General features: G+C 48.1%; 3 protein-coding genes across 9 annotated transcripts; 1 reads left to right on the plus strand and 2 right to left on the minus strand.

Moving 5' to 3' along the window:
* Positions 1 to 19,186: 19,186 nt before the first annotated feature.
* Positions 19,187 to 198,864, plus strand: ARHGAP44 (Rho GTPase activating protein 44). 5 transcript variants are annotated; one of them, XR_006297753.1, is made up of 23 exons: positions 19,202 to 19,448; positions 116,808 to 116,847; positions 117,506 to 117,610; positions 131,604 to 131,680; positions 139,041 to 139,152; positions 143,134 to 143,210; positions 151,323 to 151,440; positions 159,522 to 159,590; positions 162,191 to 162,272; positions 162,932 to 163,059; positions 166,871 to 166,982; positions 167,400 to 167,481; positions 170,169 to 170,249; positions 173,661 to 173,774; positions 174,359 to 174,450; positions 176,460 to 176,640; positions 186,311 to 186,328; positions 187,069 to 187,311; positions 190,836 to 190,993; positions 193,219 to 193,599; positions 195,465 to 195,515; positions 197,019 to 197,081; positions 197,420 to 197,574. XR_006297753.1 is itself a non-coding variant. In XM_043583159.1 (22 exons), the coding sequence occupies exons 1-21, from the start codon at positions 19,396 to 19,398 to the stop codon at positions 195,470 to 195,472; spliced, it is 2,331 nt and encodes a 776-aa protein (XP_043439094.1). In that variant the 5' UTR covers positions 19,202 to 19,395; the 3' UTR covers positions 195,473 to 195,515; positions 197,420 to 197,574. The 5 variants fall into 5 exon arrangements, 4 of the variants coding, with proteins under 4 accessions (XP_043439097.1, XP_043439094.1, XP_043439093.1 ...); XM_043583159.1 differs by lacking the exon at positions 197,019 to 197,081; XM_043583162.1 differs by lacking the exons at positions 195,465 to 195,515; positions 197,019 to 197,081 and having other exon boundaries at positions 19,187 to 19,448; positions 197,420 to 198,864.
* On the minus strand, positions 198,833 to 221,787 carry ELAC2 (elaC ribonuclease Z 2). Of its 3 annotated transcripts, XM_043583155.1 has the most exons (24): positions 221,486 to 221,787; positions 220,852 to 220,902; positions 220,655 to 220,725; positions 219,889 to 219,953; positions 218,750 to 218,807; positions 217,279 to 217,347; positions 215,766 to 215,873; positions 214,812 to 214,870; positions 211,765 to 211,823; positions 211,570 to 211,642; positions 210,904 to 211,016; positions 209,204 to 209,299; positions 208,281 to 208,419; positions 208,114 to 208,199; positions 206,353 to 206,471; positions 204,903 to 204,999; positions 203,189 to 203,327; positions 202,770 to 202,808; positions 202,539 to 202,648; positions 201,480 to 201,579; positions 201,291 to 201,411; positions 201,105 to 201,183; positions 200,420 to 200,564; positions 198,833 to 199,917 (listed from the first exon to the last, which is right to left on the minus strand). In XM_043583155.1, the coding sequence occupies exons 1-24, from the start codon at positions 221,716 to 221,718 to the stop codon at positions 199,684 to 199,686; spliced, it is 2,463 nt and encodes an 820-aa protein (XP_043439090.1). In that variant the 5' UTR covers positions 221,719 to 221,787; the 3' UTR covers positions 198,833 to 199,683. The 3 variants fall into 3 exon arrangements, with proteins under 3 accessions (XP_043439090.1, XP_043439089.1, XP_043439092.1); XM_043583154.1 differs by having other exon boundaries at positions 208,114 to 208,419; positions 221,486 to 221,773; XM_043583157.1 differs by lacking the exon at positions 215,766 to 215,873 and having other exon boundaries at positions 221,486 to 221,772.
* A 57,494-nt stretch (positions 221,788 to 279,281) lies between these two features.
* LOC122484976 (60S ribosomal protein L39) lies at positions 279,282 to 279,667 on the minus strand. The gene has a single exon (XM_043583163.1). It carries the CDS (start codon positions 279,621 to 279,623, stop codon positions 279,468 to 279,470), a length of 156 nt encoding a protein of 51 aa, XP_043439098.1. The 5' UTR covers positions 279,624 to 279,667; the 3' UTR covers positions 279,282 to 279,467.
* Between the last annotated feature and the right edge of the window lie 7,111 nt (positions 279,668 to 286,778).

Raw genomic sequence — 286,778 nt, forward strand, 5'->3', positions numbered from 1 at the left:
GATCGGATAAACCATGCTAATTCATCTGTCTCCTGTTGGGAGTGTTTAAGTTCTTTTAGACTCTAAGGGCGTCCTCTTTTCTGGGGACCAACCAACCGGGCATGACTGGGAGATGGACAGAAGAGACTTCTGAAGGTGGCCACCAAGTTTCTTAATGCTCTTAGAGCCTGAAAACAACCATGGGTCGTTTCCTTGAGACTCCTGGGACCCCCGTGGTGAAGCAGACCTGCAGACACAGACGTTTGCAGCCAACGCCAATGTTGCTGCAGCCACATGGGTTCTAATGGTAGTTACCAACAGACTCCGAAAATTCATCTGTGCAAATACTTTCGTTAAGCCAGTGCTTAGTAGTATTAGCCCTGCTACTAACAGTGTTATTGAGACAACATGCATTCTGTTATAAGGGGGAGAGAGAAGAAGGGAGGGAGGGAGGGAGGGAGGAAGGAAGGAAGGAAGGAAGGAAGGAAGGAAGGAAGGAAGGAAGGAAGGAAGAAAAGGGAGGGAAGAAGGAAGGAAGGGAAGAAGGAAGGATGGAAAGAGAAGGGAACAAGGAAGGAAGGAAAGAAAGAAGGGAAGAAGGAAGGAAGGGAAAAAGGAAGGAAAGAAGGAAGGAAGGAAGGACAGAAGGAGAGGAAAGGAGGAAGGGAGGAAAACCAAGAGTATCTCCACCTGAATAGTCAGGGGTCTGTGCACTGGTGGCCTTAGCCATTCAAAAACATTTATTTCCAATCTGGAGGAAAACAAAACAAAACAAAACACCCTACCCTAAGCATTCAAGACAGTCCTTCTCAAAATTTATTTAAGCTCCATCTGCTCTTCCAGAAGCAAATGCCGGTCTGGCTGAAAACGCCCGCATCAAGTTTACTCACCCAGTGGACAATTCCCTGACGTATGACCTACGCAAAAGCGCACGAATCCCCAGACATCCACTACTAAACTGATAAAGTACAGATAGTTCAGATTCCGGGATGGGGAGCTGCTGTTCGTGTAAGGAAGAACACTGGGAATGTCCTAGCCCCGAAACCAGAAACCCCTTAGCTCTGAATTTTTAAAAAGTGGGGGGAGGGGCTTCGTTTTTCCAGAAGGGAGAGTAGAGGGCCCCTTTTCTGCCAAAACCTATCACCTGCACAGACATTTTTTTTTTTCTTGTCTCAGATCCAACAGCCATAGCATAGCACTTGGCGATCTTTCTGTATCTCCCACCCCTGAGCGTTGGTTTTCATTGCTAGAGACAGAAGCCCCTTGAAAATCAGGAGAGGGTTAAGGAAACCTCTGTCTTTTTTTCCATTCACTGCCTTTGGCTTTCATAGCAAGGTCTGGATGCAAAAGGGACACTTCCGGGGGAGGGGTGTCCGTGGGGAGCCACCACCCCTCAGGAGGAAATCACTTGGCCGTCCTCTTCAGGGCTTCATTCCTCACCATGGGAAGCCCTCAAGGGCTGGCACGCAGTTTGCTTGCCATCCGGTGTGCGAGAACTCAAGAGGGAAGACGGTCTAGGGCTTTCCTTTCCCTGTAAATCCAGTATAAACCAGCAGGGGGGCTCAGATGATGAATTTGCTAGTTCTTTCTTAGATGGATGATATCACTAAACACGCAGAGTCCAGGTCCTGAAACAAGATGGCCCTATGGTTCCGGGGCTGCTCAGGGTTGTGTTCAGGAGCTGGGTTCGATTCTAGAATCCACATTTTCAGAGGACCCCTGGCTAGGTGGAGGCTACACCTGAGAAGATGATTTCAAGACATGGAAAGATCTGGGAAGAATTTCTCTATCATCTATCTGCCAGGGACCCACTGGGTTCAGTAACATATAAGTGAGCTCCCTTTTGATTCTAGGGTTTGGCGATTCCCCAATGGATCAGGACGAACCAAACTCCTGACCATCTCTTGTGCTTCGTATAACCACCTGCTCCCATCATGGATGCTGGTTAATGTGAGTTTCCTCTATAAATGGTTTCCCAGCTCCCAAGTGTTTATGGAAAGGCGGAGCATGATGGTGGGGATCCTGGATGCTATTCTAGTGTTTTCCAAAGAAAGAGAACCCACACTGCTCCCTGGAGCTCCCCTCCAGTCGGCCTGCAGTGAGGAAAGAGGGTGATGCATTGCTGGGTGCCTGAAGCCCTCCCTTGGTGAAACACAAAAGAAACGCTTTGCAAAGCAATCAGAAAAGCCAGCGTATGGTTCTCTGTGGGACCTGCATATTGTTTTCACTTTGGTCTCCTTTGCTCAAGTATCCATTACCAGAAAGAAACGTGTGTTACCAGGAAAAGAAGCAACAGCTAAAATACCAAAGTTGGCATGTATTCTTTTTAAAAAATATATAAATATATTTTTAAATAAAATGTTTTATTTTGAAAAAGACCTGTGAGCTGTTTTTTCCCTTCCCCGATTGTATGATATCCCAGGCACTGTACCAGGCCCTCTACAGGTGTTTTGTTTTTTTTTTTTCCATTGTGTTCTCACAATGGCACCTTGAAACTATGATTATTACACCCATTTTACATACGAAGAACTGGAGGTTCAGAGAGGCTAAGGAAATTGTTTAAGATTCTATACCAGGGAGGTGGGGGGGTGGGGCACCTGACTGGCTCAGTCAGTAAAGCATGTGACTCTTGATGTCAGGGTTGTGAGTTCAAGCCCCACATTGGGTGTGGAGCCTACTTAGTTTAAAAAAAAAAAAATCTATACCTGAAATATATTGAGCCAGCAGTCAAACTCTTTTTTTATTTCCAAAGTCCTTGATCTCAAACAGTGCACATCTCTGCATTTGTCACCGATGACACTATTAAAATGAAGACTTTTGTGGAAAGGAGCAGACTGTCCTGTCACATACAGTGCAGAGTCTGATGTGGGGCTTGAAACCACAAACCATGAGATCATGACCTGAGCTAAAATCAAAAGTCAGATGCTTAACCGACTGAGCCATCCAGGTGCCCCAAGAGACCTCATTTTTGACTTGATCACCTCTGCGAAGACCCTATCTCCAAATAAGGCCACATTCTGAGGTAACAGGGATTAAGACTTCAATATATGAATTTGGAGGGGAGGCACAATTCAACCCATAATGGGAAGCAAACAGGGGCCATGCCACGAGGAGCCTCCTAAGGCATACTGAGGAGTATGAACTTACAGGCTTTACCAGTATGAGCTTTGGGGTGCCTGGGTGGCTCAGTCAGTTAAGCATCTGACTTTGGCTCAGGTCATGATTTCATGGTTTGTGAGTCTGAGCCCCACATGGGGCTCTGTGCTGACAGCTCAGAGCCTAGAGCCTGCTTCTGATCTGTGTCTCCCTCTCTCTCTGCCCCTCCCCCACTCATGTGCATGCTCTCTCTCTCTCTCTCTCTCTCAAAAATAAATAAACATTAAAAATTTTTTTAAAAGTATGAGCTTATGAAGCATGATCTTTAAACCAGTAGGACATCAGTGAAGAGTTTTAAGAAAGAGCTATAATAATCTTTAAACACTTTAGAAAGATAACTCTACAGCATGGAAATGGATTAGAATGGCAGGATAAGGGAAGGCCAGCCCAGTCAATTTTTGTGAATGACTATGATAAATCATTGGTGCCCTACTTACTCTATAGACACGAGAGCTTAAAGGGAAATGAGTAACCAACAGACTGGATTTAGAATAATGCTGGGCTGGGAGTGGGGTCTGAGTGAAGGTAGTTAAGAACCCATTGCAGTAAACCAGCCAACCAGCAGGTAGTAACTCTCCTAAGAAAGTGGTAGTGGGAATAGAGAGATGAAGTTGATTTGAAACATGTTAATAGAATGGAAAGTATGAGATCGATCATCGGGTGTGGATAGTAAGGAGGATTCGGAGTGGGAGGGATAGCTGGATGTTGGATGTTGAGTGCATGTTAATTCAATTCAAAAGGCCAGAACGAGGAGTAGATACTTGATAGGAAAAATCGTGAATTTGATTTTTGAGGGTCTCGCGCCTGTGGGACACACACACATCAAAAGTCTTCACTAGAGGGGTGCCTGGGTGGCTCAGTCGGTTGAGCATCTGATTCTTGATTTTGGCTCAGGTGATGATCTCGAGGTTCGTGGGTTCGAGTCCCCTTTTGGGCTCCACACTGAGCATGGGAGCCTGCTTAAGATTCTCTCTCTCCCTCTCTGCTCCACTCATGTGCTCTCTTGCTCTGCTCACTCTCTTGCTCTGTCTCTAAACTTAAAAAAAAAAAAGTCTTCATTAGAGAGGTCTAGAACTCAGAATGCCTTTGCATGGACATTTAGACACAGGACTATCCCACACACAGAAGATAATGGACACCATGGTAATGGCTTTGATCTACACAATGTATGCAGTGAGAAAAAAAAGGGGGTGCCATGGAAACCCAGCAGGTAAGATATCGGCAAATGAGAAAGGGAAGGGAGTGGCTGAAAAATCAGGAGGAAAACCAGGAGCTGGCAGTCCCCTAGACACTGAGGTGGGAGAAAATTTCAAGAAAGAGGGAGTCTTTAATCATATCATATCTAATGCTGCCATGTTCCGTAGACAAGGGCTGAAGACTGTTGCTTGATTTCGTAATAAGGAGGCGGTTGTTAACCAAGGTGAGAGCATCGTGGGGGCAGGGGTGTAGACTGAGGAATGAAAGGAAGTGAGGAGGTGGAGACAAAGAATCCAGGCATGCATTTCAAGAAGTATGACAATGTGGGGAAGAAGACACACATGGCCATGGCAGACAGTCAAAAATTTGAAGGACTTATTTTCAAGAGGATAGATATTTGAGCTAATTTAAAAGCTAATGAGAAATAGGTAGTGTACCCAACAGAGAAGGTGGTGGATAATGGTATTGAGGTTGAATTGCCTTGGAGAAGAGGGGAGAAATGTCTTTTGGGACAGGGGAGAAAGAGGAGGGTGGGCGGAGATGGGGGTGTGTTGACAGGTGTGGTAGGACACCGAGGGAAGTTGTCAAATGGTGGCTTCCGTTTTATACTTTGAAATGAGATGAGACAATGTTCATGTGTTGGGGAGAAGAAGAATGGGGTAGAAGTTTTAGTAAAAATAGAGAAAGGTCAATTGAAGAGCAGTAGAAAATGGAAGAGAGAGCTGATCAGGACCCCTAGAAGGATGCCTAGGGCAGAGCTGGGAGACCTGGCTGGAGATCCTCCCCACTGCATGATGGGGGGGACTTTCCATTAACAACATCAGTAGCCCGGCAGTGGAAGTAGAGACAGCAGAGGGGTAGGTGCCTCCAGCCAAATAAGGATAATAAATTCAGATTGGAGACAGAAAGAGGTGAGGCTCAGAAACTAGACATGAGCTAATAAAATTCGGTATTGACTAACACAGTGTTGTTCCAATACTGTATTGGTCATGATTTTCCAGACAAAGAGAACCAGTAGGATTATAGGTAGGTAAGTAGATAGACAGACAGATAGATAGATAGAGAGAGAGAGAGATAGTGAACTAAAGATAGAGATCTATGTAGATATCTCTATAAAATATGGATGTATCTATAAAGACATATATTTATAGATCTATTGGGATATACAAATGTATGGCATCCATATAGATGATATATAGATACAGAGATTTATTTTGGGAATTGGCTCATGCAATTATGGAGGTTGAAATATACCATTATATGCTGCCTGCTAGCTGGGAAACCAGGAAACCCAGGAAATGTAATTCAGACTAAGTCTGAAAGCCTGACACCGGGGGAGCTGGTGATACAAACCCCAGAGTCCAAAGGCCTGAGATCCAGGAGTTCTGATGTACAAGAGCAGAGAAGAGGGATGTCCCAGCTCGAGAAGAGAGAGAGAATTCACCCTTCCTCTACTTTTTGTTCTGTTCCAGGCCTTCAACAAATTGGATAACACCCACCCACACTGGTGAGTATGGCTCCTCTACTCCGTCTACTGAATCAAAGGCAACCTTTTCCAGAAACACCCTCACAGACGTACCCAGAAATAATGTTTCACCAGCTACGTGGGTGTATCCCTTCATCCAGTCAAATTGACACAAAAAATTAGGGGCACCTGGCTTTCTTCAGTCAGTTAAGTGTCTGACTCTCGATCTCAGCTCAGGTCTTGATCTCAGGGTTGTGAGTTCAGGCCGTGCCTTGGGTTCTGTGCAGGGTGTGAAGCCAACCTAAAAAAGAAAAAAAATCGACACACAAAATTAATCATCACAAAAAGTGGAGACGGGTAACGGTCTCCCGTTCTGGCTCAAAGTGGAAACTTTGATTCCACACATGCCTAGATTATACGAAGTCCCCTGTATCATCCCAAAGCCCACATCACCTCCAAAAGTCAAGAAATGTCCTTGCATCCAGTAATGGAAAGAAGGACCCACTGTTCCTGGCTTTTGTTGTAAAAATGGAACACAAGTGCATATTCTTTGGGACTAGAGAATCCTATATCCACGAAGACGGGTTGTTTTGAGTTGCGTCTGTGCGCTTCCCACCCTCCAGGCCAGGGAGTTAGAGCCACAACTGCTGAGTGGGAAGTCCAGGAACTTTCCATTTATTACCGCTATCAGCCAGAGGGGCCCCTCGGGAAGTGTGGTCTTGCTTCCTTGGTCTCATGCTCAGGCAAGGGACCTCCAGGCCAAAGTGAGCTCAGACTTGTCCAGCGTGGAGAGCTGCTGTTCTGAGTAACGTGGCCCTCTAGATGGGCATGCTGGATCCTGCGTTCTTGTTCTCCTTCCAAGCCTCAAGCTGGACTCAAGCCCTCTGGGTTTCTGCTGCACAACAAACTGATAAGGGTCCACACTGACACTTCCCAAGGGAACAGGTCTGGCAAGGACAACGTCCAGTGGTGGTGACCACTAGGTGATATCATTTATCATCTAGATCAGAACACTTTTGCTCAGGACAAATGCTATAGTCAACGGAAGGCCAAGACAACCAGCATCTAAGACTGTCCCAGGCAAACCAGGACTATGGTCACCTTAACTATAAGCCACCTGAAGGACCTAGAACGTCCGTCCACTTTCATTTACTCCCAAATGTTCAGTTGACATGATGCAGGGGCCAGGTCAGCAGTCTTATCACTTTTTAGCATATCTTCCTGCCCTCCAACTTCTATTACCATGAGTTTGTGTTTGCCTGTTTCTAACTTTATGTAAATGGAATCAAATAGAATATACTCTTCATGGTGCCATGTTTTTCTGCTCAGGTTTTTTTGTGAGATTCATCCGTGTCTTCACCCACTATCAGGTGCAACAACAATGCACACATTTTCCTTGCAATATAGTATTCCACTGTATGAATTTATCAGCTTTTATTTATCTGCTCACAGAATCCGAAGCAGGCTCCAGGCTCCGAGCTGTCTGCACAGAGCCCGACGTGGGGCTCGAACTCAGGAACGGTGAGATCAGACCTGAGCTGAAGTCAGACGCTTAACTGACTGAGCCACCCAGGCACCCCTTTTTTTTTTCATTTTAGAGAAAGAGAAAGAATCTTAAGCAGTCTCCATGCTCAGCGTGGAGCCTGATGTGGGGCTCGATCCCACGACCACAGGATCATGACCTGAGCTGAAATCAAGAGTTGGACGCTCAACCGACTTAGCCAGCCAGGACCCCCTATCTGCTCTCCTGTTGATGGACATTTCGATAGTTTCCAATTGGGGCCATTAAAAAGGTTGCTCTCTGATATGGACATTCTGGCTCATGCCTTTTGTTGCAAACAGGTACGCATTTCTGTAGAACACGTGATACTGTCGACAGGTGATGGGGTGTGCATTCTGCTGAGGTTTACCCAGTAATGCGAAAACAGTTTCCGAAGCGCTCGTGCTGATCCCCCTCTGCCCGAAATACATGAGTTCCAGTTGTTCGCCATCTTGGTTCTACTAGTCTTTTTTGACTTTAGCCATTCTGGTCTGTCATCCATTTTTCTTTTGGGTTTTCTGCCTTTCCTCTGTTGGACTGTAGGATCCTTTATATGATCCAGAGTTGAGTCCTTTGACTGTTTTGTACATTGGAGATAACTTCTCGCACCCTGGGGATGGCTTTTTCTTTCTCTTCATGGTGTCTTCTGATAGACCAAAGTCCCTAATCGTGAGGTACCCCCATTCACCAGTATTGTCTTGAAGGTGAGAGCTTTTGGAGTCATGTTTAAGAAACCATTGTCGACGCCAAGGTCACATAGACGTTCCGTCTTGTTCTTTATTTCGATTTTTTTTTGTCTCTTTTGGAAAGAACGATTTTTTAGTAATAAAGTGTCTGATAAACCTTTTCCAGTCATGACATGTTTAGAAATAACTTTCTTTCGCCCTTGTTTGTGAATTTTGGGCCAGACGTAGACTTTTTGAGTTGCACCGGAGTCACAACCTATTTCCATCGGAGCTCTGGAAATGTGGCTGAAAATCTCATTAGCATTGAGTGTTGCATGTACCAAGAGAATCAGAATCATGAAGAGGGTTCTCTTTGGGGACAACCCTCTTTTCTCTCTGAAGAGTACTTATATACATTTGTATCTTTCTTTTGTTGCTGTTTTTGGTTTGGGTTTTTCGTTGTTGTTTTTTTTTAATTTTTTAATGTTTATTTATTTTTGAGAAAGAGTGAGCACAAGCAGGGAGGGGCAGAGAGAGAGGGAGACACAGAATCAGACGGAAGCAGGCTCCAGGCTCCAAGCCGTCAGCACAGAGCCCGACGCGGGGCTCGAACTCTCAAACCATGAGATTATGACCTGAGCTGAAGTCAGAGGCTTCACCGACCGAGCGACCCAGGCACCCCACTGTTTTGTTTTTTAATTGACATGTAATTGACATAAAACATGATACTGGTTTCAGACTTGCAACATAATGATTATGTATATATTGATATATGTATATATAATGATATACATAATGCTATATTTAAATATTGCAATATGGTCACCAAGAAAGTCTACACTCACTCCATACATAGTTATAATTTTTTTTTTCTTGTGATGCGAACTTTTAAGATTTATGTTAGCAACTTTCAAATATACAACACAGTACTTAATTTTGAAATTCAGAAGTTTTTACCAGGATATGTGTAGGGTCCCCCCCCCCACACACACCCACTGCCCAACAGTAATATTTTCTGGCACTTAGTGAATTATTTTAATTTTGACCAGAGCCTTCCTTCAGCCCTGCGAAATGTTTTTCTAGCATTTTTAAGGTTATTTCTTCATCATCTGCTGTGGAAATTCTATGACATAGTTTTTGAATGTCCTGAAAAACGATTCCATGTTTTTGTGGGTTTTTTTTTTTCCTTTTCCCCTTCATTTCATTGAGTTACCTACTTTTTCCTCGGAATTTTGAGAGCCTGCTTCTAGTCTGTCTTTTAATGCACCCATTCAATTGGGGGGCAGTATCCAGTCTGCTATTTCCTGCCTCTGTTGCCGTTAATTAACTTGAGAGTCATGGATTTCTTTATCCAAGAACTCTTTCTTGTTTAATGAGGCTCTTTTTCATGGCAACCCACTCCTGTCATATCAAAGCGATGTTCTCTCAGTTCTTACCAGGCATACAAATTGGACTTTAAAACTGTATTGCCCTTGGGGCGCCTGGGTGGCTCAGTCAGTTAAGTGTCCGACTCTTTTTTTTTTTAATTTTGTTTTTAACGTTTATTTATTTTTGAGACAGAGAGAGACAGAGCATGAACGGGGGAGGGTCAGAGAGAGGGAGACACAGAATCTGAAACAGGGTCCAGGCTCTGAACCGTCAGCGCAGAGCCCGACGCGGGGCTCAAACTCACGGACCGTGAGATCGTGACCTGAGCCGAAGTCGGCCGCTTAACCGACTGAGCCACCCAGGCGCCCCTGTGTCTGACTCTTGATATCGGCTTAGGTCATGATCTCACAGTTTGTGGGTTCGAGCCCTCCATTGGGCTCTGTGCTGACAGTGAGGACCATGCTTGAGATCCCGTCTCTCCCTCTCTCTACCCGTTCCTCGCTCACTCTCCAAAACAAAAACGAAAACAAAACCCCAACCCCCCCCCAAAAACCCCAGAAACAACAAACAAACAAAAACAACCCCCAAAATCCTATATTGCCTTACTTCCTACTTATTCAACGGGGGGCATTTCTCAGAATTCTCAGATTCGCTTCCCTGTTTCATAGAGGTTAAATAGCCTGCAATTAGAACACAGGTGTTTGAACTAGACAAACCTGGGTTTGAATCCGAATTTCGACACTTAAAAAACGGCTATTCGCCTAAACCCTCTGAGCTTGGACTTACTTGATGGACATCCTAAAACCCTCATCTCAGGGGTGGCTGGCTGGCAGGGTCTGCTACTCTTCATCTCAGGGTTGTGAGTTCGAGCTCCATATCGGTGGTAGAGCCTACTTGGGAAAACGAACAAATAAACCCTCATCCCAGAGTTCCTTTAAGGATTAAATAAAATAATATATGCTGAGTGACAGTTGACCCTTGAACACCGCGGGTTTGAACTGTGCAGATCCACTTATACGTGAATATTTTTCGGGAAATATATTGGAAATGTATTTTGGAGATTTACAACAGGCTGAAAAAAAAACCTCGCCAACAGTATAGCCTAGAAATACCAAGAGGAAAAGAAAAAGTTAGGTATTATGAGAATATGGTATATAATACATATCACATACAAAATGTCTGCTGATCCTGTTGGTGGGAATGCAAACTGGTGTGGCCGCTCTGGAAAACAGAGTGGAGGTCCCTCAAAAAGTTAAAAATAGATCTACCCTATGATCCAGCAATAGCACTGGTAGGAATTTACCCAAGGGATACAGGAGTGCTGATGCTTCGGGGCACTCGTACCCCAATGTTTATAGCAGCACTCTCAACAGTAGCCAAATTATGGAAAGAGCCTAAATGTCCATCAACTGATGAATGGATAAAGAAACTGTGGTTTATATACACAATGGAATACTACATGGCAATGAGAATGAATGAAATCGTGCCATTGGCAGCAACATGGATGGAACTGGAAGGTGTTATGCTGAGTGAAATCAGTCAGTCAGAGAAGGACAGATATTGTATGTTTTCACGCATATGTGGAACTTGAGAAACTTAACAGAAGACCATGGGGGAGAGGAAGGGGAAAAAATAGTTACAGAGAGGGAGGGAGGCAAACCATAAGAGACTCTTAGATACAGAGAACAAACTGAAGGTGGATGGGGGGTGGGGGAGAGAGAAAATGGGTGATGGGCATTGAGGAGGGCACTTGTTGGGATGAGCACTGGGTGTTTGACAATAAATTATCTTCATAAAAAACAAAAAAAGCAAAATATGTGCTGATTGACTATGTTACTGATAAGGTTTCTGATCAACAGTAGTAGGCTATTAGTAGTTACATTTGGGAAAGTCAGAAGTTACACCTGGATTTTTGACTGCATGGTGCCCTACGTTGCTCAAGGGTTAGTATACTTAGAGTAGTACTCAGGGGGTGTGGTTTATCAAGTCATTGTCATCGTCATTATCATCCTTACTATTATATTCAACTATTGAGTCTTTGTTCCGTTTGTTTCTTCTCATGTAGAGAGGTCTGGTTAGTCCAGATTTGGTGGCTGAGATGGTGGGGGAGGTGGTCCAGAAGAGATGGTGTGCATCTTCATTTATTTCCACCCCCGCCCCCAAAGAATAGTAAATTCTGCCTGGCCAGTGCTCCCCTCACTCAAAAATCACCCATGCTGTTCTCTGCCAAAACCGTCCGTGGAAACTTTCTCTATTTCCATGAGTAACGTAGAATTTCTCCATTACCTTTGATAAGTTATTTCAAAATGACACTGGACAAAGAAATCAGTCGAAATCTCCTGGCTTTAGGTAACATTGTGGTCCCGAATGTTGAATTCAAAATTTAGTATGAATAAAGGGAATTAACACATGAAAGTTTTTGGTGAAAATACAGTTGAGTATTTCTATTGTTTGGGGCTAGGGGAGATTTCCTAAGCATTAAATCAAAGGCATTAAAACATAAAGGAAGAGATTGATGGATTTGACCACATTAAAAATATAAAATTCCTGGAAGAGAAAAGTCAGCATTAGAGATCTTAGGAGGGAGAGGCCAAACTGGAGAAAACCTTTGCCATAGACACAGCAGTATTAATATAATTAACATAACTAACAAGCTTTTAAAAATCAGTAAGAAAATATGGAACCCCATTGCAGAAAAGTGGGCTGGGGACATGAAGAGGTCAGCAGTCAACTGAAGAAGAAAAACGAAACAGCCAAGAAACATGCGGGCAAACTGTTTCAATGTGATTTTTAAACATGCAAATCCAAACGGAACTAGAATGCTATTTCTCATCTACTCATCTGGCAAGATTATTAACAATGGTAATAGTGTAGGTCAGGGTGTGGGGAATATGGAAAATTTATGCACAAGAGGTGGGTCTGCAAAATGTTTTCATTTTTTTTTTTATCTAGAGGAATAATTTGGCAATACAATAAGAAGCTTAAAGATATAGTGCAGAAATTCTTTCATTTTGATCTTAAAGAAATAGGTATGTGTATAGTTTTAGGCACCCATGTGTTAATTGCAGAGCTATTTGGAATAACAGAAGAGAGGACAGGACATATGTCCTAACAAGCGTGATTCCATTTTTGAAATATATTTATAAATTTATAATGTTATCTTGGTTGGCAAGAATATGCATGGTGTTCACTTTTTAATTTATCTGAATTATTTATTCTTCAACAAATACCATTAAAATGTATGTGCCTTTATACATACACACATATACTATCAGATCTTGTTCATTAACATTTTATTAGTGAATTAATTTTATTCATAATTTTTATATCCATTTTCATAAGTGAAGTTGATGTGTTGTTTTTGTGTTTGTGCTATCTTCATCAGGTTTGGTAACAGGGTTAAGCCAATTTCATAAAATGAATTGGGTTGCCTTCATTCTATTTCTGTGTTCTGGAACACTTTAAATAGCAGAGGAATTAATCTGTTCCTCGAATCTTTTAAAGAGCTCCCCATAAAGCTATCTGGACCTGATTACTTTGGGGAGTGTTTCTCTGTGACAATGTTTCCAATTTTTTCAGGGTTCTTGGTCTACTCAATCTTGCCAACCCTCCCCCCCCCACACTTTTTAAGTTTATTTTTATTTATTTTGAAAGAGAGAGAGAGCAAGTGGGGGAGGGGACAGGAAGAGAGAGAGGGAGACAAAATCCCAAGTAGGTTCCACACTATCAGCTCAGAGTCTGACACTATGAATTTGAACTCACAAACCTTGAGATCATGACACGAGCTGAAATCAAGAGTTGGAGGCTTCACAGACTGAGCCACCCAGGCGACCTTCATTCTTGCCACCCACCTTTGAACCATCTCAAGCAAGTTATGTTTCCCTAGTGAAAACAGAGCGTATTTTAAAATAAGTAAACATAAAATGTCAGAGGTAGTCTCCCCTAATTTTTATGTATTTAGTTTTGCACGTGTGATTAAATCCTTCTTCTCACTCTCAAGGCCATCTGTTTTTCTTCTTTTCCCCTTTCTTTAGATCTATTCACTTCATCCATCTTTTAAAATAACCCGCCCTAAAGTGGATTTATCAATTACGTCTTTAATTTCAGCTGTGGTCTGCATCAAGCTTGCTCCACACCTGTTTGTCGTAGAGCCCAAGGTGAGAGGGACAATGGGCACCTGGGTGAAATTCTTCTTGGGCGGAAGAGGTGAAGAGGACGAGAGGGAAATGTATAAAGCTCCTCAATGCAAAGGCTGGCGGTATGGTGCATGTCCCTTTAACCCACATGCCATTGGCCAAAGCGGTCACACTGTCAAGTCCAAAGTTGCTAGGTAGAGACATACACCCCCGCCCGTCATTAGGCTTTGGCAAAGGTATAGATCCAAGGGAGCTGAAAAATTGGATGTGGTTCCCGCACAAAGACAGGAACATCTATCACCTTGTTTAAAAGAGTCCTTAGGTATGTTTCAGTGGTGTAAATTTTATAGCTGCAGAGAGAAAGGTGATGGGAATCTGAAAAGGATACACAGTATCTTTCATTTATAGTGTAGCACTGAATGTTATCTTGAATGTTAGGCACACCCAGGTCAAAAGCAATGCATTGGGCAAATAGTTCGGTCAGTTCACTGGCTCCCCAAATTTATGGCTCAGAGATTCTATTCTATAACACCCCCCCCCCCCCCCCCCCCATATAGTAGGTGATGAGAGTGGCTTGGAGAGACCAAGTAAAATGACTGGCCATACTTAACGCTGAGCATGTCACGTCTTGCTCGGTTTTCTCTGTTCTGCTGGATTCTGTATTTTGAATTCCATTCTACAGATTAGCGCTCTCCAAAAGATTTATTGTGGCAATGGAGATGTTCTACTTTACACGAATACTGTAGCCACAAGACGCTTGGGGTCTTTGGTTATTAGCAATATGGCCGGGGGCACCTGGGTGGTTCAGTCCATTGAGCATCAGACTTTGGCTCAGGTCATGCTCTCACAGTTTGTGAGTTCGAGCCCCGCATCGGGCTCTGTGCTGACAACGTGGAGCCTGCTTGGGATTCTCCCTCTCTCTCTCTCTCTCTGCCCCTCCCCAACTTGTGCTCTTTCTCTTTCTCTCTGTCTCTCTCAAAATAAATAAATAAACTTAAAACAAAATGTGGCTAGTGTAATTGAGGAACTGAATTTCTAATTTTATTTAACTTTATTTAAAATTATGTTTAGGGGCGCCTGGGTGGCTCAGTTGGTTAAGTGTCCGACTTCGGCTCAGGTCATGGTCTCACAGTTCGTGGGTTCAAGCCCCACGTCGGGCTCTGTACTGACAGCTCGGAGCCTGGAGTCTGCTTCAGATTCTGTGTCTCCCTCTCTCTCTGCCCCGCCCCCGCTCATGCTCTGTATCTCTCTCTCAAAAATAAATAAATGTTGAAAAAAATTAAATTATGTTTAAATAACCCTGTATCTCTGCTGATGCCCATGTTGGGCAGGGCAGACTCCAGCAAATGTTTGGATTCAGATTGTAGATGCTAAAACCCCTCTAATTCAGAGCCTCCTAAGTGGCATGCCAGATTTCAAAGAAAACATATCTCAGTTAAATAGTACTACAACATTGTTGAAGCAAGTGAGAAGCCCGTATGTGGTTGGGCAAAGCAAGTCATGTGACCGAACTTAAAGTCAATATGAAGCCGGAAGTGGAATCCTTCCATAGATCAAAGTTGAGCATATAAGTAACAGAATCTCATTTCTTCTTTCTCCTCCTCCTCCTCTACTTTTCTTCTTCCTCCCCCCCTCCCCCTTCCCCCCTCCTCCTGCAAATGAACTTAATTTTAAGTCTATTCTTAGTTTAGATTTTTTAGTCTATTTTTTGAATTTAACGTCAGATCATTCAGGGCTTCTGTCCTTCACATCTTGGCCATCGCAGCCTTCTTGTCATCTTCGATCCCAACGGCAGAAACACCCAGCACCTTCGGGTTCTTTTGTACACCCTTGCAGCACACATTCAACAAATCGTTGCACGTGGCTTGGTGCAGAGAACTCTGCTGCCACCACAGGACTGTGGTTTGGGTACCCAGGCACTCTATGTAGACATCTTTACTGCTAAAAGGCACAGGGTCTCCGTGGACTTAGCCACTGCTAGCCATCACCTAAGAAGTGGTGCATGGAAGGTGCACTCCCCCTCTGTGATATAGCTGCCTCCAACCTGCCAGCACCCCTCTGAAGTTTTTTGTGACCACAGGAAGGAGCCAGGAGCAAGTAATCTTCCTTAGAGATACCATCTGTAGCAGTCAGCTTAGGTTGGATTGTGCTGCAGTAACAAATGATCCCCAGACCCTGTAACTTACAAAACAGGTATTATTTTTCACTCCAGCCAGCTGGCTAGGACTCTGATCCACAGCAGCCCTTAACTGGGTCATAGCTGGTCTTCCAGCAGCGGGAAAAAAGGAGGAGGCGGGGATTACAAAACGACTCCTACAAATCTGCTCAGAAGTGGCGTAAATCACTCCATGCATATTTTATGTCCAAAGAGAATTTCATGATCGATATTTTTTAATGTTTATTTTTGAGAGAGGGAGAGAGAGAGAGTATGCAAGCGGGGGAGGGGCAGAGAGAGAGGGAGACACAGAATCCCAAGCAGACTCCAGGCTCCGAGCTGTCAGCACAGAGCCCGACACAGGGCTCGAACTCATGAACCGTGAGATCATGACCTGAGCTGAAGTCCGACACTTAACTGACTGAGCCACCCAGGTGCCCCCCGCCTTTAAAAAAATGTTTATTTACTTTCAATCTTGACCTCACTGGGAAGGTCAAATATAATCCCCCTTCAAAGGTACAGGCAATGAAAATTTGAACAACAATCAAATCTGTCCGAGCATCACCTACTTTTCCTCTCCCTCCGTCCCCTTCTACGGCCCTATCGTCATCTTCAACACCTCAGAGCCAGCACGTACTTTATCTAGAAGAAGCAGGATAGTGTGTTCTTCAAACTGTACCATATTTGGTACAGACCACTAAAGTTCCAACGCCTGTATTCTTCAAACTCAAAACGCTTTTCTTTAGAAAGTCTATTCTCACGTGTGTTTCTGAAGCGTGCTTTGAAAGATCAGATGAGGAGAGCTGATACCCCCCTTTCTCTTTTTTATTCCGCACTGCCGTCCCTTCCCTGGGTAGGAAGCAGAAAAACACGAGCTGCTTCCCAAATGGAGGAGAACCACATGGGAGAACAGGAAATATGTGAAGAAGCCATCAGTTAATAAAATGCACGCTAGCAGGGTAGGCTGTGTCTGTGGAGAAGTAGAAAGTTCCCTTTTTGAATGGAAGTATCTCCAGATTGAAGACCGAGACTGGCGTGATATTGGAATTGTCTACCGGAGTTCTCTGATACTAGGGATGTCCAATAGAACTTTCTGAGATGATAGGAATGTTCTATAGCTGCACTGTCCAGTATAGCCCATGTGGTTATTAGGCACTCACAATGTGGCTAGGAGGACTGAGGAGCTCAATTTTTTTGTTTTTAACGTTTATTTATTTTTGAGAGAGAGAGAGACAGAGCATGAACAGGGGAGGGTCAGAGAGAGAGGGAGACACAGAATCTGAAACAGGCTCCAGGCTCTGAGCCATCAGCACAGAGCCTGACGCGGGGCTCCGACCCACGGACCGCGAGATCATTACCTGAGCCGAAGTCGGACACTTAACCGACTGAGCCACCCAGGCGCCCCTGAGGAGCTCAATTTTTAATGTTTAGTTTTGAGAGAGAGACAGAGCAAATGGGGGAGGACCAGAGAGAGGGAGAGGACAGAGGATCCCAAGTAGGCTCCCTGCTGACAGCACAGAGCCCCACGCGGGGCTGGAACTCACGAACTGCGAGATCATGACCTGGGCCGAAGTCAGACGCTTAACCGACTGAGCCACCCAGGTGCCCCTGAGGAGCTAAATTTTTAATTTCATTTAATTTTAATTAACTTAAATTTCAATACCCAAATGCAGTTGATGGCGACTGCATTTATCGGACATTGCAGTTCTAGATGTTAGCAGAGATAGCGTGGCTAAAAGTCATACAGTGGGGGCACCTGGGTGGCTCAGTTGGCTAAACGCTGGACGCTTGGTTTTGGCTCAGGTCACGATCTCACGTCTTCATGGGTTCGAGCCCCGCATCGGGCTCTGGGATGGCAGTGTGGAGGCTGCTTGGGATTCTCTCTGCCCCTCCCCCACGTGCACTGTCTCTGTCTCTCTCAAAATAAATAAAACACTTTAAAAAAAAAAAAAGTCATACAGTGACCTTAATGCCTCTCTGTTATGTATACGTATAAAAACCAGGCTACCCCCTGGCTTTTAAAAATATCACAAAGTGGAAATAATTGCAGTTTCTATAAAAACTATATTGACTTTATAAGCAGAGCACAGTTGGTTAAGAGCAAATCATGCCTTCCCTTATTAATTGGCTGGAGTTGCCTGACCTAATAAGCGGAGGCTAAATTCACAATTAATTAAAGATTTCATGTTCATTCAGCCAAGACTTGCCTCAAACCATCTTTTGTTCAGCTGCCCAGCAAGACACTTAGAACCATATTTAGGCCATCTTGCATCTATAATCAACATATGCAAAATATACCATCTCAAAGAAGTTCTCTCATTGATGAGATTCGTCATTCTATTTCGGAAGAGCATTTTGCTCTATTGTGCAAAGTATAATCATAGTTGTAGGCAACGAATGTATGACATAGAAATTTATATGTTATTTAATTATTGGTAATTTAGCAGATAGTTATCTTTGCTTATCTGCTGGGCAATATTAAAGGTCTATTAGAGAGGAGAACACCGCGGCTTAGAGAGGTTATGTAATTTTTTCCAAAGGTTATATAATTGGGTTTTGGAATTCTAACATACGAACTCGTGTCTGATCCAAAGCCCCTACCAGCCAACAATACTATTCTTCCCTGACAGGTGATGAGAAAAACCTATTTGGAATCACCTATCTGTTCTGAAGCACGGGGCCTGCAGAAAGTCACAATCCCTTTTCAAAGAGTCAACTGATCCTAATGGAGAACTGTTGTGGAGCACCCTCCCGGCCTGCCACAGCTGTTGCCCCTTGGTCCCCTGGAGGTGGAAGGGAAATGGGAACAGCTACGAGACTGGGGTGTAAGCCACGCAAGGAAGTCGTCCCAGTCAAGTCGCTTGCGTAGACGCGATGCTCCTACCCTTCCTCTATCTGGGCTTCTGGTTACTTACTGGGTATGGTGAAAATCAAGGATGAACCTTCTGTGACGCCTGCCCTGCAGGGCCGAGCCCCGGGCCCCAAGCTTAATTGTGCACCTCAACAACTACCAGGTGGCCTGACGCAATATTATGAGCCACGTACCCGCCGGCCTAAATCTTCTTCCCGTGAATTCAAAACAGCAATGCCTCACATTCACTTAGAATACAATGAAAGGCAGATGCTCGCTTTCCTGATCTGCTGTTGGAGTCCTGGTTCCACTTTTGCTATTTTTAAAGCCGCGAAACCTTTCCCTTCCTGGAGTGCCACAGCGCAACCCCATCCCCCCTCCCTCCCGGACCCCGCCCGGCGACGTGACCGGCCTCCACCTCCGCGCGCCTCCGTCCTTGCAAAACTTTGCACGCGGCAAGGTGGGCAGCGGGGGCAGGACTACAAGTCCCAGAATGCACGGCGCCCGCCGCACAGGCGCAGCGGGGACCACCCGGCCAGCCGGCCAGGAGCCTGCGGAGCCTCCCGGGTCCCCGCGCCGGAGAGGGGCTGGGGGGCAGGCGGCCGGGCGGACCTGGCGGGCGCCGAGGGCGGCCGCGGGCGTCAGCATGCAGGCGCGGCGGCGCGCGTGAGGAGGATGCGGCAGCGGGCGCCGCGGCGGGCGGAGGAGTAGGCGGCGGTGCCCTGGGGAGGCAGCCGCGCGCGGGCCAGACGGCTCCCGGAGGCTCCGCAGTGCCGCCGCCGTCGCCCGGGAGGCTCCGCGCGGGAGCCATGTAACCTGCGGCGGGCTCCGGGCTGCTCCGTCCTCGCCCCAGCTCCCCGGCCGGCGCGGCAGCGGGGCCACGATGAAGAAGCAGTTCAATCGCATGCGCCAGCTGGCCAACCAGACGGTGGGCAGGTAGGTTCCCCCGGTGCGCGCCCGCGAGGCTGCAGCCGCCGGGGCGCGCAGGTGATGGAGCCCGCCCGGCCTCGCGACCTCGCTGCCTCCGCTCCCCGCCGCGCCTTCCCCCTGCTCCGGCCCCTGCGGGACCGCTCGCGGGCGCGACCCCTCCTCTCGGAACTTCCCCGCCCCCGGAGCCCTTCGGGGGCTCTGCCCGCTGCGCCCCGGCTCCGGTTGCCAAGCGCGAGGTGTGACGCATCCTTTACCTGCGTCCCCAGCTGCCCCTTCACCCCGTCCTCCCTGCCTTTCCCCGGGACTCCCTCCTTCGCCCCTGGCCGCCTGGCTTCCTGGAAACAGGTGTTTGCTCTGATCGTGCTGGAGGCAGCCGACCCGCAGTGGCTTCTCCGAAGATTCCCTCCCCTGCGCCGAGTTCAGGCTTCTCGGGGGGTCCAGGGCAAGTGTGGGGCCTGGTCTTCGGCTTGGCAGAGCTTGAGCCCGCCCCTCCTGCCGCGTTTGTTTTCTGGGACTATGACTGTACGAGATTCTGGATCTCTTTATCGGCCGGGTTTCTTAAGGCGATAGGTGTTGGAGGGGTGAGGGGAGAGGGGGGGCAGGGAAGGTGCTGCTGGAATGGCGCTGCTGTGGGCTGGGTCCTAAGACCGATTTCAGTGGAGGGAGGGAGGGAGGCTGCAGAAAGGGAGGTCCAACTCCTCTGGAAGATGAGATAAGCAGGGGATCGCGGCCAGGTAGGGGAGGGGAACCGAGAGGCCCTACAGTCGGGGAGAGCCAGGCCGGAGAAAGCTGCAGGACCCAGCCTGCTGTCATCGCGGTGAAATGGGCTACATCTGGGCTAGTGTCTCCAGGAGCCGCTCTGCGGGGTGCCAACATCTATTAACCGTTACATAAGGATTCTGGTGGGTCTCTTCCAAAGCTAAACGTGCTGTGAACACGGGGGTTGTGAGGCTGAGGGGGGTGTTCGTGGACCTCGTCCTGGCCGCCGTGGCACAGGAATTCAGGTGTGCCGCCGTAAAGCCAAGTGGAAAGCAGAGAACCCAGCCTTGGGTGCAGTTCAAGTGCAGACACATCGAGGGCTCTCCACTAGGTTTACCGGGAAACCAAATACCTTTCTTGGGTGGGAAGTGGAGCCTGAACTGGCATCTGGTAGGGTGGGGGTGGGGGTATCCCTGGGCAAGAGGGGACCCTAAACTCCCAGGTGAGCATACTGCCCCAATTACGGTGGGCATCTGAGGGCAGGGGATGCGGTGGCTTCTTACGCTCTGAGGGACTCCAGATGGTTTCCAAGTAACAATGTCTAAAATTGCCTTGGATTCATTTCCCTTTCCCAAACACATGTGCTTTAACATGAGGGGGAATTTATGAATAGCAGAGTCAGATTAGCCCAGATTTCTGGCATGGTATCGCCACAGATATAGCCTCACGTGGGCTGCCTTTTGATATGTTGGACACTGAGACCGTGTTTTCCCGTATAGGTCGTTGAGCAAATGATAGTCCAGCTGACCTGTCTTTGATATCTTGATTTCTGCCTCCCTCTGTGGGCTGGCATCAGGCATCCCGACAGACCACCTAAGCGATCAGGAGGCTCCTGGCCGTAGACTCGGATTGCTCGACTCGCGTGGTGTTGGGGTTTCAGCTCAGGGCTCGAATGGGAATGTAAGCAAGGTGTTTAGGCTTCCTCCCTGGCACCCTGGAAACCAATCATTCATCTCTTCTGCCTCTTTGCAGGACTTGTCTCAGAGTGGTGGTAAGATTTGTGAACCTTAGGCATAAAACCTTTTTTTTTTTTTTAACCCTCATCCACAGAGGGAATGACAAAGGAACACGGGGAGTTGGGTTTCAGAACCGGTGAGTGATCTTACTTATTTAAGAAAGCGCATTCTCGGAAGTCCAAGCAGCTGGTCACCAAGAGGTACTTTCCACCCGTCTGTTGGGACTTTGGTGGATCCCGGCGTGCGAATGAATGCTGGCTGTCTGTCAGATGGCACCCGCTATGTTACGCACCAGGGAAAGTGAAGGCCGGTCCACCACTGTGTCTCACTGATGGGTATCCCTTTTGGTGACATTCATTTTTATTTATTTTTAAGTTCATTTTGAGAGAGCGAGCAGAGTGAGGAAGGAGCAGTGGGAGAGGGGGAGAGAGAATACCAGGCGGGCTCCGCGCCGAAAGGCTCTCCCTCGGATGTTGAGATCATGACCTGAGCGGAGCTCAAGAGTGGGATGCTTAACCGACTGAGCCACCCAGGCGCCCCCCCTTTTGGTGACATTTCGAGCGAACTTTTTAAAGCCAAAGTCAGTTCGCGACGCTTGACTGTTTAAGAGTTTCCAGTGGCATCTCATTGCATTGGCATCGCAGATCTTTCCAGGGGCCTGTCGGCCCTTACCGACTTGATTCCTCTCTGTCTGCCTTCCCATGCTTGTTCTGTTGAACCCGATCCCCGTTCACTGTATTGACAAGATGAAAACCGTGTACCGTAGGGTCCACCCCGATGAATCAAAGAGGCAGCATTTACTTTGTCTTATTGCGAAAGCAGTGAGGTGCGGGATCCTAACACCGCTTCTTAATTTCTGGAGTCTGTCGAAGCCACAGGATTGAAGGTCTGGAATTGGTGGATCGATTTATGCAGTTGCTCTGGTGAGACGCTGGCTTCTCGTCCTTGCGTGTCCGGGAAGAGACGGCTTTCCTGTGTTTGAGGGAAGACCGGCAACAAGTTTCAGGGTTATTCCTCCGCGCAGCTCTTTACCCCCTCGCCTTCCGGAAAATTACGGGTTCTGGAGATCTTCTGAACACAGAAGAGTTAGGGACTGGATGAGTCTCCTTCGCGACTTAGGAGTTGCCATACTTAAATGTCCTCTGTGGAGTTGCTAGTATCTTCTCTCCAAGTGCTCGCGCCCGAGTGCAGAGGGCATCAGCAACGGTGAAGAATTTATAAAATCCACCGATCGCATTTAACCGGGAAGAGAGTCGTCTCTTCCCGCAGCTGCTTGTTTCGTTTCTGCATGGGTTCTTTCTGCTTTGAATTTTCTCCTTTCAGTGCCTTCCTTTCCCTCCTCCGTCCTTTGGGAAGCCTTCCCTGGCCCCGCAAGCCTGGACCCCCGTGTGCCTGACACTGCGCTCGGCACTAGGACATGCCAAGTGAAGTGTAGCTACAAGCATCTTTGGGCAAATGCTGCGGCCATTACTGGGTTACCTGCACTACGGCATGCGCTCATACATTCACTCATTTCTTTCTTCCCTCAGTAAATATGTATTGAGTGTCTGCTAAGTGCCGGGCCCTGCTGTGGTTCAGGAAACCTTAGCGTGTGGAGTAAACAAAATCTCTGTCCTCTTGGAATCCGTATTTTTTTTTTAATGTTTATTTTCGAGAGAGAGAGAGCACACAAGCAGGGAGGGGCAGAGAGAGAGAATCGGAAGCAGGCTCCAGGCTCCGAGCCGTCAGCACAGAGCCCCACACGGGGCTCAAACTCAAGAACTGTCAGATCACGACCTGAGCCCAAGTCGGTCGCTTAACCGACTGAGCCACCCAGGCGCCCCTTGGAATCTGTATTCTAAAGGCATGCTGCGGTGACATCGTATCGCAGTTTTTATCTTTGCTCGTTTATTTTTCCCTCTAGACTTCAAGTTCGTTGTGGGCAGGGACCCTAATGCCTAGCAGGTAGTAGGTTCTCCAACATTCTTTGAGAACCGGATCAATGAGCGAGCAAAAGGTCCAGGTGTCGTGGCCGGGGAAGTGTGATGGAGTGGGTGCCTTGAAGACTGGGTACAGCATCGCTGCTGGGCTTTGGAAAGACAGAACGAGGTTTATGGGGGGGAGTTCGTTCTTGCCTGATTTATACGCCAGTTTGTACCTTCGAGAGCATCTGTTGGCTGCCGGGGTGAGAGGCACCCTGAACGGCATCGAGCGTTTTTCTTGGAGGTGGTGCTGGTTTGTGTCAGGAGGAATAAAGCCGTGAGCGGGAATTTAGAGACGCACCCGCAGCGAGAGACGATGGGAGTAAAACCGGCACCTTGATCTGGGGAGGAGGAAATTTCCCCCCACCTCTTCCGCCTCCGGTCTGCACCGTGAGGGTCCCAGTGGCGCTCAGCTCAGAACTGTGAGAAGGGCGAAGGGAGGCTGGCTCACATCCAGCGCTGAGCAAATGGTTGATGAGGTTCATTGTCCTAAGAAGCATAAAGGGCTTCTTAGATTTTGGCAGCCATTGTCCAGTGGTGGCAACGAATGGGCGCTGTGCTCCTGTGCATGGTGCGTTGACGGGTGACGTTCACGGTGGCTGGGAGTAGGCGAGGGGCTAGGAAGTGTTGGGGGGGAGGCTTGGAAGTTCAGGGCTGTCGGGTTGGCTTATTCGGTTTGGGAGGCTATGAGCTGGGAGGGGAAGACAGAGCTTTGTCTACAGAGCCCCACTTTTCCGTTTCTAGACTGCTCGGCACGCAGCCCCGAGTGGACTTGGTTTCTGGTGCACGGCTTGGCTGAGTCCCTTTGCCGCTGTGCAGCTCTCAGAATATGACTGCAGCAGCCACTGGTACCCAGATAGATGCTGAGGATGCAGAGAGAGCCTCTAGGTCAAAAACAGCCAAGCCAGTGAGGATCTTTTCCTTGAAGGTTTCTCTTTGAGACACGGCCTTGCCCATCAGCAGGCCTCCTGAGAGCCGTGACCCGATCAATAGGACATCAGGGAGAAAGTCAGAAGCCATTCTAAATTAGTCATCAGACCACTCCGTTCCCCACCTATGATTTCCTGTGAGTTGGACCCGGTAGATTGACGCAGGCCCTGCCGCGTCTTCCTGCTAACCCAGCAGGGTCAGGCAGACCCAAACCTGTCCCCGCAAGGAGCACCGTGCGCATTGATTCGGTCTCAGAGCGAAGTTGTCCGTCGGAGTTCCGTGGAAGCCCATGCCTTGCCACCTGCTCTGGTGTGCATATGCGAGATAACAGAACGTACTCCCCACTTGCAGAGCACGCTAGCAAATCTGGAAGGAATATTCTCTGCCCGTGTCTTCTGAGTTCCTTACTGTGCAGATCTGCTGCCTCTCAGCCTTCTGCCGGGCTGTTCTCGGCAGTCTGTGTGAGGCTGCCTGGGTTTCCTGGAGGATGCTGTTACCCCAGACCTGCAAGTCATTGTGAGGGACTGTTCACCGGCAATTAATGACTTTCCTTCCCGCTTTACCTCCGCCGAAGAAATATATCAATATTCATTAGTGGTTTTCACGATGGGTGATAGGGACCACTTTTTTTTTTTTTCCCCTCTAGGAAAAGTGGGTCAGTAGCCCTGTGAATAAAGCAGTAATTTATGGTTGTTCTTTTTGGAGGGGATTAGTAGGCAGTCCCTCTCATTGATAACCCAGAACAGTTCATTTCAAAGGCTATATTGATAACGACAGCCAGTAATGAAATCATGCTTGCGCTCAGTGTCAGGTGTAGGCAGGAGAGAAAGGGGCTCTCCTGTGCGGCGCTGGGCATCGGAGTAAGCTGGTACCCGGAACCCCACTGGCTCTGGGAAGCATGTGGCCATCTAGCCATTTAAAACTATCCTTTCTGTCCGGGAAGCAGATGTTTTTGCTTTCGGTTTCCAACTTTAGAGTTTATTTTTAGAGTAAATGTTTATTTTCCCACAGAATTCAATTTACTTTTTTTAACTTTCTTTTTGGTTATATAAATGCTATTTGTTTATGGTAGGAAAGTTATAAACTTATAGATGGGCAAAACGTAAAACAAAACAGTGGTCAGTAATCTCACTACCTGGGGACTACATTTAATATTTTGGATATAATTTTCTAAGTTTTTAATAGGCAAATATATGTTCTTAAAAAAGAGATAGAGATCATATGGTGTATACACTGTTTTGCAACCTGCTTCTCCCCGCCCCCCGTGTATCACATCTTGAATATCATCTCGTGTCAACAAACTACAGTATAATTTTTCAAGGGTATGTAATATTCCATTATGGTCAACCAATTTGCTTTTGCTCATCACATAGCAAATACTTTTCACTGGCTCACTTTCCTAGGATGAAGTCTTAGAAGGGAAATTTCTGGGTGAAAGAGTATGTGAGTTTTTAAGACCACATGAGTATATATTTTATATATAAAAACACACGCATATTATATGTACATTCTCGGTAGAATTGCCAATTTCTTCTCCCTAGCCCTCTTTGCTTCTCTTTTAACTTCAGTGAGATAGAGCATTTGTTTAAGTTGACTCGATATTTCTCACCTTTTCTGAATTGCCTGCATAGGTCTTTGCCCCATTTTTCTTAAGTCACGTCATAACTGTTTTTTTTTTTATTTTTTAGGTAATTTTTAACATATTAAGCATGTATGTGCTTTGTCATATGCCACACGTATACCTCTATAGTTTTTTTGGCCTTTTGTATTTTGTTTGATGTCTTTTGTAGTATTTTGTCATCTTAAGTCTATCAATTTACGGTTTGTGCTTAAATATTATGCTGAGGGATGTTTTTCCCAGCCTGAGATGACAAATATTTCTACATTTTCATTGCCATTTACATAATTTAATTTTACCATCAGATTTTATTTTATTATTTAAAAAATTTTTTTCAATGTTTGTTTATTTTTGAGAGAGAGACAGAGTGCAAGCAGGGGAGGGGCAGAGAAAGAGGGAGACACCGAATCTGAAGCAGGCTCCGGGTTCTGAGCTGTCAGCACAGAGCCCGACGCAGGGCTGGAATTCACAGACCGCGAGATCATGACCCGAGCCGAAGTCGGACGCTTAACCTACTGAGTCACCCAGGGGCCCCTACCATCAGATTTTAAATTCATCAGTCATTAATTGTGGTGCATGACATGACTCAGGTGTCATATTTAGTTTTTTTTTTTTTTAAGTAAGTAGTTATCCTACTATCAAAATGAATAATGTGAATAATGTAATTCAATCCCACTGTATTGAAATGTCTTCATGTACTAAAAAATTTCATCTACTTGGATCTATTTCTAGGCTTTCTAATTCTCTTTACCTGTCAGTTGGCAGGAATGAAAGATAGCCTCACCTGCCCAGGGGAGCAGCTGTGGGTTGCTGTCCCATGCTGTGGGTGGGAGGAGCTATGGAGTTGGTCTGGTTCCCAAATCTCAGCTTCATCCAGGGCAACTCCTCGGCTTGGCATTTAGAAATCAACAGCTTTGGGGCACCTGGGTGGCTCAGTCGCTTAAGCATCCGACTTCGGCTCAGGTCACGATCCCATGGTTCCGTGAGTTCAAGCCCCGTGTCGGGTCTGTGCTGACAGCTCGGAGCCTGGAGCCTGCTTCAGATTCGGTGTCTCCCTCTCTCTCTGCCCCTCCCCCGCTATGCTCTGTCTCTGTCTCTCAAAAATATATAAACATTAAAAAAAAAAGAAAACCACCTCAACAGCTTTGCCTGTCTTGTGGTGCCTTCACCTCAGCTAATCTACCAATTACTCCCTTATAAAATAGAATTGCTTATATTTCCCTGACTTTGCTTGTCTGTTTATTTTTTTTTCTCAGCGTTTTTTATTAAGATGGGGGAGACTGACAGTTTTACACCAGTGAGTATGATGAGAATTCTTCCTATCTGGCAATAGGGTACGCCTGTTCAAGTCTCTTTATGATCCTATGAAATAGTTTTGTTCGTTTAAGCCCTGCAGAATTTTGCTTTTGTTTTTAGGTAATTTGTCATTGTCATTACTCTTGACTTAATGCTGGGAATCTTTTGTTAAGGTCTATTTTTTTCCTCTTTTTTGGTGGAGAGTAAAAAAGTTACTGTTTTTTTTTTTTTTTGTAATTAGCGTAACCACCACCGTCATAAACATATCTCATTATTTTTAAATACTTTTAAGTTTATGTATCTTGAGAGAAGGTGTGAGCAAGGGGGGGGGGAGGGAGAGAGAGAGAGAGAGAGCGCGCGCGAGCGAGGGAGCTGACAGCCTGATGTGGGGCTTGGTCTCACGAACCATGAGATCATGACATGAGCCCAAATCAAGAGTCAGATGCTTAACCAACTGAGCCACCTACGTGCCCCACTTTTTAAATTTTATTTATTTATTTAATGTTTATTTACTTTTAAGAGAGTGCGCGCGCGCGCGCACACACACACACACACACACACACACACACACGTGAGTGGGGGAGGGTCAGAGAGAGAGGGAGACACAGAATCCAAGCAGGCTCCAGCCTCCGATTTCTCAGCACAGAGCCTGACATGGGGCTCAAACCCACATGCCGTGCGTGAGATCATGACCTGAGCCCAAGTCAGACACTTAACCGACTGAGCCACCCAGGTGCCCCCAGGCACCCCGCTTTTAAACACTTTTTACAAAAATTGAGGCTATTGAACTTTCTAGGTAGACATGCATATTTTCTGCAAATAATAATTTTGCCTCTTCTTCTCCAGTATTCATATTTATTTTATTTTTTTGTGTAATTGCATTGTCTAGGACTTCTAGAACAGTGTTAAGATACTGGAGCAGTAAGTGGGCTTCCACATCTCCTTACGTCTTCCTTGGAAATGTGTGACAGCTGGTTCAAGAGATCTTGTTTTTCAATCACATTACCTATTACATGATTTTATGATGTTACTTTGGGTTTTTCTTTGGTGCCAAAGTTAAATTTGATTAACTATATTCTCAGGGTCTTTAAAGATCATCATATCTTTTCCCTTTTAACTAATGTATTCACTTGATAATTTATGCTGTAAATATTTATTGAGCACTTACTATGTCCCAGACATTGTTTTCATTCTTTTCACTGGGAATACACCAGTGACAGGGTACCTACCCATGAGGACCTTGTGTTTTATGAATTTGACCCCCTACTGTTTTCTAATATTGACCTTTCTGTGCCTTCCTGCAGTCACTCTTATTTGACTTTAATTTGTTTTTGTTTTGTTTTGTTTTTTTACAAATACTACATTTAATTTACTGGTAGATTTAATTTATTTAATTTGTTGTTTTAGGATTTTGGCATTCACTATTCATAAATGAGAGCATCGAGTTTTTTTTCTTTGGCTAACCCTGCCAAATTTTGATAACATTGTACAATGAATTGCCCACTGCATTCTTCTTCTGTGCAGTGGTGAGGTTAAGGAATTACATGTTCTTTGAAGGTTGGAAACAACTTTTCCAGGACATTTTTTGGAGATAGTTCTTTGACAGTTTTCCCAAATTCTTCGTTGGACTATTGATGTTTTCTGTCTTTTCCCGGGTCATTTTTAGTAACATAGTTTAGAGGAAGGCATTCATTTCACTGTGATTGTAAAATTTAATAGGATATTTTCTGAGTATAGAATTGTATCTCCTTTATCATCCTAATTTGCATTTCTTTCTCTTTTTTTCACCTAACTAGCTTTGCCAGAGGGTTTGCTTTCCTCCACATCCTGTAGAATCACCTCTTAGGTTTAATCTATTCTTTTCTTAAAAAAAATTTCTTTCTCGGGGTGCCTGGGTGGCTCAGTCGGTTAAGTGTCCAACCTAGGCTCATGTCCTGATCTCACGGTTTGTGAGTTCAAGCCCCGTGTCGGGCTCTGTGCTGACAGCTCAGAGCCTGGAGCCTGCTTTGGATTCTGTGTCTCCTCTCTCTCTCTGCCCCTGCCCCACTTGTGCTTTGTCTCTCTCTGTCTCTCAAAAATAAATAAATGTACACAAAAATGTTTTTGGGGGTGCCTGGGTGGCTCAGTCGCTTAAGCGTCCGACCTCGGCTCAGGTCACGATCTCACCATCCGTGAGTTCGAGCCCCACATCAGGCTCTTGCTGACAGCTCGGAGCTTGGAGCCTGCTTTGGATTCTGTGCCTCCCTCTCTCTCTGCCCCTCCCCTGCTCATGCTCTGTCTCTCTCTGTCTCAAAAATAAAAACATTAAAAAATTAAAAAAAAATTTTTTTTAATAAAAAAAATGTCTTTCTCTTTAGCTCTTGATTGGTGTTTTCTTTTTTCTGCTTGTAATAAATTTTGCTTTTTTAAGTATTTTTTTCCTTCTTGATTTCCTTGGGCTGATTGTGTTCTTTGACTAGTCTCTAGTCCTCCGTGTTGTATTCCAGTAGGTCAGGCTCTGCTATGGTCACGTGTGACTTCTGGCACCTCAGTGGCTAAATATAGCCAAAGGTTATTTTAAGCTCACGTGAAATGTGAAGGGGGTCTGGGGACTTCCAAGGACAGCTTTCCATCATGTGTGATTCAGGGATGCGGTCTGATTCCTTCCCCCTTCCCCCCACCCCCATCCCCCCTCCCCCGCTACCCCGCCTCCTTCATCTCAACATGTGGCTTTCAGTCACTGCTGAAGGTGAAGAGAGAGCGCAGAAATGCCATCCTTGCTCTTAAATGCCTGGGCCTGGCATTTACAAATGGCACCTATGCTCATATTTCATTGGGCAGAGCTTGTCACAAAGTCCCCCCAGGGGTATGACAGGAGATGGGACGTCTACCGCTGCCGCATAACCAGAAGTATAATCTCTCTTCTCTCCCACTGCCCATCTTTGAAGTCCTGCATGTTCCCCTGCTCCACACGGTCCCCTCTGCCTGCCCTGCCCCCCTCCACAATTGTGCCCCCATGAGAAGGTCATTCTTTCTCTCCACCATGAGGGGGTGGCTGTAGATTGTCAGAGTCCTTTATAGGAAACAGATCCATCAGAGGGGGGCATCTTTAGGGTAACAAAGTTTTCCCTTACCGATGCCCAGTAATGATGTTTCCCTTACAATTTCTCATGCCAAGATTTGGTGTGTGTGTGTGTGTGTGTGTGTGTGTGTATTTTTTAAGTCCTTCCTACAATGGGGAAAAGATTAATGAGGAGAACGGAAATTCCCTCTCATCTTGCCACACTGGAATGTCACCGACTTTATGGGATTGTTGCCAGGGTTAAATAAGATAACAAATATAATACCCTTAACATAACCCCTGAGGAGTAAAAAGCACTCAATAAATTGTGGGTATTACCACTAACCCTTGCTGTGCTGCAAAGTCTTTTGATGGGAGGCCCTTGTTTGGATCTTATTTATAGGCCTGAGTGCCTGAAAATTACAGCCTCAACTTCATAACCATTTGTCTTATGGTCCCAAATCAAACCCAGTTTTTCTGTGTAGTCACACAGGTGAAATGATCTTGAAACACCAGTAATACTCATGGCCTCATTCATGTAAAACCATCAGGACTTATAGTTACCATATGACTTAGAGTGTTCTAGGTTATGCTGCTGTGACAGAAGCCCTCCAAGTCTCGGTGGCTGGTAGGCACTGGGCATAGTCCTCCCAAGCACCCAGGCTGCCATAGCTCTGTTCCCCACCTGCCTGTCTGATGGCGGAGGCAGGAAATGACATGGCTCCTCGTGTTTTCTTCTAGAAGTGACATGCGTCACTTCTACTCACACTTCATTGGCTGAAGTAAATCACCTGGCCGCACCTCACTTGAAGTGGGGCAGGCAAAGGCTAATCCTTCATGGACCCAGAAAGGGCAGAACCACAAAAGCCACAGCTATGTCACCTGTAGCCAAGAGCCCGGCTATGTACTTCATAGGCATTATTTTTATGGACTCATTGCGACGTCTGTATGAAGAGGGTGTTCTTTGTAGCCCTGTTTTACAGGTGGGGAACGGAGGCTAGAAGTGGCCGACCAAACAAAGGGCAGAGCCAGACTGGAGCTGGGTTCCTAAGTAGGTCAAGCACAGGCAAATGCTTCCTCCGGTCGGCTCTCCCCATCGGTGGATACTTCAGATTAGGTGGGTTTGCAAGTGCTCATTAACTGCTCTTGAGTGGAATGAAACTAAAAGATGTCACATTCATTTAAGGTAATGGGTATCGTGCATGCAGCCGTAACCACAAAGAGCATACAGTGAAATGTCTGCCAATAGAAAATTCTTCTCTGTGCGTCCTCACTGCAGTTTCAGAGAAAGGGTAAGAGAGCGCCATTTGAGAGTGTTTTATTTTATTTATTTTTTTATTACATTTATTTTTATTTTATTTTATTTCATTTTATTTTATCTTGTTTTGTTTTATTTTATTTTTATTTTATTTTATTTATTTTTATTTTATTTATTTTATTTCATTTTTATTTTATTTTATTTTATTTTATCTTGTTTTGTTTTGTTTTGTTTTATTTTTTTAGCTCTGTGCACGATGTTGAAAGAAAGCATCTTGGATATCTGCAGAAGCCCTTACAGACTCCTGCATCACACATTAAGCAAAGAGAGCTTAAGAAACAGGAATATGAGAAGCAGACAGAACTTTCAGCTCCGACTCCTGGTGCATGTTGTTGTGATTGCAGGCCTAACGTGTATACTCACTCGTGAGTCACTGTCGTGACTGCTCTTTACCGAGCGTGTCCCGTGACACGCACTTGTAGGGTGCTTTGCAGACAGCCCGGCTGAATCCTCATGACCCCTGGTGTATGTTGTAGAGTTTCCTCATTTTCTACCCGAGCCTCAGAGCAGGTGCGCCGTTGCGAAGGGCGGCAGCCGAGATTTGCTCCCAGACCCGCTGGCTGGGACACGGATGTTCTTTACGACTGTACTTCAGTGACTCTGCAGTAGGGGAGAAGGTGGAAAACACATCTAATATTAGTGGAATGATTGATTCACTGTGGCATCTCTCTATGACTCTAAGAATCTGTTTTCATAACATTCAAAAGAATTGAAGGGCTCAAGAGAAATGTTTGAGAAAACAGGATACAGAAGTCCATACAGGGGAGATTGTACAGGGTTAGAAAAGAATTGCATAGAAAAGACTGGAAGCAAATCGGGAAAGACTGGAAGGTTTAGCGTGTGGTATTTATCTCTGGGCAGGATTATGAATGATTTGGATTCTTGCTGCTTGTACTGTTTAAGAGTTCCAAGTTCTTTAAACATGTGTTCTAATGTTTGTTTATTTTTTTCAGAGAGAGTGCAAGCATGGGAGGGGCAGAGAGAGAGGGGGTACAGAGGATCTGAAGCGGGCTCTGTGCTGATGGCAGAGAGCCCGATACGGGGCTTGAACTCACGAACTGTGAGATCATGACCTGAGCCAAAGTCGGATGCTCAACTGACTGAGCCACCCGGGGGCCCCTTTAAATATATTTAAATGTTACTGTTAAATAATAAATGTTAAATATTGTTCAATATTATCTTAATATACTCAATATATACTTATGTTTGTATTTATATAATAAAATAATATATTTAAAATAGATAGATGGATATAGATGTATATAGAGATGTATATGTATGTATATAAGACCCTCTCAGGACTCAAAAGGGAGCAAAGGTAAAATGTAGCTGGAGTTTCTCATAACGATGTTTTAAGTTCAGGGTCCTGGAAGGTCTAAATAAATATATTTGACATTCTCTCAAGCCTTGGTTTCAAACATGGGAAACTTCTTATCTTTATGCTCTGGAAAGGACATGACGTCAGATCTCATTTTATAGAATAAAATAGTCTGCCCTTAGGAGCGATATGCCGGTAGCCTTGCAGGGTTGCTCACTCTGAAGACACAGAACATTTTGATACTCGGTCTGCATGACCGGGGAGGCCGAGGAGCTGGTGGTTCCCCATGACAGCTTGGGGTTCTCTGGCTGCAGCCCCAGAAGTGGAGTCCGGCCAATCTAAGCAGAAGAGGAGATAGGGAAGGATGGGCGTGGTTCACAGAATCGGAGTGACCTGGTAGTGCCCCTGGAGCAGGACAACAGGACAGCCTCTTCAGAGGCCACCTCATTGAATCCCTCCAGTGATGCTATCACAGAACAGAGTTCACTTGGTTTGGTGTGCATCACGTGACCTGACCATCCCTTCCGGGCAGTGGGAGGGAGGGTAGGAAGCTGTCTGGAGTTCACGTCCAAAGACCGCAGTGTGGGCAGAGGCTGTTCCGCAAGGGAACATCAAAGGCTTGTTCTCAAAAGACCAGGAATGGGTGATGGCCGTTTAGCATGGCAAGATGGTGACCGTCCTGTAGTCTTCATGAGTGCCAGAGGTCTGCCAAGTTACCGTGATCTAGAGAACACGACCCCTGGTGTTCAGAGAAACCGTCTTCCGCCCCTGCGTCTCCAGTCAGTTACTCTGAATCTGTCACTGAATTAAATTTACCCATGTCTTCTTTTTCATTTCCGAGTCTTAATTATAGTCTGTGTCTCCGCCCTTGACTCTTGCGGTGGCCTCCTGTTTGTATTCTTGCCTTCGATCTCCTCTCTCCGACTTCCTGCAGCACTGGCCAGACTATATTTTTAAATTCATGGACAGAAGAATGTCCTTTTCCTTCTTTATCAGGTTTTGTTCTGGGGTTGGGGCGGGTGGGGGGGGGATGCTAGGACCGTAGGAAAAGTGACAGACCACTGCAGATTCATCTCACAAATGTACGGTCCACATTTGTACTTAAGGCTTGGAGAAGTCCTGCAGTAAGGACAACCATTGGCCATTTGTATCACTTAGAATGCTTTGAATTTTAACAGCAGATGTCCATTCAGCGTGGCTTAAACAATCAGGTAACTTTATTTCAAGTGACAGGGTGTCCAGAGGTCGGGAGAGTCCAGATGCCTTGTGATTAGGAGACCTGCTGCCTTACCTTCCATTTTCCTTTGCTGTGCCTTCAGCTTTGCATCGGCCTCTTCCTCAGATTGGCCTTTTTCCTGGTCAGAATACAACTGAAGGTCTTTGCTTCCTTGCTCAGAAACCAAACAGGAGGCAGCATAGGTGCTATGGTCTGAATGTCCGCGTCCGCCCCTCTCCCACAATCCCCACAGCTCCTGCCTTGAACTCCTGATCCCCGAGGTGATGGTATTGGGAGGTGGGGCCTTTGGGAAGTGATTAGGTCATGAGGGTGGAGCCTTATGAATGGGATTAGCGCCCCTATAAAAGGGGCCCCAGAAAGCTCCTTTGTCCCTTCCACCCTGAGTTAGAATACAAAGGCACCATGATGATCCAGAAAGTGGACCCTTATGGGATCAGCTGGCCCCTTGATCTTGGACTTCAGCCTCCAGAACCGAGAAATACATTCCTGGTGTTTATAAGCCACTCAGTCTATATGGTGTTCTGTTAGAGCAGCTCACATGGGCTAAGAAGAACAGCCCACATGGTTCCAGTGATGGAATCAGAGTCCTTTCCTCCAGTCTGAGCCCATTCATTCACATGTTTGCCATTGACCATTAAAACAACATGCTTTGTTGTTGACCGTTAACCCATGTCGGAGGGAAGGGATTCTGACTGGGCTCTAGCCCAAGTCTTTGTTTTGTCTTTTATTTTATTTTTTTAATATTTGTTTATTTTTGAGATAGAGCATGAGCCGGGGAGGGGGAGAGAGAGGGAGCCACAGTATCTAAGGCAGGCTCCAGGCTCTGAACTGTCAGCACAGAGCCTGATGCAGGACTCGAACCCACGAACTGTAAGATCATGACCTGAGCTGAGGTCTGACGCCCAACCAACCGAGCCACCCAGGCGCCTCTCCAGCCTGAGTCTTTGAACTAGTCACAGGCAGGGGAGGCAGGATTATGGTGACTGGCTTAGGGCCATTAAGAACCTTTCTGGAGTTGGGGTGGGGAAGCTTGTTCTAACTCTGGAGACCTTCACGGGGAGGGACTGATACCTGGACAGAATCAGACTTCTGTTCAGAAGGGAGAAGGAGCAAAGCATTCTGGGTGGACAGAAGTGCCCCCTGGCGCTCGCTCAACCCACCGTTTTGACTATGGAAACCATCTCCCGTGGAACGTCTGTGCCTTAAATTAGAGTCTGTCGAATGCTACCACGGGGAACGTTTGTCTGTAAAGTTCGAATCCTACTTTGGCCACATCTTCACCTTTGATCCAGCCTTTTCCTCCCCTTTCTGTTTATCAGAACTGTTTTTCTTGGATTCCAGAGCCCTGGTTCATATCAATGTAGAAAACGTGGTGTATTGTTTTACGTAGGTCTATTGTAATCTTTTAGTCTGGTGGCCTGGAGATGCCCCGGCACAGTATCTGGAATATGGAAGGGACTCTAGAACCGTTTGTCACTTTCACGCTCCTTCATTCATTTATTTAAAAATTTTTTTTTTTAGTGCTTTTATTTATTTTTGAAGGAGAGAGAGAGACAGAGCATGAGCAGGGGAGGAGCAGAGAGAGAGGGAGACACAGAATCCGAAGCAGGCTCCAGGCTCCGAGCTGTCAGCACAGAGCCCGACGCGGGGCTCGAACTCACAAACTGTGAGATCATGACCTGAGCCGAAGCCGGACGCTCAACCGACTGAGCCGCCCAGGCGCCCCTCATTCATTTATTTTAATGTCTATTTATTTTTGAGAGGGAGACAGCGCACAAGCAGGGGAGGGGCAGAGAGAGAAGGAGACACAAAATCCGAACAGGCTCCAGTCTCTAAGCTGTCAGCACAGAGCCCAATGCGGGGCTCGAACCCATGAGCCATGAGATCATGACCTGAGCCGAAGTCAGATGCTCAACCAACTGAACCACCCAGGCAACCCTGTCTCGTTCACGCTCTTGTAGCTCAGTTGAGATCCGCCTCTTGCCGGTGTTGACCTCCTTCCTTTGTGGGTCCACGGTGCCGTGCTTGTTCTCCTTTATCCCTCTTGTTACCCTGCTTTGATCTCTGGTTGCTTCTGCTGTTGGTTTTTTATCTACAGGGAGCGGGGCTGACTCCTCTGTGCCCTGTGTTGTTGTCCACGGTGCTTCACAAACAGCGGGGGCCAGTCCTCATCAAGGTGGTGGTAATGAGGCTGTAGGCATGGCTCAAACAGGAAGTCATGACGGATTTTTTGTTCTTTTAATTGCCACACAATCAAGGTTTCCCATGCTCAGTGGGTAGCTGTGGGCTTGTAATCTTGCCTTGACGATCTCCCAAGATTTTATTACACTGGCAAAAATATGACACGGCTTTAGGATTGGTTCCTAGCACATTGCCTTCAATCCGAAAGTATGATTCTCTAATTATGACTAGAGAGTAGATATGGGCTCAGACCTATGACCCGTAATGACCTGTGACCCCATACCTATGCCACTGCATAGTCATTCATGCCAGGAGGAAGGTGTAAGATGTGACAACTTAGTGAAGAAACCATTCATCCAACAGATGTCTATTGAGCACCTGTCACTGATTGGGTCCTTGGGAACCAGATCCCGAAAATAACATGCAGGATGTTTATTAGGAAGTGCTCTTAGCATCAGGACCTATGGAAAGGACTAAAAGGAAGTAGAACTATGGGGCTCCTGGGTGGCTCAGGTCATGATCTCGCGGTTTGTGGGTTCCAGCCCCATGTCGGGCTCTGAGTTGACAGCTCAGAGCCTGGAGCCTGCTTCGGGTTCTGTGCCTCCCTCTCTCTCTACTCCTCCCCCCTTGTGCTCTCTCTCAAAAATAAACATAAAGAAAATTTTAAAAAAGGAGGAGGACTAGGCAGAGAGAGAAGTTAAGCTGTGATGTCCCGGCAAAGGCCTCAGCTGGTTCCATGTTTCCTGCTGGAGCTTGGGTGTATCTTCAGAGTTGTCCTGAGTTGGGGAGAAGAAACTGAGCTCATCTCTGTGTTGATCAGACCTTGGAATTGGGCCTTCCCTGGAAGACAGACCTTTAACCAAAGCGATGCCAAGGGGTAGACAGCTGAGGGTAGTCATCTGGATGTGTTCTAGCAGCTAGGGAATAAGTTCTTCCTTCCTAAAGGGGAGTCTGGTGCCCACTGTACCTGACATGTGCCAGATCTTCTGCTAGAAGCGTGAGCGGGACTAGGAGAGCAAATCAACAAGCCATCACAATTCGCTTGGATGGTAAGTGAGTTGTTGATGGTAGCAATGAAAACATAGCTGGATTTGGCTGGAGTGGGGTTTGGGAGGAAGTCCCGCAAGCTGCCTCCTGAACGGAGAGACACTTTTAGGATAAGGCAAGTGGAAATGATGTGGCTCAACACCAAGGGATATAGAGTGCGGCTCCTTGAAGGAAGTAGAAGTAAGCTCTCTGTGTTAGGAATGTCCCTGGGAGTAGGGATGAGGCTTATAAATAGGATGACCGTCTTGCCCAAACAAGGACATCCTGAGAGTGATTACAGAATTCATAGGGCCAGAGCGGCAGGTATAAACCTGGGCAAACTTTCTAGTGACCCGACTTGTAAGACATGATTCAGTAGATTTGGATTATTTTTCTTTTTATTTTTTAATGTTCGTTTGGTTTTGAGAGAGAGAGAAAGTGTGTGAGCAGGGGAGGGACAGAGAAAGAGGGACACACAGAATCCAAAGCAGGCTCCAGGCTCTGAGCTGTCAGCACAGAGCCCCACGCAGGGCTTGAACCCACAAACTGCGAGATCATGACCTGAGCCAAAGTTGGATGCTTAACCGACTGAGCCACGCAGGCGCCCCTATGATATTGTTTTAAATGAGTTAATACAATCTAGTACTTAAAATCGTGTCTGGGACAGGGCGAACCCTCAGTAGGTGTAAGATACTGCTGTTACTCCTTTGACCAGAGGAGTCGCAAGGTCAGATTTGGGTTTTAGAATGACCGGTCTGGGTGCAGAGTGGAGAACTGAATGCAGAGGAGCAAGCCTGGTGCGGAGAGACCAGCTAGGAGATGATACTGCTGATTAGGAGACTAGCTGGCAATCCAGTTGAGACAATGAGGGTCTGGATCAGATCTGTGGGCGTGACAAGGCAAGAGCTGCAGAGCTTCCAGAGATATTTAAGACGTTGAGTCAGGGGACCTTGGTAGGACTTGGTGGGGCAGCAGGAGAGAAAGCTGCTGAGGTCTGGGTTTGGGCAAAGTGGATGTGGGTGCCAGTCACTGAGAAGGAGCCTGGGAGAAAGGTACGTGGGAGTCAGTAGGCAGCGGCGATGAGGGGCTGGAGCTTGGGAGAGAGGTCTGGGGGGTGATGGAGCTGGGGATCAGCAGCAGGCGGGTAGAACTGAAGCTTGGAAATGGGGTAAGAAGAGCCCGTTTTAAGGTGGAGTGTTACCCGAAGGGGAAAGCCTTTCTCCACCCACTGTGTTAGTTTCCTGCAGCTTCTGTAACACATTAGCACGAAGCGAGTGGCTTAAAACAACCCCACAGGATTCTCTCACTGTTCCAGAGGCCAGGAGGACAAAACCAAGGTGTGGGCAGGGCCACGCTCTCTCTGAAGGCTCTGTGGGAGAATCTGTTCCTTGCTGTGGTGTAATAAGAAGATCTCCTCTTGGTTCCTTAGTTCTTGGCACAAAGATCCAAAAATCCTTGGAATTTCTTGAGTGATAGTTATGCTTTCTTATTCTAATGAGGTGACTCCCTACACAGCTTTGGGATGGGAGCTAGTCACCAGAAAGACCAACCACATGATTAAAGGGTTGGCCCTTGAGGCCAGCCCAACCTCCAGGGAGGCGAGGGGAGCCAGGGTTCGGTGCTGCTGCCCATGGCTGACTGTGTCATGCCTACAGAATGAAATCCCATATAAAAACTCTGGGCGTTGAAACCCAGTAGAGCTTCCTAGTTAGGGAAAGGCAATCTATTGGAAGGGCATCCAGTGTGTTGGAAGGGCATCCGGATTCCATGAGGAGAGCTCGTGGAAGCTGGACGTTTCTCCCCAGCCCACCCCAGACCTTGCCCTGTGCATGTCTTTCGTTGGTTGTTCTGAGCTGAATCTTAATCCACACACATAAAGTTCTACTCCTAAGTATAGTGCTTTCTTGGGACCTGACAGGGTCATGGGAAGCCCTGAATTTGTAGACAGCTGGGCAGGATTATGGATGGTTTGGGGACACTCAAAACGTGTGGCTGGCATGTGAGGTAGGGGCTGTCTTGGGAAGTGCTGTGTCCTTAACTTGTGGGGTGTGTGCCAACCCTGGGTAGTTAGTATCAGAGTGGAATTGAATTGTAGGACATCTGGTTGGCATCAGAGAATGGTGTCAGGGCTTTCTTTTAGCTTCTGCTGGTACCAGTAGTCCTTGGTGATCCTTGGCTGGTAGACCCATCCCTCCATTCTCTGCCTCTGTAACCACATGTCCTTCTCCCTTTGTGTCTCTCCCTACTTATAAGGACACCAGTCATATTGCACTAAGGTCCACCTACTCCAGTACGACTTCATTGTAACTACACCCGCAACAACCTGATTTCTAGATGAGGGCACGTTCTGAGGTTCCTGTGGTTAAGACTTCATGAGGGGCGCCTGGGTGGCTCAGTCGATTAAGCGTCCGACTTCAGCTCAGGTCACGATCTCGCGGTCCGTGAGTTCGAGCCCCGCGTCGGGCTCTGGGCTGATGTCTCAGAGCCTGGAGCCTGCTTCCGATTCTGTGTCTCCCTCTGCCCCTCCCCCATTCATGCTCTGTCTCTCTCTCTGTCTCAAAAAAAAAATTTTTTTTAATTAAAAAAATTAAAAAAAAAAAAAGACTTCATCATATCTTCTGGACGGGGTGTGGGCAGTTCAACCCACACCACCTACAAGGCACACATTTCCCATCTCACAAACAGTATTTTTTTCTGTTCGCTTTGTGCCAAGTGCAGTGGTGTGGGGGTCATGAGGCAGACAGAGGTAAGTCCGTCCAATAACCTTGCCCTCAAGGGGCTTGTATTCCAGTAGGGAAAATTAAGACAGGAGCACACTGTAGATGTTGGAGGTTGTTTTTATATTTTTAATTTTTTTTGTATTTTTAAAAATGTTTATTTATTTTTGAGAGAGAGAGAGGGAGGGAGGGAGGGGCAGAGAGAGAAGGAGACACAGAATCCGAAGCAGTCTCCAGGCTCTGAGCTGTCAGCACAGAGCCTGATGCGGGGCTCAAACTCATGAACCACGAGATCATGACCTGAGCTGAAGCCGGACACTTAACTGACTGAGCCATCCAGGTGCCCCAGAGGCTGTTTTTTTTACTAATACCCTAAGATGGAATGAAATGTCAGAATGATAGGACAGTCACTTAGGGCTTTAGTTGCATATCAGGTGTCAAGGAGCAAAAGGTGATGTAAGTTGGACCCTGGAAGGAAGCATGGAATTCTGACGGATGGAAAGGAGGGAAAAATATAAACGAACATTTAAGATAGTGAAGTGCACTACAGCCAAGGGGATGTGCAAATCCAAGATATTAAATCTGGATGCATGTAGAATTTATTCTTCACATTAGAGTAAGAGACATGCACAGATGGAACAGTAGGTGAAGCGCATCGAAATGCCCTGGGGTGCCTGGGTGGCTCAGTTGTTAAGCATCCGACTCTTGACTTTGGTTGTGGTCATGATTTCATGGTTGTGGGATCAAGCCCCACATTAGGCGCCATGCTGAGTGTGGGGCCTGCTTGAGATTTGCTCTCTCTCATTCTCTCTCTCCTTCCCTTCCTGCCCCTCCTCTGCTCATGCTCACTCTCTCTCTCTCTCTCTCTCTCTCACTCACAAATAAATATTTAAAAAAAATCGAATTGCACCGATATGCAGCCATCTCTATGATACACTGACGAGGGCAAGGAACAGGATGCGGAAGGAACCCTGCGTGAGGTATTCGACGTCAGGTTTTAGTGTATGGTAAATGATAGGCTCCCAAACACTCGTAGTCACCGTGCTGGTAAATGCACACAGCATCTTGGGAGAATGTTAAAAACTTGCCGACAGTGCCCCTTGGTAACTTGGGAACAGGAGACCGTGGGAGATCGCATTTCTCCCAAGAACCATCAGTCACAGTTCAGGGGGCACAAAAGCATAGTCGCGGGAAGGTGGTTTCCCCTCCACCGAGACCCGCCCGGGGGCAAGTGTGCCCCAGAAAGCCGCAGAGAAGCTGCCATTTCTCCTGGCCCCGCTGAATGCGGGTGTCCTTGTGGAACGGGACTCGCTCATTCCCATCACTCCTGTCCGTGGCTCCCTAGCCCCAAGCCCTCAGCTCTTTGGGGTCAGGGTTTGGGAACTTCTTTGCAATATTCACAAGCACGGTTGCTGTTTTCCCTATCAGGGTTCCTGATTGCATTGGGTCTTTTTATTGCTGGCTGAAAGAGTAATTATCTAGGTAGTATTGGTCTGGCTTTTAATGCTCTTTTTCATAAGCCTAGTACTTGTACAGGACACAACCTCACTGGGGTCTTTCAGATTTCTGGTACAACCTCTCTTGGGTGGTGGGGGTCACGCCAAGCCACACAGCCAATCCCGTCATTGTACATAAACCCACCAAGATTGTTTTGGAATTTTTCTGTGCCTTGAGCAGATATAGAGGCTGGGCTGAAAGACAGAGGAGCTCAAAATATAAATACAAGTATGTATTGATTGGTTCTTCATTTCCGTCTGGTCCCCTCTTCCAGCCAGGTACCCTTCTTGTTTTCTCTGTTCCTTTATGTCCTGCTCTTTCCATATTTTCACTTCTGATTTCTTCTTTATCTTTTTTTTTTTTTTTTTTAAACCTCCTTTACTTTCTACAGATCTTAAAGCGGTAGATATTCTGAATCATGGGTAACTGTTTGTCAGGGTCAGATCATTGCGAGAAAGCCATTCAACTTCCTTGCCCACCCTACCCACCCCCACTGCCTTGGAAACCTGGTTGCATTTCTCACAAGACCCCCCCCCCCCCACCTGCCCTTACTGTGCATCTCCTGGTTTAATGGAAAATGAGGATAAAGGACTCTGCTGTGGTCTGTTCTTTGATGTTTTTAAAGAAGATTGTCGCCCTGCCTTTCTTGATTGTCCTCTGTCTCCTTGGATGCTGTGGAATATAATAGAAGAGAGAGAAACACTGCCCCCTTAGTGGTTATCCTTGAGGCATTTAGAATGTGCCTGTTGTATTTCCTTGCAAACAAACTCCCTTATACCTACCCTGTGAGAGAAATAAGCAGCTTCCTCTCATATTCAGTAAATGTTTATTGTGTTCAGTATTGAGAAAAATGCAGAAATAGTCCTGGTGGGGGTAGAAACAGCAAGAATAGTGAACAAGAGAATGTAGCGTGCAGCCAAGAGGTGCTGACTAAAAGGTCAGAAAGATTTTGGGTGGGAGGATAGAATGATCACGAAGACGATAATAAATGTGTAAACTCATGCAGTTAGAGCCCCTATGACTCCATTTTTTAAATCTTTTTTAATCTTTTAAAAATTTATTTTGAGAGAAAGAGACAGCACACAAACGGGGGGCGGGGCAGAGAGAGAGAGGGGGAGGGCAGAGAGAGAATCCCAAGCAGGCTCCACACTGTCAGTACAGAGCCCGATGTGGGGCTCGGTCCCACAATTGTGAAATCATGACCCCCATGACCTAGGGTCACACCCTGAGCCAAAATCAAGAGTCTGAAGCTAGGGGCGCCTGGGTGGCTCAGTCAGTTAAGCGTCGGACTTCAGCTCAGGTCATGATCTCACAGCTCAAGGGTTCGAGCCCCGCGTCGGGCTCTGTGCTGACAGCTCGGAGCCTGGAACCTGCTTCGGATTCTGTGTCTCCCTCTCTCTCTGCCGCCACCCCCTCAAAAAAATGAATAAACATTAAAAAATAAAGAACGGACGCTTAACTGAGCCACCCAGGCACCCCCACCCCCATGACTCCATTTTATAGGAGTGTGAACTAGTCAAGAGAAGGTAAGAGATTTGCCCGAGTTTGGCAACCAGAACCCAGTTGAATCCAGGCACTGCCAAGTCGCGAACTGGCCACAGGCCAGATACAAATAACACCACCAACGTTCTGAAATTCTCTTTCCTCTCCTCTTGTTGCTTGAGAAGCTTCGTGGAGGAGGTGGAACTTGAAAGGGAGACTTCGAGAGTAGTTCAGAGTTAAATAAAGAGAAGAGCAGACAGTCTGTAGGAAGGGGACCCAGCATACACACGTGGGAATAGATGTTGTATTTGCACAGCAAGTGGGAATGGAGGGCTTCTTAGAAGGGAGTGTGTGTCGTGAAGCTTGATGAAAGGTCAGGTGCTGGGGGAGACCCGTGTTGGGGAGCTGGGGAAGCAGAGTCCATTGGGTGAGAGGTGGTCTGTTAGACAAAGAGGAGCGATGGCAGGTGGTTGAAAAGGAGTGAGGTTAATAGTGTGGTGGTTTTGGAATAGCACTTTAGCTGCTGTGTATGGGTAGATTGAAAAGGGGCAGCCTAGAATGAAGGAGGCCAGCCAAGAGAATAGAAGCAAACCTGGTTGAGCCTCAGGATTTTTAGGCAGATTTGGTTGGCTAGGTTTTCTTTGTCACTGTTGCTATTTTATCCATCTTAAAGCTGTGCATTTGAGCAAGGAGCACAACCTTTTCCAATTGAAAAGGTATAAAAGTAACCCTACAGCCCTTTGCTGAAACTGCTGCATAAGCGTTTAGTCTAAAAGAGGAGGAAGTTTTAAGTTAATCTGAGTAGAATGTGATGAGAGATTATATTAGAGTAGCAATGACACATATCTGTCCCTGCCATTCTAAGAATAAAGTCATAACAAGTCTCTGAATATGATAATAAGCCAGGAAAATTGGAAAGAAGCTCTAAAGTATAATTATTTTCAGATATGATTGTCTATGTAGAAAACCCAAAACCCTGAAAATAATAATAAGAGTTTATCAAGGCCGTTCCATTCAAAAGCAAGAAGTGAATATATTAATATCAGGTGCAGTAGACTTCAGGGAAAATTACAGGAATACAGGAAGACTGTACCTAATGATAAAAGGTTCAGTTTCTCAAAGAAGACATAATAAACCTAAATGTGTATGCACCTGAGAATAGAGGTTCAAAATGTGCAGCAAAATGGGGCGCCTGGGTGGCTCAGTCGGTTAAGCATCTGATTTTGGCTCAGGTCATGATCTCACGGTCTGTGGGTTTGAGCCCCGCGTTGGGCTCTGTGCTGACAGCTCAGAGCCTGAAGCCTGCTTCATATTCTGTGTCTCCTTCTCTCTCTGCTTCTCTCTCTGCTCTCTCCCCCGCTTGTGCTCTGCCTCTCTCTCAAAAATAAGTAAACATTAAAAAAAATGTGCAGCAAGAAGTGATAGAGTTGAAAAGAGAGTTGAAAAGATAGAGTTGAAAAGAGACAAATTCGTAGTTCCATGGGAACTTCAACATTCCACTCTCAGCTGATAGAATTAGTAGATAGCAAATTAACAAGACTGTAGAAGAACCATGTAACACTATAAACTAACTGATAAATATTTGTTGCACTCCACCCATTAACGAGAGGATGCATATTCTTTTCAAGTATCCCTGAAACACCACGGTCAACCAAACCTGGGTCATAAAATAAATATTATATTAAAAAATTTGAAATCTTACAAAGTATGTTCTCTGATCATAATTGATTTCAACTAGAAACAGTAACAGAAAGGTAACTAGAAAGTTCCAATGTTAAACAATACCCTTAAAGACAATCCATAAGCTAAAGAGGAAACTTTGTGGGATATTTAAAAATATTTTGAATGAATATGAAAATACAACATAACAAAATCTGTGGGATGCAGCTAAAGCTTAGAGGGACATTAATAGCATTAAATGCTTACATTAGAAAAGAAGAGTCTCTAATCAGTCTCTAATCAGTAATCTAAGCTCTTACCTTAAGATAAAAAAAAGAAGTACAACATAAAAACCGAATCAAACAGAAAGAAGTAGTAAAGAGGTAAATGGTAATCAATGAGATACCAGCATATCAGTAGAGAGGATAACTGAAACCAAAAGCTGATGCTCAGAAAAGATCAATAAAGTTGATCTAACAAAACTAAGGAAAAAGAATAAGACACAGTTGACCACTATCAGGAATAAAAGAGAGGCTATAACTACAGACTTGACAAGTTATTAAAAGGATTAAAAACAACTCTGCACATACTTTGGACAACTTAAACTGTACTAGTTCTTTGAAAGCTACAAATTACCAAAATTCACCAAAGAGACACATAAACTGGAATAGTCTTACATCTATAAAGAAATTGAATTCTTTCCAAAAACAAAACTGCAGGTCCAGATGGTTTCACTGGTGAATTCTGCAAAACATTTAAAGAAATAACATCAGTTCTACACAATTTCTTTCAGAAAATAGAATGCTTCCCACCTAGCTAGTGAGAGATTCAGCATTGCACTAATAACCAAACCAGAGACATTACAAGAAAACTACACACCACAGCCCTCTTCAATGTAGATACAAAAATCCTCAAATCAATAAATGAAATACAGCAGTATATATCAAAAGAATAATACACTATGACCAAGTGGGCTTTATCTCAGGAATATATGATTGGTCCAACTTTCACAAATCAAGGTGATCTCCCCCATTAAATACAGAAGAAAAAAACAAATGCTCATATCAACTGGTACAGCAAAAGCATATGACAAAATTTAAAATCTATTCATGGTTAAGTGTATTCTCAAACTAGAAATATTAGGAACTTGAATCTGATAAATGGTATATAAGGAAAACCTACAGCTAATATCATATTAAATCACATGCTTTTCTTTTAAGATTGGAACTATTGCAGAGGTGTTCTCTTTCACTTCTATTCATTCTCATACTAGTGAGCCTAGTCAGTGCAATAAGGCAAGAAAAATAAATAAAGGATAAACAGATGGGAAAGGAATAAATAAAATTGCCCCATTTGTAGATGACATGATTACCTATGGGTAAAATACTGAGGAATCTATGAGGAGGCTCTTACAACTCATAAGTGCACTTATCAAAGTCTCAAGCTGCAAAATGAACATACAAAAGTCAGTTGTATTTTTATATACTTGCAGTGAATAATTGGAAATGAAATTTAGAAAACATACTTTAGATAAATCCCACAAAACATGCAGGCTCTATATGCTGAAAACTACAGAACAATGATTGTATTCCAGTTTGCAAGACTCAATCTAGTCGTGTCAGTTCTCCCTGTATTGACCTATAGGTTTAATGCAACTCCAATAAAAATTTCAGCAAGATATTTTTGTAGACAGAGACAGTCTAACTGTAAAATTTTAATGGAAAGGTAAATGAATAAGACTATTGAAAACAGTGTAGAAAAAGAAGAATATCATTGGAGGGATCACACTACCCAATTTTAATAATTACTGTAAAGCTACTGTAATCATCATCTGTGGTATTGATGAAGACATATACACTTAGATCAGTTGAACAGAATAAAAAATCCAGAAAAAGACTCACACACGTGGTCAATTGATTTTGGGCAAAGACACAGAGGCCATTTGATAGAGAAATAATTGTCTTTTCAACAGATGGTGTTGGAAAAATTGGACTTCACATAAATCTTGTAACAGGTCTTCTTTTGTGTCTGGCTTCTTTCAATATACTGTTTTTGAGATTCATCCATGTTGTATGTATCTTCCTTTTTAGTATTCCATTGCTCAAATATACCCATAATTTGTTTATTTATTCACCTACTGGTAGACATTTGGATTGTTTCCAGTTTTTGGCTTTTCTGAAAATATATGCCCTGAAAATTCTTAGAGAAGTCTTTTTGGGAACATATGCCTTTGTTTCTTGGGATACATACCCACAAGTATAATTGTTGGTCAATTGTATTTAAAAAAACTGTCAAACATTTTTCCAAAGTGTTTGTATCATTTTATACCCACCAGTTATATATGATTCCAGTTGCGCTGTTACCTACATCAACACTTGGTATTGCCACTCCTTTTGATTTTTGTCACTCAGTGGGTGTGTAGAGGAATTTCATTCTGGGTTTAATTTGCATTTTCCTACCAACAAAAGATGCCAAAACCTTTTCATGAGCTTATCGGAGCATTCACATATCTTCTTTTGTGAAATGCCAGCATAATCTTTTGCCCATACTTAAATTGAATTCTGTGTCTCTTCTTTATTGATTTGTGGGGTCTCTTTATATATTTTGGATAGAAATCTTTTGTTAATTGTATTATTAACATTCTGCCAGTTGCTGTTCTTTTTCTACGTTCTTGATGTCTTTTGATGAATAGAAGTTCTTAATTTTGGCAAAGTGCACATTATCATGTTTTCTTTTACAGTTAGTAGTTTTGTATCCTATTGAAGAAATCATTGACTATCCCAGAGATAAAATATTCTTCAGTATTTTCTTCTAGAGACTAATTATTTACCTTTCACGTTTAGGTCTGTAATCCACCTTAAATAAATATTTGAGTGTATTTTAACATAGGGATCAATTTTAGCTCCTTTTCCAAATGAGTACCCAGTTTCTCTAGCACCATTTTATTGAACAGCCCATCCTTCCCCCCACTGTATTACACTAATCTGTCTGTCACAGTCAGTTGACAGTAAATGTGGGTCTGTTTCTGGACTGTGATTCTGTTGCATTTTACCCATCTTTTACAGGTTTTAAATAATTCTTTTGTAACTACTCAAAATTTTGTAACACATTTTAAAAACGTCCACTAAAAATAAAAGAAAAAAGTTACTGATTATGGGAGGTGGAGACTATTTCATTAAGACTTACATTATGACCTGGGAAATGGATTATTAAACTATTGTGCCTGCCATTATCATGAGAACACAAGGATAAGGTGGTGAAGCTATAAAACTACTAGAAGATAACAGAGAAAACCTGGATGACCTTGAGTGTGGCAAGCCTAGATATAAAACTAAAGACATGATTCATGAAGGAAATAATTGATAAGCTGGGCTTCATGAAAAGTAAAATTTTCTGTGCTACAGAAGTTCTCCTGACAATGTGTAATGTCTATATAATCTTTTGCCCATACTTAGATTCTGTGTCTCTTCATTATTGGTTTGTAGGGGTCCTTTATATATCTTGGATAGAAGTCCTTTGTTTACATTATTAACAACGCATTCCACTAGTTGTTTGCTTTTTCCACCCTCTTAATGTCCTTCGATGAACAGAAGTTTTTAATTTTGACAAAATGCAAGTTCCCATTTTTATTGTCTTGATGATGTCAAGAGAAAGAGAAAACAAGCCATAGACTGGGAGAAAATATTTGCAAAAGACACACTTGATAAAGGACTGTTATCCAAAATATATAAAAAACTCTTAAAACTCAACAATAAGAAAACAACCCAGCTAAAGAATGGGACCAAAGATCGTACACCTCACCAAAGTAGATATATAGATGGCAAATGAGCATATGACAAGATGCTTCACTCCATAGGTCATTAGGGAAATGTAAATTAAAGAACAGTAAGATACCACTCCCCAACCATTAGAATAGCCAAAAAGTGAAAGAAGCCAATCTGAGAAGTCTGCATAGTGTACGATTCCAACTATAGGATGTTCTGGAAAAGGCAAAACTGTGGAGACAGTAAAAAGATCATTGGTTGGTAGGGATTTGGAGGAGGAGGAGGGATGAATAGGCAGGGCACAGAGGATTTTTAGGGCAGTGAAAGAATGCTGTATGTTACTATAATGATCGATATATGTCATCATTGAGTTGGACCCTTGTCCAAACTCATAGAATATACAGCACCAAGAATGAATCTTAATGTAAACTATGGACTTTGGATGCTAATGGTGTGTCAATATAGGTTCATCAGCTGCAACGAATGGACCACTGTTGATTCATAACAGTATCTGCTGCCCTGCACAGATAGATTTGGCTCTCTATCTCCTTTGATTCACACAGTCTTTTAAGTAGAAATCTGCCTTCCTAAAATCTATGAACTTACACTATAGAACTTAGTGTATAATCTATACACTATAATCTCTTCTATAATCTAGAGAACTGTTCTGTCTGGCAGTCTCTCTTGACAATGACCATCACCCACAGGTTGTTTCTTGGGAGGGCATCATAGTCTTTATGATAAAAGGAATCTTCAGAGTCCCACGTTCCCTTAGTACTTTTCATCAACTTGACCATCAAATCCTCTTGAAGTACTTCCTGTGATCTTTGTACCTGCACCTGAGGAGGTGAACCCTGTTGGAGGAAGTGACTCAACAAAGCAGGTTGGTACCACTGTAAGTTCTTTACCACCCAACTCAAATGGGCCCCCGTCACTGCTTTTGACTCCTTCCGTTTGTCAGATAATTTTGTGTTTTCATTTTACAAAACAGTAGTATTTTTCTACTGCCTTAAATGTCTGCCTCCTGGCACTTTCTCTCATGGCCACCCTCACCTACTTCCTAGAGAGAGTTGAAGCTCTGTTAAATGGATGGGAGAACCTTATTTTCCACTGTGAGGTCAAAGACCACCCACATCTGTAACCATTTCTCTCTTCCTCCCTGTTCTAATGGAGGAAGTATCCTTATTTCTCTTTTCTTCCTATGCTTCCATCTGTGCTCTGGGTCATATCTCCTCCTGAACGTTCTCATGCCAGCAGGGATCCCTTGTCTCTCCTGTATATTCAACCACTCTTTCACGTAATTGGTTCCATCAACAATTGAACATGTTTGGTTCCTTCCATCTCAACAACAAACCTCCCTTGACACTCCCCAACCCCCACTTCCCTCTCCTCTCCAAACTTTTTGGAAAGACTTATTTGTGTTCATTGCCTCCATTTCTTCACCTCACATGCATTCTATATGCCACCTTATCTGGCTTCTGTCCTTATTCCTTCCCCAAACCATTCTGCCTGAACTCTTTAAGGTACCAAAAGGACAGCAGGTTCCACATTGCTAAATTCATTGGGCATCTATGATTCTTTATTATTCATTTCTTTAGGAGCATTTGGTATTGTTGATCACTTTGTCTTGAAAGGCTGTTTTCTCCCCCTTGACTTCAATGATACCATATTCTGCTGGGGCTCTTCCTGTTTTTCTGGCCACTCCTTATCTGTCTCCATTGCAGGAAATAATGGATTTCCTCATAGATCGTTCTATAATCTCTCCCTATGCAATTTCCTTCATGCCCTTGGCTTCGGTGATCATTCTGTGCAGATGACTCACACTTCTCATAAGTCTTCTTCGAACTGCAAATAGTGGATCCACAAGACTTTCTAGGCCATGGAAAAGAATTTGAATTGTGAGCAAAGGAATAATAAGATTTTACTGACATTTTTCCAAGATGACTCTTCCTGCCATGCGCAGAATAAACAATAGAGAGAGGCAAGGGTGGAAACCTCTTACGAGGCTAATATCCAGAAAAGGAGTCCTGGGGTCTTGAAGTCTTCAGTGAAATATTCAAAGGTACCTCATAATCAATACTTCCAAGGCCTAATTCATGACCTTCTACACAAGCTTCCCTGTTGTACTGTCTTCCATCACCATCTGTCCAGTTGGACTGGTCAGATACCTTGACTCCACCTGTCTTAGTAGTTGGGGGTACTATAATAAAATGCCATAGTCTGGGTGGTTTATAAACAACAGAAATTTATTTCTTACAGTTCTGGAGGCTGGAAGCCCCAAGATGGAGGTACCAGTGTGGTCAGGTTCCCGCGAGAACCCTCTTCCTGGTTCATAGGTGGCACCATCTTGCTGGTCCACACATGGTAGAAGGGGCTGAGGACCTCTCTGAAGCCTCTCTTAGAAGAACATTAATCTCATTCATGAAGTCTCTGCCCTCAGGACGAGATCACTTCCCAGAGGCTCCACCTGCTAATACTACCATCTTTGAGAGTTAGGATTTCCACATAAGAATTTTGTGGGGACACAGACATTCATACGTTAAGCACGACATTTTCTTTCCAATTCACCATTATGCATTCTGGTCTCCTTCCACTGTTTCTTCTACAGTAGCTTTAGTAGTTTTCAAAATGCAGGCTAATTTTTTTTTTTAAGTGCTTTCACATCACTCTGAAGGTAATGACTAAAAATTTCAATATGTTTGGAACATATGGAACCTCCTATAAGGTCCATATAAGGTTCTCCACAGTCTGGACTTGATGTACCTCTGAAACCTCCTTTCCTACCTCCCTCCTTTTTTCTTTTTTTTAATTTTTTTTTTTATTTTAGACCAAGCAGGGGAGAGGGGCAGAGAGAGAGAGAGAGAGAGAGAGAGAGAGAGAGAGAGAGAGAGTTGTAAGTAGGCTCCACACAGGGCCTGACACAGGGCTTGATCCCATGACCCTGGGCTCATGATGATCTAAGTCAAAATTGAAATTTAGAGTTGGATGCTCAACTGACTGAGCCACCCAGGTGCCCCCTACCTCCCTCTTTTTGCTTCTGCACTGCTCTAACTCCTGCTTGCGCTGCTCTCTGCTACCCTGACTACTGTTGCCCACGCATCTCCTATTGTTCCAGAATCTTGGCTGAAGTGTCATTTTTGGTGAAGATTTCCCATAGCACTCAACTCCAGTTTAGGTCAAATTCTCTTATTATATGTTCTTGTAGAACCAGATTTCTTTTTTGTAGACTTACCCTAGTTTCCAAAGATATACTTATCTATAGAGTAATTGGATTAGTGTCTTTTTATGACACGAAGGATTGTTTCCATCAGAGCTCTGCAGAGAAACAGAATCAATGATATATATGTGTGTAGACAAGAGAGAGATTTATTTTAAGGAACTGGCTCACGTGGTTGTGGGATCTGACAAGTCCGAAATCTGTAGGGCAGGCCAGTAGGCTGGAGACCCAGGGGATAGTTGATGTTGCAGTCTCACGTCTGAAGGCAGTCTGGAGACAGAACATTTCATTCTTCCTCAGGGGACGTCAGTCTTTTCTCTAAAGACCTTTAACTGATTGGAAGAGGCCTACCCACATTATGGAGAGTGCTGTAAGGCTGAATGTTTGTGTTCTCCCAAGATTCATGTGTTGAAACCTATTCCCCGATGTGATGGCATTTGGAGGTGGAATCACTGGGAAGTGACTGGAGATGACGGTGGGGCCATCATGAACAGGATTATTGCTCTTATAAGAGAGACCCCAGAGAGATGCCTCTCCTCTCCTGGCACATGAGGACACAGCAAAAAGACAGCATCTGGGAACCAGGAAGTGGGCCCTCCCCAGACGTGGCATCTGCTGATACCTTGCTCTGGGACTTCTAGCCTCCAGAACTGTGAGAAATAAATTTATCTTGTTTATAGGCCACCCAGTCTATGGTATTTTGTTCCAGCAGCCCACGTGGACCAAGACAGAGGGTAGTTTGCTTTACTTAAAGTCTACTGATGCAGATTTTATTCACATCTAAAAAATAACCTTCCCAGCAGCATCTCAACTGATGTTTGACCCAAAACTGGGTACCATAGCCTAGCCAAGTTGACATAAAATTAGCCATCAAAGGGACCATGTCTGTCTTAGCCCAACATTGTATGATCTGTAGAAGGCTTTCAATAAATATTGATTGGATGGATTCGGGAGTGTTGGATTTCTAGATTTTCTGCCTGCAGCCAACACCAATGTGGGTAACGCAGTTCATGGCCACATGCACGCTATTCTTTGGAGTCATTCTCTGCGTTCATTCTAAAATATCGTGTTGCTAACTTTTGATACAAGAAATATCTGTAATTTTTGACAAATTTGCTTTATAATTCATTTAGTCCCTCTTAGCTTGTTTCTTTACGAGCTCTTAAGGAGTCTCATAAGGAAACCTTACCAGCCACTTGACTTAATTATCTGGTTTGCTCTTCTCCAGTCTTCCCCTTTGCATCTTTTCCCTGTTTTCTTGGGTATAGTAACCAGAGCCAACTTTGCCCCAGTGTAACTGGACCATGACTTTTATTTGAGGAGATAATTGCATTTTTTTTTTAATTTTTTTTTTCAACATTTATTTTTATTTTTGGGACAGAGAGAGACAGAGCATGAACAGGGGAGGGGCAGAGAAAGGGGGAGACACAGAATCGGAAACAGGCTCCAGGCTCTGAGCCATCAGCCCAGAGCCTGACGCGGGGCTCGAACTCACGGACCGCGAGATCGTGACCTGGCTGAAGTCGGACGCTTAACCGACTGCGCCACCCAGGCGCCCCGATAATTGCATTTTTATTTCCCAGTGCTCTTCAGTTTTATTGGCCATTTTGGCTACAGGAGCACATTGTGCTGAATTTTCTGTTTCTAAACCCAAAGTTATTCTGGCCCCATCTCCAGAGTTTTCTATTTCTGTCGTTGGTGCCAGACACCGAGACAAGCATGCTTGGAGTCATCCTTGACTTTTCCACCCCCAGTGTTCCCATTCAATTACAAGATTCTCTTGATTCTTTCTGGAAAATAGGATCCCTCAAAATGGATGCCTTTATTTTTCTGTTTCTTCCAGCAAGCCCTCATGGGCTCGTGCATAATAATAGATTTATTATTGGTTGTTTCTACCACGATACTCTTCCAACTTCACCTGCTGTCGCCATCAATGCTACACGAATCTTCCTAAGCATTAGCTTGAGTACACTTTCTTCTCCCCAACACCTGACACTCAGTCACTACTTTGGAACTCATTTGGTGGTCCTCCTTATATACCAGATAATCCAAACTATTTCCTGGCCTTATTGGACTTTCAATACAGAGGATTAAGTTACTCTAACCTTTCTGATCATGGCATATATCATCTTTGGTCTGCCGAAGCCTGTTTTCTATTATTTATTGAATCCCCCTCTGCTCTTTCTCTGTAGAAAGAGTTTGAATGTACTGTCTTTCGTCTCTATATGTTCTTATAAGCTGTGTGATGTCGTTTTTGGGTATTTTAATTTACGTGAATTGTACTCTAGGTCCTATTTGGTTTTATATACATCACCACTTTTCAGATATTGATTTGAATATATTTTTTTAAACGTTTACTTGTTTTTGAGAGAGAGGGAGGGAGGGAGCAGGGGAGGGGTGAAGAGAGAAAATTCCAAGCAGGCTTGGGATAAAAGGCCTTTGGAGGAGAGGGAGAATTGCTGGCAGGAGACTTATGACTGGCTGGGTCACAGTGGTTCTCATTGGCTGGGTCACGGTGGTTCTCATTGGCTGGGTGGCAATGGTTCTCATTGGCTGGGAGTTGCTGGGCAAGGAGGAACTCTTCCTTCTGCTTTCAGGGTCTTAAGCTTCCTCCTTTTTGGGAAAGGCTTCTTCCTGCTGGAGTCTGCAAACAGTAGCAGGTGGTGATGTAAGAGAGCTCCCAATTCAGGGCTTCCTGAGTCCCATTTTAAATGAGGTTTCCTTTACTCATTTTCACAGGTGCAAACTACCTGTCTAACCTAACCTTGACTGTTTTTCTATCTAATAAAGCTGGTGTGTTGTGCCTATTTCTCTGTATGTTTCCTGTTGCTGTCCTTTATCTAGTGACTTCCTTTTTCTCTTTTTATCTCCCCCTCATCCTCCAAGGACCAGAGTACTTCCATCACCCTTTCTGATGCTCCCAGCCTTTCAGCAGCCCTATTTTTGGCTTCCTGTAGCATTTATAGTCTGTTTCACTCTTTGACCCTTAGCCCTGGCTATGTTGTGTAATTATTTACCCCCATGTACATAAGTGTCTAAGGAGCCTTCCTTGGGCCTCTCCCCCAAACCTGCATTTTAAGCCTCAAGCATAGTGCTTTGAGTTTATTATAATAAATGTATTATAATAATAAATAATAAATAAATTTTATTATAATTGTTGATGGTGATCATTTGGTTATGTCATACTCACCTATGGTCAGAATAACCCTTTCCTTGTTATGATCACACCAAACATTCTCACCTTAGGCTTTTGCACTATGTGTTTTCTCTCCTCTGAATATTTTTCTGCATCATACCCACAAGCATTTTTGTTACCTATAGTAAATCTTTGTTCAAATGTTACTTTCCTGCCCTATTTAAAACTGCAGTCACAGGGCTTCAGCATTCACAGTCTTCCCTACGTATCCTGCTTTATTTTTTCCCCATGGCACCCATCACCTCTGTACTGTGCATACACATTAAGTTGAATTTTTTCTATCCTCCACTGTAATGTAAGGCCCTCCGAGGTAGAAATCTTGGTGTTTTGTTCACTGATGTATCATGGTGTCTAAAAGAGTAACATAGTTGTCACTCAGTAAATATTAGAATAAGTGAATAAAATCAAATACAACAGCTTTCAATTAAGAACTTGCCCTGCAATTTAGCATTTCTACCACTGTGTGGCAGCAAAGAAGTACTGCTTGTAGAAGCCCTGGGGCGTTTGGGTTGCCAGGAGAGTGAAATCTTTTCTCAAATATTTAATCAAATGCTTTCCTTCTTTGTCAAAAACGGCTAGGAGTCTTTTACATACATGTTTATTTTTTAAGAGAGACAGAACACGAGTGAGGGAGGGGCAGAAAGAGAGGGAGACACAGAATCCGAAGCAGGCTCCAGGCTCTGAGCTGTCAGCACAGAGCCCAACGCGGGGCTCAAACTCACAAACTGAGATCATGACCTGAACCGAAGTCGGACATGTAACCTCCTGAGGCACCCAGGCTCCCCGAGCTGAACTACGAGTCTTTTTGCTGATTGCTAAATTCTCTTAGGCCAAGGAACTTATTTCTTGTCTTTCGATGTTTTGCTGAGAAGATCATCCCATATGCTCTCCGGTGCTGGTGACAAGACGCCTGCTTCCTGTGTTCATCCCTGGTTCTCTGATAGTCTGGGCTCAGCCTCTCAGCTGTGCGTGTCCCTTTTAGATTCAGGGGAGAAGCAGGGGAAGACAGATTTCTCAGATTGTTAAATCTACACTTTCAGATTGTTCGAAATCTAATGCCTCATGCTTCTTGTCACCATCTGGGATTCCCCCCACCCCCCACCCCCAGTCTGTATTATCTTCCTTTTCTGCTGTGACCGTGAGGCATCAGGAAGGTGTGGTCAGATTGGCTTCTAGGTCCAGCTAGTCACTAATTGCCTTGGCACCTTGGGCAAGTCATTGTGCTGTTGGGGGTTCTAGACTTCCCTTCTGTAAAATGGAGTCAGGTTAGGTGCCCAGTAAGTTTTTTTCCTTCAACGGCTAAACAAACAAAAATCTGTGAGCTATGTTCATTTGGGGAGGGGGGGGTTGTGTTTTGTTTTGATAGGGAGCTATTCCAGACAGCTCTCATCTGGTGTTTTGCTTCATTTACACACAGTGATTAATTTCCGCACCAGCTTAGCCCGTATCCCTCGGCAACACTTAGCAACTGCCCGCTCTCAGAAAGGGGTTGGGTTAGGTGGTTTAAAGGGACATCATCCCATATATGAGAGCAGAGAGGTGAGGATAACCTGGATTTCGTCCGGGGACACATCTTCTAACTTTGCACTTAGTTTTCTTGAAACGTGTTGCATTGCCGTCTTTGGTTTTTCATTCACCTGCCAAATCTCATAGAGCCCTCTTGGAGGTTTATTCCTGTTGGCTGTCTTAGGAATTATTTATCGAGCGCTTACTGTATTCCAGACGTGATCCTGAATTCACGCCATCCCTTCCCTTCTTTCATTGCTCAGCACCTCTCGTGAGGTGGAGGGTGGCATCTTCTTCTACAGATTCGGGGTAACATCTCGAAGTCACCCAGTGACCCAGCTCAGCAGCCAGAGCCAGGCTGCCTGCTTGCCTCCTGCTATTATTCCTTCTTCCTTTATTTCCAAATTATGGTATACATTTATTTAAATTTCCACATTCTTTACTGTTACCCAAGGAAAGTGATATGGACAGATCTTAATCACTGGTTTCTTTTTTTGTTTGTTTGTTTACTTGTGTCCCTTTATGTATTTATTTTTAATATGAAATTTATTGGCAAATTGGTTTTCATACAACACCCCGTGCTCATCCCAATAGGTGCCCTGCTCAATACCCCTCACCCACCCTCCCCTCCCTCCCACCCCCCATCAACCCTCAGATTGTTCTCAGTTTTTAAGAGTCTCTTATGTGTTTTGGCTTCCTCCCTCTCTAACCTTTTTTTTTTTTTTTCCTTCCCCTCCCCCATGGTCTTCTGTTAAGTTTCTCAGGATCCACATAAGAGTGAAAACTTATGGTATCTGTCTTTCTCTGTATGACTTACTTCACTTAGCATAATACTCTCCAGTTCCATCCACGTTGCTACCAAAGGCCATATCTCATTCTTTCTCATTGCCATGTAGTATTCCATTGTGTATATAAACCACAATTTCTTTATCCATTCATCAGTTGATGGACATTTAGGCTATTTCCATAATTTGGCTATTGTTGAAAGTGCTGCTATAAACATTGGGGTACAAGTGCCCCTCCCTATGCATCAGCACTCCTGTATCCCTTGGGTAAGTTCCTAGCAGTGCTATTGCTGGATCATAGGGTAGATCTATTTTTAATTTTTTGAGGAACCTCCACTCTGTTTTCCAGAGCGGCTGCACCAGTTTGCATTCCCACCAATAGTGTAAGAGGGTTCCCGTTTCTCCACATCCTCGCCAGCATCTATAGTCTCCTGATTTGTTCATTTTAGCCACCCTGACTGGTTTCCAAAACCAAATGTATTTTTCCTCATCCCAGATAATCTTGTATAAGACAAGAGATTCAGTGTCACCCGGAGGAAAGAGAACATTCCGAACAAACCCTGGTGGCTTCAGGGTCCAGTCTTTTGTCGAGTCTAATTTAGAAAGGACATCTCAAGCCGGGGGGAAAACATTTTCAACTAGCGTGTAAATGGCCAAATGGTGTTAGTCAGTATGAATTTTAGTTGACAACCCAAAGCCCAGTCGAGTATAGGATTACTCAAGCCCTTAAGACCAAGAAAAAAATAAAAGGCACATGTGTATGTGTAGGATCCTTTTGGTCATGTTCAGACAGGATGAAAGATAGGAGGAAGTGTCAGTTTCTGAGTTTCATGAGGAAGAGGAGAAAGGATAAGCTGACTCCTTGGAATGGATGATATGTGTTGGTGAGTAAAAAAGGAGAAAACAAGACTTCTCTATTACTCTTTGCTCTGATCTCCTGAAAAAAGGATCTTCTGACTTAAAAGGGTCCAGTGACCTTTGGTGATTTGAAGGGAAAGCCTCAGATTTTGTAAGAGAAACTTACCTCATTTCGACCATTGTTACCTGGCCTGGTCAGGTTGCCAAACATGGGCTGGTAAGTTTTTCTTTACTTTTATTAAAAAAAAATTTTTTTAATGTTTACTTTTTTTTGAAAGAGAGAGAGAGAGAGAGAGAGAGCGATCGAGCATGAGCGGGGGAGGGGCAGAGAGAGAGGGAGACACAGAATTGGATGCAGGCTCCAGGATCCGAGCTGCCAGCACAGAGCCCGACCCAGGGCTCGAACCCACAAACCATGAGATCATGACTTGAGCCGAAATCGGATGCTTAACTGTCTGAGCCACCCAGACACCCTGGTAAATTTTCTTTAAATAATTAAGAAAAAAAAATTTTTTTAATTGTAAAACCTGTAATTCAACATCTTAGCCCTTTTTTAATTTTTATTTATTTATTTATTGTTACACGTAGGCTCCACACCCAACATGGGGCTTGAACTCACGACCCCAAGTCCTGTGCTCTCCCGACTGAGCCAGCCAGGCGCCGCCCCCCCCGCCATCTTAACCGTTGTTAAGCCTGTAGCTCAAGAGAATTAAGCATTCCAACGTTATTCTGCAAGAGATCTGCAGAATATTTTCATCCTGCAGAACTGGAACTCTTCCCATTAAACAGCTTTTCATTTCCCTCTCCCGCCCACTCTTGGTAACCGACGTTCTCCTCTCTGTCTGCATGGATCTAACTAGCAGCATTTGTCGCACTGTGTTGGGCCTACCGTCTCACTCCGCATGATGCCCTCAGAGCCCATCCATGTCGGAGCAGGTGACAGGAGTTTCTTTTTTTTCAAGGTTGAATAAAAATGCTGTTTCTGTAAACGCCATATTCTGTTGATCTGTTCATCCGTTGAGGGACACTTGGGCTGCTCCCACTTCTTGGCTGTCATGCACGGTGCTGCCATGAACTTGGGTGTGCAAAAGTCCCTTCAAGTTCCTTTTTTCAAATTCTTTCGGATAGATACCCAGACGTGGGAGTGACTGGTGACTTTTAAGAACTTGTTGATAAGGGCAGAAAATGCTTGAAGACACAGAGTTGGAACAAAGTCATGCTAGTTAGTCCTTTTTTTTCTTCTTCTTCTAGACATTTTAAAAAAAGTTTTATTTTGGGGGGAGAGGGGGACAGAGCATCCGAAGTAGGCTGTGTGCTGACAGGCTCACAGCAGTGAACCTGATGCAGGACTCAAACCCACTAACCCTAAGATCATGACCTGAGCCCAAGTCAGATGCTCAGCTGACTGAGTCACCCAGGCACCCCTTTGTTCCCTTCCAAAGAGAAGAGGGTAGTTCTTTAAAACATGTATAGTTGGGGGGGGGGGGGGCTTACTCTAATCCCAAGCAAGATGCTAGAACAAATAAATGAGTGGACTTGTAGGAATTTAGAAAAGGAAGCAATGGTCTTTAGGAGGGAGCCTGGGAAGAGGAAGCATGAGTTATGGGAGGCTAATTGCATTAAAAAAAAAAAAAAATCAGGTCACTAGGCCTATAGATGTGGGCAGATGGTAGAGGTGATGAATGTAGATGGTTTTGGCAAGAGCAGATGTTGAGTCTGTCGACAGTACGAGGAGGTGCATGGGATGATGGTCTCACTAGCAGGGGTGGTAACTGGAAAAAGACCTTATTTTATATAGAGGGCGTGTCTGGAAGGTAGGAGCGGGGGGGGAATGGTTTATGGTCCTGTGCTATGACAGCCATGCCCCTATTTGTGGATGGTTTGAGTAAATCCGGTTCACAATTGCATATTTGAAGATGATTAACATGCTCCATTCAGAACTCACCTTTTCACTTTTCCCGAATCTTCCTCTTGCTCCCAGACTTTCCCACTTGTCCATCACCTTATGGGTACCTTAAAAATAAGGTCCATACCTCATTTTTGAGAGAGAGAGACAGAGTCCAAGCTGAGGAGGGGCAGAGAGAGAGGGAGACACAGAATCCGAAGCAGGCTCCAGGCTCTGAGCCATCAGCACAGAGCCCGATGCAGGGCTCGAACCCATGAACTGCAAGATCGTGACCTGAGCTGAAGTCGGATGCTTAACCGACTGAGCCATCCGGGTGTCCCTGGATACCCACTTTTGACCCTTTTGAACAGGTTACTCTGTTCCTCCCCTTCTGTCTCGCTTTGATACATCAGTGAGGTGTTTTGTTGTTGTTCATTTGCTCATCATAGTAAACATTTGAGTAACATTTTATAAAAAATATAAACATTTTATTTGAAAAAAATTTATTAAAAAAACAATTCTTTTGCATGTTGTATTTAAGAATAATGCCTAGAATTACCTCAAGACCTGGTGAGATGTGTTTCCCCAGAAAATATTATTAAGTGAGGGAAGAAGTATGTTTGTGTCGGTATGTATGTTCACAGTCGTGTTGAAAATCCCTGTTAAGTATTGAAAGTCTGAAAGAACATACCTCCAAAAGTTAAGAAAAGGTGTGACTATTTCAGATGCTGCTTTTTTCTTTGTCAATTTCTTGTGTTTTCCAAGGGGTCCACTTGACTTTTGCATAGATTCATCTTTGGCTATTATGTCCTTCCTGCATCAGAAATCAGTGGCCTCTGCATTCAGAAAGTACCCTAGCGCTCTGTATGTTAAAGTGAATTAGGCCTATGTTTGTGGGGAGGGGTGGAGACATTGGAAGTGAGGTAGCCTCATTAGGAGAACTCCTCCCAAATCGGAGGTTTGGGTGCGGGGGTGGGGGGAGATTTGGGAAACCTTCCCCCCAAGCCCTCCCTTTCTGTTCCAGCTCCAAGTTTTTGGGTTTTTTTTTTTTTGGTATTAATTTTTACCTTATTATTTATTCATTTATTTTTATTTTTTTATTCTCAAGTTAGTTAACTTACGGTGTAGTCTTGGCTTCAGGAGTAGAACCCAGTGATTCATCTCGTACATATGACACCCAGTGCCTGTCCAGAAGAATGCCCTCCTTAGTGCCCGACTTTGTTGACTTTGAGTCTCTTATGGGTTGCCTCCCTCTCTGTTTTTATCTTATTTTTCCTTCCCTTCCCATCCCCTGTGTTCATCTGTTAAGTTTCTCAGATTCCACATATGAGTGAAATCATATGAGATCTTTCTCTGACTGACTCATTTCGCTTAGCATAATACCCTCTGGTTCCATCCACGTTGTTGCAAATGGCAAGATTTCATTCTTTTTCATCTCCCGGTAGTATTTCATGGTAGATATATACCACGTCTTCTTAATCCATTCATCAGTCAATGGACATTTGGGCTCTTTCCATACTTTGGCTGTTGTCGATAGTGCTGCTATAAACATTGGGGTGTGTGTGCCCCCTCAAATCAGCATTTTTGTATCCTTTGGATAAATACCTAGGGATGCGATTGCTGGGCCATAGGGTAGCTCTATTTTTCATTTTTTGAGGAACCTCCACACTGTTTTCCAGAGTGGCCGCACCAATTTTCGTTCCCACCAACAGCCAGTCCAGCCCCAACTTTTAAAACTGGTTTTACCCGTACCAGGTTCCTTACCTTACGCCCTCGACACCAAGCCTTCTTTGATTATATTCTATGAAAATTTTACTAGTGGGGTGACCACAGCAAAGAAGAGATCTGCAGCTAGGCTATTTATTTAGCAGTTGACAAGCTGACTCATCAGTTGAAGATTGGCCATTTGTCATGGTCTGGCCCAGAGCCTCTTCTTCCCAGGGGCTCACCTTTATGAAGGTGGTGATCTTCCTGTCTCAAAATTAAGGACTGCTGTCCTGCTTCTGTGTATCCTGTGCTCCTTGAGTGCCTCCTGGTCCTCAAAAGCGGGTGGGTTTTCTCCTCAGTCACCTTCTGGGTCCTTCTTGACCACATCCTCTGAGCTTTACTAGTAGCAGTGAAATCCAATTTGCTCAACAAAATTAAGTGCAGTGGTTTAATCCGCTGAGACTTGGTCCCACACACCTTTTATTTCTATGCTTGAACTTGCTGGGGATTATTTGTAGATTCTTGGCTGGACTACAGTCCACTTGTGAGTCTTTAAAACCAGATGAACAGAAGGCTATAAAGATTGACTAGAGGTATTTCACCAATCTCCCTGGGCTTAAAATGTTTTTTTGGTTGGGTTTTTTTTTGTTTTTTTTTTTTTTGGTGGTTGTTAAAGAATGGAGAATTCCATACTTCCCACTGGAAGGATATTACGTTTTGCTTTCTTCCCCACTCCTCTTCTGTTTCCAGATTAGACCTCATCTTCACACAGGTCATGTGTATTTCCAAATACGGTTAAGATGTTAACCCAGAAATAAAACCGGTGAAGCCCTCACTCGTAGGGGTAAATAACACGCTTATTTTTATTCGTCCCGTGGCCCGGATCAGAACTCACCTAAAAAGCACAAGACATAACCACCGTTCGCTCTCAAATATTTATTTCCTCAGTGGCCAAAAATTTATGTTTTTATTTTTTTTCTTCCTAAACAATTGCAGAAACTCAAGATACATCTCATTCCAGTTACTGGGTTTGCATTAGCAAAAACACACCTTCATTGTTCTTTATGGAAACGCAGCATAAATTTGGCCTTCTTGTCATTTGCTGTGGGGGCCGTCATTACACCGTGGTCTCTTAATCCCTTCCGTGATTTAGATTTTCAGTATCGTGATTTTTTTTTTTTTGTCATCACAAAGTTTAATCATAAACACATTTTATTCTGTATCCCAGTGTGATCCGATGTGTTTTAATAACCTCTTTGTGTAGCCTGATGCCAGTGCCCCTTACTTCTTCAGCCCGGAGGTGTGCACAGGGTGAGTCTTTTTACATCTTCAACGTAACAAGAACGGCAAATTCGTTGCACATCCAATGACCCACAGGCCCGTTGATGGGCCTCTGCTGATCTAGGGAACCAAGGTCAAGGAAGGGACTTAGGTTTGTCACCAGTTGGGGACTCATCCCAGCAGTTATTTAGTTGTTTCCTTTGACCCCCAGTTTCTTGGGGCACCACCTTGCAACCCACTGATGCCCGCAGTATACCCTGACCTGACTGGTCCCCTGGTCACTTGTCACTGTCACGGACTGTGACCTGGCATAGTCCCCTCAGCGTGCGTGTGCGTGCACGGTGGCTGGCGTGTGCTCCCTCCGGCAGCTGAGGGACCCGTGAGTGGGTGGAGCAGTGTGGGCACGTCTATGTGTTCGTCCGTGGCTGCTGCCCACCGGAGCTCCGGGAGCCCCCTCCAGGAGGAAGTCTTCAGACCGTGCAATACCCAGTAACCTTAAAATAGTGTACTTGAGGAAGGGGTGCCCTGTCCAGTCCGCACAGAGACGGGTTCTGGGCCCCTGCTGTCTGGCTTGTACGTAGGAAAGCAGAGCTCGGTGCCAGCACATGACAGAGGGAATTTACCTCGAGAGGGAGGGCACAGCACTAGGAAAGTGGGATCTCCAGTGACTTTTAGGCTCTTCTTCAAAATGGGGTCTTTGCAGGGACACCCTTTGAGCCCTTTTCATTTCTCTGTCTTAGCTCCCGGGATCCTGGGCATATGCCGCTTAACCTCTCTGAGCTGCATCTTTTTCATTTGTAACACGAAGCCCATTGAGGCACGTTCACTTTTTGTTTCAAAGGTGTGAAGTTTATGTGATTTTGGGGGGATGGGGGGGGGCTTCTTAAAAAATACAAGGTTCAAAAACTTGTTCTTTTGCAAAACTTCCAAACAGGTGCGATTATATGAACGTGTTGGAGAAAGAGCATCCAAGGTAAAGGGACTAGAGTGAACAACCCAAGGAAGTTTGAAACAGCATAACCACTCTGGGGAAATAGAATACTTCTGCATGGTCTCTGGGGTTAAGAGAATATAGATCGTGGTGCAGCCATGGTGTTCAGCGTTGGCTGAACGTGAGAAGCCTACGGGGAGCTGCTGCTACTGATGCCCAGATCTTATCCCCAAAGTTTCGATTCTTTTTTTTTTTTTGATATTTATTTATTTTGGGGAGAGCGCAAGCGGGGGAGGGACACAGAGAGGGGGACAGAGAATCGGAAGCGGGTTCTGCGCTGATAGGCTGACAGCAGCGAGCTCGATGCCAGGCTCGAACTCACGAACCTTGAGGTCATGACTTGAGCCCAAATCGGATGCTCAACCGACTGAGCCACCCAGGCGCCCCTTGACGTTCTTGATAGGAGCTGCAGCCTGCTTACTGGAATTTTTAAAAATTCCCCAGGTGATTCAAATATGCTGCCGGGGTTGAGAACACTGGTTCTGTGTTCATTCATTCTCCAGCTTCTATGTCCAGAGTTTGATTCAGTAGGTCTAAAGGCGGACCCCCAAAATTGTATTCGTAACGCGTTTCCAGGTGCTGCTCACGGACCACACATCGAGATCCACTGGCTTAGCCGATGTGGGTGTCGCGTGATGCTGACCAAACCCTGAATGTCCATCCCTGAGAACAGAAACACAGCAAGGCCTCAGAACACGTTTCGGAAAATAGGTGTCCCAAACGTAACAGCAGGTGGGAATTGACGTACAGCAAACCCTCGGAGTGTGACAGCGCAGGGTGATGTGCTGTGTAGATACAGCCCATTTAGCACTTCAGGGAGCACACACCGTCCCACGGGCCACCCAGGTATCTGATCACTGCATCACCCCTAGATGCAGAGGGACAGAGGGCACTCGCAACTCTGGGACTCTGCTGGAGCCGCAGTTCTGTGCGGGGGTCAGGAGGGGGGAATTTGCTGTTTATCCCATTCATCCAGCCCTTCCGTCTGATCTCAGCCCCGAGTTTTCAGCAACTACCCGCCGTGGAAGCCGTGTTTGAGTAACTGCTGTTGTGTGTGTCTTCTGCCCAAATGTCTCTTCTGCCCGGTGTGGCGGATGGGAGGTTCTGCTGGGACTTGGCTGGTCTTGAAGTCTTCTGACCTTTTCCTAACGCTGATGTCTCTTCCTGCCTTCCTGTGCCTTGCCACCTGCTCCTTGCTGCCTTTGTGGAGCTCCTCTGGTTTCTGCGGTGTGTTTCTCCATTCCTCCCACCCTGCTGTCACACACACAGCTTGCATGACACCAGCGGGGTGTCCTACAACTCAATTCTAATTGACTCCAGCTACCTAGAGATGGGGTCAGATCCCACAGGTGGAGGGCTCAGTCCCACAAGACTGCCTCCTGGCCCCATACTTAAGATGACAGCCACACATCCAGATGGTCTCCTGTACCTCCGACAGACCAGCTACAGAGTGGAGGTTCCCATGACCTCCCTCCTCAGGCTCCATTAATTTGCTAGAGCAGCCCACAGAACTCAGAGAAGCATTCTCCTTATTAGATTACTGGTTTATTCTAAAAGGAAATGACTCAGGAACAGCCAGGTGGGAGAGATGCACAAGATAGGGGATGTGGGAAAGGGCTCAGAGCTTCTGTGCTCTGAGTATCACACTTTGCTCAAATTTCCATGTGTTCGCCAATGAAGAAAACCCCATCCCTTTGGGTTTTTATGGAGGCTTTATTACATAGGCAAGGTTGATTAAATCATTGGCCATTGGCCCTCTCCGGACTTTGGGGCATAGGTCTGAAAGTTCCAATCCCCTAATCACGTGTTGGTTCCCATGACAACCAACCTCCTTTTGAGATGGGGTCCTGCAGTCACCCAATTAACATGACAAAAGACACCTTCTTTGCTCTCTTCCTTTAGGAGATTAGGATGGGTTTTAGGAGGAAGGCAAGATATGTATTTCTTATTATAAACCACAGTATCACAGTCTGCCAGCACTTTTCAGACTCATGGCCATCTGCCACAGCTCTTGTGTTCTGTTGATATTTGCTATCTGTTCATTCGTTTGAAGGACTTTTTCTTTTATGTCTTTGAACGTGGCTGTAATAGTTCCTTAAAATTCTTACCTGCTTATTCCAGCATCCAATTACCTTCTTGGTCAATCTCAATTGTTTAACGTTCCTCTGGAGCTGTGGTTTCCTGTTTCTTAGGTCCAGTAATTTTGATTATTATCCTGGATGTTGCGAACGACATAGTCTAGGAACTGTGGATGCTGTTACATTCTCCCATTGAGCGTCGGTTACTTTTTTGTAGGCATTCTTGACTGAATTCAAACTCAAAATTCTGTCTTCCCTCTGTGGGCAGTAGTTGAAATTTCTATTTAGTGTATTTAGTCGTAGCTGGGCCCTTTGGAGTCTGCTCTATGAATGCATAGTTCAGGAGTCAGCCAGAAATGTGGAAGGTTTGAATGCGGATTTGGGGATACCCCGCTGTGATTCTGTCATCCCCCCACCCCCACCCCCGCACCTTTCAGCTACTGGGGTGCCTTGAACTCTTCTGTGGTTCTTCAGGGCAATAGCACTGACAATTTCTGTCAAGTGTTAGCTGCCCCTTCGTGATGTAGGTTGTGGCCTGTCTTTAGGCAAAAACTATAAAATGAGAAACTTCCCTGGTTCCATTTCCTTCTTTCACGCGTTGAACTTTCGAATTTTGCTTGCCTGTGGGTCATCTTTCAAGGGACTGTTTTGCCAAGGGTTTACAGTTATCTGTAACTATAGATGGGAAGGTTGGTCTGATAGGAAATAACCACACCATTCCCAGAAGCAGAATTGATACATGCTTTTATAAGATTGGCCAAGAATCCAATAAAACTAAGGTGACGGCCACCTTTTCACAGAGCTGGGCTCAGATTTGCTTCTTCATTCTGAGTTCTCTCTGTCCTCAGAATTCGGAGCTTCTCTTTAATTCTGAATCCTGTAGTGTCTCCAGAAGATTGCCACCTAAAAAAATGTCCTCCCTGCCACCCCTTTTCCCTGAAGCTTATCCTATTAACCAGTATCGTGTTCTTTATGGCATTTGTCAGGTCATGACATTCTTGGGTATTTGTTTTGTTTTGTTTTTTAATCACCTGGGTCTTTGCTAGCATGTCAACCCCATAAGGACAAGGACATTGTCTTATTCTTCACTTTATGTTCCGTGCCTCTAAACCTTTGCACATAGTAAGCTCTCACTGAGTACTTTTTCCCCAGTCTATTGAGAAATAATTGACTCAAGTGTTTATTAGGTGGGTTAATGCTTCATGGAAATGTCCTGCTGAGTCACAGGATATTTATCCTTCTCTGGAGAGGCTGGAAGTGGTTAAGTATCCCCCCATTTGTGATTTTTTTATTCCTTTAGAAAAAAATTTTTTTAATCTTTATTTATTTTTGAAGGAGAGAGAGAGACAGAGTGTGAGTGGGGGAGGGGCAGAGAGAGAGAGACACAGAATCTGAAGCAGGCTCTAGGCTCTGAGGTGTCAGCACAGAGCCCAATGCGGGGCTCAAACTCACAGACTGTGAGATCATGACCTGAACTGAAGTCAGACGCTTAACTGACTGAGCCACTCAGGCGCCCCAATTTTTTTGTAATGTTTAGTTTTAAGTTGGGGGGAGGGGGGAAGGAGCAGAGAGAGAGGGAGACACAGAATCCGAAGCAGGCTCCAGGCTCTGAGCTGTCAGCACCGAGCCTGACCTGGGGCTCAAACTCACGACCCATGAGATCATGACCTGAGCCAAAGTTGGACACATAATGAACGGAGCCACCCAAGCGCCCTGTGACATTTTTATTCCTAATGTAACTGTAATAACAGCTGCCCTTACAGATATTTTGGCTCTCTGCTCCCACCAGCACACACATAACTTAACTCAGTAATTCATAGACGCTTTCCTTTCAATGCACCAAGTGTCAATGGAATGCTTACTCTGTAGAGTATTGAGCTAGTCCCTCTATGTTAGGGAAAATCTAAGTTTCAGAGGGTCATAAGAAACAAGTGGAAGACAGGGTTCCTGGATTTAAAAAAATCTATTTACAAAAACATATTTCAACATAGATTTAGTGGGGCACCTGGCAGGCTCAGTCAGTTGAGTGTCCAACTCTCAAATTCAGCTCAGGTCATGATCCTGGGGTCCTGGGGCCAAGCCCCATGTGGGGCTCCATACTGAACGTGGAACCTGCTTAAAATTCTCATTCTGTCTGTCTGTCTGTCTCTCTCTCTCTCCCTCTCTTCCTCTCTCCCCTCTCCCTCCCTCCTCCCCTCCCTTGCTTGTGCATACTCTCTCTCAAAAAATAAAAATACAAATAAATAATAAATAAAAATAGATTAGTGAAAACGTTTGCCCTTCTTTCCAGACTCATTTTTTTTTCCACCCTGTTTTTAGGGATATGATACAGGAAGAAGAGTGTTTTCTAGGGAACATATTTAGCTAGCAAATAGATCAATTTAAGGACACTGGAGGGGTGCCTGGGTGACTCAGTTAAGTGTCCAACTTCAGCTCAGGTCATGATCTCGAGGTTCGTGGGTTTAATCCCCACTTTGGGCTCCTGTGCTGACAGCTCAGAGCCTGGAGCCTGCTTCGGATTCTGTGTCTCAGTCTCTGCCCCTCCCTCTCTCATGCTCTCTCTCAAAAATAAACAAATTAAAAAAATTTTTTTTTAAAGAGGACACTGAAGAATGCAGACTTAGATCCACTTAGCTTGAAATTAAAATCTTTGCTTTTATCTTTAAATTGTGAAACAAATACGTGGTAACTTTTTTTTTAATAGTGCAAATTAAAAGTGTAACATTTCCCCAACTCTGTAACTCTCAGATCCCCCTTCCTGGAGGCAACAGTTAACTACTTTTAACTGTACTTAGGACACTGAGTTTGATACATCTGTGTGTGTGTGTGTGTGTGTGTGTGTGTGTGTGTGTGTACTCTCCCCCCTTTTGAAAAACATAGATACATGCTGTCTGCATTTGTGCGTATGTATTATGCATACTTACATATGCTAGCCCACGTGAATACGTTGAACTTCTTTATGACTATGTGGTATTTCCTCACACTTACATTCCTTACATTGCTATGTAACAATGCATCAATCTAGTCCCCTACAGAAGAACACTTTTGAAACAAAATTATCTGAGGCTGGACCAACAGCTCTCAAAGAGGAGTAATGAAGATTATTTTTGCAGTGGTTCTAGTTACCCTGACAACCTGAGACATCTTCAAATGCCAGAGCATCTCTCATAATGCCGTTCTTGGAGCTGAATATATGAGTAAAAGAGACAGAATTGGAATTAATGAAAAGACTAGATCACAGCGTACTTAAAGTGATTTCAACTGGGGAAGACTTTTATTACTTGTTTCCTTAGTTGCTTTCACAAGGCGGTTGAAATTCATTTTGACTGCCTGTCACTCACAATGTTGACTCCTGCTGCAAAGCAGTTTAAAATGATCCATCATTCAGGGGGAAACCTTGATGGTGCCACGGTGGAGCTGAGAAATCTTTCTTGTGGCAACTTTAGGTTGTTTCAGGTTAACCCACTAATCGACACGGTGCTGATGACAATCATTGAAGTGATACGCTGTTAACTGTACCTGAGCCCTTTCCGAACGACATCTTTTTTTTTTTTAATGTTTATTTATTTTTGAGATAGAGACAGAGTGTGAGCAGGGGAGGGGCAGAGAGAAAGGGAGACACAGAATCCGAAGCAGGTTCCAGGCTCCAAGCTGTCAGCACAGAGCCCGACACAGGGCTCAAACCCACGAACCGTGAGATCATGACCTGAGGTGAAGTCAGACACTCAACGGACTGAGCCACCCAGTTGCTCCAAACTACATCTTTTAAAATCTGTCTTTAGCTTGGTATAATGCACCCCAGTTTGATTGATCTAATTTGATACATAAAGTTCTTGATGTGCACATATCTCTATATCTTTATATGTGTGTATATGTATATATATATATATATGTGTGTGTGTGTGTATATCTTTATATATATGTATCTATATCTTTATGTATCTGCATCTCTATATGCAAAATAATTACGGATAATAGTACAAACTGATTTGCTACAAAGTATGTGTGGCCATAACTATAAAAATGCTAACAGATCACAAGTGGTAAAGGGAAGAAAGCTGTCTGTCCAAAGTGTTTCAAAAGACACTTTGTTTCAAAGACAGTTCCCCAGGATGTTAACATTATCTTATACCAAGTAATTGGAGCTGAACACAAGAGAAACTAACACGGCGGGACCATACATAGGCAAAGAGGAGTAAGCAGCCAGTCATGATACCCATTCTTTTTCCTTGGCTGGCCTGGGCCAAGTGATTTGTCTTGGAAGGGCTTGGGTGGGAGCACTGTGGGGCAGAGGGTGACCTCCTTGATCTTTGTGCATTTAGCTCTTTTCTCCATAACTTAGTGGGCTAAGTCCTCCCCTACACCTTCTTCAAGCTACGTCACTGTGTGTGTGTGTGTGTGTGTGTGTGTGTGTGTGTGTGTGTGTGTGTGTGTTTAAGGTAAAGACCTAATTGAGCTGCATTTTCTTTTAAATGATAATTTGGGGTTGGTAATGCTTTGCAACTCTAGTATCTTTTTTTTAATTTTTTTAATGAGTGTTTATTTTTGAGAGAGAGAGAGAAAGAGACCCCGCTTATGAGCAGGGGAGGGGCAGAGAGAGAGGGAGACAGAATCTAAAGCAGGGTCCAGGCTCTGAGCTGTCAGCATAGAGCCCGAGGTGGGACTCGAATTCACAAACCATGAGATCATGACCTGAGCCGAAGTCGGACGCTTAACTGAGCCACCCAGGCTCCCCTCTGCTAGTGTCTTTTTTAGGGTTGCTGCTGGTTATGCTAATGCTCTGGTGACAGCATAGACTAGGCTCCCCCCAACCCCATTTTTCCTAGAACTGTACTTTTACTGTGCTGTGTTTCATGCTGCCTGGTTTTTCAGAACACATGCTGCATTATAGCAGATGCGTGTGCATTATATAGCTATGAGTGACATTGAGGTGATCACACAAGCCGTATAGGGTATCACTTAGAATGTGATCTTGACTAAAGACAAGTAGCAGTCTGTTTCTTATTATCTGCTACTTACGAGACTGGGATGCCATGGAAGATACGAAGATACGGACTCTAAGAGTGGAAAATGTGATAACTGCTTTCATGCTTCTTGCGAAGGAGAGCCTAGATATCCTTCTGTCGAATAGGATATTAGTAATAACTTTGAATCAAGGGGCAGAAGAGCCACTTTTCAAGTTGCCGTCTCTCCAGGACTTCCTTTACTGCCATATGTGGTGTAGATTTCAAGCTTTGGAAAGGGTTTGTTACTCCTGCCTGGAAACACGGCGTGGTGCTTAGAGCACGTCAGCATCAACCTGGTCATTTTGCACTTTTTATTAAATTGGTTGATTGGGTAGGAAATAGGAGTATCCTTCAAGTATCCCTGCTAATACATTTTTCCTGTAATTGCTGCCAAAGCTAGAGGTTTCCCCCAACCCCCATCAGAAGATCCTTCTGGAAATTGGTTACCAAGCTCTCTGTAAATGTTCATGAAACCTATACTTAACATGCCTCTGCAGTTCCTGATTTGCTTCGTCATCTCTACCAGATGTTAAGGTCCTTGAGGGCAGAGACCATCTCTTTTGGACGGCGTTATATGTTCTTAGAACATACACGTGTATTTATCAGATTAAATGATGACTAGAGCTCAGCATGCAGATTCTAGCCCAGAAATGAGTATTCAGAATCTAGGTGCAGAGATCGTTAACAATGCATCTTTTGGGGCACCTGGGTGGCTCAGTCAGTTAAGCGTCTGAATCTTGGTTTGGGTTGAGGTCATGATCTCACGGTTCATGAGTTCGAGCCCTGTGTCGGGCTCTGTACTGACCTCACAGAGCCTGCTTGGGATTCTCTCTCTTTTTCTTTCTGCCCCTCCCCAACTCATGCTTTCTCTCTCTCTTGCCCCTCCCCAACTCATGCTTTCTCTCTCTCTTGCCCCTCCCCAACTCATGCTTTCTCTCTCTCTCTCTCTCTCTCTCTCTCAACCTAAATGAACAGACTTAAAGACTTTTTTAATGCATCTTTTTTTTTTAATTTTTTTTAATGTTTATTTATTTTTGAGACAGAGAGAGACAGAGCATGAATGGGGAGGGTGAGAGAGAGAGGGAGACACAGAATCTGAAACAGGCTCCAGGCTCTGAGCGGTCAGCACAGAGCCCAACGCGGGGCTCGAACTCACGGACCGTGAGATCATGACCTGAGCTGAAGTCGGACGCTTAACCGACTGAGCCACCCAGGCGCCCCTTAATGCATCTTTTATGTTAGAATGAATACTTTCAAGGGTCTTCATGTCTGAGATCTTTTCCTGAAGGGTGTGTGTGGGTATTTGTGGGTGTGGGCTTTTCATTTTCTGTGTAATGCACTTTTCAGAGTCTATTTGAAAGCATCGGGGTGAACCGGGCTGTATAACCCAGCATTGAATCTGCCTGTGTGCCCTTCCTCTCTGTTCTGTCCCCTGCCTTTCCAGCCTGACCCTGTACCTATCTGTGAGTCTGTCTGTGGGACAGTGCTTGATGCTTTCTGTGCTGTTTGTAACCTTGGCTTGTTAACCTCATTCTGACGGTCTGATGCTGGTTTGAGTCCTGGTTGCTACCTGGAACCTGATCTCTTCTGACGTAAGACACGTAACCCAGTCTTTCCCTCTGCTTTGTGTTCTTTTTTATCATTAGTCTCTAGTGTTTTCACCTTGGCTGTGTCTGACCCCACTTAGCCCTCCATGTGCTCAGTGAGATTGCCCAAACCCAGACTCCAAAAGGTTCTGACGATAAAGTCAAACAGTATTTGCTAATTGTTGGCTTTCTTGAATATTTATCCCCACCGGGGTCCAAAAGTAGGATGGTGTTTGTTACAAAAGAAATGCAACCTTTTTTCCATTTATAGCTTTGCTTGCCTTTTCTCAGGCAGTATTTGATGGTGCATGACAGAGTATGACACGGCTGTCCAGGAAGTGTTCGTTTGCGTGACTGATCTTGCGATGATTCAGTTTGTCTATCACTGAAATGTTCATTTTCTCCAAGACCGAAAAAGAATTGCCCGTAAAAGAGCATTCAGATTTTCCTTACGCTGCGGTTCAAGGCACCAGATGCCCTTTTCCTGCTAGGGTAGACATTGGGAAGCATTGCCAAAGTTGAATGTCACCGACATGTAATGCCTCGTCAAGGGATAAATCAAATATAAAAGGATCAAATTTTAGAGTCGAGAAAACTCAGAAGAACGTGTTCCAGCCAGCTCCATTTTACAGATGAGGACATAAAGCCCTAGGTGAATGGAGTAAATGGCCCAAGACCCAACCCAGAGCTGGCTGATAAGGAGCCTGGACGAAGTCAGGCTCTCACAGTGACAAAATTATGCGTAGCCAGTGGCTTTTCACTGCGTGTGTTACAGATGAAGGAGCTCTAACTTTGAAATAAGTAAGGGGCACAGAGCAGAGCAAAATGTTTTAGAAATTAGAATAGCCTTACTCCGTGTCATTGGCCCATAAGGGATCCTTTGCCCTGTTGTATGTAGTGGGTGAAACTGTCTTTCTCTGAGCCCCTGTGGCCATGGACAGAGGTCAGGAGAACATGAGGGGCTTTCTCGGGCTCTAAAGATCACCGTCTGCTGGTTTACACATCACCCTGGGGAGAAGGAGAGAGAGAGAGAGCCCATGGGCTCCATACTGTATCACCTTCCTTCACCTGCCCCGCCCCAGCATACCCAGCCTCACCACCACCTTGTTGTCTGGCTGGAGACATCAGCACTGATCCTCGTCTACCTGGGTCACCACAAAGTGCCAAGACTCCAAAGAGTTGGCTCTGCTGTGTCCCTAAGACCTGGGTCACTTCCTGATCCAGAGGAGGTGCTCCCTAGGTTTATAGTGAATGAATGACAGTTTGGCTAAATACAGAAGCATCTTGTAACCACTGAGAATCGTGCATGTAAATGATGGTTTGGAACCTAGATGAAAGTCAGAAGACCTAGATTTTGTTCCCCACCCTGTCCTTGAACAGTTGTGATATTTTGATTTGTGATGAGAAATCTGTATTTGGTTTTTGTCCCCATGTTTGGCATAGAACTCCTAAAACCCTTGGACTTTAGCAAGTGACAAGAGCAACAAAGGTTTTGGTATTCATCACAAACCCTTTTCCACCACATCTGACTTTATGTTGAGGAGATGACTTTTTTAATAAACACCTTATGATCATCTTTCTATTTTATTATTTGAAAACTTTTTTAAATGTTTACTTATTTCTGGGAGGCAGAGTGCAAGCAGGGGAGGGGCAGAGAGAGAGCGAGACACAGAATCTGAAGCAGGCTCCAGGCTCTGAGCTATTAGCACAGAGCCTGATGCTGGGGTCCAACCCACGAAGCACAGGATCATGACCTGGGCTGAAGTCGGACGCATAACCAACTAAGCCAGCCAAGCATCCCTTTTTATTTTATTTTAAATGTTTATTTATTGGGGGGGGGGGGCAGACAGAGAGGGAGAGAGAGAATCCCAAGTAGGCTCCGCACTGCCAGTGCAGAGCCTGATGCAGGGCTTGAACTCATGAACCTTGAGATCATGACCTGAGCCGAAATCAAGAGTCAGATGCTCAATTGACTGAACACCCAGGTGCCCCAATGAGGTGACTTTTTGAAAGCCCCAAAGGATGGGGGCTGGTTGCCAGGGCGACCAATCATGTGATTGGAGTGTCAGAACTTTCAGTCTCCCCCAACCCCCCTGACCGTGACCTCTGGGAAGAGGAGAGGGCTGGAGGTCGAGTCAGTTGCCCATGACCAGTGATTAATCAGCCATGCCTGTATAGTGAAGCCTCCTCAAAAACCCAAAATGATTGGGAGAGCTTCTGGAGGTACTGAGAAGGTGATACACTCAGACTATTCGAGCTCTGAGCTTTTTTTTCCCCTGACTTTGTCCTAGGAATCTCTTCTACCTCGTTGTTCCTGAGTTACAACCTTTAAACCAGTAATCCAGTAAGTAAAACGTCTCTAAGTTCCGTGAGTCCCTCTAGCAAATTAATGGAACCTGAGGAGAGGCTCATGGGAACCTTAGATAGGCGGCAGGTGGGTCAGAATCGCAAGTGACAGCTTGGACTTGAATTGGCCTCTGAAGTTGGGGGCGTGCCATCTTATGGGACTTAATCTGTGGGACCTGATGCTCTCTCCAGGTAGCATCAGAATTGAGTTGAAATGTAAGACCCCCAACTGGTGTTGGGGAGAATTGCTTGGTGGTGTCAGGAAAAACCAGACACACACGTGCATGCGCGCGCGCACACACACACACACACACACACTGGAATTGGAATCAGAATTGTATTGATGTATCAACTTGGGGGGTCATTTCCTGTCTGCTCCGGCAGTAACATGCGAGGGGTGGGTGAGATGACCCACGGGGTCCCTCTCAGCTGTCTTGTTTCTGTGCTCAAACATCCACATAATGTGACTCTGAACAGCTTTATCAGCACCGCGACCAGAAAGCCTGGATTCCTCAGGTCCTGCCTCTTCAGGGCTCTTCCTTGCTCATGATCAAGGCTGGTAGCTTCGCTGTTGCCTCTCTCTGGGTCTCTCCCGCTCACTTGGCCCAAGTTCCAGCCATTGGAATTAGCTTGGGTTGCTTATAACAGAAAAGTCCTTGATGGTACAACTGTGAACCGAATGGGAGCCTTGGGGCATCTGGGTGGCTCAGTTGGTTAAGCATCCAACTTCAGCTCAGGTCATGATCTCACAGTTTTGTGAGTTCGAGCCCCACGTCGGGCTCTGTGCTGACGGCTCAGAGCCTGGAGCCTGCTTCGGATTCTGTGTCTCCTTGTCTCTCTGCCCTTCCCCTGCTCTCTCTCAATCTCTCTCTAAAAAATAAATAAACATTAAAAAAATTTTTTTAAATGGAGCCTTGACAAAGGCAGAAGCTTGTTTTTCATGTACAGAGAAGTCTGGCAGGTAGGAAGACTACCCCTGGTCATGAGGGACCTACAAGTTTCATCACAGACCTCTCCTCCTCACTGTTCCCCCACCTAGGCTGTCATCGTTATGTTCGAAATAGAAGCAGGGAACGACTTTGTCAACAGATGCCCTCTATTGGAGAAAACTTCCCAGAAATCAAGTTGTGTGTGCATTTGACTACATCTTGTCCACCCAAAGTAGGGGCCATGGCCATCTAAGTCAGACGGAGGTTGGGGACTATAACTTTTTTATGTATTTATTTTTGAGAGAGAGAGAGACAGAGAAAACGGGGGAGGGGGGGAGAGAGAGAGAGGGAGGGAGGGAGGGAGAGAGAGAGAGAGAGAGAGAGAGAGAGAGAGAGAAAGAAAGAGAAAGAGAATCCTAAGCAGGCTCTGTGCCATCAGCACAAAGCCCGACACAGGACTCCAACCCAGGAACCGTGAGGTCTTCATGACCTGAGCTGAAATCGGATGCTCAACGCTCAACTGACTGAGTCACCCAGGTGCCCCAAGGGGACTAAAATCTTTTAGTGCAGTGGCAGCGTCTCTTGCTGGAAATCTGTGGTCCTCGCGGTGAGCTTCTCTCCATTTCCTGCGCTTTCTTTATGTGATTCTGGTTTCAAGGGCATAGAAATGAGTTGGGAGCCCCCCTGCCCCCCCACCCCCATCCCCGTTCTTGGGAGTAGTTGGAGTAGATAAGATTGCAATTACCTACGCCTTCACGCCTTCACTGGGTGTTCAGCTCGCCTGCAACACCATCTGAAGTGGGTGAATTGTGTCGCTTTGTTTTCGGGAGCAGTGATGATGCAGGGGGTAGTGATTAAATTTACCTCACCGCTAAGTCTTTGCTTTTGAAGATTTTCTTTTGGCAGGTTGAGTAATTTATGTGTTTCCAGAAATTTCTTTTTTTTTTAATTTCTTTTCTAATGTTTATTTTTGAGGGAGAGAGAGAGAGAGCATGAGCAGGGGAGGGGCAGAGAGAGAGGGAGACACAGAATCCAAAGCAGGCTCCAGGCTCTGAGCCATCAGCACAGAGCCTGATGCGGGGCTCGAACCCAGAACTATGAGATCATGACCTGAGCTGAAGTCAGACGCTTAACCCACTGAGCCACTCAGGCGCCCCCAGAAATTTCTTTTAAACGACTCTTTTTCTTTCATAATGTTGTTAGTTTCTGCCTTTACTCAGTTTTTCTTAGTTTTTCTGAGCGATTTGTCTGTTTTATGTTGTTTCAAAGAATCCGTATTAGCTTTGGTGGATTCTCTTATTGCCTATAGTCTCGTTTGCTTTTATATTTCTATAAATATAAATATGTATAAGTAATGCACTTATATGCACTTATATATACATTTATAAGTAATACATGTCTCTATTTTTTTAATTCTGTTTGATTTCCTTCTAATGTTTTTCATTTTTGAGAGAAATGGGCACTGATTCATGGGCAGGTAGATTAAAAAAATTTTTTTCATGTTTATTTATTTATTTTGAGGAAGAGAGAGAGTGTGAGCAGGGGAGGGGTAGAGAGAGGAAGAGAGAGAATCCCAAGCAGGCTCTGTGCTGTCAGCACGGAGCCCGATGTGGGGCTCCGCATCACGAACCATGAGATCATGACCTGAACCGAAATCAAGAGTTGGATGCTTAACCTACTGAGCCACCCAGACGCCCTGGTCAGGTAGGTTTTTGGGTTTGTTTTTGGTTTTTTTGTTGTTGTTGTTGTTTTTAAACAAAAAGAGTGTTGCAGTGTATTACGCACCAGAGAGTCTATCTAAAATGAGCCGTGGATTGATTGCCCAGGGCTGGGCTCCTGTCAGATCTACCAGGGGATGGGAGGGGACAAAACATAGACTGGAGGAAAGGGATCCGAATGAATGCCCAGGAAGTAGAGGTGAGCCATCCACGAGAAGAGCTTGGCCGAAGCAAGACAGAAATACACACGTGAGGAGGGCTGGGAGGAGCAGGGAAGACAGCAGGGCAAGAGAAGGATGTCATGTCAGGAATTGTTTTGTGTTTGACCTGCAACCCCTAGCGGCAGTCAGGTGTTAATTACCCGAATCCGCTGTCTGCAGAATCCTCCCCGTAGAGGTGGTGAGCCAAGCGTTTCCTCCGGGACCTCCGTCACCGAGGCCACTTTGTTGCAAACCTGTTCTCCTACGTAGCTGCAGATTTCCTGGTTCCTGACATCACCTGCCAGCACATGCTACCCTCTGCCTTCCTCCCTCCTCTCCCTGTGGGTTTGCCCGCTGTCTCTGCCTGGCTTCTCACCCACCTCTTACCCCAATTCCCTATGCGTTCCCACTCCCTCATGCCACCCCCCCCCCAACCCTGACTTCTCACTCCTTTTATCACTGATTGCCTCTGCTCTGTCCTAATCGTGTCTCAGTCTCCCCCAGGCCATGCTACCCTCTGCTGCTCCTTGGGCTGCCCATGGCCTGGCGTCAGTCAAGGGGCAGGGTGGGGAGGAGGCAAGGTCTCTTTTCCTCTGGGTGCAGCAAGGGCAAGAGGCTAGATTTAGAAGTAAATGCAGTGTACCCTGGTGCTCGTGGGCAGGCAGGCGGGAGCCTTTACCAGATGGCCCCTGTCCAGATGGAGAGTGGCAAGGGAGGACGGAGGCAGAGGTTTTAAACAGCTTTTGCAGCATCAGCAAGCAAGGAGACTGGGCCCTGCTGGCTCCTTGTGAGCCGGGAATCAGCGTGTGTCTGTAGCGGTCTGACCTGCAATGTTCTCTTTCCCCAAAGCGTGCGGCATCCCTGAATGGGATTTTAGGGAGCTAATGGCAGGGGGACTGGTAGGGGGAAGCTAACGAGCTGGAAGTTGGGGAGACAGGCATCGGTGGAGGGATTTGAAGGTAATGGGGCACCCCAGGACAGTGCACAGAGGGGTGTTCGGTAAGCCTGGAATCTCAGGACTCCTAGGTCCTCATTTCCTTGTCCAGATGAGGCCCTGCCTGCTTGGAGAAGCCCCAACTGGGCTTCCCTGCCTTTTGTTCTCTGGCCACATCACACTCCAGCAGGATGACCTTTGTAAAAACTGTCACCGACAGGCCACACCTCCTGAAGCTGTCATTCAGTTGCTAGGCTCAATGTTTTACATGCCTTGACCGCCATCTTGCTTCATTGACCAAGGATGCAAGGGCATCATCATTACCTGTTGTCATTGCTACTGTCCCAGGCTGTGGGCATGCTCTGTTATCTACAAAGCCTGGGATAGACCAAGGAGGCAAGCTACTAGATATTTCTAGAGGAGCGGGAGGGAGGGCAGGGAAGTTCCGAGGTTAGAGGCGGAGTGGTGTTGGAAGGCAGTCTGATGGAACAAGTGTACCAACCCCAAAAGCGAACAGTCTGTTGTCCATTTAGTTATGTCTGTATGATTGACGTAGTAGCTTTAAGGCCTCCACCAGCTTACCCAGTAGGACTACTTCCTGGTAAATCATTATCCTTTGGGGTGAGGGACAGTGGTTCCTAGGGGACCAATTTCGAGAATGCTTATAGAGCCTTTTTCAGGTACCAAAGCTAAACTCTTGGACCTCCCTTGTGGTCTTTCTGGAACCCCAGCTTTGATCACTGACTTTGCCCCAAGACCACAGCCTCCTCAATCCCCACTTGAGGGAGGAGCCTTGCTTCCTACGTTTGACTTCCTACGGTGACAGGTGCACCAAATACCAGACATTCCATGAGAGCTCTTCGGTTCTTGGTTCTTACAAGATGTGTAAGTGTGCACGCGAACCCAGAAGTTAAGTGGGAGAGGCATCTGAATGATTGAGATCATTGTTACAAACCGAGAGTGATGTCTTTATGTCACCATTCAGAATTTATTAACTCCTACCAAAACTTTTTTTTTTCCTGATGATTAAAGTATAGTGTTCATTGTACAAAAATTATAAGCCCCAAGTGGAACGCCTGGGTGGCTCGGTCAGTTAAGTGTCTGACTTCGGCTCAGGTCATGATCTCTCAGTTCACGGGTTCGAGCCCCGCGTTAGGCTCTGCGTTGACAGCTCAGAGCCTGGCTCCTGCTTCAGATTCTGTATCTCCCTCCCCCCTCTCTCTGCCCCTTCCCTGTGTGTGCTCTCTCTCTGTCTCTCAAAAATAATAAATAAACATTGAAAAAATTAAAAAAAAAATAAACCCAAGGGTATGAGGGAAACATGTCACTCTGTGCAATTACCAAGCTGTATCCGCTAACAATAGTTTTGGTGTGTTTATTCTCATTGGTTTTCTCCGTACGTATATGTGTAGTTGTCGTTAAAACTAAATCAGGGTAATGTCATATATAGATTTGTAACCTTTTCTCCATTTGACAGTATTATGAGACCTATGCACAGAGGTGAAGGGACAAGTGATGGTGAGTATCATTGATACTATGAAAACCCGGAAGCATTGGAAATGTCTGTGCATTTGGAGAAGGGTCAAAGAGATACTGATGATTTATTTCTACCACGTGATGAAATAATTTTAACGCAGCTGATGAAAGTTGGGTCGACCATGTGTGTAGACACACAGAAGGGTCTCTAGGACATGTCACACACAGTGTGGGAAACAGCAAGTCACACAACAGTGCAGACAGTAAGAACCCAGTTACATAGAAAAGAAAAAGTATATCCTTGAGCTCACATGTGTGTATGTGTGCATAGTATATAGGTAAGGGACAGGAAGGGTAGATTTCACAGATTCCTCCCAAGGAGAGGTTCGGGCTAGGGTAGACGGGGAGAAGGGTCTTTCACATTTCACCTTGTGCTTTATAAATGCCCCGGAAACCTTTGCAAAGGGGAATCGGTCATTTATTTCATATATCACAAATATTTTCTTCGAGTCTGTCATTTGTCATTTATTGTCATGTCTCTTCTCCTGTAGCAGTTTAAGAAATTTGTGTCACGAAATCTTCTTATATCATGCTTTCTGAATTTGGAATCGTGCCGAGGAAGACCTTTCTCACTCTGAACATTGCCTTCATTTCTTTTTTGCCCTTGGTTTCATTTTTTTTTTTTGCAACGAATTATTTATTCCAGTTGATATTTATTTTTCTGTGTAGTCTAAGTAATGGAATGCATCCAGATGGATAAAATTGTTCCAACACCATTGATTAAACAATTGACCGATCCGATTTTATATTTTCTAAATTCCCATACATATTTGGACTGCTTATTCAAATTTGTCTATAATTAGGGGTCTGTGTGTCTACAGAAGCTCAATTAAGTGGCCCATTGATGCTGAAGACTGGAGAGATACTTGTGAGATGAATTATCTAGCAGAGCCTGGGCACTAAATGAAAGCCACAGCTACAACACAGAACCACGAATAAAAAAAATGGGGGTGCCTGGGTGGCTCAGTCAGTTAGGCATCCGACTTCGGCCCAGGTCATCATCTCCCAGTTCATGGGTTCGAGCCCCACGTTGGGCTGTGTGCTGACAGCTCGGAGCCTGGAGCCTGGTTTGGATTCTGTGTCTCCCCCCCCCCCCCCCGCCCCTCCCTCCTCGTGCTCTGTCTCTCTCTCTCTCTCTCTCTCTCTCTCAAAAATAAACAAACATTAAAACAGTAAAAAGAAATAATGGAGCATGGCTATAAGGCTTTGAAATGTACGGGGTAGGGTGTGTGGGTTCAAAAGCACCTACTTGTGTTAACGTCTGGGCAAAGCTCTGTATTGCAAAAGGCAAAACAAAACAAGACAACCCAGAAGCTACATTCAGGAAAGGGGAGTTCGTTCATTGTAAGTCCCCAGCATCAGGCACGTTCGGGATTAGCTAGGTGTCATGGCAGCAAGAGATGAGCTGCCATTGGGAGCCAAGAGGCCACATCAGCCATGTTTCCTGCCCTCTGTCCTCACCACTTCTGTTTCTGGGAGTTTCTCTACGTATAGACCATTGAAGCCTGACAGGTCCAGCTCCAGCTAGCTGTCCTCTCCTGTCTTAAAATCCCAAGAAAACCTACTTAGTCCTGATAGCTTCATCACCACCACTGCCCCCGCTCAGTTCTGGCTACAGCGATGGGAGTTGTCGCATTGTCTGTGGGGTGGCTGCTTCCAGAGATTTCAGGGTAAATGAGGCCAGAAGACTTTGGGCATGGCAACTAAAGTTCCTTCCTCTCTGTTTCCTCATAGGTCCCCTGAGAGCTATGATTTTCTGTTTTTTAAACAGCAGTCAGACTATATATAGCAATATACCAAAAGCTAGCTTTAAGCAACTGTGAAGTAGGTGAGGTTTATTTTTGCATTCTGTTCTCACTGTCTTCCACAGTAGAAGTTTCTGTGGAAGACACTGGGGATTGCCAGCATTTCTGAAGTTCTTAAAAAGCTATGATAATGTGGACGTTCTGCCAGTGAGCTTTGAGCTCAGAGTGGGTTCATCATCTGCCTCTCCAAGCTTGGTGACCTTGGACGAGTTATGTAAAACTCGCAAAACCTCAATTTCCCCATCAATAGAATGATGTTATTAATAGTCCTGACCTCAGGGGTTGTTGTGAAGGTTACATGAAGGTCAAGTTTTAACACACCGCAGGGTACTTGTGAGGGCTTGATGAATGTTTCTTTTGGTGGTTTTATTTTGTTTTGTAATGTTTATTTAGTTTTGAGGGAGGGAGGAAGGGGGGAGAGAGAGAGAGAGAGAGAGAGAGAGAGAGAGAGAATGAATTAATGAGTGGGGGAGGGGCAGAGAGAGAAGGAGACACAGAATCCAAAGCAGGCTCCAGGCTCTGAGCTGCCCTCACAGAGCCTGACGTGGGGTTCGAACTCACAAGCCGTGAGACCATGTGACCTGAGCCAAAGTCAGTCACTTAACCGACTGAGCCACCCAGGCACCCCTCTTTTGGTGGTTTTTATGAGTAAGGACACTGCCTGAGATGATCCCTTCTCTGCCTTTTCCGTGGATCCCTGTGCCTTCCCCAGATTTGGAGATTGACTTTCTGTAATGTGTATTCTGAATATAACCTATCATTAGAAGTATAATAATGAATACACCTTTTTTAAGAAAAATCTCCTTTCCCCATCTCTTGCCAGATTATATATATATACACATACACACACACACACACATACATATATACACACACACACATATATGTATATATACATATATGTATATATATACACACACATATATTTATTTATAAATATATAAATATACAAATATATATATATATATATATATATATATATATATATATATAAAGTTGCCTTTTCTGAACCTCAATGTCATACTGTTAATTAGCGACAGCACCATTTCTGAACCTGAGAGGGGTGTCCTCTTTTCCCAGCCCCTAATAATCCACTTCCTGCCCCTTCCCCTGGAAGCTTGTTCTTACAAGGACCGGATTAAATCCTTCCTGCGAAGTCCTGAGTGGCTGATGACGTCGAAAAGGATAACCTCTTAAGCCCCCGAAGGATCGAATGTTTTATGTGGTATTTTCGGTATCGCTCCCCAGCGTTTTGAAGGGGCAAGGAATGAACTATCTTGAAATACCAAAAGTCACCTTAGATGGGACTCAGGCGCTTAATTAAATGTGAATCCAGCCCCCATCCGAAAAGGAAGTTTCATCCATTTGCTGATGCCTGCGTTGGCCAGACCCTAAATAGAGCACTTGGGTTCATTAACTGCTGACTTGGAGAACCTACGATTCAGGACAGATTAAATATTTATTATTAATGTTCAGACTCCAGCGTTAGGAAGTAATAGTTTGTCAAAAAGCCAGATGCATGGACACTGGGGACCAGGAGGTATTGGAGTTGACGAAAGGCCAGATAAGATACAGTAGGTTGGCCCCTCTCCCCATACGTTGACGGTGCCGTAGACTAAATATTTGTGTCCTCTCCCAAATGTATATGTTAAATCCTAACCTCAGCATGATGGTCTTTGGAGGTGGCGGGGGGCGCGGTGGGGGGAAGGGGGGCTTTGGGAGGTGATTAGGACATAAGGGCAAAGCCCTCATGAATGGGATCAGTGCCCTTATAAAAGAGATCCCAGAGGAGCTCCCTAGCCCCTCCCACCAGGTGGGGACACAGCCGGAAGATGGCTGTCTGCGAACAAGGAAGCAGGTCCCCCCCAGACACCGAATTGGCTGGCGCCTTGGTCTTTGACTTGCCAGTCTCCAGAACCGTGAGAATGAATTTCTGTTGTTTATAAGCCACCCAAGTGTGTGCTGTTTTGTTAGAGCAGCCCAAATGGACTGAGACAGGTGGCTGACAGATACTTGCCGTTATGTGTCTGCTCTTTGAGTGTTTTTTCCCTTAGTAAGAGTGGACTTATATTCTTTTTTTTTTTTTTAATATTTATTTTTGGAGACAGAGAGAGACAGAGTATAAGCAGGGAAGCAACAGAGAGAAAGGGAGACACAGAATCCAAAGCAGGCTCCAGGCTCTGAGCTATCCGCACAGAGCCCGATGCCAGGCTCGAACTCACAAACTACAAGATCATGACCTGAGCTGAAGTCCGACGCTTAACCGACTGAGCCACCCAGGTGTCCCTGTGGACCTATGTTCTTGTTGATGGAAAAAACAAAACAACCTTCCGATGCAGCTGTCCTGGCAAAGATATTCTATAATGGTAGAATAACTTGGAGCTAGCTGCTTGCTTTCTTTCTTTCTTCTTTTCTTTTCTTTTCTTTTCTTTTCTTTTCTTTTCTTTTCTTTTCTTTCTTCTTCCTTCCTTTTGTCTGTCTTCCTTCCTTCCTTCCTTCCTTCCTTCCTTCCTTCCTTCCGTCTTTCTTTCTTTCTTTCTTTCTTTCTTTCTTTCTTTCTTTCTTTCTTTCTTTCTTTCTTTCTTTCTTTCTTTCTTTCTTTCCTTCTTTCTTTCTTTTCATGTTTATTTTTGAAAGAGAGAGAGTACAAGCAGGGGAGGGGGAGAGACAGAGGGAAACACAGAAGCAGGCTCCAGGCTCCGAGCTGTCAGCACGGGGCCTGATGCGGGGCTTGAACCCACGAACCGTGAGATCATGACCTGAGCCGAAGTCAGACGCTTACCTGACTGAGCCACCCCGGCACCCCTAGTTGCCTTTTCTAGGAAATGACTCATACCCTTTTTTTTTTTTTTCCTATAACAGGACACCTTCTCTGCTAAACTTTACTTGTTATTTATTTGTTTATATCTTGCCCCGCACCAAAGGGAGCTTGTAAATTTATTCAGCACATATCATCAGATGTTGCTAAAAGATTGTGTCCACTTCCGGGCAGATCCGGTTTGGGGGCACCAGGGTCCCTGATAAGCACGATGCACTCAGCCGCCATTAGCGGGTTGGGGTTTGCCACTGTGTATTCTGATTGCCCTCATCACCCCTGTTGCCACACGTGCTTGGGACCCTGCAGGTTCTCGCTTCTCTGTATTTTGAGACGCCGTGCTTACTCCAGCCTGGAAGGAGGAACAGGAGTAAGTCTGATGCCAAGTCTGTAGTAAGCCTTTGGCTATGTATTAGCCCACAGTGTGTGGGCACAGGGATCTTATGAATGGAAACTTCCAACCAAGTCTGCGATTCTAAAAACACCCGGGTCAGCCGAAGAGAGAAAATGTGTGCATGGCTGCCGTATCTCATTCCTTGTCCTTTCCCTGCCCTGCCCTCCGTTCGTGGTGATGGGACTCCCAGATCCCCCAAGCAGAGCCCCCTACTCACCATCTCTACAGGTGCCCGAGAGGGTAGACTGGGAGAGCCAGCCGGTTGCTGGCGAGGTGTGTGAGTCATCGGCTGGGACCCTGCCAGTATGTGTAGGGCCTTTTGGATCAGACTGAAATAATCCTTCCAGGGGTGCCCGGGTGGCTCAGTTGGGTGAGCGTCCAATTTTGGCTCATGTCATGATCTTGCGGTTCACGAGTTCGAGCCCGGCGTCGGCCTCTGTGCTGACAGCTCAGAGCCTGGAGCCTGCTTCAGATTCTGTCTGTCTGTCTGTCTCTCAAAAATAAATAAACGTTAAAAAAATTAAAAACTAAATAAAATAGTCCCGCCAGGCCCCTGTTCCTGGCCTTCTGGGTTTTACTTTGGAAGAAGCAGAGAGGGGCACATCGGGAGGAACTAAAAAAAAAAAGAACACCTAAAGGGTGCCTCGGTGGGTCAGTCGGTGAGCGTCTGAGTCTTGATTTCAGCTCGTCATGATCTCATGGTTTCATGAGTTCGAACCCCGCGTCGGGCTCTGTGCTGACAGTGTGGAGCCTACTTGGGATTCTTTCTCTCTGCTTCTGTCTTCCCCTCCAGCGCTTGCTCTGTCTCTCTCAAAATAAATACACTTAAAAAAAATAGACAATACATTACAAAACACCAAAGACAGGGAGGTCCTATGGATTGAGTCATGGCCCCACCCAGAAGGTGTTGAAATCCTGACCACCTCCCTGCCCCGACCCTGTACCTGGGAATATGACCTTACTTAGATTTAAATTTTTTTTCATGTTTCTTTCTTTTTCTTTTTTTTTTAAATGTTTTTATTTTATTTTTGAGAGAGAGACAGAGTGCAAGCAGGGGAGGGGCAGAGAGAGAGGAGGCAGAATGTGTGAAGCAGGCTCCAGGCTCTGAGCTGTCAGCGCAGAGCCCGACATGGGGCTTGAACTCACGGACTGCGAGATCATGATCTGAGCCGGAGTCAGATGCCCAACCAACTGAGCCACCCAGGTGCCTCAAATGTTTGTTTATTTTTGAGAGACAGAGAGAGACAGTGACCAAGCAGGGGAGGGACAGAGAGAGAGAGAGAGAGAGAGAGGGAGGGAGACACAGAATCCGAAGTAGGCTCCAGGCTCCGAGCTGTCAGCACAGACCCCAACGTGGGGCTTGAACTCGTGAGCTATGAGATCATGGTCTTAGCCAAAGTCGGATGCTTAACCCACTGAGCCACCCAGGCACCCCCAGATGTGACCTTACTTAGAAACAGAGCCTTTGCATGCGGTCCAGTTGAGATGATGCCATTCAGCCATGCCTTGATCCTCTGTGCCTTGTGTGTGCATCCTTGTACAGGGGGGAGATTTGGGACGCAGTCAGACATGGCTGCGTAGAGGGAAAATGATGTGTAGACACAAGGAGAATGCCGTCTAGCAGCCCTGGAACGTCTGAGGTGACCAGAAGCTGGGAGAGAGCCTCCCTCACAGCCCTGAGAAGGAGCCCACCCTGCCGACCCCGTAATTTCAGCTTTCTGGCCTCCAGAACTGGGAAGCCATAACTTGCTGTTGTTGAAGACACCCTTGTCTGCTGTGATACTTTGTTAGGAAAGTCCCAGGAAAATAATGCAAGAGCTCATCCCAAGTCCCAGTAAGAGGATTGATGCCCCCCTGCCCCCCATCTCTTCCTGGCATGAACCTACTGCCTCATCACATCGGGTCAGACCCACAAGTTGACCTTGCCGTCATCACTTACAGCTTCCAGATTGCTTTCCTGTGCACATTTTGAGTTAGCACCCAGGGCCCAAACATCGCCCCTCGACTCCTCTCTGGTAGTCTCTCCGCACAAGTGGGCCACGAGTAGGTCGCTCTTTCATTGCCCTTCTTTAGATTTTTTTTTAATGTTTACTTATTTTTGACAGAGAGAGAGAACATGAGCGGGGGGGAGGGGCAGAGAGAGAGAGAGAGACACAGAATCCAAAGCAGGCTCCAGGCTCCGAGCCATCAGCACAGAGCCCGATGCGGGAGTCGAACTCACCCACTGCGAGATCATGACCTGAGCCGACGTCGGACGCTCAACCGACTGAGCCACCCAGGCGCCCCTTTCGTTGCTCTTCTGATCACAGGGTACAGCTTTCTGGTGGGAACATCTGGACTGGTCTCCCACAAGCAGTGTTCCCCTGGTTCCAGGGGTGAGAATTCTGTCTCTTCCTCTCCCCTGGATCCTTATCTCTCACTTGCCTCTTAACATCTCAGGTTCTCATTAGTTCTTCCATCTCTGAAATGATGGGCTTGGGTGGACAGTATGTTCTTGGTGTCTACATTATGAATATTCATTAAACGTCTGCAGAATGGCCCAGCTGGCAGAATCCTTTGAAAGGCCTTTCAGCCCAGTTTCCTCCCTTAGGAACTGAGGGAATGAGACCCAGAGAAGCTAAGAAGCTTCGCCGGGGAATGAACAGCTCTGAAACAGCCTGGAGAAAACAAGGACTTCTGATCGCTAATCCCATTATACCACATTTCTATAATTCCTTGACCTAGTTAAATGAATTGCCCCACGTTTGTAAAATCCAGTGTCCCTCGCTGAGATAACTCCAGATATTTGAGTCTCAGCCTGAGAACTGACATAACATTTAGCATGTCTTCTTTTGCTAAGTGTATTTTTAGCAAAGAAAACTATTGTATTTTGCTAGTTTCCTTCCATTTTACGTCTCACTGACAGTCATCGCAGTGCCAAAGAAGTAGATGGTTCTAGAATCTTCTCAGAGCCATCCCTGAGACCAAGCAGAGATCCGGAGACAACGCCCGGATCCTCGGGAGCTGTGAAAAATCCGCATCAAAGTATAAATTCTGGAGGATTCTGGGGAGGAGTTGGTCTGAGGGCATGTCCCTCCTTTCTTCTCTGGAATTGTGTGGTGAACAAATAAAGTGAGGGCTAGTCTGATCATCGAATGCGGTATAACAAACCGCCCCCAGACTAGTTGCTTAAAGTCACAATGGCATTTATTTTCACTTGGATTTGCTATTTGGTCAGGGCTCAGAGGGGGATAGCGCATTGCTGTTGCACTTGACATTGGCCGCAATGGTTTAAATGCTGAGGCCGGTATCCTCTGAAGGCTCACTTACTCTCCTGCCTGTAGGTATGTGCTGACCATCAACTGGGACCTTTGCTGGAGCTGTTGGCCACATACCCACACGAGGCCGCTCTGTGTGACTTTGGTTTCCTCACGGTATGGAGGCGGGGCTATAGGACTGAGCATCCCCATGCCCCGGCCTGGGATGTCATTTCTGTCACGTTTTATTTACGGAGAAGGTCATAAAGGCTCCCCCAATTTCATTCTAGAGGGCAGAAATAAATTTCACCTCCCGACAGAGCAGTGGAAAGGCACTGGCAGGGCATACAAGATTGGAAACACCTCCATTTTGAAAACTACATCTGCTGTTAGTGGCAGAACTTCAAAGGTTGTGTCTGAAGCCAAGAGCTTACTTAGGATATCCAGGGATGGGAGGCAGTGCTGCCCTCAGTTTCCTGTTTGTGCCTTGGGTGTTTTGTTTTGGTTTGGTTTGGTTTTTGGTTTTTGTTTCTGTAACTGGTGTGGGTGAGAGGCCAGAATGGTTTAGGCTGATCCTTCCTCAAACTTTAGGGGATACGCTCTTTGGCAGGAGCTATTTGATACTTTTGACCCTAAGAGATTTAGAAAGGACTGAAGGTTGACTAAATTCCTTGACCTTGTGATTAGGAAATGTTTTCATCCAATCCCTTACAGTACCTCACCCCACCCCTTCCACCCCAGCTTGCAGGAAGCTGTGTCTCTCACCATTTGCTATTTTCCACTAAGTCAATACCAGTAGCCTAACCTGTAATGGTACCGAGGGAACACATAGCTGTGAGTACGTAGAGAAACTTCAGTAAGCTCACTTCAGAGGTCATGGTAACATGGAGTCATGAGTGCAAACTCTAAACTAGAAAATACAGCTCCTGGGGAGCCTGGGTGGCTCAGTCGGTTGAGCGTCCGACTTCGGCTCAGGTCATGATCTCGCAGTTCATGAGTTTGAGCCCCGCAGTGGGCTCTGGGCTGACAGCCTGTTTCAGATTCTGTGTCTCCCTCTCTCTCTGCCCCTCCCCTGCTCATGCTCTGTCTCTCTCTGTCTCAAAAATAAATAAAACATTAAAAAAAAATTAAAAAGAAAAAGAAAAAATACAGCTCCTGTTGAAATAGAAGTGAATAAAGAGACAGAAGAGGACTTTAATGCAATGGCCTCTTGAGGAAACATGAGTACAGTGTAAAAAACAAAAAACAGGGGCGCCTGGGTGGCGCAGTCGGTTAAGCGTCTGACTTCAGCCAGGTCACGATCTCGCGGTCCGTGAGTTCGAGCCCCGCATCAGGCTCTGGGCTGATGGCTCAGAGCCTGGAGCCTGTTTCCGATTCTGTGTCTCCCTCTCTCTCTGCCCCTCCCCCATTCATGCTCTGTCTCTCTCTGTCCCCAAAAAAATAAATAAACGTTGAAAAAAAAAATTAAAAAAAACAAAAACAAAAAACAAAAGTCCCACAAAACAAACAAACACAAAACCCACAAAAAAACTCAAGACTTTATGGAACTAAAGCATTGTTTCCACATTATAAACTCCGCCCCCCCCCCCCCCCCCCCCCCCCCCCCCCCCCCCCCCCCCCCCCCCCCCCCCAGATATACTAAAAATATAGTCACTGCCAAGAGCATTAATTACTGTTCTGGAAGGTCAAGAGTAACAGACACCTCATCCCACAGAATGAAGACATTTCGAGGCTAAAAAACCTCTGAGGGAAAAGATAAGAAACTTGGAGATTAGATCCCAGACTTAACATAAACACTTAAAGGAGAAAAGGGGACCACAAAGAAGAGGACCAGTAGTTAAAGAACAGTAGGTGAACAGTTCTCTGAGTTGAGAAGTCAGACAGGATCAATGAATATTTCAAGCTACGTGTCTAGGCATTTCCGGTGGAGTTTTAGAATGTTGTGGATAAAGAGAAAGTTTTACTTCTCTGGACAGGCAGAACCAAAAGAATTAAACTGATACCAGACTACTTAGCAGCTCTAGAAGGTAGAAGAAAGACCACAGGGCAGCGTCAGTAGACTCTTTGGGACAAAAAGGCTGTGATCAGAAATCTTTTATCAAGTCCAATTACCACTCATTTTCAAGATTAACACACGAAGGCCTTGGAGTTTATATGTATGTAGTTTATTTGAGAGAGATTGTGCTTGCATAAGCGGGAGAAGGCAAGAGAGAGAGAAAATCTCAAGTAGGTTCCATGCTTGGCATGGAGCCCGACATGGGGCTCAGTCCCATGACCATGAGATCATGACCTGAGCCAAAATCAAGAGTTGGACGCTCAGCTGACTGAGCCATCCAGGCTCCCCGTTGTAACTTATTGCCTGTTAAGGGCACGGCGGCCTCAGAGTTTACTCTCCATGTAACTTAGCTGTGGAAGATGGCTGGCAAAATGGCAAATCCAATAGAGATCTCTAGACACTGGAGGACAAGAGGGTAGGAAAGAGTGGTGAGCAGTGATCTTGTGATGGGTGTATAGCTTAGCCTAAACCGTCGAGATCGTTTTTACCGGGAATCTATAGTGTGCGTCAAGTCATCATTCTTGCAACAGAATAGACAGATGGTAAGGGGAGAATCTAACGGTAGCCTAAAGTCACATCTCCACCAAACTCGGGAACAGGAGTGGGATCTAACAAGAGGAGAGGGTGGTTGGAAAAGAAAACGTGTTCTAAATGTTTCCTTTCACCGATCACGGGAGGAGAGTGAGGAAGTAAAACAGGTTGGTGGAGGGGTCATAATTATCTTCTGATGTGTTAATTGAGGGAAATAGGTTCAATTATGATTTTACAGGTACAGAAGTCCCTTTATGAATTGAATTGGGGTTCTCCTCTCCTCCCCCGGGTAGTTGCCCTCCATCAGGGAGAAGGCTTGCAGATAAGATCTGTATCTCATTATCTACCTTGATATGCTTGACCCTGGGCAAACATAGGTTTGGACCACTTTGCCTGGAAAAGTTTTCTCCGTGAACTCTAACCCCGGAGCCTCATCCTTACCCTTGCTCTGCACCCCACAACGTCAGCCTGGACCCTGGTCTGCCTAAGGTCATTTATGGCTGCACCTTCACCTCGAAGCCTTCCCATGTGGCTTGGGGATGGGGTCACACTTGAGAAAGAATGTAGGATTATAGGAAGTGGGGGGAGTGATGTAAATTAGGCACCTCCCACCCACTAGGAAACAGGACAGGAAATAGTTATAAGAAGGCTTGAACAGAGCAGTTGCCCGAAGGGGTCGTAGGGGGTGAGGAAGGACCCGGCAAGCAGGGACACCAACGTGTTGCCTAAAGGGGGGATCTTCTCCCTTCCCATGCAGGCAGTCAGGGAAGAGCCCCCTTAGCAAAATAATGGTTCATTGCTCTCCCGTAGCCCTGCCTGCCAAAAAATGCCAAGGGCAGGAGGCCAGGGAAGAATTCGTGCATGTTTGTGGCCATAGCGAATTGTCTCCGAACCTGGGTAAAGCTTGCACATCACACAGGAACTGCGCCCGGGATATTTGGCCATCCTCAGTGTCACAGGGTTGGACCTTGGAGACCTATACTTGTGAGCCACTTTCCGTTGGACTGGATCAAGGGTTTATTTTTAAAACCGTGCCCAGAACCACAGACCAGAAAAAGACCTTGGCAAGACATTGAGTCTTGTCCTTAACTTCAGAGAGAATCACACTTTAAATGCCACCCCAGTGAACCTTTCTGCAATGACAGGTATGGCTAGAGGAGGGCTTGGAATCCATTTGTCCTCAGGGAGCTTTTCTCCTGTTTCCACATCACGCCCCGCTCCGTCAGCCACCAGAGCAGAATACTGCTGTGGTCTCTGACAGAGGGTAAAGTGATTTGCGTACGTCACGCTGTTTACTCGATTCTGCCGCCCCTAGGTCATGTTCTAACCCACCCTTGAACCCACAAAAGTCCCCAAACCCTCGGAATTCACAGTGACAAAGAGAAGGTTCAGGTGGAAGATGCGTGATGAGTGGGGGCTGCCGGGACAAAGTGCCACCGACCGGGAGCTTAAACAGCAGACGGTCCTTTCCCCGTGACTCTGGAGACTGGACGTCTAAGCTCCAAGAGCCTGCAGGTCTGGTTTTCCTTGGAGGCCTCCCTCCTTGGCTTGCAGACGGCCACCTTCTCCCTGTGTCTTCACAAGGTCTTCCCGCTGTGTGTGCCTGTGTCCTAAACTCTTGTCATGAGGACACGGGTTGTGTTGGATAAGGGCCACTAGTGACTTGATCTGAAGGTTATCACCTCTGTAGAGACCTTGTCCCCCAATACTCCCACACTCTTAGGGACAGGCTTGATCTGAAGGTTATCACCTCTGTAGAGACCTTGTCCCCCAATACTCCCACACTCTTAGGGACAGGCGATTAGGGCCTTCAACACGTGAATGTGGGAGGGGGAACACACTGTAGCCCGTAACACATGCAGAGATCAGGTAACACCAAGGCCGCTGTATTCACACCCCAAAGCCACTTCTGAAATCATGGGGAAACCTATTCTTTGCAACCCTGGTCCATGTACGATGAATTGTGAGAGATTGAGAAATCAAAAAAGACATTTGAGATAACTCATTGAGATGCATAAAAATATAAGTTTAAATATCATATATTATTAAAGTTAACTAGTATTAAATAATATTAGAATATATAATTGTACGTAACTTTATATATCGTATACGTGCTGTTACCCTAAGGGAGCATGCAGTTATTGACGGGATACAAGACAGTCATGTTTAAAGACTTAAGACATTCGAGGTTGAAATGCCTTGTTTGTTGAGAAGGGAGTAGTAATCTTGGGGCTCAAAAGTGCCCTTGGGAAAGGCTGATATTCTTGGAAGGACTGAAAGGAAGTAATATAGAATTGGTAGGGCTTGGATTAAAAATTTAAAAATAATGCCTGGAGGGACGCCGGGGTGGCTCAGTCGGTTGAACATCCGACTCTTGATATCGGCTCAGGTCGTGATTCCGCGGCACCGTTGTGGGATTGAACCCCGCGTGGGGCTCTGAACTGTCAGCATGGCACCTGCTTGGGATTCTCTCCCTCTCTCTGCCCCTCCCCTGCTTGTGCTTCAATGCACATGCATTTTCTCTCTGTCAACATAAATAAACTTAAAAAAAAATAATGCCTGGATATCTTGGGAGCAGCAGGAAAATTCCCCCTTTTTAAAAAAATTTTTTTTAACGTTTGTTTATTTTTGAGAGAGAGACAGAGCATGAGTGGGGAGGGGCAGAGAGAAAGGGAGATACAGACTATGAAGCAGGCTCCAGGCTCTGAGCTGTCAGCACAGAGGGTAATGCGGCGCTCAAACTCACAAACCATGAGATCACGACCTGAGCTCAAGTTGGACGCTTAACCGACCGAGCCACCCAGGCGCCCCAGGAAAATTCCCTTTTTGGCACTAGGGAAAAAGTATCATTTGGAGAAAATCTGAAATATATGCAGTGCTTTTAAAACTCCTGTTACAAATGTATTCGTTTGGTTAACCTTTGCAAAATTAAGGTATGTTTTTTATAACTTGATTTGTTCATAAATTTATCATATGTGGCATATAATCCAGTTTGCACTCTCTTATAATACATTTATGTTAATTTTTAAAGGCTTTTCTTTTTAGAGCAGTTTTAGATTTGTAACAAAGCTGAGAGAGAGGCATAGAATTTCCTGCAAACCCCCTGCCCCCACACAGGCACAGCCTCCCCCATTCTCAGCATCACTCAGCAAAATGGTACCTTTTTTTTTTTTTTTTTTTTTTTTTTACCGAAGATGAACCTACATTGACACATTCTAATCGCCCAAAGTCCATAGTTTACCTTAGAAACAACTTGATGTTGTATATTCCATGGGCTTGGACACATGTCTAATGATACCTATCCATCCGTATAATATCATGCAGCATTGTAATAAGTACTTTCACTGCCTTAAAAGAGTTTTTATTTTTTTAATTGCGGTAAATTACACACGACATGAAATTTACCATCTTAGCCATTTTCAAATACGGAATCCAGCAGCCTTAAGGAATCCATTCACGCTGGTATGGTATCCTCACCCCATCTATTCACCCTTTATCTTGCAAACACTGAGCCTCTACCCCCATGAAACACTAGCCCACCCTTTCACTTCCTGCCCCCTGGCAACTACCTTTGTGATCCGTTTTATAATACTTACTCTGTGCATCGTAGAGGAGTTAGAAGGTTGAAAACACCAGGAGCAAAGCTGAGGAACTGACTACTAACATTTTGACAGATATGTTTTTTCCCTCTGCATATCCATACCTGTAACTTTTTACTGCACACATTGGCTTGTAGCCTTTTTCCCTTAGTGTATGTTCAGTAACTTTACATGTCAACATACATCATTTTTAAAAAATATATTGTCAAATTAGCTGATATACAGTGAGCACAGTGTGTTCTTGGTTTTGGGGGTAGATTCCCATGGTGTATGTCCTCATTTAAAGAATTTTTTTTTTTTATTTGAGATAGAGCCAGTGCAAGCCAGGGAGGGGCAGAGAGTGAGAAACTCTCAAGCAGTCTCTGCCCCCGATGTGGGGCTCGATCCTACAACCCTGAGATCATGACCTGAGCCAAAATCAAGGGTCGGATGCTTAACTAACTGAGCTACCCAGGAGCCCCTGTTCTCATTTTTAATACTCACATGGAAGTCCATGTATTTAAACAATCCCCTTTGGATTTGGAGGGGGGTGGGGAATCTAGATTTCCCCCCCCCCACTATGTCCATAAAAGCAAAGGGTGAAGTCGAAATGTAGACCTCCATAAACATTGCCCTGATGACCTTTCTTAGAGTTAAACCTCTGTCTACACCTTCCGTTGTTTCTTTAGGATGAGTTCCTCCATTTCAGTTAACTTTGAGGACGGTTTTCTACATTTTTAGGCTTTTAATGCATATTGCCAAATTATACCGTTTAATGATGCTGTGGACCGGCATGCCTATTTTCTAGGGTCCCAGTCCTTAAAACACAAATAATAGTAGATGAATGCGGTTTTAAAAAATCAAGTTGTAGAGAAGGACTTACAATGGAAAGGTACCAGCCCTCCCACCACGGTGCCGCTCTCAGCCCTGTTCTCTGGAGGCAATTGCCTTTAATGGCTTCTGTTTTTAGTTCCTCTGGTGGTTTGCCTCCTTCATCCCTAAACAAAGGCTTATATTGATAGTTCTTGCTCATACCCACATACACACGTTACACACCATTACTTCCCGTCGGGGAGAGCAGGCCTGCTGGATTCTGTCACCCACGTTCCTCTCTGTACCCAATTTTTAAGTCCACGTAACACCATGTGTCTTGCTCTATTCAAGCCTCTCGGCCACGGATGGTCCCGTTTCCCTTGACAGGCACAGGCTTTAGGGAGCATTAATTCACCTCTCCCTCTCCAATCCTAGCTTCTATCTACTGTTTGCTTCTTTCTCGTACTGCCCTGCCCTGCCCTGCCCTGTCCTGTCCTGCCCTGCCCTCCCCTCCTCTCCCCTCCCCTCCCCTCCCCTCCCCTCCCCTCCCCTCCCCCTCCCCCTCCCCTCCCCCTCCCCCTCCCCCCTTTTCTACGTTTCTTTCTCTCCTGGGCTCCTCGTCATTAGGTCTTGGATGCATTGTCCATAGGTCGATTCTACAAGTTCAAAAGTCAATTAAGTGCTTCTATTATGGCTACTTACTGAAATGTTGTTGATTGCAGAACCAGATACTCCCGTCAGTTACATTTCCTGCTCCTCGCGTCCCCTGTGGAGACACCTGTTCACATGGAGGGGGGATAGAGCCATCACTTGTCTTACATTGTATCGGTTCTTCAATCCGTGCCTCATTGTACTTTGATTCATATTTGAATCCTATCTTTCTTGGGCATTTCCCACCCCCCTGGAACTGTATGAATTACCTTTTGTTCCTTTTTCCTAATGGGAGAATCCTACACTTTCATACATTCCAACTCACTCGTCCCCTCTGTTATTTTGAGTGTTCTCTTCACGTTGGAGGCTACCGAATTCTGACGTGGATTTACTGCTTTCTTAGCCTCTTGCAGGGCTGGCATCCGGGACTTGGCACCTGCTGCTGTCCGCTTTAACTCTCTCGTGTCTTACCAGGCTCCTGTCTTATCCTGATTTTGCTGAAGTGGGTCCTCCGAAGTTGGACGCTTAACTGACTGAGCCACCCAGGCGCCCCTCTGCCAGCTCTTTACGATTTCTTCTTCATTTCCAGTCTGTGCCTCACAGCTCAGACCCTTGTAGTTTAAGGATTCGAGTGCCTTTTCAGTTCTAGGAAGATCTGTCTCTCTTCTAAAATAATTTCTCATTCGGGGCTCCTGGCTGGCTCAGTTGGTGGAGCATACAACTCTCGATCTCAAGGTTGTGGGTTTGAGCCCCAGGTTGGGTATAGAGTTGACTTAAAATCTTAAAGTAAAAATTTCCCATTTCCCTTTTTATTTTCCCCCTATCTTCGCCTCCCCACCCCTGGGCAACTTGTATTATAATTTACTGTCAGCAGTTTTTCCTGTGTTCTGACCGTTCTTTTGCACACTACTCTATTTTTCGTTTATAGGTATCTTTTTCTTCCTGACGGTCTCCTAAGAAGCCAGTTAATCATGCTTTTTTGGTTCTTCCTGTAAGCATTCTCTGTGCCTCACCAGAATGCAGCTGTCGTGTTGGTTTGAAAACATAGATTTGTCCCAATTTTGGAATAACTTTGTCACTTGTTTTCTCCCCGTTTCTCTCAGTCCTTAATTCCTAAGGGGGAGCTTTCCTCTCCTTAATCTAACCCCCTATTTTAAATTTATTTTTTATTTTATTTTTTTAATGTTTTTTTCTTGAGAAAGAGAAACAGAGAGAGAGAGCGCGCGCGCGCGCACAAGTTGGGGAGGGGCAGAGAACGAGGGAGACACAGAATCTGAAGCAGGCTCCAGGCTCTGAGCTGTCAGCACAGAGCCCGATGCGGGGCTCAAACCCATGAACCGTGAGACCATGACCTGAGCCAAACTGGGATGTTCGAGCCACCCAGGCACCCCCCACCCCAAATCCTCTATATTATAGCCTTTTATTGCTGCTAGGAGAATGTCTTTGGGGGTTGCTCAGCCGTTTTGGACCTTCTCCCGTGTTTCTGCCTGACAGATCCCACCCAGCCCTCAATGCTTATTAGTGCCACCCGTCAAATTCTTTCTCACCAACATCAGCCCCTTTTCCTTTGGTATGTAGCCTGGTACAGCTAGGTATTCTGTGAAGACCTTTGGGGAAAAGTTAACAATGGCTCTAAAGATTTTTAGACTAGAGAACCATGGGCAATTTCAGGAATAACAAATAATTATACTTTTACTCAGGGTAAAATTACTCGTAGGATGAGATCCTCCACTGCCAGCGTAGTAAGCTAGGATTATATTGAGCTATCGTAACAGAGAATCCACGTAGGATGGCTTTGGACAGAGTTTATTTCTGTCAGAAATAAGTCCATGCGTAAGTGGTGGTTAGTTGGAACGGTAGCTGGATCAGTGACTCAGTGATGTCAGGACCGATGTCTTGTCATTTCTCTTTGCCGTTCCTTCTTGGTTACAGAATGGCTGCCACCGCACTGGCCATCGTATCTGCGTTCAAAACAGGAAGAAGCGACGAGCTCAACAGCTGTGTCCTGTTGGTTTTTAGCAGGAAAGCAGAGCTTTTCTGGATGACCCTGTAGCACACTTCTGCTTTTGTCTCGCAACCTGGGACCAAGTCTGATGGGTACTTCTAATTTCAGGGGACTTTGGGGACAGTACTGACTTTCTTCCTTCTGTGGTGGGAGGCAGCAAAGAAGGCAGTGGTGGATAGGGGCTTTAGGAGAACCATGTAACAGAATGGTTCCTCTACCGTAATGAGGAAAACGGGGCAAGACAGTGAGAAAAAGCATTTGTGCCCAATTGTATCAAGGTTGCACTTTATTTTATTATTTTCTTTTAATGTTTGTTTATTTTTGAAAGGGAGAAAGAGAGCATGAGCCGGGGAGGGAAAGAGAGAGAAGGGGACAGAAGATCCAAAGCAGGCTCTGCTCTGCCAGCAGTGAGCCCAGTGTTGAGGCTCAAACCCACGAACCGAGCGATCATGACCTGAGCTGAAGTCAGATGCTCAACCAACCACCTGAGCCCCCCGGACGCCCCAGGCACTCTTTTTAATAGGCATTTAGAGAGTGCAGGCGTCCCCTGCTCTTTGAAAATTCTCATTGTGCCACTCTGCTCTTACAAAAGACCTCTATGAATACCTGTCTTCGCTAACTGAAAGAAATCCAAAGATCACTTTTGCATTTATGAAAAAAAAAGGTGAAAAAAGAAAGTAGCACCCAGCTTTTGTTTTGCAGCAAACCATTAACAGAGGCAACACGCACCCCAGGCAGCGAGAGTGACCCCGCCAGGCTCCCTCCCAGGAACTCAGCTTCTCATCATCAAGCTGCCATACCTTTGAACTCCCGTCTGTGGCCCTCTGTGCTTTCTCTTGATTTACGTGTTTTTATTTCTTTATTTTAATGTTTTATTTATTTATGTTTTTTTAATTTTTTTTAAACGTTTATTTATTTTTGAGACAGAGAGAGACAGAGCATGAACAGGGGAGGGGCAGAGAGAGAGGGAGACACAGAATCGGAAACAGGCTCCAGGCTCTGAGCCGTCAGCACAGAGCCCGACGCGGGGCTCGAACTCACGGACCGTGAGATCATGACCTGAGCCAAAGTCAGACGCTTAACCTACCAAGCCACCCAGGCGCCCCGTGTTTTATTTATTTTTGAGAGAGCGCAAGTTGGCGAGGGGCAGAGGGGGGGGGGGTCAGAGGATCCGAAGTGGGGGCTCCATGGTGCCCCTCTCTCGATTTATTTTGTGCCTCTGTTGGCAAGATGTGTCCTATGGTTTGAGAAAAGTTCGAGAGAGGTTATTTCTTGGGTCTGGGAATGGCTAGAACATTTTTCCCACGTAAATTCATGCTGCTTCCCTTTACCCCATTTCAGCTGCTGAAAGCCTTCACAGGAATACCGTGTTGATAGGACACACCCGTTCCTGCAGGGTCTGGGTACTGTGCTGGTGCGGGGGTGCTGAGTCCCCGTGGGGCTTGTCCTTGAACAAGGGAAACTTAGGTGTGCCTGGAGCCTGGATCTCACCTGGCAGGGGAGGGGAGGGGAGGGGAGGGGAGCGACCGAAGGCAGGGCAGGGGCGGGTAGAAGATGGGGGCAGCTTAGAGAGCCTTGAAGAGATCAGTCTGGGGAGTCAGAGTGAGGTTTTCCCAAGCAGGGATTTTCGATTTTCTTCCATACACCAGTGTTTCTCAACGTGTTTCAGAATCATCTGGGAGGGGGGGGCTACTTAAAGCACAGATTGCCGGACCTCGCTCCCAGAATTTCCGTGCAGGCGCTGGAGAATGTATATTTCTAAGAAGTTTCAAAGCGATGCCGCTGCTGTAGGTCTGGGGCCCACCCTGTGGCATGTTATACTAAGGCGGTGACAATTTACAGTAACCTCATTTTCTCATTTAAAAAAATGGGTATAATAAGACTTTCTAGGTTGTTTTAAGGAATGAGTGCCTGGATTAATTCTATTTTCTGTATTTTTTTTAATGTTATTTTACTTAAACTCTTTTTAACATTTATTAATTTTTTGAGAGAGACAGAGCGTGAGTGGGGGAGGGGCAGAGACAGAGGGAGACACAGAATCTTTTTTTTTTTTTAATTTTTTGTAATGTGTATTTTTGAGAGAGAGAGACAGAGCATGAGCAGGGGAGGAGCAGAGAGAGAGGGAGACACAGAATCGGAAGCAGGCTCCAGGCTCTGAGCTGTCAGCACAGAGCCCGAAGTGGGGGGTCAAATCATGAACCGCGAGATCATGACCTGAGCCACTCAGGCACCCTGATATATTTTCTGTATTCTTGATGCTGTGGCACCTGCAGCCTCGCTGACCCACCGAGGCCCCCTCTCATTTCTAGAGATAGCAAGCAGCTGGCCTGCAGGCACGTCTTGGATACACAGACCTGCCACTCCTCAGTCTGTACCCCTACCCACCTCGCGTAGCAGGCTCCTGCAAGTCAGGATATATGGTGCTCTGCCTTAAATCACCCAGGGCCACGTACTGGATACCTGGGGACCACCCTGATAGCCCTGAGCCCACCACCAGAATTATTCCAACTCTCCAGTCCTACACCGGCTCAGTTGGCTCACCTTGCCTCCTGTGAAAACCACAGTAAAGGCCGTGGCCCACATTTTCTCTTTACTCTCTTCGCCCCCTGTCTGGCCTCGATGCTTCCCTGGGTGGCCCGGCATGGTTTGCTGTGCCTCCTGATTTCATTTTATTTTATTTTATTATTTTTTTTTTATTTTGCCTATTAACTTTATTAATTTAATTTTATTTTTATTAATTTTATTATTTTATTTTCATTTTATCTATCTTATTTTTATTTTATTTGCTTTAATTAATTTATTTTCTTTAAGTTTATTTATTTTTGAGAGAGAGAGAGAGCAAGCAGGGGAGGGGCAGAGAGAGAGGGAGAGAGGGAATCCCAAGCAGGCTCTGCACTGTCAGCCCAGATCCCGACGCAGGGCTCCATCCCGTGAACTGTGAGATCATGACCTGAGTCTAAATCAAGAGTTAGACGCTTAAACTGACTGAGCCACCCAGGCAGCCCTATATTTATTTATTTATTCTTTTGACCCTGGGATCAAGACCTGAGCTGAGATCAAGAGTCAGATGTTCAGGGGAATCTGCCTGGGTAGTTCAGTCGCTTGAGTGTCTGAGGTTAGCTCAGGTCATGATCTCCTGGGTTCGTGAGTTCAAGCCCCTGCATCAGGCTCGCTGCTGTCAGCACAGAGCCTGCTTGGGATCCTCTGTCCCCCTCCCTGTGTCCCTCCCCCACTTGCACTCTCTCAAAAATAAAACAGTAAAAAAATTAAATAAGAGTGGGAGGCTTAACCAGCTGAGCCTCCCAGGTGTCCCTTTCCTGGGTACATTTTGAAACAGTAACACATTGCTTATGGCTGGAGCACTTATCAGAACACCTCCTAGGCATCAGGCAAAAGGGAGCCAGGGAGGCATTTGGGGAAGGATGTCTAAGGACAGCGCGGATGATGAATGAGAGGTTAGGATGGTGGAGGTGTAGACATCAGTTCTGAGCGTCTGGTGGTAGTTCAGGGCGGAGCCCTACGGGGCTAAGCCTGGGACTGTGCAAATAGAAAGGGAGTGACAGAGGCTGTTCCACATTTCCTAAAGTATGTTTGGCACCAGGAGGTACTGGTTACTTGGTGTGATGTGAGCATATTTTCATATTTTTTATGCAGTTGGGAAATGATGGGCTAGCTCACATTAAAGTATTTCATTTACTGCAGGCCTTCTCAGAACCTTTAATATTTTAATAAGACTCCATTAATGGAGAATATAGTGTTCAATGTTTCCTTAATTGTCCACAGGACCTTTTTCTTCAGTGTCTTATGAGTCTGTTTTTTGCATGGGAACACATTTTGAGAAATGCCACCGTGACCGAACAAGCTCACGTACAATGGCAATCAAGATTTTTTGTGGGTGGTGGTGTTCTCTTGAAGCTCATAAGTAGAACAATGCACAATTTTTAGACCAGCTTGCCAGGGTTCTGTTTTGCTGTAGTCTGTTGATGTAAAAAAAATAAGAGGTAACTTGTACCCAGATGTCACCTACAGAGTGCTTGTCATCCTGTGGAGTGACTCATCCCCTGAAAATGGTAGTGTTCATTGTCTTGATAATGGATGATGTTCTGTCTTTCATTTACAAAGATGAGGCCCAGAATACCAGGCTTCCTAAAAATAGCATCACCCGTTAGCCCACCTCCCTTCCTGGAAGATTACCTTCCATTGGTCAGTCTTTAATGCTCTCTTGAAATGCTTCTGGAGTGATGGATGGAAGTCTCAGAGGAGTGGAAAATTGGGCTAAGTGACCTTCCTTGCTCCTTCCAACTCAATATCGATGAGTCTTTCAATAAAACATATTCTAGAATGTTCTTAAATGCTTTTGATCGTCATAAATAACTTTTATGGCCCCAAATTTAAAAGAAAAATTTAACGTTTATTTATTTTTGAGAGACAGAATAGAGACAGAGCACGAGCAGGGGAGGGGCAGAGAGAGAGGGAGACACAGAATCCAAAGCAGGCTCCAGGCTCTGACCTGTCAGCACAGAGCCGGACACGGGGCTCAAACTCATGAACTACAAAATCATGACCTGAGCCAGAGTCACTCTCAACCGACTGAGCCACCCAGGTGCGCCTGGCCCCAAATTTTTAAGAGCAGACTTGAGCAGAATTTGTCTCCAGCACAAGATACTTTCCTTCAGAGGACCAGGGTTTGTTGCTTTCTTATCAGCCGTGTAGGTACAATGTTTCTTATTGGTTATTTTAGTTTTCGTGTAGTTGATGTGTGGGTAATTGCCATAGCTAGCTGTCCAGATGCCCTGAAACTCAGCTCTTTCTTTCAAGCAAAAAGTAGTAAAAAGTTTAAAGAAAATGTTCGTATACATAAAACTTATATTTGTATATCTGTATAATAACATGTATGTTTTATGTGTGTATTATATATATTGTTTATATGTGGTATATGCTATGTTATATATATGGTTTATATATATGGTACATGATATATATGGTGTGTGTGTGTATATGCATTATTATTTTTTAACCAGAATATAGAGAATCAATGGGCATAATTATTTTTGTTTGTTTTTAGTCTTGTGGGATTGTGGTAATCATTTATAGAAGAATATGCTTAATACTTAATGCTTGGTTTTTGTTATTTTGTTTCATTATCTACTATTTAATACATAGATTACCTATATTCTTATATGTTCTGAAACATTAAGAGAGCCATGAACCTACTGCACAAATTTAGAACCAAATCATGACCAGGACGCGTGGGTGGCTCAGTTAAGCGTCGGATCTCGGCTCAGCTCATGATTTCACAGTCTGTGGGTTCGAGCCCTGCATCGGGCTCTGTGCTGATGGCTCAGAGCCTGGAGCCTGCTTCGGATTCTGTGTCTCCCTCTCTCTCTGCCCATCCCCTGCTTATGCTTGTGTGCTTTCTCTCCTCTCTCTCTCTCTCAAAAATAAAAATAAACATCAAAAAAATTTAGAACCAAATCACTATCAATTATGCTGAAGTCACCTGTGTATCCCTCCAAATGCAATGTCCCTTGTTTTCCTGGAGAGAACCACCACTTGAAATTTTGTGATTACAATCTTGGGTTCTTCTCATTTTACTACATCTGTAGTTATCCCTTAACAATATGTTGTTGAGTGATGTTTGGTTTTGAGCTCTATGCGAATGGTATCATTTAAGTAATCTTGCTGTTAGTTATTTCCGCCATTCACATTGTACCTCCAAGAATCATCCCTTGTTTGGGGTAAATTTTATTTCACTAATTATTGCCGTATGATATGTCATTATGTGGCTATATCCCAATTTCTTTATTCTCAAGTTTTCATTTTTTTTTTTAATTTTTTTTTCAACGTTTTTTATTTTATTTTTGGGACAGAGAGAGACAGAGCATGAACAGGGGAGGGGCAGAGAGAGAGGGAGACACAGAATCGGAAACAGGCTCCAGGCTCCGAGCCATCAGCCCAGAGCCTGACACGGGGCTCGAACTCACGCGAGATCACTCGAGATCTCGCGAGATCGTGAACTCACTCACGGACCACGAGATCGTGACCTGGCTGAAGTCGGACGCCTAACCGACTGCGCCACCCAGGCGCCCCTCTCAAGTTTTCATTTTAATTCCAGTTAGTTAACACACAGGGTTATATTAATTCCAGGTGCACAGAATATTGCTTCAACACTCGTGCACATCACCTGGTACTCATTTCGATAAGCATACTCCTTAATCGCCCCATCACCTATTTAACCCCTCCCCACCTCCCCTCTGGGACCCATCGGTTTGTTCTCTTTAATGAAGAATCTGCTTCTTGATTTCTCTCTCTTATTTCCCCCTTTGCTCATTTGTTTTGTTTCTTAAATGCCCCATATGAGCGAAATCACATGTCTTTCACTGACCAGCTTATTTCGCTTAGTGTTATACTAGCTCCATCCATGTCGTTGCAAATGGCATGATTTCATTCTTTTTTTAAGGCTGACTAATCTTCCATATGACTTCTTTATCCATTCGTCAGTCGATAGACACCTGGGCTGCTTTCCGTATCATGGCTGTTACAAATAATGCCGCTATAAACATAGGAGGGCATTGTTCCCCCTTGAATTAGTATTCGTGTATTCTTTGACACCCAGTAGTGAAGATTGCTGGATCATAACGTCATTCTATCTTTAACTTTTGGAGGGCCCTCCTTACTGTTTTCTGCAGTGGCTGCACCATTGTGCCTTCCCACCGACAGTGCACGAGGGTTCCTTTTTCTCCACATCCTCGCCAACACCTGTTGTTTCTTGTGGTGTTGACTTTAGCCGTTTGGCCGGTGTGAGGTGGTATCTCATGGTGGTTTTGATTTGTATTTTCCCTGAGGATGTGGGATGATGAGCATCTTTTCTTGTGTCTCTTGGCCCATCTGTATGCTTTTGGAGAAATGTCTGTTCATGTCTTCTGCCCATTTTTTAATTGGATTATTTGCTTTTGGGGAGTTGAGTTTTAGAAGTTCCTTATATATTTTGGACACTAACTCTAACAGATATGTCATTTGCAAATATCTTCTCCCATTCCACAGGTTGCCTTTTAGTTTTGTTGATTGTTTTCCTTCGCTGTGTAGAAGATTTTTATTTTTATTAAGTCCTGACAGTTTATTTTTGCTTTTGTGTCCTTTGCCTCGGGAGACATATCTTCAAAGAAGTCTCTGCAACCAACGTCAAACAAGTTATTGCCTGTGTTCTCCTTGAGGATTTTTATGGTTCATGACTCACATTTAGGTCTTTCATCCATTTCGAATTTGTTTTTGTGCATGGTGTAAGAAAGTGGACTTGTTCCATTCTTCTGCATGTTGCTGTCCAGTTTTCCCAGCACCATTTGTTGAAGAGACTGTGTGTTTTTCCGTTCAGTATTCTTTCCTACTTTGCCAATGATTAATTGACCATATGATTGTGGGTTTATTCTGGTTATTTTCTATCCTCTTCCATTGACCTATGTGTCTGTTTTTGTGCCAGGACCATACTGTTTTGACTCCTACAGCTTTGAAATATAACTCGAAGTCTGGAATTGTGATGCCTCCAGCTTTTCTTTTCTTTTTCAAGATTTCTTTAGCTACTCAAGGACTTTTGTGGTCCTGCACAATGTGCTGTTGGTATTTTAAGTTTATTTTGAGAGAGAGAGCATGCACGTGAGCGCGGGAGGGACAGAGCGAGAAGGAGGGTTAAGAGAGACAGTCCCAAGCAGTCTCATGCTGTCAGCACAGAGCCCAACGCAGGGCTCAAACCCACAAACCATGAGATCATGACCAGAGCCCAAATCAAGAGTTAGGCGCTTAACCAATTGAGCCACCCAGACACCCTGCTGTTGGTGTTGTGATAGGGATTGCATGAAATGTGTAGATTGCTTTGGGTGGTATAGACATTTAAACAATATTTGTTCTCCCAATCCATGGGCATGGAATGTTTTTCCATTTCTTTATGTCACCTGCAATTTCTTTCATCACTTTCTTTTTTTATAGTTTTCAGAGTACAGATCTTTTGCCTCTTTGGTTATGTTTATTCCTAGGTATTGTATTATTTTGGGTATATCTTTATTCTCTTTTTGATGGAGTTTTTTTCCCCTCATGTTTTAATTTTTATTTTGCAAAAAAAAAAAATCTCACACAAACAAAAAAACTGCCAGGAACGTTTTATAAATGTCTCCTGGTAAATGTGCAGGGGTTTCTGTAGGACAGTGTTTGTTTTGGAACGCAGGTTCCAACTCATTAGTGATAATGGAATCGATTTAGTGAGCATACTAGAAAATATTAGAGTGCATCAGACATAAAGAGAGTAAATATTCTGTACTGTTTTGTTAAAAGATGTTTGGGTACTGAGTTTCAGTCTTAAATGTACAAGATAATGACACATGGTTTTCTACAATGCTGTTAACAATTCATACTTAACGTAGTGCTTTGTAGAGATCCTCATTCCTCCGTATCATCACTATTTGGAATTGTCAGACATGCGTTTTCATCAAACTGGAAGATATAGAATGATATCTCTTTGTAGCTTTCATTTGCATAGTCCTGGTTCCTAACGAGGTTGGCCGTGTTTTTATATATTTGTTAATCATTAGAATTTTCTCATTTAAGCCGTGCCAGTCTTCAGCCTGTTATAGTGTAGAGTTGATTTATTTGTTTTTTTAATTGACTTTTGGGAGTTCCTGATACAACCTGAATTTTAATACTTCAGCAGTTACATACTTTTTTACATATATCTTTCTCCATTTTCTGACTTTCTTTTTAGATATTTTTCTCATCTACTGGAACAAGTTAGTTTTCATGTAAATATATTTATTATTCTTTTCTTTTATGGCTGATCTTTTTTTCTCAAAGTGTCATTCCATGGTCAGAAATACAAGATATGCCATATGTGTTTTCCCAGAAGTTTTAACGTCTTGCCTTTTAAGTTTAAGTCTTTAATTCGTTGGGACTTGGCGTTTATGCATAGTGTTGGGTAGAACTCTCTTTTCTTTCTTTTTTTTGGGCGGGGGGATATGCAGTTGACCCAGCACTACATATTGAATAACACCCCTTTTCCACAATCTGGGATAACACCTCTATCTATCATTTTGTGTGTGTGAGTCTATTCCCCAACATTGTCTTCTGTTCTCATGTTCAGTGTGAACACTGATAGAATCAATACTATCTTAATTACTCTGACTTGAGTAAGTTTCAGCGTCTGGTAGTGAAGTTCCTCCAACTAATTCTTCCTACAGATATTCGTGTTTTTTTCTTACATCTTGCATTCCTTATAAGTTTAAGATTTAGCTCATTAACTCAGTTTTAAGTTAATATTGAAACTTTTTTATTAGGGTTGCATCGGCATAAAGAGAACTGATATCTTTACAAAGTTAATTCTTTCCATAAATATAGTATGTCTCTCCATTTGTCTTTTTAATGTCTTTTGCTAAATCTTTCTCTATAAGCTATCGCCAGTCTCTTATTAAATGTATTCTATATTTGTTCCATGTTAAATGATTTTTAAAATTAGTTTTTCTTAGTATTTGCTGACTATATTGATTTTGTTATATTGCTTTTATAGCCAACTATCATTGGAAACTTAGATTCTTTTAAATAACTTATTTTTTTTTTAACATTTTTATCTTTGAGAGACAGAGCACGAGCCAGGGAGGAGCAAAGAGAGAGGGAGACACAGAATCTGAAGCAGGCTCTAGGCTCCATCTAAGCTGTCAGCACAGAGCCTGCTGGGGGGCTCAAACCCACGAATTGTGAGATCATGACTTGAGCTGAAGTCAGACGCATAACTGACTGAGCCATCCAGGCACCCCAGTTATTTTCTATAACTTCTATAGGTTATATTAGTTTAGGTTCTTTCTCTTTAGTTTTTAAATCTTCTATTTTAGTTGCTTACTTATAAGCTGGGTAGAAAGCGATAGTGGGCATTTTTGTCTTATTCTTCACTTCAAAGGGAATATTTTTAACATGTTCCCATTAAGAATAATGTTTTATAGGTATGTTTGAAAATACAAACATAAGGATTTTCCTTAACATTTTTAAAATTTTTTCATGAATAGGCATTGAATTTTATTAAATATTTTGTCTGCATTGCCGGAGATAGTCATGGTTTATCATTTAACCTGTCAGCGTGAAGAATTACACTTGCAGATTTCTAGTGTTAAAGCACTCCTGGGACAACTAGCTGACTCAGTCAATGGAGCATGTAAATCTTGATCTTGGGGTTGTGAGTTCGAGCCCCACGATGGGTATAGAGATTACTTAAAATCTTAGAAGAGCCTGGGTGGCTCAGTTGGTTAAGTGTCCGACTTCAGCTCAGGTCATGAACCCATGGTTTGTGAGTTTGAGCCCCATGTTGGGTTCTGTGCTGACAGCTCAGAGCCTGGAGCCTGCTTCAGATCCTTTGTGTCCCTCTCTCTGCCCCTCCCCCGCTCACAAGTGCACTCTCTTGCTCTCTTTGTCTCTTTTTCTCAGAAATAAACAAACATTAAAAAAACCACAAAAGTAAAGTCTTAAAAACCCACAAAAACCACTCATGCAGTCTAGCAATTTATCTGATTTGCTCATAATGTGCTAATTAATTTTGTTTAGGGTATTTGTATCATTGTTAATATACAGAACCAGTCTATGATTGATTTTCTTTGCACATCCTTGTGTAGTTTTTGTAACATGTTATACTTGTCTCTTAGAATGAGCTGCGGGTGTAGCTTCTTTTTTTATTCTTTTGAAGTTTGTGCAAGTTTGGAAAGAAGCATTTCTTGGAAATTTTCTTGCTAAACACCTTGGTCCTCTTTTTCCGTCGTGGAAAGATATTTAATTGCTGCTTTAATGTTTTTTAAATGTTTATAGGACTATTAAGGCATCCAATGAATTCTTTTTTTTAATGTTTATTATTTTTGAGAGAGAGAGAGAGAGAGAGACAGAGTGTGAGTAGAGAAGGGACAGAGAGAGAGAGAGAGGGAGACACAGAATCCGAAGCAGGCTCCAGGCTCTGAGCTGTCAGCACAGAGCCCACCTCGAGGCTTGAACTCAGGAATAGCGAGATCATGACCTGAGCCAAATTTGCACTCTTAACCGACTGAGCCACCCAGGCGCCCCTGGCATCCTATTTATCCTTAAGTCAGTTTGTGCTTGCTTTATTTTTCTAGCTATTTGGCCATTTTGTCTGTTTTCAAATAAAACTGTTCGTCACTTTCATTTATTGTTTTCATCTGTACGGTATCACAAACCTCGAGATCATGATCTCAGCCGAAATCAAGAGTAGTACACTTGACTGACTGAGCCATCCCGGCATCCCAAGTTTCTGTATTTTTTTTAAAGTATCACTTTGCTCACAAGTTTTGATATGCAGTATTTTAATTGTTTTTCAATTCCAAATATTTAAAAAATTCTAACACCTTCATTTTGACCTATGAGCTATTTAGAATTGTTTTGAAGTTTCCAAATCTTGTTTTGTTGTTGTTGCTTTTTAATTTTAACTTTTTAGTTAATGATTTCAAACTAAATTGCACCGGGGTCAGAAGACATCATGTGCAAGGCATCTGTTTCTTTGGGGTTGATCGAGAAGAGCTTTATAGGCTAGTAAGTGGTTAATTTTTGGAAATGAATTCTTGTGTGCATGAGAAGAATTTATATTCTATAGTGATGATATTCAGGGTTCCATGTATGTCTGTCAAATAAATCCTGTTGACTTAAGTTTTTCAAATCCTCTGTATCTTGATTAACTTTTTTTTTCTGCCTTACCTCTCATTAATTAAAAGGGAAATGCTGACATTTCAATTATGGTATTTTTTTAGGGCTTCCCTGAAGTTCTGTCAGTTTTGATTTATATAGTTTGTGGTTCTAAACAGGTACATCCAAGTTTCAAATTCTCATAGCCCCTGATGAGGTAGACTTTTATCATTATATTGCAATCCTCTCTCCCTTTTAATGTTGTTTTTTTGGGTTTTTTTTGTTTTTTATTTTATTTTATTTTATTTTATTTTATTTTATTTTATTTTATTTTATTTTTTGCCTCAAAGTCTATTTTGGCCAACATTATTATAATGTTAATTAGAAATAGCCTGGTATGTTTTTTTTTCCCTGTTTTTCTCTTTAATCTTCTGATTGTTTATGTTTTAGATACAGTTCTTAGTTTTTAAAAATCTAGCTTTATGCTAATTCTCTTTATTATTTATTTTTATGCTGAACATGTTTAGTGTTTAACTGGCGTGTTTAGGCCTTTTTAAAAAATGTTTATTTTTGAGAAAGAGACAAAGAGAGTACCAACCTGGGAGGGACAGAGAGGAGGGTGGGGAGAGAGGGTGCATGCAGGCACAAGTGAGGGAGGGGCAGAGAGAGAGGACAGAAGATCCAAAGGGGGCTCCACAAAGACAGCAAAAAGCTGGATGTGGGACTCTCAGGAACCCCGAGATCATGACTTGAGCCAAAGGCAGACACTCAACCAACTGAGCCACCTAGGCGCCCCCAGGAGCTGAGAATACTTAACTCCCCCCCTCATTCACCTCATCCTCCCTCATTGACTTCTGCTATTGTCTATTATCTCGATTTTCTTTTAAGAAATTATTTTTTACTTTAAAAATTTGCACAAAGTAAACCTCACGTTTTCGTTACGGTTCTTTGAGTTTTAACACACATGGATTTGTGTGACCACCAGCACAAACGGGATACGGGGCAACCCATCACCTTAAAAAATTCCCATCGGAGGGGCACCTGCGTGGCTCAGTCGATTGAGCATCTGACTCTTGATTTCGGCTCAGGGCGTGATCCCAGGGTTGTGGGATCAAGTTCTGCGTCAGGCTCCATGCTGAGCCGAAGATTCTCTCTCCCTCCCTCCCCTGCTCGCACGCTGTAGGTTTTTTGGCATTTTCTACATAGACAATAATGTCATCGGTAAATAGGGATATTTTAATTTGTTCCTTTCAGATCTCTTTGGTTTATGTTTACTTTTCTGGCCTTACTGCACTGACTCAGATGCGTAGCACTGTGTTGAATGAATGTCGAGTACAGACATACTGGCCTTGTTCTTGGTCTTCGGAAGTCAAGCATCTCATCTTTCACCACTAACTATAACGTTAACTGTAGGATATTGTTTCTGTTTTGTTTTGTTTTGTTTTACACATGTTATTTAAATTGAGGACTTTCCCTTCTATTGTTAGCTTTCTGAGAGTTTTCACCAACAATGGGTTTTGAATTGAATTGCATATGGTTTTTCTTTTTTTTTTCTTTTTTAATTTTTTTTCAACGTTTTTCATTTATTTTTGGGACAGAGAGAGACAGAGCATGAACGGGGGAGGGGCAGAGAGAGAGGGAGACACGGAATCGGAAACAGGCTCCAGGCTCCGAGCCATCAGCCCAGAGCCCGACGCGGGGCTCGAACTCCCGGACCGCGAGATCGTGACCTGGCCGAAGTCGGACGCTTAACCGACTGCGCCACCCAGGCGCCCCTGATTATTTTTATATATTATTGAATTCTTTTGGTAATCTTTTGTTAAGGATTTGTACGTCTCTATTCATGGGGAATATTAGTCTACAGTTACCTTACTTTTAATGTTATTTATTTATTTATTTTTAGTTTTTTGTCTAGCTTTGGTATCAAAAGAATATTCGCTTCATAAAATGAATTGGGAAGTATTCCCTCCTCTTCTATATTCTGTAAGACATTGTATAGAATTGGTGTCAATTCTTCTTTAAACGTTTGGTGGAATTATTTTGTGAAGACTTCGCAGGGTGGGAGGTAGTTAATCGTAGAAGTTCAAATTCCTGCTAGTTACAGACTGTTAAGATTGTCTATTCCTATTGGGTATATTATAGTAACTTTTTTTTTTGAACAATTAGTCCATCATATACAAGTTGTCAAATTTACCTGTGTAACGTTGTTCAAAGACATTTTGAAATTTACAGTGTTCTGTAGTGATATTTCCTGTTTCACTCCTACTATTGGTGATTTGTCTTTTTCTTTCTTTTCAGTCATGCTACAGTGTATTTCAATTGTCCTTACTTTTTTAAAGGACCCGATCTTTCTTTCATTGATTTTTCTCTATTATTATTTTTTTGTTTTAAATTCACTCATTTCTGCCCTTATCTTTATGATGTCCTTCCTTTGGATTTATTTTAACTCACTTTTTTTTTTTTAATTTTTTTTTCAACGTTTATTTATTTTTGGGACAGAGAGAGACAGAGCATGAACGGGGGAGGGGCAGAGAGAGAGGGAGACACAGAATCAGAAACAGGCTCCAGGCTCTGAGCCATCAGCCCAGAGCCTGACGTGGGGCTCGAACTCCCGGACCGTGAGATCGTGACCTGGCTGAAGTCGGACGCTCAACCGACTGCGCCACCCAGGCGCCCCTTAACTCACTTTTTATAGGTGTTGCAGTAGGAACTTATATTTTAATTTGAGAATGTTTCTTTTTCTAATGTGTGGATTTTAGTGCTACCATTTTCCCTCTTTAGCACTGCTTTGGCTGCATCCAACATTTGATACATGGTATTTTCATTTTTATTCAGGTCAGTATTTTTTATTTATTTCTTTTGAGGCTTTCTCTTTGGCCCATGGATTATTTAGAGGTGTTTCATTTAGTGTCCAAGTATTTGAACTTTCCAATATTTTCTTCTTATCTTTCTGTTACCGATTTCTATTTTGACATCTTCTGTGGTTGGATAATGCATTGTCTATGATTTCATTTATTTCAAGTTAACTGAGGTTTGTTTTATGACCCCAGATGGTGTATGTTGTATATGTCCCATGAGCCCTGGAAAAAGTATGTGTCTGCTGATGTTGAATGCAGTGTTCTATAAATGTCAGTTAAAATCTATTGGTTAATGGAGTTATTGTGTCCTTACTTATTCTTCCTAATTTTGTATATCTAGTTGGTCTATCAGTAGTTGAGAGAGGAAGTATTGATGTCTCCAGTTACGAATGTGGATTTGTCTATGTGTCCTTTTAGTTCTATAAGTTTCTGCTTTATGTATTTTGCAGTATTGTTGTTTAGTTCATACGCACTTGGGATTGCTGTGTCTTCCTATTCGATTGATCTTTTATGAATATATGATTCTCCTTTCTGTCGCTAGTCATTTTCTCTGTCTTAGAAGCCTACTTCATATGTTAATATGGGTACTCCTGCTTGCTTTTGACTAATGTTTATGTAGTATATTTTTCTACAATTTTACTTTCAACCTACTCATATAATTATATTTGAAGTGAGATTCTCATTCGACTCAGGTCATGATCTCACCTTCCCAAGTTCGAGCTCCATGTGGGACTCTGCTGACCACTCAGAGCCTGGAGCCGCTTCAGATTCTGGGTCTCCCTCTCTCTCTGCCCCTCCCCTACTTTCACTCTGTCTCTCAAAAATGAATAAACGTTAAAAAAGAAAATAGTCCTTTGAAGTGAGATTCTCTTAGACAACATTTTTAACCTACTCTGCCGATCTCTATTGACTGGTATATTTACACCATTGACATTTAACATAAGTATGGCTGGTTTAGGGCTTACGTCCACTATTTTTTATTTTATGTTTGGTTTTTCTGTTTTTCATTGTTTTGTTTTGTCTTTCCTTCTGGGTTAGGTTACATTTTGATTTCTCTATGACATGTTTGAGTGTATCTTCTTATGTAGCTTTTTTAGCCTTGGCTCTGGTTATTACATATACACAGCTTATCACAGCATACTAGTATCTTTATTTTCCCAGTTTCAGTGAAATCTAGAACCTTTACTTCCCTCTATGTCCCTTTACCCTCTTCCAAATAAAGTATAATTGTATTAAACATTTCCTTTACATCCATATAGAGCCATATACACAATGTTATAAATTTTTTGCTTCAACCATTAATATAGGAAACTCAAGGGGAGAAAGAAGACCGTTTCATTTACTATTTTGGACCACCAGGTTCTTTTTTTCGTTCCTGATACTTGAAGGTTATTTCTTTTACCATTTCTCTTTCTTTGTTCAGAACTTCCCTTCGCAGTTCTTTAAGACGAGCCTGCTGATGACACGTTTTGTTGGTTTTCTTTTATCTGAGAACGTCCTGATGTTTTTCCATTCCTAAAGGATATTTTAGTTGGATATAGGATTGTAGGTTATTGTATTGTATACCTATTGTATAGGTATTGTATAGTTATTTTCTTTCAGTACTTGGAAAATGGTGTACCACATCCCTCTGTCCTCTGTGGTCTCTCATCAGAAATCTTCTGTAGTTTGAGTTGTTTCCCCTCCGTTAGTAAGGTATCATTTTTGTCTCACTGTTCTCGAGTCTTTCTTTGTCTTTAGTTTTCAGAAATTTGACTATGAGTCTTGGTGAGGACTTCCTTGTGTTTATCCTGTTTGTATGTGCTCAGCTTCTTGAATATTACATCTTTTGCCAAATTGGGGCAGTTTTCAGCCATTATACCTTTGAGCATTTCTTCAGCCCCCTTCTTTTCCCTCTTCTGGGACTCTGATGACATAAACATTTAATCTTCCACTATAGTTCCACAGGTCCCTAATGCTTTGGTTTGGGTTGTTTGTTCTATCTTTGTTCTGTTGTTTAGACTGGGAAGTTTCTCTTGTGCTTTCTTGCAGTTCACAGATTTTTTCCTCTGCTTTCTCCATTCGACAGTTGAACCCATCCACCAGGAATTTTTTTTTTTTTTGGTGGGGGGGGGCGGTTATTTTTGAGAGAGACAGAGTACAGAGAGAGAGGGAGACACAGAATCGGAAACAGGCTCCAGGCTCCGAGCTGTCAGCACAGAGCCCGACACGGGGCTCGAACCCACAAAACATGAGATCCTGACCTGAGCCAAAGTCAGACCCCCAAACGAGTGAGCCCTCAAGGCACCCCCCCCAATCTACCAGGATTTTTAACTTAGATTATTACAGTTTTCAACTTTAAAATTTTCATTTTCTTCTTTTTTATATCTTCTGTTCTGAGACTTTCTATATTTTTTTTATTCATTTCAAGCACGTTCATAAATGCTTATCAAAGCATTTTCTTGGCGAATGCTTTAAAGTCTTTGTCAGATAATTCAAACGTCTCCGTCATCCTGCTCTTGGCATTCATTGATTGCCCTCATTCAAGTTGGGATCTTTCTGGTTCTTGATAGGATATGCAAGTTTTTATTGATACTTGACTGTTGTCTTATATGATGAGATGCTGGGTTTTATTTAAATTTTCTCTTTTAGCTGACTTCCTCTGATCTCATTCTAGCAAGGGAAGGGAGAATTCTGCTTTGTTACTGCCAGGTGGAAATAGAAGTCCTCGTTCCCCCCTTGGCCGTCACTGGTCCCCACACCCCCAAGAGGGTGATGCCCCTCATTACTGCTGGGTGAGAGTGGGAATTCTGGCTCCCCATTAGGCCTTCACTGATATCGCCCTGGCTGGGAGTGGCTCATTTTTGCTCCCCACTAGGCTTCCATTTTGTTGCCATCCAGAGGGTGGTTTGGTTACTGTGAAAGTCTCGACTCCCCTGGGCCTCCCGTTACAGCGCGTTCCCGGAGGAGGAGGCAGAGGCTTTGTCAACACAAGGTGAGGGTGGATGTGTGGACCGCTCATATGGTTTCCATTGTTGTAGCTGAGCAGTGACAAATGTCCCAGCTCCATACTCAAACGTCTCTGATGCTACCTACACTGGCCGAGAGGAAGGGGAGGATTGGGTGCTTTGTTATAGCCAGGCAAGGGTGAAAGGCTAGGTGCCCTTCCCAGTGTTGGCTGGTGTGGATGGGGTAGGACAACGGTTTCTTCTTCTGTAGCATTTGGCTGGAGTGAGCAGTCATTATCTATGAACATTTTCTCTCTTGCTAGGCTGCCGCCTTCCTGATCCCCGGGCTACAGGGACCTGGCTTTTGTTGGACTTTTTATGTCTGCACTCACTGGTATTTCCGTTCACAGCTTCAAGTGTGGAATATGTGAGGCAGAAGTCCCATATTTCACACCATGCCGTTCGTTGGGTCTGGCGGTCACTGGCCAGTCTACCTTCTGTCCGCCTTGCAAAGTCTTGCGTTTTATGCGGAAAGCCCCAAGGTTTTGCTTTTAGTTAGCGATGGGAAATAGGTGAAATGTGTTCCCTCCGTCTCCCCAGGAGTGAAAGTCCTGGCACTAATGTTTCAGTGTATCGTTAGTTCTTCAGTATTTCATGCATATGTTGCCATCTTTGACAATTCTGGTCCTTGAAGTTCTTCAGGCCCTCCGTATATTGTGTTTTCTTCCTCTGTACCTTGAGTGTTGATCATCTGTTTTCATGGGAATTTGCAGTTTGTATGTGTGCGTGTGAGAGGGAGAGAGTGACCCCCCAGAGAGACAAGATGACAGACAGAGAACACGCCCACGGGAGAGAAATCGCTGACCGAACCTTATCCCTGAGATTCTCTAGACAATAAATTAGGAATGCTTTGCGCCATATAAGATTCGCATTCTCCCCTGATGTGATGCGGGGGTTGCTAAGAGGTTGGGGGCACTTCGGCCCGTGTCTAGGTTCTCTCTCTCTCCAGATGTGTTCATCTCGGGTTCAAGCTCCCCCACCCCCACTTGCTGGCAGGGGCGCCTAACACTTGGTTGCCAGCTCTGAATGGTGGCATTTGAGTTTATCACTAGGAATCCATGTTTTCTTCTTGTTTGCTGTTTATCGATCCCTGGTCAGATTTCTGTTACTTTTTCTTGCTTGTTTGGGGGAGGCCATGGGGTACAAGTTGGGGAACATGCTTAATTCTGTTACTTAAAAAAAAAAAATGTCTGGAACAGCAGAAATGGTTTTGCTGTCCTTCATCCTGGGTCGAGACGGTAATAGACTCTTCAGAGGATCTTACTTGCCAGAGTATTTAAGGTTCCCAGTAAATGCCAGTATGGTCTGTATTTTCTCTTGCTAGAAATGTCCACTAATAATGTGTGTTCTTCTAGTCTCACCGTGAGCAGAGGAAGTGGGAAATAAGTACGAGACTGTGTTCTTAATTTTTTCTTTTTTCTTTCTTTTTTTTTTTTCACTGATATATTTCTCAATTTTCTCTTTAGGGCAGAAAAGACTGAAGTTCTGAGTGAAGACCTTCTTCAGGTAAGGTTGTCACAGGCCCCTGAGCATATAGACATGAAATATATCTTCCCGTTAAAACTGAGTCGTTCCCAGTGCCCGTTTAAACCGCTTACACTGCTCCTCATGCAGTCTGTTTAGACACAGCTTCTTTCCCTTTATGATATTACTTTATTTTTTTTAATGTTTATTTAAGTGGGGGTTTTTTTAGTTTGTTTTTTTTTTTTTTTTTTTTTTTTGAGAGAGAGAGAGAGACAGAGTGTGAGCTGGGGAGGGACAGAAAGAGAGGGAGACACAGAATCCAAAGCAGGCTCCAGGCTCCGAGACATCAGCACAGAGCCTGATGCGGAGCTCGAACTCACGACCTGAGCTAAAGTCGGAGGCTCAACCGACTGAGACACCCAGGCACCCCTATATATTACTTTAAATACCGGTTTAGGTAATAAGACTTTTCAGGAGACCTGGCTGTCATTTCACTGCGGGGTCACAGAGTCTCCTCGTCTGTGATTGTCCCTCCCTCCCCCCAGCTCTGGTTCTCCAGCGTTGGGTGTTGAACCCCCAGCAGTGCTTGTCTCTGCCCAGACACGGGGTAGGCTCTTCTCCCGCGGTTGCCCAGATGGATGGCCCTGCTTCTCCTGACCTTGCCCTCACCTGGTCACCCCGCCCGCTGCTCTGTGTGCAGGTGGAGAAACGCCTGGAGCTGGTGAAGCAAGTCTCCCACAGCACGCACAAGAAGCTCACCGCATGTCTCCAGGGCCAGCAAGGGGCCGAGGCTGACAAGCGCTCTGTAAGTACCCCCCACGCCCTGACCGCACCACCCCGGCAGCTTAAACCTGGCCATCGGAGGACAGGGGTCCCGCTCCTGGGGTGGGCCGTGTTTGGTTACGCTGTCTTTCTACGGCCATTTCTGTGTCTGAGGGTTGACGTGTCCTGTGTTTCTGCCGTGTGGCAGCCCCTGCCCACCCCTTCCTGCCCTTGAACCCTGCCCGAGGCATCCTTCCCCGCCCTCAGCAGGCAAGACCCTGTCCCTCCGTCCCTCTCTCCCCAGACGGGAGCAACCAGGGTGTGCTTGGGATTCCATGGTTAGGGAAGCTCTAAGCTGTCTTCTCTCTGCTTTGTCTCACTTACAGGCTCCCTGTGCCTCCAGATATTTAGGATCCCATGGAAAAAAATCCCCCCTAGGGCACCTGTAAAGACCATTGTGAAAATCATTTTCCCTATAATGAAAACTTCATTTTATTTGTTTATTTTTAAAGTGTATTTATTTTGAGAGAGACAGAGACAGTGTGAGTGGGGAAGGGGCAGAAAGAGGGAGAAAGAGGGAATCCCAAGCAGGCCCCGTGCTGCCAGCACAGAGCCCGACGCGGATTTCAAACTCCTGAAACCGTGAGATCATAACCTGAAGCGAAACCAAGAGTTGGAGGCTTAACCGACTGAGCCACCCGGGCACCCCTTCCCTGTAAGGGAAGGCTACCGAAAGGTTAATAAAAGTTAATGAAACCTTGCAAGAGAGCCTAACAAATGAAGGTATCCTAATGTCTTAGTGGATAAGCTGCGTTAGGAACAAGAGGCATTGCCTATTGCGATCCTGTTGAATAGTCCTTGCTGGAACCAGTCGTCTCTGGCTTCCCTCCTGACCTCCTCCCCGCCCCCAACTCCACCAGAGATTAAAACAAATTCTTAGAGGTTCCATTGGCTTTATTTCAAGGACTCTGCCATCTAGGAGGTTTTAATCCTCCTTGAGTTTATGGTCAACATGCTTGGTGTCTTTCTGTCTCTGGCATGCAGTTACTGTTGACCTCTGTTTCCCAGGGGTCTTCCTGAGCCTCCCACCCCCAGCTTAAGCGGGCTCATGTTGAGTGACTGTCATGCGATGTGTCCGGATGCTCCATCCCGTCTCATGCTGCCATTCTAGAACCTTCCCTGTCAATCATTCCATCTTCTTCCCAGTGCTCGTGTCTTCTTTCTTAACATTCCCAGAAGGAATCACTTACGTGTGGCAGAAAGACAATATTCACAGGGTTTGGGAAATATCTGTGGAAGTAATTCTGTGTGTATCCAGTGTTTTAGCAAGGGGCACCCGAACCGTCTAAAGGGAGAGTCTGCAGGGGCGCCTAGGCGGCTCAGTCAGTTAAGTGTCCGACTTCGGCTGAGGTCACGATCTCAAGGTTCGTGAGTTCGAGCCCCGTGTCGGGCTCTGTGCTGACAGCTCAGAGCCTGGAGCCTGCTTCACATTCTGTGTCTCCCTCTGTCTCTCTGCCCCTACCCCACTCAAGCTCAGGAGTAGCATCCAAATGTTACCACTAGGGGTTTGAAAGTGGCCTTTGGTGTTGGTAGGTTGATTCTTGCTAGACCTTTTTTTTTTTTTTTTTTTCTCCCCTGGGATAAGATAAAATTGCCTAGACCTGTAGGGTTTTAATTGGACTGAGGATCTTTGCAAACTGTATCAGTTAGGAGGCATTGGCTCCCCACGTGTTCTAAAATATATTAATAGGAAATTTAAGATAGGGAGAGGCCACCAGGTTAGGGGATCATTGGCATTGAAAAGATAAGTTTGATGGGGGAGGGAGACACTATGTCATGGAGGGCCACACGGGGAAACACCAGGGTCAGACAGGACAGAGAGCGGCAAATGCATGCAAGAGTTGATCATGCTTTCCCTTGGAAGGAATAGTTGAGGCAGGATAAAGAGGCTTAGAGTTGGCCGGATTGAGTAACTTCAGCAGGCTCTGGGGCACGGGGCCGTCTCTAATGTCTGGTACCTGGCTCTGAGGTGGTTAGGGCAGATGGACGGTGGCTTGGACGATGAGAGCCCCATAAACGAACGCATTGGGGTGCAAGCTGTGGGTTGGTCGGTTTTCATTTGAAAGGCACAGTCATGGGTGAATTGTCGACTGTCTCTGAGAACTGGCTAACCCGTGACCCCTGGGTGGCTCAGTCAGTTGAGCATCCAACTTTGTCTCATCTCACAGTTCGTGGGTTAGAGCCCCGTGTTGGTCTCCCTGCTGTCTGCACAGAGCTCACGTCAGAACCTCTGACCCCTCTCTCTGCCCCTTTCCTGCTTGCCCTCATTCTCTCTCTCAAAAATAAATAAACTGAGGGTGGCTCAGTTGGTTGAGCATCCGATTTTAGCTCGGGTCATGATCTCATGGTTCATAGGTTCGAGCCCCGCATCCGGGCTCTGTGCTGACAGCTCAGCGCCTGGAGCCTGCTTTGGATTCTGTGTCTCCCTCTCTCTCTGCCTCTTCCCTGCTTGTACTCTGCCTGCCTCTCTCTCTCTCTCTCTCTCAAAAATAAACATTAAAAAAAAATGATAATGGGGGCGCCTGGGTGGCTCAGTCGATTAAGCGTCTGACTTGAAACTCAGGTCATGATCTGGCTTTTCATGAGTCCAAGCCCCTGTCGGGTTCTGTGCTGACAGCTCAGAGCCTGGAGCCTGCTTCAGATTCCATGTGTCCCTTTCTCTCTGGCCCTCCCTTACTTGTGCTCTGTCTCTCTCTGTCTCTCGCTCTCAAAAATAAATAAACATTTAAAAAAAAAATCAGCTAACCCTGGCAGAGGTGGTCCCCCCCAGGGTCATCAAGGCACCAGATGTCAAAGCCTCAGATTACAGCAAATGCAAGACATAGTTAACACACTGATTGTGACTTTTGCATAAAGGATCTTACTTATCACTTAATGAGATGTCTGAGGTAGTGGGTCCCAAGGTATATTCATCAGCTTTGGGCCAGCATGTCTGCGATGTTCTTGTCCCTCCTAGTAGTTGTAACGTGGCTGCTGTGGCTCCAGGCATCACATCTTCATGTTAACCCCATCAGAGGTGGAACATGTGAGGGTGGTATAGAAGATCAACTATCTTTGCATGCTTGTTTCTGTTTTGTTTTTATTGGGGAAGAGAAAAGACTTTCCCAAAATAATTTATTTTATGTTGCCCTAGCTGCAAGGGAGGCTAAAGAGGGGAATACGTGTTGGTGAGAAATGGTGTTGCCATGGCTGGCCATGATTCGCTAGCTGGGACACAGGTGATGGGGCTGCTGTTGGCCGGGGGGGGGGGGGGTGAGGGGGGTACACAGTGGCTGTTGTCAGGCCCTGAGGATTACAGTGATCACTATACAAATTGGACACCCCTCTGGTCGACCTGGAGGAATTCTGTGCTCAATACGGGGGCATTGCTCAAATACATATAGGTCAGTGATTCCACAGCATAAATTTCAAGCATCTGATTTGGTCATTGATTTCTTGAGCTGATCAGTCTTCTCACGTCCTCCTGGGACCGAATATATGATCTGGCAGGAAAGAAAGTCAAAGAGCTATTTTAAATATTGAACAGCCTCAGACCGGCCAGAAAAAAATGTCCAAGGCCGTGACTCAAATCCATTTTTCCAGTTTTTTTCTGAAGTAACACATCCAGGGGTTTAAGAGGAGCCATGGCACTTGTTAATTGCCTCATACTGAAATATGTGCTCATTTCTCTGAGATTATTAGGTCAGGAGATGTGTCAAGATCCAAGGAACAGGCAAAAAGAAAAAGGGATTAAAAGTGAGAACCTTAACCGTGTCTCCCTTTCTCTCTGCCCCTCCCCTGCTCATGCTCTGTGTCTCTCAAAAAATAAAATAAAACATTAAAAAAAAATTTTTTTTTAAAGAGGGGGGTGCCTGGGTAGTTCAGTAAGTTGAGCGTCCGACTTTAGCTCAGGTCATGATCTTGTGTTCATGGGTTCGAGCCCCACGTCAGGCTCTGTGCTGACAGCTCAGAGCCTGGGGCCCACTTTGGATTCTATGTTTCCCTTTCTGTCTGCCCCTCCCCTGCTCACGCTCTGTCTCTCTCTGTCTCTCAAAAAATAAAACATTAAAAAAAATTTTAAGTGAGAAACTTAAAAAAAAAAAAAATAGAAGAGAATGGGGAAGATTGGGAGTGAAGAAAGTAATGAGCTAACACTAAATGAGGAAGGTAGGTGTTCAGAGAGGGAGATGTAAATACAGAGAACAGACTGACGGAGGTCAGAGGGTAGGCGGTCGGGGGATGGGTGAAAGGGGTGGAGGGGAGAGGGAGGTCCAGGCTTCCAGTTATGGGATGAATAAGTCACAGGGATGACAGCCTGGGGAATAGTCAGTGGTGTGGTAATATCATACAATGGTGACAGTGCGCATAGATAACGTGCATGGGTATAGGGTTGTCGAATCACTACATTATGCATCTGAAACTAATGTATCATCGTCTGCTACCTATACTTCTGTAAAAAGAGAGGGAGAGAGAGGGTCAAGAGATGGTCCTCAGGGAATAAGGCCAGCGGAAATGAGAGGTGGAGTCCTAGAGTCTCAGGATGGGAAGGGGCTTTATCCCGGAAGGTGCACAGCTTTTTATTGGAGCCCATGGCAGTTTGTTGCTACTGGTCACTTTTTTTTTTTTTTTAATGCTCATTTATTTTGGGAGAGCGGGGGGAGGGGCAAAGAGAGGAAATCCCAAGAAGGCTCCATGCTGTCAGCACAGAGCCTGATGCAGGGCTTGATCCCACGACTGTGAGATCATGATCTGAGCTGAAACAAAGAGTCGGACGCTTAACCGACTGTGCCACCCGGGCACCCCCTTATTTGGCGCTTGTTTTTAAACAAGCTCACTAGTTGTGGGTTTTTTTGTTTTTTGTTGGTTTTGTTTTGTTTTTTGAGAGAGAGCAAGCCCAAGTTGGGGAGAGGCAGAGAGAGAGGGAGACGCAGAATCTGAAGCAGGCTCCAGGCTCCGAGCTGTCAGCACAGAGCCCGACGTGGGGCTCGAACCCACAGACCGCGAGATCATGACCTGAGCCGAAGTCGGACACTCAACCGACCGAGCCACCCAGGCGCCCCCGAGCTCATTAGTTCTTAGCAGTTTAGTAGTTTCCAACACTCCAGCCTTACTGTATACCTGAAAGCCGGGGCTGGCTGTCACACGGAAGCAGACAGAGAAGTGGAGTTTGGTTGGCACTGTCTCAGTGACCCGAGTGGGATTATTCAGTGGGTACTGAGCTAAACCAGATTCCTTATGTGGGATGGAGACTAGAGAAGATACGAATCAGGTCGCCATTTTGTTTCCTTTAGTCCAGGCCAATAGCTGGTTAATTCATTGGTTTCTGAGACCGTCAGTATAATGAACATGATTGGTTTTTCACCGTCCTTGTGTTTCTTCTGTAGGGCATTGCCATTCAACAAGCACACTGTTAGGAGGAGTCCTTCTCCACCTTAATCACTAAATACTTGGAAAGGGCCACGTCTGTCACGTGAAGCCACACTTAATGCCGCGTGCTGAGCAAACCCAGCAAGATCCCTGTTCTCTGGAGGCTCACAGTCTTGCAGGGAAGCAGCCATTCCGTGGAGTCAGTAATTAGGCGTCACTAGGAATTAAATAGTAGAGGGTTTCTGTGAGGAAGTGGCCTTTAAAGACAGCAGAAGGTAGTGGGACCAAAAGAGGTCAAGGTGCCTATAGGACAGGGGATGACACGTGCAGAGTTTTCAGAGACAGCAAGGAGTCGGGGGCATTTTCGAGAAATACGAGGGGGTCGTAGAGTATGGATGATGACAAGGGGAGAGGCAGGAAATGGGACAGCGGGGACCCCATCTCACTGTGTAGGCAGGGTAAGGATTTGGACTTGATCTCTAAGAGCAGTGGGGAACCAGTGCTTTCATCAGGAGCAGCATGGTCTGATTTATTGGCAGTTGTGTGAAAAATGGGGCGGTGGCTATGGCGGGGCATATGGGGCAGGGGCCCCAGTTGTGTGGGGCAGGGGCTATGGTGGAAGTAAGAGAGAGAAATATGGCGGCGATCTTTGGGAGATACACCAGGATCAGGGAAGATGGAGAGAAATTGGCAGATGTGGTAGATACACCATGTAGAGCATCCGGGTCTTGAATGGACATGGGGGTTTGAAGAGTCAAGAGGGCTTTCGGGGTGTCTCTGGCTCGAGCAACTCTAGACTCCATAAGATTTGATGAGATCACTTAAGGAGATAGATGGCCTTGAGTCAAGAGCCCCAGGACCTGCAACATTTTAAGCCCTCACTGGAGGAGGATCTAGCAAAGAAAGGTGGAACAGTCAAGAATGGTACAGGAAAACCACCTCCTTGACTCCTAGACATTACCCTTTATCTTTCTCTTTCCACACCCAGACTTTCCAGAGGGCCCACTGTCTTCCTTCAGACAATTTCCACGGGCTTCAGCATTTGCCACCCTCGTCCATGCAGGCATCATCTCTGGCCTGAACATAGCTGTTCCCGACGGGTCCCCCACTCTCCACTCCAAACCCATCCCCGTTATAATCCACTGTCTACAACGGAGATCAGACGATGCCACTGTCCTGCTTCAGTCCCGCCCAAAGATTCCCATTGTAGAATAACATTTGAGCTCCTCACCCTGACCCTTGGGCCCTAATGATACGCCTTCCCCTGCATCTCTGAGCTCAGCTCTTGTTCCCGCCTGCTGTCATCATTGTCCCAGTGGCACTGACCTGTCGCAGAACACGGGTGTGCCCGCAACTTTTTTATTTTTCGATTCTCAGCTCAGGGGTTCTCAGCACCTAATGTGTTCGTTCCCTTCCTCCCCCAGTCACATCACCTCATTTTATTTCCTTCATCGTGTGTAATATGATTATCTGAAATCCTTAAGATCGTTCCCCTCCACGGATACATGAGTTCCACGGGAGCAGGGATCTTGCCCATCCATCACGTCCGCGTTTTTAATGCCTAGAACAGGGCCCGCCACAGGGTAGGCAATGCTAAAAATACATCTGTGTCATGAATGGATGGCCCAGGAGTATTTTAGGCACAGGACCCGCCTGATATGTCAGCAAGCCAGTTTGAATCTTTCCTTTTCTCTCCAGAAGCAAGTTAGCATCATGATCTTAAGCTCTGGAAGCTGACCGCCTGAGCTTGAAGCCCAGGTCTGCTGTTTCCTGCTTATACCTGACCTTGGACAAGTCAGTTAGCTTTGTATATCTCTTGCCTTCTTCATTTGGTGAGAACAGTAATGAATTTCTACCCAATAGCATTGTTTGGGAGCTCAGTGAGGTAATACGCAGGAATGCCTAGCACAGTGCTTAACGTAAGTAAATATTCAAGAGGTGTAACCCACTGCCATTATTGGGGCCCCACCGTTCAGCTGAAATGACCATTGACAACTACTGAGCCCTGAGCAGCCCGTCTGGGCTGTGTCTTTTGGGGAGTGAACTCGGGAGTTGCCTGGGCTTGGAATCAGCAGTTTTCAGGACTAGAGGGAACGGGTGTGTATGTTGGGGAAACAGAGTGGATATTAGGATTAGACTTTTTGTCTCTTAGTCATTCTACAAAGTGTGTTGATTGTTCCCGAGATAATTTTAGAGGGAACAGTCATCTCAGAAAAGTCGATTTGATGACTTCCAGACCCTGGAACATTGTGGCTTCCCTAACCTTAATTCTTAAGGTTCTATCAGTCCTCTAGAATTGGAGGGAAGTTTATTTTAGTTTTTTGTAATGTTTATTTATTTTTTGAAAGAGAGAGATGGAACGAGAGTAGGGGAGATGCCGAGAGAGAGGGAGACACAGAGTCCGAAGCAGGCTCCAGGCTCCGAGCTGTCGGCACAGAGCCCGACGCGGGGCGCGAACCCACGAACCGTGAGATCACGACCTGAGCCGAAGTCGGACACTCAGCCGACTGAGCCAGCCAGGTGCCCCAGTAGAGGACTTGTTTAAATAAATGTTGTCGTTTTTGTTCAGTGATCTGTGTATCCGTTAGAAACAGAAAGAAAGAATGGGTGACATGTGTGTCACCATGGGAAATGGGGCACACGGTATCTCCACACCAAGCAGAGAGCAAGGCTCAGAGTGGTGTATGTTGTATGCCAACATTTGTGGGGGGAAATAGAGCCTCTAAGAACAGACACACGTGAGTATAATGGATCCACTTAGAATCTTTGTGGAAGGGTACACAAAAGGCTGGTCCCTGTCACTGGCTGCCTGGTGGCAAGAGTCACAGATGCACTGGTTGCTGTAACCCTTCTGGTGACTTCATGTGCCAGGCCCATGTATTTCCTGTTCCTGTTCAGTTTACTGTAAGCCCAGTAAACTGGCCCGTGTACACAGAGGGCGAGCAGAGACCAAAGGAAGAGGCAGACAGACCGCTCCAGGTTAAGTAGGTGGCAGATTTAATAAGGAAGCTTATTCACGTGGTTTGTCTTGGGTGGTCATAAGACCAACAGATCCCCCCTCCCCCTCTCCAAATCTTAAAAGTTCATAAAGAGACCTCAACTAGGGTTTGGTCGCGTAGACTGTCCGGATGGTCTCAACAGCACCTTACTTTACTCTCCCAGGGCTGTGTCCTTAAGGCAGCTTGCTGGTTGAGTGAGGCAGGTGGATAGAATGTTCCAAGGACAGGGGAGTGGGCGAGGAACCTCCCGATTGCCTGGGTCCAGTGCACGGGTCAGTCAGCAGTCACATCCTCTCGGTGACCTCCTCCAATAGCTAGCTAGCTAGCTAGATATGACCAAGGACAAGAGAGAGAGAGAGAGGAAGGTCATTCTCCCCATTAAAAATCTTAAGAATGAAAGGGCCATTGAAACAGGAGTCCCTGTCACTGTGTGATACTTTGTCACTGACTACTACCCTCTCTGCCACCTGAAAGCATCTCAGAGGCATTAGCGAGGGTGTTAAGTGACTAGGAATGGCTGGAAACTTATGTTGCTTCCCTCGCACAAGAGCAGGACCCAAAGTCCTACACTTCAGGCTGGTCTTTCTAGTCTGCATTTTGCAGAAGAGATGTTTGGCTGTCCCCACCGTCCTTCCCTGAGACTGGTTAGCTTCATGATCATCAGTGGCTGTTTTTATTATGTTGATCTTGACCCTTGTGCCTCTGGCCACCCACAGGCACAGTTTCTTGCTCACTTAGACCCTCTGATGGGACTAATTGAACTAATCTTTGTCCATAGTTAGAAAAACTTGAGTCATCAGCCAGTAGGTATGTTTCTTCAACAGATGTCAACCTCCTGGCTATTGAAAGTCCTTTATAGTCTGATACAGGCACCGTCTCTCTTAGCTTTCTTCCTTGTCACATTTCAAAGAAGGATTCTGAACATCTGAGGTCCTGCCCTAAAGCCGGGGGTCATGGGACTTGAGGTACTCAACACAAACCAGAAGAGATCGACACTATGATTGTTCTGTCTGCATTCAAGACAGAGCATCTCTGCTGGTTGATTATTGGGATATTTTAGGACTTTATGTATTGAAGACTTTTCTCTTTAAACCAGGTTTCTCAGCCTCAGCACTCTTGATGTTTGGGGCCGAGTAATTCTTTATTTCGACGGAGGGGCGGGGGTGCTGTCCTGTGCATGGTAGGATATTGAGCAGAATCCCTGGCCTCTATCCATTAGATGCCCGAAGTGTCCGCCATATTTTGATAAGTGAGAGTATCTTTGTGCATTGCCAAACCCCCCATGAGAACAGAGGGCAGAATCACTCCTGATTAAAAACAAAACCAGGGGCTACTGGGTGGCTCAGTTGGTTGAGCGTCCAACTTCGGCTCAGGTCATGATCTCAGGGTTGTGGGTTCGAGCCCTGCATCAGGCTCTGTGCTGATGGCTCAGAGCTGGAGCCTGCTTCAGATTCATGTCTCTCTCTCTCTCTCTCTCTCTCTCTCTCTCTCTCTCTCTGCCCCTTTCTCGCTCACGCTCTGTCTCTCTCAATCTCTCAAAAATAAATGAACGTTAAAAAAAAAAAAACAAGACCATAATTCATGGTGCCTCTGTGAGCAAATATTAGACCTGCTTCACTCTTTTCTTCTTTAACTACCTTAGACACTTTTTAAAAATGTGCTTTAAATAACTTTTATAAAAGGTGATGTTGGTGGGGGGGGCGGGGGGGCACCCGGGTGGCTCTGTTGGTTAAGCATCCGACTTTGGCTCAGGTCAGGATCTCACAGTCTGTGAGTTCGAGCCCCACGTCGGGCTCTGTGCTGAAAGCTCGGATTCTGCTTTAGAATCTGTGACTCTCTCTCTCTCTGCCCCTCCCCCACTCACGCTCTTTCTCTATCTCTCAAAAAGTAAATAGATGTTAAACACAATTAAAAAAAAAAAGGTGATGTGGAAATACATTTCCTCATAACCTATTGTTTGCTGCACCTTTTCTTAAGTCTCCTGAAATTTCTATACCACAGCCTTGTAGGACAACTAGAAGGTGATGTTTAAGTTTGGATGTGTTAATACTGAGTTGCCCAGTCTAGTTTTTACCAAGAAGAATGTCCCATTTTATTTGAAGTGACGAGTAATGATTTTGTCCCCTGCGTGGAAGGCGTTTGACCCCACTGGAATGGACATGTCTAAGCGCAGGGAGAGGGATACATGTTAGACCCAAGGAAGGCCTTATCCACACAGGTGTCTCGGGCTCTCTCTCCCTGGATTTACCTCAGGACCCTCATGAACTTCCAGATCACTGTTGGGGGTTGACCTGCCTCCCCGTGTCTTCCCTGAGGACACATTAGAGTATGCAGATTTCCTGGGGGTGTTCAGATCCGTAAATTCAAGTGGATGGAGTCCTAAAAACTTGTTTTCCTGCTTGATCCTGCTTACAAGCCATTTGGATTTGTCTGTCTCAGGATTGAGTTAGTTTAGTTCAGTTTAATTATTTTTTAACCTATGTTTTTAGAGAGAAAGCAGAGGAGAGAAAGAGAGAGAATGTTAAGGAGGCTTTGTGTTCAGGGAGGAGCCCAACTCAGGGCTCGACCCCACGACCCAGGAATCATGACCTGACCGAAATCAAGAGTTAGGTGCACGGGCCGCCTGGGTGGCTCAGTCGGTTGAGCGTCCGACTTCGGCTCAGGTCATGATCTCACGGTTCGTGGGTTCGAGCCCCACATCGGGCTCTGTGCTGACAGCTCAGAGCCTGGAGCCTGTTTCAGATTCTGTGTCTCCCTCTCTCTATGCCCCTCCCCAACTCATGTTCTGTCTCCCTCTGTCTCAAAAATAAACATTAAAAAAATTTTTTTTAAAAAAAAGAGGTGCTCAGCTGACTGAGCCACCCAGGAGCCCCATGGATTGAGTCATTTTAATCCGATCACGCTCTTAAATCCTGCGAGGGTCATCAGATGCCCTCAGAATGAGACCTCGGTGCCTGCCTCTGGGGGAGAAGGCCCTCTACGATCTGGCCTCTGCCTTATGCTCTACCCACTCCTTGTCACTCACTCACTGTGCCCCAGCTGCACTGGCCTCGGTGGGGACCTTAGGGCAGCCATATTGGTCCCACCTCAGGGCCTTTGCACATGCAGTTCCCTCTACCTGGACTATTCTTTCTCAAGTCTCTCTGAGGCATGGCTGACTCTCTCTCCCACGTACGTTGCATCTTAAATGCCACCCCTTCTGAGAGGTCTTCCCGTATCACGGCTGCACACACGTCACCACCTCCCACTCCCCATTGTCCTGATTTCTGCTCTCCCTACCACTTCCAACTATTTGAAATGATCCCTGTCACGTTTTGTGCATTTACTATTTGTTTCTCTGCACTAGAATACAAGTTGAGTGACAGTAGCCAAGCTCTTTGTGTAGCAACTAACACAGGAGGCTCTGGGCTGTGTGTATTCCTACACTGTGTGTGCTACCCTGTGGGCCGGGAGATCTGAGGATATGCTGCTGGTTATTTATTTGCTTATTTATTTTGGAAAGGGGCGGGGGAGGTAGAGGAAGGGAAGGTAGAATCTCAAGCAGGCTGCATGCTCAGTATGGAGCCCGAGGCGGGGCTTGATCTCACGACCGTGGGATCGTGACCTGAGCTGAAATCAAGAGTCAGCTGCTCAACCGACTGAGCCCCCCGCCTGCCCCCCCCCCCCACCAGGCACCATGGTGTTGGCAGTTCCCAGCTTGTTGTTGTCTGTTGTGTGTTGGATGGTTCAGGCTCAGCAAGGAGAGAGCTGGTCACTTATTAGTAAAGAGGGAATGGGTCGTGCTACCCTACTGTGGATTTGCCAAAGTTGGATATTTCATTTAAATAGACTCGTACGATACGCGCCCCGCGTCTGGCTCATTTCACTTAGCATAACGTTTTCGAGGTTCCCCCGCAGCTTATGTCAGCGCTTCGTTCCTTTTTATGGCTGAATAATATTCCCTTGTCTGATTATACCGCTTTTTATCGATCCCAGCGTCAGGTGGTGGACGATCAAGCTGTTTGCGCCTTTCGGCTGTTGCGAATCGGGCTGCGGTTCTCATGCGCGCACATGTGGTGTGTTTCTTTTGACCATCTGCTTTCAATTACTCTGAGTGGAATTGAGTAGAATCGCCGTCTGGTAATTTTGTGTCGTTTATTGAAATGTTGCCACGCTCCGCAGAAGCGCTGCCCCATTTTGCATTTCCACCAGCCCTGCTTGATGAAGCTCAGCGTTTCTCTACCTGTTCACCAAGGCTCCGCATGCTCACCGATACTTTCTTTCTGGTTGTTATTATTGCCCTTGCCATGCTAGTGGGTATGAAGTGGTATCTCTTTGCGGATACTCCGCGGCTCTGATGCGGATTTCCTTCATAACTGATGACGTCAAGCGTCTTTCATATGTTCAGAGGCATTTTCTGTCTTCTTTGGAGGGTGCCTTTGTTTTTATGCTTACTTTCTTCTCATTGTCACTGTATGTGAACACTTTTCTCTCTCCCTCCCCCTCCCTCCCTTTCTCTCTCTCTCTCTCTCTCTCTCTCTCTCTCTCTCTCGACCATAAGCTGCCTCGTTTATAAAATGGAGCAGTGGTACTTCTCCCGGTAGAGACTGACCTTTGGAACTTAAAGCATTGTTCAAGTCATTGTTAACATAAGTTTCAAATCTTGTCTTTTTTTTTTTTCTTGCTGTTATTCCACTTTATTTTCATTTTTTAGAGAAAGCGAGCAGGGGAGGGGCAGAGAGAGAGAATCCCAAGCAGGTTCCAGGCTCAATGCTCAGCCCAACGCAGGGCTCTAACTCACAACCATGATGTGACGTGAGCCGAAATCAAGACTTGGATGATTAACCGACTGAGCCACCCAGGCGCCCCTATCTCATTGTATTTTAAAATGCAGTCTGGGGGCATCTGGGTGGCTCAGTCAGCTAAGCGTCCGACTTCAGCTCAGGTCACGATCACTCAGTCCGTGAGTTCAAGCCCCGTGTCGGGCTCTGTGCTGACAGCTCAGAGCCTGGAGCCTCTTTCCGATTCTGTGTCTCCCTCTCTCTCTGACCCTCCCCCGTTCATGCTCTGTCTCTCTCTGTCTCAAAAATAAATAAATGTTAAAAAAAAAATTAAAAAATAAAAATAAAAAATAAAATGCAGTCTGTAAACTGTAGGCTTATTTTCTAAATTGGCACATTTTTTTTAAATCTCTTTAAAAAAAATTTTTTTTAATGCTTATTCATTTTTGAGAGAGAGAGAGAAAGAGAGAGACAGATATGAGCAGGGGAGGGTAGGAGAGAGAGGGAGACACAGAATCCAAAGCAGGCTCCAGGCTCTGAGCCGTCAGCACAGAGCCCGACGCGGGGCTCGAACTCACGAGCTGTGAGATCATGACCTGAGCCAGAGTCAGATGCTCAACCGACCGAGCTACCCAGGCGCCCCCTAAATTGGCACCTTTATTTTCTGAGTTTTGACCTGTCTGCATCTAATCCGTCCTTGTATGCTATGAGCGTTTAGGTTTTAAACATTTTTTAAGGTCAGTTTGTATCTTAACTAACACAGTATTGAGGCAGGAATTTGAGTTTCTGCTGTTTTAGAGTAGGCAGGTGACTGTTGGAGTGGTTTTCATTACAACGTCGTCGTCTTTGTTGTTGTTGTTCTCCTTTTCAGAAAAAGTTGCCTTTGACAACACTGGCTCAGTGTTTGATGGAGGGGTCAGCTATCCTGGGAGATGACACGCTTCTCGGGTAAGTGACACCATGTGTGGGTTTGTACCAAATCTGCGTAAGTCCCCATCCCTGAAAAGGGCACCAGAACTTCTCAGGGATGCACTGAGGACACCTGAAAGTCTGGCTGGGGCTTGGGTGCGAAGAAGAAAGGGTTTGCCAGTGAGAAAAATCCAAAAAGCCCAGGGATCGAAGCCATCTTTTCTGTGCGGTGAGGCAACTTCCCTGGGGGAGAAAATTAGCATACTAAGCACACGACACTGTGGAAGGACAGTTGAAACCCCCAGGGCTCCAGCGGAAGCAAATGGGAAAGCTCTCCGTGTCAGATGTCAAAAATTACAGGATTCCGAGAACAGCCCTGGCTGATTTGGAGCTCGCAACGAAAGCAAACTAAAAATAGAATCGTCGTGAGGGAGAATCAGCAGGCGCCGTCAGCAGGAGAATCGGGTCCCTACGAACTAAAAAATGGTAGGATAATAGGAGGGAAAATAGGAAATCATAAAGTCGATATGAAGCAACTGTTCTTAACATGAAGCTGAAAAATTAGGGACAGTGCAGGCTTTAGCAGCACGTACCCCCAAATCAGAACGGTAGACGTTAGCATGGCCCCCAGAAATGGGTAACACACACACAGGCGGGTGAAACATTCCATATTTTTAAGGAAAAGTGTTTTTGGAACTATGTACGGTGGTGACACATGTTAACTAGCTAATATTACCATTATACGTCGATTATATTATGTATGTCAATTAACATGTAAAGACAAAATAGTCCTTAGCAAAAGAATCAAGTGATATGGAAAAAAAAAAAAAGAGAGAGGGAGAGAGAGAATAGAATCAAAGAAAAACCAAATAGGACTTTTAAAAATTCAAATCGTACTTAATATGATTTAAAAACGTGAGGCAAGCTATTGGCGAGGATGCGTGGGAGGGGGCGGCGAAAGAAGCCTTGTGCGCTGTGGGTGGGAATGCCAACAGTTGGAGCCACTTTGGAAAACAGGATGGAGGTTCCTCCAAAAGTTAGAAATAGAGCTACTCTACGGCCCAGTAGTGGTGCTATTGGGTATTCACCCAAAGAAAACGAAAACCCGAATTCACAAGCGTATATGCACTCCTGTGTTTGTTGCAGCATTATGTACTATAGCAAGGATTCGGAAGCAGCCCAAGTGGGGTGTGTGTGTGTGTGTGTGTGTGTGTGTATTTATATATGATGGAATATTACTAAGCCGTAAAAAAGTAAGATGTTGCCACTTGTGATCATGGATGGACCTAGAGGGTTTTATGCTAAGTGAAATAAATCAGACCAAGAAAGACAAATACTATATGATTTCATTTACATGTGGACTCAAAAACAAACAAAGCAGAAACAGACCTATAAATATAGAGAACACACTCACGGTGGCCAGAGGGGAGGGGTGCGAGGGCCAGGCTTCCCGTTATGAAACCAGTCACAGAGATGAAAGGTACAACATAGGGAATTTTAAAAAGCAGGGGGAGGGGGGCCTGGGGAGCTCAGTCGATTAGGCATCCCGCTTCGGCTCCGGTCATGATCTCACGGCTCGTGAGTTTGAGCCCGTCATCGGGCTCTGTGCTGACATCTCGGAGCCTGGAGCCTGCTTCGGATCCTGTGCCTCCCTCTCTCTCTGCCCCACCCCTGCTTGCGCTCTGCTCTCTCTCAAAAATAAACGTTAAGAAGTGTTTTCTTTTTTTCTTTTTCTTTTTTTTTTTCAACGTTTATTTATTTTTGGGACAGAGAGAGACAGAGCATGAGTGGGGGAGGGGCAGAGAGAGAGGGAGACACAGAGTCGGAAACAGGCTCCAGGCTCTGAGCCATCAGCCCAGAGCCTGACGCGGGGCTCGAACTCCCGGACCGCGAGATCGTGACCTGGCTGAAGTCGGACGCTTAACCGACTGCGCCACCCAGGCGCCCCAAGAAGTGTTTTCTTAAAGGTATCACATTTCCGTGTGTAGGGTGCATGTTGGAAAAATGAGCCACCACACAGGGAATAGGATGGAAAACCTGTAAACTAGTGAAAGGATGTAAAGGGAAACCGATAAAATAGAAAACACCCACCAGGAGGGGCTACACGAGCAGCACGGGCCAAGAGAAAAGTGTAATAAAGGGCAAACAGCAGGTGAAATTGAGAGAGCTTACTGGGTCTGTATCTCTAGTTGTAAAGGACGAAATAACCTCGACTGCTCATAATCTGGAGAGTCGCAGGTGGATAAGACACCCACGCCGTTTCAGAGACTTGCCCAAAACATAGTGACACAGGTAGATTGAAGGTCGGGTGATGAAGGACACCCAGGTAAACATGACAGACGGAGCACAACCATCTAATAAACCCGGAAAGGCCAGAAAGCCAGGAAAGAAAACAAGAGTTGGCGAACGCTGTAAAGGTTCTGGATGGTACCGGTAACTGACCCGGTATTAGCGGGTCTCAGAAAGGGGACTCCGGAGCCAGAAGTAGGCTCTGCAGAGAGCCACATCCCTTACGTCCCGAAATGCTCACTGGTTCAGGGCTGCTGGCCCTCGGGACCTCTAGGATGGCGAGGGAGTGCAGTTAGGCATGCGCGTGAAAAGCTAGTCGGGTACCACTTGGACGGTTCACATGCAGCCCTTATCCACAGCCCTGGGAGACTCTCATCCCCTTGTGCCCAACCCCAGCAGAAGAGTCTGCAGCTTTGTTCTCTGGAGGGGGTAAAGCAGAGTGTCCCCCGAGCACCATGTAAGGGTCTCAGGCGTTAAAGTGACTGACGCATACTGGATGCTGAGACTCTTCATGTCTCTTCCCCCTGACCTCTGCAAGCCTCCCCAGGCCCGTGCTCTCTAGGCAGGAAAGTAACAACAGCCTGGCAAATGTGACTGGCCCAACAGGAATGGACTAAACATCAAAGATATTGGAGGGGACACTGCTCCAATTAATATGACCCGGCTTGACCATCCTACAGACGATCTCGAAGCCAATAGGCTTTCTTCACGTACTCCCAGCTTTGAGTCTCCACTCTTTTTTTTTTTTCGTGTTTATTTTTAAGAGAGAGAGACAGAGCGTGAGCAGGGGAGGGGCAGAGAGCAAGGGAGACAAAGAATCTGAAGCAGGCTCCAAGCTGTCAGCGCAGAGCCTAATGTGGGGCTTGAACTCACAAACCACGAGATCATGACCTGAGCTGAAGTTGGACGCTTAACCAACTGAGCCACCCAGGCGCCCCCGAGTCTCCACTCTTAAATATAGACAGGCGTCCCAGATCTCCAGACATTGGAGGGAAGTCTGACCTGAAACCTATATACCAAAACAATTGGGGGTGGGGGCAGGGAATGTAACTGGGGAGAAATAGATACCACGTCAGGAGGAGATACTTTCAGGAAAATGCTTCACATAACGTTGTCATGTGATCAGAGAAAATAATGCGTCTGTGAAATAAAAGGATGTTTGTCAGTTATATCTCAATGAAAAAAAGTACTTAAAAGAAACCACACAACAGCCCAGGGTGTCAATTTAAAAAAAAAGGGGGGGGGTGCGGGGCACCTGGGTGGCTTAGTTGGTTGAGCCTCCGACTTCGATTCAGGTCATGATCTCACGGTTCATGGGTTCGAGCCCCGTGTCGGGCTCTGTGCTGACAGCTCAGAGCCTGGAGCCTGTTTCAGATTCTGTGTCTCCCTCCCTCTCTCTCTCTCTCTCTCTGTCTCTCATAAATAAACTTACAAAAAAAAACTTATGGAAAAGAAATACTCTGAGATCAAAAGCAAGCTCATGGAAACAAAACGTACAACTTTTTTTCAGTGGTAGGTTTAGAAGATAAAGTGGAAGAAATTCAGAGACTAGAAAAACATCACCATGACGTGGAAAATAGAAAAGTTGGAAGACTGGAAGGCGAATCCAGGAGGTTTTAGGCCTGAATAGCAGGACTTCAGAGAAAAGGAGAGGAAGAAATAATCCTAGCAGTAATAGTAGTAGTAATAAAGGAATCCGAAAGAGTTTTCCAGAACCGAAGGGCATGAGCTGTTCTATTGAAAGGGCCCACAGAGCTCCTGGTACAATAGAAAAAGTTGAACCAATGCCAGGCTCACCACTAGTGAGGACCGAGTGAGAAGTGAAAAGATTCTACAACCTTCTGGAGCAAAAAAAAAAAAAAAAAAAAAAATTGTCATAGACAAAGTCTCAGAAATCTGAATGCTTCCAGACTTGCCAAGATCAACAGTGGAAACAGAAGATTAATTACTGTGGAATGCCTTCAAATTTCTGAAGGCGTCTGATGATCAGTGTAGAATTCAGTATCCTCACTGTCAGTCAACACTCAGGGTAATAGAGGAGAATGTTGTAGCACACAGGGTCTCAACAATTGCCTTCCCAAGGGGCGCCTGGGCGGCTCAGTCGGTTAAGCATCCGACTTTGGCTCAGGTCGTGAGCTCACAGTTCAGGGTTCGGGCCCCACATCAGGCTCTGTGCTGATAGCTCAGAGCCTGGATCCCACTTCAGATTCTGTGTCTCCCTCTGTCTCTGCTCCTCCTCTGCTCATGCTCTGTCTCTGTCTCTCTCTCTCTCTTAAAAATGAATAAACATTAAAATTTTTTTTTTAAAAATTGACTTCCCACACACACTCTCAAGCTGCTTCAGCAAGACGTGCTCGACAGTGAGGGAGTGACCGAGAAAGAGGTATAGACACAGGACGTGGGAAATAAGGTCTGTCCAGCACAGGACAGAGGGAGGGAGAATCCCAGGAAATGGGGAAGAAAGTATGCGGGAAGATGGCCATGCCCAAGGATTGAAGGAAAACTCAATCCAGGTTGACGCGGGTCCGGGAGAGAAGAATTCGAGAAGTTGAAATTCATTCACATCCAGCGTGATTCAGTTTCTTAAGACAGAAAGTAGTTCGTGGTGGAGGGTTTGGGGTTCAATCAGGTCTATAGAGAAATAAACACGCAAACCAAAACAAGGCGATTATTAACTCCACAGAGAGGACACATACACAGCAAGGACCAGCGATCGCAATATATGACTCTGAATCAAACACATGGGGTCAAAAATATAGTGCAAATACTAAAGGTCTCTAAATACGTGCAGGGAGGTCAGGTGTAAAGGTAGCTAAATTTTCACTTTCCACAGTTGGCAGTCAATAGCCAGTGGTTACAATTCAACAACAACAACAACAAAGTAGCATCAGGAACATGGAGGTAAGTAACAGACAAATTAGGTCAAAGACACCATTAGAAGAAGAAAACAATGATCCTAAGCCCACGACCTGGAAGTTGCCATTTGCAGCAGATATGAAATAGAATGTGAATCCACTCTGCCTCCACACACGTATTTTTAAGTCTATATAAGGAACTCCTACAAATAAAATGAAATAAATAGATCCGGGTACACAGATAATCAAAGAACATGAACAAGCACATCGTGGAACAGGAAATCCTGAATGGCCCCAAACACGGAAAGATCTTCAGTCTCTCCAGGAGCCAAGGAATGCGAATTAAAGCCAGGAGGGGGTAATGTTTTGCACCCACCAGTTTGGCGGAAATTAAATGCCTTACTGGTACCGAGGGTTGGAGAGAGCGTGGAGCGTTGGGAACTCCTATTTGCTCTGGTGAGAGAGAAGCTAGCATTCTCACTTTTTTTTAATTTTTTTTTTTTTGTTTTCAACGTTTATTTATTTTTGAGACAGAGAGAGACAGAGCATGAACGGGGGAGGGGCAGAGAGAGAGGGAGGCACAGAATCGGAAACAGGCTCCAGGCTCTGAGCCATCAGCCCAGAGCCTGACGCGGGGCTCGAACTCCCGGACCGCGAGATCGTGACCTGGCTGAAGTCGGACGCTTAACCGACTGCGCCACCCAGGCGCCCCTAGCATTCTCACTTTAAAGAGCCGGTATCTAGTAAGGTTAAGGCGATGTGTATCTCCTCGCCTTTGCACAGAAAAATTCTCCCATGCAAACAGAGACCGTGCACATATGTCCTGCAGCTCTGGACAGAATGGCAGTGTTGATTATGGGAAGGGTTAATAAATGGTGGAGTGAAAGTGCATACACCAGAATGACTTAATTCTGTGGATATCGAGACACATAAGCCCCAAAGAGGATGATGCATGGAAAAAGCAAGCAGCAGATAGGTTCAGCCTAAAACCATTGCTGTGAACTTGTTTCTTTTTTTTTTAATGTTTATTTTTGAGAGAGACACAGAGAGACAGAGACAGTGAGCGGGGGAGGGGCAGAGAGAGAGAGGGAGACAGAATCCGAAGCAGGCTCCAGGCTCTGAGTCATCAGGACAGAGCCCCACACTCAAACCCATGAAGCTTGAGATCGTGACCCGAGCCTAAGTCAGATGCTTAATCAACTGAGCCACCCAGGCGCCCCCTGATGTGAACTTGTCATTCAGGTGGGGCGTTGGTATCATGTATGTGACTGCTTATGTGTCATCAAAGTGTAAACATAACAGGAAACATAGATACATACTAACTGAAAAGTAACAGTGGTCTCTTCTTGTACTTTTATTGATTTGTAAAAACTTTTTGCATGAGTTTCAGTTAGCACGGTACCACGCAAAAGGAGGACTGTCTGTAGACCCATTCAGGGGGCATTAACATCCTTGAAATAACGTATCATCTCATCTAGGAATATGGTATATAGCTTTCTACTCATTCAAGGTCTTCTGTTATTTGCTCATTACGAACACACTTTTGTAACGGTTTTTCCATTCCAACTTTCCACTGGATAATTGTTCATTCTCTACAAAGGTAAGTTGTCACGGCTTAAGAGAAGGGGTTTTCTGTCTCTAAGAGCCTCTTGCAATTGAAGCTTTGGGAATGTGTTTAAAGATGTTGGTTTGTTCGTGTGTCGGTTATAGCTAGTTTTCCAGTGCTCCGGGCAGATAGAAGCATCTGGGTCTTAGCGGAGTGTGCATTCAGCATGCATGAGTCTCTGCTCCCCACACCTCTCTTATATTTCCCTACATGTTCCCTTTACTCCAGGCACACGGTAGGTACTTAGCATCATTTAAAAAAAACTGAAAATTTCAGGGGCGCCTAGGTGGCTCAGTCGGTTGAGCGTCCGACTTCGGCTCATGAGCTCATGATTCGTGAGTTCAAGCCTCATATCGGGCTCACTGCTGTCAGCCCGTCAGCGCAGACCCCTCTTTGGATCCCCTGTCCCCCTCTCTCTGCCCCTCTCCCACTTGCCCCTTCCCAAAAAATAAATGTTAAAAAAAAAAAAACCTGAAAATTTCAGAAATGCAAATGAACGGAGCACGTTAGTCAGTGTTGTAGCAGGGGAACCAGCCAGTGTAGGAACACCATCCCCTGAAAGCTTACCCAGCCTTGAGAGGAGGATGGGGGTTGCAGGTGACCTCTTGCCTTCTGGGGTTTTCAGCCTGGCTTCCCCCTCCTGTTGCAGGAAGATGCTGAAACTCTGTGGAGAGACCGAGGACAAGCTGGCCCAGGAGCTGATCCACTTCGAGCTGCAGGTGGAGAGAGACGTGATTGAGCCCCTGTTTTTGCTGGCCGAGGTAAGCAGCGGGGATGAGGCCACCCGAGCCGTGAGACTGTTTTTCACCACGGATGATTACTGCCTGTCCGCGTGGTCAGGATTCCCTGGTATGACAGCCCCGTCCACTGTTTGTCAGCTCTGTCTCCCACCCGTACTCGTGTCTGTTGGCGTTCCGCTGGGGAAGGGAATGAAGCTGGCACTGTACCTCCTTCCCCACCAGGGTCTACACTGCTAGACCTACACTGTCCCTGCCCTCCACCCATCTCTAGTCTTCACTGAAATGAAGGCAGCCCTTCCTCAGAAGGAGACTCGTAGGGGCTCACAGGTTATGTGTACATGGATTGATTTGATTTGATTTGATTATTTTTTATTGTACTTTATTCATTTTATTCTTTTATTTTATTGTACTTATTTTATTCATTTTATTTTTTCTTTTATTAGTTTATTTACCTTATTTTTATTTTATTTATTTTATTTTATTTTATTCATTTATTTTATTTTAATTTATTTTTATTTTATTTTTGTTTTATTTTATTATTTTTTATTCTATTTTTTATTTTGTTTTATTCATTTACTTTTATTTTTATTTTATTTTATTCATTTTATTTTACTTATTTTATTCATTTTATTTTATTCATTTATTTTATTTTATTTTTATTTCATTCATTTTATTTTTTTATTTTATATTATTTATTTTATTTATCTTATTATTTTCTTTTATTTTTATTTTACTTTTATTTATTTTGTTCATTTATTTTGTTATTTTAATTTATTTTTATTTTATTTTATTTTACTCAGTTTATTTTATTTATTATTTTGTTTTATTATTTTATTTTTTATTTTGTTTTATTTATTTTTTATTTTGTTTTAATTTTTTTTTTTCAACGTTTATTTATTTTTGGGACAGAGAGAGACAGAGCATGAACGGGGGAGGGGCAGAGAGAGAGGGAGACACAGAATCGGAAACAGGCTCCAGGCTCTGAGCCATCAGCCCAGAGCCTGACGCAGGGCTCGAACTCACGGACCGCAAGATCATGACCTGGCTGAAGTCGGACGCTTAACCGACTGCGCCACCCAGGCACCCCTATTTTGTTTTATTCATTTACTTTTTATTTTATTTTATTCATTTTATTTTACTTACTTTATTCATTTTATTCATTTATTTTATTTTATTTTATTCATTTTATTTTTCTTTTCTTTTATATTATTAGTTTATTTTATTTATCTTATTTTTATTTTATTTTATTTTATTTTTGTTTTATTTTATTTTTATTTTATTTATTTTATTCATTTATTTTAATTTATTTTTTATTTTATTTATTTATTTATTTTATTTTATTCATTTTAGTTTAGTTTATTTGCATGAATTCCAGTGTGGTTAACACACAGTGTTATATTAGCCTCAGCTGTACAACATACTGATTCAACAATTCTGTACGTTACTCAGTGCGCCTCACAATAAGTGTGCTCTTGGGATGCCTGGGTGGCTCAGTCGGTTGAGCGTCCGACTTTAGCTCAGGTCATGATCTCGCGGTTCGTGGGTTCGAACCCCGTGTCGGGCTCTGTGCTGACAGCTCAGAGCCCGGAGCCTGCTTCCGATTCTGTGTCTCCCCCTCTCTCTCGGCCCCTCCTCCATTCACATTTTGTCTCTCTCAAAAATAAACAAACATTAATAAGTGTGCTCTTAATCTCCTTTATCCCTGGATTTTAAAGGGTGCTAAATAAAAATGATTTTATTACAAAGACACCTTGAGGTCTCTGTGACGATTTTGCTGGCTTCCACCAAGTAAAATTGTGTGTCAAATAAGAAAGGAAATGCTTGGGGGTTTTATTTGCCTTGAACCCTGGACCTCCCCCTGATTGCCTCTAGTTGGTCCTATAAAACCTCCCTGGGTACCATCCTGTCCGGCTGCCTGCAGTGATGTAAATGCTTTACATCTGCACAGTTTGTTCTCCAGTAGCCACCCATGGCCATTGAGCTCTTGAAATGTGGTTAGTGTGACTGAGGAATTCAATTTTTAATTTTGTTTAATTTTTGCTCCTGAGAATTTTTTTTAATTTTTTTTTTAAAGATGAAATTTATTGTCACGTTGGTTTCCTTACAACACCCAGTGCTCATCCCAACAGGTGCCCTCAATGCCCATCACCCACCCTCACCTCCCCCTCCACCCCCCATCAACCCTCAGTTTGTTCTCAGTTTTTAAGAGTCTCTTATGTTTTGGCTCCCTCCCTCTCTAACCTTTTTTTTTTTTTTCCTTCCCCTCCCCCATGGGTTCCTGTTAAGTTTCTCAGGATCCACGTAAGAGTGAAAACATATGGTATCTGTCTTTCTCTGTATGGCTTATTTCACTTAGCATCACACTCTCCAGTTCCGTCCACGTTGCTACAAAAGGCCAGGTTTCATTCTTTCTCATTGCCACGTAGTATTCCATTGTGTATATAAACCACAATTTCTTTATCCATTCATCAGTTGATGGACATTTAGGCTCTTTCCACAGTTTGGCTATTGTTGTGTTCCTGAGAATTTAAAATGATGTAGCCACCAGGAGCTAGACGCTACCATATTGGATTAGCATTGCTCCAGACCACGTCTGGTTTCCTTCCCGGACTGCCCCCAGCACCTCCACATCTCCCGATGCAATTTCTGTGACAGAATGTATGGGCAAATAAATACTTGGCTGCCTGAAAGTATTCAAGGAGAAAATCCTATATATGGTGGTTTGACAGAGATCAGCTCTAGACTTCTCAGATACCATCCAGTTAGAGGCCATTGCTCAACCAACAGCGTGCGTGAGAGGCCCTTCTCTCTTCATAAAGGTGGTTTGGGGTCCCAGGCAAAGCCTGACTGAAACCCGAGGGGTGTGTTTGACCTGGATGCTGAGGCTCACTTAACACCACCCAGATGTCCCTGTGACCCTCCAACTTTGCTTCTGGGGGCAGTGATGACTCTGGGAGCCCAGGGCCACATCTTCTCTTACCTGCCAGGAGTTATTAGCCCCCATACGTCAGTCATCCCTGCTCAGAAGATCTTCCCATTTCTTCCTTCTGAGATGATGCTGGTTTCAATGTACAGCCAATTTTCCCTTCGAAATTCTCACTTCCTGCCCCACTTTGGCTAAGCCTGGACCCCAAATCCCACACCCCGGGATGTTGAGAGAAGTCATTTTTTTAGAAATAAAAATAGAAAAAGAGCATCCACATACACCCACTATGGAAGAACTTGCTGTAGCTGAGCAAAGCCATGGCTGTGTTTATTTGGTCTTTATTTTGGAAAAACTTCTTACTGAATTTCTATAAAAATATGTCCAGATTGCATTCCTCATCGGATCTCAGGTCTCCTGAGACTCGTCTCCGTCATCCCCCTGCTGTCTGTTTTGAATTAGGTCCGTGTGTCTACTCTTTCTGCTTTGCTCTCCACTTGTGACCCTCGTGTGGAGGACAGAGCTGACATTGAGCCTTTTTTTTTTTCTGGCTGAGGTAGGAACAAGAATGAGGCGAGGCATCAGTGAGCAGAGCAGAGCAGAACCCCTACAGGGTCTGGGTGATGGGGGGCCTGGCAGGTGTCCGGTGAAAAAAAGAGCAGAGGTCAACTCAGGATCAAGAATCAAAAGTTTCATCCAGAAATAAGGCTTGGGAGCCCTCCACCACACTTGTTGGATGGCTGTCTGTCCGTAGTTCTTTAAGAATTTATCTGGAACTTGGGGTGCCCGGGTAGCTCAGTCGGTTAAGCATCCAACTCCAGCTCAGGTCATGATCTTGCGCTCCATGAGTTTGAGCCCTGTGTCGGGCTCTGTGCTGACAGCCTGGAGCCTGCCTCGGATTCTGTGTCTCCCTCTCTCTCTGTCCCACACCTGCTGGTTCTCTCTCTCTCTCTCTCTCTCTCTCTCTCTCTGTCTCTCTCTCAAAATAACATTAAAAAATTTTTTAAAAATATACATTTAAAAAACGAAAAGAATTTGTCTGGAACTTCAGTTTGACTATGTCTCTTCTGTAACCACAGGTGGAAATCCCAAATATTCAGAAGCAGAGGAAACATTTAGCAAAGTTGGTGTTGGATATGGATTCGTCACGAACAAGGTAGAGTTTCTCCACTTTCATTTTTGCTTCTTGGAAGGAATAGTGATCATATTTGGGGGGGTGGCGTGTAGGGGTTTGCATATTGAGTATGTTTTCATTGACTAAGTTTTTCCGAGCACTCGCAATGTGCCAGGCACTGGCAGTAAGAGTCATGAGTCAGAGACATGGGGTCCCTGCTCTCTTGGGGGCTGAAGTCTAGTGTGGGAGACAGAAACCCTAGATGAGTGAACACGTGGTGATTTCGGGCAGCCGTGAGTCATATAAAGAAGGCGGCACTTGGGATGCCTGGGGGGCTCGGTCGGTGAAACATCCGACTCTGGGTTTCAGCTCTGGTCGTGATCTCACAGTTCGTGAGATCGAGCCCCATGTTGGGCTCTGTGTTGACGGTGCGGAGCCTGCTTGGGATTCTCTCTCTCTGTCCCTCTCCCTGCTCATGCACACGCTCTCTCTGTCTCAGTCTCTCAAAATTAATTAATAAAAAAAAAAAAGAAGAAGATAGCACAGTGCAATTTTGAGAGAGAATGATGGAGGAAGGAAGGCAACAACATTAGGTACGCTAAAACAGAGGAGGCTTTTTTGGAGGAGGTGACACTTGATCTGGGACACAAATGACAAGGAGGTAGCCATGCAGAGATTGGGCGCAGAAGGATTCATCACAGCGGGAAGAGCACGTGCAGAGGTCCTGAGGTGGGGAGTCAGGCTGCCATATCCAGGGTACAGCAGGAAGGCAGCGTGGCTGGGGTAGAAGGGGCCAGTGGTGCCGCTGTCCCCTCTGTAGCCGTGTTCTGAACCCAAGACTATTATGAGGGAAGCACCATTCCCACTGTGCTGTTCTCCTCCGGCACCGTCTCCCAGAAGCCCCCAGAAAGCGCCTGTTACAGCAGGGGAACCTCCACAGGCTCCGAGACGCCACCATTGACTCTGGCCTCCTTTTGTCCCAATGGCGCGTATCCACCTTTCTAATCCTTGCACTGGTGTGTGTGCCCAAGCTCACACCTCGAAGGAATGTAGGTTCACGAATACGAATGTGGAAGGCACATTTTGGTTCGACTCTAGGCCCTTTGGGCGGTCAGGTTTAATCACCTGCACAGCTCTTTTTTGATTTTCCTGAGAAAAAGAAACAAAAACAAACCCCGAAGAGACGGATCTGCTTGGGCCGAGAGATGCAATATAGAATCCTGAACCAGGAATCTCTGGTGAGGTTCCCAGATCCAGGCCACCTGGTTAGGTTACTCAGTCCACCTGCCCCCCGAACTCCAGTGCCCTCACCTGCCCACGGGTAATAACGCCACTTGTGGGTTGACTTGAGGATTGTTTTCAGTGTCCAATGAGATCACATTTATCCCTTTTTTTTTTTTTTTTAACACTTTGCATCTGCTTTACAAAAGGAGGCAGCTATGGTAACTGGTTCAGACCCTGGAATTCTGCATCTGGACCAATAGGAAATGTAGGCCAGTCCCCCAAGGCCAGAAATAGAACGGGTCGTATCAACAGAGACAACAAAGATTTCTTTAGTTAATTTTGTGTTTCTCAGACTCCCAGTCCACCTGAACGGTTTTGGGGGCATCTGGAGCCACACATCTGGTAAAAAGTTGATTCACTTCTTCCCAATGAATCTGTTAGAAACATTGTGGAGCGCTCCCAGAAACCGAAACACGGTAGCCCCTGCTGTATATGTACTGGCTACACCTGAAAGTGACCGGGACAAAAGCAAAGCCAGTGCTGTTAAATCCCATTGCCTACGGAAGGTGGTGATGCTGACACTCTTCTTCTGTTAAGAAGGAAGAGGAACAGAAAGGTTTTCAGAGCTATTCTGACCCGGATCTGAGGCTCTCTCCTCCCCCCCCCCCAAAGTTTACGTATATATTTTGAGAGAGAGAGAGAGAGCATGAGCAGGGGAGGGGCAGAGAGAGGGAGAGAGAGAGAGAATCCCAAGCAGGCCCCATACTGTTAGCGCGGAGCCTGACGCAGGGCCGGATCTCATGCGCCGTGAGATCATGGCCTGAGCCGAAATCAAGAGTTGGACGCTTCACCAACAGAGCCACCCAGGCGCCCCCTGAGGCTCTCTCCTTAGCGTATGTGGAGGAAGACCGAGCAGGTTGTATGGGGAGTATTCATTTGGCATCGCTCACGACTACATGCTTGGGTCACATACAGATAGATGCTCCCATGACGTCAGCATTCAAGACGCACATGTGGGAGTCACACAGGAGGAGGAAACACATGCTGTTGGTCCCACTGGTAGATGCCTTGCTCCTGGGTTTGTAGAGTGATTTCCTTCTGTGGGGACCTGGTTCTTAGCTCAGAGGGCTTCTCTCTGCTTCTGTAAGGGAAACCTGAATTTCCAACACGGAGCTTCTGGTTGGGGGGCCGGATGCTAGCAGCATCTACATTCGTATTTTTGTTCACTCTCCTTATGAGATGGGGAGTGCGTGGGCAGTCATGGTCCATCTGGTCACATGGTGTGTTTTTGATGGTGACACCCAGTGGCGTAGAGATTCTGAAACCATAGAGAAGCGTCGTTAGGAACCTGCCTTCCATGATTTAACGAACTCTGCCATATAATGAACTCTTGCACATTTCCAGCCCGTCATCTCTTATATGCTGGGATTCAGGGAGGAAATCGCTACCTCCCCTATCCAAATCTTTATGCCTCTGAACTTCAGCTGAGACCCTTCACAACCCTTGTTGTTTCGGAAGCCAACCCACCCCCAACTTCTGCCTTTTCCCTGACCCCTGGCTCGTCAGCCCACATGAGGACTGCATCCCGAGAGGCAGCAGTGAGAGTAAGACCAAATGTTCAATAGCAAGATCACCAGCCGCTCTTCTGGAACAGTTGGGTTCTCCCTGCCCTGATCTCCACCCCTCCCAGCCTCCCCGTGTGGTCAGTTTGCACTTGTTAGGTTCTGTTCTTTGTGATGTTCTTCTTCTGATTATTAGACCTTTCTTTAGTCTTGTTTGTTTGGTCCTTCATGAGTTATGCTCTCCACTGTGCAGCATGTCCCAGGTGGACACACGCTCTTGATCACTGTGCCTAGATCTTTGAATTCTACTACAACTAGGGTGAGTAGTGTCAAATCCACCTCATTTTTCCAGTGTTTAATTCGAATTCGAGGTGTGTCTTTACCTCTATCCGAGTATATCTGGTTTATCTGTTTCAAAAGCCAATTTGATAAGCCTTCATATCCTCAGAGAAGACCAAAGCTGAGTAAAAGATTGTAGATAAGGAGGATGGAGGAAAAACTCAAGGAAGCTTTACACTGGATTAAAGATGCGAATTGAATTGAACTGAATTGAATTGAACTGAATTGAATTGAATTGAACTGAATTGAATTGAACTGAATTGAACTGAACTGAACTGAATTGAACTATATTGAATTGAGCTGAACTGAATTGAACTGAACTGAATTGAATTGAACTGAATGGAACTGAATTGAATTGAACTGAACTGAATTGAACTGAATTGAATGTTATACAAATGTCTTTTCTGTGATAGGTATGGTTGGACAATGGTTACAGAAGGAGCCCCATTCCTTTCCAAAGTCTGCCTCACTTTTTTTCTGGGCATGTATCTAATATCAACCCTTCTGAGTCCAGAACACGTCGTATTTCTGCTGAATTGATGCTTCTGGGTCCCACTGTGGACTAAATTGTGTTTTCCCTCCCCAAATCCATATGTCGAAGCACTAATCCCTACTGTCTTTGGAGATAGGGCCTTTCTGAAGTAATTAAGGTGAAGTCAGGTCGTAAGGGGAGGGCCTTAATCCAGTAGGGTTGGTGGCCTTATAAGAAGAGAAAGAGAGATTTCTTTCTCTCTCCACGCTCAGAGGAAGGGCTGTGTGCTGAGGAGTGAGGAGGCAGCTCTCTGCCAACCAGCAACAGAGCCCTCCCCAAACCCAAACCTTGCCAGAGCCTTGACCTGGGACTTGCAGTCTTCAGAACTGTGAGAAAACCAATTCCTGTTGTTCAAGCTCCCAGGTGTGTGGCATATTATCATGGCATCCTGAGCAGATTAAGACACCTGCCTTCTTCAGAAGCAGATAAACTAATATAAATAAAGCAGGAGAGTTTGGGGAAGGATCCCGAGTAGCTCATGGAAGTAAGGAAGTGGCTAATTAGAAGTGAATTCTGGAGCCGTGGCCGATTTAAGTACCTCTGGAAGGGAGGGCAATAGCTGTTCTTCATCTGTCATCTGTGCTCTCCACATACGGGCCTCTTCCGTCCATTGTCTTCATGGTCCTCTAGGCTCATGTCTCTTCAGCATGACCCTTGACCCTTTCTAGTTCTAGAAGTACAAAGGAGAGGCTCATTTGTCCGGACTTTGCTTACATGCCACTTTCTTGGCCTGTCAGTTGGTCACAGTGATGAAGGGTGGGAGCACGGGGTTGGTTTGCATCAGGGACCCTCATCTGGACCGCTCACGGTGAGGGCCATGCCAAACTGGCTGCTCCCTGGGGCCCACACATCGGAGCAGGAGTGGGGCAGGGCCTCACAAAGCAGAGGATGACAGTGACACAGGAAAGGGGGAGACTGGCCGGAGGAAATAATAAATGTCCCATTACGGGAACATTCCCGTTCTGAAAAGTCTTCCTCTTGACTTCCGGTTGCCTTGAACTTCTCTTGCATTTGCCCTCTTGACCCTCCTCCTGATCCCTAAAATCTCATACCCTTATTTCTGGCCCTTTTCTCTCCTCTCGCCTTCAGGAAAGCCAGCCGGTATTCTGTCTCCACCTCCCCCAGATTGTATAGTGATGACATCTTTCCCAGCGAACGATGGTGTCACAGCAGACCTTTCTGCTCTGCAAATTTTAAAGCTCACGCTTCTTGGTCAAGAATCCCTGTTTTCTTCTCTTGAGTTTATTTATAGAACAGGTGGCTGGCAAGACGACCATACCTTGAAATTCACGGTTAAGGTCTCTTTTCCCGGCAGATTACTGTCCATACACATGTTTCTGTGTTTTCCTTGTCGTTTTATTCTTTATTTCCACAGTCTCATTCCACATCTTGTCACTACTTTGTGATCTCAAAATAGGTGATTTATCTATTACGAATAAAATTCCCTATAAAAGGAGGGGAAAGATGTAGGATTTTTAACTACCAAGATGTGGGGTGGGTGCCTGGTTGGCTCAGTTGGTTGAGCATCTGATTCTTTTTTTTTTTTTTTAACGTTTATTTATTTTTGAGAGAGAGAGAGAGACAGAGCATGAACGGGGGAGGGTCAGAGAGAGGGAGACACAGAATCTGAAACAGGCTCCAGGCTCTGAGCTGTCAGCACAGAGCCCGACGCGGGGCTCGAACTCACAGACTGTGAGATCATGACCCGAGCCGAAGTCGGCCTCTCAACCGACTGAGCCACCCAGGTGCCCCGAGCATCTGATTCTTGATCTTGGGTCAGGTTATGATCTCACGGTTTGTGAGTTCGAGCCCTGCACCAGGATCTCTGCACTGAGTGTGGAGCCTGCTTAAGATTCCCTCCCTCCCTCCCTCCCTCCTTCTCTCTCTCTCTCTCCTTCTCTCTGTCTGTCTCTCTGTCTCGCTCTGTCTCCTCCTCTTCCCTGCTCGCACATGTTCTCTCTAAAAACAAAAAAATAATTAATGAATTTAAAAAAAAATTACACACTCAGAGGAACAAATAAATAAATTACCAAGATGTGGGCCAAGGGGTAGAATTTATGGGGAAAATAGAAGGAAATAAGGAAGAAAAGAAAGGTAACGTAGGAAAGTGTCCTCATTTTAATACACCCACGTTAAGTATAATTGTTTTATTTTTTAATCTAATCCAGATCTTTGAAGCCATAAAAATCCGTGCCTGCAGTCACTTCGTTTACTTATATATATATGTATATATGTATATATATGTATATATTTTAAAGTAGGCTCACGCCCAAGGTGGGGCTTGAACTCACAACGCTGAGAACGAGAGCCACATGCTCCACTGACTGAGCGAGCCAGGCGCCCAGAGCTTGATCTCATAATCTACCCTATTCATTATCAGTGATCTAAATGACATCCATGGAGTCTCCTATTTTATTTGACAAGCCCTAGGACGCTTTATTTTTAAAATTTTATTTTTTGTTAAATTTTTTGAACACTGAATTTATTTTTGAGAAAGAGAGAGTGAGATCGGGGGAGGAACAGAGAGAGAGGGAGACACAGAATCCGAAGCAGGCTCCGGGCTCTGAGCTGTCAGCACAGAGCCCGACGCGGGGCCGGAACTCACGAACCGTGAGATCCTGACCTGAGCTGAAGTCAGCCGTTTAACTGAGCCACCCAAGCACCCCATCCACAACACTTTAATACTTTGTTTCAAATGCCTAAACAAACCTGGGGATGTCTATTAAATGTATCCTTTCTGTAGGGCAAACCATTTTATGAGAAAGAATTCCCCAGGAATTTGTATTAATCCTTGTCTGTTAGTTTAGATTTTGAAACATCTTTGAGTAGAGTATTTCCTTTCAATTTTGCCTTGAATTCTTTCCTTGAGCGAGGAATGGTTCCCAAGACCTGTGTGTCTGTCTCTGGACCTTCAAGCCAGCTTGACATCCCAAAGGCTTTTTAAGTAATTTTCCCGTGAATGCATTTCTCTAAGGAATACAGAATCCGTTGTTGTTGTTGTTGTTGTTATTTTGCTAATAGCAAAGATGACTATTATTTCCTCTTCTTGTGTCACAGCCTTGGACCCCTCTGTATGTCCTGAGGGTAAGAAGAGGTTGTGACTCTCAAAGTGAGGGTCACGTTAATCTTTTGCCTTTATGTTGGGTGGCGTGAGAGCCAAATGGTACCTGCAGGGCCGTCCAGTTTGGTCTGTATGCTATTGGCCTGTATGGTGTCTGAGAGAAATTATTTAGGGGCGCCTGGGTGGCTCAGTTGGTCAAGCATCCAACTCTTGGTTTCCACTCAGGTTGTGATCTCACGGTCTGCGAGATCGAGCCCCACGTCAGACTACGCGCTAACAGTATGGAGCCTGCTTGGGATTTTCTCTCTCTCTCCTTCTCTCTCTGTCCCTCCCCCACTTGCCCCACCCCTCAAAATAAATAAATAAATTTTATAAAAAGTATTTAGGGGTGCCGGGTTGGCTCATTTGATTAAGCGTCTGAGTCTTGCTTTCGGCTCAGGTCGTTATCTCATGGTTTGTGAGATCGAGACCCGCATCGGGCTCTGTGCTGACAGTGCGGAGCCTGCTTGGGAGTCTCTCTCCCTGTCTCTCTCAAAATAAATAGATAAACTTAAAAAAAAAGAGAGAGAAACTATTTAACCTGTTGCCATATTTCATCAGGAGGGTTCCTGTGACAGTTGCCAGCTTCTCTTGGCAATTGAGACATCTGGCAGCTTGGGCCCCATGAGCCCCCGCTGAAACACAGCTGCACTGCGGTCTGGGCAGTGACCCCCACCAGGGCCCCCTTCCCCTCGCTGCCCCTCCCCACCCCGATTTTCAGGCAGGTGTTAGACTGCAGACAGGTGTTGGCTGTCCTGACGTCCTGATCACACGAGGAACCCGCTGCTGACCCCCGCGACACCTGCTACTATCTAGGGTCATCAGAGCCTTCCTTCCGGGGGGCTGCTTTGTGGGTATCTCCCTGATAATGCCAGAGCAGCAGCTTCGCCACTCAGCCTGCCCCAGCGCCTGCCTCCAACGGCGGGTCTTGTCCGCGAAAAGAGAAAACGTTTAAGGAAATATGAGCGCCGCATCTCAATGTTGACAGCAAGCTTTCCGTGCTGGCTGGCAGAGGCTTTCGCTTTCAGATTCGTCTTTGATCTTAACTGCCCGTGCTCTCAGCTCGCCACGGTTTCGGCTGCAGCCAAGTCAGTGAGCGTCTCCAGACTCGGAGTCCGCGGGACAGTCAGGGGCCATAAAGGGACAGCCAGCCCTGTGCTTCAGAGGAAGCACCGGTGGTGGTCCTGTGTGATCCTTGGTGTTCAGGGGAACGTGGGGGACAATCTGGGGAATGCCCGCCCTTGTCCGAACGGGGTGGCTGATCCTCTGTGTCCAGCAGTTACCGCCCGGGTCCTCCTGGGGAACGTCCCTAACCGGCTCTTCTGTCGGTGTCCCCGTGATACCCCAGGGCTCGGCCTGTCTCACACCTCTCCTCTTTTTGTCCTGTTTTCCACCAGGTGGCAGCAGACGTCGAAGTCTTTAGGTTTGTCCGGCAGCTTGCAGCCCGCAGGTGCCAAAGCTGACGCCCTCAGGGAAGAGATGGACGAGGCCGCCAACCGAGTGGAGATTTGCAGGGTACCGGCCCCCCCCCCACTTTGCTCCTCCTCACCGGGACAGATGGGGGAGCCCTCAGGGAGTCCCTGATTCTTCACCGGAGTTGTAGGAAAACCCTAAGGGTGAGGTCTGATTGGACTGAACGTCCCCAGGCTTGCCCACGGGCATCCCCAGGGCCAGGATGAGCCTTAAGAGCTGGGGCTTTGAGGCGACCTAGACTGGGATGGGGGGTTGGTGGCAGTGGTGGGTTATCAACAGGGTTCCTGCGTGGCAGGCAAAGAGGAAATGGCCTTGGCCTCCATGCGAAGCGTTTGTAGGGCGCTCTGAGTCCCACAGGATGGTTTCCGGGCTGGAAAGAACAGTCGAGAATCTAGACTGTAGGCGAACCTTGACTCACTGCTGGTATTAAATTGTTTAGCTTCTGGTTCACCCTTTAATACTCCCTGAGCCCTTTTATCCGTCTCTCGCCTCCCGGGACACAGTTAATGATGACGCTGGAATGCTGACCGAGGAGATAGTCACGGACGAGAGACGTTCCCTCTGGGTTTTTTTTGTTTTTTTTTTTAAATTTTTTTTTCAACGTTTATTTATTTTTGGGACAGAGAGAGACAGAGCATGAACGGGGGAGGGGCAGAGAGAGAGGGAGACACAGAATCGGAAACAGACTCCAGGCTCCGAGCCATCAGCCCAGAGCCTGACGCGGGACTCGAACTCCCGGAGCGTGAGATCGTGACCTGGCTGAAGTCGGACGCTTCACCGACTGCGCCACCCAGGCGCCCCGTTCCCTCTGGTTTAAGAGAGAGGAATGTCTCGTTCTGAGGAGTAGGTGTCTTGGAGCTGATAGGCGTTAATTGGCCATGTGCCGTTTATGGAGCTCTGTGTCTATGCACATCTGTATGCGTGCGCTCAGGTCCGTTTGGGTTCAGAACCGAGGAACAGTCTATGCACATCTGTATGTGTGCGCTCAGGTCCGTTTGGCTTCAGTCCGAGGAACAGTCTATGCACATCTGTATGCGTGCGCTCAGGTCCGTTTGGGTTCAGAACCGAGGAACAGTCTATGCACATCTGTATGCGTGCGCTCAGGTCCGTTTGGGTTCAGATTCGAGGCATAGGCTATGCACTTCTGTATGCGTGCGCTCAGGTCCGTTTGGGTTCAGAACCGAGGAACAGTCTATGCACATCTGTATGCATGCGCTCAGGTCCGTTTGGCTTTAAGTCCAAGGAACAGTCTATGCACATCTGTATGCGTGCGCTCAGGTCCGTTTGGGTTCAGAACCGAGGAACAGTCTATGCACATCTGTATGCGTGCGCTCAGGTCCGTTTGGCTTTAAGTCCAAGGAACAGTCTATGCACATCTGTATGCGTGCGCTCAGGTCCGTTTGGGTTTAGATCCAAGGAACAAGCGTGTCATGTTCCTGGAAGTATGCTGGGAACCAGGTGTCTTTATCTCCTGCGCTTTTAGCGGAGAATAGCCACTTTGCATGCAGACATCTCTGATCTTTGTGGCCTTTTCTAGTCTCGTCCGCTGGCCCGTGGGCGGATCCTTGTACAGTGCAGGTGGCTTTGACCTTGCATTCAGGTGACGATCAGGGTCAGATAGCATTTCTCTCTGGAAATTAGCAACACTGGCCAATCTGTCAAGGACTCATGATCTCTCCAGCTGCAGCGCTATGGAATCCAGCAAAGTAAAACTTTGAAATACTTCATCAGATCCAGGACTCCTCGTGAGTAAGTACAGCTCATTTGCCATCGTAACATGGCAATGTGTTCCTTAGGTAAGAATCTTGTTTCTTGGGGCACCTGGGTGGCTCAGTCAGTTAAGGGTCTGACTTTGGCTCAGGTCACGATCTCGCGGTTCACGAGTTCGAGCCCCGCGTCAGGCTCTGTGCTGACAGCTCAGAGCCTGGAGCCTGCTTCAGATTCTCTGTCCTCCTCTGTCTCTCTCTCTGTCCTCCTCTGTCTCTCTGTCCCTCCCCTGCTTGTGCTCTGTCTCTCTCTCAAAAATAAATAAAAACATTAAAAAAACACTTTTTTTTTTAAAAGAATCTTGTTTCTTACAAAATTATACCTTAACACACAAGAGACGGTGGTGTCGAGGGGGTGCTGGATCGGACTGTCCAACTGCATCAGAACAGAACTCTAATACCTTCATTGGTCCATGCCTTTTTACAATTGCTATTTTTACCAAAAACTATGTTAGTTTCCTCTTCAAAGGTTAAAAAAGTGATGCAATTTACCATAACCAGTGAAAAAGTACAAAAACATATCAAGAAAAGCACCAGTAATTCCCCCCGCCCCATTCCTGCCCAGCAACCCTTTTGTTTCCAGAGAGGATGACCAAGTCCCCCTGCTCACCGATATTTATTTATTTTTAAATTTGTTTAATGTGTCTTTATTTTTGAGAGAGAGAGAGAGACACACACAGCACAAGCAGCGGAGGGTCAGAGAGAGAGGAGACACAGAATCTGAAACAGGCTCCAGGCTCCGAGCTGTCAGCATAGAGCCCGACGCGGGGCTCGAACTCACGGACCGCGAGATCATGACCTGAGCCAAAGTCGGACACTTAACTGACTGAGCCACCCAAGTGCCCCTCTAATTGCCTATTTTTGTTGGCATTTGAACTAACATTTCTACTTTCCTTAAATGCCAGTTTATAGATGTTCCCCGCATATTTGGGGTATTCAACTTTCTTCTACCTGTTGTGTCCTAAGTCATTTTCCAGTCTGCGGTTAGTCTTTTGTTGATGTCTGCCATTAAAAACTTGTTTATATGTATATGTTTCCCTGGCACGGGGATAAGATTCCAGGCATCTTCCACCTCAAGGTTAAAGCATTTGGCCCGGTCTGTGTTTTGAATATTGGGCATTTCCGCAGAGGTACAGTGGTCTCTCCTTGTTGTTCTAAATTGTACTGCCCTAACGACACAAGATGACGAACATTTTCTCATGCACTTACTTGCTATCCGGCTATGTTCTTTGGTGACGTGTTTGTGCAGGTCTTTTGTCCTTTTTTCAATTGGGTTATTCAATAGCATGTTGTTAAAAAAATTTTTTTTAATGTTTATTTATTTTTGAGAGCTAGAGATAGAGCGTGAACGGGGGAGGGGCAGAGAGAGAGGGAGACACAGAATCCGAAGCAGGCTCCAGGCTCCAAGCTGTCAGCAAAGAGCCCGACACGGGGCTTGAACCCACAAACTGTGAGAGCATGACCTGAGCCAAGATCCAAGAGTCAGAGGCTGAACCGACTGAGCCCCAAGAATCTTTGAATTGGTGTGTTTAGACCATTGATGTTTAAGTGATTATTGAATATGGTAATACCTACCATAATTCTTCCCGTTTTCTATTTGTTTCTCTTCTTCTCTGTTACTATTTTTGCTCTCAGGGTTTCTGCCTTTTGAGGCTTCACTTTAGCCTTTCAGGTGGCTTTGCTTTTTGTCCTTTCTCAGTCTATTAATTATACTTTTCTTAGGGTTTATGTTTTTAGTGGGAGCCCAAGAGTTTGCAATATATATTTATAACGCATCCAAGTCCACTTTGGAAGAGCTGTTTAGCATTTCCCATATAGTGCAAGTATGTCTCAGTGAGAAAATACCCCTGGTTCCTTCCACTGACTTGTACATAAGCACTCGTAAGCACAAGTGTGTTTATATGACTGTATCCATGTAATCATACACCGTGCAATCATGTGTGTTTATCTCAATGCATGGATACGTTCACATATGTGTAAGTACATTGTTGCTTGCAAATTTATCCCGTAGATTAAGCATGAGAAAAATAAAAGTTTTATGGTATCTTCACTTAGTCCTTCTCTAATGCTTGTCCTTTCTTTGTGAGCGTCTGAGTTTCTGACCTTTATCTTTTTCATTCTGTCTTAAAGAACATTTTTTTTTCACACATTTCTTATAAGACAGGTCTGCTGGCAACAAATCCCATAAATTTCTTCAAATCCCTTTAAAAAAATTTTTTTTTAATGTTTTACTTATTTTTGAGAGAGACAGAGCATGAGTAGGGGAGGGGCAGAGAGAGAGAGGGAGATGTAGAAGCTAAGCAGCCTCCAGGCTCTGAGCTGTCAGCACAGAGCCCGATGTGGGGCTCGAACTCATGAGCCGTGAGATCATGACCTGAGCCGAAGTTGGGCGCTTAACCAACGGAGCCACTCAGGCACTCCTCTTTAAGTCCCTTTTGAAAGTAATTTTGCAGTGTATGGATTTCTAGGTTGGTGAGCTTTTTTTTTTTTTTCCCCCTCTTCTCCATACTTTAAATATTTTACTCTACCCTCTTCTGGCTTTGCATGTTTTCTGAGGAGAGGTCAGATGTAATTCTTATCTTGTGTTCTGCTAAAACATTTTTAACCTCTGGCTTCTTTCAGTATTTTTTCTTTGTTTTTGATTTTCTGAAGTTTGAATATGCTATGCTATGCCTAGGTGTCTTTTTTTTTTTTTTTAACTAAAATCCCTAATATCCCAACTCAATCTTGCTAATATTTTTTAATTTAACTATAAGAACGGGGTGGCTGGGTGACTCAGTTGGTTGAGCGTCCAACTCTTAATTTTGGCTCAGGTCATGATCTCACGGTTCATGAGATCAAGCCCCACATTTGGCTCTGTGCTGACAGTGTGGTACCTGCTTGGAATTCTCTCTCACCCTCCCTCCCTCCCCCCCCCCAAATGTAAACAAAAACTTAATTTTTTTTTTCAACGTTTATTTATTTTTGGGACAGAGAGAGACAGAGCATGAACGGGGGAGGGGCAGAGAGAGAGGGAGACACAGAATCGGAAACAGGCTCCAGGCTCTGAGCCATCAGCCCAGAGCCCGACGCGGGGCTCGAACTCACGGACCGCGAGATCGTGACCTGGCTGAAGTCGGACGCTTAACCGACTGCGCCACCCAGGCGCCCCATCAAAAACTTAAAAAGAAATTCTTTTAAATAAATTTAACTATAAGGAAATACAAAACCAGAATTAATTTTAAACTGCAGAATTTATCCTAAGGAAATAATCAAGAGACGGGTGCAAATCTATACGAACACATGCTTTCCAAGTGTTGTAATGAAAAATTAGAAACACAGTATCCAGCAACAGACTGGTTGGTCTGTTCAATATATGGTCCATTCATACATTAAATGTCATGTGACTGTTAGAAAGACTTTCTCTGGGGGGGGGAATAAACTGCAACATGGTCTGGTCCCATTTTTGTAAACCAACCATACAAAGTGTGGGACTGATGAAAATAGATATAATGTGAGCAGACATCACGTGGGTTTGTAGCGCTCTCTCTGTGTGGTGGGATTGCAGGTGAACTTGGGTATTTACTCTGTATTTTTTCCGAGCGTGGATTCATCGCGAAAGCAGAAAACAAATGATTTTTAAAACACGTTAAACTCTGGTGATGATTGATTTTTCTTTTCTTTATAAAGGAAATTTGCTCATGATTCACATAAATGGAAATTGGATTTCGTTTTCACTTTCATTTCTTACAATTCGGCTTATTTGGGACTGTTGTTAACTCAGTAAGACGGTAATCCGATTATACCTTTAAGAAATCCTTTCGTGTTCCTGAGGGCGCCCACAGATGGTCTGTCTGACTTTTCCAACATCATCTTTTGGCATAGCTCAAATGCTAGGTCATCGAAGGTGTGCCATTTAGTCTTTCAAGGGGTCCCTGCCTTTCCTCTGTGTGCTGAGCCATTTTCATCATTCGATCCTTTGTTTTTTTCCCTGCCTTGACCTACCTCCCTCACGGCTGCTGGTGATGGATGCCTCCTGACCAAAACTGTCATAGGCATGTCATAGGCATGGCAGCTTAAATTGGTTCCTCTAGAAACTGCTGGCTTCAGCACTCCTACAAAGGCTTTCATTGTAGGGGAGGTCTGGTGAGGGGGAGCTGAGGCTTAGAACCCATTTTACCCGGGGGCGCCTGGGTGGCTCAGTCGGTCAAGCGTCCGACTTCGGCTCAGGTCATGATCTCACAGTTCGTGGGTTCGAGCCCCACGTCGGGCTCAGAGGCTGGAGCCTGCTTTGGATTCTGTCTCCTTCTCTCTCTGCCCCTCCCCACTTGTGCTCTGTCTCTCTCTGCCTCTCAAAAATAAAGAAACGTAATAATAAAAAAAAATTAAAAAAAAAAAAAACAACAAACCATTTTACCCGTGGGGAAAATTACCGCACCTTCATTTCTCATTCAGCAAATAGTTACAAAGCCTCTGCTGTGCAAAGCACATTTAAGACCGTGGAGGGCGGGCAGGTGAGATCCTTGAACTCTTTCTTGGTAGCCACTCCCCCCAAATTCAGCACTTACCTAAGATGTTTAGATGAGAACTCCATGTGACGTCGTGCCTGGCACCTAGATTCTTCCCCACGAATGTTAATTCATTTCTTTTTAAAAATCTTTTCAGGGGCGCCTGGGTGGCTCAGTCGGTTAAGCGTCCGACTTCGGCTCAGGTCACGATCTCGCGGTCCGTGAGTTCGAGCCCCGCGTCGGGCTCTGTGCTGACTGACTGCTCGGAGCCTGGAGCCTGTTTCGGATTCTGTGTCTCCCTCTCTCTCTGCCCCTCCCCCGTTCATGCTCTGTCTCAAAAATAAATGAATGTTAAAAAAAAATCTTTTTAATGTTTATTTATTTTTGAGAGAGAGAGAGAGAGAGACAGAGACAGAACGAGTGGGGGAGGGGCAGAGAGAGAGGGAGACACAGAATCCGAAGCAGGCTCCAGGCTCTGAGCTGTCAGCACAGAGCCCGATGAGGGCTCGAACTCACAGATCATGAGATCATGACCTGAGCCCAAGAGGGACACTTAGCCCACTGAGCCACCCAGGTGCCCAGAATGTTAATTCATTTCTTTCCTCTTTCTTCATCCTTTGAAACTGGACCAAGTGTAGCATTGACTGATCTGTGCTTAAAGCTCTCCAAAGAACAGATTTCCCTTTTAACTCTGTGCCTTGTAGGTACAAGAACAGTTCAACAGTGTCTGCCTGTGCAGGGTCCTGGAAAAGGAAACAGATCCCTGCTCATGTTCCAGTGCTCTCACTGAGCCTGGCTTAATTGGCAGCTGAGGGGCAGGGGGGCTGAGGGTTGTGAGGTTGGTGCAGAATGCTTGGTGGAAAGTGGGGGGCAGTCCATGAAACAGCCTCTTCCTGAAGCATGTGGTGGCTCGCCTTCCTTCAGCACCTGGATCCACTTTCTAGGGCTGTTCTCATAGTTTCCGCAACTCACGCGTGATAGGTTCTTCTCTGCTCAGCTGAGCGCCTCTTGTAAAGATCTGTCTCTTGCAGAGATCCAGGAGGAACTCTAGAGACCAGCTGACTTGGGCAGACAAGTCCAGAGACACGACAGGCTAACAGACATGCTCAGTGACGGAGTCTGCAGTCCTACCCAAAACGTACCGTTAACTGCCCCCTTGCCGTGGGCGTTTCCATGGAAGTGACCCGCTCTCGAAAGAGAACGCACCCCAGAGTCCGATCCAGCAAGAGGCCACTGCCCCCTGATCCCGTGGAGAGCTGGATGGTGCAAGACGGTCAACACCCCGAGACTTGCGCATGACGTGGGCAGAGCCCGCGCTCTTCCCAATGTTGAATCAGCAGCCCTGCTTTGAACCGGCCCACCTGTCTTAGCCACCTTCCCCCCAACTGTTGTGTTTCCACTTCTCGCCCAGACGCGGGTGACCAACCAGTCAGTGTTGAGGATGAAGGAGAGCAGAGCAGTTCAGGGATCAGGGAAAGGAAGTGGCAGGCCATTTCAGGGAGGGCAGGAGCGCCCCTTGTCCTCGGAGGGGGTGCCAGCCGCGGGGATGTGTGGAAGTGATTTGCACATCACTCCCCCACACCAGCCTTCCTGACTCTGGACTCTGGCTCACGTGTTACAATCCCCGGGGAGACTACCGGCCTAGGTGTTCTTTTCACACTTACTCATCCTCTGGAGTCCTGGTTGGGAGACACAGGGACGCCCATGAGGAAACTTGGCCCTGTGTCAGGAATTATTAAAAACGGGATTTCACAGTGGTGAAGGCTCCTGCTTCCTTCAGCGGTGAAGGCTTCCTGTGATGTCTAGACTGACGCGTTAGCTGCTCGATTGTTTTATGTTTGGCCTCAGTGCTGCGTTTCCCCTCCCGCAGGACCAGCTCTCGGCGGACATGTACAGTTTTGTGGCCAAAGAAATCGACTATGCAAACTACTTTCAAACGGTAAGGGTCCAGAAAGGTAAGAGCCCTTAAAATTTGGTCCCAAGAGGCAGGGTGCGGACAGGAAGGAAAGGGGTGTGGAACCAAATGGTGGAACACACTATGGGAAAGAATATGGTATTTAATGGTTCTGTCTGTGAATAAATCCTGTCTTCTATTTCCCCTTGCATGGATTTCACTAAAAACCTAAGAGTAAAACTCAACCCATCCGTCCATGCAGATGATTGCAATTCTGTCGTCTGTAACAGCGGTTCTCAGGGGTGATTTTGTCCCCTCTTCCAGTGGATGTCTGGCCATGTCTGCAGACGTTTGGGGCTGTCACCATTGGGGGAGGTGCACCTAGGGTCAGGAGTGCTGCTGACATCTTACTGTGCACAGGACAGCCTCCCACAGCAAAGAGTAACTCCATCCCAAATGTCCGTCGGGCCAAGGTTAAGACGCCCTGGTCTATCATCAACAGGGAGCTTGGGAAGGAGATGATAACCCCCCAGCAAATATTTGTTTTTCATTTCGATCTTGGCCAAAGACCATGACAAGTAGGTAAACGATGATTAAGGTGGCCTCTCATCGATGAAAGCAGATTAAGAAACAGGTCTGAGTCATCCATACTTGAATAATCTGGTCCAAATAATTAAGACCCTGGCTCTTTACCGGGGTAAGTGCAAGGCAAGTCAAAAACAAAACAGAACAGGGGCGCCTGGGTGGCTCAGTCGGTTAAGCGTCCAACTTCGGCTCAGGTCACGATCTCACAGTTCATGAGTTCAAGCCCCACGTCGGGCTCTGTGCTGACAGCTCAGAGCCTGGAGGCTGCTTCCCATTCCGTGTCTTCCTCTCTCTCTGCCCCTGCCCCGCTCATGCTCTGTCTCTGTCTCTCAAAAATAAACGTTAAAAATAGTTTTTTAAAAACAAAGCAGAACGAAACAAAACCAGCAACAATTCAAAACACTTGAGAGAAAAACCCCAAGTTAAAAATCCAGGTTAAGCTCGCCTGCCTTTAACTCTGGGGGATAAGATGCAAACTTTAAATGATCCAGGAAGTGATGGGGTGCCTAGCAGAGGTAAGGGCCGGTCACAGCTGTGATCGGTGAGTGGTCCAGACATTCAGATGAATCCCTTCCATCCTGAAAAAGCACTGATAAGCATATTCCTTCCAACCTGGACGGTTTATTTAAAAATAGCAGCACGTTCACAAGTTTATTCCATCAGGTGTATGTACGGAGGTAATATTTTAAAATTTCTTAAATGAATGACCTTTTTGACATTCCAAAGCCACCTTGGACTGCCTCCTTCCTACTTATGGACCATTTATTCTGGTGCTCGGATTTTTTTTTTTTTTTAACTCATGTTAGTTTTTAGGTTTCACTCGGAGGTCCAGGTATCTACCGTCCGCGTTGAGCATTTAAACAGAGCAGTTCCCTCCCCTTCCCCTGGCGCACGCATACCCGATGGCGGGGTGGGGGGGTGAGGGTTCAGAAATGGTGTTGTTCCCTGGGGTTTGTCTGCCCTTGTGGACACTTCAGCCGCTGGTTTAGCGGTGGGATGGTCAAAAGTGGGCAAATTGAAAGAATTTGATTTTTGGGGTTGTATCACGAGAGCCAAAGCCGTTTCACCGCCAAGGTACTCACAGAGGATGCTACATCAAGCCACACACGTTTTCTTTTCTTTTTTCTTTTTTTAAGTTTGTTTTGAGAGAGAGAGAGTGAGTGGGGGAGGGGCAGATGGAGAGGGAGAGAGAGAGAGAGAGAGAGAGAGAGAGAGAGAGAGAATATCCGAAGCAGGCTCCCTGCTGTCAACATGGAGCCTCATACAGCGCTCGAGCTCACGAACCATGAGACCACGACCTGAGCCAAAACCAAGAGTCGTTCGCTTACCCGACTGAACCACCCGGGCATCTCAAGCCACACATTTTCTGATCACTTACATATCAAACCCATTTTGCAGAGGGGTGCCTGGGTGGCTCAGTCAGGTAAGCGACTGACTCTTGGTTTCAGCTCAGGTCATGATCTCACGGTTCATGGGATCGAGCCCCATGTTGGGCTCTGCACTGACCACACAGAGCCTCCTTGGGATATCCTCTCTCTCTCTCTCTCTCTCTGTGCCCCTCCCCAGCTCGCTCGCATGCTCTCTCTCTCTCAAAATAAATAAAAATAAAAAAAAAAAAGCTGTATAAACTCACCTTACAGAAACCAAGATCCATACAGACTAGCATACAGCTTGGTCTTCCAGGGAAACAGAATTTCCAGGCAAATCTCTTAGTGCGTTTCCCACTTGTGTTTTCCTATCGCTTTCCTCCCTTTGCTGCTTTTGCTTGGAGGATGGGGTGCCAGGCGAGGTCCCGTCGCCGTGGAGGCCAGCTCTCCGTGTCAGGCTCCCGGCCTGGGGTGGTCCCCCTGTTCCTTCGTGGTTCTCCGGCTCCCCGAGATTTCCACTTCTGGCGAGTTCTCTGCTGCCGAGGCTTGAGGGGGGAAGCATGCTGCAGCCGTCACATTAGGTGGATGAGAGAGCAGGGGACTCGCGCCTCCTCGCAGGGCACCCTGCCGGGGCCAGCCTCCTGTGCGCCCCACCCTCCCGCGAGCGGTAACCTTGTCCTTGTGTCTTCTCAGCTAATAGAAGTACAGGCGGAATACCACAGGAAGTCCCTGACGCTCCTGCAGGCTGTGCTGCCCCAGATAAAGGCACAGCAGGGTGAGTGAGCTGGGGGGGTGGGGGAGCCCGCGTGCCTTGTGAGCCGAGACCATTCCCTGTCTTCCAGCCCCCCTCACGCTCTCTCAACAGAGCCACATCTATTTATGTATTTTTTTAATTTTTAAGTGTATTTATGTCGAGGGAGAGGGGGGAAGGGGCAGAAGAGAGAGAGAGAGAGAGAGAGAGAGAGAGAGAGAGAGAGAGAGAGAATCCCAGGCAGGCTCCATGCTCTCAGCACAGAGCCTAATGTGGGACTTGAACCCACAAACCTGAGATCACGACCTGAGCTGAAATCAAGAGTCGGATGTTTAACCGACTGAGCCAGCCAAGCGCCCCGACAGAACCGCATTAGGTTGAGCTTCTGGAACTTCGAAGGCTGGTGCCTTGATCTAATGGCACGCTCACACGCACGGCCCCCACGACGAGGCGACGAGGTGGGGGCTGTGCCCCATGGAGGCAGGCCGGGCAGTCTGGACACAGCTAGCCAGCCGTCTGCCCCACCCAGTCCTGTCTCCCTCATCCCCAAACCACAAAAACGGGGACCTAACTGGCCCTCCATGTGTTTGATGGTCAGGAAGATCTGACCGGAGGGCAGACGTATTCGAGCACCAGTGACCTTCGCTAACTGCCCACTGGCCTCTCTCGCTTGCCCCGCTCAGAGGCCTGGGTAGAGAAGCCTTCCTTCGGGAAGCCCCTGGAGGAGCACCTCATGATCAGCGGCCGGGAGATCGCCTTCCCCATTGAGGCCTGTGTGACGATGCTGCTGGAATGTGGAATGCAGGAGGAGGTAGGTCTGGGCGCGGCCCGACCCCGCCCGAGCAGGGGCCTTCCTCCCTGTGACCGCGCCTCCAGGATCTCCTTCTCTCTGGCCCCCAGCCGCGCAGACGTGTGACGATACGGGGCAGCCCCCTCCCTCCCCAGCACACACACTGGTCCCGCTTCCTCCATAGCTTTTACTTTTCAGGGAGGGAGGGAGGCTTGTGGGAGGTGGGTAGCACTGGCCTGAGGAACTTCCGGCCACACCCCAGGATCCCGTCTTCATATTGAGCAGGACGTGGCCATGCTGCGGCTGCTGCTGGTGCTGCCTCTGGTGGTCCCTCCTCCTCCTCCTCCTCCTCCTCCTCCTCCTCCTCCTCCTCCCCCCTCCTCTCCCTCCTTCTCCTCCCCCTGTCCTCCATCCTCCTCCCCCTCCCCTCCCCCCTCCTCCCCCTTCTCCTTCCTCCTCCCGCCCTCCTGCTCCTCCTCCTCCTCCCCCCTCCTGCTCCTTCTTCCTCCTCCTCCCTCCTTCTCTTCCTCCTCTCACCTCCTCTTCCTCCTCCCCCCTCCTCCTCCCCCCTCCTCCTTCTTCCTCCTCCCTCCTCTTCCTCCTCCCCCCCTCCTTCCTCCTCCCACCTTCCTGCTCCTTCTTCCTCCTCCCCCCTCCTCCTCTTCCTCCTCTCACCTCCTCTTCCTCCTCCCCCTCCTCCTCCCCCTCTTCCTCCCCCCTCCTCCTTCTTCCTCCTCCTCCCCCCTCCTTCCTCCTCCTCCCTCTTCTTCCTCCTCCTCCCCCTTCTCCTCATCCTTCCTCCTCCCCACTCTCCCTTCCCCCTCCCCCTTCCTCTTCCCCCTCCTCCTTCTCCTCTTCCTCCTTCTCCTTCCCCTCCTCTTCCTCCTCCTTCCTCCTCCCCCTCCTCCTCCCCTCCTCCTCCTCCTTCTCCCCCCTCCTCCCCTTCTCCCCCTTCCTCTCCCTCCCCCCTCCTTATCCTCCTCCTCCTTTTCCTTCTCATCTTCCTCCTTCTCCTCCTCCCCTTCCTCCTCCCCCTCCTCCTCCCCCTCCTCCCCTTCCTCCCCTTCCTCCTCCCCCTTCTCCCCCTTCCTCCTCCCCCTCCTCCCCTCCTGCTCTTATTTTCACTGCTTTATAAGCTCCCCCATTTCAAAAATAGACCTTTTAGCCTTTTTGATCACAACTCTCTCATAGAGAGCCTGAAAACGTGATTGATAGAGACGTTAGGAAGCACTTCTTAAGAGCCACATGTGAAGACGTCTATGGGAAAGCGGTGACTGTCATTTTATTGCTGCATAAACCATTTCCTGGGAGGCAGCCCTCACGTTTGGTTTCTTCTGTAGGCTTATTTTGAAGTCTCAACAACATCTTCCTTTGATCTGACCAGCCAGTCGATATTCAGGGCGTGCCAGGCATTTATCTCCGAGCAGAGTATAAAAGGGGACGTGGTGGCTTTCGAACTTACTGGTTCAAAACCTGATTAATTAATTCGGAACAGTTGCAAGTCTGTAAGCGAGCACGGGGTCCCGTGCGGCAAACTGAGGGCTGCACAAGACTAGGAAGCCAGTGAATGCTCAGACGCGCGTTGGCCCCCTCTTCTGTGCCAGGCATGTTCGCACGCCGGCCATTCCAGACGAACCACGTTTTAAGTGCTGGCCGTTTTCATGTCTGTTGTCGGTTACCAGATGAAGGGGTCTGTATGGTCCCTGAGCCATAGCTTCACGGTGGAAGGTAAACTGGGTTGTTGTTGTATTGTTTTCCTCCCCATCACTTCTTGGAATTATGGAAAACCTGGAACACGTAAAGACAAGATAACGAGCCTCATCACCCAGCTTATGGACGGTCCCGTTTTGTCTCTCCCTCCGATCCTGCCCCCCAACGCCTGCCTTGGATAATTTGAAGCCAATCCCAGACCGTTCTGTGATTTCATCTGTAATATTTCAGGACGTTTCTCTAAAAGATGGGGAATATGTAATAGTTCTGTATAACCCGTAACTTAAAATATCATGTGCAAAACGTAAAAATAATTTGTTCATATCTTGAAGTATAACATTTCCAAATTATCAAAACACACTCCAGATGCCAAGAAAATTCAATGATAGACACAGATTTTAAAAACACACACACACACACAAGAGATCAAGAAAAACACAGGACTTAACATAAAATGTATTATGGAACTACAGAAACATTATTTGTTGTGATATAAATGGCCACCACTCACTCTTTAAAAGAAAAGAGGCTTGGGGCGCCTGGGTGGCTCAGTCGGTTAAGCGTCCGACTTCGACTCAGGTCATGATCTTGCGGTCTGTGAGTTCGAGCCCCGCGTTGGGCTCCGGGCTGATGGCTCAGAGCCTGGAGCCTGCTTCCGATTCTGTGTCTCCCTCTCTCTCTGCCCCTCCCCCACTCATGCTCTCTCTCTTTCTCTCAAAAATAAACATTAAGGGGCGCCTGGGTGGCTCAGTCGGTTAAGCGGCCGACTTCGGCTCAGGTCATGATCTCACGGTCCATGAGTTCGAGCCCCGCATCAGGCTCTGTGCTGACAGCTCAGAGCCTGGAGCCTGTTTCAGATTCTGTGTCTCCCTCTCTCTGACCCTCCCCCATTCATGAGCTGTCTCTTCCTGTCTCAAAAATAAATAAATGTTAAAAAAAAAAATTTAAAAAAAAGACATAAACATTAAGAAAAAATTTTTTTAAGGAACCAAATAAAAAATCTATAGGCTTCTATTTGACGACCCTGCTCCCTTCTCTTTGATGTTGTCCATCACCAAATGCTATTGGTTTTCCTCCACGGTAGGGGCGTGGTTTTATGACGATCCAACCCATTTCTTTAACACATGCTGTGGCTTGCTCTTGGTCACAGCAGCCTTATTGATGCACCAGTCCAAACGTGTATGGAGTCCTTGCATACATGCCAGAGAGCTTCGGACATCTACTTAGAAGGGAGTTAGCGATCTCAGCAGGCCAGAAACTCAGTATTTCAGACCAGGAACATTTTCTTCCGAAGAAAACTTGGAGATCTGAACCATGGCCATGAAAGGTTGAAAGGCCGATTCTGCCAGCCCGTTTCTCACCCCTGGGGGTGGCATCACAGAATGTAAGGAGCCGAGAAGCTGAAGCCAAACTTTTCATCCCACGCGTGACTTGGGGGTTCGCTTCTAACTCTGACCTGTAATCGCCCCTCCGCACACCTGTCTTCTTCTCTTTCTCTTCAGGGCTCACTTTTGAACAGAGCACAGCGGTTCACTTGGAAGACAGGGCATTGATTCAGAACTTGAAGAATGAAACCCGGAGGGACCAAAGGAGGCATTGCTCTCTCACAGACCATCCCTAGTTTGCCCGTCCCCTGAGGACATAGACTTTGTCTCTCAAGTAGAGCCCTGTGTCTCCCAAAACACACACACACACACACACACACACACACTCACTCACTCCATAGACCTTTTTGTGTTGAGCTTCCTAGCCTTCCACGTCTGATCACGTATCCCTTCTCCAAAATATATCTTAAATACAAAAGAACAAGAAGTTGGGGAGTGCCCAGGGTTCATTAACTCAACAAATACTTACCGAACCAGAATGACGGGTCACCCCATCCTAGGCACTGGGGACACAACAGTGGGTGAGGCTCAGTTCCTGCTCCAGAGTTGCTTATGTCTAAAGGAGGAGCAGACATGCAGAGAGCAGGCAGCCGCCATATTGGAAAATGGTGATGGGAAGAAGGCAGCAAGGAGATTTTGGAGGAAGGGAGTGGGGAGACTTCCTGTTTGTTCGCCTTGCTCTTGTGCCCTTCCCTTGAGTTACGGCGCTGTGCGCTGACCCTCTGTGCTGTCGGCAGGGACTCTTCCGGGTGGCGCCGTCTGCCTCCAAGTTGAAGAAGCTAAAAGCCGCCCTGGACTGCTGTGTGGTCGATGTGCAGGAGTACTCAGCAGACCCCCATGCAATTGCAGGTGGGCGCCCACCTCCCCGTAGCAAGGTGCTCCCTTGGGCTGTAGAGGCTCACGGGGCAGGGGTCAGCGTGGAGGGCATGTGGTCACATGACACTTGAACCAGTGGCTCCCAACGTGCTTCTGATGTGTCCTCTCGGGGCTCGGTTTTAAGCCTGGTTGCTCGGGCCCCTTGAAGAAAGTTCTCCCCAACGTGCCAAGAGAAGACAAGGTGTTGGTGGGAAATAAAAGGGGGAAGTGAGCGTGATTGGAAGCCCAGGTCCCACCGCCATGCCGGAGCCTCCGATCCGTGCGCGTGGGAAACCACATGAGGGTCAGGGAACCCATCCCCACATGTAACCCACATGGGTGATGCTGGCTGGTAGAACTTGTCTGTGCCAATGGCAAGTGGCTCCTAGCCGATGTTGTCTTTGTGTCCAGGAGCTTTGAAATCTTACCTCCGAGAGTTGCCAGAACCTCTTATGACCTTTGAACTCTATGACGAGTGGATTCAGGCTTCCAAGTGAGTACGCCACATTTTTGGAGTGTGCTGTTGGTTGGAGTTGATTTAAGTATCTGCTGAAATTATGAAAGCCTATGTATGCCTTACGAAAGGTTATTAGCCTGTGATCTTACGACTCCACTTCTTGGTATATATCGTGGAGAGATGCTCGAATATGTGCCCAAAGAGGCATGAACAAGGGTGCCAACGACAGTGTTATTTGGGATAATGAAAGCCTAGAAGTTAGTAAAGCCTCATTGGTGGGGAATGTGGGGCATGGCCAAATAAATTATGGTGTATCTGCACTGCTAACACATTCCGCAGTGCTCAAAAGCTCTGTTCGAGCTACTGTCCTCATACGAGGACACGTATGATGTTCTGTTGTTTTAAAAAGCAAAAAAAGCACAACATACTCAAAGCAGTACAGTTTTAGGAGTGCTCCTCCATGTAAGTGTAAATGCACAGAAGGTTCTGGATTGTAGTGCTTCCTTCTGGAGAGAAGAGTACAAAGGAGTGGTCACAGAGCCTTGACTCTTATAATCATTACATCTATATTAATAACAGCTCATTAATAGCTAATATACGGGTGCCTCAGAGGATCAGTTGATTCAGCGTCCAACTCTTGATTCGGGCTCAGGTCATGATCTCACAGTTTGTGGGATTGAGCCCCACATGGGGCTCCACCCTGACAGCACAGAGCCTGCTTGGGATTCTCTCTCCTTCTCTCACTCTGTCCCGCCCCCAATAATAAACAAATAAACTTAAAAAAAATTGCTAATATAAAAACATGATCTCTGGTCAGTGGGCTGGTCTCTGCTAGGTGCTTGAGAAGGGACATGATTTCTAGAACTCTCTAGTTGTGGGTTTAGTCTCAAAGCACAGCCAGCTTAGCCTGTCGGAAGGATCACTGGAGTATGTTTATGCTTCCTTGGGCCCTGAAAAAAAACCCCACTGGCCGAGAGGTGAAGCCAGGCTCATCTGTGTGGTGTTCTAGAAGTCTGGCTCCAATCAAGTTTCAGAGCGCCATGGTTTTGTTTTTTGTTGTTGTTGTTTTTTTTTTCAAGGTGGAGTAGAGACTGTGTATCAGAAAAGCCTGGCCGAGTATCTGGCATGTGTAAACATCTCGCCGTGGAGAGTGGGCGTGAGTTCCGTGACAGTATTAATCACGAGCCATATCTCTGTCCCGTGTTTACGAGGGGCTCGCTGCTGTTATAAGCTCACGATACGCTTTTAACTCATTTGTCACAGTAACCCTTCGAAAGTGGGTTGTGCTGTTTTCCCCAGCTGATGGAGGAGGAAGTCGACTAGAAGAACAGGTGTATGACATATGAGGGCAGGTTTCCTGGCATCTAATAAACGGCAGAATGGGATCCGGTTCAGGAACCCAAGTGCTCATCTCCGGTACTTGCCGCCTCTCTGGGGCCACCCCGTGGTCTCAGGGATGAAGATAAGCGAGACTGTATCCTTCGATGGAAACTGGCCCTTCTATTTCCTGACTGTACATGTGATCTTGATGACATATGAGCTAGAGAAGGGAGGCAGCCAGGCCTTCAGGTTCTAGCCAGGCCTTGGCATTGTCTGCCCTCTCCCCTCAGACGCTGAACTGAGAGCTTGAGATGAACCAGACGCTCTGTTGAGCACTTTGTACAGATGCTCCTTTAATATTCTTTTTTTTTTCAATGTTTATTTATTTTTGGGACAGAGAGAGACAGAGCATGAATGGGGGAGGGGCAGAGAGAGAGGGAGACACAGAATCGGAAACAGGCTCCAGGCTCCGAGCCATCAGCCCAGAGCCTGACGCGGGCAGATGCTCCTTTAAACCACTCATGCCAACTCCAGGCAGAAAGTACTCCCATGAGCCCATTTTTACAGATTAGGAAAAGTGAGGCCTCATAGAGATTCAGTAATGGGCACCAGATTGCGGACAGGGTGGAGCTGGGTCTTTAACAGCCTCCCTGCACACGACCCTCTTCGTCCAGCCTTTGGTCAGCTTGCGACCAAATATGATCTGTTAACCTTTCCGTTTCTAAATGGGACATTTGGTCTTCAGTTTCCTAGTAGAAGTGTGTTTTGGAGAATGCTTACCTCTTCCTCAGCCTGAAATGAGGGAAAACCATGTTTCTTGCCTTGGTCACGATCTGTGGGAGGACCTCCCTGCCTTGGGCCCCAGGCCAAGGGGTCAAAGCTGGGCCCTCACCCTGCTGACATTTTCCCTTTTAATTTTTTTGGAGAAAAGATTCTTTGAGCAGAAAGGCCTTCCTCACCATGTAAGCCTTGATGTCGATTTTCAGGAGAAGCATATACAAACTGTAGTCCTAGAAGCAATTTCTTTTAATTCTCAGAGGGCTTACAAATAAAGTAAAATAAAATAAAATATAAACTAAAATAGGATAAAGTAAAATAAAATACAGTAAGAATACCTATCTATCAAGGGAGAGAGAGGGAATCTCAAGCAGGCACCTATCTATCAAGGGAGAGAGAGGGAATCTCAAGCAGGCACTGTCAGCACAGAGCCCGACACGGAGCTCGAACTCACGAACCGCGAGATCACGTCCTGAGACAAAGTTGGATGCTTAACCGACTGAGCCACCCAGGCGCCCCGATAGTTGGTTTCTTATACCCACATAGTACGATGACTGGTTAATACGATTGCCAGTGAGATTTCATTGCTTCAAGCTCAATCAGTGGCTTTCCCATTTATTTCCCAGTATTCAGGAGCAAGACAAGAGGCTTCAGGCGCTGTGGAATGCTTGTGAAAAATTGCCCAAGGCCAATCACAACAACATCCGGTAAGTGGATGGATCCTGGAGACACGGGATCAGAGTTATGGAGGCCACAGACACTTGGCTTCCCGGCTAACGGTCCTGGTAACTAGCATGCACAGCCTTGTATGGGGTGCCAGGCACGGTTACTGCACAGGCTCTGTTTCCACCCTCACACAACCCTGCCATTTTGCAAATGAAGACACAGAATGAAGGGCACTCTATGACTTTGGCGGCCATTGGCTCAGGCAGTTCAGTTCTTTGATTTGCAAGAAGCAAAGCTTAACGGAACCTATTTTAAGATCTTGTGGTTGCAACAACGTGGAGGGAACTAGAGGGTATTATGCTAAGCGAAATTAGCCAGTCAGAGAAAGAGAAACATCATAGGGCTTCACTCATATGTGGAATTTAAGACACAAAACAGATGAACATAAGGGAAGGGGAGCAAAAATAATATAAAAAACAGGGAAGGGGACAAACCATAAGAGACTCTTAAATACAGAGAACAAACTGAGGGTTGCTGGTGGGGCATTGGGTGGGGGGATGGGCTAAGCGGGGGAGGGGCATTAAGGAGGGCACTTGTGATGAGCACTGGGTGTGATATGTAGGGGATGAATCATTGGATTCTACTCCTGAAATCATTATTGCACTATAGGCTAACTAACTTTGGTGTAAGTTAAAAATAAACACTTTAAAAAATTTAAAAAGGGGCGCCTGGGTGGCTCGGTTGAGCGTCCAACTTCGGCTCAGGTTGTGATCTCACAGTTTGTGGGTTCAAGCCCCCCATCAGGCTCTGTGCTGACAGCTCAGAGCCTGGAGCCTGCTTCGGATTCTGTGTCTCCCTCTCTCTCTGCCCCTCCCGCTCTCTCTCTCTCAAAAATAAATAAACATTAAAAAAAAAAAAAAAGCCAAGAGCACACTTTATACACTGTATGTTAGCCAATTTGACAATAAATTATATTAAAAATAATTTTTTTATTAAAAAAAAAGATCTTGTGGGTTTGTCGCAAAGGTAAGTGCACCTGAGGGAAGCTGACCAAACGTGGAGCTGGTTGGCAGACGTGTCCTTGAGCTGGTCTGCACGGAGATGGAGACCGGAGAACGTCCTCTGGTGATCTGCCACTTAGCTATTTTCCACACGTCTCTCACTGTTGCTACGCCTCGATTTCACTTCCCGCCGCTCTGCGGATCTTTTCTGCACCTTCACACTCTCTGCTTCCTTATCCCTTTGGCTTGCCAGCAACTTCTCCTGGCCCTGTCACCTCTCCTCAGTGCTTCCCCAGATGCAGATTTTCAGCGTCAGTGCCTGTCTCCATCTGCCCGAGTATTTCTGCCTTCCTGTTAAAAATCCCAAGAGCCGACGGTGTGGCGGACCCTTAAAAAAATTAAACATAGAGTTACCATACGATCCAACAGTTCCACGTCTGGGTATATCTGTATGTGCCCGATGGATTATTCGAAAGCAGGGACTCGTTGCTCGCACGCTAATGTTCATGACAGCGTTGTCCGTAATAGCCAAGAGGTGAAAACAGCCCAAATGTCCACTGATGGGTAACAGAAACAGAATATACATGTAATGCAATATTCAGCCTTTTTAGGAAGGGGATTCTGACACGTGCTACTACATGGATAAACCTTGAGAACCTCGTGCTAATGAAAGAAGCCAGACGCAAAAGGACCGATACTGTGTGATTCCACATGTATGTGGTACCTGGAGCCATCACGTTCACGGGGACAGAAAGCAAAGGGGTGTTTGCCAGGGCCTGGGGGAGGGGGACGGGAGCTGGGATGTTAGCGTTCAATGGGGACAGAGTTTCTATTCTGGAAGCCACAAAAGGTCTGGAGGATGGTGGTGATGGTTGCTTCCCAGTGCAAAAGTACTTAACACTTGAAAATGATCAAGGTGGTAATCTTTTATGTATATTTTACAACAAGCACGGGCGCCTGGGTGGCTCGGTTGAGTGTCCGACTCTTGATTTTGGCTCAGCTCATGATCTCACAGTTTGTGGGATCGAGCCCCATGTTGGGCTCAACACTGACAGCACAGAGCCTGCTCGGGATTCTCTCTCTCCCTGTCTCTCTCTGCCCCTCCCCTGCTCACATGTGCCTGCCCTCCCTCCCTCCCTCTCTTTCTCTCTCTCTCTCTCTCTCTCTCAAAATAAGTAAGTAAACATTAACAAAAAAATCCCAAGAGCGATCTAATGTATGGCTCCTTCAATAGTTCCTTGAGATAGAAGTCCTATACCGTTGTGTCCTCTTGGTGGGTGCAGTGTCGTGGTTGTTGGTGTGTTTGTAGAGTCCCACAGCTATCACCCCTAGTTTTTAGACCATCTCAATCGCCGCCATTAGCAGCCGCTGTTCCCGTTAGCAGCCACTCCCCATCTCCCCCCAACCGAGCCCCCGGCAAACGCTAATCTGCCTTCTCTGTCTCTGCGGAGGTACCTCTCTGGGAACTTCCTCTAGGTGGGCTTACGCAACATGCACAACATGAGGTCTTTCGTGTCTGGCTTTTTTCACGTAGCATCGTGTCCTCAAGGTTCATCCATGTGGTAGCGTGTGTTGGTATTCTGTTCCTTTTTGTGGGTGAATAGTATTCCGTTGTACAGACAGACCACGTTTCATTCATCTGGTCCTCCCTTGCTGGACATTTGGGTGGTCTCCACTTCTTAGCTGACTTAATACTGTGCACACCTGTGCACAAATGCATATGTGTGGGTGTATTTCTCTTGGGTACATCTCTAGGAGTGAGTGCCTGGTTCGTGTGCTAGCTCTGTGTTTAACTTCTTTTTTTAAAATTTTTTTTTAATGTTTTTTATTTATTTTGAGACAGAGCATGAGCAGGGGAGGGGCAGAGAGAGGGAGACACAGAATCCGAAGCAGGCTCCAGGCTCTGAGCCATCAGCACAGAGCCTGAGGCAGAGCTCGAACCCACCAACCGTGAGATCGTGACCTGAGCCGAAGTCGGATGTTCAACCGGCTGAGCCACCCAGGCGCCCCTATGTTTAATTTCTTTTTCCATTAGCTCTGAAAGCCCCCCTGAGGTTAATCCCACCCCTAGCATGTGGAGGTCCCTGCCGGTGACACCTGGACACTTTGCTTCTCACCTCTGCACACGGGGAGGGTGGCAGGCGACTGAGGTTTGAAGAACAAGAGGGACTTTAGGTCACTAGATAACGGAGTCAAAAGGAAAGATGGGGAATTACTCTGGCCAGGGTTAGGTGATGTAGATGTTGACAGGTAGCCGCGTCCTGGTATATGAGTCTGTCTGTAAAGTATTCTCGCGTCCTCTTCCATGATGTGTCTTCATTATAAGGCGGGGTGTATGAGTCTGGCTGTCGGTAAGATGGGCTGCGGGGGAGAGAAGTGTCTGCCCTGTGCTGGGGGAACACAGCTGGGGCTGAGCCCTGGTTCAACCTGGCCCTTGTGACTCCCTTTCAGATACTTGATCAAATTTTTATCCAAGCTATCAGAATATCAAGATGTGAACAAAATGACTCCCAGCAACATGGCAATTGTGTTAGGCCCCAACTTGCTGTGGCCACAAGCAGAAGGGTGAGTATAGGGCAGAACACGCGAATGGGTAAGGGATGGGGCGGGTGGCAGAGGGCACGACCGGGGCCCCCGGCATATCATCGGCCTCATTTATTTGCCAAGTTCTATTTCTCTCTTGGCCTGCTCAGGTTTCAGACTCAGGAGGAGACCCAGAATTCTGTAGCTCCTTCTCCATGATGGTCTCAGAGCTACGGGTCTGCAGTGAGGGTCTTCTCTGAGCTAATCTGAGTCACCACCAGGCCAGGCAAACTGTTCCAGGCCTTCCTGACTCTCTCCGAAGAGCGCACATCCCCAGCATCTGGACCTGGGGGATAGAGGGCCGTCTCATAAGAGAGAACAGAGTTGGAAAGCAGACAGTTTTATGTATATTATCCATTGACGTGTCTCCTGTAAGGAGGCCTTTTGTGGTTACCCCGTTCTGAGGAAGGGAAGGAGAGGCTCAGAAAGGTCAAGTGCCCTTGCAAAGAGAAAGCCTACCCTTAGACCTAGGTCTGCAGGCTTCCAGCCCTGGGCTGAGGGGCCAGACATGCCTCCCCGCCCCCGCCGGTGACCCAGCCCTGCCCCCCTCTGCTCTGCGCTGGCAGGAACATCACGGAGATGATGACCACGGTTTCACTGCAGATTGTCGGGATTGTCGAACCCATCATCCAGCATGCAGACTGGTTCTTCCCTGGAGGTATGTGGCGGCATTGAGGTGTGGGGGTGGGGAAGAACCAGAGTGTTACTGTGGGTGCAAGACTTTATTCTTAAGTTTATTTTTAATTATTTTGTGAGAGAGGTAGTGAGCAGGGGAGGGGGTGGAGAGAGACACGGAATCCCAAGCAGGCTCCACACCATCAGCACAGAGCCTGACGTGGGCCTCAGACTCACCAACCGTGAGGTCACAACCTGAGCCAAAATCAAAAGTCAGACGCTCAACCGACGGAGCCACCTAGGCGCCCCTCGAAATTTTGGAAACCAAAAGTGTTTGTTATTAATCCTCCTACACAAACGCGCGCACACACACACACACACTCAGGTAGGGTGTGGACAGTCACGTCAGCGTCTTACTGTCTAATCCTTGGCTAAGTGACAATTGCTGTCCATTGCCTGCACCAACCGTGTCTGTGGATTTTACTGGTCTCACATCCACACCGTGGTGTCTTCACATCTGTGAATTATGAAATGCTGGAGCAGAAAGGAAAGCGAGATCGCCTGCTTTCATAGATGCCGCATAGATCTGAGATGCGCATGAATTTTTATCCAGGGCTCGGCGATCCCCCGGGTGCCATCTTTTTGTTACTCCTTTTGTGTGTCCTTTGAGTTGCCCTCAAAATATAAAGGTGAGGCTCAAAGGCAATCAGGTTCTTTTTTGGATCCAGTTCAAAATTAGGCTGTAAAGGTGGCTCGCTCAGATGATGCTTCATAAATGTTCAAAAAGCAGCATAGCAGAAGGGAATAACTCTGAAGGTAACAGCTTTTGGGAGAGAGCAGTTGCTGTACTAATTTGTTTGTTTTCAAAAGAAAAAAAAAGAACACTGTACCTTGTGTTTAGTAAACATTAAGGATGTGCTTTTGGCTATGCTACAGTAAACTGTTTACCTCCTGTGAGGATAGAATGTTAATAATTCTGTGCTCTGTCCATCAGCAGTAATCACTCAGATGATCAACATCGAAGAAGTTTGATGGTATTGACTTGGTTTTGTGTGTTTTGACCGTGAAGGTTCTTAACTGCTAATGTCCTAAGAGTTCTGTCAATGACATCAAGTTGAGTGAGGGTGGGAAATCGGCATAAAGAAAGAAGGGAATAGGAGTCTAAGGCATAACACTGTAAGTTTGTGGATGAGTGGATTCATTTCTGTTGCAGATAGGAAATGGCGAGGGAAGTTTGGGATATTTCTGATGTCACTTGATCACCAATACCACCTTAGTGACCTTAGTGAAATCTCTGCTTCCAGTCCTTCCTAATTTTTTCTCTTTGGTTTTCCAGAAAGACATCATCATCACCAAAAATAACGATTTTTCCTCTTATTTCATTTTCTTGACTTATTCCATTGGCCAGCTTCTCCAACAGCGTTAAGTAACAGTGGTGATTGTAGGCATTGTCCTTTTTCCTGATTTAATTAAGACTGCTCTGGTGTTTCACTTTAACCATGAGGTTTGAAATGGATGATTTTGTCTTTTTCAGAAAGCACCCCAACTGTTCCTTGTTTAAGTTTGGGGTTTTTTTTTAATCTTTTTTTACACTTATGTATTTTTGAGAGACAGAGAGAACACAAACAAGGGAGGGGCAGAGTGAGAATAACACAGAATCCGAAGCAGGCTCCAGGCTCTGAGCCGTCAGCACAGAGCCCGAGGCAGGGCTTGAACTCATGAACCGTGAGATCATGACCTGAGCCGAAGTCAGATGCTTAACTGACTGAGCTACCCAGGCACCCCGTGTTGTTTTTTAAATCACAAATAGAAATTGCTTTATTAAGTGCCCATCATATTAATGTGAGAGGTGAGCAGTTGTATGCGCCTGCTGATGTGATGAATTATGTTAAGATGAATTCATATCAACAGGTGACCTAACATTGATCCGCAGGACAAAGTTTTCTAGGGGTGAAGTGTAAATGAGAGCCCATCTCTGCTCATATCTCTCCTGCCCAGGAAGGGTGTGACGGACCCATAGATCACGTACACCTATTTCTTTCTTCCCCACAGAGATAGAGTTCAACATCACAGGGAATTATGGGAGTCCGGTACACGTGAACCACAACGCCAACTATAGCTCAATGCCCTCCCCAGACATGGACCCCACTGACCGTCGCCAGCCCGAGCAGATCCGCCGGCCCCTCAGCGTCGCCACGGATAATATGATGCTGGAGTTTTACAAAAAGGATGGGTATGACTTAGTGTGCCTTTCTCAGCATTGGGGGTTGGAGCCGGGAGGGGCCGAGAGGTAACACGGAACCAGATTGCCAGGCAGGGCGCCCTCTCTGGCAGCAATTTAGGGGATTTGTAGCAATCAAGCTGTTGCCTCCTGCTTGAGGTTTTCCTCTGTGCTATTTAGATTGAGTCCCTTGGCTCGCTTCCCTGGCTTTAGGGGCAAAGGTAAGTGCAACCTTCTGAAATGAGGGTTGTGATCGATACTCATTAGTTATCATCAAAAGAAGGAAAAAAAAGTCGGCCAGCAAGGGGAATTAAAAGATGGGAACACGCTTTATATTTTGACTCCAAATTTATCAGCGTACGTCAGTTCTCAAATCCTAAACGGTTCCTCGTTGACGATGGCTCTGCTCACCTGCCTTGTCCATCAACGTTCCTGCACGAACAGCGCCTTGAACGCACGCTTTTACGTTTCCAGCCTCGGTCTCTTTAAGACCGAGAGTAAAACCTACAACCTGACGCAATCTGTGTGTCACCTGTCAGTTTCTAAGACTTTTTCCCGTCTCTTATGATGGACGCCTGTACCTCCTGATGCCACAGTCCCCGGGGGAGACTCATCAATGCCTTCTGCTTCATTTGCATAGGAATGATCCCCTCCACGCTGCTGTGAAATCAGTTTCCATAACGTGCAAATGCCTCCTAGGATCCCCAAAGCAAATAAGAGGGGCATAAACGTGTTTTCTAACAAGCACGGCTGATTCGCGGTGAGTGTCAGCCACGACCGCGAGGACCGCGCACGGCCGCAAGCGGGGGCCTCCGCGAAAATATGTCTCAGAGGAGGATTGGGTTGCATCGTTGGTCCAGGGAGTCAGTCAAGTAAACTTCGGTTAAGAACGGAAAGTTGCCGCCATGAAATCAAAGGCAGCAACTGCTCCTTTGAGCCGGACCAGGAGCGTAAAGCGTTGGACGGGAATGACAGAAATTCAGATGACAGAAGCATAGCAGTCACAACTTCCGTCTCCCCTACAGATCACGAGGCAGCCAGAAAGGCCCGCTTGCTTGAAAGGCATCTGGCCTGAAGGGCTGCAGAGGGAAGGTTGGAAACCAGGAACTGTAGGGGTGCGTGCTTGTTTTCAGAGCGGGGACCTAGACCTGTGTCGTAGGATTGACAGAGGCAGGCTCAGAAGGGGCCAGGATCCCTGCTTACCTCCTTACCCACCAGACTCTTGCTGTGCATTGTGTCTTGTGTCTTGATTACCTGCTCTGTGTGGTTGGTTGTTCTCCAGCGAAGGGGGAAAGAAAGACTGGGAATTCTTAGACGCTGCAGGGAGTAGGAGAAATTCCTTAAATCTATAAAAAAAAAAAAAAAAGAGCATACTTAGAATCTGATCTTTGCATTGTAAGAGAAAGTCAGAGAGACAGAGAAGAGACAGACAAGTGCATATTAGCAGGTGCCTCAGATTTTGTTTTTAATCTCAGGCGAAGCCACTGTTCCTTTGTGAAGTTCGTTGAGCCGAGGGGATATACCCCGGAGGGTGAATTCTGGACCTGGCTGGGTTCTGGAGAACTCCTTGGGTCCTAGTGTTTCTCCATCAGAGTTGTGCAGCTCTGTCCTCCCTGCCAGACTCTGTCTGGTTCCAGGCACCCATGAAAAGCAATCCAGATGCCATCCATGGGAGAGTTACCACTATGGAATCTTGGGACAAAGTCCACCGGCCCCCAAAATACACAGGAAATTGCAGAAGCTTGAATGATATTTTATTTATTTATTTTTCATGGTTTTTTTTTTTTTTTTTTTTGAGAGAGAGACAGTGCAAGCGGGGGAGGGGCAGAGTGAGAGGGAGACACAGAATCTGAATCAGGCTCCAGGCTCTGAGCTGCCAGCACAGAGCCTGATGCGGGGCTCAAATTCACGAACAGTGAGATCACAACCTGAGCCGAAGTCTGGTGCTTAACCGACTGAGCCACCCAGGTGCCCCTTAAATGATGATATTTTAAGCCACTGCCTCATCTCTGATGGCATTCTGGCATTCGAGAACTTTGTAAATGAAATGCCCCGTCTGCATACAATTCTGACTGAAAGCCAGAAACTGGCACCGTCTACTTTTAGGGTATAGGGGATGCGCTATGTGAATTACTCTTGGCACCCTAAACGGATACATTTATGAATTGTAAAATTTGTATTGGGGCACCTGGGTGGCTCAGTCGGTTAAGCATCCGACTTCAGCTCAGGTCACCATCTCGCAGTTCGTGGGTTCGAGCCTCACGTTGGGCTCTGTGCTGACAGCTCAGAGCCTGGAACCTGTTTCGCATTCTGTGTCTCCCCCGCTCTCTGCCCCTCCCCCTGCTTGTGCTCTGTCTCTTTCTCTCAAAATAAATATTTTTAAAAATTGTATTAAACATTAAATTAAGCAGAGGGCTTCCCAGCTTAGGGTAATGGGGTACTGGCACAGGTGTTTTAAGGTTCATTGGGCTTACAGATGATCAGATCTTAACTGGCTTTAACAGAACTAGAACCCCAAGGTTGTGAGTAAATGTTCTGGGGGAGAAGAAAGGAATTTACGTCAGTTGAGTCCCTGTGTTGTTTTAGTAATAGTAGGGGAAGTCTCCACGTTCATCCCATTTCTGAGCTCCTAAAATCTATGAGACACTTGTTTTATTTATTTTAATGTTCATTTATTTTGAGAGAGAAAGTACACGAGCAGGGGAGGGACAAAGAGAGAGAATCCCAAGCAGGCCCTTTGCTGTCAGTGCAGAGCCTGACACGGGGCTCGAGCTCACAAACTGCGAGATCGTGACCTGAGCTAAAATCAAGAGTCGGTCGTTTAACCAACTGAGCCACCCAGGCACCCCAAAGCTATGAGACACATTTTAAAGTCTCCAAACTACCCCTTGAAACAGTGATAAATTAAAGCTCATTTTGTCAAAGCGTTTTGGTCAAGTTAAAAAACAAAACCACCAATTGTATGTCAATAACGCCATTACTGAAAGAAAGAAAGAAAGAAAGAAAGAAAGAAAGAAAGAAAGAAAGAAAGAAAGAAAGAAAGAAAGAAAGAAAGAGGAAGGAAGGAAAGAAAGAGGAAAGAAGGGAAGAAAGAAGGAAGGAAGGAAGGAAGGAAGGAAGAAAGAAAGGAAGAAAGGGAGGAAGGAAGGAAGGAAAGAAAGAAAGAGAAAGAGAGGAAGGAAGGAAAGAAAGAAGAAAAGGAAGGAAGGAAGGAAGGAAGGAAGGAAGGAAGGAAAGAAAGAAGAAAAGGAAGGAAGGAAGGAAGGAAGGAAGAAAGAAAGAAGAGAGAGAAAGAAAGAAAAGAAAAGAAAAAAAACTGGCCAATACTTAGAAGAAATGGTGAGTTCCCCTTCAGTGCCAGCAGTGTGTTTCTGGCCGATGGCTCTCTCGTCCCAGACATTATTCAAGGTGGTTCACCCCCATCCCAGCTCCAGGCTTTGGTCCTGATGCCTCTGATTCAGGATGACTTAGAAAACAGAGTGTCTTTAGTAAGACCTGGAGGCAGATTTACGAGCTCACGTCAGCCTTTTTTCATTGTTCTGGTTGGCAGAATAATGACCCCCCCCCCCCCAAAGATGGCAGGTCCTGAACCACGGAACCTGTAAATAATTGGAAAAGCGTCTTTGCAGATGTGATTAAAACGAGGACCTTGAACTAAGGGAATCACTTTGGATTATCAGGGCGGGCCCTCGATGCAATCACACGTGTCCTAAAATGCGGAAGATTTGACATAGGCACACAGAGAAGGCAAAATGCAGAAATGGAGCAGAGAGAGATCTAAAGATGTGGCCACGCGCTGTGAAGTGTATGCCACCAAATACTGGAAGAGCCAAGACGTAGCCTCTGTCCTGGAGCCTCTGGAGGGAGCACAGTCCTGCTGACACCTTGGCTTCGGCCCATTCCTACGGATCCTGGCCTCCTGGCCTCCAGGACCAGGAGAGAATGGATGTCTGTCATTTCCCAGCTTTGTGGTACTTGTTACAGCAGCCACAGGGCCCTAACACCTCCCTTTGCCGCAGATGCGTGCCGGGCGTGCCATGGTGAAAATGGCGGCAGGTGCTTGGTTCTCCTCCCACTGGGGGTTGAAATCTAGCCACGCTCCCTTTGGCGATGATTTGGCGTCCATGACTTAACTAACAGAATGTGGTGGAAGAGATCTACCAGAACTTCAACAGGGTCGGAAAGAGCCCTGTTGATTGTGCCTGGGTCTCCCAAGCACTCGCTCTTGGAACCCAAGTACCTCGCCGTGTGGGAGCCCAAGCAGCCACTCTTGGAGCCCAAGCGCTCTCCACTCTTCTCACTGGAAAGAAGTGAACCCCCCCCCACCCCGCCTTCATCCCCAGCTGAGCACCGAGCTGACAGCCAGCACCCAGTAAGGGAATCGTCTCGGGATGTGTCCTCACCAAGCCAGACCATCTCAGCTAGTGCTGTGTAGAACATACAAGCCGTACCTGCCAAACTCTGCCGAAGGTGTGGATTTGAGACCCAGATAAATAAGCTGGTTTGTTTCGAGGGTGGCTTCTTATGCAATAAAAGCTAAAACATGCTTTAAAAAAAGAATACTGCTGTCCTAAGGCCCCAACCCCATTCCTCTAGGATGATTTAATTGGCCTGGGCTGGGATTCAGGCATTGGTGGTTTTTTTAAAGGTGTCCTGGCTGATTCTAACATGCATCTAGGGCTGAGAACCACCGAACCACAGAAAGATTTTGCCATTCTGAATAAAGAACTTGGCAATGATACAATTGACCAACATGTGGTTCCTCTTTCAAGTCTTAAAACCTGACGTGCCTGTCGCCATTTCACTTGACCCACGGCGGTCTGGTCGTCAGAGGTGTTCTATCAGCAGCCCACAAATCTATGAGGATCTTTCCACCAGAGCTCATGATCTCCTTTAGAGCTCAGCTTGGTGCGCGACACATCCTTAGCCTGTGTGTGACAGCCACTCTCTGATGCGTCTTGTCCCACCCGCCTGGACCTTCATCTAGATGTTCAGCTCGGGATAGGTGTCTTTAATTGAGGAGGTCCGAGAGCAGTGTGAATGGTGCTTTCTGGAATACTGGTTCCTCTGTTGGTTGTATTGGCTTGGGAGTCTGGGGTCTAATGGACTCCTAAAACACATGATTCAACACACGGAGACCAGTTGGTTTAGCATGTGACCTCTTAGAGTCTGTCACGTGTCACAGATCTTCCTGAGGGAGCTGTGGCGTGCTCTGTTTCCCAAATTCATTAAATCGAAGTCGGCGGTCGCGTGATAATCACAGCTAGTGGTCCAAGGGCCTTCTGTAATTGCGGCTATCAGGTGTTCTATAGACGCCGAAGGGGAGGATGAACAGCGAAGGCAGCGACCCCAAAAGACGTGTCATGGATGTCTGTCTGGTGCATTCATTTCATTTCCGATAGAACCTGAACCCTTCTGCAGACGAGCTCACCTAGTCATCCTGGGTATCAGTGGGAAAGTTGACTCCTATTTTGGATTTGTACTGGCCAAATGGACCTTGGAGAGGTAAATTCTTGGCCCAGGCCCGGGCCGAGAAATGTGGCCAGATGACTCCAGTCTTTATTTGTACTGGGGGAGGTTACGAAACTTTGTTGTTAGGTATTTTAAAAAGGGATCATCCCTGGAGGGATTGGAAATTACCCGAGTCTGGCCTTCCCAGGTGCGTGTAGGCAAGGGTAAGTCTTCGGATTTTTAGGTTTCCTGTCACTCACCATGTGGTGACCCCCCAAGGCCCCTGCCACTGCTTCCTGGCCCCCAAGTGTATCTTAAACATTCCTTGAACTTGAAAGTCTTCCGTGGATGCCTGGAGAGCCACCCAGATTCCCCAGGGCCTCCCGTCTGATGACAGACGCATTTCTTGTCTCCTCTCCCTTGGCCGGCTTTTGCCCAATGCAACTGATCTTTAGAACAAAAATCAAAACCTTCCAGATCTCTATAGACTTAAAATACTTCAAAGCCATATATTAGTTAATACCTCTGGCTAGGATTGTCCCTGACCAGGGATTCAGGAGCTGCGTGGCAGCTAGCTGCCCTGCAGAGGGGAGAAAAGCAAAAAGCAACAGCTAACCTGTGACGATCTACCTATTCTTTTTTTCTTTTTTTTTTTTTTTTTTTTACTTTTTTTTAATGTTTATTTTTGAGAGACAGAGCATGAGCAGGGGAAGGGCAGAGAGAGAGAGAGAGACCCAGAATCGGAAGCAGACTCCAGGCTCTGAGCTGTCGACACAGAGCCCGACATGGGGCTTCAACCCACGAACCGTGAGATCATGACCCAAGCTGGAGTCGGATGCTCAACCGACTGAGCCCCCCAGGCACCCCTGTAGACGTGTCCTTGCAGCTGGATTTTCCATCTTTCAGACTTGGGTTTTTTCCTTCCCTCCCCCCACGGAGGCAGTCCTTTGTCTCTTCATTTTTAAGATTCTGGCTTTTAGGCTTTCCCTGTGTGGCCTACCAGGTTACAGGCTTTCAAACAAGAACATCACTTCCTTTCCTGCACCAAGGAGACATTTATAGGTCTGACCTTTCCGTTCTGTCCGTCCACCCACCTTGTGGGAGAAGAAGAAGCCTTACATACTCTGAACATGCGGCATGTGAGCTTTGGGGTCAGGCTCTCTCCAAGTTCAAATTCTGGCCCCGTGACCTTGGGAGGTCACCTAATCTCTGACTGCCTCAGTTTCTTGATACGCAAAATGGGGAAATGGATAGTAGGCACCCACCTGAGAGTTGCTTTGAGCATTAAATAAAATTTGGCTTATGAAGTGTTTAGAACAATCCTCTGTACATGGCCAGCGTTAGCTGCTTTTAGCACACAGGCTGGAATTTTGAGTGACGTCGTGCCGTTTTTAAGATAGTGACGTGCCTGGGTACGCTTCTCCGTCCATGAGGTACTCTGACCAACCCCTTCCTTTCCACTCACTGGGTGGATGGTGTTCCATCTCACTGAGAACACCTGCAATGGTTTTTTGGCTCCACCCGCTGTGGGCATTCGGGTTGGTTCCACAAGAGAAAATGCACTAAAGCCAAAATGGACTGGCCGAGGACCGAGGAAGGTTGCCGGACGTCCCCCCCAGCCCCCCGCCCGGGACGTGGAAGGCCTCTGTGGGGCGGAGTGTTGTGGCCATTTCTGCCCGAGTCCCCTGCTGCCCGTCACAGGTTTTGCTTCCCAAAGAACCCTTCAGCCAAGACGACCCCTCTTCTTCCCTTCTTTCCTGCCCTGACGACCCAGGCTAGGCAGTAAGACTTAGGGAGGTGAGGATCCCCTCTGTATTTTTCTATTCCTGACGCCTACAGTCATCCAAGGAGGCTTTCAGCATCCCGCCCTCTGATGCCCACACGGGCCCACCTCACCAGGTTCCTGGAAGACTCCAGAGCCTGGGGAAAAGGGACTGTATTCCTTGTTTGTTCCTCTTACGCCTACCAGAGAACCCCCCACCCTGATCTTTGGGGTTTTGTTAGGAGGGGGAAACGATCTCATGGCAGATCCTGTGGACTCAGGTGACGTGACCCAGATGGGGTCTTCATGGTATCTCCATCTCCTCCTGGCCGGATTCACTGTCTTTACTTCGTTCTCTATGAAGATTAAGAAAGAAAAGGCTGTACTTGGCACCTGCAAGGACAGAGCATCATCATTGTCAAGGCCACTGCTAGTTGGTTTCTTAGTAGCTGCTCCGTGGTTTGTACACAGTGTCCTGCTTGTTCTCGACGACCCTGAGGAGGAGGGGGGAGGGTCATTATCACTCCCATTTTACAGAGAACGAGCAGAGGACGTGACACGTTAAGTAACTCACCCAAAACCCCAGGTAATGAGAAAAGCTGGGATTCAGACCCTAAAGCCCGTTGCACTTGGCAAACCAGATCACCAGGGAGCCTGGTATTGGAGGTTGCCGATGCTGGAAGATGTCCCTGGAAATAGAAGGCATCCCCCAGGAGCCCTGATCCTGAAGCCCATGCCCCGCCCTGCTGCACCCCCCTCCCCTAAATTGGAAAGACCTTTTTTTTTTTTTTATGTTTGCTTTTGAGAGAGGGACAGAGCATGAGCAGGGGAGGGGCAGAGAGAGAGGGAGACAGAATCCGAAGCAGGCTCCAGGCTCTGTTGCTGACAGCTTGACACGGGACTTGAACCCACAAACCTTGAGATCATGACTTGAGCTGAAGTCATCCATTTAACTGAGCCACCCACAGGCCCCTGGAAAGATCCTTCTAAGTAAAAGAGCACAGGGTAAAGAAGATGGGGTGAGATGGACAGACGGACATCCTTAGACCCCCCCCCACCCCGTTGGTCGCTGTGGCAACCATCCTGCCTGTGTGTCACCTTCACCTACCGCCACAGCTAAGCCCTGTCATTTCCCTTCCTCTGCTGAGACTAAGTCTTTTGCCCTTTTCATCCTGATAATTTCTGGAGCCTAATGCTTCTCCCCTGCAGTCCCCTTTAAACACCAGGGTATGCAGCTGGACCTTGTCCTAGAGTTTCGAGTGGCCTCCAGGAGCGATTCTGGAGCTCCTGGAGAAGGTGCTTATTTATTGGGGGGGAGGGGTTCCTCAGACCCAATATGACTTGAAAACTAGTAGGTCCTGGAAAGAGACCCAGGCATCCAGCCCCCTAATCCCCCAGGTGCCCTCCACGGGAGATGAGAAATAGTAACCACGACACGGGACGAGAAAAGACCTCCAGGGATCTTATGGAGGGACGAGTGTCAGGAAGCTGTCCCCATCCTCGTGTGTGCTCTGCTTTTACTGACCCTGCTCCATCCTGAGGCACGTTTCCTTCAAGGACCCAAATCCCACCTGCAACAACCAGTCTAGGAACTTGAACCTTTTGTTTGTTTGTTTGTTTAATGTTGGTGCTCGTGTCTAAAGTTAAAGCCCTTTCGGGGTGGACAGAATTCACGGTAATAGGTCTGTGCTTCTGACCGGGGTGGGTCAGAGTAAGCACGAGATCACCCCCATACCCACACCCCCCTGTGCAGATACACAGCAGACACGGAGGCTGGAAGGTTTTCTCGTCGCACAAATGTTTGCGTCTCCCTAGTACTGGAAATAATCAGGTCTTGGCTTAGACGGTGAAAGTCTTGACTTCACACCACGGTACCGGTTGCCTCCTAGAGCGACGGAAAGAACTTACAGCCTTCTAAAACTTTTTTTCTTTTAATGTTTATTTATTTGGGGAGAGAGAGAGAAAGCGTGAGTGGGGGAGGGGCAGAGAGAGAGAGGAAGAGAGAGAATCCCAAGCAGGCTCCGAGCCGTCTGCGTAGAGCCCAATGGAGGCCCGACTGGTGAACAGTGAAATCATGACCTGAGCCAAAATCAAGAGTCAGACGCTTAACTGACTGAGCCACCCAGGCGCCCCAGAATGAATAGCCTTCTAAACCATGTAACTTGGAAGCCGGCAGATGGCAATTTCCACCGATTTCTTTCTTCTCCCTTATGACACCCTCTCCCCCCAACCCGTACTCCCACCCACACCAATATCAGCCCTCCAGATTCTCTATTCACCTGTGAGCTTGGTAGGATACAACCTTGGCCCAATCAGAAGAGTTGCTCGAACTAGAGAGGCCAAGTCAATTGAAAGCATTTCACGGCACCGTAAAGGCCCTGCTCTCAGACCCCGACCCCGGCAATCTGTGTGTCCAAAGGAAGGCATAGTTTTTTTGACACTAATATCTGTATGTTTCTGTCCCTGCAGCCTTAGGAAAATCCAAAGGTACGGTATTCTCGGGTAGCCACGAGGTCACGTTCAATCTCTGAAAACAAAGCAAGCCATGCCTTAGTGAGCTCCGCGAGAGGGTGAATGTGCCGTGTTTGGGTGCTTGGCCGGCTTTAATGGAAGCTGTGGCTCGGTGGTTAAAAGCGAATCGGAACCCGGAGTGACCAATAGGCACGATCAGCCCCTTCCCTGCGGCAGAGACGAGCGGCTGGGGCCTGTAGGGGTTGCAGCCGGGCCAGGGTCCTGGGGCCAGTGCGGGAGTCCGGACTCGGGCCTGTGCTCTAGACCCCAAGTGACAAAAGGAAGGACGGACGTTTAGATGTGTCCTGCTGGTCAGTGCCATGTTCTAGTGCGATGCTGCTCCCTGCCCTTCTCATCTCCATCTCTCACTCGTTGTGGGGGGGGGGGGGGGGGGGGGGGGAAGCGAGTGCCCCCAGAGAGGCTGCATTCTGCTCTGGGGGACAGCTTTGGAGTCCACACGCAGATCTAAGGCCAGCTGGCTTTGGCAGAGGGTGGAAGCGCCGGGGGCCGCTGGTGCGCGCGGCTGGGGGACCCCGGAGCCTCCGGCAGGGGGCGCGGCGGCGGCCCGGCCTCGCTTCCCCGGGGCGCCCAGGAGGGTCGCTAAGGCTTCGCTGCTGTTCTCCCAGCGGACGTGCTTGAATGTGTCCGCCGCGCGGGGGAGGGAGCCCCACCCCCGTCACGCGCGGCTAAGCGGCTGTCTTTGTGTCCCTCGCCAGCATGGGCGTGCGGGTCATGGACACGTCCTGGGTGGCCCGAAGAGGCTCCTCGGCCGGCAGGAAGGCGTCCTGCGCCCCGCCCACCATGCAGCCCCCCGCGCCGCCCGCCGAGCTGGCTGCCGCGCCTCTGCCTTCGCCGCTCCCGGAGCAGCCCCCGGACGGCCCCGCGGTGGCGGCGGCGGTGGCGGCCCCCTCGCTTTCGCCGTCAGGCTTGGGGCTCCAGCCCGGGGTGGAGCGCACCAGGTAAGCGGGGGGAGGGGGGGGCCGGGCTGGCTGCGCGCCTGCGCGGGGCGGGGGGGGGGGGGGGGGTCGCTGCACCCGCTCTGGGGGGGGGCCTCCGGCTGCTGTCACTTTCCCAGTGCCTGAGCCTTCGTGTTTGGCTTCGCGTGTCACGCCGGCACCTGCTGATTCCCAGCTCCCCGGATTTTCAGACCGAGCCCAGGCTTCCCAAGAATAGCATTCCCTTCCCCTCCCCCACTCCCTCCGCCAGCAGACGGCTAAGGTGGCAGCTCTTCAAATCCGTGAGAGATCGAAGCTTCCCGCTCTCCTGTCCGCTTGCTTCCTGGGCTGTAAATACTTCCGGTTTCGAAATACGGAGTTTCAGTATTTCTCCCTTTCTCTCCTCTGCGCCGTTCTCACTGCCTAGTTTCCTGGGCGCAGATCGGGGAAGTTGGAGAGGAAGTCAGGTGGCCTCCCTGGGCCTGGTGGCCCGTGCAGCCTGCTGCCGGGTGGAGCTTCCATTCTTTCCTGGGGGGGAGAAAGCAGACCAGCTCAGGGCGCCGCCAGTGCAGTGAGCATTTATGGAGGACTGGGTCCATCCAAGGAGGAAACGTGTGATCGGTGCTCTTCAGGCAGTCCCGTCCCAGCGACGGCCATCCCGGGGTCACAGGGGAGAGAGACTTTGGCCCTTCCTCGTCTGGCCCTTCCTTGAAAGGGGTATCCTAGAAGTGGGAATGCCCCAAGACTGCTTTGCTGGGTGTTTCCATGTGTTCTGGGAAAAATCAGATGCCTCTGCGTTCTGTTAGGGGACACAGCGTTCCCCTATGGCTGCTGCTGCTGCTGGAAAAATTGTGTTGGAGACTTCGGGAAGCCAAACTTTTATTTATTTTATTTTATTTTACTCTATTTTATTTCATTTTATTTGTTTTGAGAGAGGGAGAGAGAGAGAGCAACGAGGGGAGGAGCAGAGAGGGAAAAAGAATCCTAAGCAGGCTCTGCACTATCAGCATGGAGCCCGATGTGGGGCTCAAACCCACGAACCACGAGATCATGACCCAAGCTGAAACCGAGAGTCGGGCACTTAACCAACTGAGCCTGAACCAACACTTGGGGCTAAACGCTGTTTGGCGTAGAAACAACATTTCTAGGAAATGCCCCTCAAAGGTGGATCCCCCCAGCCTCTGAAGGTGTCCCGGAATGTCACAGCTGGGTGGCCTTGAGAGTCACTCACGGGCAGGGGACATGACCCGCTGGATCAGAGTAACCAAGAGGCCGGTCTCGTCTCTCTACAGCCATACATCGTACCGCCCCTTTCTCTCGGGGTAACCAGCTGTCGCTTTCCTTTGGGCACCAGCGTTTCTGTTTGTCTCCTACCTCTCTTCTTCTCTCCCCCACATGGATTCTTTCCAGTACAGACGGGTGTTCCATTGGAGTTTTTGTTTTTGTTTTTTTCTGTGTTGTGGACATTTGCAGCTCAGATGATGTTGCCTTCAGTTGCCAGTTTCCTGTTACGCGCCACCCCCCCCCCCAGCTGCCTCCCCAGGATGTCAGGCCCTTCCCTCCTCCCTCTGGCTTGCTCGAGCCTCTCCGTGCACCCCCCTCCCCAGCACGCCCCCTCCCCCAAACCTCCAGGCCTGGCGGCTCTCTCCAGCCAGGCTCAGCCTCGGCCTCCCGCTCATCTGCTTGGCATTAACTCTGACCCCAGACTCTGCTTCCCGCCCCCTTTGCGCCCCAGCTCGCTGAGTACTGTGTCCCCAGAGCTAACGTGTCCTTGAGCGGGCCCTTCCCTGGGCCTTCTCCATGTAGCGCTCCTAGTAACCACCTTACACCCCACCTCTCCCCACTGGGTCAGCTGCACCTGTGCTGGGGAGAAACCAGCAAGGCTAGTAAGTAGGTAAAGACTTGTTTCTGGGGCCGGGGGGCGGGGTGCATCAGCTGGGCGGGGCAAAGACGTGTGAGCTGCTTGGTCCCTACATTCCATGGGCAGGTGTCTTACCAATCTTAAGAAGAGTCTGGAATCCCACAAGAAGCAGATTCTTTGTGCTACTTTTGTGTTTTCTTTTACTGTTTTAATGGCGGTAGAGGTGGAAGGAAGGATGAATAGATACTTGGCCTGAATACCTGGGTGTCTGGTGACGTTGGGTCTGAGGAAGAATAAAAGACAGAGTCTTGCCTCACCCGAGCGAGCCAAGGGCGCTCGAGGGTTTCGTTGTTTTTGTTAACAGCACAGAGAAAGGAGTTGCCCTTCCAGACCCTCTGGATGAAATGGCTTTTTTGGGGGGCGGAGAGGGGACTTACCCACGTGTGGTTTGAAACTCCCCCCCGAGAAGGGGGAGAGTTTACCACGGCCTTGGACGTGGTGCTCCCTTCACTCCTTCACGCGGGGAAAACCGGTTGTACTTTGGCGTTTGCTCTCCCAGCCCCGGCCCCTGCCTCCCAGCCCTTCTCACCGAACCCCGGTGGGAAGGGGTGCCATATCTGTAGCTCTCATAGTTGGGGCCTCGAGATAGATTTAGGCTCTGTCTCTTGTCGTGGGGAAGAGGTGGCCAGGGTGAAGGACTGAGGTTCCCATCCCCACACCCTACCCGAGGGCATCAGAGTCCAGGCGGTTTCCTGTACGGCTGGCAGGTAGCTTAAACCCTGGTTTGCCAGGGGCCTCCTGGAGCACCGCGTGGGGAACCCCAGCAGAGGGGACATCTGGAGATCAACTAGGAATGTCTGCCTTGGAGGGCGTAGTGGGGGATGGGGCGGAGTGATGAGCTGGCCGTATATCTGCTGTCCCTATTCTGTGGCGTGGAGTAGGGTGTCTCTTAACATGCACTTGATGCTTAGGACCATGCCTGGCGGAAAGCCAGCAGTGAAGGATGAATCCCCTTTGGGACACGGTGACCCAGGTGTCCCTTTGTCAATTCAAGGGACGTCAGAGGCCCTCACTGCCATTGGCCCTTACGCCGCCTAAGCCGAGGGGCCTGGGACTTGAGCTGGCCACATTTGGAAGCGCAGACAAGGACTGTGTTAACCCTCCCACCTGCTGGGACTCACTCGTCCCCAGGATGGGTTCCAGAAGCCCTACTCGGTTTGGGGCTGTGGTGGAGGTCAGGGAAATCAGCGGAGAGCCACGGCCACAAGGCCCCGCAGGGAGCCCCCATGTCACACAGTGACCCAGGGAAGCCCTCTTGGCCCTGCTATGCCGTGGACACAGAAACACCAAGAGCAGCTAGGTGTTCCCATGTCAGGGTGTCCAAGAACCCCCGTGTCGATCACAGGATAGAGTGGAGATGCTCATGGTCTCCTGGTGGACAGAGGGCACAGGCGTGGAGAGGGGGCTGGCAGTGGGGGCCACGGATGTGGAGATGGGAGCAGCACCCGGGCCCCCAGAGCCCAGGAAGGGACAGTGGCCTCCAGGAGTATCTCTGAAGGCATCATGAAGGGCGTGGGGCAGACCGGAGCTGGCCCGGAGGAGCACGCAGGACTGCGACCCACAGGCAGACGCTGCACCTGCCCAAGTTCAGGGGCTTTCTTATCTATCCTGTGTGCTTCTATTCCAGCGCTTCGAAAAGCAAGGAGCTTTCTCCTGGATCTGGGCAGAAAGGAAGTCCAGGCTCCAGCCAGGGGACTCCCTGTACGGGGACCCAGCCGGGGACCCAGCCAGGCGCCAGCCCCAGCCAGCCGCCCCCAGACCAGAGCCCTCACACTCTTCGGAAAGGTACGTCACTGCCACCCTTCGCGTGGGTCTCGGGCCTGGGACACTGCCTGGACGCTCGTGTCCCTCGGCGGATGTGGATATTGAGAAACCGCGGACTTAGCGAGACGTCCCTGGGCTGGGCGTGAGAGCTTTTGGAAGTTAACCAGCTCTGAGAGGGCCCACTTCATATTTATTCCTTCTTCGACTCATTTGAACAGTGTACCCAGGGCATCGGTTCTCGTACACTAAGGCTTCTGTGTAGACATCATTGCCCAGGATGGCACGGGTCTTCAAGGACCCTTCCGGGCCCTACTGCCATCGTTTAAGATGCTATGTGGTGTCTTCGGCAGCAGCCCAGAGACACTGGCGCACAGCTGCCTACCCCTGGGATCGTTTCTGGAAGGTTCCACAGATTGTTTCTGGAAGGTTCCCGAGGGAATCGGGACTGTTTCCATAGGAGTCCTGACCTTCCATGTTTCTGTTTGGGAAGGCGGACCCATGAGCCGCCCAACCCAGAATCTTCCATGGAGCGTACTGTAAAAGGCCCAGTTATTCTCTCTGGAATGACTTTCCGGAAGCTAACGAGCTGCTCTGTGGGGACGTTTCATAAATGGGGAGCAGCATGGAATGTGTACTAACCTTTTTTGGGTTTTTTTTTCAATTTTTTAAAAAATGTTTTTGAAGTTTGTTTATTTTTGAGAGAGAGACGGAGTGTGAGCAGGGGAGGGACAGAGAGAGAGGGCGAGAGAGAATCCCAAGCAGGCTCTGTTGTCAGCACAGAGCCCGACGTGGGGCTTTGAACTCACAAACCGTGAGACTGTGACCTGAACCGAAACCAAGTCAGACACTCAACCCACTGAGCCACCCCGGCGCCCCAAGCTTTTTTGTGTGTTTTTAAGCCCCTTCGTCTTTTCACACCGTGCCTCCAGCTTTATGTCATGGCCCGGTCCCGTCGCCACCAAGGAGTGGTCAATGTCATCACAGACATGGTGCCGTCACCTGGCACTCCCCTCCCCCCAGCTTGTGTTCGAGCCTCGGTGCCTAGGGTCTCCGCTCGCCGCCCACCCTGAGTCATTCCAGCAGTAGCCACTCTGCTGTCGTGAGCCCTGGCTGTCCTCGCGGGGGCTGTCCGGCTGAGCAGTGGTTTTGTTACGGTTCCTGGTTGCTGCTCTCCATGAATGATGCTGTGTAACCACTACAACCCTGTGCGGGATAGACTGCCCTGCCCGTTGTGTGGAGGAGGTTGAAATAAACTGCAGTGGGTAAGACGAGGTGGGGACCCGATCCCAGGTTGATGAGACCGTCCCTGTCCACTCCACACCCCGGCAGAGCCCGGGGAGCGCATTAGAATAGATTTGGTTCCAAGGTGGGGGGTGGGAAGCGGGGGTAGGGAGAAGAGTCCCCGGTGCCTCCTGGAGCATCTAAAAGGCAGTTTCTTCTGGAATCAGCGCTGCCCCCAGCAGCCCTCACCTGATTCTGACAGTTAGCTAGTGATCACTTTCTCAAAACGTCTGCACATCAGCGGGGTCATCCAAGTGCTGGATTTTGTCCTTCTTACCGGTTCATCTTTAATTTGTAAAGTATCTGCCATCCCATAGCACGGTCAAGTAAATAAAAAGAGGGGTTGGGGCAGTATGCCTGGGTGGTCTTTGCCCAGAGGGTACAATTCTCGAGAGAAAACCACGTCGGAGGCCAGTAGACAGGGTTCCGAGGAAGGACCGGGAAAGGACAGAGAAGGCGAGAGAGACGCTGGGCTTCTGCGGCCGGAGGACCCGGGGCATCGGTCGCTCTGCCAGGAGCCAGTGGGCAGGTTCAGCCAGAAGTCCCCAGACGCTCGCCCCCCACCCCCTGCCCAGCTCCAGGGTCCCCCGTGTCTCCAAGTGAGCTCTGATCGTCCTTGTCGGACCCCGTGTCGCAGACTCCCCCTTCCCAGTGTACTTTGGACACCTGTCACCTCTCGGAAGCCAGGAGAGGACGCAGGGCAGCCGGCCACTGGCCGTGCGTGGGCAGCGCGCTCTCGGGCTTGGCTGGGGCCACGTGTGCGTCACGGCAGGGATCCAGGGCAGAGGAAGAGAGATGGGAAGGCACGAAAGCTTGCGGTTCTGGGTGGATCTCTAAAAGCTGTACCGGCTGCGCGCAGGGTGGGGAGGGTGGGGGGAGCGTGGGCCAGGGGGTGGCGAGGCTGGGCGGACAACGGGCACGCGTCACAACCTCGCGTGTGTGTGCTCTTGCGTTTTCTCTTCCAGTTTCCAAGAAGCTGGCACCCATCCCGCCCAAGGTCCCCTTCGGCCAGCCGGGGGCCGTGGCTGACCAGTCTGCCGGCCAGCCGTCCCCGCTCAGCCTGTCCCCCACGCCCCCGAGCACCCCCTCGCCCTACGGACTGAGTTACCCTCAGGGGTACTCCCTGGCCTCCGGCCAGCTCTCCCCGGCCGCCGCGGCCCCTGCCCTGGCCTCCCCCGCCGGCTTCACGAGCGCCGCGGCCAAGTCTCGGCCCACCCCCAAGCCCCGACAGAGACCCACGCTGCCGCCCCCTCAGCCTCCTACGGTCAGCCTGCCGGCCCCGAGTCCGCAGTCCACGGAGCACCCCGTGCTGGATGGCGTGGCCCCCGGGGAGAGCATGTCTACAGGTAACCGAGCCGCAGCGCCCGCATGCTTTTCCGCGCTCAGCTGGCTGTGCCCGGTGGACGGGGTCACTGGCGCCACTGTCTGTCGACAAGCTGCGCTGGGGCCCGGGGAGCCCCCCCCCATCCTCCCCCGCCACGAGGTCAGCGGATCCAGATTGTCCCGCGGGAAGCGCTCCCGATGGCATTCCTCCCCGTGGAACCCCTCCCGGCACGGGGTTCCGATTCCGGATTCCGTTCGGAACCTGGGGGCCGAGCACCGAGTCCTCCGAGTCCTCGGGATGGGGCTTCAGGGGAGGGCGGGGGCCGGACTGGGATCCAGACCAGCCGGCGCGTAAGCGCAGGTGAGTGTACTGGCCGCTTGCCTCGGCCAGAGCCCACGTGCAGGCGCAGTTGCAGACCCCGATCTTGAGAACAGAGGCCGAGAACCAGAGGCGGTGTTTCCCTCTTAAGGAAATCAGCCTCATTAGAAAAATGCGTTTCCGGCCACGCTCAGGGGAGGGTCGGTTTCAGGAAAGATGCGTATTCCCGCCCCGCCATCCCGGCTCTTTGAGGTGCTTGTCGGACGAGCCCACAACCGCTGCATTTAGTTTTGCTTGAAGTTTAAAAATTAAAGATGGAGCTATCCCCGCCCCCCGCCCCAACAGAGAAAACGTAAAAGCGCGACATCACGAATGCCGCATTCGGCAGAACCCGTTTGTGGGTTGGAGAAAGAGGGTATTTTTGAAACGTCTCCCCAGGCGCGCTCGACCACATGACGTTAGGGACTCTCTGCGGTGGCCGCCCAGTCCTTCGAGCGTTTTCCTCGGTCAGGGAGGCAGGCAGGGCGCCGGGCCGCGTCTCGGCCTGGAACCGTCTGGCCGGGCGGCGGGGCCCCGGGCGTCTCTCTCCGGTGTCGTCCCAAGTAGCAGAAGCCGAGGCGGCTTGGGGTGTGCGTGCACATCCCCCGGATTCACGCGCACAGCACGCAGACCCTGCGCAAACGCAAACACATGCCCCACGTCCGCGTCCACGTTACGTACCAGATTCCTACACAGGCGTACACACCACACCCAAGTACACGTGACCTGTGCACCTACCGCGTCCGCACAGTATACCCTGCACGCGTCAGCGGTCCTAGGTCTCGGGGTCCCTGAGATTTCCGACGGGGATGGTAGTTTTACCCGTCCCCCCCCCGCCCCCGGAGTGAGGTTTTTTTCCACCTGGGTCACGAGGGAGGCCGAGCCTGCGGGGTCCAGCGCCCTTGGGCTTGTCTGATCCGAGCGGCTGGGGCGGGTCGGGAGATTGGACCGTTGCGGGGAGCAGCCTTTGGCGGTTTGGCTTTATTTTGGGGTGTGATTAAGGTCCGAGGTACAGCCGCTGACGGCTGCCCCGAGGCTTGTAAAAAATACTGGAAATTCCTCCCCGAAAATCGACGGTGAGTGCCGCCTCCTGCTGGTAGCTGACGGCGGTGATGCCTCCACAGGGGAGGGGGCCCGGGTGACCCCAGGAGCTCGAGGTCACCCCGAGTCGGCCCGAGGGGCCGCTCCTCCAGCCACCCCAGGGAAGGGACGCGGGGTGGCGTCGTTGATGCCGGAAGCAGCGGAAGGAGCTTGGGCTGCCCCTGGACAGAGACGGACGGGTGGTGACACCATCAGAGGACAAATTGGGGGGCCGAACGTGGGCAGTGGAAGGCTCTGAGGGGCGGCCCCCACGCCGTGGCGTGTCCGTGTTCTTTGCAGCACGCTGTCGTCCTGTCCGTCCGCACGGGCCTCCTCTGTGACACGTGGGGCGCGGCCCGACGGACTGTCCTGCTCGGCGTAGTTTTTTGTCCCGTTCTTGTCTCATCGTGTTTATTCCTCTCTCCGAATCCTGTCGTTGTGTTCCTGCAGCCGTGTGACGGGAGGGCCGCGGTTGCGGATGCGCGTGAGGGGGATTTCAGGGTAAGCGGCCCCCGGGGCCACGGCGCGCCCGGCTCTGCATGTGGCTCCGACCCGCCCGCATGGCAGCTCCACTCCGCGCCCTCCCCGGCCTCGGGGACGCCCGCGAGCCCCTCTGGCTTTCGGGGGACCGCTGGCCTCGTGGGGTCTGGCTGGCTTCGCGCTGGGTCCCGGGGAGGAAGTCCGCAAGCAGGCTTAGCCGCTCCCCCCACCTTCTCCGCCTCCACCCCCACCCCCACCCCCAGGCACCGGGCGCCCTCTCCCTGTTTTTACGAGTGCAGGCGTGACAGCGTGGGCCTTGGCTCGGGCGGGTGTCCCGTGAGGGTCCTGCCCGGTGCTGCGGGGACGGGGTCCCCGTGGCCATGAGGTCCCCCTGGCGGACCCCCAGTTTCCCACGGGGGCTCTAACTTGTCCTCTGGGCCGACGCAGCCGGCGAGGCCCGAAGAATCCGCCGCGGTGGGTTCAGCCTGGGCTTGTTCGCCCCAGTGTCTGCGGCCGGCCGGGTCCTTCCTAACTCAGGGTTTGGGAAGCATTCCCCCCGGTTCCTGCCCGGTCTCCTCTGCCCACAGGGACTAGATGCTCAAAAGTAAAAGTGAGGAAAGCCGCTGTTCTGGTCTCAGTAAGAAGGGGCGGCTCTTCCCCCCCCCCCCCCAGCCCCCCCCCCCCCGGGGGCCAGCCCTCCGTGGAAGCTGCCAGGCCCTTGGTCCTGTGGAGACTGGGGACAGGCACAGCACGAGGGTGTCCTGGGCCCTCCTCCTCCCCCGCCCCGGGTCTCCTAACAGATGCTTCTGAGGCTGTCTCCCCTCCCCGGCAGTCGGTGGGGGCTCCTGTCCTCCACCCCCGTCCTGCCCCCGGCCAGTGGGCTGCCTTCCCTCCGGGCTCTCAGGGAACAGTCGGGTCAGCAGCCAGCCTGTGATTCCACAGCCACACCCACAAGGTGACAGGACGGGCTTTCGAGTCTGGACAGAAGGCTGCAGGGTAGACGTCCCCAGGCGGGGCCACGAGGCATCCCCGGAGGCAGGGGGAGCTGAGCCTGGGGCCCCCTCTCAGTAGGATGAAGACGGGTTGGAAGGACGCTTTGAGGACCGTTTGGGGGGCAGGGTGACAAACAGAAGGACGTTTGTCCCAGAGCTTCCATGTTTGTATGTCCGAATGTCTGTCTGTCCTTGGGCTGAATGTTGGTTTCAAAAAATACCTTAAAGAGCTCCCCCATCCTCCCTCCCCCACCCTGGAGGCTGGCCCAGGGCCACCCCTTCTAGGAACACGTCCCTGTCCTCCAGGCCCAGGTTGAAGGCAAGGCTGTGTGGGGCCAGAAAGGAAGCTGGCTAAGGGGGGTGGGGGGGGGCGGAGCACCCCCAGGGCCTTGGTTCTGCCCCGCCCCCCGGCCACCCCCTGGGTCCACCACCTCCCGTGTGCACCTAGCTACCGGCTCTGAGGAACCGCCTGGGCTTGGGGCCCGCAGAGGCCCTGAGTTCCGCATGCTGAGCCCGGTTTCCTCGGGCACAGTCTTCCTGATCGGCTCCCAGAAGGCATGATCTTTCAGTGCCCGCAGTAAGGACGTACCGGGAGGTGAGCAGCTGTCCTGGGGCCGACGGGGGGGGGGGGGGGGGGGGTCTGTCTGTCCCCACAGCCTGAGGTCCCTGAGCCCCGCCCTGAAAGCCACCTCCCCTCGGAGAACGGAGCTGGAGGGTGTCAGCGGGGCGCGGCCCGGGAGCTGCGGGGGCTCCTCCGTGAACCGCCCCCCCCCCCCCCCCGCCTCCGCGGGATGGGTTGCGGAAGGGGTCGGGGTGCTCCGCTCCCACAGGCTCCGGGGGAAGGAGCAGAGCAACCCAGGCCCACCCCGACCCTGCGGTGGGCGGGAGGCCCCCGCCAGCCTCTCAGCAGCCCCTCTCTCTGCCACCTTGCAGATCTCGTCCACTTTGACATCCCCTCCATCCACGTAGAGCTCGGGCCGCCGCTCCGCCTGAGCCCCCTGGAGCACGCGCGGCGACACTCGGTGACGGAGAAGAGGGACTCGGAGGAGGAGTCTGAGAGCACCGCCCTCTGACCCGCTCAGGCCCCGCCCACCACCCACCCTGGAGCGCCCCCTGGGCTCGCCGAGCGAGCGGCTGTGCGGTCACTGCCAGCGAGGCTGGAGTCGTGCGCCAAACTGTCCCCTCCGGCCTGCGTGGTCGGAGTAGGTGCAGAGTTCGTTTGTTCCCCGGGGTGGTGACTTTGGCCTTTTGTTTGATCTTTGCCTTTTGACTTTGTGCCTATTTTCATCCACTTTCACCCCCCCCCCCCCCCCCCGGGCTTGCGCGTCAGAAAGGTCGTTTGCAGCTGCAGGCTGGGGGTGCGGGGAGGGTTGGGGTGCCTGGTGCCACCCGCGGTTGCCCTCCCAGGCTCTGACAGCTCGGGGGGCGCCCTTCCGTCACCTCGGTGACTACAGGGGACCCCCCCTCCCAGCAGACTGGCTCTGGGATCCAGAAGTCGTGGCAGCGACGTGCGCCCGCAGTGCAAGTCGGAGGGTGGGGGAGGCAGCCGGTGTACAACCTGCGGCCGCCCTGACGCGTGGGCTTTAAAGTCAATGGCTTAACACAAAATCTGCTTCCCTTCCTAAGGGTTTTGCTTTTCCCTACCGTGTGACCGAAAGCTCACGTCACTACCTTCTCGTTTTATACTTCTGAATTTCTAATCTGATCTTGAGGGCGCCTGGACGGCGGAGGATGGCGCCCCGGCCCCGCAGAAACCTCCGCCGACAGTAACTACCCCCATACCCGCCCCCCCCTCCCCCCCCACGGCAGGTCGCCTCTCCTTCCCGGAGGCCGCAGGGAACAGCAATAATCGCGCGAACCCGAGCAGCAGGCAGTAAGGGAAGGTGGCCCTCGGCGACGCGGGGCAGGAGGCACGGCCCCCGGGCCCGCGGGCTGCGCTCAGCAGTGGGGCGGCGCCGGAGGACACAGGAAGCCCAGTCACACTTGGGGATTAAGGGAGTGAGACGGCATCGGGTCTTGCATGCAACTCAAAAGTTCCGATTTTATCCGTTTAAAATCGATGCGATCTACCTATACATGATATAATGTTTGTATATATGAAATCTATATTTGTTGAATTTGAGCCAAACTAAACCCATGTATAGGTGTACAATGAGAAATTCAAATGCTTATTTCCCCCAACACACACGGTGTAAAGTAACCCTCCCCGCTGGTGGGATTTTGCCACTTTTGATGCTAACAAACAGCTTTGCTCACTTCTGGCGAGGACGGTTCAGTACCCAATTTGTAACGGAGCCCAGGGGTTGAAAGTTACCTTTAAATACATGTACAAATAGTTGTCAAAAGTAATGTTATTAAAATAGATTTATTATCCCTGAGCGTGGCCTATCTTCTTGTTTTGACGATTAACTTGCCGGGAACATTCCTCCTCGGGAGGAAACCTGAGACCAGGGCTGGGCAAGGCTACATCCTTGGTTTCACTTTCAAATCTGTGTGTTCTCCTGGGAGGGAGAAGACACAAATAAATACCAGACTCATCTTTGAAAATTCCCTCGGTTTCCAAGCACTAACCTCAGCGTTGTTAAATCCCACAAGGAGGGCAGGAGAGCCAACTCGGCGTCGGATTTCTCATGACTCCAGGGTGGTGAGGGGGTCTCCCGCCGAACAGTGCGAGGACCCGCGTCTTCCTGAGCCGGCATGGCTTGACTTCTGTCAAAATCCAGGGCACAGAGGGGTGGCCACTTCCTAGGGACAGGCTCCAGAGGTCCTCGCAATCATCGGAGCTGACTTCCAGGTCTCCCTGGGTGCAGGGCGGGGAGACTCCTCCTCAGCGGTGTTAAGAGGACGAAGCAAAGCACTTAGGTTCCACGCGGCATCTTTACTGGGTTCTGTCTTTGGAAGTGGTATTTCTGGAGTCTCGGGTACTCAGACGCTCACGTCCACCACGCGGCGTTCCTGGGACACTGCTCGCCTCGGGTGTGCAGAGAGAACGCATTGGCTGCGGCAGGCATGGGCCGCCGTTTTTCGTGACTTCCTTAAAAATTGGCTTGTACCGAATTCCACCTGTCCGTTTTTCCATCCGGCAGCCTCACGTCCCAAGGCCGGGCTGGGCCCCGCCGAGGGCTGCCCAGGGGAGCAGACCCGGGGCCACCGCGCGGAGGATGCCAGCCTCCCGAGTCTGGGGTCGCTCTGGGCCTTCACTGGGCCCTGACCTTCTTGCTCTGAGGGCTCTGCGGCTGCTCCGGGAGGGCCCGTTTCTGCTGGGGCGCCCCATCCTCGGGGCCGCCCACCTCCCCGGAGAGGAGGGCCGCCCGCGCCAGCCGCACCCCCCGCTTCTCCCTGCGCCCCTCCATCTCCTCAATGTCGCCGGCAAACAGGGCCTGGAGCGGGGCGATCAGCTTGGAGACCGTGGCGGAGTCCCCGAAGCAGACCTGGGAGGGGAGCAGAGAACAAGGACGTGCGTCAGGGTCAGCTGCGCGGAGGGAGCCCTCTGCCGCGGCAGGTGCCGGCTGGCCCCCCACCCGCCTTCCTACCAGCGGGAGGAGGACAAGGCCGCGGGAGGAGGAAGCCCTCTAGGGAAAGGGGCACAGACAACCCTCTCGTGGCCAAAGGAGCAAAACCGCACGGGGGTCAGGAAAGGCGAGGCTGTCCGTCCTCAGAGGGACCGGAGGCCCCAGGCTGGCCTCCTGGCCAGTTGACGAGAGAGAACACCGACTCCCCAGCAAGTGCCGAGGTGCAGACGACGCGGCCGTGGGGACGGCCGGGCCTGACTCCTCAGCGACTCCAGTGGCCAGAGACCCCGGTCCGGCCCGAAGGCCCCGGAGAAAGTCGGCCTTGCCATCCTGCCGGGCGGGCCACGGCGGGAGGATGGACAGACCCCCCTCCTACCCGGAGCGCCCCCCCCCCCCCCGTGCAAGACCCACATGCACAGACCTTCATGTGGTCAAAGGCGATCCCCACTTTGTCATTGAAGCCGGGGCTGAAGAGGGGGACCTTGGCGTAGCGCTGGCTGAAGTGGGTGAGCATGGTGAAGCCCGCGTTCATCCGCACACCCACGCCGATCGCCTGAGACGTGGTGCTGCCGACAGAGAGCACACGTGAGGCCGGCGCCCAGTGGAGGGAGACCCGGTCACACACAGGCCCCGGGAAGGCCGGGTGGGGGAGGGGAGGGGGGGCTCCTCCGTCAGTGCCCCTACTGCCTACAAACTCTTCCTGACGGCTGGATTCTTCGCACACGCCCCCAAACGGAGCCCAGGCCTGGGCTGGCGTCAGGGCGCCCGTCCTGAGGGCAGTGAACGGGAAGGGGGCTTCTCGCTTGGGGTACACACTCTTGTCACAGCAACAGCCCGCGACCCAGGCGGGCCTGCACTTCCCCGGGCAGCTCCCTGCTGTGGCTTCCGTTTCTGCCACCATACGCGCAATACTCGATCCCCACCCCGGCTAGCGCCCTGCCCGTACTGCGCTGCAGGAATGAGGGCAGAAGCCCCCACGGCCTAGTGGGAAGCCAGCTGGCCCCGTGTCACGGTCCCTGGAGAGCACAGTCGTTCCCTTCGGGGCTGACGCGAGGTGGCTCCGAGTGCCTCCGGGGAGAAGGGAGCGGCTCATCAGTCTCCCCTACCTGTGCGTCTTTTCCACGGCCTCCTCCTCCAAGCCGTCCTCCAGCGTGGCCTCGTGTATCAGGAGGGTGGCGTCCTTCCCTAGAGAGGAAGCAGCAGACACTGGAGCAGAGCCCTCTGCCTGAGAAACGCTGGGTCCCGGGTCCACACCGCCATCCGTTCCCCCGCCCACACTCGCCTCCACTCACCCATCTGGACCAGAGCCTCGCAGGGCATGGTGTCACCCGAATAGACCAGCTTCCAGCCGGACGTGTGGACCAGCGCGCAGCCGAAAGCATGCTTGCAGTGCCGGACCAGGCAGGTCTGAAACTGAAGGAGCGGCTGAGCGGCCTCCGGCTGTGCCCCCGTCACCCTCCCGCCTGCGGGCGCCCCCTTACCTCTCCCAGATCACACGCTTCCAGCAGCGAACCAATCAGCCTTTCAACCTCGGGGCTGGGCACCTCTGCCCCTTTCTGAAGGCATTTGGCAGGAATCAGGCTGGGAGAAGACAGAAGAGTTTAACGCATGCGTGAAAAAAAAAAATGTCATGGGTTTTTTAAATTATTTTGAGAGAGGGGGCGCCTGGGTGGCTCAGTCGGTTGAGCGTCCGACTTCGGCTCAGGTCATGATCTCGCAGTTTGTGGGTTCAAGCCATGTGTCGGGCTCTGTGCCGACAGCTCAGAGCCTGGAGCCTGCTTCAGATTCTGTGTCTCTCTCTCTCTGCCCCTCCCCTGCTCATGCTCTGTCTCTGTCTCAAAAATAAATAAAAAAATTTAAAAAAAATTATTTTGAGAGAGAAAGAGAGGGCAAGTGGGGGAGGGGCAGAGAAAGAGAGACAATCCCAAGCGGGCTATGCACTGTCAGCGCAGGTCCCGACTCACGGCTTAATCTCACGAACAGTGAGATCATGACCTGAGCAGAAATCAAGAGCCGGTCACTCAACGGACTGGGCCACCCAGGTGCCCCTGGGTGTTATGTTATGTTATGTTATGTTAACGTGATTCAAAGTACAAGTGTCTGGCTAGAAAGCCCCAAAAGCGTTATTGTAAAGAAAGTACTTAAATCAGTAACTAAGAGAAGAGAGTTGTCATTTAAAAAGAGCCAAACCAAGCCCCGAGGCCGCGGTAAGAGACGTCGCGGATGAGGGCTGCCGGAGGCTACAGTGAGGGGACCGATCCCAGGCACAGGGACTCCCTCCCCGGGTCGCCCCTGCTCGGGCGCCGGGCCCTGGGCCGCTTTCATGGAGAAGTGCGGGTGTAAAGCTAGGAACTAGAGCAGAACCGAAAAGAGGGCTGGGCTGAGATGCAGCACGGGAACCGTCAACGGTTCCTGTCCTGGGGTCAAAGCATCCCTACCCCGTCGCCCGCCGCCGGGGGCCCAGTCCCGGGGAAGGCTGCGGGGTCCCGGCGGGCGTCTCGCGAGGGCCGCGGCCCAAGGCGGCAGGTGCCGACGCTCACCTGACGTGGTGCAGGATCCGCTGGCACTGGTGGTGGTACTGCTGGAGCCAAGCCCTGAGCTGGGTCGGGGCGACCACGGGCAGAGGGTGACACGGCCTTCCCAGAGATGCCTGAGGCAAGGACACCCGAGGGAGCGCCAAGTCAGGGACGGGAGCTCAGGGTGACAGGAGATGTGGCCGAGGGGTGAGCCAACCAAACTCAAAGGACAATAAATGTGCGCGCGGCACTTACCAGGGCTCGCTCCCTCTGCAGCAGAATATTTAGCAAGCCCTGCAGGGGGAAGAAGGGGACACGCGTCAGCCACGTCCGGAGTCCCCTCCGCCACGCCTCGTCTGGCTTCTGGCGTCCTGCTCTTGCAGCCGCTCCCACCTCCCTATCAGCCACAATCCGTGGGCAGCGTGACCAGGGACAGGGCAGGGGTCTGGGGTCCCCACTGGCCCTGGGAGGTCCCCTCAGGGCAGGTTCGCGGGCAGGCAAGCCGGTGAAGGCTGACAGCGGGACCTTGTCCAAGGCAGTGCACCGAGCGGAGCGACCGCACCAGCGAGAGAAGAGCCAAGGCCCTGGGCACATCTGGGCACAGCAGCAAAGGAAGGGGGGTAGCGCGGGCCAGAGCGGCGCCTGCCCTCCGCCGGGGTCCCTCCGCCGCTCACCGTGTGGTGATCCGCGTGCAGGTGGGACACGAACACAGCGGCGAGGGTGCCCAGGACCCTGTCCACCTCGTCTCCGTAGTGACGGCACAGCTGCCCGAACGTGCCTTCGCCACAGTCCAGGAGGAGGGACCTGTCGGGGCTGTGGACGAGGGTGACGGTCACGTGGCCGGGAAAGGCCCCTGGGGCCCGCAGGCCTCCCACGTCCGGAAGAGGCGGGGTGAGCGGCTGCGTCCCTCCCACGCCTTCCCACACCTCTCGCGCGCTGAGAGGCCGAGCCCAACGCCACGGCAACTCCGGACGCCAGAGCTCATCGCACAGAGGCGGCCACCGGCCACGGAAACCCCTGAACACACACAGTACCCAGGGCCACGCGGATGCTGGCGCCCGGCTTGTGAAACGGGAGGACAAAAGCATCTACTCGCAAGGAGGCCCCTCGGGTTATCGGAGCTGAACCCGGCAACGGCCCCCGCGGCCGCACCAGCGCCGGGCACGGGTGCGCACGCGGGGCAGCCGCCCGCTGTGCTTCCAGTCGAGCAGTCCTGGCCTCCTCAGCCCGGGCCGCCCCCTGCCCGGCAGGGGCGGGACAGGCAATGACCGCCGGCGCAGGGGGGTGACCGGCGGAGGCCCCGCTACTGCCGGGGAGCCGCTCGAGGAGTCGGGCCCCGGGTGCTTCCATCCCGATGGCCCGTCTCAGCCTCTGCCCCGCGGGGAGAGGCCAGTCTCCCGCAGGCCTTCGTCCTCCTCCGGGAGGGGCTGTCCGGCAGGGGGCGCTGTGGCCGGGCTCCGGGGAAAAGCCAAGCCCCAGACACACAGACACGTGACCTTCTGGGCAGGGACCGCGTTGCGGAAGCGCCTCCGGACGAGTCGCGTCAGGCTCAGTGCCACTGGGGGGGGGGGGGGGGGGGGGGGTTCGGGAGAAGCCCCTTCCACGGAGCCTCTCAGCCCCCAGAGGGAGGCCTGGCCGCCTGACTGCTCTTCCGGGGTCCTACGGAGTCCGTCCCAGATGCGCGCACCCTTGATGTCAGGGCGCGCCTCGTACGTGCCGTGCGCACTGGACACGGCTGGCATCCGAGACGAGCACGCACGGTCTCAAAGCGGGCCCGGCCCCTCACAGTCTGACTTCCTCCACGGACGCATCTGCAGACGCACGGCGAACACGGCCCGGCGCCCGGGTTAACCTCTCTGCGGGGGAGGACGCCGGCCCGACCCAAGAGAACCGAGTCCGAGGGCCGAGCACGAGACGGGCGCACCAGCCCCGCGGCCGCTCCACGCACCAGCAGTCACCAGCTCGGGGACAGCACGGCGCAGCGAAGAAGACACCGCCTCACACTCCGGAGCTGCCCCGACCGGCGGTGGGAACCAGTAGCCTCTCTGAGCGTTGGTTTACCGATCAAGGCAACGGGTGGGCATTGCTTCATAGGGTTAACGTGAAAACTCGGCGAGATGGTTTCTCAGCAAAGCGCACGGCAGACGGCGGGGCCGGCTATTTTCATCAACAGACAGCGCAAGGGACGAAGCCTGGTGAGTCGCGGAAGCGCCAGCTACTGAGGTTAATCACGAGACGCATCAGCGCCCACGACTCCTCTCCCCGGCCCTCTGGCCGAGAGGACGCCCCATCTGCCCCTGGGCCGGGCGGCGGGGCAGGGGTTCTGTTTGAGAAGTCGGGGCGGTGCCTGGCGCACGGGGGGGGGAGGGAGCTCCAGGAACGCAGTACCTTATGTTGACAAGCGTAGCGCTGACGTTCCGAATCTTCATCGGGATGGCAGACCCCGTCCCGAGGAAGACGATTTCTGGATACTGGCTTCCATTCTCTATGGAAACACACACACACACGAGAAAGAGCCCATTTCTGTGGGTCCAAAGTGAGCCGGCACTCAGCCAGGAGGGGCGTTAAGTCTGGCTTCCCAGGAGGGGCTGCGGATCCCACCTGGCAGGGCCTCAGGAGGCAAGGCCCCCCTCCACTGGCTGTTTGGGCGTCAATAGCTGTCTGGGAGGAAGGGCAAATAAATCCCACGGCCCTTCCTTGGAAAGAAGTGCTCCTGGTCCTTTACGAAACGAAGGGGCCTTTACGCTGTGAATCGTTTACCTCAAGGGGCGGGTTCTGCCTGGCATCCAGCTCTTCCCACCAAGAGCTTTACAGGGGACACAAGCAGGCTCAGAGGGGACGCACCGCACGCAGGCTCTCTCCAGAGGAGGCGGAGCCAGAACAAGAGTCTAGAGAGCCTTGATGGTTCGGAAGCCGAGGCCCCTTGTCAGCCAGCCTGACCAGCTCCACGTGCACCGCCAGGAGCCTGATCCGGGTGCATCTTTCACACGCAAACCAGAAATGCAATCACAAACCCAAAGCAGACAGACGGGAAGGCTACTTCTGGGGGCAGGAGCCCCTATACCCGCCCAGGCGAACTTCCATGCAGAAACTGTAGCGGGGGGGGGGGGGGGGGCCTGTGTGGCTCGGTGGGTCAAGCATCCGACTCCGGCTGAAGTCGTGATGTTGTGGTTCATGGGATCGAGCCCCACACCAGGCCCTCCACTGTCAGCGCAGAGCCCGCTTCGGGTCCTCTGTCTCCCTTTCTCTCTGCCCCTCCCAAGAGCACACTCGTGCTCTTTCTCCAAGATAAACAAAAACAAAAACCTCAGAAACTGCAGTTGGGTGGAAGGCCATCTGGCCCCATGAACGCCCACCCGCTTTCTGGACCAGCGTTCTCCGCTTCTATCATTAGCTGAAAAGCACCCTAGAAAAACCAGCTCCTGCAGCAAAGGTCACCAAGATCCCCCCCACTGCTCTTGCTGACGGCACAATGGTGAGTGTCACCCAGCAAGGCGGGCGTCGTGGCCAAATCTCTTGTGGATCCTCAGCAAAGCCAGGACCGGATCCCGAGTCGGCTCGGCCAGGGTTCAGAGCTCTTTCCAGAGGCCGGCAGGAGCTCCCAGGCCCGCCGCACACAGCCACGTGCCTTGTAAAGAATGGCCGGGTGCCGTCACCAAACACTCTGATGCACCTGGTCTTGGCGGGAGGGCAGGCGGCAGGCACGGGCACCGGTGTTCTCAGAGAACACGCGTGACGTCACTAGCCCAGGTCAGAGGGTGCCTGCCGACCTCCTGCTTAGCGCTCCGAAAACACCAGCGGCCAGCAGAGGAAGGCTGTTCTGGGGTCTTCCGCTCACCTGCGGGGGTTGGGCCGTCCCGCACAGCCTTCCGATATTCCTGTACACTTTCCTGGAAGTTGGGGAGCTCCAGGGCCTCGGCGATGAACTCCTCAGGATTGCAGTTAATAACCGCATCCCTGCAGGGAGAAAAGCGTCTCAGGCGACCGGCCCGGGCGTGGCCTCAAGCAGACACCCGAGTGGATGTCTGGAATTGACCTATGGACGCAACCGGCAGAAAGTCCTTCACATCAAGAGTGAAGGCCAAGTGCCTGAGACCCCGGGCGGTCCTGTCCTCCTGCCGTGTGGACGCTTCCTTCTCCGCCTAGTCGGGGGGTGGGGGGGGGGGGGTCTCAGAGCAAGTTCTGAATAGCTTCAGCCCCTCATGACATCTCAGCTCAAAGTCTCACGAACCCGACACGACCGACATTCAGGGCAGGGTCCTGCGCGCCACCCCGACCTCCACCCACTCGAAGCCACTGGCAGCCCCCAGGCCCTCCCAGGCTGTAACCACAAAAAACATCTCCAGACGATGCCTGACGTCCCTTGGGAGCCAGAGGAAGGGAGGGGAGAGGAGCAGACGGCCCTGGTGGACACGCACAGCCCACGAGCAATGGCTCGCGTGGTAACAAGTCCTCAGAGCCCAAGAACCCTGTGGAAAAGCAGGCCTTGACTGATGCATTTCTCGCGAGGCCCCGGCGATGTGACGTGGCTGGTCCCGCCACGCTGACAGGCAAGCCTCTGTCAGCGGCTCCCCACCCCGACCGGGCGCTCGCGCAGGGAGGCCAGGCCCGGGTCCCCAGAATCCGACCCGGGAGGCCCGGGACTTGCACCATGCGTGGGCATGAGGCGCATCTGGGTACCGGCTGGGCTCAGCTTTATGAGCCTTGTGTGCAGAGGCTGACAGCAGGCTCCGAAATCTGAAGACCGCATGGTCTGTAAAAAGCCAGAGCACTCGTCACAAGAGCACACAGCGTGCAGTCACAACACAGTGGACGGGAAGCTTCAACTCGCTCGGGATTCACTTGAACGTGAGAGGTGTGTGGGCGGGAGGCACTTCCCACGGTACTGGCTGGACTGGTAGAGGCTTTCCTGCCGGCAACTTAACGCTCACCGAGTGCCCTCCGACCCAGTAACCCCACACCTGCGAACCCCCCTGACGGAACAGAGTTCCCCTCAGACGCTTGCCTATAAAACACTCGATGCTTCAGGGGAACAACACAAAACTAGAAACGTCTAAAATGAACAAACACCCCATCTGCAATGCCATTAGAAATCCGGTTACCAAAGACCACGCAATGACTCAGGAAAAGAAAGACGTGTCAGGTCACAGATCCACATACACACTTTTCAAAAGATACATTCCCTGCTTGTTCCAATTTAAAAACAGAATGTTAACCATCAATTTCTCTCATCTCGGGGACGAGATGACGGGTGACTAATTTTCTCCATCAAACACACGTTACTTCTCTGATGTAAAACAAGGGACACGTAGGTGTCCCTGTCGTCATGGGGAAGACTTTGCAAAAGCTTCGTCGCTGGCCTCACCCTCCCGCCTCGACCCAAACCAGAGCCGCGTGTCCTGGTGACTTTGCTCTGGGACGCAGCCGCCCCCGTTCATTTACTGCTCGTCCGGGGCTCATCTGCAGCAGGGACAGAGTTCAGTGCCCGAGACCAGGCCACGTGGCCCGCACAGGCTGCAGTATTCACTACCTGGCCCTTCACGAGAAGAGCCTGCCGCTCCCGCTCTAGACCCTTCCGTCAGCTCAGAGTCGTCCTGACCTCTGCCACTCCCTCCGAGGACGCAGCTGATACTTGAGGAGGCACTCGCCCCGGACGGTGGGCACACGGGAAGCCGGGACTTCCTCCTGGAAGAGACAAACCCCACTGCGTGGAGAGAAACCGAGCCGAGGGGCCAGGCTGGGCTGGGGGACCGTGTGGGGCACTACCTGGCGGCAGGGGGTGGCGAGCGGGGGGAAGATGTCGGGGTGGATGAGGCTGAGCTGCGTCTGGATCTTGTGGCTGCGGAGATTGTGGACGGACGAGCAGCTCTCGTTCAGGACCAGGTGCTGGGCGGCGGGCCCGAACCTAAGGCAGAGACGGCGTGTTCACGGTGCCCTGCAGGGGGAACCCCGCTGCGGGGACAGCGGCGACACCAGTGCACGTAGGTAGGTGGAGGGGCTCAGAGAGAGGAAGTCGCACTGCTCTGCTCGGAGTCCAGTGCTCTCTGCGGACTGGAAAGAGTCCAGAAGAAACCAGAAAGCTAAGACGTCGGGCGCCTACATAGGGACTGGGAAACAAAACGGAGTTCAGGGTAGAAGAAAAGGCACCATAAAAGGAAAACAGACCACGTGTGTTAGGGCTCAGGCCCTCCTCCAGGAACAGAGGGTGACGACGAACCGGCTATCCAGGAAGGAGCGGAGGGGGCGCCTGGATGAGCAGGGGGCTGGGGGGCTGGAACCCCACCACGTCACCCTGCGCTCAGAGCTTAGCTCCGACACCACCTGGTTTGGCCCCGCCTGGTGCTGAGCTGGGCCGGCGTGGAGCGCCCTCTTCTCCCGGTCCCGAGCGTGGGCAGATGGCCACCTCGCAGGACGGGATGAAATAGCGAGGCACCAGCACACTGCCTGTCACATGCTGGGTGTCCAGTGACCTGAGGCTGCTGTGCTACACTGGCCAGTCTCTTCTTTAGGACTCGGCCACGGGGTCATCAAGAGTGGGCGGTGCTCACTGGGACACGGAGTGTGCGGGGACCCCACTAGCTGCTGGATGTGTGCGCACGGCGCCACCTAGTGGCAGCTGTTCCCCACGCGGGGCACAGGTGTCTGCCGGGGGAAGGAGGGGAGGACAGACAGACGGCACAGGGTCCTACCTCTCCATCCACTGCTGGTACCTGGAGTCCGCAAGCACACGCTCCGGGGCCATGTGAACCACCAGCGCCACGGGGGCCTCGGCATTTCCCTGGTACCTGGGGGGAGGGGAGAGCGGCGTTTTGCTTTGGACAGTGATACAGGCTCACAACGTTCGCACACGGTGCCTGTGCAGCCGTGGGGGGGGCGCTTGGCTTGCTCTCCCAGTGGGTGAGCACAGGGAGGGCGCCAGCTGGCTCCTCTGGTTGGCTCGGGGGCTGCCCGCCGGGCCTTCCCGTGGGCGCTGGAGACAATCCCCATCCCCTCCGGCCACAGGGGCTCGGACCTATGGAGCAGGACAGAGGTTCTCCAGGCCTCTTCTTGCTCCGCCCCCCCCATCTTTCACAGCAGCTCCCCCCATAAATCTCGGCACCTCCAGCTCTACCTTACTGCCCGCCTTCCAGTAGACCCAGGGCACAGGCATGGGCCGTTACAATGGTCTGTGATTCCACTGTCCAGAGAGAGAGGGTCACTATCTAACATGCGGATGCATTTCCTTCCGGTTCCCGTAAAAAAATTCACACAGTATTTTTAACCTATCCTTCCCTTCCGCGCACGCGCATGCACACAGACAGACATACGGACAACACACACACACACACACACACACACACACACACACACAGAGCGCACAGGGTCGCGTGCTTAAACCTCACAGCACTGCCTCAGCGCACGCGCCAATCAGCTCACAGGGACTCCAAGTAGCTTTGCCGCCACGGCATGACTGAAACGCAAAGCCTGTGCCAGCCGGGTACCCAGAGTCGCCCAAGGAGAAAAAGCAGGTCTGAGGAAGAGCTTCTCACACTAACCGGAAAGAGTTAGAGCTGCCCCAGAAGGTCTGTTGTGATAAGCAGCATAAAACGACTGAGTGAAACACGTAAATCAGAATTAGGAGCAGGAGAAATACACGCAGAAGAAAGCACGAAGGACGGGAGAAAGAGGAAAGCACGGGCGTGTGGGGCCAAGCTACCCGGGATGACAGCCGACCTGAAAACGGGTCCCGCATCTTTGCGCGACAGGAGACAACGGAGCCCAGGCCACCGGAATATCAGAACAAAGGTGTTCCCAGACTAAGGTTCCATCCCTTAACACAGACCCCTGACCAAGACTCTCACACACGTCAGACCTGCCTCAACAGTTTCAATGCAGGCAAGTGAACAATTTATGAACTAAAAATAGTCCAGGGGCGCCTAGGTGGCTCAGTTAAGCATCTGACTCTTGATTTCGGCTCAGGCTCATGGCATCGAGCCCGGCAGAGGGCTCCGTGCTGACAGCACAGAGCCTGCTTGGGATTCTCTCTCCCTCTCTCTGCCCCTCCCTACTCATGCGCATGCTCACTATGTCTCTCAAACATAAATAAACTTTAGAAAAAGAAAAAAAGGGCTGAAAACAATTCTAGAACGTGTCCTAGACTTAGCACCCTAACCAACCGCTGATCTTCTAGTCTGCAAGGGCTCTCCGGGTCTTAGTCTTCCCTAATTTCACTCACACACTCGCGTACTCCATAAAGCCCGCTGACTAGCAGTCCCTTGGTCAATCCTGCCAGCAGGGGCCTGACCCCGGCACTTGGAGCTGGGAGCACGGGCTTCCCAGACGCGGCTCCGTGCCAGGAGCAAGCACGGGCCAGGCAGACGCCCTCCTCCACCCCGACGGCCCTCGTCACCTCTTGAAGGTGGCGTTCTCGCAGACGGGCCGAATGAATCCTTCGTCCGGACACTCCACCACAACAAAAGCAAGGCCGGGATCTGGAGGAGTACAGATCTCTTCAGGCAAAATCTGCAAAACAGCGGGGTGATGACTCTCTCCGAGGGCAGAGCCCCAGCTCAGCAGACATGCAGGGAACTGCCAATCGCACAGAATCCCTACGGAACACGCACGGACCAGCGGGAGGATCACCGCCCGCCCCCTTCCCACTCGCGCTGCTCCTCTACACGTACGCAGACTTGGAGAGGGCACTTCAAACCCAGAGTGGCCATGAAGCCGGGCAGGACAGTCAAGCTTCCCTCGGGTTTGTGGCCGTTGGTTCTGACATTCTCAGACGCCAGAGAAAACACCCTGGTTAAGAGCACGGTGGCGGTCCTTTGGGCCGCGTGCCCCAAGCCCACCCTCAGGGGGTCTGTCGTATGTCCGACAAGGGAGAGCACCCATCCCGTGAAGAGGAGGACCGCCAACCCTAACTAGACGCTCTGCATTTACACCCAAACGTGGCCAGCGTGGACACGCTTCCCTCAAAGTGAGCTCTGTCTGCGGGGCCCGGGCCAGAGCACGGCTGTCCCACGTTCGGGCCCCCACAGGGACTGCGGACACATCACGGAAACGGGCGCCTCACCTCCCTGCCCTCGTAAGTGACGCTCCTCCCGTCCTTGACAGCAGCGATGATGGGGGCGATGGCAGCCGTCCCGCTGAAAAGAGGAGGCCAGCCACGGGTGAGCCGGGTGCTGCGGGGACATGGGCCCCCCGCCCAACCCCCCCCCCCCCCCCCCCCCCCCACCCCCCGGCCACCCGGCCACCCGGCCGCACTCACACCGGGAGGCCCAGCTCCTTGGCTTTGAGCACCAGGAAGTTTCCTTTCTTCACGTGCAGCTGCCACAGACAGAACGCAGACGTCATCTCAGTGAGGGAGGAGGAAGCTCGGCTTTTAACCACTTTTCTTGGGTTTTTAACCACCTTTCTGGTTTTATGTTTTTGGTGTGTGTGTTTTAATGTTAATTTATTTTTGAGAGAGCGAGCGTGAGAAGGGGAGGGGCGGAGACAGAAGATCCAAAGCAGGCTCCACGCTGTCGGCACAGAGCCCGATGTGGGGCCCGATCCCACGAACCGCGAGATCATGACCTGAGCCGATGTCAGACGCTTCACTGAGCTGCCCAGGCGCCCCTGGCTTTGCTCTTTAATTTCGGTTTCTTTCTTACCGCTTGATGAAGCACTCAGGTCCGGTTATTGCTTTGAAATGAAATACACCATATCCCACGCTACATCCTGAAGAAGTCACTGATTCTCAAATACTTTAGGACTAAAAGCTGAACGACTTAAAACCCAGCACGTTACTTCCTGACGTTAACTTGTTACAGATTAATAAAATGCAATCCATTTCCAAATCAAAAGTATCCTTCAAGCATCCTTGAGAAGAAACATACACCTTTCTGTCTGATCATCCCGTACTTACCAATTAATAGCTAACAGGACGTGACCAGAACCTTGTCTAACAGAAATGATCGCACAAATCCCTACAGGACCCAGAACCGTGAGGGCAGTGACAGGCACTAACGCGGGAGTGATCTTCCCCCTGGGGTTTTTGCAAACCCATAACAGGGAGCTGCTTTCATCCTGGAGAAAAGTTGTAAAATGAAAAATGCCCGACATGCTCTTACCATGCCGGAAGGACAAACAACAAATCCCGCCCCCAAACCTGATAGTCACCCTCCTGTACTTAAAAAACATGTACATTCATTCTACAGATCTACGTGTTTCACATGTAATAATAAAAAGTCAGAAACGGCATAAAAACTTAATAAATCTTTGACTACAAAGTTCCACTTGGTTTTCATTTTCTTCCTTAGATCTTTAAAAGGGAAGCTACTCTGAGGGCAAAGCCTCCAATTTGGATCTTTGAGTCTTACTGGGATTCTAGAATTTTCTAGCTCGGCAAACATTACCCTAGATGAAGGATTACAGCTTTAGTGCATGTAACACAAAGATGATGAGCTCAGATGATGGCTTCAGACATCATCGTCTGTGATAACGTGACCTTCCCTCCACAGACCCTGATGGGCTTCAGGATGGAAACTACGTCTCTAACATTTAACAGGGACTTGCAGACTAAGGCAGGCAAAACCCCTCCCTCTACTCCAAGCTGACTTCAGCCCACAAGAGACATGTGCCCACCTGAGGGCACAGAGTGTGTGGCAGGCAGCGGAGAAGCAGAACACGATCCCATGAGGCCCCGCACTGGCACACGGCGGTCTGAAGCCCATGCTCTCCTAGCGGAGGACAGCCCGAGTCCCAGGCCCTCACACGTAGGGCCTCTTGCCTTCGACCTCCCGCGGCCTGCACCAGCTCAGCTGTGCTGCCGTCCAAAGCCTCAGCCGGGAAGCAGCAAATTGACTCCAGGAGGGATAAGGGCCCACAGGCTGATCGGTGAGAGCAGGGCCCAGACGGGGCAGCAAACAACAAAGGAGGGGACACAAGGGCCGGGGGAGCCATAGCCCACAGCCTCGGGAACGGCGGCCCAGCAATGGCCAGGTTTACATGGGGGGGGGGGGGGGCGGCCCCACCACACAGGGCACACTTCATCACGCTCCATGGCCTCTACTGAGAAAGGAGGGAAGGACCTCATACCATTTACAGATTGCCGTATAAACCTACTTTAAAAATTGGGGGCACATAGGTGGCTCAGCATCCAACTTCGGCTCAGGTCACGAACTCACGGTTTGTGAGTTTCAGCCCCACATCGGGCTCTGTGCTGACAGCTCAGAGCCTGGAGCCTGCTTTGGATTCTGTGTCTCCCACTCTCTCTGCCCCTCCTCTGCTTGTGCTCTCTCTCAAAAATAAACATTAAAAAAAATTCTTTTACTGCCTAAAAACTCAGAGATACCCAAGTAATAAGCCTATCGACAATAGTACCTAACTTATAAAACCTACTATTACTTAAATAAATTGACCAGGGCGCCTGGGTGGCTCAGTCCGTTAAGCAGCTGACTTCAGCTCAGGTCATGATCTCGCATTCAGTGAGTTCGAGCCCCACCATCGGGCTCTGTGCTGACAGCTCGGAGCCTGGAGCCTGCTTCAGGTTCTGTGTCTGCCTCTCCCTCTGCCCCTCCCCTGCTTGCACTCTGTCTCTCAAAAATAAATAAACATTAAAAAAAATTTATTTCAATAAGGTTGACAGAAGTGATACAATCAATGATCCTGCAACTGATAACTATTACTACTGACCTTCCAGAAGTGTTTTCCCTGATTGGTGTTATAATTTGGATGAAAATTACAAACCTATTTTAAAATCAACATTACTTCTCAAAAACCAATGAAAGCCCACAAAAAGTCAACACATGTAGCTTTACCACAGATTAAAGTGTTCGCTACACTTAATAAAACTTTAATGCAAAGCCCTACTAAAAATAGGCCATTAGTCAAGTTTTTAAAATACTCTATTGTCATAAAATTTTCACAGAATCGGTCCAACTTCAGATTTGCAGACACAGGCCTCAGTGAGTGCTCGCCGGCATTAAAATGCGTCTAGCTCGAGTGGTTTAACAGCTACGGTAAAACCATCTGAACTAAAAGAGAGCTGAAGGAGTCTGAACAGAGGCCCGATTCCTTTGCAGGAACACAAAGCCACATTTCTGAAGTGCAAGACGGCTGACTTCCCAAACACAAACCAGCGTGTAGGCGGAAGGGCTCCATTGCCGGAAGGGCGTTTGAAAGTACATAAAATTATAGGTGGAGACACAGGGGGTCTGTGCTCCTTCTGGGCACAGGGGACTCGGGAGCTGCCACCTCAGAATCACAGGACAAGCACTGACAGAAGGTCACCACGCATGCTCACTTTCGAAAGCCCACCGGGGAGGCGCTTACCTTACAGACAAAGGCTACGACCAAGGACGGGTCCCTGCCACGCTTTCTCTGGCCGACACCTGAGGAAAACCGAATGTGGTCAGAACAAGGCCGGTGTGAACCTTCTCGGGCTTCCCAGGTGGATGGCCATCCGAAGTCTGGCTTCGTGCAAAATGGAACGGACACAACCGTACGAGACAAGGGTCAAAGAAAACCCTGGTATCCTTTCTGCGGCAGACCTGGATGTCGTCCCACTGGCGCCGAGATCGGAGCAAACAGAAAACGCAAACTGCCCACCGGAAAAACTAGAAATGCCTGGTGAAACGTTTCAAAAGATGACAGTGTACCCAGACGTGGAGAAGAAAAAGCAAACTGTAATGTGCTTTATAAACAAGTGTCAGAATACGCGAACGAACTCGAAAATAAAAGGCCTGCAGGGAAGATGCACCTGTGCCATCCACACCAGGGTGGCGCACAGGCCGGCCCTTCTGGGGCAGCAGGCCCGACCAGGGCAGAGAGAGGAACGATCGGCCTCGCCCGCCGTGGTCCCACGCCTCCAACACCTCTACTCCTGGGATTCTGACTCACTTTCCCAGCAGCCTGTCGTTCTGGAGGAAAAGGGGCAGAGCCACTCACTGATAGGACCCGTGGGCTGAGCACTTCGTGCACTCGTGAAAGATCACCTCGCGTTAACGAAGGCTGCGAGAGGCTGCGTACGAACCCATCTGCCGGAGCCTGCTCTCCTCCGGGTGCACGGAACACAGTTTGGGGCCCAGCCAGGGCCGGGGACTGGCCCTAGAGCTCCACGCGGCCACCTTCACCCTCTGCCCACGGGCCAAGTCCCACACGGACAGAGAAGCGCCCGTTTTACACACAGGCTTCTTACGAAAACAGTTCCAATGCAGCAGGGCGGGGCAGCAGATAAAGAAGCCAGCGTTCTCGAGACCGCATGCTGTTGGGTTTAAATAGCGTTACCGTCTGCAAGATGCTGCTCGTTTTCGGTGGATCCAGAATCCGAAGACTGCCCTGGACTGAGTCTTTCTGGACTCTGAGACGGCTGGCGTTCTCCACGCGTCTGCTCGCCTGGTCGGCATGGAAAACAATCAGACCCCACACCACGGAGGTGAGCTCACGGCCAGGAGCCCGCTGTGCACACGGGTCGGTACCGGAGTGCCCACTAAACAGCCTGCCTCCTATGACAGTGACTGGGTGCCTCCCCACCCGGGTCTCTGGGCCGCAGGACCTTTTGATCCCCTTCCCATGTCTGCTCAGCCAAGAGCCCTGACCATGGCAGGGACTCAACAGTGTCTGCGGACTGAAACGCAGGCAGGCAGCAGGCTGGTTCACGCACCGGCGCCACCCTCCACGAACAGACCTAGGCCGGCGGTGACAGCGCCGTGGGAGGGCCGTGACTTTGCAGCCAGTTAAGTCTCCAGGCCGTGGGAGGGCCGTGACTTTGCAGCCAGTTAAGTCTCCAGGCCGGTAAAACAACTCGCCGTGCTAAGAGGCCGGCTGGGCCACTGTCTCGCAGAAGCCCGCCCGCTCCCCCCCTGCACGTTCCTTATTGGCCCTAGGGGCTGGGACAGCCGGCCAGCTTGGGCCACACAAGCTCACGTCAAAGCAAACGGTCACATGCCAGGAAGGGAGGAATAGAGAGGGACACACATCAGGCCCGGGGGTGTCGGGAGGGGTCAGGAAAGAGAGGACATCTGACTAGGAGTGAGCCAGACAAGGCGGGCTCTGATGTGACCAGCCGTCTCACTGGGCCCCAAAGCATGTCTGCCTCTGCTCAAGACACACACCCACCTCCCTCCCGCACACACAGAGGCCGTGCAAGCTGTGTGTCCAGGCCAGGGCCGGGCTTCCCGGCCCCCTGCGGGGGGCTGTCTGTCCTCTGTGTCCCTTGAGCACCTGGCAGGCCTCGCTGTCAAGGGAATGTCCCTAGTGCCCTGCATCCTCCTCGCCATCAGCAAAACCTGGCCCAGGGTGTGACTGGCCAGACACAGATGAGACACACGTGGCGGGGCCTGACAGGCGGACGGTTTCTAAGTCAAAACCTCGTCGTCTGACCCTGGGACTCGCGAAGGTTCACGGGACCTTCTGAACTATTCACAACACTTCTATTAGTATTAGTGTTTATAAACAACGCCTTCCTAGCGCAAACCCCTCCAGCATCCCATCACGAAAGGAGTGCTTACATCCGTGGCAAATAAACCCCAAGCGATAAACGTGCAAAACTGACAGGGCAGATTACGATGTCCCAAAGTACAATCACGATCGTTAGGAGTCCAGTGTGTCTGGTGAGGTTGTAAACTCCTGAAGGGCAGGAACCATCTTAATTCTTCCACTAAATTTCCTGATCGTATCGAGAGCACAAAACCAGGCACACAAAGCCAGAACTCGAGCATCTTCTATTTCCGCATGCCCCTTTCCTTGCCCGGGACCTACATGCCTCCCTCCTCCCAGGAAACGGGGCTTTTGTACTCACTGTATATGGGGATCTGGAAAACTGTCATGGTCTCATCCTTGTATTCGGGTGCCGAGTGGGGCCGCACGGCTGTATGAAAAAGACCACGGGGCAGTGACTGCACTGGACAGAGGCACTGGGGGAGGAAGAGCCTTCCAGATCACCAACCACAAGCAAATGGTTTCCCTTGGGATTCTGCTGGGAAGCTATACTAAAACCAGAATTTGAGTAAATTACAAATTTTAAGAAAGAAGCACCAATGTATTTTCATCGGCCAATACTACACTCAATGAAAAAAATGTATTCTCACTACCTCCTTAAAAAAAAAAATTCTCAAATTTATTATTTAAAAAAAAATTTTTTTTAACGGTTTTTTTTTTTTTAATTTTTTTTTCAACGTTTATTTATTTTTGGGACAGAGAGAGACAGAGCATGAACGGGGGAGGGGCAGAGAGAGAGGGAGACACAGAATCGGGAACAGGCTCCAGGCTCTGAGCCATCAGCCCAGAGCCTGATGCGGGGCTCGAACTCACGGACCGCGAGATCGTGACCTGGCTGAAGTCGGACGCTTAACCGACTGCGCCACCCAGGCGCCCCATAACGTTTATTTATTTTTGAGACAGAGAGAGACAGAGCATGAACGGGGGAGGGTCAGAGAGAGGGAGACACAGAATCTGAAACAGGCTCCAGGCTCTGAGCTGTCAGCACAGAGCCCGACACGGGGCTTGAACTCACGGACCGCAAGATCGTGACCTGAGCCGAAGTCGGCTGCCTAACCGACTGAGCCACCCAGGCGCCCCAACAATTCTCAAATTTAAAAGGCATATGTTAACACACGGCCTCATGACACCAAAAGGAATGCATCATCTCAGCTCTAAGAACCACCATCTGATGTGAAATAAGACGTTAGTGTTTCCACTGAAGATGAGCATCGGGGGCGCCCGGGGAAGCTGGGCTGGGCGTCCGACTTCGGCTCAGGTCCTGACCTCGTGGTTTGTTAAGTTAGAGCCCCAAGTCAGGCTCTGTGCTGACAGCTCGGAGCCTGGAGCCTGCTTCGGATTCTGTGTCTCCCTCTCTCTCTCTCTCTGCCCCTGCCCTGCTCGTGCTTTCTCGCTCTCTCTCAAAAATAAATAAGCTTCAAAAAAAAAAAAAACCAAATGATGTTTGAAGAGGAGTGTTAACAAACCAGGGACGTGGACCGCCTGGGGGCAGGGGCCCTGCTGGCATAGTGGGCTCCGCCTTGCCCCAGGAGGAGGCCACCTGCCTCCCAGCAGAGCCCAGCTGGACCCAGTAGCATCTCTAGCCTCTACCTGGGGGCAGGAGGGGGCGCGCAGAAAAGCGCAACAGGCAAGATTTAAAAAATTCATCTCCTGTTGATGAAGCACGGGGTTTTAAGGTTTCACGGGGTCCAATTTTTATGGTTTCTCCTTCGAGAGACTGGGGCAGACAGAAGGCAGAAATGGCCGATCACGAGTCAGAGGCAGGAACGTACCCAGGTCTATTCCCTTCAGCGGACCAGAAAATGTTTTGATAGCTTCCAGGTATTTTTCCTACAAAAGAGAAAGAAGGAAAGCAGCAGTTCCGGCGGCGCAAACGGCAACGGGCAGCACGCAGAGAAGTCAACGTGAAAGCCCAGTAAGTATTCTGAGCCACCTTTGCAGAAAGAGTCACGCGGTGGCCGCTCTACGCTAGAAGCCAAGGGTTCGGCGGTGAGCGGGGGACGCGCTCCCCAGCCTCGTGAGACATAAAATCCGGCGACAAAACTGAACCGAGGCAGAGCACAAACCCCCGGGGAGTGGCAGCCGTGCTGAGGGTCTGCAAGAAGCCCGTGGGACGCGGGGGGCCGGGGTACGGCCCGTCCGAGAGTCAGGCAGGCTCCTGAGCAAATGTCCTTGCGACGGGGCTCTGGGGGCTCAGAAGGAAAGCCCTGGGACGGGAAGGGGCTTCAGGGAAGAGCTAAGAGGGGCCCGCGGAGCCCCAGCGTGGGGACCGGGATACGGAAGCCAAGGGTGGGCCAGAGCCGGGACCCACAGGGCTCCCAGGCCCTACTGCGGGGGCGGCACTGTGGGGGCTGTGACTTGCCTACGGGTGCGTCCCCACCGCATGGCGGGTATGAAGCTGTCATGGAAAACACGGGTAGGAGACAGACGGCACGAAGGCCTCGAGGACAGACAAATGGATGGCTTTGAGGCACTATTTTGGAGACAGAATTAACAGCACCTGGCGGCTGCCTGCCTTTCATGTCAAGAACTGGGAAATCACGATGGGCACACCACTTCTCGGCAGTGTGAAGGGGCTGCGTCGGAAGGCACGAACAGGTCCGAAATGTGCGCGCGCACTTGCTACCCAACACGTAAGGAGCTGGCTTAGCGCTTTACGTGCGTACCTCGCGGAACCCTTCGCAACTTTACGGAACATCACAGCCATCTGACAGAGGCAGAAACTGAAGCTCTAGGAGATACAGCGACTCGTGCAAGGTGACGCGGCCTCTTTAGCTTGAAAGGCGGAGGGTTCACTCCACCGTCAGTTAACTCCGGGGGGCAACAGGGGAATTTGCAGAAACGGAAACGGCTCGCGACTCACGTTAGAAAAGGAGGGGTTGGCCTTGACAGCTAGTCAGGAGAGACTCACCAGCTGTGGAGGTCCCGAAAGCACACACTTTGGGAGCCCGGTTTCCTTTAAGGTGAGAATCATTCCTGGAAGGAAACAAGGAAGGAAGGAAAGAAGGGAGGAAGGTCAGCCGTCTCCTCGCCGTGCCCGGAAGCTGCCACCAGGGGGCGCACTCCTCGCTTCACCAGCTATTTATCTCCTTGTCCTCGTTCAGGCTTCAGTCATCAAGGGCCACGTGCAGCACTGACGCCTGCCGGGGGTGTAAGGCGACTGTAACCATCACCACCACACCCTCCGGTTTACTGGCACGTTTCTCCAGTCCAGCAACTCGATAAACGAAGTGGATGGTAACGCTTGGGAAGCGGCATGCGTGTTAAAATCTGTCCTTCTGACTCCCAGCTTTTCATGCTGCAGCTGACCGGGCGAGCATAAAAAGAATTCCAGCGCGCAGGGGCCCCTGGGTGGGCCGACTTCAGCTCAGGTCATGATCTCAGGGTTTCTGAGTTCCAGCCCTGCATCGGGCTCTGTGCTGACAGCTTGGAGCCTGGAGCCTGCTTCTGATTCTGTGTGTGTGTGTGTGTGTGTGTGTGTATGTGTCTGCCCTTCCCCTGCTCATGTTCTGTCTCTCTCAAAAATAAGCATTAAAAAAAAAAAAGAAAAAAGAAAAAAGACTCCAGCTCCCGTGCGCTCAGAAGATGGGCAAAAATGAACAAACAAAAAACGAACAGGGCAGGCTAAAAATCCCAGACTTCCCTCCAGCCTCTAACTCCAGAAAGAATATACTTACCACACAGCCCCCCCACATTACACCAGTGCATTCGGGTCAGGAATATGTTATCCAAACGAGCCACCTTCAACCTAAGAAAGACAGAACACTTGAGCAACACAGGGACCCTCTGTGCGGCTTCAGAAGCACTCCTGTCTGTCACCTCGGCGTTCAGGGCCCACAATCACCTCCGCCCCAAGAGAAAAGGGCGGACTCACTTGTGCTCCTGCATGAGTCGCTGGACGCCTTCTCCACAGTTGAAGAGATACCTACAGGACACACGTTACGCAAGACATTCAGGAGATGCTACTCTGTAAAAGCTCTGCCACCGTTTTACATGCTTTACTGTTCGCTTCGAGAAAAACACACGTTGCGCTCCTGGGCTGCATTTCTGGCGTGAAGATGCTGCTTGGGAACGAACCCTCCTTAGAGGAGCGGCGAGCGGGGGACTGGGGGCCTGTGTAGCAGGCTGGTGCTGGAGCGAGATGGGTCCTCTCCCCCGTCACCTCACCAGACCTGATACCACCCCACACGCCAACCATGAGGTCCCGGTGTCGGGGCACACGAGAGGTCGTGCGGCCAAAGTGTGCCACGAGGGGGCTCGGGGCCCAAGGGTTGGAAAGAGGACGCTCCTGCCCAAGTGTGCAGCTCTCAGGGGCCCCCGGGAACCCCACGGCCGTGGGGGTGTAGGGCATCTGGGACCCCCCCCCCGCACCCCCTAAGGGGCCAAGCTCGGCTGCAGCAGCGGAACTCCCCACGGGTGACGCGGAGACACCGCAGCCCCGAGGGCGGGCGGGGCGCGACGAGGGGACGCCGCCTAGGCCCGGCCGGACTCCGGGGCGGCGCACTGACCGGTTGTACTCGGAGAAGACGTAGAGCGCCGCGCCCACGTCCCGGCCGCCGGCCGCCACCACCTGCAGGTACACGGTGTTCGGGCCCCCGGGCTCCCACGCCGCGCCACGCTTCTCCCGCGTGCGCAGGTGCCGCAGCGGGTCCTTGGGCGGCCGCTGGCGGCGGGCGGGTCCCTGCGACATGGCGCGCCCGGCCGCGGACCGCAGCAGCAGCACCGAGCGAAAAGCCCACATGCGCCGGCCTCCGCCCGCGCTCCTAAGGCTGCGGGTCACTGGGCTCCTGGTGCCCCCCCCACGCCCCGCCCCTCCGCCCCGCGTGGCGGGCCCAGCCAATCAGAGCGCCGCGCGTCGAACTGCCCACCTACGCGAGGCCACGCGTCCAATAGCGAAGAGCCTTGCCCCTCGCGGCTTGTCAATTGGGGACGGCCATAGAGTGGGGGCATACTAGATTGCCCGGAACGACCCCGCCCCCTATCTCTTTCCGGCTTTCCCTGCGTCGATTCTTTCCGGAAACTGTTTCGCTTGGGGCGGGACTTCCGGGAGCGCAGAGCCGGAAAAAGCCACCTGGCATAGGAGTCGATTCTTGGGAGTTTTCGTTGGGTGCCCGGGGCGTTTGCTCCCTTTTTCCACGGGTTGTGATGTGCCCCGCTAGGCGAGTCAGCCCTTGGAACTTTGGTTCCTTCTTAGTTGTGGTGGTTGTTAGGATGAAATGTGAGGGGGTAAGTTCTAGAGAGCGTTAGCGTAGGCGCCTTCGCTAATTTTATTTCCATTGATTCGCATGAATGGATGCAGGCTCCTAACGATTGCTTTATTATCTTTGGGGAAGAAAAGCAAGAATAATCCATTAGGGGTTAAGAGAACAAGTCCTGGAGCAAGAGGGTCTTGGTTCGTTTGTTAATGGGGTGATCTCGACCTTTCTGAGCCTCGGTTTGCTTATCTGTAAAGTGGGGTGGGGGTAGTTACAGTTATCTATGAAAGGGCAGGCCTACACCGGCCAACTCCATCTTGTTCTGTGTCCTTCACCTTGACCACGCCTCCTCCTCTTGAGTAGCTCACCTGCCTAACGGCTCGGACCCTTCCCCAGCCAATCCGCTGAGGCCACAGCCATTACCTCACCAACTGCCCCTAGGCCCCAATAAAACCTTGGTCCTTTTGAAACTCGCTCTCTCTCCCTGGTATCTCACCGCTGCGTCCGTGCAGGTAGGGGATTGAGCTCGAGCTAGCTCGAATAAAGGCTCTTTTGCTTTTGCATCGGACTCGGCTCCCTGGTGGTCTTTGGGGAGCACGAATTCTGGGCATAACAATCTACGCCAGATTTTTATAATTAAAGCGCCTGATAATATATTGAAAGCACTTTAAGTGGCGCCGACACAAAAGAGGCACTCAGTTAACGGCAGCAGAAATAAAAAGTAGAGTACTTCAACCCACGCAAAATATATTGGAAGCAAAGACAGGTGGCTAAAGAGATGCTGGGCGGGGACGTCGCAGGAGTAAGTGTCCCAGGACCAGCCCTTTGCAAAGCAGTAAAAGGACTTCCTGTCCCCTCGCATAGCTAATGAGAGCTCAGTTAAAGCCACTAGAGATACACAAGGAGCGCCCTCAAACGGGCAAGATGATTTACCCAGGAGCTCCACGCAATTATGAAGCTGGTTCTACGGAAGGTTAGGGCACAACTGTGTAAAAATACATTTTGTGCTTGAAGTCCCCTTCCTGGTGAGGGTCAGGAAAACTGCAGATCTGCTACTGTAGAAGGCTGAACTTCTGAAAAGATTATGGTACTACCATCCCCCAAATTCATGCAAAATAGAAACAACACTCGATCAACAAAATGAAGAGGCAACAGACACAATGAGAGAAAAGATCTGCAAACCAGGTGTCTGATGAAGGGTTAATATCCAGACTACATAAAGAACGCCTACAATTCAATTAAAAAAAAAAATCCAGTTTAAAAATGGGCAAAGGGGCACCTGGGTGTGGCTCAATTAGGCTCAGGTCAGGTCATGATCCCAGGGATGGTGGGATCAAGCCCCTTAGCAGAATTCACTTGGGATTCTCTTCCTCCCTCTCTGCCCCTTTTCCCTGCTAGCATGTGCTCTCTCTCAAATAAAAAAAAATTTTAAATGGGCAGAGGAATCATTTTTCTTTCTGAGGAAAACCTAAAATGGCCAACAAGTACATGAAAAGGTGCCAAACATCACTAATTGTCAGGAAAATGCAGATCAAATCCACAAGACACCACCTCACACCTGTCCGAATGGTTTTTATCAAAAAGACAAGTGTTGGTGAGGACGTGAAATAAAATGAGCCCTTGTGCACTGTCGGTGGGGGGTTAAATTGGTGCAGCTACGAGGGAAAACAGTACGGAGGTTCCTTTAAAAAATTAAAAATGGGGGGCGCCTGGGTGGCGCAGTCGGTTAAGCGTCTGACTTCAGCCAGGTCACAATCTCGCGGTCCGTGAGTTCGAGCCCCGCGTCAGGCTCTGGGCTGACGGCTCGGAGCCTGGAGCCTGTTTCCGATTCTGTGTCTCCCTCTCTCTCTGCCCCTCCCCCGTTCATGCTCTGTCTCTCTCTGTCCCCCAAAAAATAAATAAACGTTGAAAAAAAAATTAAAAAAAAAAATTAAAAATGGAACCGTAGGATCCAGCCATCCCGCTTCGGGGCACACGTCTAAAGAAAAGGAAATTGTCGTCTTGAAGAGATACCTGCGCCCCCATGTTCACTGCAGCATTATTCACGACAGCCAAGACGTGGAGACAACTTGGGTGTCCGTTGGTGGATGAATGGATAAAGAAAATGTGAGATATATGTACGTATATATCTTACATCTTCATATATGTATAATTTACATATGTGTTTGCATATAAGATATTTATGTAACAATACATAGTATATGTATTAATAATATGTAAAACATTATCAGTCATAACAAAGATTTGCAACACCATGGGTGAACCTTGAGGGCATTCTGCCAAGTGTAATACATCAGAGAAAGACCTACTGTATGATGACCGTCATAGATGGAATCTAGAAGGAATTGAACTCAGAGAAACAGTAGGTTGGTGGGTACCAGGAGCTGGGGGAGTGAAGGAAATGGTTGAAGGGAGTCAAAGGGTACAGACTCAGTTATAAGATGAATAAGTTCTGGGGTGGCTCAGTTAAGCGTCCGACTCTTGGTTTCGGCTCAGGTCACGATCTCGCAGTTTCATGAGTTCAAACCCCGTCTCGTGCTCTGCACGGGCAGCACGGAGCCTGCTTGGGATTCTGTCTCCCTCTCTCTCTCTGACCCTCCCCCTCCTTGCGCAGTCTGTGTGTCTCTCAAAATAGATGAATAAACTTTAAAGAAAACAGTACTGTATACTTGAAAGTTACTAAGAGAATAGATCTTAAAAATTCTGAGAACCACACACAGACACACAGATAACTGCGAGGTGATGGGTATTAGTTACATGGTGATAATCATTTTGCAATACATACTTACATCATCTTGTTGTGCACCTTAAAGTTACACACTATTATAGGTCAATTATATCTCAAGAAACCTGGCAAGGGGGACAAAATAAACTATTAAACTTTTTTTAAGTTAACAAGTGCAATGTATGCTGATTTTTCCTTTGATGACTACTTTGATCCTTTTTTGAAAGCGTTGAATTCCACAGACTAAAGTAAATTTTGGTTCTCTTTTACTGGTTCCCTAGGCTCATATCTGTCAGGTAATCCCAATACCTTAAAAAATATCAGAAGAATCCCTACTGGTCATCTATTTGTATAAAATTCCAAGAGATGGGTGAAAAAGTTAGGGAAAGCTGGCTATCGGGTCATTTCCAGGGCATGGTATGCCCTTCTGCAATGATGCTCTGGGTCGTAGGTTTATGCCTAATATATGAAGACCGAGGTAACTTGCCCGATCGGAGGTTATATTGGAATGATCCCCGAGAACAGGGCTTGGTCAGTCTCATTCTCTGCTGTATCATCGGCTCCTAGGATAGGGCCTGGGTTATGGAAGGCAAGTAATAGCAGGAAGTTAGGAAGAACCCGGTCGTTTAAATGAATTTATGTCCTTGCAGTTGAACAGGGCTCGAAATTCAATCAAGACCACAACAAGGGTGTTATCAGATGGGATGGTCTGGCTGGTACTTTGAAAAAAGATCTTAGAACAAGAAGATGTTCCAAATTTTTTTTACGTCTTCATTTTTGAGAGAGAGAGACAGAGTGCCAGTGGGAAAGAAGTAGAGAGAGAGGGAGACACGGAATCCGAAGCAGGCTCCAGGCTCCGAGCTGTCAGCACAGAGCCCAATGTGGGGCTTGAACCCACAAACCACGAGATCATGACCTGAGTCGAAGTCGGATGCCTAACAGACCGAGGCACCCAGGTCCCCCCTGACTGGTACTTTCAAAAGGGTAAGTCAGAGAGTCAGACAGAAGAGTCTCTCCAGATTTGCTAGGGTAGAAGGAACCTGACGTCAGGGCAACAGGGACAGAGGGCTTTCCAAATTCAGCAATCCCAGCAATTTATATAATCCAACGAGTTCCTCTCGCACTGAACCTCTTTTAAAGCGTGTACTTTTAGGTGTGCAAACAACCCCAAAACTCAAGAGGCTTGAAAACCATCTCCAGTCATTGTAACGCTTACCATTTTGCTCACCGGGGATGGCTCATCTCTGTCCCTTGTGTTGATTGCCATGGTAGCTGAATGGTCGGAGAAGTGTCCACCATTGGCCTCGCTCACCTGTCTCGGGCCAGGGTACACCTCCAGGGAGACTCTACACCTAAATCATTCTCCTTGAACAGTCAGGGTGAGCTTCTTTACAGTGGTGGCCAGTTCCCAAGAAGGCGAAAGTGGAATGTCAGGGCTTCCGAAGGATTAGGCTCAGAGGTCAAAGCAAGTCACAATCCGACCCACCCAGACTCGAGGGGAAGGGAGACAGAAGTATCAAAGACACTTGGAACGGAAGAGCCCATGCTTCCCCAGAAGCGACTGGACTCCTTACCCATGAAGATGTGGCCATCTGGCAGAATAAGGTGGCCAGCCAACGCTGGCGTAGGTGTATTTCTGTAGCTGGGCAGATATAAACGTGTAACTTACAACTTGGGTCTCCGGAATCTACACTTGTAGATACGGTTGCCATGAGTGAGTCCCCTCACCCCAATAATCTCTCTTGTGTACCTCACAAATCTTAACTTCCGCACCCGCAAAGCCGAGGCAAATCCTGAGCTCCCACGGCTCTCGTAATCTGACCAAGGGACACCTAATCTGGGGACCCCAGGCACCCGCTGGGCCTTCCCCATACAATACATTCATTCATATATTTATTCAATCAACGCATGGAGCTTATATTAGGTTCTAGATACTGTGCCAAGACGCTGGTGTGCAGACATAGGCTTACCACCAAGACCCTCAGAAACCTGGTGTCTTCGGGGCTGGGATGGGGGTGTGGCCCCAGAGCAGAGGAAAATGTCAGAAGGGAATGTGGACAACGATGTTCTTGTCAGCGCTGGGGTCTAACAGGTGTTACCGGTGTAGACCCCTAGGAGCAACACCACAAGATTTTTTTTTTTTTACGTTATGGGGCACCTGGGTGGCTCAGTCGGTGACGGGTCCAACTCTTGATTTCGGCTCAAGTCATGACCTCACCGTTTGTGAGTTCGAGCCCCGAGTTGGGCTCTGCACGGACAGTGTGGAGCCTGCTTGGGATTCCCTCTCTCTGCCCTTCCTCCCCCTCCCTCTGAAAACAAATGAGCTTTAACAAAAAACAAGTTATTTTGAAACAAACCATAGAGTCTTCCAAAGACAACTTATATTGCCCTCAAATTCCTCAGCAGTTTCTCAACCTACCTATTCTCTGTCACTAAGAACTTGGAAAGGGTTCAAGCAGGAATTTCGTAGCTTAGCCTCCCAGCTACATTCTCCGGGGCTGACCCCTCCCCCCACCCCAGGCTTTGCTTATTAATCTAAGCCTCTGCATGGATTACTTCATTTAATACCACTCACAAATCTGCTAGGATGCAGTTGTGCCCCATTTCACAGAAGGCGAAACAGGCTCAGAAGCTTGATAGCTTGTTTATTGTCTACACAACCGACTTCAAAGCCTGCAGGCCTAACCAGTAAATCAGCTTACCTTCGGGCAGAAATAACATTCAGATGGTTTGGCCTAGGCTCATTCAGGGAGGGACTCGGATTTAAATGTTGCTAGTATTTCTGCCTGAGGTTACACGGCTCATTCGTAGCAGGATTGAATGAAGGTGCTTTTCGTATAGCTTTAAACTTGTGGGCCCTAACTGGATTATACTGTCTATACCACAGGTCAACAGCAAAAGGCCGGGGGCCAAAAGCAGCCCACCATCTGTTTTTGTAAATAAAGCTTTATTGGAACATATCCACACACTTTATTTATGTGTTGTCAGTGGCTGCTTTGACCCTACCAGACAGTGACAGACCCCGAACTTTGACAACGTGGCCCTTCACAGAGGTGGTTTGCGGATGCCTCGTCTATACTGTGGATTTTTTTTTTTTTTTTAGTGTTTATTTTCGAAAGAGTGCAAGCAGAGGAGGGGCAGAGAGAGGGAGAGACACACACAGAATCCGAAACAGGCTCCGATCTCCGAGCCGTCAGCCCAGAGCCCCACACGGGGCTCGAACCCAAGAGCCTTGAGATCATGACCTGAGCCGAAGTCGGATGCTTAATTGAGCCACCCAGATGCCCCCCAAAAAAGCTCTGCACTAGATTTTAACACAGCAGGAGTCTCAAACAAAAACAACTGGCTTAGCCTGCGTCAGGCTCGGCCACAGTTAATGCCTCCTAGGCTTTATTCGTTTTCTATCCTCAGCATCAGGCACAGTGCCCAGACTTGGGGTGTGGGGTTCTCCGTAAGAGCTGAGGGCACAGAGGGCCCGCCGGCTGTCCATTGGCTCCGGCTACCGTAACAGAATACCACAGACTGGGGGGCTTGAACAGAAACTTATTTTCTCACCGATCTGGAAGCTGGACATCCGAGGTCAAGGTTGTAAGGGTTGGTTTCTCCCGAGGTGTCTCTCTTGGGGGTCTCCAAATTTCTTCTGATAAGGACACCAGCCTACCATCATGGGCTCATTGTAACGTAATCACGTCTTTAAAGACTCTGAAAACATTTTGAAATCCTGGGGATTGGCGTTGCAACCTATGAATTTTGAGGGGCACAGTTCGGCCCCTAACAGCTCACTCTGACCTCTTCTCCCCCTGCCCCTTTGTACCTAGAACCCACACCCCAGCTCTCCCTTTATCTGCTGCCCTGAACATTAGAAGGGAGAACTTCGGGGGCCCCTCTCAGTAGGATCCCAGCTGCTAAATCTGAACCCGAGTCTGAAACAAGGGAATTCAGACTCTTGCCTAGAGGCGGGGCAAGAGGCTGTAAAGCACCTCTCTCTCCGCTTTATCGGAATATTCGCAGGTGTAGGGAGGCCAGTCCTAACACTTACCTATAAGGTGAGCTCAGCTGGCACTGGGCGGAACAGTTAAGACTTCTGATTATCAACACACCTTCTAGATCTTTCTCACGTGGTCAATGAAACATCGTCTGCGTGGCTCCTACAATCTGCAGGCCCTGTGGGCTCTGCCTCCAGGTGTCAGGGTCAGAGTGGGGAAACCTGGTCCCAGGGCAGGGTCGGGTCACAGCAGAGCTGTCCCGAGGCGTGTGACGCCCGCCCTGGCCACGAGGGGGCGCTCTGGGGCCACAGCCTCTACCTGTCCTTAGGGCTTATACCAAGAGCTAAGCCCTCTGTGTTTCCAGTAAGAAGGAAGGCACCATATTTCATTCACCAAGAGCTTGTGGCAAACGTGAACCATAATATTTTGGCCCCGCCAAGTTATATTGAGATTTCAAACCTACGTTGAACACCCATCCATCCACCCACTACTTCGATCCCACCGTTAACACTTGCCACCAACATTCGCCACACATGCTTTATCACCATCTATCATCTGCCCATGCTTCTGTCCATCCCACAATCCATGTAAATTTTACATGCTTCCAACAGAGCAAGGCACATTGTTCCGTGATATCTTCCTCTTCTTTTGGGTCTCCCCTCTCTCCCTTCAAACACCTCGTGAGCTACCTTTATTTAATGTCCCCTGAAGTCTGTAAGACCTGGGGGTGGGGGGAGGGGTGGGGACATGGCTGCCTGGGGCTTCTGGGCACATGGGTCATCTGACCTAGATGATGAGAATCCCAAATCCCTGTGGCCTGATGACTGGGAATCACATAGTTCCCCCCCCCCCCCATTTGCCTTAATAATGTGTCAGCTTAATCTATACTCCATATTATGGACTGAATTGTGTTCCCTCCAAATTCATACACTGAGGCCCTAACCTTGAGTAACCTCAGGATGTGACTGTATTTGGAGATATGGCTTTTCGTTAGGTATTTAAGTTAATGAGAGTAGGGGCGCCTGGGTGACTCAGTCATTTAAGCGTCCAACTCTTGGTTTCGGCTCACGTCATGATTTCATGGTTTTGTGAGTTCGAGCCCGGAGTCAGGCTCTGTGCTGGCAGCTCAGAACCTGCTTGGGATCCTCTCTCTCTCCCTGACCCTCCCCTGCTTGTGCTGTCTCTGTCTCTCTCAAAATAAATGGATAAACTTAAAAAAGTTAATGAGGGTAAATTAAGTGTAATGAGGCCACCAGGGTGACTGTGACAAATACGTGTCTGTGGTTTGAGCGCCCCCAGCCTTTGGTATTTTGTTACGGCAGCCTGAGCAGCGGAACATGAACCTGACTTGGCCCCAGGGAAACCCCGGGGGATCCTGCCACTGTGGGGCCTGAATTTTCCACTAACTCCACATAGCGGCTCAAATGCAGGTGAGAGAAAGAGGGTTATTTTTGCACAGCTGATTTTTGTCGCTGTTGATGGAAGTCCTATCCGGTACACAATTAAACAACTGATTTGAGGGGGTGTGTTAACGATGGGACGCTCTGGGGACAAAAGAGTGGTGTCGGGGCGGCTTCTCACAGAATACGTGCCACGCGTGGCATTGTGAAAAGTTAACAGGAGATTTCCAGAACGGCAGGATGAGGAAAGCTGTTCCAGCCGAGGGAACAGGTTGGAGACATGGAAGACGGGAGTGTATCCGAAGAACGACCCGAAACGGTTCACTGAGTGCAAACTCCGTGATCGGCAGGCTTCTGTGAATTTAAATGCGTAAATCATGCCACATTCATAAGCGAGCCTGCTGGGCGTGTGCTATTATCATTACACCCATTTCACAGAGGCGAAAACTGAGGCAGAAAGGGATTAGCCTGCCGGAGTTTACAAAAGGCACGGAGCCAGAATGCAAACCCAGGTCCCTGACTCCCCGTCTCCATCACCGCTCCCCCCCCCCCACTTCCCTATTTTGCGTTCCAAACAGCAGCCATCACTGGAGCCTAAATTCAGGATAAAGTAGGACCAGGAGGTGTGCCTGGAAGCCAACAAAAGTCACATGATCAGGAGCCCTGGTGGTTTAACGTTATGATGCTGAAGGCCAGGGTTACTCAGGCTGGGGTCCCCAGGCCCCTGAGAGGTGGTCGATTGACTCTGGAGGACCTGGGACTTCCAGACGAATCCTTCAGATGGCTCTTTCCCTTTCAAAGCTCTTCTGAAGTGAATAACACAATCACCACCGGCCTCAGGAACGGCTGCCCACCTCCAAGCCTGCATCTCCAAAGGGGCCAGGATTTACTATTTCAGTTTATTTATTTATTTTGAGAGAGAGAGAGAGAGTGCCAGAGAGAGACAGAGCATGAATGGAGTAGGAGCAGAGAGAGAGGGAGAGAGCAAATCCCAAGCAGGCTCTGTGCTGACCCAGCGCAGAGCCTGACGCGGGGCTCGAACTCACGAACCGTGAGATCGCGCACGACTGGAGCTGAAATCAAGAGTCGGGTGCTTGACTGACTGAGCCCCCTGGGCGCCCCCAGGGTTTACTATTTCTTAGCCCCCGCTGGGGTTGTCAGGTGCATTCTGAGGGACTTCAATGTAATTGTTCCAGGCAGTGGGGTTCCTCACATGGCTGGAGTTTGAGAAACACTACAGCAGGATCCTGAGGGGGTGGACACAAGAGCCTGGATGCTGGGAACACAGGTGTGTCGGGTGTGGGGGCTGCTGATGGCCCCGGGTGTCAGGAGTGGTCCAGGGCGAAGCTGGGCGTCTATGGAGGCAGCATAGTGCCCTCAGGGATCCACGGAGTTCGGGTCTTGGACATGAACTAGACCAGCCAGGTAACATGGGGCAAGCTTCGTAGCTGCTCTGGACCCAGCTCCCTGGGATTATAGGATTATAGGAAGGATTATAGGAAGGATTGTATAATCCTATAAGGATTATAGGAAGCAGCAGAGGTAAAGGACTGAAACCGAGCAAGTAGTGATTCCTAGTCGTCTCTCCCCGCATCCTTCTGTTACCCCCTCCTCCTCCCCTCTCTCTTTCCTTCTTCCTCCCTCCTTCCTTCCCCACCTCCCTCCCTCTTTGCACTGGAGTCTCATCCTGGATCCTGACGGATGCAGGGGTGGAGCGGGGGATCCAGGAGATTCAGGAATCAAGGGGGAGCTCCAAGGCTTTGGCCTGGGTAAGCGCAGATGGTCCTGCCTTTGGCAGGACAGTGAAAGGCAAAGAGAGGAGAGTTCCATTTGCATGGTGCTGCCTGTGGGTTGCCAATGGCAGACGGCAGACCGCCGCATGCGTGACCAGGGTTCGCGAAGAGTTGAAGGTTGTCAGTAGAAGATTGGGATCCGTTCACATTCCGATGTTCCTTGAAACCCTGGGGCTCGCTGAGATCTCCTGGGGGGCGGGGAGAGTCTCTCCGGCAGGCAGTGGAGAAAATGGGGCCGGAGCCGGCCCACCCGGGAGACACGGCAACACTCCCAGAGCCGGAAAACCAAAACGGAGAAGGGACAGCCAGAAAAGGGGGCCCGGGAACAAGCCGCCAGTGAGTCAGATCGAAACGAGTCAAACACGGACCCTCCCAAGGAAAGAATGTGGTGAAGAGGGCAAATTCAAGCTGGCAAATGCCAAGAGGTCGGGCTCCATCAGGACAGGGGAGGGGCCCCACGTGGTCACACGGTCCCCACTCCGCACACACCGTCGGTGAGATCCCAGCATGTGGCCCCCCCCTTGCCACGGCTGCTACCTCAGAATCCTTCTTAACACCGTTTCAGGATATGCCACCACTTGTAGATTACAGATGGCACGCACTCTGGATCTGTTGGCCTCTCCTGATAGAATCCAGTCTCCTGGTTTTGTGGATGAAGAAACTGAGTTTCAGAGAGATTTACTCTCCTAGTATTTCACCAGAAGACATCCAGGAATTCTGCCTTTCAGTCCAGCAGGGTGGCCCGGCCCACGGGAAAACTGTTTACGTGGGTTCCATGATGATTTTGTGGAATCACCTGTGTATTAGGCTTCTCCAAAGAACCAATACTGTGTGTGTGTGTGTGTGTGTGTGTGTGTGTGTGTGTAGGAAGAGAATGATTTATTTTAAGGAACTGGCTTCCGTGATCATGGAAAGTGGCAAATTCGAAATCTGCAGGGTGAACCAGTGGGCCAGAGACATAGAAGAATGATAATTGAGTCCGAAGGCCTCCTGCTGGCAGAATTCCCTCTTCCTCCGGAATGCTCAGTTTTTGTGTTTGTCTGTTTGTGTTTTTCCATGCAGGCCTTCGACTGATTGGACGCGGCCCACCCACATCCTGGAGAGTCATCTGCTTTACTCGAAGCCTACTGATCTAAATCTTAATCTTTTCTTAAAAATGCCTTTACAGAGGGGCGCCTGGGTGGCTCAGTCTGTTGGGCGTCTGACTTCAGCTCAGGTCATGATCTCACAGTCCGTGAGTGTGAGCCCCGCGTCAGGCTCTGTGCTGACAGCTCAGAACCAGGAGCCTATTTCGGTTTCTGTGCCTCCCTCTCTCTCTGACCCTCTGCTGTTCATGCTCTGTCTCCCTGTCTCAAAAATAAACGTTAAAAAATTTAAAAAAAAAATACATTTGCAGAAATATCTAGAATAACGTCTGGCTAAATATCTGGGCACTGTGGCCTTACCAAGTTGACACATGAAGTTAACCACATATTGGCTTAGATTGGCTCATTTTAGGAAATTGAATTAAAAGTAGTCCTGTCTGGTGTGAGGAGGAAAACTAGAAATGGGGAGACTCATCTGTGCAGTCTGACTGTCCCTCGCTGAGGAAGCATCCCACAGGACACTTGGCTTTGACGATCATCGAGACATCTGAAATGTAACTTAGTACCGTGATAAACACAGTCATGGCCACAATTCATCAACCACCTGCTGTATCCCCAACAGCCTGCTAAGCGCTTGATTTTCAGGGATTATCTCCTTTGGGATCCCCCTGGCCCCTCTCTGGGCTCTGTTGCCTCCCCAGGACTGTGACCCAGGAAGCCAGCCACGGAACCTGTTTCTTGGGGACCCATCCGTGATTCTGGGCCTGTAGCCACAGACTGGAGGACGTTTCTCAAGAGGGATGGTGGGACAGGAATGCCTCCTCTCCTTTGGGATCCTGGAACCACAGCCCAGAAGGCTTCTTTGTTCTCTGCTCCCCGTTCTGCCTTCCATGAGTGGCCCCCGCTGCTTGGACGGGGGTAAGAGCCACGGCGGAATCTCTGGAGGAGGAAAAATCCATTAAAAATGTAAAGACAGGGGCGCCTGGGGGGCTCAGTCAGTCAAGCATCCGGCTCCTGATTGTGGCTCAGGTCACGATCCCAGGGTCGTGGGATTGAGCCCCGTGTGGGGCTCTGTGCTGACAGCGTGGAGCCAGCTTGGGATTCTCTCTCCCTCTCTCTCTGCCCCTCCCCTGCTCATACTTGCTCGCTGTCTCTCTCTAGCATAAAGAAAAGAAAAGAAACGTAAAGACATTATCACACCTGGTTCGTGAGAGTCAGCTGGGGAGGTATGTTCAGAGGATTGCTAATACCGGACTGTTGTTACTTGAGACGACTACAAGCTTCTGTTTTTGTAAGAGAGGAAAGAAACCTCTTAAAGATCTTCTCGAATGCGGCTTTCCGTCCGTATTCATGTTCCTTCTCCCTCCCTACCCCACCCCCATACCTGAAGGGAGATGGGTGACAACGGCTGTGCTTTGCAGCTCAGCTGGTGCAATGCCTGGACAGCAGCCAGTGGCCTGGCTTCAATCTACTGATAAGTCATCAATGTCTCTCTCGCCCAAAACATCTGGTTTAGGATCCTGAGTTATGAGCTAATATTAAATATAAAATTTTATAGCATCACATATATAACACTGTTGATTGGAAACATCAAGAAAAGTAATTGACTGGAGGGGACTCAGTGCGACCAGCTGCTCGAACATCTGGATGGGATCCAAGGGGCCTGAGTTGAATTCCCAATCCGTCCATTCTTTCTGGTCTGGGATATTAAAAGATTTCGACTCTCTTTCGTGGGGATGCTACTTTTTCCAAGCGCTTTCTATACCGAAACGGGAGCGCGCGTTTCCGTTTGCTGGAAGACACCTAAATAAAAGAATTACAGTTTTTGTTCTCCGTGGCATCCGCTCGTTAGATGGGTATCGGCTTGGGGGACTTCCTTAGCCGCAGCCTGTAACCAGCCGTGACCACTTGGTGGCAGCGTACCCTCATTTTTCCCTCCATCTGTTTTGCAGCTGAGCCGCGCAGGAGGGGGAAGTGTTCCTACCCGTCTGGGGCTTTGTTCTCAGGGGGCTTCACTTTACCTTAGTTGCCCACAGAATTCCTTTGCCGACTGCCTTCCCGTGACCCAAACCCCAAAGGTAACCGAACCTTCGGGTGATGCTCTACGTTCCGTTTGCTGAACAGTTGCTTCCTGCCAGAACACGGTGGAAGATTTGCCCATCTTCCCTGATGCCTTCGGGTCCAGGATTTAAGAAGGGCGGCGATTCCTTTAAGGGCATCTCCTTTCAAGCCGAGTCTTTCCAGGAAATCAGGCACAAAGCGGTTTGCACCTCGTGCGCCAGCTCAGATTGGTTCAGAGTCGCGGCTCTGGGTGTTGTGTTAAGAAGGACTCTGAGGCCCTACCGTCCGGGCTCAGAAGGCGGGAATGCTTTGCTTGATCGGCAATGTTGGCCCAATACTCGCTACCCTTTTACTTTACCATGCGATTTGGGGAGGGCTGTGGGAGGTATCTGGCAAATGGCATCATCCTGATCTGATCTGTCTTATTTTTTTAAGGTTTGTTTATTTATTTTGAGAGAGAAAGAGAGCACGAGTGGAGGAGGGGCAGAGAGCCGGAGAGAGAGAAGCTCAAGCAGGCTCTGCACTACTCTCTCTCTCTCTCAAATGAATAAATAAACATTAAAAAATCCAAGGGGTGCCTGGGTGGCTCTGTCGCTTAAGCGTCTGACTTCGACTCAGGTCAAGATCTCATGGTTCGTGGGTTCAAGCCCCACGTCAGGCTCTGTGCTGACAGCTCGGAGCCCGGAGCCTGCTTCGGATTCTGTGTCTCCCTCTCTCTCTGCCCCTCCCCGGCTCAGGCTTTGTCTCTCAAAAACTAAGATACAACATTTTTAAAAAGTTAAAAATCTGTATTTATAGAAGCTGGCATTCTGAAAAAGATTCACCGAGAGCAGAGATTCTCAACACGCCGTCAGATCCCAGTCCATCAGCATCAGCACCCCCGAAACGCTTGGTACAAATGCAGATTCTCAGGCCCCATCCCAGACCCACTGAATCAGACCCTTAGGGGTGGGGCCCAGCTGTCTGGTGCTGTAACAATACTTCCCCGGGGATGTGGACGCCCACTCAGGAATTTATATACGAATGGCAGGGGCAGTGACATTCTGGGTGGCCATAATGAGGTAAGCCCTATGATAGGGCCCTTCAGTGTGCTGTGAGGGCACATATCAGGGGCACCTCACCCACCTTGGGGTATGGAGGGGAAATGGGGGTGCAGACAGAAAAGCCAGAAAAATATTAGAACAGAAAAACATACGCAGGCAATTCTGAGCTTCCATTTTCCTGCTCTGAATCGCCAATTTTCTGAAAACTACCTGTGCACCTCACCCGACACCCTCTTAGGTGGTGTCGGGCCATGGGGGGTGGCCCTACAGAGGCCAGGCAGGTGCAGCGGATCAGTGACCAGGGAGGACGAGGAAAAGACAAGGCAAACAGGAAACCCAGTGACGGTCCCCGTTCCTGGGGACTGATGCTTTGGGAGATGCAGGCCTGCCTCGTGGCATTGGGATGGGTTTTCAAGCGAGTCTGGAAATCTAGATTTTTCTGTGAGGTTTCCCAGGAGATATTTATGCACACTCCGGAGGCCAAAACAAGAGATGCGCGGAAGCCGAATCTGGACCCCTAGGCACGCCTGGCCTTTTTGAGCCTTTGTTTCTATGACCGCCATCTAGTGGTGACAGTGGGTTGGTGCAGCCTTTATTTTTCCTTGGAGCCAAAGGGACAAATTTCTTTCTCTCCTCCTCCCCCCCCCCCCCCCCCGCCGCTTCTTAAATCTGGGTTTTGGAGCGCCTGGGGGGTTCAGTTGGTTGAGCATCCGACTTCTGCTCAGGTCATGATCTCGCGGTCTGTGATTTCTAGCCCCGTGTCAGGCTCTGTGCTGACAGCTCAGAGCCCGGAGCCTGCTTGGGATTCTGGGTCTCCCTCTCTCTCTCTGCCCCTCCCCCACTCATGCTCTCTCTTGCTCTCTCTCTGTCAAAAATAAATAAACATTAAAAAAATTTCTTTTTTAAATCTGGGTTTTGATGCCCCAAAGAGATCATTAGGACAAGGTTTAGAGTGCCAACCCTATGGCCCTCCTCCTCCTTCCCCTTCTGGAAAGCCCTTAAACTGGGGGTGGGGTGGGGGGGAGGGCGGTGCTGTCCTTGAGGCCCTGGTGGGGTTTGTAATGACAGCCAGGCTCCAGCACCTGCTGTCGGTCCCAGCCAACCGAATGAAATATGACCGGCACTGTGACCTTGTCTGGGGTCCAGATCCAAAGTCCTGGAATGGACAGTAAGGATATACGGTTCTATAGGCAGAACGGGCAGGCCGGGCCGCATATCCGGATCCTTAAGGCTTTTCTAGAATGAGCTTCACGGTGGTCTCTGAACAATTCTCCCCCCTTCCCCGAAACTGTAGGCAAAAGTCTGTGCTGGCCTATTCTTCCCGGGGAGAGCTTCTGGCCTGAGTCAGAGCCTCAGAGGAGCCTGTAACTGGGCAGCGGAGGGGGAGACGAGGCTGCGGCATGGGGTTCTCAAACCTCAGCGGCTCCGGGTCCTTTGCAGAAGGCGCTCAGCCGGGCCCCTCCCCAGTCCGTCTGTCCTAGAAACTCCTGGAGTCCTGCTTTCGCACACAGAACTCTGACCAAACAAACACACAAGCAAACACGGCTCCATGATGTCAACGTCTCCTAACTCCACCCTTTGCTATGTTGAAAACACTTGAAGGATTCTGGGCAGCAACCGTTCATTGTGGACGCTTGACGTTATGCTTTTCTGCTTAGAAGCCAAAAGACAACGAGCTGGGCTTTGAAGGAGGGGGAGCAGGGAGGGTGACCGCCCCTTAACAATGGCAGATGGTATCCAGGGTAACAAAGTGTCCTTTCTCCCCATTTCCCTACCACAGTTCTTTTTTTTCTTTAAGTTCATTTATTTACTTGGAGCGAGGGAGGGAGCACGAGTGGGGGAGCAGCAGAGAGAGAGGGAGGGAGAGAGAATCCCAAGCAGGCCCCGTCCCCAATGTCAGCGCAGAGCCCCGCGCGGGGCTCGATCCCACGAACCGGGAGATCATGACTTGAACCGAAATCAAGGTGGCTTAACCGACTGAGCCACCCAGGCGCCCTTCTCTCCACACATCTGCCACGGCCCTAGAGGAGGCTCAGAAGACCCACATGGATTGGTGCTAAGGGACATCTTCTCCATCGTCCTTTGTTCTCCTTAACAGGGATGGCGTTTACAGTTTGACTAGGGAATAGCTAAGACCCCTTCAATTGTAAGAGTCTCTGAAACCTCAGATTCTGTGTCTACCTGCCATTTCTGGTCCCCAGCTTCTGCTGAGACACTTGTTTGACGCAGCAAAGCACCATCGTGCAAAGTGATGGCGCCCTCATCACACGATGGATGCCTGGCTAAGAGCATTTCGTGTGTCGTCAGGAGTCACGGTGCTCTGTGAAGTCTCCTGGGGGTGATGGGGATCCAGCTCCCCACCCCCATCCGTGCTGCTCATGGAAGCTTCCGGCATTCTTGGGTGACTAGGGCCTCCTGTGAACCTGACTGGAGCAGCGGTTGGCTTTCAGAGGCTGGACCTACAGTCTTCTTCTGTCTTCTCTCTTCTGACTCCCTGTTTCCCCCTCTTCTGTTTGGACCTTTCCCTGTCCACCTTGCAAAATTAAAAGATTGATCTTTGCCATTCTCTGCCTTTGGAGGATGTTGTTGGAAAAAGCGGGAAAATAAACGTGAAAAGGCTTTGAGTTCTGAGCAAGGCCGGTCCTGCAAAGCAGATGTTGGGTGGAATTTTCTAGATGACAGAAAACTGTCCCAAGGCTTGGGCTATGCGGTAAGGTAGGGGGGCAGGTGCCTCCCTGTCTTGGGAAAATGGAATTTCAGGAGAGGAAATCAGCTTTGTCTTTGTCACCTCTCTGCCCTGAGCTAGGTGTTTGGGCGGAGGGGGAGAAAGGAAAAGGCTGGTTTGATCCTCGTTCCCCTTGGAAATAGGCAAGAGGGATGTCTCAGCACCCTGGGATAGAACATGTGCACCAGGGAGGTCCTGGGTTTGCAGAAAACTGGGCAGCACACTGGGGGGACATAGCTGATTCCTCTCCCTGCCCTTCCTGGGTGTCCCAGCCTGAGATGAGAGAGGCAGAGGTGAGTGGGGAAGGAAGGAGCCCTGGCAGGGGGGAAGCAAAATGTCCCCTCTGCTCTTGCCCCTGCCTGGGCAGAACGAGGTATGGCCTGGGGCACACCTCTTCATCTTTCTGGGCTTCCGTTTCCACACCTGTGGAGTGTGGACGTTGGACCTGATTCCCTAAAAATATCAGGACCCAGCACTCCTGCCTTTCTGCTTAATAGGCAGAATGAGTGAAGTCTGAGAAATTGAAGGAACTTTTCTTTTTTTTTTTAATTAAAAAAATGTTTATTTACTTTTGAGAGAGAGAGAACACAAGCAGGGGAGGGGCAGAGAGAGAGGGAGACACAGAATCTGAAGCCAAATCCAGGCTCTGAGCTGTCAGCACAGAGCCTGACGCGGGGCTTGAACCCACAGACTGCGAGATCATGACCTCAGCCGAAGTCAGGCGCTTAACCGACTGAGCCACCCAGGAGCCCTGGATCTCCATTTCTTGTATAAGATGACCTCTGTGTGCGTGAAAAATACCAGCATCAATACAATGATGTTTCCTCCTAGTCATTTTTCATCCCCTGACCCCCGCTGCCCTCCTTGGCTATAAATTCCCACTTTTTCTTGTTGTGTTCCAAGTTGAGCCCAGCCTCTCTCCCCCACTGAGGTGGTCCCTACATGTGTCGAGATAGTCTCCCTTAAATAAAGTCTTCCTTATCGTTTTTAACAAGCGTCATGAATAATGTTCTCATTAACACTGGTGGTGGGTTGCTCGTTATTCAAGACCACGGTCAATGTTAACTGCTTCTAAGGAGCCTTTCCTGACGGTTCACATCACTCCTCTGAACCTCTTTGTTTTATAAGTTTTAGTGGAACTTCTAGACATGGCCACAAATCATTGTAAATACTGTGTAATATGATTCTTCTAGTAAAGTGTTTTCAAACTTTAAAAACACGTTGTCGGGGGGTGGGGGTGGGCGGGATGCCTGGGTGGCTCAGTCAGTTAAGCATCTGACTTTGGCTCTGGTCATGATTTCGTGGTCCGTGTGTTCGAGTCCCATGTCGGGCTCTGTGCTGACAGCTCGGAGCCTGGAACCCGCTTCGGATTCTGTGTCTCCCTCGCTCTCTGCCCCTCCCCCGCTTGTGCTCTCCATCTCTCTCTCTCTCTCTCTCAAAAATGAATAAACATTACAAAAAATTTTTTTAACACATTATAGAATGCAGGATTCATTATAAGAACCAAACCCTACGCGTTGTAGGAACCAGGCAAGCACACGTCCAGAGAGGGGAGATTAAGAACCAGAGAAATGTTCACGAGCAGCCCCCCTGAAGCTTGAGCACGGCTGCGGATGACTCAGGTCTGACAGGGCCCTCTGGGACTCACGTGTGTCTGAGTGCTAGAACTTTCCAAATTTTCACAACAGTCCATGGTAAGAAATCCCGTTTCTATCAAGATCCTGTAGGACACATACAAACAGGCGTATGTGCAACCACGAACAAAGCTTCCACCAAAAAAACCAAACCAAAACAAAACAAAAACCACTAATCCCTACTACGTGCAACTGTGATATAATGTAAAATAGATCTGGTCTTTGCCCCTGGTTCCTGGCACAGCAGTTCCTAAAATCCTTGAAATTTCCTGAGTGTCTTTTGTTATTCACAAGGAGCCCCCTTCAACCCTTGCTGAGTTTATGCTAATGAGGTGACTCTCAGGCGGACCCCCAGATAGCTTCAGGGTGGGGGCTGGTCGCCGGGGGAACCAATCACAGGGAGGAGGGTTACAGCTTGCAGCCCCACCCTCTGAACTGCCTGCAGGGGGGATGGGCTGGAGGTTGAGTTAATCGCCAATGGAAAATGATTTAAATTTTTTCTTAAATATTTATTTATTTCTGAGAAAGAGAGAGAGAGAGAGAGACAGAGCAAGAGCGGGTGAGGGGCAGAGAGAGAGGGAGGAATAGACTCCAAAGCAGAGGCTCTGAGCTGTCAGCACAGAGCTCCACACGGGGCTCGAAGTCATGAACTGCGAGATCATGACCTGAGCTGAAGTCAGATGCTTAACTGACTGATCCAGCCAGGCGCCCCACCAATGGAAAATGATTTAAACAATCATGCTTGGTTAAAAACAAACAAACAAACAACAACAACAACAACAACAACAAAACCCTCAGAATAATGAAGTTTGAGGAGTTGCTAGGTTGGTAACCACATCCAGGTACTGGGAGAGTGGGAGTGGCCCATTTATCAATGCCATAGGGACCCGTCCCCACCCCCCCACCCCCCCTCCACTGTACGTGCCTTTCCTCTGGCTGTTCATTTACATCGTTGATAATAAACTTTTATCAAGGCTGTTTTTGGTCCTGTGAGTCATTCTAGAAAATGCTCTGTCTCTCTCTGTCTCAAAAATAAGTAAACGTTAAAAAATAAATAAATAAAAATAAATAAATAAAACACTGTAATCTACTTGAGGCTTCTTCAGAGAAAGAGCATTGCTGGGGTGCCTTGCTGACTTAGTTGGAAAAGCATGTCTCTTAATCCCCGGGTTGTGAGTTTGAGCCCCGGCATTGGGTGTAGTGATTATTTAAATAAATAAAACTTCAAAAGGTTGGGGGGGAAGTAGGAACATTGAGATTTACTGGACATTTCCAATACCTAAGCGAATACCCAGGACAGAAATGCCACACTGTTCTATAAGTTCATGGAATGTATCATCGAATGAATGAATGAATGATTTTTAATATGGCCCTCGCGGGTTCAGGTTTCAGTTTTATATAACTACCCAGGGACATTCAGACTTAATTAGTGTGGGTTTGTTCAGATTCAGGCGAGTTTCACCCACTGGAATTTTAATTTATTAGTTCGTTGTGGGCACCGTGCTGAGCGGGAGGGGGTGACTGCTGTCAGTCCTTAGGGGGAGAGTTGGCTTGCCAAGTGCAAAGTTCATCAAAGGGCCTTTGTTGTTTCTGGGTGTTATTTCCTTCAAGGTCGATCAATTGCCCTTTTTGATTTTGAGATGCTTATCTGCCAGGGGCGTGGCTAGGGCGGCTCCTCCCCTGATTTTTGAGCGCTTCACAAAAAGAGCTGCCTTATAGCCCTTAAAGTTCACTCTTTGAACAGCTATGAAGACCTACCTCACAGGTCTCCATTCTCGGTGGAGATTTCGGGAACACAGCCCAGTCTCATCCACAAGGGGCGATGCTAAAAGGCGGCTTAGCCCTGCAGGTGGCGGATTGCACCGATGCGGTGCTATTTGTCATTACCTGCAGTTTGAGAAGGTGACGTTCTCTGGCCTTGTCCTGAAATTCTGGGGCTTAACCCTGTCCGAAGCCCGTTGACCCTTCTGCACTGAATGCACACAATACGTAGTTGCTGAGTGATTAAGCTGATATTATCAAGCAAAGTTTTGATTTGCGACCGACCCAGTCTGACCCGGCAACATCCCGGTCCCAAGGGCTGTTAGGATGGTCAGTGGGGTCGGTCATCTTTACCCAGGATGGGTGAAGACCTCTTCCCCCACTGGGTCTGAACCTCCAGCTTAATTCCAACTTCACCTAATACTCAATACAGATTTCCTGAAACACACGACCGATGCATGAAACACACCCTTATTCATTTTCCATGTGGAGCCCATAAAATTGCATTTTCCTGCCTCTTGCAAAGACTGTCACCCATCTGGTTTAAATTTGCAAATTGCTGCCTGCCGAGAAAAGGGTTAATGATGACTGGGAGGGAGAATTCTGTTTCCTTGGGCTGGGCTTTGTAGGAGTCCAGTTTCCCCCGGAAGCTGAGCCCAATCAGAAACAACCAAGGGGGCCTATGAGGACTTCCGGTGAACCCCAGCAGGATTCTATACCCACAGGACCAACGTGGCCCTGAGATCTGGAAACTCAGGTCACAGTAACAGCATCAGTGGCCGCTGCAGCACTGCTGTTCGAGGAACCTCTGCGGGGAGTGAGTCTCCGTGGCCAACACAGTAACAACTAGCACTTTAGTAATGAAAATCACATTTCTGTAATTGTGTAATATACAGACTTAGGACTGTAACATGGCTCATCCCAATGCAATACAAATTGGGTGCAGAATTCGGCCTCATGAAGACAGGCTTCTCTTTCAAAAAAAATTTTTTTTAACGTTTATTTATTTTTGAGACAGAGAGAGACAGAGCATGAACAGGGCCCTGGAGGGGCAGAGAGAGAGGGAGACACAGAATCTGAAACAGGCTCCAGGTTCTGAGCGGTCAGCACAGAGCCCGACGCAGGGCTCGAACTCACGGACCACGAGATCGTGACCTGAGCTGAAGTCGGACGCTTAACCGACGGAGCCACCCAGGCGCCCCCAGGCTTCTCTTTCAGAGGGGCCAGTCCCCAACATTAACTCCCTCAAGTTCCCCTTTGTGGTGTCCTCCCGAAACATTTCCAAGAATGCAACCATCTCCCACAAGCAAAGAGGGACCCTCGGATGTGTGGGCCAGGACGCTTTCCGAAATTATTTCCTTAAGGGCTTGACATGAGAGAGGAACTCACGTGGGGCCAAAGAGCCCATTTTTCCGAAGGGCCGCGCCCTGGAGACAGTGCATCTGGAAAGCTGGCTGAGCTTGAAGGAAGGAAGTAGACGTGTGTAAATCTCACTGGTACGATATTTAAGAAAATGAGCCGGGATGTTTGATCACTTCATGTTTTATGGGAATGCTGTAATGGTAATACATCTTCTTTGGCTGTAAGCACCGTTATTATCCGAGTAAGAAGGATGATAAAACGGGGTGGTGTATTAAAATGCAATTCAGGACAAGGCGTTGCTAGAGTGCCCACTAGCAATGGGTCCAAGCTGACATTGACGCCAAGTCTTCTGATCCCAAGACCAGCTGGGGGCTTTCTACCCGACCACACCAGGTGAAGAAGTCATCTCCTATTATGCCTTTCTCCTGCCCATAGATTCAAGGAATGCCACAAAGTAGCGTCGGAACCCCCACGTTGAACGTTGAAGGTTGAACGTGATTTCACGGACAGTCAGTGCACAAGTAGAATCTATTTGCGTTAAACCATCCCTAAGATGAGATTCATACAATTTAACTCCACCACCTCCCATCCCCCACGTCCCAGTGACTCAGAATAATGGGGCACTCCCGCTCTGCTTTCAATATTTCCTCCCATCTTCCATAACTGTGTTATTCAAAGTACGGTGTCCAGACCAGCAGCATCAGCATCACCTGAGGGCTCGTCCACAAAGCAGAAGCCCAGGCCCCACCCCAAACGCAGCGACTCAGAATCCGTGTTTTAACAACAGCCCCAAGTGATGCCTGTGCATGTCAGGGTTTGGGAAACCCTGCATCTATCACGCATGCTTTTGCTTGGTGCCTCCTGCTTTGTGTAGTGGGTTGTGCGGTTCACAGGCAAGGAGAGGAGACAAGGACAGACCAGGCAGAACGTTCTTACCTAGGTGCCTCACTTTTCCCGAGGACCGAAGGAGAAGTTATACCGGAGACGGGCCATGATGGCGGAAGGAAGGGCCCCAGAAGGGTCTGGAAACACAGAGGAGCCTGCCAGTAGCCGCCTGCAGACATCTGGTTTACGGTCGCTGTGAAGGAAACAGACAGGGATCCAGGATTTTGGAAATGACAGGCATTCCGAGAGCCTCTCGCTTATCTGCACTTTGGGAAGTATCCTTGGGGAAACTGACCATGCCTATAAACAAAAGACCTGCCGGAAAACGGAGGCTGGTTATTTTTTCCCTTCATGTCTGGGCTCCTTCCAGGGGTGAGACGGATGGCTCCCCCAGTCCAGGGTCAGGAACCCCCCCCCCCCGCCCCCCGCCACCTCTAGGCTGTGCGATCACTTGGCTCCCTCTGGAAGCTGAGAATTTATGCAGCCCACACCCCAGTTCCTTCTCTTGTGTGTCTGAACCCACCCCCCCGGCTCCTTTTCCACCCCGTGCTTCCCGGCTTGCAACTTTGCTTTTTACTTATTTATTTACTTATTTTTTTGACAGGAGCTGCCAGATGTCAAATCGCTTCATATTCTGTGGCTTCGAGATCCAGGCAAACGTCCATGAAGGGGAGGATTGTAACCACCGAAAGTCGGTGTGAATGTGGGACCCTGGATTCTGTTGTGGGCAAGGACGTTGAGCAATGTCAAGTGACTCTCCTGGGAGCCGGTTGTCAGATTTTTGGTCTGTTCGGGAAACGTCTGCCACATTTTACATCAACATTTGCAAACGGCAAGCGAGTGAAGTGTTGAATTGTAGCAACGAGTGAGTGAGACGAATGGACCACGGTGCCAACGGCAAACCAGCTTGGGTGACAGAAGTTACTCGTGGTTTTAATGCTTTCGGCTGACACAACGGTTTCTGGTGTTTTGCTGCAGAGACTATAAATCCCATCTCAATGTCGCCTGGAGCCACCGAACGTGGAAGCCTTTATAATGTAGATGGTGGGTGGGGAGAATTGGGTGCCTCTTGGCCACCTGCCATCACTCTTTAATTTGATTTAATTTAATTTTTAAAAAAATTTTTTTTTCAACGTTTATTTATTTTTGGGACAGAGAGAGACAAAGCATGAACGGGGGAGGGGCAGAGAGAGAGGGAGACACAGAATCGGAAACAAGCTCCAGGCTCTGAGCCATCAGCTCAGAGCCCGACGCGGGGCTCGAACTCACGGACCGCGAGATCGTGACTTGGCTGAAGTCGGACGCTTAACCGACTGCGCCACCCAGGCGCCCCTAATTTATTTTTTTAAATGTGTTTTGAGAGAAAGAGAGAGAGAGTGGTGGAGGGGCAGAAGGAGGGAGGGAGAAAAAGAGAGAGAATTTTAAGCAGGCTCAACACAGAGCCCGATGTGGGGCTCGATCTCATTGTGGTATCATGACCTGAGAAGATATCAACAGTTGGACACTTAACTGACTGAGCCACCCAGGTGCCCCTGCCATGACTCTTTGTTTCAAGGTCCAGAAGGGTCAAAGCCGATATAATCACGCCCTTATTCAATATCCCAGGGTTTGTTCCTCAAGGGCTCAAAGCACTTATGTTATCATCACTATGACTTTCAACTCTTTAGGACCCTGCTCGGATTTAACCTTGTCCTTGCAGCCTCCCTCCCAACTGGGACCAGTGTCTCCTCATAGCTTCCGCTACATCGTGCCCGGTTGGCCAAGTATGTGGGCCAGCCTGGCCCAACAGCGAGGTCCGTCTTTCCTATAAGCGAACCACTCAGCCACGCACCCTCCTTCCGTTCATGCCTCCACCACGTTCCCCAAAGAAGAAACGTGAGCTCACGTGCATCACTACACATGTATCTACGAAGGGGCAGCCCGGGGTTCGGGGTTCCCGGACCCTGTTCTTTTCTCCACACCCGTGGTTCTCAAAGCGAGCCCTGCGTCGGGCTCTGTGCTGATGGCTCGGATTCCGTGTCTCCCTCTCTCTCTGCCCCTCCCACCCCTTGTTCTCTCTCTCAAATAATAAATAAGTAAACATTACAAAACTCAAATGCTGTTGTGGAGATTGAATAGTAAGAGCCAACACTGAGCTCTCACTCTGTGCCAGATGATGTGCTAATCTCATCTATCCGCACGGGGCCCCCTGCTCACCACGACCCTTGGAGGCAGGTACCATCACCACCTGCCTTTGACAAATGAGGACACTGAGGACCAGGGAGGTGAGGTAGCTTGCTCAAAATTCCATGTACTGCATGGAGAAGCTGGGTTCCGAACCCCAGGGGTTTGACCCCAGAACCCAAGCTCTTCCCTAAAGTCTCTCCTACTTGGCACATGCTTATTGAATTGACTCTTACCATTGGGACCCTCCCGTGTACCGCAGGGAGGGGAAGTCTAAAATGTCACAAAGGGGAGAGCTGACATATGGGGCAGCTTAGGGGGAATAGAGAGGGCTTGGGTTTCTTTTAGAAAGGAAGGCAAAGTGTATTCTCGAGTCCCCTTAATTTCCCGCCTGATAGATCCAGTTATCTTAACCTCCAATAAATGGCATAAATCTACGCAGCAGTGTTGGTTCCGGAAGCATCTAAACGTCTTGAATTCTGCCTCCGAGGGTGCAGCGTTCTGGGGGTTTGAGGGGAAGGGGTTAGTGACTGAAGGGAGAGGGGCGTCTGCAGGTTAGGGCTCCACCGAGATGCTTGAACCACTCAGGATCCATGCAACATTAGCCATAAGCCACTTCCCTTCTCGGGGCCTCAGTTCCTTCATCTGCAAAATGGAGATGATGATAATAGCCGTCTGTGTCATTTGTAGGCAGCTCGGATGAGACAGCAGCCACCGGAAGTGTCATGAATGAGAAGTGAGACGTTCCAGGTTCTCGGCTGTGACCACCGAAAGTCGCCACGTGGGGAAGGCGACAAAGAGACGCCCGCCCGGTCTTGTCTCTAAACAAACATGAGATTCTTTTTCTCTCTTGTTTGTTTGTGTGTCTGTTTGTTTAATGTTTATTTATTTATTTTTGAGAGAGGGCACAAGCGGGGGAGGGGCAGGGAGAGAGGGAGACACAGAATCCGAAGCAGGCTCCGGGCTCCGAGCTGTCAGCCCAGAGCCCCACGCGGGGCTCGAACCCACGAACCGTGAGATCGTGACCTGAGCCGAAGTCGGAGGCTTAGCTGAGGGAGCCACCCAGGCACTCCATGAGATTCTTTTCTATGCACGCTTCCTGCCCCAGGACAAGTGCGTGTGATTTCTCAGCACCTAGGGCAGCCTGCAGGCCTGTTCCTCTGCGTTCATGGTCCTTTTATAGCTCAGACTCTCTAGGAAAGCGGCCCTAGGAGACAGCAGCAGAAAGCCCCTTAAGGATGCCATCCTATTTTGCATCCCGACCCTCCCGGGCTCAGCCCGGGATTTATAGACTCCCAGTTAGATCTCTGGGCTCCCCCCACCTCACAGCCTCCCCCCCACCCCCTCCCACCCCGTCCCTTCTCACCCATCCCTCTCCAGGCACCGAAGGCCTTTCTAAAATGTCTTCGCTTTCACGTGACACCAGCCCTGAAATCCCCCCGTTCCAAATAAACGAGAAAGGGACCCCCTCCCGCCAGGTTTTGCTCAGTGCCCCGGCCACACCGGGCCACCCAAGCCAGGATACAATTTCGAGGCGAGGAGGGGTGCATGCGTGTGTAATTGCTTCCTGAGAGGAAGACCATGAAAACTTTGCTGCAAATGAGGTGTTAATGATGAGCACCACAGGGTGTGTTACTGGAGCAAAGTCCCATCTGGATTGACTACATTAAGTTGCTTCTCAGGGACGTGGCCCTTCCTAGAGTGGCTTCCCCTTTGGCTGGGGAGCGGCCCGCAAGAGGAAGACAAAACTAAGCCAAGCAGGCACACAGACTCCTCCCTCTCCCCCCACCCCCGCCCCCCATAACTGGGATGCTTTACCTGCAGGGGTGGCTCGCAAATCTTGTGACCAGATCTACAGAGGGATTTCCTTCTAGGAAAAGAACCTGGGGACTTTGTTGAATACACCGCTCTCGGCACCGCAGGTTAGGCACTGGATGAGGCATCAGGATACCTGGAGTTCAGTGTGAACTTGGAGGTTCAGAGGAAACCGTCACTTCGACAAAATCCTGGAAAAGTTGTAAGAGTAGATTTCACGTCTATAAATTAGGTTGTGTTTTGTTTTTGTTTTAATATTTATTTTATTATTATTATTAAAAAAATTTTTTTTTTCAACGTTTATTTATTTTTGGGACAGAGAGAGACAGAGCATGAACGGGGGAGGGGCAGAGAGAGAGGGAGACACAGAATCGGAAACAGGCTCCAGGCTCCGAGACATCCGCCCAGAGCCTGACGCGGGGCTCGAACTCCCGGACCACGAGATCGTGACCTGGCTGAAGTCGGATGCTCAACCGACTGCGCCACCCAGGCGCCCCTAATATTTATTTTTGAGAGAGAGAGAGAGAGAGAGAGAGCAGGATAGGGGCAGAGAGGGAGGGAGACACAGAATCTGAAGCAGGCTCCAGGCTCTGAGCTGACAGCTCAGAGCCTGACATGGGGCTTGAATCCACGAGCTGTGAGATCATGACCTGAGCCAAAGTCAGACGCTTAACCGACTGAGCCACCAGGCACCCCGAGACAAAGATACTTTAATATAGTTTTGCTACAGCCAAAATTTCTTATAAGACAGAAAAGTACTTATTTTGACATAAAATCAAATTCTCGAATATGCAATGTGATATATAAGAATGTTTTTTGTCGTATTTTGATTGCTGTCCTAAGTTGAAAATATATGTTGGGATTTAAACATTTTTTTTTAGTGTTTATTTATTTTTTGAGAGAGAGAGAGACAGAGTGTGAGTGGGGGAGGGACAGAGAGAGAGGGAGACACAGAATCCGAAGCAGGCTTCAGGCTCCGAGCTGTCAGCACAGAGCTCCACGCGGGGCTCGAACTCATGAACTGCGAGATCATGACCTCAGCTGAAGTCGGACGCTTAATCGACTGAGCCCCTCAGGTGCCCCTAAAATAGGTTTAATAATACCCGTCCTACCTCATTTTAACCTTACAAAAACTGTCTCATGTGACAGCTTAGATCCATGAAAGACAGCATTTCCAGGAGCTGGAGTCAGAGTTCAACCACGACATTTAATTCAACCTCTCCCTTTTAAAGCTAGGACAATCAGCTAGATGTAAATGGTGCTAATGAGAGCTTTCCCATGGAGGTGAGACCCACTGGGGGCATCTGTGATACTATCAGAGAAGTGACAGTTTTGACAAAGTAGCTCCTCCCCCCCCCCAAATGTCATATTACTGGTTCAAATTTGGACTTCATTTCGGCCAACCCACTTTGCCCAAGTAAATACAAGAGTTGCCTTTATCTCGTTAAAAGGCAAAGAGAAATTTCTAGAATGCTTGCCGAATGGGGCAAGTGGGAGATGTTAATGATCTCTACATGCTCTCAAGTAAAGGCCTGATGTTCACCGGTGTTCGTCTGCTTTCTGAGGAGGGATTTGGCTGTGGAGTGCGGTGGTGAACACAATCGGATATGTTTCATTAAGACTGCGCCTCTGTCTTTTAATTAACTTCTTGTTCCTGTCTTTGGTGAAATATTAATTATTTTTTAATCATCGCTGGGATGCACTTTAAGGAGAAGCAGCTGGAATCATCCAACCTTAGTTTCATTATACAGAGAGGTGTTACAATAATTAACTTAATTAGCTTGTCACCGCTTGCATAAAATATGACTGTATTTGGAGAACAGATATTGCTTTGCTGATCCAAGGTTAATTAAAAAATAGAGTGTGCATAAGGTCAGGTTAAATGGGGTTGTAGCACACTGGTATCTGGCCAGCGGGACGAAGAATGTTTCTGGAGGGGGCCAGGACCGGAAACCAGCCATGGCACTTCTGAAGCCATCTTGGAGAAAACCAACATCATCAAACCCAGTAGGCTGCTGTTCGCCTACGGTGTTCTTTTCTTGCTATACATTGGGGTTCGTACTAGGGGGTGCGGGTCCTTGAGCCTTCACGGGGCAGACAGGGAAATCAATGAGACACTTTGTTTAAGTGGAACATGGTTCTTTGTGGTCTCTTGAGACATAGGTGTACCTGAATGCAAGATGGTAAGACCAGGAAAGGAAGTTCTGGGCGATACGTAGCTAACAGTTACCGAAGGTACCAAGCTACGTGACTTACATGAATAACTCACTTACCTCACCACAATCCTATGAGGCAAATAGAATTATCCCTATTGTAGGGCTGAGGAAACTGAGGCCCAGAGAGAGTAAGTAACTTCTCCACGTTTACCTAGCTAGTTAGTAGCAGAGCTAGGATTTGAACTCAGGTAGTTTGTCTCCAGAAGCAATGATTGTCTCAATCATTGCTTTTGAATGGAACATTACTCACCATCCGCCTTGTCATAATGTGAATGAAAATAAGTAGGGTTTTCTGGGGTTGGGGGGAAGGGTGGGAAGGACGCTCTGTAAACCACAGACTCACTCCTCCAGAAGCTAGATCCCTTGCAAGGAGAAATCTGATACTAATCCCAAGTATTCAACCCTAATTAAAATGCTGGTGAGCTGGTTTGGGTTTGGGAGAAGAGTTTTGCTTGTTCCTTGTCAATCTGTGGGCGTGTTTAATGCGTATAACTGTTTTTGTTTTGTTTTGTAATTATGCGTCAGTCCATTAAAGTTTGACTTTGCCCCACACCCTGTCAAGCCTCCTGACAACTCATTTGTGGGAGTGAATGGGCTTCATGGAGAAATTTATGGCTTTGGAGACATTGAGATAACAGCACACTGCATGTCTCGCAAATGGCTTAGCTCATAAGGGTCGAGCTGTCCGGAAAATAATGGAAATCTCAACCTGGGATGGCATCAGCCCTGAAATGTTTACCGTGCTCTTTGGTGATTGAAAGGCGGATTTCATATTCAACAGATGCTACCTGCATTATGGACGGAGTTGGACTATGATTGACCCGGAACATTTGTTCCCATTTCTAGAAAATGATCTCAAAATCATTTGCTCTGATGCCTCGCCGATTCCTCCTGGGTCTGATTTCACCTGCGGGTTTACTGACTTTCTCAATTGGAATGACTTAAAACTTATTTTTAAACTCAGCTATTTGCTCAGCCATGCTATTATTTTTCTTCAGACTGTTATTAATTTCCCCTGGAGTGACGTGTGGTTTGGACCAGACCGTGCTGATGTGGTTTGTCATGTACGAGGCTAAATGTAGGACAGAAGCTTGGGAATGAGGGAGAAGAGAACGTGAACAGAAAAAGTCAGTTAATATTGTCGCGGCTCTGAACCCATGTGTCATATGCTGCTAATATTTGGGGTCAATACTGTCCTTTTTTTTTTTTTAAATCTGCAAGGTGAGAAGTAACATGAAAATAGAAGAAGCCATCATAGGGTTCCTGTACACAGGAACGCACATAGAATCAAGAAGAAACAGTCATAAGGTGCAATAGTATGTACAGTATATGGTCCCTCACTATGGAAATAGCAGTGTCTGGGCAAAGGAACACCACAGAGAAAGTTCCATGGAGGAGGCAGCGTGGCCCCCAAAATCAGACACTCCGAGGCAATCTTTTCCTTGAGTTGATCGGACAGCGTAGATGGCAGAAAACAGATGCCCAGGGGGCACCTGGAAGGTTGTCCTTGAAAGATGGATGGATTAACAAACCATGGAACATTCATCAATAATTCTACCCAGCATAGGCTGTCGCTATGCCCAATGACATGAGTGGATTTAAAAGGCCTCATGATGGGGTGCCTGGGTGGCTCAGTCAGGTGAGCATCTGACTTTTGATTTCTGCTCAGGTCATGATCTCACAGTTCACGGGATCAAGCCCCACATCGGGCTCTGTGCTGATAACACGGAGCCTGCTTAGGATTCTCTCTCACCACCCCCCCCTCTCTCCCTCTCTTTCTGCCCCTCTCCTGCTTGCTCTCTGTCTTTCTCAAAATAAATAAACATTAAAAATAAATAAATAAATAAATAAATAAATAAATAAATAAATAAAACTAAAAGGCCTCATGGTGAGTGAAAGAAGCCAATCTCAAAAAATGACATGCTATATAATTCTATTTACATGATATTCCAAAAAAGCCAAAAGTACATGATGAAAGACCAGTTGTTGCCAATGGATAGGGTTGAGGTGAGGGTCTAACTTGCTAAGAGGGGCAGCATGAAGGAGTTTTGTGAGAGGACACAATTATTCTATATCATTCCTGTAGCGTTGTCTACACAAATCTTTACTTATAGAATTGTGCACACACACGTACAAATTTACGTTAACTTGAAAAACAAGTATTGAAAGGTCTTAGAATTTTAATGAAATGATTTCCACATTTCTATTCTAACACTGGCTTAAAACAATTTTTGCAAAGGGGCACCTGGGTGGCTCAGTCGGTCAAGCGTCCAACTCTTGGTTTTGGCTCAGGTCACGGTCTCACGATTCGTGAGTTCGAGCCCCGCATCTCACTCTGGGATGATGGTGCAGAGCCTGCTTGGGATTCTCTCTCCCTCTCTCTCTGAACTTCCCCTGCTTGCTCGCTCTTGCTAAATAAATAAATAAATAAATAAATAAATGAATAAATAAACTTTAAAGAATTTTAGAAAACCAGTTTTCACAAAGATATATTATGCTTCTTTCACTTCAAATGGGTGCCATATTACTTTGCATCTAAGGGTTGTCCAGGGCTTAACACCAATACAAAAGGCTAGAAGGCTTATAGGGTGTGCTAGTTCCTTGGGGGACCCCTGTCAATGGAGCCTCAGGATAGGCATGCAGGCAAGTGTCAGTTGGAAGATGCACTAATCCCAAGGGAGCGCCCCTAAATGCGTCAGCCCAGCTTTCCTCAAACTATGCCTCTACTGGGCAAACAATGACCATGCAAGGGGATGGGTACAAACATGACTGTTCTATGGGGGAATTCAGTCACCTCAAGTAGTGGGGGCTTATCAAAAGTGGACACAAGCATGTCACCCCAGTCAAGGAGGCTTCCAGAAGAGCAGGAAGTCATGGGCGTCTAAGATGCCTCAGTAGACTTCCTTAGCTGGAGCTCGTGAGTCTTTGCTCTGTATTCTACCACGAGCTGAAATTCAGCGGGCACATGTCTACTACTTCCTGTCTAGTTGCTAACTGGTTTATTCCTTCCCCCTGATTCTTCATATCCTTTATCTACCCTATAGGTTTTGTTCACTCCTAGAGGCTGCTTTCCTATGGCTTCAGTCATTGCTACAATTATATCTCCGCTCAGCTATCCCTGCTAACTGCCTGTTTCCCGCTGCAGTGAACGGGACCCAGCTCATCTTTTTGTGTCTATCTTCTTCCCAGACTGCTGGCCAGCTCATGAATTGGCTGAATTCAGTTCCAAGGGCCAGCTCCGGGTCCAATTAGCTGTCACTAAGTGCGGGGATAGTTCCCCTGGCCTATCTCACGGGACAGCTTCATTTGGGAGAGGCTATGGGCTTGGAGGCAGTCTGTTGGTCTTGTCCTAGTACAGTATCCCACGATTAGCAAACCACTCAAGACAGAACACGACAGAACGCTAAGTTTTGTTTCAGAGGCAATGTTTCCGTGCCAAGAACTACAAAGGTGCTGGGAGTTTATCCTACTCGTCAGCTACTAGGCTAACCTATCACTGTTTCCCGGATGTTGGCAGAAGACCCGAGTCAGAGACGGATGGGTCTGGGTCAGAGACAAAAGCCTTTGGTAGGGCCCCGCAGGCTGCAGGAGCTCCAAGCTGCCGGCAGTTCCCTGGAACACCGATGTCTCATTGGGGGGTGATGTGGATCAGCTAGACGGATGCCTTCGCAAACAGTGGCTTGCATTAAAGAAGAGGAATCCTGAGCTTGGGGACTGAGTGTTTTGAAGGCTTGTTCTTGGGACACCATGCAGAGGCTGAGAGATGAGGGAGTGGCTCACTGCAAGAGCCCAATGAGAGCTGGTACCGTCCAAGGGCACCCTACGATGGGGCAGTCGCTGCGCATCCCACACCCCGCTGAGCACGCTGGGTCCCATTCCTATCCCGGGGGCTCAGCCTTGATCTCAGGCCAGTCCATCCATCTCGACGGGGACCCTAGAAAAAACTTCCCCACCATTTCCTTCATCGTTGGCCAAACTCCAGTTCTTCTCTTATGGGGGGGTTTATCCATCTTTTATGCAAGCGACTTGGGGGTTCAAGGTACAGAGATCCTGTTCTGGAAGACGGGCCATTTTCCAGGGGCTTCTTCTCCTAGGTATCTGTAAAAGCCAGACTGATGATCAGAGCTTCCCTTTGTGGAGTGCTACCATAGACCAGGTAGTGTGTAACGTGATTGATTTTCACAGCTCCGCGAGGGCAACAATTTTCTTATCCACATTTTATTTATTTATTTACCTACTTACTTATTTAAGTTTATTTATTTATTTTGAAAGAGAGAGCAAGCGGGAGAGGGGCACAGAGAGAGAGAGAGAGAGAGAGAGAGACAGGAGCGAGAGAGTCCAAAGCAGGCTCCGCACCGCCAGCGCTGAGCCTGATGTGGGGCCCAAACCCGAGAACAGTGAGATCGTGACTTGAGCTGGAATCAAGAGTTGTATGCTTAACCGACTGAGTCACCCATGTGCTCCCACCTCCCTGCCCCCCCCCCATTCCGCATCCACATTTTATAGCTGGGGCAACTGATATTTACAGAAGCTGGGAAATTCTTAAGGTCACATAATCAGTAAGCAGCGAGGCCAAATTTTGAGCCCAGTGCTAGAGGGTGACCAACCTTTCAGCATCCCCCTTGTATGTTCTTGGGTGTGGACAGGCTTGGGTCCCTTAGGACGTTTCTGCTGTCAGCTGAATGGAGCAGCAGGGCCATGGCGGTGGGAGGGGGGAGAGCTAAAATCGGGGCCCCTCTATCTCTTTCCCAGGGTCATTGGGATATCCAGAGGTACGTGAGAGTGCTTTATAGTCAGTCCACAGATAGAAGGGATCGCTGCTATTTGCTCTCAAATATCCACAAATACAGGCCCTGGTGTCTACAGGGGCTCTGTGCTCCCTGGGCAATCAGACAACAAACTTTAATTTCTGGGGGCCGGACGGATTTTCTTTTGATGTGTCCATTCTCGATATGGTGGGGAGGGTGCGGCGGGCTGGCTGGACTCAGCAGAGTCGAGTCCTGGGACTGATAAATGAACAGCCAGCAGAGAGGAGAGGCTTGTATTCATGCCCGATTATTCCGCGCTGGTCTCGGGGAGAAGCAGAGCTCCGTGAAGACAAAAGGGGTGTTATGTGATGGCCCTCAAGAGTTGTGGGGGGAGCCCCAGGTACCGGCATCTGGCAGAACTGTTCTGGCCCCGACTCCTTCACTCGCACTCAACTCCAGAGGGGTTCTTAAGAACACTGAACACCCAGCAGCTCAAATAATTTTTCATCCTGGAGGCATGCCTGGGCCTGCCTCCTGGGACGGAGAGCTGGGCTGGGAGCCATAATGAGTAGCAAATCTGCCCGGATTGGGGCACACACGACGTGATGAAAAGCTCTGACAGCAGATGAGATAAGCCAAGCCGAATGGGAGCAGGGCGGCTGATCCCACCATGCCGGCGTGGTGTCTATTAACTCCAGCCCTCCTTCCCCATCACTCACACACGTTTTCTTTACTCTCCGCCCCTCCGTTAAGGAAACTGTTGTTGGCCAAGTAGCATTGACCAAAGCCCAGGGCCATGACTCTGGGGAGGTGGTCCCCGGTGAGCAGGGATATGGGGCAGGGACATCTGGAGGGGCCCTCGGGGAAAACACAGGACCTCCAATTAAGTACGCCTCAGTCTGGGTGGCCAGGCACACCCACCAGGGACCCACATCACCACTCCTCCCTCATGCCAACCGTGTTTTCGAAGCAGTTCACAGCACTTTGCACTCCTCAGTTGTCAAAGAACTCCCCTTCCGATATTAAAACTCATTCAAATTTATTTAAACGAAGAAGACACCTATAATCTCAGGGATGACTGCTGCTTCCATTTGGGCATGCGTCTTTCCAGTATTATGACTGGACATATCCATAGATAGATAACAATCGGAGCAAATTCCAGGGGCACCTGGGTGGCTCAGTCGGTTAAGCGTCGGACTTCTGCTCAGGTCACGATCTCACAGTTTGGGAATCTGAGCCCCGCATTGGGCTCTGTGCTGACAGCTCGGAGCCTGGAGCCTGCTTCGGATTCTGTGTCTCCCTCTCTCTCTGCCCCTCCCTGCTTGCGCTCTGTGTCTCTCTCTCTCTCAGAAATAAATAAACATTAAAAAAAAAAAACAACTAAAAAGCAAGATGAACACACAGTTGACACACAAGGTCACATTAGTTGCAGGTGTACAAATAGTGATTGGACGGCTCTAACGTTATGCTCTGCTTACCACAAGCGTACCCACCACCTGTCACCATACGATGCAATTTGCAACACCATTGACCATGTTCTCCCAGACATACTTATTCATTCCATAACCGCAAGCCTGGACTTCCCTCTCCCTTTCGCTCATTTTGCCCACCGCCCTTCTGGCAACCACCAGTTTGTTCTCTGTATTTATGGATCCTCCACTTTTGTTGTGTTGTTCACATTCTACATGTAAGTGAAACCACGTGGGAATCGTCTTTCTCTGATTGATTTCACTTAGCGTCACGCCCTCTGGATCCACCCATGTTGTCACCAATGACAAGATCTCCTTCTTTTTTAGGACTGAGTAATATTCCACTATAGATAACATATAAAAACAATTCCATGTATATATTTAAATGTGTATTTTCACCAACATGAACACTTATATATCATATAGAAATGTACATACACTGCACCTTCTTTATCCATCCATCTATCTGCACAGTCTTTCATCGTGTGTGTATACAACCACTTTTTAAAACCATTTTTCCAGGGGCGCCTGGGTGGCGCAGTCGGTTAGGCGTCCGACTTCAGCCAGGTCACGATCTCGCGGTCCGTGAGTTCGAGCCCCGCGTCGGGCTCTGGGCTGATGGCTCAGAGCCTGGAGCCTGTTTCCGATTCTGTGTCTCCCTCTCTCTCTGCCCCTCGCCCGTTCATGCTCTGTCTCTCTCTGTCCCAAAAATAAATAAACGTTGAAAAAAAAAAAAAATTTTTAAAACCATTTTTCCAGGGGCGCCTGGGTGGCTCAGTCAGTTAAGCTTCTGACTTGGGCTCAGGTCACGATCTCGCAGTTCATGGGATTGAGCCCCACATCAGACTCTGTGCTGACAGCTCAGAGCCTGGAGCCTGCTTCCAATTCTGTGTCTCCCTCTCTCTCTCTGCCCCTCCGCTGCTCGTGCTCTGTCTCTCAACTATAAATAAATGTTAAACAAAACAAAACAAAACAAAACATTTTTCCGGGGCTCCTGGGTGGCTCAGTTGGTTGAGTGTCTGACTTCGGCTCAGGTCATGATCTTGAGGTCAGCGAGTTTGAGCCCTGCGTCAGGCTCTGGGCTGACAGCTCTGAGCCCAGAGTCTGCTTTGAATTCTGTCTCCCTCTCTCCTTGCAATTCCCCTGCTCACTCTCTCTTCTCTCTCTTAAAAACGAATAAATGTTAAAAAAATTTTTTTAATTAATTACAACCGTTTTTCCATAAATAAATACATAAAGCCATTTCTCTGAAGTTCAAGATTCAAACTATTGCCAGTTTGTCATGACCATAACAATGATTTGGTGAACTTTTTTTTTTTAAGCTTTTTTTTTTAATGTTTGTTTATTTAGAGAGACATAGTGTGTGTGTATGTGTGTGTGCGTGTAGGGGAGGGGCTGAGAGACAGAGAGGGAGAGAGAGAATCCTAAGCAGCCCCCAGGGCTGTCAACGCACTGTCTTTCTGGAACCATGAGATCATGACCTGAGCCCAAATCAAGAGTTGGATGCTTAACCAACAGCCACCCACGTGCCCTGACTCAGTGAACCTTCTAAATGCTAAATGCTTATTTGCATGTATGGTTACTTCCTTCCTGATATTTCCAGAGCAAGTTACTCTTCTTTTCAGGTCTTTTTCATGTCTGTAGCAAAATTAACATTCAGAAAGCCTGAAAAACTTTATACCCCTCACAAGCAGGGCGTTACTCAAACCGAACAGACAGTTTAGAAAATTCTTACCCCTTTGAGCCCTGAAGCAGTATCCTCTCAAAGATGTTTTGCAATGCAATTCTCGGATTGCTGGCAGCTTTGACAACTGTTTGTATTTCTATTGTGACTTGCTTTTGACGAGCTTTTACCTGGCATGTGTATCTGTTTCTAATTGATTCATGCAAGATCTTTACATGTGGAGGAATTAAGCTGCTACCCTTGTTTGGGTTTGTCGTTCGGTTTTTGATTTTTTTTCCTGTACTTACAAACAGTGTAAAATTGCATGTGGTTGAATCTCTGTTTTTTTCCTTTTAGATTTCTGCCCTTGATAAAACACTTTAGCTCTGCCTTGCTAAAAATTATATAGAAACGTGTACCGCGTTTTATAGGTTTTTGTAAATGTTTATTTATTTTTGAGAGAGAAAGAAACAGCATGAGTGGGGAAGGGAGACACAGACAGAGAGGGAGACACAGAATCTGAAGCAGGCTCCAGGCTCTGAGCTGTCAGCACAGAGCCTGACGCAGGGCTTGAACTCATGAACCGTAAGATCATGACCTGAGCTGAAGTCAATCGCTCAACCGACTGAGCCACCCAGGTGCCCCTATACTTCTCATTCTATTTTATTACTCTGTCTTCCTAATTTCGTGCCAGTAACATATTGCTTTAATTATTATCCTGTATATTACATGTTAATATTTGTGTGGTAAACTCTTCTTGTAACTCTTTTCCATAATATATTTGGCTTTTCTGCTGTGCATATTCTCGCATATAAATGTTAAAACAATCTGTGAAGTTTCAGAAAATAGGCCTGTCAGAGTTTTACTGGCATCATCAAGGTGAATCTAAAGTTGTGAAAAATTGACATTTTATCCATATTAAATCTTCTCATCCATAAATAGGGTCCATCTTTTTTCAAATGTTTATTTATTTTTGATACAGAGATAGAGAAAGAGTGAGGGAAGGTCAGAGAGAGAGGGAGACAGAAAATCCAAAGGGATTGTCTGCCCTGACAGCAGAGAGACTGATATGAGGCTCGAACTCATGAACCCTGAAATCATGACCTGAGCTGAAGTCGGACACTTAACTGACTGAGCCACCCAGGTGCCCCTGGAAATAAGGTACATCTTTTAATGTATTTTCATTTTGAATGTCTCTTAGTAAAGTTTTTCAGTTGTTTTCTTTTTCTTTTAATTTTTTTTAAAGTTTTTATTTATTTTTTGAGACAGAGAGAGACAGAGCATGAGCAGGGGAGGGTCAGAGAGAGAGGGAGACACAGAATCCGAAGCAGGCTCCAGGGTCTGAGCTGTCAGCACAGAGCCCGACGCGGGGCTCGAACTCACGGACCATGAGATCATGACCTGAGCCGAAGTCAGACGCTCAACCGACTGAGCCGCCCAGGCGCCCCAGTTGTTTTCTTGATATAGACCCTGAATGTTACTTACAAGTTTCATTCCCACTTGGCCAAAAATATGGTTAAATTTTTGTCCTCAAGATAACAAAGGGGCTGTGGCTTCTAGAGCAGGATGATTTGGGCTGGGAGCCACATGAGAAATCACATCTTCTGGACCAGGGCACATGATGTGATATTTTAATCTTTTTATCATTGTTGTGAAGGAGATCTTTAGATAGCACTTTACTTTGAACCAAATATTGGGGGTCTCTAGACAAGGCAAAATGTTTAAGCATTTATTTTATAATTAGCCTTTACTTGCTATCTTATGTTATTTTATGTGGGTTGGAGATCTTGGGCTTTGCAAAAGGATAGTCATTTCTTTGCAAGAAATGTATGTCAATATTTAGACTGTTTCCTTCTTTTTCTTCTTGTAGAACAACAGACAGACCTGGGGTAAATCCCGACTGTACCACCTAGTTGCTCAAATCTTCTGCAATTTACCCCAATTTCTGAGGCTCAGATTCCTTGGTTATAAAAAGGGATAATGATACCTACTTTACAGGGATCTTCTGAGGATTAAGCAAAACTTTGCCTGTAGAGCTCATAGCCCAGTACCTGGCACATACAATGGCTATTGTTGTCTGATTGCCGTTGGCTGGAACTCCTAGAACCTCACATATTAACCATAATGGTGGGCATCAGGCTGTAACGGCAATAGATTCGTTGCTAAATAGAAATACCAGGCACTCTTCGTGATGATGTTGATGATGATGATGATGATGATGATGATGGTGATGATAACTAACGTTTATTAAGCATCTGTACCCCATTCAGCACATACGACACGAAGCCGTTATGGGAAATTGCCCCAACATCTTGTAAACTTGCTCTCAATCATATTGTACTGTATTTTATTTTATTATTTTTTAAACCAATCATATTGCTTTCATTCATTTATTCTGTCATTCAATCTACTCCTTTACCAATCATTGGTTGAGCCTGCAGTGAAGCTCTTTTTTCAAAATTAAAAAAAAAATTTATTTTAATGTTTATTTTTGGGACAGAGAGAGACAGAGCATGAACGGGGGAGGGTCAGAGAGAGAGGGAGACACAGAATCCAAAGCAGCCTCCAGGCTCCGAGCTATCAGCACAGAGCCCGATGCAGGGCTCGAACTCATGCATATATTATAGTGCTGTTGCGTTTACCATGATTTTCCCCATCCATTCTGTATGGACTACCTGTCCTCACTGAAAGCAAAGAATCAGGGGCAGGGTTTGTGATGGGACAGAGAATGGGACTGGCCTTCCTCCAGTGAAAGATCATTCATTCAACCATCATTTACTGGTTGCTAGTAATCAAAAGGTGAATCAGTTGGGGGTCTTGCCCTTGTGTCGTGCATAGCTGAGAAAACCGGATGTGAAGGATCATTCTACCGAAACAATACACACATGTTATGAGACCATAGAGACAGGCTTGTAAAGGGAAGCAGGGGACTTGCCAGCCCCTTGTGGGATGGGAAGGAGGCGGGCTGTCGAGAGGGCGGGAGCTGACATGGGGCTGAGTCAGGAGACCGGGTGGGTAAGAGAGAACACACACGGGATCGGTAGGAATAAGTCACGCAAAGGCACAGAGGCACACTGGAGATGATTGCTCAACTCACTTGGAAGTGTGTTCTTCTCCAGGGAAGCGGAATTGCCAAGAGGTGGGCTTTGTGAGCGGAGTCGATTTGATCAAAGTCCAGAAATGAGAGCTTTTCTTGGAGGACTTAATGAGGTCCGCAGAGTAAAGAAGGGAAACCATTGTGTCTTGGTATTAACAGTCATTGCCATGGTAGTGCCTGGAGCAAAACAAAAGTAGAGAAGACTGGAGACAAAATGAATTTGGCGGTTGATTCATTTGTCCTCTGGGGTCAGTTTCCCCTGCTTTCTCCTCTCGGTACCCTGTTTTCTTCTCAGTCTCTCTGTTTTTCTCTTTCCACCTTGTCTTTCTCTCCTCCCAGAACCTCACTCTGGAGCGGGTTTCTAGGCTGGTGGACTTCTAAAAACACTGGTGAGGATTACTAGTTAGTGCAATACGAGAAGATTATATAACTTTGTCCCTCCACTCATACACGAACGATATACACAGGAAGGAGATACCCCCTTGGCCTCTATTACTTGCCGGTGAATCCAGAATTTGGCGGTTGATTCATTTGTCCTCTGGGGTCAGTTTCCCCTTCTTTCTCCTCTCTGTACCCTGTTTTCTTCTCAGGTATTTGGGTCTGGCAGGCTATTAGTGGGTGGAACCCACAGACACAAGGAAGTGATTTGATGGGCTTTCTTCTGGGCTCATGTACAATTTCTTTAAATTCCTTTTGATCCTCTAAGATCCCAGCAGCCAACTCTGGTTAACATCACTGAGAAGTGGGCTATACCCGGAGCCGTCCAGGGAGCGAGGCTTCTCATGTGCCAAGCGGCAGGCAGGCGGTCCTGTCTCCCTGCCTGGAACCGGAGGCACCCTGAGAAGATTCAAGCAAACAGAAGTGGCCAGTCGGATCATTACCATGTGAATTCGATCAGCGTTTACATCTGCACAAAGCGTTTCATGTCGAATCAGCCTCTTGAAAAATTCCATGGTTATCGCCCCATCCCCTAGCTCGAATGGCACTAATCCTCAGTTCTTATATACACCGGATTCTTGATTCAGAGCCTAGTGAGAGCTGGAAATGAATCCTCTGCTGAAACTTAAGCCTGTTCTTCTGAAAGTCCCAGTGATGTGTTTGGAACAGAACTACCACCAGGGCACGCTGAGGGCTTGTGGGACACGGGGTGAAAAGTAGGCAAGTAGAGGAGGCAGGGGGAGCCCCAGACTTTCAAAAAGGGACGGCTTCAAACAGTAAGCAGACACGGGAGCAGGTAGCAATTAGGGTCTCAACATGTGCAGGGCTGGGCTGTTACCCTGAGGGTCCCCCCGCCCCTTCAGCTTTGGATCAGGCTTGCCAAACCATGCTTTTGATGGTGTGGTGAGTCTTACGAATGGAAATGACATATACATAAATCCAATACATGTAAAACAGCATTCTTTTTTTTTTTTAATTTTTTAATGTTTATTTATTTTCGAGGGAGACAAAGAGAGTGGGTGCACGTAAACAGGGGAGGGGCAGAGAGAGAGAGGGAGACACAGAATCCAAAGCAGGCTCCAGGCTCCAGGCTGTCAGCACAGAGCCCGACGCGGGGCTCGAACCCATGAACTGTGAGATCATGACCTGAGCCGAAGTCAGACGCTTAACCGACTGAACCACCCAGGCACCCCCAAACCGCATTCTTTATGAGTATGATCCCAGGCTGGACACATTCCTTTTTTGGATGGGATTAGCTAGACGAGTTCAATCAAGGAAGTATTGTAATTCTAGTGTATCTTTGGGAGGGTTTTTTTTTTTTTTTTTACATTTGCATTTATTTATTTATTTATTTATTTATTTTCAGTCCTTCCCTCCCATTTAATTCAGGTACAATTGACATGTAACATTGTGTGAGGTTTTTTTGGTTTTTTTTTTTTTGTTGTTGTTGTTGCTTTGGTAAATGTTTATTGTTTTTTAAGAGAGAGAGATTGCAAATAGGAGAGGGGCACAGAGAGGGGGGGCAGAGGCGCCAAAGCAGGCTCTGTGCTGACAGCAGAGAGCCCGATGTGGGGCTCGAACACATTAACCATGAGATCAAACCCAAGCCAAAGTTGGACGCTTCAACGACTGAGCCACACAGGTGCCCTTAACATTGTCTAAGGCATGCAACATAATGATTTGATATGAGTATATTGGGAAATGATCACTATGGTGAGTTTACTTAACATCATCACTTCCCAGTTAACCAATTTTATCGCTCTTAGGATGAACCTTTTGAAGATCTGCTATCCTAGAAACTTCCAAATATGCAATATCGGTAACTATGGCTATCGTGTCGTACCTTACATGCCCAGAACTTATTTATTTATAACTGGATGTGTATACATCTTGACCACCTTCACCCAATTCCTAGTACTTTTTTAAAAATTTTATTTATTCTGAGTGAGAGAGAGAGAGAGAGAGAGAGACGGCAGAGAGGGAGAGAATCTCCAGCAGGCTCTGCACTGTCAGCACAGAGCCCTATGAGGGGCTCGAACCCACGAACCGTGAGATCATGACCTGAATCGAATCAGGAGTTGGACGCTTAACCGACTGAGCCACCCAGGCGCCCCACCTCGTGTTTCTTAACTGACATTTTAACTAACTCAATGAATTTGAGTGAGGTATTTGAGCTATGTGTACCAAGTCTCTCCATGTAGACAGAAAGCTATAGATTAACAATATAATTAAGACTAATCATACCTTCCTGAGCGCCTGGCTCCAAAAGATGAAAAGCAAAGATTAGCATCAACCCGAGAGATCATCTCTAATGGCGAACCACAGGGCTCTACCCTATAGGACATTTTCACTTATGCTCAGTTTGAAGGCAGATTTTAGGCTCGTGTGTGTGGGTAACACAGTGAAAACCCCGAAAAATGGAACTGAGCCCTTCAAATGGGCTCAAAGCCTGGGTCTGGTGGCCGTGGCCAGGAACAGTGGAGGCGGGTTGTCTGTTTTCTTCTTTCTCTCTCTCCCCCAGCACCCTCCGTCTCTCATTCACTTTTATGACACCTACACGTTTATAAACCTGCCCAGGGCTATTGAGAGATGACATGAGACAGAGGAGGAGAGGGGCAGTGAGGTGGGATCATTCCACTCGTTCTTCAGCCTTGGCCCAGGGCTTCATGGAGGGGCAGGATGGAAATCTAAGCTGTACCAGAGAGCGCAGAACTCGAACCACCCCCCCCTCCCCTGTTTGCCTATTATGCTGACGTTCTCTGGACACACTCTCTGGGAGGGACCCTGTCGGCCCTTCTGGAGGCAAGCGTTCAGGGCAACAGCAAGGTGGTTATGGAGATCTGCACACGTTCGACGTGTTCTTTGAATCAGGCATCGGGGCCCGGGCTCAGCAGCCGCCACGAGGATGTGCCTCTGCGGATGCAAACCCATCAAAAAGACCACCAGAGCTAAAAATAACTGGGGCGGAAAAGGCATTCAGGCCACAAGATGGAGAACCGGCGCTTGAGGTGGGCCACCTCATGTGCCAAAAGTAATGATTCGATGCTGAGGATTAAAATTCTGGAGCTCAAAGGGACCACGAGACGTCATGTGGTCCGACTCCCCACTTGGAGGTGGAGAACACTTGGCAGAGAGAGGTCAGCTGATGTGCCCACGATCCGCCAATCAATCATTGCTGGGCTTGGCTTCTTGGTGTCTGGCTCAGCCCTCTTTCCATTCTATCAGTGTTGTTCTGCGTCTAATAATGGTGACGAAGGTGGTGATAATCATGAAAACAATAGCAATCACCATCATAATAACGGCCATGACTCAGATATTTTTTTTATAAATGTTGATTCATTTTTGAAAGAGAGAGCATGAGCAGGGGAGGGGCAGAGAAAGAGGGGGACAGAGGATCTGAAGTGGGCTCTGGGCTGAGAGCAGTGAGCCCGACGTGGGGCTCGAACTCACGAACCCCGAGGTCATGACCTGAGCTGAAGTCAGATGCTCAACCGACTGGGCCACCCAGGCGCCCCTATGACTTACATTTTTATAGCTCCTTACGGTTTAAACATTTTGGAGGGTTTCACAAGGCCACCAGGGTAGGGAATGGTAACAATTGTGCCCTGGTGATATTCATTGTCATGACATTTACTGAAACAAAACAAAAATAAATATAGCTTTCACTGGGAAAAGACTGGGGACAGAATGAGGAACTAAAGGGGGTGCCTGGTGGCTCAGTTGGTTAAGCAAGCCTCCAACTTCAGTTCAGGTCATGATCTCACAGTTCATGGGTTCGAGCCCCGCATCAGGCTCTGTGCTGACAGCTCAGAGCCTGGAGCCTGCTTCGGATTCTGTGTCTCCCTCTCTCTCTGTCCTTCCCCCGCTCACACTCTGTCTCTCTCTCTGTCTCAAAAATAAACATTAAAAAAAAAAAAAAAGAATGAGGAACTGAAAGAAACTGCTGTCTTTAGGTAAAAATAAAGGCGATATTAACTTTCTTTGAACTTGTGTGGTCTCCCCACTTTTCACTCTGTTCTTGTTCTTCTCTCTTCTGAGACTCTCAGCAGGTCTCTAGGCTGGGTGGACTTCTTACCACCCAGGTAAGGGTACTATATTTTATGTTAAAAAGAGGTACAGAAAATATTATCCCCATATTACAGATGAGGCAACAAAGGCACAGAGAGTCTAAGAGATTTGCTAAAGGGCACACAGCTACTGAGTGATAGAGAGGAGGTGTTTCGGCTTACTGCTCGGTGCTCTTTCTTACACAGCATGTTGACCTCCTGGCTGTTACTGAACCAGAGAGTGAGTCCCTGCAGGTCTGCGAGGATTTGTTCTGAACCAATTTTCTTTTCTTTCTTTCTTTCTTTTTTTTTTTTTGGTAGGTTCTACAAGTAGAGATTGCACAATTAAAAGGACACTATTGGGGCACCTCGGTGGCCCAGGTTGGTTAAGCACCAACTGCAGCTCAGGTCATGATCTCATGGTCCATGAATTCGAGCCCCACGTCAAGCTCTGTACTGACATCTCAGAACCTGGAGGCTGTTTCTTCGGATTCTGTGTCTCCCTCTCTCTTTGCCCCCATCCCTGCTGGCACTCTGTCTCTCTCTATCAAAAATAAAATAAACATTAAACAAAATAATAATAAAAAAATAGGACACTATTTAGGGCCTTCAGTACACAGCAGAGATCTTATTCTGGAAGGTGAATCCTAGAGTGGTAAGGAACTAAAACATTCTGGCTAACATGGCCTTCTGCTTTGAAATCAATGGTGTGTGAAGGTCCCAGGGCCTCATCTCCAGAAAATTAATGCAGCATGAAACCCAAGATCTTACAAATAAAAGTGACAGAGCATGGGGCAGAACCTTGACGTCCTGTCTCCCTGTGAGGTCCACTTGGCAACACACCCCATCTGAGACTTGGAGCTCAGATCCCACTCATCACTCTCCAGCACCGCGGAGGGCGTGAAACATCTTCTGATGTTGTGGCCATGTGGGGAAAAGCATCATCCTTGGAGTCAGGGGGCTTGGTTCGGATCCCAGAACTGTCACTTAGTAAATGAGTAATCTTGGGCAATTTACTTAATTAACTTCTCTAATCTGTGTCTTCGTTTGTAAAGTTGGCATGTTAGAATGTCTTATCTCTTGGATCCGCTGAGGTGAACAGGGCCAATCGATGCTTATTTACCTGCCTAACACCGTGCTTGCCACCGAGTAGGAATCCCATGGACCAGACGTGCATAGCTGCCTGCGTTGCCCCCAAAGCCAGCAGCACCTTTGATGTGAACATTACTCAACAATTTTCCAAGCGAGACTGGGCCGCAACCCCTCCAATGCTCTCACACGACATGTCAGTCACAGGAAACAGAGGCTCATAAAAGTAACACAGTCATAAAAACCCAACTCCATCATGTTACCCGTGATGGTTTAAATTTTAGTGTCAACTTGACTGGCTCATGGTGGGCCCCAATATTTGGCTAAACATTATTTCTGGAAGTGTCCGTGAAGGTGTTTCCAGGAGAGATTAGCATTTGAGTTGGCAGACTGAGTAAAGAAGATTGCCCTTCCCAATGTGGGTGGGCACTGAACGATCCACTGAGGGCCTGAAAAGAGGCAGAGAAAAAGCTGAATTCTCTTTTTCTGTCAGACTGATAAGCTAGGAGATCAATCATCTCCTGCCCTCAGACTGGGATTTCTAGCACGAGCTCCCTTGGTTCCCCAGCCCCTTGGACTTGGTCTGAATTACACCGCCAGCTTTCCTGGGTCTCCAGCTTGCAGACAACAGATTGCGGGACTTCTCAGCCTCCATAATCTCACGAGCTTGATAATTCCTCATAATAAATCTCTTTCTATATATCCACACCATTGGTTCTGTTTCTTTGAGCTTTTGTTGTTGTTGACCCGGATTCTCCCAGTCTCAATTTTGCTTTATTTTTGTAAAGGTCAACCTCATAGCTGGAGCAAATGACTGACAAGTATTTGGATGTGTATCTTTTAGCTTACTCTGGGCAAGCAGAGTAATGCATACCCCCACCCTCAAGATGTCCATACCATAAACTCCAGAACCAGCTGTTACACGACAAAATGAACTTTGCAGATATGATTAATTAAGGGTACAGACCTTGAAATTAGAAGATTATCCTGGATCATTGGGGTGAGCCCACCCTAATCAGATGAGTCTTCAAAAGTGAAAAGCCTTCCCCAGCTGTGGTCAGAGGGAGAGAGGTGTGGTGATGGAGGCAGGGTCAGAGAAATGCTCTACTGATGCCTTTGAAGGTGGAGGAAGGACTGAGAGCCAAGGAATCAGGGCCAACTCTAGAAATTGGGAAAGGCAAGTAAATGGATTTTCTCCCACAGCCTCCAGAAAGGGATGTGTCTCTGCTGATGCCTTGATTTTGACTCAGTGAGACCCATGTTGGACCTCTGACCCACAGAACTCTACAGTAATAAATCTGTGTTTTAAGTCATTCACTTGGTGGTAATTTGTGACAGCGGGTTATAGCCAAAGAGACAAGGTGGATCCCCATCAAAATTTGGTTCAGATGTCAAGACTAATGATGTCTCATATACCAAAAGGACACAGAGAGTTTGTTACTCAGGTAATGGAGTTTTCAGAGTAATTCCCAAGCAAGTCCAAAAATGACTTGAGGAAGCAGGGAAAGGGGACTGGTGTGGAGATTCACTGGTGGTTAGGGGTAGAGACAGGTGAAGTTGCCTGTGCATGGTTTGATCTTCTCATCAGTCCCAAAGGATAGAGCACCCAGGCATTTTTATCAGGGCGACCATGTGTGGGGCAGAAAAGGAACAGTGTGGGGGTATTGCTTGAACACCATCAGCAAACATTGAAAAAATGGAATCACGCTCTATTTCCTGCCAACAATGGAAAACCAAAAAAACCAGTCTTCCTCTAATTCCATCTAAGCAACAACCCATCCATCCAACACCCATCCACTTACCCAGTGTTGTAATGTGTAGCCACCGTGTGCCATCCATAGCTAGAAGTTATGGGGGCATAGATGTCCCTGAAAAAAGTTCTCCTCCTGTATGCTAACCATCTGGTAGGAGTGGACATTGAATTGATTTATAATTATTATATTATTTGCCACGTATCACAACTGTGGTATATGAAGAAGGCTGAAAGAACAATGGAGAAAGACAGTTCTGTTCCTAGGAATTTAGGAGGGAAATTTTCACTAAAATAGTGATTGGTATCGTTCTTGAATAACAACCAGGAGCTCAATAAGCGGAAATAGGAGTTAAAGCTCTTTAGAACTCCAAAGGAAAAACCATGGATGAAGGTATAGAGGCATTAAGTTTTATCTGTGTGGCAGTAAAGTGGATTAGCCGATGAGGGCTTTTTTCATCCTCTGATTTCCGTAATTTAAGGAGGGAAATTTCTTTTTAGCTTGAAGCCATTGACTTATACCCAGTCTAATGCACAGGAAGGAAAACATATGATACCCATAACATGAACAAGACTGGGAAGACACAGTTTCAAGACAAGGAAACTAATTGTAATGAGGCTTTCCAGCATAGACTACAGTTTCTTTCCCAGTGATGGTCGGAGGAAATGATGAACAGAGTATGTACGCTTACAGGATTACTTACTGAAGGGAGCGTGTGAGCTGGAGGGCAAAGAAATAAAGCTGATCACCATGATTCAAAATGTGTCTCGTCCCCCTTGGGTCTTCCCCTTTGTGACGTCCTAGAACATCCTAGGACACTACTAGTCTTTGCCTTTTATTTCCCCACCCCAGAGGTCTGGCAGCCCTGGGTGAAGCCACTCATGCGGGTATCAGCTGGGGGAGCCTGGGTATTTATAAGAATCCCAACATGAACGACCAGGTTCTGCTGGAGAGAGACACGAGCCTTGTCTGACTCCTACCCCCTGCCTTGTGCTGCACCCTTGCTTCTCTCTCTGTTTTGTATTTTAGACTTGAGAGGATCTTTCATATATATAACAAGTTTTTGCTTTGAACTTAAAAGTAAATATTATGAGAGAGAGAAAAAAAGTATAGTCCAATCTAACTTGAAATGCTCAAATATGATTAGTATTAGACTGTGAAATACCTCTGCCTTATCTCTAGGAGCCAGCTGCTGGGAGCATTTTGAGGGATCGGGCTGGTTGTTGTGGTGTGATTTTTTTTTTTTTTAAACAAAACATAAGCCCCAAAGGATCTGTGGATAGACTCTCCACAAAATCCCCTTTGTCAAAAGCTCAATCTTTCTAATTTTTCCCCCCTCATCATTTGTCCTAATCCCAACTCATGGAAGCCAATGCGGGAGTAAAATGGGTTCCAGTCGTAATCTGGCCGTTTCCCTCTTCCTTCTGTCTGTATTTCTGCTTCAGCTTGGCTACATCTAAGGATTTTCCAATTGAGGAAACAAATTATTTGGGTCATACAGGCCACTATTGTCATTTGTAAGCCAAAAAAAAAAAAAATGCTGCTTGGCATTTTGAAAACTGATTTATTAATACACACAGGGGGGCCCTGCATGTCAACAACTGAAAATTATGGATAACGGATTTGCATCTTGTATAACTTCATGGCATCATTCAGCAGGACTTTAGAAGCTATAAAAAAAAGGCTAAATGATAAAGTAGTTTTTTAAAAATCTCTTTTTAAACTAGCTGCCTATGCCTTTCATCAACAAGAAAGAAAGAAGACAACAAAAAATATGATTCTCTTAATTCACTGAAAAGTTTAGCTTTAAAGCATTAAACGATTCTAAACCCATGAATTATTATGTGTATCATGCATGAATCAACTACAGAAAGAATAGGAAATGAATAACTGGTTCGCATCAATCTCCAGTGAAACCATGTACAGGGAAATGAATTTAGGATTCAATCAAATAAGGAGCTAGTGTTACGTTCCTTCTGAATGCATTACTCTGGAGATACTCAAAGAATACTAAAAGGGAAAGAGAATTTATGTTTATCCTCAGTGAATGGGCACTTTGGGGGAGACAAAATATCAAAAGTTGGGTGGTGAATTATTCCCAAAAGAGGCCAAATAGCAGAGAATCATTGACTAGTAAATAAGGAACACAAATAATAAGTACCACGAGTTGAGGGCCATGGGGCAGTACTGAAGCATTGGAGAGGTCTGTGACAATTTCAACTAGAAGATGGAATTTTTTTTTTTCCTGGATTCCAAATGTAATAAGAATCCTAGAAGGTGGGAAAATCAAGGAGGACATTTCAGAAGAGGTGGACTGCTAAGTTGTAGAGAAGGATGTTCTAGAGGTTGTCAAGGGCCAGTGAGGAGAGCTGCTTTGAACTTTATATAAATGGAAACACAAAGTATATGTTCTTTTTGATCTGGCTTTCTTCCACTCACCACTGTTATCTGTGAAGGTCATCCATACTGTTACTTATTAAAAGTTCAAAAACAGGCAAAACTAATTTATGGTGCAAAAGGTCTAGATAGGGATGATCAGAGAGGTCTGGAATTTGGAGAATTCAAGAAGAAATGTGGCTCAAAGGACTGTCAAAACATCAGATACCTAAGGAATGCCCAAAGAAAAATATTCAAGATTTCTACATTGAAGTCTACACACAATTACTGACAGTAAGTGGAAGGAAATACCATGTTCATGGATTGGAAGATTCAATGCAGTTACCATATCTTGTTTTCTTGAAACCGACTGATCTATCTATACATTTATTTATTTATTTATTTATTTATTTAATTTATTTTTGAGAGAGGAGAGAGAGAGAGACAGACAGCATGAGTGGGGAGGTGCAGAGGAAGAGTAGGTTCAGAAGCGGGGGCGGGGGGAGGTGCAGAGAGGGGGACAGAGGATCCGAAGTAGGCCCCACACTGACAGCAGAGAGCCTGATGCCGAGCTCAAACTCATGAACTGTGAGATCAGGATCTGGGCTGAAGTTGGACACTTAACTGACTGAGCCACTCAGGCGCCCCCAAACTGATCTACATAGTTAATGCAACCCCCACCAAAATCCCAGCAGGTCTTATTTGTGTGGAAATTGACAAGCTGATTCTAAAGTTTTTGTGGAAATGCAAAGGCCTGAGAACAGCCAAGGTCGGAAAAGAATAGAGATCCTTAAACTTTACAACACTATAAAGGTTATAGTGATTAAGACTGTGGTTTGCTAATGTAAGGATAGGCACATTGATCAATGAAATGGAATGGAGTGTTCAGAGACAGATTCACATGATTGATTATAAACCACCTGATTTATAATAAAGTCGTCACATACGTTACTGATGACAGTGTAGATTGGGGCACTCACTCTGGAAAACTGATGGTACCTAATAAAATTGAACATATAACTATTCACTTACCTAGCATGTCCACATTTAGGTAAAGCGATAGAAATGTGTACATGTATATATCAAAAGACATGTACAAGAGTGTAGTACATGACATCACCGATTATTATAGCCCCCAACTGGAAACACTCCAGATGCCTATCAATGCTTGAAGAGATAATAAATGATCGTTCATTCGTACCTTGCGACACTATATAGCAGGTGTCTTGGTACACTCAGGCTGCTATAACAAAATACCACAGACAGGTGGCTTATAAACAGAACTTCATTTATTATGGTTCTGGAGGCTGGGGAGTCCAGGAACACAGGGCTAGAAGATTTGGTCTTTGGTGAGGGCTCACTTCCTAGTTGTCTATATTTTCACTCTAACCTCACAGGGTGGGAAGGATGAGGGAGCTCTAAGGGGGCCTCTTTTATAAAGGCACTAATCCCATCACAAGTCTCAACCCTCATGACCTCATCACTTCCCAAAGGCACCCCCCTCCTAATAGCATCACATTGGGCATTAGGATTTCAACACAGGAATTCGGGGGACACAAACATTCTGCAGCAAAGTTCGATAAACTTTTTCTGTACAGGGTCAGATAGTAAACATATTAGGCTTTACTGTTTCTGTCATAAGTACTTATCTCCGCTGTTACAGTATAAAAGGAGGTCCAGACAACCCATAAATGAATGAGCCTGGCTATGTTTCTAGAACTTTACTTACGAACACTGAAATATGAATTTCATATAATTTGCATGTCACCAAATATTATTCTTTAGAAATCTTCCAGGGGAGCCTGGGTAGCTCAGTCAGTTAAGCGTCTGACTTCAGTTCAGGTCACGATCTCACAGTTTGTGGGCTTGAGCCCCGCATCGGGCTCTGTGCTGACAGCTTGGAGCCTGGAGCCTACTTTGGATTCTGTGTCTCCCTCTCTCTCTGCCCCTCCCCTGCTTGTGTTCTATCTTTCTCTCTCTCTCAAAAATAAATAAACATTAAAAATAATAAAATAAAATAAAATAAATAAAATAAAATAAAATAAAATAAAATAAAACCAAATAAAATAAAGAAATCTTTTACAGCCCCTAAAAATATAAAAATCCTTCTTGGCTCATGGGCTGTACCAGAACATTTTGTCTCCTTGAGACAGAAATGAAGAGAAACATGGATGAACCTCACAGATATGATCAGATATGAAAAAGAGCATATACTTTATGATCCCACATACATAAAGTTCAAAAACAGGCAAAAGTAATTTGTGGCAATAATGGTCAAAATAGGGATTATCAGAAAGCAATACTCAGGCAGGTTTCTAGACTCTATCTAGCTAATGTTCTCTTTTGTGAACTGGGTGATTAGCTACTCAGGTGTGTTCACTTTATAAAGATTCATCAGTTTGTACCATAAATTCACAACATTTCTAGTAAACGCTTTTTAAGATTATTAATCAAGAGTCAGTTAAGAGATGGCATCATGCGCCCGGTAAGTGCGTGGATTCTGCAGACAGAGAGCCGGGTGCAAATCTTAGTTCTATCATTAATTTTTTTTTAAATGTTTATTTTTGAGAGAGAGAGAGAGAGAGAGAGAGAGAGAGAGAGAGTGTGTGAGCAGGGGAGGGGCAGAGAAACAGGGAGGACAAAGGACCTGAAGCGGGCTCTGCACTGTCAGCAGCGAGCCCGATGTGGGGCTCGAACTCAGAAAGGGTGAGATTATGACCTGAGTTGAAGTCGGAAGCTTAACCCACTGAACCAACAGGCGCCCCGTAGTTCTATCATTAGCTGTGTGCACTTGTGTGTTCACCTCTCTGTTTTAGTGTTCCCGAGGTGTCAAATATAACTATGGTGCTCACCTGGTGGCATTGGTGTAAGAATCATGAGTCAATCCACACAAAGCCACTTGGAATGATGCTGGTATACCCAAAGCACTCAATAAATGTTAACCGGCATTACTGTGGCCAACAATATTTTTTGCTTGGGGTCTTTTGCTCCAGCCTGTTAAGATGTTTATAAACTCTTGATTCTGTCATATGTTATGTTTACTTTTAGACTTAAGTCTTGGGCCAGGAACACAAAGAGGTCTTTCTAACTCACATGTGGTCCAGCCCGGCTCACCAGAAGAACACGATTCTGGAGAAGAGCCTAGGAAGGAAGGCTTATAGTCATAAATAACATAAATATCCCTCGTCTTGTTAGGATGCACGTACCGCCTGTGAAAAGTTGCAGCGTCAGTAGGCGCTGGTTGAAGATTCTGAGATCTGGGATTCCAAACAAATACATTTATTTCCATTCTGAACAGATCATTTTTATAGGAAACAGAAGGGGCTTTTGGACAGGGATACAGACAATATATTCTGCTGCTTACCTCTTCTCCAGGCCTAGAGTCCTGAATCTGAAGAGCGCCTGAGGCAGGGTCCCTGGACCTCTAGGAACTTTCTACGGTGTAATCCTGCTCACCCACGTCAAATCTTTTCCTGGAAAAAATGCTGGAAATAAATAAAAACAGAAATAAACATATACCCTCTACTTTTTAGGTTCTATAAATGAAAACCATACTGAGAGGCACAATGTTCCATGACTTAAAAAAAAAAAAAAAAAAAAAAGCAAACAGCTTTTTCCCCCTGACTATAAATATTTTCTGCTCAATCATTTACCAGATTTTATTGAGTCCTTAATAAATGCTGCCTAAAAGGCCAGTGAAAATCCACATTAGAGAAATCTTTGTGACTTTTTTTCTTTATTTAAGGTGATATTTCTTTAAAATTTGTGACCAGGGAATGTCAAAACCTTCTTCTTCTCCCCCGCCCCCAGTCATACCCATTCATATCACAGAACACATTTTGGGAAATGCTGAGTTAACCAGCCTTTTATTGCTGGGTCCTGAGGTTTTCCAATTCTTTGCTGCCATAAATAACACCGCGGTGGACATTCTTATACCTACAGCTTTGCACACGTGTTAGATTCTCTCTTTAGGATAAATGCCTAGGAATTGCAGATCCAAGGGCTCTGTCTGTTTCTCTTTGTGCGCACAAAAGACCCTATGTCGGTTTCACAAATACTAGGTAATCACAGACTCCTGAAGCATTGGGGTTGGAATGTTTGCAAGATTCTTGGTAGGAGGCGGCGAGTGGCTCAGGTTGCTGAGCAGGGACCAAGGAAACCCAAGGTGATTCAGAAGCTGGAGCACCTGCCAAGTGGCTTCTGAACCGGGACCAGGAGCATTCCCGGCGTCTCCGTGGGTGTCCCTCCCATCGTGCATTCGATCTGAACAAAACCCAGCTTTCCTCAAGGGGGAGGGGGAAGGATGAAGCTCCTGAGATGCCTCTAAATTTAATTTTGGGGGAAAATAACAGCTTCTCCCTGTCCTAAGGCAGAGCCACGTCACCACATCAGAGCAAAGGCCCCTAAAACAGCGTTATTTCTGGCTTGGGAAAGGTTTTGATGCTTCATAGAAAACCTTCCCACATCCTCCCACAGCTGTGGGGTTCCTCCACCCTGCCCCCACATCCTTGACCTCACGCCAGGGATGTTATTAATGGGATGGGAAATGGGGGCTGGCAAAGGAGTCTTCATCAAGTCCAGAGCTGCCCTAGGGAACCACCGTCCTGGATCTTGGGGCTCTGGGGACTCCTTGGATTTCAAGTTTGGGGTTCATGCCAGGAAAGGCGGTGCCCTGGGGTTTAGGATATGGGAACTCTCCCTGCTCCATACCAGGATCACACGAAGCCTGAGGTCAGCTCTAGGGTCACAGATAAAGTGCTCTTTGATTCCTTCCACAGTGCCTATCACCACCCACGGCTTATGTATCAGGGATTCAGTACAGATTTGCTGAACGAAGAAGGGAAATGATTCGCTTCTCCATTAGTGTGGACACACATGTACATGTGTGGACCTTAACTTCCATCCCCGAGAAACACTGGAGGATTTCACGGCGAAGCAAGACAGAAATAGGATGCCTTTCCAACGTTAGAAAACCCCCTCTCCCTCTTAGTTGTACACCCCCCCCCACCCCCCACAACGGCTGCATGCAGTGAGGGTCTAGGGCATGCTAAGAATGACTGCTCAAGGGCGGTCTTGCCTTTAGGCAAGGATATACTCAGACCGAGTTACAGCCAGTCCCTTTGGGAAACGGAGACAGACAGAAGTTGAGCAGAACAGGGCCACGTTAACTGGATTATGCTCAAGTCTTTAGATGAAGGTGTGAGGTCACATCGCATAAGGTGCCGGCAGAGGAGTGAGTTAAAATTCATCCCACACTATTCTTTTTTTTTGTTTTTATTTGAGAGAGAGAGAGAGAGAGAATCCCAAGCAGGCCCATACCCAGCATGGAGCCTGACACAGGACTCAAACCTCCAACCCTGGGACGGTGTCCCAGGCCAAAATCGAGAGTTGGATGCTCAGCTGACTGAGCCACCCAGGCGCCCCCATCCCACACTATTCTTGACACCTGATGCTCTCTGCCATGGACTGTGTTCACCTAGAGGAAGAGGCCTCTGGAAAGTACCGCCCACAAAGCCAGGATCCTGCCCAGGGTGACTTTTCCTACTTTGTGCAAAGTGTCGTGGAGGGCAGTGTGGCCTCACACTCAGTTCCGTACTGCCATTTTATGTCTCCCCGCTTCCCTCTTTTAAACGTCCTGGAAGCGTTGGGGCGCCTGGGTGGCTCAGTCGGTTGAGCGTCTGACCCTCGGTTCGGGCTCAGGTCATGATTTCACAGTTCCGTGAGTTCGAGCCCCACATTGGGCTCTGTGCTGACTGTGCGGAGCCTGCTTGGGATTCTCTCTCTGCCCCTCCCCTACTCACGCTGTCTCTCTCTCAAAATAAATAAACTTAAAAAAAAAAAAGTGTCCGGGATGTGTGAATGGCTGAGTGCGAGCTTGCACGGGTGTGTGTTGGGGGGGGGGGTTTGGTTTGAGGGCTGAAATGAGCAGATAGGGGCTGGCATTAAAATGTGGGCAATTGCACCGACACTAAAACCCCCCTTCCTTTTCCCCCGATCATTGAGAAGAGACAAGCTTCAGGCCGTGAATCTGTCCCCTGTTCTCTGGCCTCGTGTCATAGACGTTTAAAGCCTGCTTGTCCAGGGGCAACCCGGGTGGCTCAGTCGGTTGAGTGTCTGACTTGGGCTCAGGTCATGATCTCACAGTTGTGAGTTCCAGCCCCGCATCTGGCTGGCTGCTGTCAGCTCGTAGCCTGCTTCGGATCCTCTGTCCTCCTCTCTCCCAGCCCCTTCCCTGCTTGGGCTCTCTTCTCTCAAATAAATAAACATTAAAAAAATAATAAAAATAAATAGATAAAGCCTGCATGTCCAGGAAAACCCCTCTTCCCCATCTCCCCACCGCCACCTCTGCATGGAGGGGAGGAAGCCTGGGTGGGGGAGGGGGAAAGGCGGGCGGGGTGTTCCAGCTGTTCCAGGGAAATTCACCTCCCCTTTCAAAGTGGCCACATCACCTCCCAGGGCCCCCCATCTTCCTCTCCCGGCTTCTAGGAGTTCCTTTTACCGCTTCTTATAACCTAGCTGCTGAAGCAATGGTGGTTTTAAGTTGTAGATTTAGCCCGTAAATGTATGCCAAGGAGACCTCCGGCAGGTAGTTTCTCAACCCTCAGTTTTCCCCATCTCTAAAATAGGCGCACCCGCTGATCTCGCCCTGGAACAGGAGGATGGACTTGGAAGAATCGTGTGTAGTCTGAAGAGTCCCATGGTTTCACTCCGAGCTGCCTCACATCCCAGGCCTCGGGCCGCAAGGCTTCTGAAGCCCTCCCTGCTCTGTTCTTTTCTTGTTTTACGAGCTGTAAATCATCCAAGACTCAGGCCTTGATCCTTTTAGACATAGCGACTCACCCTTTGCGCCCCCACCCGGATCCCTCTTTTCCTCCTTCTTAATTTATGGGCTTTTATGTAAAAAGGGCTGTAAACAGACGGTTCTAAAATGATGTTCCATTCTTAAATCAAACTCCAGGCCAGCGGTATCTCGTGAGTAAAGGATAATTCTCCCCTCGTGGTGCGGGGTCCCTATCAGAGGAGATTAAGCTTGTAATGTGGAATAAAGCTTCATCCTTATGTACGCCCCCACCGCACTGCCTTCCCACATAATTTAAAACCAACATCAGTTTCTTCTGGGTTGGGACAAAAATCCCTTCGATCTGATCTCTTGACTTAATCATCTTCAGTTAAACGTGAAATTGGAGTGAACGATGAAAACGAAAACAGGTTGGTAGACCAAGAGTTCATGTTTCTTAACCTGAAACCCAGATTGGTACTACCTTGACACATTTTGATGTGTGTGTGTGTGTGTGTGTGTGTGTGTGTATGTATGTGTTCACATAGTAGCAGAATCAGAAACGTTTTTTTCCTACTAATGTCCAGTGACTGGGGGACAATATATTGAGAATTTCATGTATTAAAAAGAAAACACTTCCAGAACTAAGACCCCAAAGTAGACTTGTTCCAGATAAATAAAATGTCTTATGTACTTTGTGAATGTCTTTGTAAATGTCTTGTATACTTTGTAAATTAGGGAAAGATAAAATTACGTCGAATGAGACTAACACACCAATTGATCATCGAATTCTATAGTAGAGCCATACAAAGAATAAGAGAGGGAAAGGGGGAGTCCCAAAACAGGATGTTATAGAAATGGGGGAGGCGAGGTAGAGAGTGTGGGGAGAGGAGGAGGAAGAGAGAATAAGACAGAAAATGCAGAGGGACTCATGCATTTATTCTCCAAGCGTTTATTTGGCACCCGTTGAACAGGAGGGTGGACTTTATTATTATTATTATTTTTTTTTTCAACCAAAAGGTCTCAGATTTATTACTGAACCAACCTACAGGAGAAGAAGCATCATAACAGAGAAAAGTCAATTTCCTGATAAAACACATCTACTGGTCAGGCAGCAGGGAGGTGATGGAATAGAAACGTATGACTTTCAGGCGGCATAAATGTGTGCCATCTCATGTTCGATCCCTTACAGACCCAGCTTCGTTCTTCTCCAATGCCGCCTCTTGGAGTTGTATCTGATTTTATTACCAGTTTTCATCCGAATCCACTGGGGAATGGGACGATTTTGCTTTTGTTTCTTGGCCAGGAATCGCTTGATCCTGAAAGTCTTGTGAGAAGACATGGCGAGAAACGACCAGCGGCGCACACAAGGATGGCGAAGAAGGAAAAAACTATTATTATTATTTTTTTAACGTTTATTTATTTTTGAGAGAGAGACAGAGCATGAACGGGGGAGGGGCAGAGAGAGAGGAAGACACAGAATTTGAAACAGGCTCCAGGCTCCGAGCTGTCAGCACAGAGCCCGACACGGGGCTCGAACTCACGGACCGCGAGATCGTGACCTGAGCCGAAGTCGGCCGCTCAACTGACTGAGCCACCCAGGCGCCCCAGAGGGTGGACTTTAACCCCAAAGAGTTCTGGGCTCTGAAGTGCCTCCAATCACAGGTGTTTGCTTCACGTGGTGTAAGTCCTTCCCCACTGGGGGGATATCTCTATGGCCTCTTCCCTGCCAAGCCAGGGTAGATGGATAAAGGAAGCAGACCATGGATGGGGCAGAGTAGGGACCGAGGTCCGCAGAGGTGGAAGGCAGACGCTGAGAGGGATGTGCTAAGTCAGAAGGTGCTGTGTGAACAGAGTTTCTGGGCATCATCACCTGTCTGGTGGAAGGTGCCCTGGGCCACCGGGAGGATGTGGCTTCCTTGGCCGGCTTCCTGGCGAGGGTTAGGTCCCAGACAGAGGTTGTGCCTCTGGACAAACACCATCTTCCACGGCTGTGAGGACACTCCAGGTGACTGCTGAGCCCTTGGAGGTTTAGGGGGAGCTGACTAAAGACGGTAAAGTCGTGGCTTTCAGGATCACTTGGAGTGTTTGTTGTGAATGTATGTGCCTCATCTCCCACATCCTGTTTGGGTTAAGACTGGGGTGGGCCCAGGAATATTGCTTCTTCATAGGTACCTTCCAGGTACCAGCCTATCCTTGGCTGAAAGTGGAGAAAGCCTCACCTATTGGGTATTTCAAACCACAGCTCCTAGTTCAAAATTCCATGTCCTAGAGAAGAACCATTGAAATCGCAGATGGGCTCAGCTGTTAGTGTAAGGTTCTCCAGGCCACTGATACTTTTAAGACTATTCCCTCCAGATTCTTTTCTTTGTGTGATAGACTGTTGCCGCCCTGCCCAGAGACCTGAACCCGCTCTGCAAGTAACCACACCTCTGTCTGCCTTTGGGTTTTATCTGGAGTGTTCTTAGCCTGCGCTGGAGCTAAGCAGAAGCACCAAGGAGTGAACTCTCAGGACAGTCACTGAAGCAGGGAAAAATTGCTCTAGGAGCTAGGGAGCCCAGCCTTCTTGCCTCTCGAAGGGACAATTCTGAGGGACCTTTTGCACAGCTTATAAAAGGTCCCCAAGGTCCCCAAGAGGATAGAGACCTGGTTACTCACCATGACCACACACTCAATCAAGTATTTGGCTTTTTTTCCTTCCCAGTCACACTCCCCCCACATCCTCATGGAGCCTCTTGGAATCGCCTCTCAGATAACTTACACCCAAATCCTTGTCTCAGGCTCTATGTAGGTGGAATCCAAACTAAGACATTTTCTTTCTTTTTTCTTTTCTGTTCTTTAAAAAAAAATTTCTTTAAACATTTTTATTTATTTTTGAGAGACAGAGAGCACAAGCGAGAGAGGAGCACAGAGAGAGGGAGACACAGAATCTGAAGCAGGCTCCAGGCTCCAAGCTGTCATCACAGAGCCCGATGCGGGGCTCAAACCCACAAACCCACAAACCGTGAGATCATGACCTGAGCCAAAGTCAGACGCTTAACCGACAGAGCCACCCAAGCGCCCCATTTCTTTCTTGTTTTATTTATTTTTTTTTTCAACGTTTATTTATTTTTGGGACAGAGAGAGACAGAGCATGAACAGGGGAGGGGCAGAGAGAGAGGGAGACACAGAATCGGAAACTGGCTCCAGGCTCTGAGCCATCAGCCCAGAGCCTGACGCGGGGCTCGAACTCACGGACCGCGAGATCATGACCTGGCTGAAGTCGGACGCTTAACCGACTGCGCCACCCAGGCGCCCCTCTTTCTTGTTTTAAATGCTTCTTGTATCCTTGCATAAATTCTCAAATACCACCAAGATCTCTGCAGGGGCAGAGTGGGGGGGGGGGGGAATAAGACACAAGAGTACTTCATCAGGAGTCAGGAAAACAAAACCAAACCCTCAAAACACCTAGGTAAAAACAAAGGGGGAATTTAATAACAACCCGACAAACTTTCCACCATCTATCCACAGTTTTTATACTTCAGATGCCCACTTGCTCTGTGCCAGACTGCATTTCATTATTAAAACTATTCATTTACATCTCCTTAAACTCGGTCTAGGGCCCACCGTTATTTGAACCTGGCACCGCCTTTGGGAATGTCCTGAGTCCCCCTGGCCCCAGTGATCAGCCTTTGCTGTGTTTTCTGTGCCCTGAGCCCTTCTGTCTCTGCAATCAGCTGGCACAGAACTTCCCACGGCCACAGGATGGCGCCTTTTCCTGCATCCCATCCCCCCGCCCCCCCCTTTCATGGTTGGACTTGGCTTTCTCCTTGACCGTGTGCTTCCACACACATTACCTTGTTTGAGCTCAGCAGCAGCCACCCTTTGATGTCATAAGGATACACTGCTCTATTCTGCAGTGAAGGGAATAGAGCTTTAGGGAAGCAAATAATTTGGCCCAAGTCACGAAACAGGGACCCATCACCCACAAGCCTAGAATCCATACATTCTCATCCGAACCCAGGCGAGTACGCTTTTCGCACTTCATTCTCCCTGCAAAGAACAACTTGTACGATCCATTCATCTACTCATTCGTTCCCCAGACATTCCACGGTTATTTTCACTTGGGTAAAACTCAAGCTAGCGTTTCCCCACTAAATCCGCCTCTTCCCCAGCCGGTGGAAGGCTCCATCCCAAATTGCCTTCCAGACCTTTTTTTTTCCTCCCCACCTTCCGGTGAAAGAGTTGACACCTTTTGTTACACAAATTCGCCCCGTGAATTCCGAGTCTTTGCATTTGTATCTACGAACTGGGGAAGAAATAAATCACCTCTGGACCCCTTGCCCTCCACTGTCAGCTGCTGAATTCCAGAGAAGGTGAGCCTCAGAGCCCCTTCCCGGAGGCGAGACCCAATCCTCAGGCTTCCTCCTGCCCCAGCCAGGGGGCTGCTGTGTCCCCCATTCTTCCGAGCCCTGGGCGATGGCGGGAGCCTTGCTCTCTGGCCCGTCTGAAGAAAGAGCTGTTCCTAGAAATCCACTCACAGCCTCCACCAGCCTCTCAAGGAGCAGCGTTTAGGGCTGCAGGCCTGCAGCTGGGAACCATAAGGTATGAATGAATGCGCGTCCGTATTTTGGAGCCGATTTTTGTCAGGAATGTACTAAACACTTCATAAATTAAGTCCTTGGCTGTCAAGCTACCTCTGATATTAGATTAGTCATTGCTAGCCATTCTCTGCACAAAACCCAGGGGACAGATGCTCTGGATGGGGTCGGAGCTTTTCTTTCTTCCTTTCTTTTTTTTCTTTCCCCCCTCCCCCCTTTTTAATGGAAAATGTGTGCAGAAGAATAAGTCACCCTGTCCCACACTATACAATCGCAGATGTGTATGTGATGGACATTCCCTCTGGTTTTCCCAGCGCCCTGGTCTTATACTGTCCTCCTTCCAGCACATTCTGTGTGTGTGGGGGGGGGGGGAGGGGGGTGGCTTTTGGTGGAGGAGGAGAGGCTGGCCACCACCTCCCTGGACGTTCTGGATTTCCCCCAGGTTCTGTGTGTGCCTGGTACTGTCGCCAACACTTGCTATGTTTAGAGGAGTTCAGTGTTTTTACAATGATCTCACGAGGAGGCGCGACTTCTATCCCGCATTTGAGAGCTGAGGAAGCCAAGATACCCGCGTTAAGTTGTCCCAGGTCATATAACGAGTCCCTAGCAGAGCTGGGATTCGCTGGGCACGCCATGCTCTGGGCCACCACCGCGCAGAGCCTCTGCTCTATCCCTACCTGTGTCACACCTATTGCCACAGTGGCCTGCTGGCACATGGGCAGATGTTGGGCTGGGGATGCCAACCTCAGTTCTTGAGTGCCTACCATTGGTTTATTAATGCAATAAATATTTACTTGGGATCTACCATCCTAAACGGTCTTAAGCAATTTTTTTTTTTTTGCAGCAGTCTCTTTTAATATATTTCATATTAAGTAACTATATTCCAATATATAAAGTAATTCAGAGAAGAACTTCCCTGGTTGACCAGAAGATAGGGGCACAGAATACCAACATACTCTCTCTTTTTTTAATGTTTTTTTTTTAAATGAATGTTTATTTTTGAGAGAGAGAGAGAGAGAGAGAGAGAGAGAGAGAGCATGAGCAGGGGAGGGGCAGAGAGAGAGGGAGACACAGAATCCGAAGCAGGCTCCAGGCTCTGAACTGTCAGCACAGAGCCCAATGCAGGGCTCAAACTCATGGACCAGGAGATCATGACATGAGCCGAAGTCAGATGCCTAACCAACTAAGCCACCCAAGTGCCCCATATTGTTTATTTATTTTTGAGAGGGGGAGAGGGAGGGAGGGAAGGAGAGAGGGAGGGGGAGGAGACAAAACTTGAGGGGAGGAGGGGCAGAGAGAGAGGGACACAGAATCTGAAGCAGGTTCCAGACTCTGAGCTGTCGGCACAGAGCCCAACGCCGGGCTTGAACCCATGAACTGCAAGATCATGACCTGGGCCGAAGTCGGACGCTTAACAACTGAGCCACCCAGGTGCCCCCAACATACCCTATCTCTTGAGATGGCCCTGAGTGGGGATGGGTGGGTCCTCCTTGAACAGGGCCACTTTGAGACATGTGGACATCTTCAAATCAAGATTCTTCCATGTATATTTGGAAGAGGTGCCGGTATTCCATGGGAAGAATGGCACAGAAGGGTGGCAGTGGGTTTTCTTCCATTTTCTGGAACCATTTAGCACCAGCCACAAATCTGCATGAATCTCCATGAATGACAGTTAGCTAAATGACAGTAAAGGTAGGAAAAAAATACGAGGCACCGGACCAGGGGTTGCTTCTGTGTCATTTGAACCACAGGTGGAATGAAATACTTGGAAGGAAAGAAAAGAAGTTAGCAGCTTAGGTAAACTGGGTTTCTCTGAGGGGATGTACTGAGAGGTATAGTCATAGATAGGTACAGCCTATTGAACAATTGCTCTTAAAAGTCCTGATATTGAATTTCCCCAGGATTCACTTTTGCCTGCAAGTGACAGGAACGTAAATTAGTCTAAGCGGAAAAGGGGATTTGTTGACTTTTACCAGCAGGAAGCAGTGGCTGATCTGGGCTGGGCCCCACGAAGACCAGAGGCCCCCAGTGTTCTATCTATCTTCCCTCCGTCTCTCCCCTGCCCTCTCTCCCTGGACAATGCTTCCCAGTGTGCACTGGCCAGTTGCCTTATCTTAGGGGTGGATATGGCTGTGACTATGGATTGGGTGGATATGGCTACGGATTGGGTGGCTACCGACTGCCCGTCTTTCCCACATTAAGATCCTCAAGACAAGAACCAGACCCTCTTGCTGAGCTCCAGCAGAGAAATAAATCTTAGCAGGTACCGGTCTGGCTCAGATTGAGACACAGGCCCAGCTCTCAATGAATCCCTAGAGCCAGTGGTTCCCTGACTGACCTGCCTGGGTCACACAGTTGTCCCTGTGGGAGGGCAGTGGGTACCACGACTGCCATCCTGTTGGGAGCACAGTGGGTAGGAAAGAGATCGTCTCTCAAAGGAAAGGAGGCGACATCATATATCCTCCACAAATTACTTCTGGCATTCTGTGGTGGTCGGAAAAGGACCTCCATTCTCTAAGCGATTCATTCATTCATTCATTCATTCATTCATTCATTCATAAAACCTCTGCAGATATTCGCCAGGTGCCAGGCTGTGCTCTGGTGGCTCAGAGACCCCATGGCCACGCTTCGGTATCTGTATTAGGTGGGCTAGGGCTGCTGTTGGAAAGTGCCACATAGCGGGAGCCTTGAAGAACAGAAATGGACTGTCTCGTTGCCTCATGGTTCTGGAGGCTCGAAGTTTAAGATCAAGGTGTCAGGGGGGCCGGTTCCTTCCAAGCACTATGAGGATGAATCTATTCCTTGCTTCTGTCACAGCTTCTGGTGGTTGGTTGGCAATCTTTGGTGTTCTCTGGATTTTAGAAGCATCGCCCCAGTCTCTGTCTCCAGGCACCCCTGGTCTTCTTACCGTGCGCATATCTGCTTCCAAATTTCCCCTTATGAGGACACAAGTTGTTTTGGATTAGGACTCAACCTGACGGTCTCATATTCACTTCTGTACCTGTATAAAGGTCCTATTCCCAATTAGGTCACATTCCAAGGCACTGGGAGTTGAGATTTCAACACATGAATTTTGGGAGGCACCATGGAACGCCTAACAGTATCCTACCAAGAGGACACATCAAAGCAGGTAAGGACGGTCCAGTGGGAAGTCTCGCGGAGGAGGTCCAGGATCAGATTTTCTAGCCCTTTACTGCCCAGAAGATATTCCGTCTCCAATCATGCAAATTCCTTGCTTCCCAAGTAAAAGAATAAAGAGGAATCCTGGACCAGTTATTATTTCAATCAGTGAGCTTTTGAGCAATAGCAGTGATAAATTTGAAATCCGGATGTTAGCAGTCTGAGCATGTGAGCTGTAGAGGGGGACCTCTTTACCTCAGGTGCCCTTTTGTACCTTGAGATGGTCATTCTGATGTCAGTGGCATCCTTTCCTCCGTTTCCTAGTATGGTAAGAGGTACCATCCTAGGGGCACCTGGGTGGCTCAGTTGGTTGAGCGTCCAACTTTGGCTCAGGTCATGATCTCATGGTTCAAGGGTTCGAGCCCTGCTTCAGGCTCTGTGCTGACAGTTCAGAGCCTAGACCCTGCTTCGATTCTGTGTCTCCCTCTCTGCCCCTCTCTTGCTGGTACTCTCTCTCTCTCAAAATTAAATAAACATTAAAAAAAAAAAAGAAGTTACCAGCCCAACTCCCTCTCTATGCATCTTCTTAGCCTCTGGTGAAAGATCCCCGAAGCCTTATTCCTCCCGAATGCTAGCTAGCTGATAATGTAGTAGGGAAGAAACTCAGTGTGTTTAACTCAGTATTGCTTCTATTTCCCTTGCTACTGTGACCTATAGGTTAGAAACTTCTGCTTAGCCCTGCACACAGGAATGTTAATCATCAAAGGAATTTTGCTTACACCTAAGATTTGCAAGAA

Source organism: Prionailurus bengalensis, chromosome E1 (assembly GCF_016509475.1).
Source record: "Prionailurus bengalensis isolate Pbe53 chromosome E1, Fcat_Pben_1.1_paternal_pri, whole genome shotgun sequence".
Classification (NCBI taxonomy): Eukaryota; Metazoa; Chordata; class Mammalia; order Carnivora; family Felidae; genus Prionailurus; species Prionailurus bengalensis.

Bases quoted from the DNA above. Each gene is read 5' to 3' on its own strand.
- ARHGAP44 (XM_043583162.1), top strand. From the start codon at position 19,396: ATGAAGAAGCAGTTCAATCGCATGCGCCAGCTGGCCAACCAGACGGTG. The intron at 139,153-143,133 runs GTAAGCAGCGGG...CTGTAACCACAG, and splicing joins CCCTGTTTTTGCTGGCCGAG to GTGGAAATCCCAAATATTCA. The intron at 167,482-170,168 runs GTGAGTACGCCA...TTTATTTCCCAG, and splicing joins GAGTGGATTCAGGCTTCCAA to TATTCAGGAGCAAGACAAGA.
- ELAC2 (XM_043583154.1), bottom strand. From the start codon at position 221,718: ATGTGGGCTTTTCGCTCGGTGCTGCTGCTGCGGTCCGCGGCCGGGCGC. The intron at 218,808-219,888 runs GTGAGTCTCTCC...TCTCTTTTGTAG, and splicing joins TTTCGGGACCTCCACAGCTG to GAAAAATACCTGGAAGCTAT. The intron at 201,184-201,290 runs GTGAGTGGAGGC...CTTCCTCTCTAG, and splicing joins CGAGGCTCTGGTCCAGATGG to GGAAGGACGCCACCCTCCTG.
- LOC122484976 (XM_043583163.1), bottom strand. From the start codon at position 279,623: ATGTCTTCTCACAAGACTTTCAGGATCAAGCGATTCCTGGCCAAGAAA.